The sequence below is a fragment of the Haliotis rufescens genome, unplaced genomic scaffold (genome assembly GCF_023055435.1).
Source record: "Haliotis rufescens isolate VD_foot unplaced genomic scaffold, xgHalRufe1.0.p SCAF_56, whole genome shotgun sequence".
In the NCBI taxonomy this organism is placed as follows: Eukaryota; Metazoa; Mollusca; class Gastropoda; order Lepetellida; family Haliotidae; genus Haliotis; species Haliotis rufescens.
The window spans coordinates 2,595,093-2,838,975 of NW_025964290.1; the positions used below are offsets into that span (position 1 = coordinate 2,595,093).

General features: G+C 42.7%; 14 protein-coding genes across 24 annotated transcripts; 6 read left to right on the forward strand and 8 right to left on the reverse strand.

Moving 5' to 3' along the window:
• Positions 1-2,483: 2,483 nt before the first annotated feature.
• Positions 2,484-12,860, reverse strand: LOC124141701 (proline-rich protein 36-like). Of its 2 annotated transcripts, XM_046509759.2 has the most exons (7): positions 11,074-12,860; positions 10,260-10,459; positions 7,991-8,054; positions 7,646-7,844; positions 7,229-7,385; positions 6,037-6,563; positions 2,484-5,064 (listed from the first exon to the last, which is right to left on the reverse strand). In XM_046509759.2, exons 6-7 carry the CDS (start codon positions 6,037-6,039, stop codon positions 2,938-2,940), a joined length of 2,130 nt encoding a protein of 709 aa, XP_046365715.2. In that variant the 5' UTR covers positions 6,040-6,563; positions 7,229-7,385; positions 7,646-7,844; positions 7,991-8,054; positions 10,260-10,459; positions 11,074-12,860; the 3' UTR covers positions 2,484-2,937. The 2 variants fall into 2 exon arrangements, with proteins under 2 accessions (XP_046365715.2, XP_048241231.1); XM_048385274.1 differs by lacking the exon at positions 6,037-6,563.
• A 56-nt stretch (positions 12,861-12,916) lies between these two features.
• On the forward strand, positions 12,917-32,741 carry LOC124141698 (cytochrome P450 3A8-like). Of its 2 annotated transcripts, none has more exons than XM_046509755.2 (14): positions 12,917-13,055; positions 19,991-20,084; positions 21,971-22,023; positions 22,481-22,577; positions 23,825-23,941; positions 24,986-25,074; positions 26,220-26,365; positions 27,078-27,208; positions 28,638-28,764; positions 29,337-29,494; positions 30,564-30,652; positions 31,241-31,378; positions 31,871-32,033; positions 32,174-32,741. In XM_046509755.2, exons 1-14 carry the CDS (start codon positions 12,988-12,990, stop codon positions 32,249-32,251), a joined length of 1,548 nt encoding a protein of 515 aa, XP_046365711.1. In that variant the 5' UTR covers positions 12,917-12,987; the 3' UTR covers positions 32,252-32,741. The 2 variants fall into 2 exon arrangements, with proteins under 2 accessions (XP_046365711.1, XP_046365712.1); XM_046509756.2 differs by having other exon boundaries at positions 28,641-28,764.
• Positions 32,742-34,821: 2,080 nt separating this feature from the next.
• On the reverse strand, positions 34,822-46,746 carry LOC124141696 (cytochrome P450 3A8-like). Its single transcript, XM_046509751.2, has 14 exons — positions 46,628-46,746; positions 44,804-44,897; positions 44,218-44,270; positions 43,903-43,999; positions 42,841-42,957; positions 42,324-42,412; positions 41,736-41,881; positions 40,140-40,264; positions 39,075-39,186; positions 37,739-37,896; positions 37,045-37,133; positions 36,152-36,289; positions 35,836-35,998; positions 34,822-35,297 (listed from the first exon to the last, which is right to left on the reverse strand). Exons 1-14 carry the CDS (start codon positions 46,705-46,707, stop codon positions 35,220-35,222), a joined length of 1,539 nt encoding a protein of 512 aa, XP_046365707.2. The 5' UTR covers positions 46,708-46,746; the 3' UTR covers positions 34,822-35,219.
• On the forward strand, positions 46,679-76,435 carry LOC124141702 (CST complex subunit STN1-like). Of its 4 annotated transcripts, none has more exons than XM_046509763.2 (10): positions 46,679-46,754; positions 51,638-51,776; positions 53,103-53,198; positions 55,865-55,924; positions 58,041-58,211; positions 58,785-58,939; positions 60,001-60,135; positions 74,207-74,311; positions 74,547-74,619; positions 76,037-76,435. In XM_046509763.2, exons 2-10 carry the CDS (start codon positions 51,650-51,652, stop codon positions 76,201-76,203), a joined length of 1,089 nt encoding a protein of 362 aa, XP_046365719.2. In that variant the 5' UTR covers positions 46,679-46,754; positions 51,638-51,649; the 3' UTR covers positions 76,204-76,435. The 4 variants fall into 4 exon arrangements, with proteins under 4 accessions (XP_046365719.2, XP_046365717.2, XP_046365720.2 ...); XM_046509761.2 differs by lacking the exon at positions 46,679-46,754 and adding an exon at positions 50,696-51,304; XM_046509764.2 differs by lacking the exon at positions 46,679-46,754 and adding an exon at positions 51,777-51,894 and having other exon boundaries at positions 51,698-51,717.
• Positions 62,866-71,911, reverse strand: LOC124141700 (3 beta-hydroxysteroid dehydrogenase type 7-like). The gene is made up of 6 exons (XM_046509758.2): positions 71,739-71,911; positions 70,347-70,459; positions 67,951-68,117; positions 66,172-66,336; positions 64,614-64,829; positions 62,866-63,567 (listed from the first exon to the last, which is right to left on the reverse strand). The coding sequence occupies exons 2-6, from the start codon at positions 70,448-70,450 to the stop codon at positions 63,014-63,016; spliced, it is 1,206 nt and encodes a 401-aa protein (XP_046365714.2). The 5' UTR covers positions 70,451-70,459; positions 71,739-71,911; the 3' UTR covers positions 62,866-63,013.
• A 7,199-nt stretch (positions 76,436-83,634) lies between the features above and the next one.
• Positions 83,635-93,080, reverse strand: LOC124141703 (voltage-gated hydrogen channel 1-like). 2 transcript variants are annotated; one of them, XM_046509766.2, is made up of 3 exons: positions 92,943-93,080; positions 88,110-88,614; positions 83,635-85,429 (listed from the first exon to the last, which is right to left on the reverse strand). In XM_046509766.2, exons 1-3 carry the CDS (start codon positions 92,946-92,948, stop codon positions 85,119-85,121), a joined length of 822 nt encoding a protein of 273 aa, XP_046365722.2. In that variant the 5' UTR covers positions 92,949-93,080; the 3' UTR covers positions 83,635-85,118. The 2 variants fall into 2 exon arrangements, with proteins under 2 accessions (XP_046365722.2, XP_046365721.2); XM_046509765.2 differs by lacking the exon at positions 92,943-93,080 and adding an exon at positions 92,725-92,833.
• A 3,028-nt stretch (positions 93,081-96,108) lies between these two features.
• On the forward strand, positions 96,109-104,472 carry LOC124141704 (PRKR-interacting protein 1 homolog). Its single transcript, XM_046509767.2, has 6 exons — positions 96,109-96,220; positions 97,686-97,764; positions 98,250-98,350; positions 100,606-100,691; positions 102,715-102,767; positions 103,908-104,472. Exons 1-6 carry the CDS (start codon positions 96,128-96,130, stop codon positions 104,018-104,020), a joined length of 525 nt encoding a protein of 174 aa, XP_046365723.2. The 5' UTR covers positions 96,109-96,127; the 3' UTR covers positions 104,021-104,472.
• Positions 104,473-112,892: 8,420 nt separating this feature from the next.
• On the forward strand, positions 112,893-132,718 carry LOC124141695 (small integral membrane protein 14-like). 2 transcript variants are annotated; one of them, XM_046509748.2, is made up of 5 exons: positions 112,893-113,038; positions 121,542-121,621; positions 125,051-125,099; positions 128,115-128,260; positions 129,256-132,718. In XM_046509748.2, the coding sequence occupies exons 2-5, from the start codon at positions 121,547-121,549 to the stop codon at positions 129,298-129,300; spliced, it is 315 nt and encodes a 104-aa protein (XP_046365704.1). In that variant the 5' UTR covers positions 112,893-113,038; positions 121,542-121,546; the 3' UTR covers positions 129,301-132,718. The 2 variants fall into 2 exon arrangements, with proteins under 2 accessions (XP_046365704.1, XP_046365703.1); XM_046509747.2 differs by lacking the exon at positions 112,893-113,038 and adding an exon at positions 118,616-118,773.
• Positions 132,719-134,149: 1,431 nt separating this feature from the next.
• On the reverse strand, positions 134,150-150,359 carry LOC124141694 (zinc finger CCHC domain-containing protein 8-like). Its single transcript, XM_046509746.2, has 15 exons — positions 150,009-150,359; positions 149,042-149,084; positions 148,670-148,732; positions 147,576-147,675; positions 146,910-146,990; positions 145,798-145,901; positions 145,109-145,183; positions 143,121-143,261; positions 142,542-142,601; positions 141,600-141,748; positions 141,210-141,281; positions 139,577-139,647; positions 138,605-138,688; positions 138,231-138,351; positions 134,150-136,985 (listed from the first exon to the last, which is right to left on the reverse strand). Exons 1-15 carry the CDS (start codon positions 150,343-150,345, stop codon positions 136,186-136,188), a joined length of 2,301 nt encoding a protein of 766 aa, XP_046365702.2. The 5' UTR covers positions 150,346-150,359; the 3' UTR covers positions 134,150-136,185.
• A 203-nt stretch (positions 150,360-150,562) lies between these two features.
• LOC124141693 lies at positions 150,563-158,808 on the forward strand. Its single transcript, XM_046509745.2, has 4 exons — positions 150,563-150,721; positions 153,983-154,109; positions 155,974-156,098; positions 157,100-158,808. Exons 1-4 carry the CDS (start codon positions 150,572-150,574, stop codon positions 157,907-157,909), a joined length of 1,212 nt encoding a protein of 403 aa, XP_046365701.1. The 5' UTR covers positions 150,563-150,571; the 3' UTR covers positions 157,910-158,808.
• Positions 158,809-159,942: 1,134 nt separating this feature from the next.
• On the reverse strand, positions 159,943-181,105 carry LOC124141691 (splicing factor, suppressor of white-apricot homolog). Of its 2 annotated transcripts, none has more exons than XM_046509741.2 (17): positions 180,912-181,105; positions 179,806-179,972; positions 178,292-178,393; positions 177,336-177,409; positions 176,777-176,996; positions 176,487-176,554; positions 175,448-175,551; positions 174,125-174,334; positions 173,481-173,682; positions 172,678-172,852; positions 171,614-171,763; positions 169,506-169,682; positions 168,788-169,085; positions 168,096-168,353; positions 166,107-166,511; positions 165,031-165,127; positions 159,943-164,053 (listed from the first exon to the last, which is right to left on the reverse strand). In XM_046509741.2, the coding sequence occupies exons 1-17, from the start codon at positions 181,094-181,096 to the stop codon at positions 163,967-163,969; spliced, it is 2,979 nt and encodes a 992-aa protein (XP_046365697.2). In that variant the 5' UTR covers positions 181,097-181,105; the 3' UTR covers positions 159,943-163,966. The 2 variants fall into 2 exon arrangements, with proteins under 2 accessions (XP_046365697.2, XP_046365698.2); XM_046509742.2 differs by having other exon boundaries at positions 180,513-181,022.
• Positions 181,098-185,955, forward strand: LOC124141692 (transmembrane protein 199-like). The gene is made up of 6 exons (XM_046509743.2): positions 181,098-181,544; positions 181,810-181,886; positions 182,702-182,794; positions 183,327-183,366; positions 184,651-184,769; positions 185,037-185,955. Exons 1-6 carry the CDS (start codon positions 181,322-181,324, stop codon positions 185,115-185,117), a joined length of 633 nt encoding a protein of 210 aa, XP_046365699.2. The 5' UTR covers positions 181,098-181,321; the 3' UTR covers positions 185,118-185,955.
• A 9,350-nt stretch (positions 185,956-195,305) lies between these two features.
• On the reverse strand, positions 195,306-207,361 carry LOC124141690. Of its 3 annotated transcripts, none has more exons than XM_046509738.2 (5): positions 207,063-207,361; positions 201,808-202,801; positions 200,686-200,745; positions 198,664-198,723; positions 195,306-196,790 (listed from the first exon to the last, which is right to left on the reverse strand). In XM_046509738.2, the coding sequence occupies exons 2-5, from the start codon at positions 202,796-202,798 to the stop codon at positions 196,111-196,113; spliced, it is 1,791 nt and encodes a 596-aa protein (XP_046365694.2). In that variant the 5' UTR covers positions 202,799-202,801; positions 207,063-207,361; the 3' UTR covers positions 195,306-196,110. The 3 variants fall into 3 exon arrangements, with proteins under 3 accessions (XP_046365694.2, XP_046365695.2, XP_046365696.2); XM_046509739.2 differs by lacking the exon at positions 207,063-207,361 and adding an exon at positions 206,887-207,034; XM_046509740.2 differs by lacking the exon at positions 207,063-207,361 and adding an exon at positions 206,948-207,029.
• Positions 207,362-213,512: 6,151 nt separating this feature from the next.
• Positions 213,513-227,633, reverse strand: LOC124141689 (hydroxyproline dehydrogenase-like). The gene is made up of 9 exons (XM_046509737.2): positions 227,219-227,633; positions 224,210-224,394; positions 223,463-223,595; positions 222,264-222,350; positions 222,066-222,143; positions 221,536-221,682; positions 219,844-220,121; positions 216,750-216,838; positions 213,513-216,190 (listed from the first exon to the last, which is right to left on the reverse strand). Exons 1-9 carry the CDS (start codon positions 227,600-227,602, stop codon positions 216,015-216,017), a joined length of 1,557 nt encoding a protein of 518 aa, XP_046365693.2. The 5' UTR covers positions 227,603-227,633; the 3' UTR covers positions 213,513-216,014.
• Positions 227,634-243,883: the final 16,250 nt, after the last annotated feature.

Below are 243,883 nucleotides of genomic sequence, written 5' to 3' on the forward strand. Positions count from 1 at the left end.
TGACAGTGATGTCCAGCCATGATACGAGCCGGATTATGTAGAGGGCGTCATGGAAAATGATAAATACAAAATTCTTTGGAATAGGCCCCTTTTCAGCCTCAGACGTATCCAGGCCAACAAACCTGATCTTGTCCTTTTTGATAAATCCAATGAAATCCTTTATATCATTGAATTTTCTGTCCCCTTTGACACTAATGTGATTGACAAGACTGAGGAAAAACATGCCAAATATGCGAACCTCGCTTTCGAAATGTCACGCTTGCGTACCAAGTTGTCCGACTCCTCATTGTTCTCGGTGACTTAGGTTTGGTACCTCCCAATCTGTTGACTGTCATTTGGAGAGTACCCGGGTTTGCTACCAGGAATACAGCCCTTCTGACAATCTGGGTAATATAGAAGGCTGCAGTGTTGGGGAGTCATCACATTCTCCGAAATGTTCTGGGTGGGTTTGACTCGGCAGCGCTTCCTGGGAGAAGTGCCATTCGCTGTCTGGGCTGCGTGTAGAGGGGGCAAAGGCCCTGAGCTGATGATGAGCCTAACCAGCCTGACTGTGCCAGGATCACCCAAACCCTCTTTGCTGCATTTTTTTTATTTTAATCTGTAAATAATAATAATATTTTCATAATTATCCTGCATTACTCCTTAATGCTTATCTTACGACAACTAGGGGGACAGCGCAACAGCGATGGTCCTGGGTGAAGAAATAAAGTTGTTCTTCTGAAGTCCCACTGTTACTGACCACAGACGCCATACTCACACAATACTTATACACAATTCATCTAAGTTTACACACATCAAGGGACCTCACATACGTGAACTACGGCTGTATATACACACATTCCTCACACAGGTAAAGTACATCTGTTTGTATCCATCCTCCGTACACAATTCATGTAAGTTCACACATATCAAGGGACCTCACATGTGTATAGTACTGAAGGAATAGATCTACATAATTACTTACCGTTGATTCTTGGTGTGTAAACAGTTGCAGATCTCGAACGGTCAATAACAAACGTATAACCTGAGGGCACCTGTATGTGTCGCCCGTGCAGCAGTAGATATAAATACAAGACATCCTCGTCAACTTCAATGTTTGGTATTCGTGCAGCATTTGACGGTCATCCACCTAAACCTGATGTAAGAAGCAAATATTATTCATCCGTCTTCTTGTGCAGTGAGTCAGACACGTGAGGCAATTGGGAGACGATGACATGTATCAACCATTTCAGTGACCACGCGATCCTGTTAGTCGCCTCCTACGACAAGCATAGTCGCCTCTTACGGCAAACATGGGTTACTGAAGACCTATTCTCTACCCGTATGTTCACGGATGGGTAGTAGATGTAATAGCTGTACAAGATATTACAAGTTGTAGTGACCCGTGAAGATCCGGGGTAGAATAGGCCTTCAGCAACCCATGCTTGCCGTAAGAGGCGACTAACGGGATCGGGTGGTCAGGCTCGCTGATTTGGTTGATGCATGCCGTGTCCAAAATGCTAGGATCGATGCTCGTGATATCAATCACTGGATTGTCTTGTCCAGACTCGATTATTTACAGAACGCCGTCATATAGCTTGAATATTGTTGAGTGCGGCGTTAATCAACAATCAATCAATCAATCAATCAATCAAACTAGTTGTAGGAGTAGTTGCACTAGCGGTAGTTGCAGTGGTACGTGGTGGTGGCGGTAACAGTGGTGACGTAGTAGCGGTGGTAGCGACGGTAGTGGTACATCATTCTATCAGCAGCTGGTTTGACTGTTCCGATTAGTGACAGTCCAAAATGAAAGTGGGAGACTCATGTGAACATTGACTGTACACAGAAACGTAGAAATGTTTTCACAAAGTGACCATGATAACGCCGTCTGCTATGTGCATCCGCTCAACAAGTCGTAGTATATAACACTAAACGACCCATTTACGCTAATCTCTACACACCACATTAATTTACATGTAAAACCAACGTCTGTAACAACTGATCGAACCCCGGACCTTCCGCTCTCCGGACAGACGCTCTACCACTAGACTGCGGAGACGGTCAACCAATGTGGGGAATCGAACCGGGTCTTCGGCTTGCCGAGAGAATGATTTATCCAATAGGCTACCCCATCGTCTCACTGCCTATTAAAGTACTTTCTTGTAAGATTCTTGTCAAATAAAATAAAGAAGTTTCTATGAACCTATAGTAGATGGCGGTGTATTTCTGAAATGATGTTTTTATATACACATAGAGAATCTCACCCGAGTGTCTTTTGATATCAAATATATCAACACGAGTTGATAAAAGTGGAAAAATTCCGAAGCTTGCCGAGGATTTTTGCCTCTTTTATCAACGAGTGTTGATATATTTGATGTCAAAAGACACGAGGGTGAGATTTTATTTATCATCCAACATCATTCTTCCAACTTTTTCACTGTCTTCAGTGTAAAAAGTACTGCTAACAGCTTCAGTAGCAGAGCCATTAGTGATGTCATTTGATTGTGACGTCATGGTAACCAGTGATGTCACAATGGTCTGCAAAGCATTGTGATGTAATTTCATTGCAGCGATATCTACAGTGTAGCAATATCTCCTGTGGGAGCCAGTTTTGGATGATAAATTATGATAAGTTGACTAATAGGACTTGCACGCCTGTTAGGGACAGCATGAGATGTTCAGTCAGTTAGTCTTACAACACTGAATCAATATTGCAGCAACATTGTGTGGATTATGGACGTGGAAACATGGGACTATAATTGATAAAACATTGTGAATGCAATGGTTTTAGACACGAAATTAATTTCCATTGTCTGGCTTGTGTCCCCTGAATAGTGCAAGGTTGTTGCTCGAGTAGAGCACGTTCGACATGTCCAACCAGAGCGTCGTTGCATAACATTGTTAGATGGGGTTGGAGGTTGGTGACGTCACACACACATTTGACCATATGTTTGAGCTTCACAAGACTATTCGCTGTTCACACTTTGAGCTGCTGAGATGGGTGGCATCTGAGGCGGGTGGCAACTGAGGCGGGTGGCAGGTGGCAACTGAGACGGGTGGCAACTGAGGTGGGTGGCAACTGAGGTGGGTGGCAACAGAGGCGGGTGGCAACTGAGGTGGGTGGCAACTGAGGTGGGTGGCAACTGAGGCGGGTGGCAACTGAGGCGGGTGGCAACTGAGGCGGGTGACAACTGAGGCGGGTGGCAACTGAGGCGGGTGACAACTGAGGCGGGTGGCAACTGAGGCGGGTGGCAACTGAAGCGGGTTGCAACTGAGGCGGGTGGCAACTGAGGCGGGTGGCAACTGAGGTTGGTGGCATCCGAGGCGGGTGACAACTGAGGCGGGTGGCAACTGAGATGGGTGGCAACTGAGGCGGGTGACAACTGAGGCGGGTGACAACTGAGATGGCTGGCATCTGAGGCGGATGGCATCTGAGATGGGTGGCAACTGGGGTTGGTGGCAACTGAGGCGGGTGGCAACTGAGGCGGGCGACAAATGAGATGGCTGGCAACTGAGGCGGGTGGCAACTGAGGCGGGTGGCATCTGAGGCGGGTGACAAATGAGGTAGGTGGCAACTGAGAAGGGTGGCAACTGAGGTAGGTGGCAACTGGGGTTGCCGGCAACTGAGGCGGGTGGCAACTGAGGCGGGTGACAAATGAGGCGGGTGACAACTGAGGCGGGTGGCAACTGAGGCGGGTGACAACTGAGGCGGGTGACAACTGAGGCGGGTGACAACTGAGGCGGGTGGCAACTGAGGCGGGTGACAACTGAGGCGGGTGACAACTGAGGCGGGTGGCAACTGAGGCGGGTGACAGCTGAGGCGGGTGGCAACTGAGGCGGGTGACAACTGAGGCGGGTTACAACTGAGGCGGGTGGCAACTGAGGCGGGTGACAACTGAGGCGGGTGACAACTGAGGCGGGTGACAACTGAGGCATGTGACAACAGAGGCGGGTGACAAATGAGATGGCTGGCAACTGAGGCGGGAAGCATCTGAGATGGGTGGCATCTGAGGCGGGTGGCGGCTGAGGTTGCTGGCAACTGGGGTTGCTGGCAACTGAGGCGGGTGGCATCTGAGGTGGGTGGCAGCTGAGGCGGGTGGCAACTGAGGCGGGTGACAACTGAGGTTGGTGGCATCCGAGGCGGGTGACAACTGAGGCGGGTGGCAACTGAGATGGGTGGCAACTGAGGCGGGTGACAACTGAGATGGCTGGCAACTGAGGCGGGTGGCATCTGAGGTGGGTGGCAACTGAGGCGGGTGGCAACTGAGGCGGGTGACAAATGAGATGGCTGGCAACTGAGGCGCAAATCTGAGATGGGTGGCATCTGAGGCGGGTGGCATCTGAGGCGGGTGGCAACTGATGCGGGTGGCATCTGAGGCGGTTGGCATCTGAGGTGGGTGGCATCTGAGGCGAGTGGCATCTGAGGTGGGTGGCAACTGAGGTGGGTGGCAACTGAGGCGGGTGGCATCTGAGATGGCTGGCAACTGAGGCGGGTGGCAACTGAGGCGGGTGGCAACTGAGGCGGGAAGCATCTGAGATGGGTGGCATCTGAGGCGGGTGGCATCTGAGGCGGGTGGCATCTGAGATGGGTGACAACTGAGGCGGGTGGCATCTGAGGCGGGTGGCATCTGAGATGGGGGGCATCTGAGGCGGGTGGCATCTGAGGCGGGTGGCATCTGAGGCGGGTGGCATCTGTGATGGGGGGCATCTGAGGCGGGTGGCATCTGAGGCGGGTGGCATCTGAGGTAGGTGGCATCTGAGGCGGATGGCGACTGAGGCGGGTGGCATCTGAGGTGGGTGGCATCTGAGGCGGGTGGCATCTGAGATTGGTGGCATCTGAGGCGGGTGGCATCTGAGATGGGGGTCATCGGAGGCGGATGGCATCTGAGGCGGGTGGCATCTGAGATGGGTGGCATCTGAGGTGGGTGGCATCTGAGATTGGTGGCATCTGAGGCGGGTGGCATCTGAGGCGGGTGGCATCTGAGGTGGGTGGCATCTGAGGCGGGTGGCAACTGAGGTGGGTGGCATCTGAGGCGGATGGCAACTGAGGTGGGTGGCGATTGAGGTGGGTGGCAACGGCCACACCTGAAAGAAATTTATCTTTGAAAATTTCATTCTTAATTCATAGAAATGTTAAGGTCACTCGTGTTATTTCAGCACATGTCAGATAAACAAGTTATTTAACGAATTCCCTGAACACACTCGATATTCATTGGTTTTCTATTTAATGCGCCTTTATTGTCTGCATAAAGGCAGTCCTCAGATGTATGTCAACATATGTTATTGTGATTGGAAAATGTATAAATTGAAAAAAAAATCCTCTTTACACACTATCAGATGCGTCAGAGCTCTTAGATCTAAGAGAGGCATTACCATTGTATGCAGAAAAATGTGGGGGTGAAATTTGTAGAACGTCGCAGTTAGCAATATAACAGCTAACATTTCACTGACAAGCGAATGATCAACGCTAGTACAATCACACAAGCAAAAGGTACTGGGTGACCTATTTTGCCCCGGGTCACCCCCGAGAGCACATAGAGTGAGTGAGTTGGGTTTAACGCCGCTTTAAACAGTATTCAAGTTATATTGTGACGTGTCAACTAAATGTGGGAGGAAAGCCCGAAGTGATGCAGGTCACAGACGTTTACCACTTCGGCAAAACCCACGAACACGTGTATGGTGCTGACAAACCTAGAAACATAATCGGGGCGAACCGGGATTCGAACCCACAATCATAGGTTTATGGCGTGCCCAAGGGACGCAACTCTGCACAGCGAATAGCGGCGCCTCAGACAACTGGGCCACCCGTGACCCCGAGGGCACATAGAAGAACTGTTAAATGCTCATTAAATGCAATACCTGTTCCTAATACAGGATATTTGTTATCCCAAAATACACTCGCATGATAACCTCTATTTACAATGTTGATATTATCATTTGTCAACTGGTGTCTGTGGCTTTAGGTGCAATAGAGGGGCGTCTCTATATGTTTCCTATCTTCCTTGTGTATATAAAGTATCCAGTTAAATAGCAGGGATCTAGTGTTCATACACACACCATAGACAATAGCAGGAGTGGGAGACGGGTGTTGTAGGCGGGCGTGGTAGACGGGTGCTGTTTAGGCGGGCGTGGTAGACGGGTGTTGTAGGCGGGCGTGGTAGACGGGTGTTGTAGGCGGGCGTGGTAGACGGGTGTTGTAGGCGGGTGTTGTAGGCGGGTGTTGTAGGCGGGCGTGGTAGACGAGTGTTGTAGGCGGGCGTGGTAGACGGGCGTGGAAGACGGGTGTTGTAGGCGGGTGTTGTAGGCAGGCGTGGTAGACGGGTGTGGTAGACGGGCGTGGAAGACGGGTGTTGTAGGCGGGCGTGGTAGACGGGTGTGGTAGACGGGCGTGGTAGACGGTTGTTGTAGGCGGGCGTGGTAGACGGGTGTTGTAGGCGGGCGTGGTAGACGGGCGTGGTAGACGGGTGTGGAAGATGGGCTTTTGTAGACGGGTGTGGAAGACGGGTGTGGTAGACGGTTGTTGTAGGTGGGCGTGGTAGACGGGCGTGGTAGACGGGCGTGGTGTACAGCTGCGGCAAGGGTGCCTGTACGAGTACAGATTGTGATCACAAGTCATTTCTCACACAGGAACAATTATTTAGAATTAAATTCATCAAAGGGGTGTTCTATAAGGAATACTCTCTATGAGACCTGTATGTCTTAAGAAAGTTGTTTGGAACAGTCTGTCTATAAGTGAGTGGCATACCTTTTAACCATCAATAGGTGAAGTGATCATCCATCCATCTTAGTTGTAGACTGATCCTGCCAACATCCTACCATAGGACCGCACATGATTAGGAATATCCTCTTTAACTCATTGTCTCAAGAATACAAACAAAAATATCTTGTTGAGGTGACGCTTTAACCAAATGTAGTTAACATACCTGTGAGATCTCACATGCTCATTTCAATGCGAGTACAAACTTCCTGTACTAATATCTGTCACATTCCCGTGACTAAAGACGTTCACCAAATGCAATTACCCGAGAAGATGCTTGTGAATACAACCGAGTCATCGTTCAACTAAAAGGTGTTAGCGGGTGTTTTAGGTTGGAATATGAGCCATGAAATATGAAACGCCCCTCAACACCTCAGAGCTGCCGAGTCATCAGGAGGTACACATGAACATCCGGGACTTGTAGGAGGACGATCGTGTCAAAAGCAGGACGTTGTACCAAGGTTTAGACATACAGATCCTGATAACACCAACCTGTTAAGTTGTCATCTTTGGATCTTGGTGGATTGAAATGATTTGTATGATTCAGTGATAAGATACATGGATATCGAATGTATCAGAGGGTGCCAATTCCTGCACATGAAGCAGTGTAATTGGCATAGGTGTTGGAGAAGGTAGCTTGTCATCACACCTGAAGAAGAAACAATATTTTGTTTATTTCAGAATTATTCAATCACTTTTGTAAACAAACATGACGATCAGTTCATGTCCGTTTTGAAGTTGTTGATAGTGGACGGGCGAGTATCGGGAATTCATGCAGTAAGATAACAGTTGTTAAGGTGAGATATAAAGCTGACGTCAATTTTGATTCAAAATTACGGGAAAATGTTTGTCCTAAAGAATTGATTCCAATAGTATAAATGATTAGTTTAAAACTTTAGTGTTACTTACCGCATCTGGGAGATAACACCAGATGAACGTGGTCGCCGACGGTGGAGGAGAACTTGCTCATTGACTGCTCGGCTGTTGACTGAGATCAATGACAGCTGGAGGCTGAGGCTGAGGCTGAGGCTGTGGTTGTGACAACCGAGGCTCGAAATCTATCTCCGCCTTTTCCGAATGACTTAAGCCTGATCCTTCGTGACAACGCCTGAAGTGGTTAGCAGATTTTCGTTAACATCTGTGGAAACAGACCATTTAAACACCAGGGTGGCAACACCTATACTTGGCCAACATACACCAATTTACTCCCGGAAAAATGTTCCCACACAGATGTAGACATCGCGGTGAACTTACTCGACATCCTTCCTCCCAGCGTCATCTGCACAAAACCCGCCGGCTTGCGGATCCTTCCCCTGCTCTGTAATGACAACAGACAATACGTAGACCCTCACTCAGCCAATAGGAACACAGTCCCACTGACCAGGAATATATATGATAACGATACAACTCATTGAACATCCTTTTCTAGAATTACATCTGGCTATTTCAAGCCTGCTGTTGAGACTGGCAGATATGAAAATATCATAAACATTGAAAGATAGTGTATGTCATGGAAGTTTAAAGGCCTGTTTGCTGACACATATTCTGTGTCTGATTCCTACTCCTATTAAAGTTGATTGTAAAATATTTTAGTAAATATCATACAATTCATAATATTTGTATCCTGCAAAGTAATTAGATTGCTTTTCTAAGAAATGTCTGATAATTCTATATCATGTTAATAAAAACTAGAAATAGCAATTTGATATAAAATGCTCATGCACGATCATGCTTTTTGTGCGTATTTTTGGACATAGGCCTTTTACCGAATAAAACTGTCTGACAATCAGTATTACGATGAAGTATCTGCTTAGTGTGGGACCAGCGTCTAGAGGTAGCTAGCTTCGCCAATCAGGTCGACTAACTGACAACATTGTATATATGTTCTTTAAGTGAGTGAGGTTTAACGCAGCTTGAACAGGATTACATTTATATCACGGCGTGTCAGCTTAGAGGGGATGAAGGAAACCCAATGTGATGCGTGTCTCATACGTTTACCACACTGGTGAAACCCACGAGCAGGGCGGTGAGAAACATCGAAACGGTCACAGGTTTCTGACATGCTTAAGGAACTCTGCACAGCTCACTGCGGCGCCTTAGATGACTGGGCCATCCATGCCCCCATATGTGATAAACTTTGTTTGTTTGTTGATAAACATGCATTATCAGTGCATGGTGTGTGAGAAAACGTTTGCAGTATCAGGTTCTCTGCAGACACACATAAGGATGCACAGTGGAATCAAGCCTTATCAGTGTGTTCAATGTGGGAAAACATTTAAAATAGCAAGTGCTCTGAAGACTCACATGAGTATTCACAGTGGAATCAAGCCTTATCAATGTGTTGAATGTGGGGAAAGATTTACAATATCAAGTGCTCTAAAGACACACATGATGATTCACAGTGGAATCAAGCCTTATGAATGTGTTGATTGTGGGAAAAGATTTACAATATCAAGTGCTCTAAAGACACACATGAAGATACACAGTGGAATCAAGCCGTATCAATGTGTTGAATGTGGGAAAAGATTCACACAATCACATTCCCTGAAGTCACACATGAGGCTGCACAGCGGAATCAGGCCTTACAAGTGTGTTGAATGTGAGAAAACATTTACAAAATCAGGTCATCTGAAGGCACACATGAGGCTTCACAGTGGAATCAAGCCATATCAGTGATCACTGTGTCTATTTTTGAATATGGATGCATGAAAATCTAGATTGGGGTGGGTGGGGAGTGAGGGATATGTGTAATTATGTACCAGTATTATGGAAATACCATCGTGGGTGTAAATGTTTTGGTTAATGCCTGGTAGGTTGGTTGGTTGGTTGGTTGTTTAACGCTGCACTCAGCAATATTCCAGCTATATGACGGCGTTCTGTAAATAATCGAGTCTGGACAAGACAATCCAGTGATTGACATCGTGAGCATCGATCGCAATTGAATACGATGACATGCATCACCCAGGTAGGCGAGTCTGACCAGTGAAGATGCCACCATATATCTGGAATATTGCTGTTCAACTCTCAATCTAACACATAGTGTCCTTAGGCTGTTTTACGTTAAAAAGAAGATATTCTACTAGTAGTAATATTTTCATTGGGGATGTACATCTAGTTTGTTGCCATTGGAGTTTGTGGGTAAAAATAATCGAGTTTGGACCAGACAATCCGGTGATTGACATCATGAGTAACGATCCACGTAATTAGGGTACGATGACATGCATCAACCAAGTCAGCGAGCCTGACCACCCGATCCCGTTAGTCGCCTCTTACTACAAGCATAGTCGCCTTTTACGGCAAGCATGGGTTGCTGAAGACCTATTTTACCCCGGATCGTCACGGGTGTGAAATGAAACACCCTAACGTACTATTGTCAGATATCGGATTCTTTCACGAACTGATGACAGTGCATAAGGAGTGACTGTGGTAGTTCTGTCAAGGAGGTAAGGACTTGACAAGCCAGTACTTCCACAGTCTCATAATGAAATCTCAATTAATAACAGATGATGAAATAAAATCTTACCGAAGTCCTCTGCGCTTCATCCAATACACACAGCAGCTCCTGGTTAGGCTGTTGCCGTTGCCGCTGTTGCTGTTGCCGCTCTCACGTTTTCCGCCATTCGCTCTTGCTGCCGCTGTTGGTGTTGTTGGTGTTGCCGTTGCCGTAACTGCTGTCCTTTGACGGTGTCTCTGCTCCCGCCTTCTGTTACTTGCCGCCTGATTCTGAGAGAAATAATACCCAATGAAGAAACAGAATGGTATAAAAGTATCTTATAATGAAGAAATAACTGTTCGTAAATGAATAAATTACGAATAAATTGTCTGTAATATATATTACAGGTATGTGACGGCGATCTGTAAATAATCGAGTCTTAAACAGACAATCCAGTGATTGACATCACGGGCATCGATTCACGCAATTGGGATACGATGACATGCATCAACCAGGTCAGAAAGCCTGACCATCCGATCCCGTTACTCGCTCCAGACTCGATTATTTACAGACCGCCGTTATATACCTGGAACATTGCTGAGTGCAAAGTTTAACAACAACAAAACAAAACTCACTACCAGCACTGGTAGCTGAGGACCATTTTTAACCCGGAATCACCACGAGGTGTTTTTACAGAACATTTTGTTGTTATGCACAGGAGTGTTGAAATACGAGGTTTAACTGAAATGCTGAGGCAATTAAGAAAAACCGATGGTGGATCTAAACTCTAAAATAAGCTCACTTTCACATGTCAAGGACTATTAATTCAGGCATCTTAGGGTAAACGGCAAGAGTGACTTGTCGTTCAAAATGGAATCTTAAACTGCCAATGACAATTAACTACCTAGCATAGTTGGCACCGTCGGTGTCGCCATTGTGACCGAAGTCGTTGCCACTGTTGTCGCTGTTAACGTTGTTGCCATTGATGTTGCTGCCTGTGGGAGACCCTGAAAGAGTGTATGTGTTGTCATCATGTACGCGTGTAGCCATGCACCTATAGACACAGACAGTGCACGTGTTCGTCATGGAGTGAGTGAGTGTGGTTTTACGCCGCTTTTAGCAATATTCCAGCAATATCACGACGGTGACACCAGAAATGGGCTTCACGCATACCTGTAACGACAGTAAAACACACATCGTTTCGTCAAGGAGATTTTACATATGTTATCCACAATATGTAATAACACATGTCTACAATAACCAGCGTTAACCCTGACATGTAAACAACGCTTAGTCATCAATGTAAGTTATGAACTAAATGTCAAAACCCCTTCATTCTGCCTAAGCTGATTTCCTGAGTCCATGTATATAGCTATGCCAACCCCTTTCTCTATGTCCACCCTTTAGCTACGTCCACCCCTTTCTCTATGTCCACCCTTTAGCTACGTCCACCCCTTTCTCTATGTCCACCCTTTAGCTACGTCCACCCCTTTCTCAGTGTCCACCCTTGAGCTACGTCCACCCCTTTCTCTATGTCCACCCTTTAGCTACGTCCACACCCTTCTCTATGTCCACCCTTTAGCTACGTCAACCCCTTTCTCAGTGTCCATCCTTTAGCTACGTCCACCCCTTTCTCTATGTCCACCCTTTAGCTACGTCCACCCCTTTCTCAGTGTCCACCCTTTAGCTACGTCCAACCCTTTCTCAGTGTCCACCCTTTAGCTACGTCCACCCCATTTCTCTATGTCCACCCTTTAGCTACGTCCACCCCTTTCTCTATGTCCACCCTTTAGCTACGTCCACCCCTTTCTCTATGTCAACCCTTTAGCTACGTCCACTCCTTTCTCTATGTCCACCCTTAAGCTACGTCCACCCTTTAGCTACGTCCACCCTTTAGCTACGTCCACCCCTTTCTCTATGTCCACCCTTTAGCTACGTCATCCCCTTTCTCTATTTCCACCCTTATCTCTATGTCCGACCCTTTCTCTACGTCCACCCTTTAGCTACGTCCACCCTTTAGCTACGTCCACCCCTTTCTCTACGTCCACCCCTTTCTCTATGTCCACCCTTTAGCTACGTCATCCCCTATCTCTATGTCCACCCCTTTCTCTATGTCCACCCTTATCTCTATGTCCGACCCTTTCCCAATGTGTTATATGTTCTATTGTCTAAGAATTCAACATTTAATATATTTGGTGACTGCGGACTTAGATACAGGTATTTGTTAGTCATTAATCTAACAACAGTGTCTGAAAATGGATTAAACAATAATAATAGTTAAGTTATGTTAAAAGTGTGCTGTATTTGTTAAAGCGACATTTGAAGACATTGTAACTGATCATATATGCGTGCTCTGTGTATAAGCATACCCGGGGCGGTGTGGCAGCCTCGTGGTTATAGCGTCCGCCCCACACACCAAATTCTCGGGTTCCAGTCCCACATGGTTACAATGTGAGAAGCCCATTTCTGCTGTCCCCCGCTGTGATATTGCTGGAATTTTGCTAAAAGCGACGTAAAAAACATACTCGCTCACTCCAGCATTCCCGCTATAACGCTTCCCTATAACAGCAGCCGATTACACAATACATCCCTTCAGCATATAAATGATTCCCATCATACTCTACATTCCCCGTTATAAAGCCATCCCCGATATACACAATGCTCGGTTACAACCAGTTGTGCAAGCGACATTGTGTAATGGCTACTACTGCCCTATATGCGCTGTGTATATATATATATAAGACCGAGCGTGTCTCTTATCTGAAGCTTGTTGAGCTGAGGCAACGACCGTCGCCTCCCGCAATACCAGCTTGACAAAATGGCCGTCCTGACAGTGTTACTGGCTGTGGTTGCAGTTCTAGTTTGTCTCCTCCTACTTGGATACATGTGAGTACGGGGGCACCTTATGTCCGAGCATGGCCACTTAATGCCATCCACATTTAGCGTCTATGGCGTTAATAGCGTCCATGGCACGTGGTTAACGAATACATCGAATATTAACGGAAATACCCGGGAAAACCCGAGTAGACACGTTCATCGATCCTTCAGGGTGAGCTCAGGTCGTGTTTGTCAAGATGTGACCTAGAATCGCCCACTTTAAGCGGCATTCCATGTGCGTTACAGTGCAAAGTCTAGATGGTATCCCTGTATACCTGTTGAAGTAATGTGATATTGACCAACGTTTGATTCTTATGCAAGGGAACATAGATTTGTTAGATTTGTAAAACTGGTTGCATTGAAGGGGTATATCCCTTTTTATGCGTATGTCCAGTGTATAATGCTTTAAGAGCAACATATCTAAATAACTGTTTCTACCACAACCCAAACGGTAACAAATGTTGTAAATTAATGACATGTGATTGTATGGACAGTATGAGAAAAGTGTCAGTGTTCATTTATCATGCTATGAAACTAGGAAAATGTATGAATTTGTAACACGCCCCAGACAATGTACTATGGGCCTTTGGCCTCTTCAGTACCATGAATAAAGATTGATTGATTGATTGATTGACCCACGTAAATATTTCGAGTTATCGGAGGTTCGACACAACCGAAAATGATAAATAGATAAGGAATACACAGGAACCAAGCCTTTACTTCGAGACAAGCACAAGTTCGACACACCAAAATCCGACACAACGGCGTTTGATTGTATATTGTAACCCCCCTTCCCTCACATTCAATTCAATTCTTGGTACATGTGACCCGTGAAGAAGTCGTCAGTAGTATAGAACGGGTCCGCAGGAACCTTTTTTGGTTGAGGGAGGTTGAGTGAAAATAGGGAAGGTGATTGGTTGATCCAAGTCACGTGATCGGATAGGATGACTCATGCATCAACAGCGCGTCACAGGTGAGGGGGGAATGAAAGGTGTGTGTTTATAAGACAGAAAAGAATTCATAAGAAAACAAAAGTAAAAGGTTATGAATAGGGCTAAATGTATAGCGTGCTGCCTTGAATAGACAGACCGTACCCGTCAGCCCAGTTTGAATTGAGCGCGCTTGACAACTCACGTGGCCTCGTCGTTTAACCCGCGCTCGCGAGAGCTTGCGATCTGGTTTGATGAATGCAGGGTGTGTCTTGAAAGTACGACCATACCCCAATAGAGACGGTTATGTCAACACGATATACACCGTGTAATGTAGGGAAAAAAATGTACGGATCAAATTCATCTTGTACGGTCTAGACGTTGTACACCACGAACGTTAGACAACCTGTATAGAAAAAATACATAGAGATAAAATAGATAAGACTACACAATCAGCAAGCTAGTAGTGTCGTTTAATTACATTTAGCGCGCAAGAACGAGGTAGTCACGTCACCCTGCATTCACTATAACGCTGAAGGCAGCCGGATTTCGAATCACCCCGCGCTGCGTACTATTGTGAACCATTTGTATAGAGGGCGTTCACTTATTCAGCCCTGTCCCGACTTGCGTAGTTGATGTTTCAACGCTAGCGTTTCCATTTAACGCGATGACAAATAAACCGTACGGTTTGAGTTTTAACCGTGTAACATGATGTGCACAGTTTTACTTCAGAACGTGCTATTTTGAAAATAGATAGTTAGAACCATGTCCATGTTCAATAAGAAACTGATGAGTACATGTGCCAGTGTGACGGTACGAAGCTAGGTTTGTTGGGAAAGTGATGGAAGCCATCTATAGGACATTTTCATGTTTACAATACTCACCCTTAATTCGAAGAGAGAACAGAGTTTATCATGGAAAATTGTTTGACGAGGAAAATGTTTTATTGGAAATATATGTCGAAGCAGGTTTATTCATAGCTAATGTATAGCAGAGAGACTAAGCGACCGACCGCCCATAACAATGTCAACATACCCCGGCCTTACAATTAATGTCAACATACCAGCCTCGCCTGAAGCTTCCCATTCATAAATGGTGTGACCAGTGTCCCGTATTTATGATATGTTAGGGAAGATGAGTTGTACATTTGTTATTTTAAAAGGGAGTTATTTCAGAGAGGATATATATGGGTATTCCCCCGTCATTAAACCTTTCTTTCGTTGGTGTCTATTAAACGTATCCGGTATGTAATACATTTGAATGATGTAGGAAAGTATGTGCGTGAAGATGTTGTACCTATATCCGAACACGAATGTATGACACAGGAAGGGTGTGTGGAATGCACTCGTCCTTGTAAGGGTAAAATACGCGTTTAAACGCACCATTTAAATGATGACGACATTACTTTTTAGATGTATTGGTATCAGTGAGTGAGTGAATTTAGTTTTACGCCACACTCGGCATTATTCCAGCTCTAGGACGGTGGTCTGTCAATAAACGAGCTTGGACCAGACAATCCAGTGATCAACAGCATGAGCAGCGATCTGTGCAACTAGGAACCGATGGCACGTGTCATCCGAGTCGGACCAACCGATCCCCGTCAGTCGCCGATAAGCATGGGTTACTGAAGGTCGATTTTTATAACCCGGGACCTTCACGGGTGTAGTATGACGAAGACTATATACTAATATGATAAAAACTGAGAAAAAACAACAACAATTCATTCGTATCATTTATTGATTCGAGTCAATCGGTTCCATACAAAGCCGTGATATACGAATGGACAATAGTATTCACTCTGGAACATTATTTAGTCACTCATATACACATGCTGCTGCTCGAAGGCCCTATTGTTTAAACAGCGAGTCCATGTTTTGAAACACATTTCGCACTGTTGAATGTTTCCTTTTCTACGCTGTTTTAAGGTTGAATGGTTGTCTATAGTCTATGCTTTATCCATTGCTTGTAACGATTTCCGTCCAGGAGGTCCCAGTTTCACCATTCCTCTCACGTAGAGGGAAATTCGGCGTTTCTTATCGTTCAAACGCCTCAGTTTACGAGGTGTTTTCAAAATATGAATCAAACTAGACGCGTGGCGTTGACTCGGCATTCTCTTCTGACTGTTAGACTGATATAGTAGTGATGGGTATTTATGCCTAATCGTTCTGCTCACGATCATCATCCTCCTCCTCGTCATCACCGTCGTTATCCTCTGCAACGCTATCAGATTCAGTCTCACTTTCTATTTCCGGCATATCCATCAAAGGCAGGATCTCTTTCATCTTGGGTTTTAGGAGGAGTTTGATTTTATTTTTGAGAACGGATTGTTCCGTGGAAGGATTCATGTCTCCCAGGTTGTATAGCATGTTTTGAAACAGAGGTGCCTCTTTAAAGTACGTGGTATATTCCATCGCATAGTTGAGAGTACTACGCACTAGATCCTCCCACCTCAGTTTCAATCTTCTCTCAATCCATTCTTGCGTTCGTCCCTGTCGCTCGTACTGTTTTTTCTGCAGTTTCATCTTGTCATGAAACGTATCGTACACCTGTTTCCAGATGCGTTGTAAGCCTACATTTTGCCACTCCTCGGCTTCCATATTAGTGAATGTTGACTTCCCACGTGGAGGTTTGACGGCAAGACCACTGCCTTTCTGGGAAGAGGCTAGGTCGTCAAAGTCACTGTCATCGTCATCACTCTCGAGTCTGGCACGCTTTCTCTTAGGTTGAAGGCTATTGGCCGGACACCAGTGTTTGATATGTCGCTGTAGATCGTGCATGTTATCTATCAGCACCCCGCAATCTGCGCAGGCCGTGGCCATAGTCAATGATGTCTCACTACTCGTGTCTGAATCGGTTTCAATTGGAGTGAGCTGATGTTGGGGCAATCTCTCTTCTTGTGTCAGAGGACTATCCAGAGATTCTGTTGTAGTCAACTTCTCCCTACGCAGATCAGGTTCAGACTGTGCTGTTGTTCTCCTGTTTTCCTCATTTATGAGGTTAACATGCAGTCGATCCTTATCTTTGGTGGTAGGTTTTAGATCAATGGTGAGTTGTCCATAGGGTGTTTCAGCAACCTTTTCATACATAGCCATAAAGTGATCCATATGTTCGGGGAAAATTCTACGAGCGAAGAGTTTGATTTGCTGTTTATCTATGGGGGAATGAAACAGGGTGACATAATGCGCGTTCAAAGCAATGTCTCTCGATTCCTTACCTCTCGGAAACAGATTTTGTATCAAGAGAAAGATCAATACATTCTTGTGATGTGAGGTTTGAGTAAACAGACGCGAAATACGCTTGTCGTGCTTTGCTTCGGCCAGGAAATCATCCAGGACCAACACGTTCTGTTGACGAGCATCAAAGTAATCCTCGTCCAAGATATCGTAGGGAATTCCTTTGACAAAGGTCAGCTGAGGCAGCTGCTCACCGAGGTCCTGATATAATGGCTGCCATTGAGTATAACACCAAACGATGCGGGTAGGTTGGGGTTGAATCAGGCCATGCCGGAGTACATGAGAGGTAAACACAGACTTTCCACAACCACTGGGTCCCACAACGAGCGCATTTGAGGGAATCAGGAACTTGAATTGTTCTCGAAGATCAGATATACATGGTAAATGAGGCAGCCACGAGTGGACTTGCGATGGCGGCGGCGGCGGCGGATGTGCTTGTAACGGCGGGTTGGCTCGACGCAGCGGCGGTAGCGGATGGGCTTGCGGCGGCGGCGTTAGCGGGTGGGCTTGTAATGACGAGTGGACTTGCGGCGGCGGCCGGGCTTGTAACGGCGGCGGCGGTATGCTATGTTTATTTCTCCTGTGTCGTAACATGACATCTCTCCTTGAAAACATTTTTTCACAGTCCGGACAGGTGGCAACCCCCATGGTGATCCAATACGGTGTGCGATTAGAGGGTATGAAGCTTTCTTTTATACCCTTGACTCTGTTGACGCTTCAAGGCAGCAAGTGCCCGTTCCACCACAGCCTTCACCTCCGACACATGTTGTATTGTCACGGGTTGGGGTGTTGTCTTCGATACCTGTTTGGTTGTCATCGTTTTCATTTTAGGTGTTACCTGTCTCTTCTTTGTCTTCAGCGTCGACTTCTTGGCTGCTTGTGGTTTCTTTCTCTGTTGTGATTTTCTCAACGTAGTCTTCCTAAATATATCTCTAGGGTCAAGTCTAATCTCTGATGCTTTCTTCATGTTGTTCACGTCCAATACGTTTGCTGGCGAGAGTAAAACTGTTTGTCGGGCTACACTACTGTAGAGTTTATACTGTCTTACACGTGCAGGGAATCTTGGAAGACACTCTTTTCTCCACAGCACACTTGTGAGTATGTTAAAAAAGCGATCAGTATATGTATTTTAATTTGGTTTTACAATACACACTGGTAAATAATCCTTGATGGTCTTCACCTTTGGCTTCCACAGGCAGCAGGCCCAGTAACCCATGCTTATCGGTGACTGACGGGGATCGGTTGGTCAGTCCCGCCTCTCTGAAATAACTCCCTTTTAAAATAACAAATGTACAACACATCTTCCCTAACATATCATAAATACGGGACACTGGTCACACAATTTATGAATGGGAAGCTTCAGGCGAGGCTGGTATGTTGCCATTAATTGTAAGGCCGGGGTATGTTGACATTGTTATGGGCGGTCGGTCGCTTAGTCTCTCTGCTATACATTAGCTATGAATAAACCTGCTTCGAGATATATTTCCAATAAAACATTTTCCTCGTCAAACAATTTTCCATGATAAACTCTGTTCTCTCTTCGAATTAAGGGTGAGTATTGTAAACATGAAAATGTCCTATAGATGGCTTCCATCACTTTCCCAACAAACCTAGCTTCGTACCGTCACACTGGCACATGTACTCATCAGTTTCTTATTGAACATGGACATGGTTCTAACTATCTATTTTCAAAATAGCACGTTCTGAAGTAAAACTGTGCACATCATGTTACACGGTTAAAACTCAAACCGTACGGTTTATTTGTCATCGCGTTAAATGGAAACGCTAGCGTTGAAACATCAACTACGCAAGTCGGGACAGGGCTGAATAAGTGAACGCCCTCTATACAAATGGTTCACAATAGTACGCAGCGCGGGGTGATTCGAAATCCGGCTGCCTTCAGCGTTATAGTGAATGCAGGGTGACGTGACTACCTCGTTCTTGCGCGCTAAATGTAATTAAACGACACTGCTAGCTTGCTGATTGTGTAGTCTTATCTATTTTATCTCTATGTATTTTTTCCATACAGGTTGTCTAACGTTCATGGTGTACAACGTGTAGACCGTACAAGATGAATTTGATCCGTACATTTTTTTCCCTACATTACACGGTGTATATCGTGTTGACATAACCCGTCTCTATTGGGGTATGGTCGTACTTTCAAGACACACCCTGCATTCATCAAACCAGATCGCAAGCTCTCGCGAGCGCGGGTTAAACGACGAGGCCACGTCAGTTGTCAAGCGCGCTCAATTCAAACTGGGCTGACGGGTACGGTCTGTCTATTCAAGGCAGCACGCTATACATTTAGCCCTATTCATAACCTTTTACTTTTGTTTTCTTATGAATTCTTTTCTGTCTTATAAACACACACCTTTCATTCCCCCCTCACCTGTGACGTGCTGTTGATGCATGAGTCATCCTATCCGATCACGTGACTTGGATCAACCAATCACCTTCGCATCCGCCTGGATCAACCGGATCAACCAAAATGGCCTTCTGCGGACCCGTTCTATACTACTGTCGTCTAAGGCGCCGCGATTCGCTGTGCAGAGTTGTGTCCCCTGGGCACGCCAGAAACCTATGATTGTGGGTTCGAATCCCGGTTCGCCCCGATTATGCTAGGTTTGTCAGCACCATACCCGTGCTAGTGGGTTTCACCGAAGTGGGTTTTCACTTCGGCCTTTCCTCCCACCTTAAGCTGACACGCCGTGATATAATTGGAATACTGTTAAAAGCGGCGTTAAACTCAACTCAACTCACTCACTCACTCATGTTTCAGCTATGCGACCTGGACTCACGGCATGTTCAGGCAGATGGGGATCCCGGCACCAGAGCCAGGCTTGCTGGGCATCGTGGGCCGCTATAAGAAAGAGGTATCTTACTCGCACATGCCAACATACGGAAGTTGTGTTGAGTTAATAAGTAACGTTATTATTCCCCGCCACGAAACGGAAGGGGGGTATAGGAATGGATGCTGTCCGTCCGTCATTCTGTCCATCCATCCGTCCGTCACGTTTCGTTTCCGGAGCAGAACTCAAAAACCATGAGAAATATTTTAACCAAACTTGGCACATAGATAGGCCTGTAGTGAACTTGTGCCTTTTGATAGTATGATAACATTTTTCGAGTTTCCATAGCAACGGCTTTGACTGTAAATGGCGGTAGTGCCCTGTCCGTAGCAGATCTTGAAAACCGTACAATAGTTCTTGTCTTGCACCCAACCGGACATGTCATAGTGGCGGGGGATGTGAGTATTCCATGCTTCTTTCAGTTGCAATACGACGTAAGCTCTAGGTGGGCGAGAACCCCGGAGTACCTTCTGTGAATTGCCGTATTGCGTCATTACCCCAAGACGCAGACCGCTGCTCTGGCTTTCAATCACCAGTTACCAACGCTATGTATATATTCAACAGCATTCACTCCTTACAAATCAGGAGAGCGGAAGGTCCGGGTTTCGATCCCCGACCGCGTCATACCAAAAGACCTTTAAAGATGGTACTTGTTGTTACCCTGTCTGGCGCTCGGCATTAAGGGGCTAAATCAAGGACTTGTTGGCTCGGAGTCAGTATACTGTGTCTGAGTGGGGTATTCATGTTAAACTAGGGCATGGTATCTCAGTGAGCTAGCACTATAAATCACCATCTGTCCGGACTAGTACAAGCAGCCACACACACACACACACACACACACACGCACACGCACACGCACACGCACACACACACATGCACGTCGCTATATAAATGCCATTATCTTGGACGCGACGTTAAACCCCATTTCACCTCACCTTACAAATCACAATCAAGTACTGCCTTTATTTTTTGAAAATTTGGAAGTAGGTCAATAAGAGAAGCGAAAGTAAAAGGTTGACTTGAATGTTAAGACAATGTATCATAATTTTTGTTTTGTATTAATTTTATATATTTCATTCTGAACAAGTCATTCAACAACTTATTTAATAATGTAATTAACAATGTATTAAAAATATAGTAATCAGTTTCCTTTCTAGTGAAACAATTGATATACAATGATCAAGGGGACCCTTAAATGTATTTAGTTATGTGTTTTTCTACTTAAATGTTTCAGATGTTAACATAGGGACTAAAAAGAAAACACCCCATTATCAGAACGTTTGCTACTAAAGTGAAAGATACTGTATCGCCGTTGCATAACGCAGTTTTATACAAAACTCATGAACTTTTAAAAATTAGTTATCCAAAGTGAGGGCAAGGCGTTTCTTGAGGGATTATCATTCGTGACCAACTCGTGTTATTCCGGGACAAGCCGAATAGCTTCTTGCAGGTTACGGAAAGGGGCGAGTGGTGACGAATGGATGGACTGTATGTTTCACATCCCACTGTAATGTAGCTGCCTTCAACATTGCCATTGTATCTGTGTGCCTGGGGTAGTCATAACCTGGTATGCATCATACAATTTCTTCAGCGTGACGAGCGAACGCTTTACCCACTGGGCTACCCCACCGCCCTTGATTTTGAGAAGCAGAAACCGCCAATATAATGCGTTGTTAAACGTAATGAATAGGAAATAACGAGACTGATCCTCCTAGTCCATGTTTCCTTGACTGTCTCACGGGGTGGTTGGGTAGTAGGGGCTCGCTAAAGTGGTGGCTCGTCACGCCGAAAGTCCGGGTTCGATTCCCACCTGGGTACAATGTATAAAGCCCATTCGCCTGGAATATGGCCAGACGCACCATGGAAATCCTCTACTCACTCATTATGACGCTACGTTGCTGTTTCCCCAGGGAATCGGCGGCTGTGATCAACGCCTCGTCAAGGAATATGGCCGGGTTGTGGGGTATGTACACTTCGTCATTAACCTGTATTACATGTTACATTAACGGCTCTTTCAGGCTTCGGGTTCGAATCCAAGTCAGCAGAGTGGTTAACGTCTAATGCCAGTATCACGCCCTGAGTTACTGGTACCATATTAAACCATGTCAATCACTCACTCGGAGTAAACAACTTTTAACCTTTATAATTTATTCTAAACCTTTCGCCCCGATAATGTTTCTTGCTTTGTCAGTCATACCCGTGCTCCTGGATTTTACCAAGGGGTAAACGCGTGAGACCACTCACTCACTCACTCACTCACTCACTCACTCACGCACGCACGCGATCACGCACGCACGCACGCACGCACGCACGCACGCACGCAATTACTCTTGTAAAGGTATACCAACTTGACACATACCATACATAACAACTCATTCCCCCATATTTCACATCGTGACGTTTCCAAATGTATGTTTCAGCGTGTTTCACGGCAGAATCCCATCCCTCATCATCTCGGACCCCGCCATGATAAAACAGATTTGTGTAAAGGACTTCTCCAACTTTGTAAACAGATCGGTGAGTTCTCCCAGATCAGGGTTAAGGGTGTCAGGGGTGGTGTGATTGCCCAGTGGAGAGTTCTCCCAGATCAGGGTGTCCGTCCTTTAGGGGTGGTGTGATTGCCCAGTGGAGAGTCCTCCCAGATCAGGGTGTCCGTCCTTTAGGGGTGGTGTGATTGCCCAGTGGAGAGTCCTCCCAGATCAGGGTGTCCGTCCTTTAGGGGTGGTGTGATTGTTCTCCCAGATCAGGGTGTCCGTCCTTTAGGGGTGGTGTGATTGCCTAGTGGAGAGTTCTCCCAGATCAAGGTGTCCGCCCTTTAGGGGTGGTGTGATTGCCTAGTGGAGAGTTCTCCCAGATCAGGGTGTCCGTCCTTTAGGGGTGGTGTGATTGCCCAGCGGAGAGTTCTCCCAGATCAGGGTGTCCGTCCTTTAGGGGTGGTGTGATTGCCCAGTGGAGAGTTCTCCCAGATCAGGGTGTCCGTCCTTTAGGGGTGGTGTGATTGCCCAGTGGAGAGTTCTCCCAGATCAGGGTGTCCGTCCTTTAGGGGTGGTGTGATTGCCCAGTGGAGACTTCTCCCAGATCAGGGTGTCCATCCTTTAGGGGTGGTCTGATTGCCCAGTGGAGAGTTCTCCCAGATCAGGGTGTCCGTCCTTTAGGGGTGGTGTGATTGCCCAGTGGAGAGTTCTCCCAGGTCAGGGTGTCCGTCCTTTAGGGGTGGTGTGATTGCCCAGTGGAGAGTTCTCCCAGATCAGGGTGTCCGTCCTTTAGGGGTGGTGTGATTGCCCAGTGGAGAGTTCTCCCAGATCAGGGTGTCCATCCTTTAGGGGTGGTCTGATTGCCCAGTGGAGAGTTCTCCCAGGTCAGGGTGTCCGTCCTTTAGGGGTGGTGTGATTGCCCAGTGGAGAGTTCTCCCAGGTCAGGGTGTCCGTCCTTTAGGGGTGGTGTGATTGCCCAGTGGAGAGTTCTCCCAGATCTGGGTGTCCGTCGCTTTTGTCCATTCTCCCAGGCCACGATGTCAGCCCCTTCGAGTGTTCGGGGCAGTGTTTGTAACAGTCGACCGCTTCAGGAAGCATCATGTTCTTGTTATGCCCGTGTTCCCCGGTACGGTGTGTAACTAGTTACTTGCATGATAATCGGACAGTATTTCTTTAAGTAAAATAAGTGCATTACAATAAACCGTATCATATAGGAATATATATTATGGTGCGTATTTGAGCGAACGCTCCAACATGCTGTAATAGTACTTGCTTGTTGCTGTTTCCCAGACGTTCGGCCCTGTGCCCAAGATTGTGATGGACTGTATCGCTGAGATCTACGACGAACACTGGAAGTTCATGCGCTGTGTCCTCAGTCCAACATTCCGTACATCTAAACTCAAACAGGTAAATATCTACAGGTGAACTCAACAGGTAAATATATACACGTGTCCTCAAACAGATCAATACACAGGTGAACGCAGGCATACACAGACTGACGTCTGTCGTAATGTCGGATCCTTTGGTTAGATGCACCACAACGAGTATGGTGCTGCAAAACCAATATTATCATTATCAGTGGAATCAGCGGATCCTGACAAGGATAAGGGATGCAACTTTACATGGTATATTACTGCGCACACAGCATAGTGCCATTGACTTGCCTTTGCATGTGTTTGTGACGGGTGCCACCGGTGGGGCAGGATACGCTCACCTTTTCGCGAACACCTGGTATCTTTCCTGTTTGATAGTGATTCATAAACACATGCTCATGATATACTCGGTATCAGGATCGTACAATCGACTCTGCTTTATGCAGAGATTTCTATTGATTATGGAAAGGGTTTTGTCGCTTTATTTATGTGAATCTGAATGTCGGAGGATATGGAGAACAGTAGTCTAATGACACTTGTACTTGAAGATCCTCTGTGTGAACTGATCCTGTGTGTTGTCTAACTCTATATTCTTCACGGTTCGCCCCGATTATGTTTCTAGGTTTGTCAGCACCATTCCCATGCTCGTGGGTTTCATCACTTCGGGCTTTCCTCCCACATTAAGCTGACACGCCGCGATTTAACTGGAATACAAATTATGTTTTAAATGATACCAGTTCATTTAGAATACCATATTCTAATTAGTTGAAAGCAAAATATTAGTGATATGCTCCAAAAGTAGTATCATATTCCATACTGTTAGCAGGGAAGCGATATTTTCATGTTTTGGTGGCCATCTTGTCGGCCATCTTGAATATTTCAAAATGCCCAAAGATGACAGTGTCATCAGTCAGTTTCATAATCTAGAGTATATCATTAAACAAATCCAGCAATAAAAAAAACTTGATCCCCTAATTCTGGGTTGGGGGAAAATATTCATTTCTCTGCCGGACTATACTGTTAAAAGCGGCGTTAAACACAACTCACTCACTCAACATTTTGCGACTGATGTGTTTAGATGATGGAGCTGGTTGAGAGATGTTCCGACCTGCTGGTCAAGAACGTGGATAAACAAGGAAAGGAGAAGAAAAGCGTCGATATGAAACAGTAAGGCTCGATTTGGGTAGACACTATCAATAGCACACAGTTGACTTGCTCATCGACCCGTGAAGATCCGGAGTAGAATCTTCAGGAACCCATGCTTGCCGTGAAAGGCGACTATGCTTGTCGTAAAAGGCGACTATGCTTGCCGTATAAGGCGACTATGTTTGTCGTAAAAGGCGACTATGCTTGTCGTAAGAGGCGAGTAAAGGGATCGGGTGTTCTGGCTCGCTGACTTGGTTGAAGCATGTCATCGATTCCAATTGCGTGGATCGATGCTCATGATAGCAACCACTGGATTGTCTGGTCCAGACTCGATTATTTACAGACCGACGTCTGATAGCTGGAATATTGCTGAGTGCGGCGTAAAACAACAAACCAACCAACTTGCTAATCACAATTTTGGGGGCAGTAGATGAACTCTTGACTCTAACCTCGTAGAGACCCGGGTGAGAAAATGTCTCCTACAAATCTGTCTTTTTCTTGGCGTATGAGGCGATAAATTCAGTTTCGGTGACATTGTGTGTCCACCATACCCCGGTGGCGTTAGAAGTTGCTCATACCGTCATCCATTGGTTTGCCTGGTTGAGACTCGATTATGGACAGACGCGGCGTTAAACAACGTTCACTCTCTCAATCTTGATACAGGAACACAAATTTATTAGTGTAACTGACTGTCAAATAACAAAGAGTGGAGTTGTGTTTGACGCCGTTTTGGACGGTTTGTTAATTACGGCACGACAGCTTAACGCGGGGGGAGTTCCCCAGAGACGTTTACCCCCTTGCTGAAAGTCACGAGCACAAGTAACGGTGCTGACAAACCGTAAAGGGATGCAAGGCTGCCAAAAAAATTAGCATCCTCCCTAACGGGAGTGAGTGGATCCCTAGCATATGTAGCAATATTCCAGCAATATCAGGGCAGGGGACACCAGAAATGGGCTACACACATTGCACCCATGTGGGGAATCGAACCCGGGCGTTTAGCGTGACATGCGTACGCTTTAACCACTAGGCTACCCTGCCGCCCCGGAAAGTCCTTGAATCTTCGCGGGAAGTATAATGATGACAGTACTTTCTGATGGTTACATTTTATTCACGAATACCTGCCACAGTTTGATCATTGGGACATGTTGACTCACTTACTGTTACAGTGTGATGGGATGTTACACCATGGACGTCATCGCCCACACCGGCTTCAGCATCGACCTCGACAGCCAGTCCGACCCAGACAACGTCTTCGTCACGTACTGCCGGAAGGCCTTTAAGCTCACCTTCCCAATCATATTTCTGGTGACACGTAAGTCTCGTTACAAGACGTGATCTCGCGATATCCAGAACACAAGTATAGAACATACCTTATATAGGGTTTTTAGCTGTTTGAAGCTGATCCAGAAAGGTTTTTGCAACGACTATAGATGAAACGTGGTTCATCACTTATTTCAAACAACGAACTGAAAAGTACTTTGACACTGCACGTTCCTCAAGTCTGTCCATTTTCCAAAGGTCACAGATTTAACTTGTCATAGCGAAACAAGTTGTTCAGTTTTGTGGACATACCTCAATGCCATCAGGTAATGTCAATAACAAAAAAAATCACTTTTACGCATTTCCTTTTATATGAAACTGTGAACTTATCAACCCTTATACCTCAGAATGGCACTCGATAGTATCGCACAATAAATACGATCACTTAATGACATGTTGAGACATGTCACTGTCGTGTTCCTTCATAATTGTCCCCTCTGGGTATTCTGGGAACGAATAAGTCACCAGTATTCTATGTTCTCCTATTCTATGTTCTCTCTAACAACCTACTAATGAGGATCGAGTGGTCAGGCCCGGTGACTAGGCTGAGTGCGTGTCATCGCACCTAAGTGGCATTGGTCGTTGACGGAGATTCTATTTCCACAGACGGCCGTGACAGTACTGGAATATTTCTCACAGCTGCCTTTTATAAATATTAAATCACTCAATCACCTTAATATTGTTCTTGAATCCGATTATTTCAGTCCTCTTTCCCTTCACCAAGTCAATTTTCGAGAAGATTGACTTCCAAGTTTTGGATTTCGACAAGGACAAGGCCAAGTTCCGCGCTGTGGTGAAACAGGTGATCGAAGACAGGAAGAACAACCCAGACTCGGTGAGTTTACTCGAAGTCCTATACGTGGAACTCCTCTAACTCCAGCTCGTATATCTCGAACTCCGATAACTCGTCAAATAGCATAAGACGACTGAACCATATTTCCGACAGAATCCTTATTAGTACAATAAATATGGATTGTCAATGCAGGAGAGTCTTGATCATCCGCCCAAACAGATTTCATCTGTCGTAAAGGGCGAAGGGGCGGTCGGGTAGCAAAGTGGTTAAAGCATTCGCTCGTCACGCCGAAGACCCGGGTTCGATTCCCGACATGGGTACAATGTGTGAAGCCCATTTCTGGTGTCCCCCGCCGTGATATTGCTGGAATATTGCCAAAAGCGGCGTAAAACCCCACTCACTCACTCGCTCACTCACGTAAAGGGCGAAAGAGCTGTTAAAATGATATGAATAGATCATTTAAAATCAGTGATGAAAATCAGTCCTGACCCACCCGTAGCACCTGCCATTCACACAATTTGCATTAAAACAATAAGTATTAATTACCTGAGGCCACACAGCAGTACTCCCACCAGCGACGGCGGCCTGTAACCAAGCTCATCAAACCGCACGTTTAAAACTGAGGCCAACGCGATGCTCCTAAAGACTTTGGTGTTACGAGGATGTACTGAAGTTAACATTTTTGAATTTTTCTGTTCGAAAAAAGTTTTCCTTTTTGCTTTTACGCACATTGCAGACCAAACTGACACACATTGAAGACCAAACTCACACACATAGCAGACCAAACTCACACATATTGCAGACCAAACTGACGCACATTGTAGACTAAACTAACTCACATTGCAGACCAAACTGACACACATTGCAGACCAAACTGACACACATTGTAGACCAAACTAACGCAAATTGCAGACCAAACTGACACACATTGCAGACCAAGCTAACGCACATTGGAGACCAAACTGACGCACATTGCAGACCAAACTGGCACACATTGTAGACCAAACTGACACACATTGCAGACCAAACTGACACACATAGCAGACCAAACTGACGCACATTGCAGACCAAACTGACACACATTGCAGACCAAACTGGCACACATAGCAGACCAAACTAACACACATTGTAGACCAAACTGACACAAACTGCAAACCAAACTGACACACATTGTAGACCAAACTAACACACATTGCAGACCAAACTGACACACATTGCAGACCAAACTGACACACATTGTAGACCAAACTGACACAAACTGCAAACCAAACTGACACACATTGTAGACCAAACTAACGCACATTGCAGACCAAACTGACGCATATTGCAGACCAAACTGACGCACATTGCAGACCAAACTGACGCATATTGCAGACCACACTGACGCACATTGCAAACCAAACTGACGCATATTGCAGACCAAACTCACACACATTGCAAAACTGACCCCATAAGGAACATCTTCTCTTAGCAGGGCTACGGCGATATTCTACAAACGATGCTGGACACCAACAAGGAGGGGTCTGCAAGAGACCCGGATGACGACTCCGATGACGACACTGAAACAACATTAGACTTCAAGTACTACAAGAAGCGAGGTATTCACCGCGCACTGCATTCGCAAACACTCGTGTCATTCCGGGACAAACCGGAAAGGCATAAGCGGTAAAGACATTGGGGACCAACTCGTGTTATTCCGGGACAAGCCGAATAGCATGTTACGGAAAGGGCGAGTGGTGATTACACTACGAACATTGTACAGCTGGTAGCCATGCGTCGTAATATACCAGGTCTACAGTATATTTTACAGTATACCGTTACATTTTGTACCGTGAAATAAACAGCTTTAAACTGCTATCCAGTCAGTCTTCTGCATCGACAGGCCAGAGCGGGTACGGTGTGTTATAACAGCAGAGATGTATGTTCTTCGTTTCTTTTCTTCGTGTGAAATATGGCAGAAGTGACCCCTCGCCTTCAAAGGCCAGTACTCAACCTCGCGGTCGGCTGTATTCTCGTTGGAGATTTGATTGGTCGGCTGTATTCTCGTTGGAGATTTGATTGGTCGGCTGTATTCTCTTTGGAGACTTGCTTGGTTGACTGTATTCTCGTTGAAGACTTGTTTTCCTGACTCTGGAAACTGATTGTATGGAGATTTTTTTTACTTTATAAGGTCTGACGAACTACGAGATATTCTGCAACTCCCATATCTTTCTACTCGCCGGTTTCGAGACGACGTCCAAAGCCCTGACCTTCACGGCCTACAATCTGGCTACGCACCCAGAGATCCAGGAGAGGCTGTACCAGTCGATAATCAAGCATATAGGAAATGTAAGTACACTCGGGATCAATTAGAGTTTGTACCAGTCGATAATTACACACACTGTAGGACTATCGATGATCCATCGCTATGTGTTTATTCAGGAGGTAAACCTCGTTTTTTAACATGACATACGGTCAAACAATAGTTGTTTTCAATTCGGATGTGTCGAATCCCCGGTTGTGTCGAACTCACTGTCCAGTCCCGGCAAACTCTTACTATATGCATCACTACTTTAACCCGTATGTGCCGAATTATCTCAAATTCGTCCCAAGAGTTAAAGCTAATTTATAACAGACCCTAGTAGGCCAAACTCAATTTGTTTCGAAAGCACAAGAATTTGTATAAAGTATAATGGTCAAGTATAAAAGTCAATACTCAAGCCCAACAACTGACCGGCACCAGATCAATATACAAATGGTATTCACATAATACGTACAATGCAATACGTTTGATTTCTGTTGTCTTATGGCTTTGTCAGACGATAATAAGGTCGAGCTAAAAGCATCAGATCCGGATAATTCGAACTCCATCTTTGGTCTCCGTGAGTTCGAGACAATGGGGTTCAAATACCCGTTAAATACTTTAAAATCCCCTTTCCATTATTGTCATACATCTAAATATGCAGCGAAGTCCTGTTTTTTAGATTATATATACCGTATTCGACATAATAAGCGCCCAGGGCGCTCTCAAAGTTAGAAAAGGGGGCTCTTATTAGAATATTATTTTGGTGAAAAACAACAGAGTTGAAAGATCGTAAATTTCGTGGTTTATGCTAACAGCCTGAAATGTTTATATACGACAGATATATTTTTTCCAGAATTTAATTTCCCATAATTATGAATGCATATAAAATGCGTATTATACACGAATAAATAAGTCCTGTGTGCACTGATCAATCGGAAGGGGTGCTAATTGGGATTGTACGCTAGCCAATATATTAGAAAATATCGCAGTGGGCGCTTATTAGAGCGGGGCGCTTATTACGTCGAATACGGTATGGTTATATTGTCGGTGCTTCTATCTATGAACTATTTCCCATCACGATGTACTGATACTGTGTGTGTGTGGTGTGTACAGAACAAGCCTACGTACGCCGAGGTGACTAAACTTCAGTACCTGGAGAACGTGTTTATGGAGACACTGAGGCTCTTCCCCCCGGCAACCAGGTGGGTTGAGTTCCAAACATTTCCAAAAATTTCGTATCTATACATTTAATACGTTTGTTGTTTAACGCCGCACTCAGCAATATTCCAGCTATAAGACAGCGGTCAAGTAATCGAGTATGGACCAGACAATCCAGCGATTGACATCATGACCATCGATCCACGCAACTGACATGCATCAACCAAGCCAGCGAACCTGGCCACCCAATCCCGTTAGTCGCCTCTTACGACAAGCATAGTCACCATTTACGGCAATAAGGGGTTGCTGAAGACCTATTCTACCCCGGATCTTCACAGGTCTTAATACACTAAAAATCATCGACGAATAAAAATAGCGGTGCTTTTCCTATTTTTTGTTCAGGATCGGCGGATCCGTAAACCTGTTTTAGGAAGTCTGGTTATTCAAAAACCCAACATTGTCTGTCAACTAGTTGTCATTTTTTGTAAACTAACGATTAATCAATTAGTTAACAGAATAAACTGCAAGCTTGTGTGATTGTTTGTTATTTTTACACCGCAGACAGCAATGTTCCAGCTATATCCCTAACAACTATAGACTGCTCTAACCAAGTGAGACCTGATCTCTTGCAGGAACACTCGAGTTGCAGCGAAGAGCACCACCATCAACGGGTACCACATCCCCGCCGGCATGCCCGTCATCATCCCCGTGTACGCAGTTCAACATGATCCGGAGTTCTGGGCCGACCCGGAAAAATTCGACCCTGACAGGTATGCCAATTGTTGATTCAGTATTGTAAATATTACCTAAGTTTCTCTCGGTCGGTTATCCATTATTATTATTATCCCCACCCCCCGTCTCAATAAGTCTCCCCCTCCCCCACCTAGACTGTCGCTTATTCACTAAAAATATATACCTTGATAGATTAACGCTTAGTTTCTGAACATACATAATTTTGATAGAAACAAGGAACTACATTTAAATTGAACAGCCTTAATGAGATGGGAGATTCACAACCTCAACCTGAGGGGAATCTAGACTTGCTTCATTTAGAGCTATGACATTAAAGTGAGGGATGGGTGTTCGAGAAAATATGGTTCTGGGACATTGAGACAGGCTATTCCCGTCTCTCCATCGCCCTCCCCCTTTCTCTCCAATACATACTTATTAATAAAAAAAATCCAATATCAAACTTCTGCTCGAACAGTTTAAATGCAATAAGTTATTATAAAAACGATGCTTGGATTGGTTGGCTGTTCCAGGTTCCTCCCCGAGAACAAGCACGAGCTGCACGAGTATATGTGGATGCCATTTGGCGTCGGACCCCGGAACTGTCTGGGAATGAGGCTGGCCTTGTTGGAGGCCAAGATGGCGATAGTGGCTTTGGTGCAGAACTTCCGGTTTGTGGTAACTCCGGAGACAATAGTGAGTTGTATTTCCATTGGTCAGTTTTATTACCATTAGCTTAATTATGTTCTATGTGACAGAAAGGATAATGAGGAAGTCTTTAACACTTACTTAATTGTCTCATGTCGTGTTTCTGATTAAACTGGGGTTTTTTTCAGGCTCCTGAAAAACTACAAAACGGAGTTTTTATTCGACCGGAGACTCAGGTGTTTGTCGGTGTTGAACGGCGCGAGTAGATTCAGCCAGAATCACAAGGCTGCTAACACTGAACGGCTAACCTGACAAGGGAATGCGTTTTGACAGTGGAAGTATTGTGAGACCCATGGCGCAGTGTTCGAATGCAAGAGGCTCCCCGCAGTGCGGTACAGCGAACGAGCTGCAGAAGATCTGAACAGCTGGCTGACCTTGTGTTGGTTCAGACCCGCTTGATAGGACGTCGATATACCATCAAGTCAGAGAGACTCTGTGAATAGCTGTCGAAAACGTTTCACGATCACTCACCACGTAATAGCCTACCTCCCCCCCCACCCCCCACACACACACCCTTTTGAAGGGTTCTAATCAGGTTAATCAGGTTAAAAGGTTAATGGGGAGTGGATTTTGCGAAGTTAGACCACAAATATTTATTTGACTAATGTTTGGCTTACAAACGCGAACTGTTTCCTTCCCGAATACAGTATTTGCATTATCGATCAATTTCTTTATTTAATTGTGCCCCACCTTTCGGAAAAAGATGTCCTCACTTGCCATATTTTATATAGATCGAAAATAATACTGCGATCTTGCATTACTTTATTTATACTTGCATCAGAAGACAGCTTTAACTGCCACATGTTATCCTCCAATGTTGTGGGCAGGCAGTTGTGTTCTCTCCTGAAGACAGTTTAGTCTCCAAATCAAAGCTTTTGTTTTGTTTACTGCATTGTGTTATGAACACACAATACCATTTAGAAAGTGGTCAAATGTAACAAATGTTATATTTGGAATAACACTTTCTGAGTAAAGTACAGATTCTCGTACTTTGGAGGGTTGAGCGCCGTCCGGGATTCGAACCCACACTGCCAAAGTGACGCACCCAATCCCGGACGGGACTCAACCCCAAACAGATCGAGAATCTGTACTAGTCAGATACATTTGTTGCATTGTGTTAATTCGACAGAGATTTGTTGGAGCGTGTGTGTAATAAACAGTTGTTCTCAGGAATCGTCAGTGTTCGAGTCTTATACTTTTACTGTCATAACGGGATCGGGTGGTCAGGCTCGATAACTTGGTTGATCATCGCATCCCAACTGCGTAGATCGAAGCTCATGATCTCAATCACCGGATTGTCTGGTCCAGATTCGACTATTTACAAACCGCCGTCATATAGCTATAATATTGCTGATTGTAGCGTTAAACAAACAAACACGTTTGCTGTCAAATTGTGAATGAATTAGCCCGCATGTAGTTGATGTCACAATCGTCAAGTTCAATGTCATGAGAATTGATGACATTTCGAATCAAATTTTACAACTATAATTTTGTCGATGCAGTCATTATGCTAAACAATGTGATATTGGAATGATTCAATTTGGTGGGTCGGCGGGGTGGTTAGAGCTCATCACGCTGACTTCCTGGGTTTCGACTCCCCGAATGGGTGGCATGTAAGGAGGTTATTTTGAGGGTCTTCGTTGTTGATACTTTGGTTCTGTAATTACTCCTTGCATCATCCTGTGGTGCCTGTTGTGTTTGCACAACTGTCCGTTGGCAGAGAGTAAGGCCAGTCAACACGACTTTACTTAACAAACTGATGTTACCGGAAAAAGCCAGTGCGCATGTCTCCTGGCTTATCATACTAGTTCTACAACTAGTAACAATGACTACAACTCAACAACAATCACTACAATGCCTTGCCATGTTTAGTGACGTAATGAAATTAAGCCGTGTATAACTCTCGGAAGTCAAATGAGCAAAACCCAGTGTGTGGATTGTGTGTGGGCCTGACGCTGAGCAATGTGTTGAGTAGATTTGGCACATGTTGCACGAGAAATGCCTTTTCCATGCTGACCAATATTTTGCAAATGTACGTCCCTATGTGGCGTGGAACCCGTGAAGATCCGTGTTAGAATAGGTCTTCAGGAACCATGCTTGCCGTAAAAAAGTGACTATTCTTGTCATAAGAGGCGATAAACGGGATCGGGTGGTCAGTCTCGCTGACTTGGTTGATGCAGGTCGTATCCCAATTGTGTGGATCGATGCTCATGATATGGATTGTCTTGTCCAGACTTGATTATTTACAGACCGCCCTCATATAGCTGGAATATTGCTGAGTGCGGAGTACAACAAACAAACTAGTGTGGAACTACATCACGTGTGAGCTGCTATGGTATTTGAGGTGAGGTGAAATGGGGTTTAAGATTATTGCACTTATATAGCGACGTGCATGTACGTGTGTGTGTTTGTGTGGCTGCTTGTACTAGTCCGGACTGGTGCCGATTTATAGTGCTAGCTCACTGAGATACCATGCCGCAGTTTAACATGAATACCCCACTCAGACACAGTATACTGACTCCGAGCCGACCAGTCCTTGTTTTAGCCCCTTAATGCCGAGCGCCAGACAGGGTAACAACAAGTACCATCTTTTAACGTCTTTTGGTATGACGCGGCCGGGGATCGAACCCTGGACCTTCCGCTCTCCAGGCGGACGCTCTACCACAAGACCACGGAGACGGTCTCATGGTATTTGAAGAGGGTGTAAGTTTCCACCTCACACCCACAAGGACAGAACACGAGCACTTGCCATACATTAAACACACAGAGACAAACGTAGTCTGAACAATTTATTGAAGTTGAGAGCACGGGCCGTGATAATGAACGGATCTGTGACTTGATGTGTGTTGTCTCTGTGATAATGATGGAGATACTGGTCTCATTCGGGAATTACACGGGAGAGAGTGTGTGAGTTGGGTGTGTCTCCGCCTTGAAGGGTATTTCGCTATCGCATGTACGTCAACCTCAATGTGGTTGGAAATGCAGATCTTAACCTTCATCACTTCGTAGAAACCAACGAGCACGGAAATAGCGCTCACAAACCAAACATCACAATGAAAGCGAAAATTGATTCAAACCCCCAATCATGGAAAGACATGCTTCTTTAACGCAACTGGTTTAAAATATTAGCATATGCTGAATTAAAACAACAGTAAAACAACATCATACACGTGGCTAGGTTCTTTTGTCCACTCGGAGGTAGATACCGTTCTGTGCTCTCACGAAACCTCCCTTCTCCAGTTTGGGCGGAATCTGAAAATGAAAATACGCTTTGACTCCATGGTTTTATTCCGACGGATGACCGTGTACCGGTTATTTGTGTATTGAAACGACTTCATCCCTTTAATGATTGGTCAGTGAGGAAAGGGAGATAATCCTTTGGTTTGTCCTTGATACATAGCCCCGGGGGAGTCAGGCCAGAAAGGGTCGCAACCAACATATGCTTGTACAGGGAGACTTACTAGATCCGGTTGTCAGGCTTGGTGACTTGGTTGATTGAGAATCATCGTACCCCGTCATCGTGTGGGTATTTGCTTATGATATCAATTACTTGCTTGTCTGGTCCAGATTTGATTTACAGACCACTGTCATGTCGAATATAGCGTTAAACAAACAGGGATATAAGCGTGATTTATAACTATAATACAAATGAACACGATATGGTAACAATAATTTCCCTAAGTGATCACGTTACTATGGATTTAACTTAACCCCGAATCGCCATCGGCAAGATTTCTTGAAGGCTATGTTTCCTGGTATTATATTTCAAGGCTATATGTATCTACTCTACCTCAGTGTCTGGCGCTGTACGGAACCGGAAGTGTTGCAGAACTGTCACAAGCGCCATCTTGAATTCTAAAAATGCCAGCCTCATTCCCACACAATTCCGGGGACCGATGCCGAATGGAGCAAAACAGTAATCGTGCATGGCTGTCTTGTTCACGGGGAGAAACCTATAACAAACAGGATCCGGTGAGTGAGTGAGTGAGTGAGTTGGAAGGGTTAAACGTTATTTTTCGTAATGTGAGGCTCCATCATCACATGTCAACTACCAAATGAACAACAAAATGGCACATCGTGGCAAGCCATGGATGGTCGCCACACACCTGTCAGGCTCGAACCTCTCTGGTTCCTTCCAGAACTCTGGGTCGTGGTGCATGGCGTAGATGGGGAAGTTGACGGACGTCCCGGCCTTGATGAGGTAACCCTTAATGGTTATGTCGTTCTTAGCCATGCGAGAGAATCTGGAAAAGATAGTAGCAGACAGTAGCACCACACAGGCACTGGCGTAGGAACTGCGTCTGAATCTGTGTTCAAAGACCTTGAATGGGATGAGTGAGTGAGTGCCTGAGTGCCGCTTGAAACAATATTTGCGGAACTAGATTCACTCATATTATTTGTGATAACCTAATTTCGTTCTATTAAACAAATCATTGCGTTACAATAAACATTTGCATAATCATAAAAAAATATCTACAAAAATTAGTGTTCATTTTCGATTCTGATTATATTATTAGCACGTGTTTATGAATAACTACCGAAGAGCGATGGCAACAGATGTTCGCGAAATGTTGAGCGTATCCTGCCCCATGGTGGCACCCGTCAGAAACACATGCAAAGCCACCGTCAGCAGTATTCTAGTTCTATCAAGACGTCATATAAAACCAAGCATTATAGTCAGGGCGTATCTGGGACGACTACGGATCCTGGCATGACAAGGGATGCAACTTTGGACAGCGAATTGCGGCGCCTTAGTACACTAGGCCAGCCGTTTTGTGCAGTAGTCGAGCTATTTGACGGCGGCCTGTAAATTCTTGAGTCTGGGCCAGACAATCCAGTGGTTAATGTTATAAGTAGCGATCCATGTCTTCGGGTTAACTACCTGTCTGACCACCCGATTCATTGGGTAGCCTCTTGGAACAGGGCCCCGTTCCACAAATCGATCTTAGTCGTCAGTGGTGAATGGGAGTTAAGATCATCTTCTCACTCACTCACTCACCTTGACGCTGGAGGGTAGACACGGAGTGTTTCCAGGAACACACGCTCCAAGTACGGCAACGTCATCACATTGTCATAGGTAGCCAGGTCCTGGAATTAAGCAAACTCTCGACTTTAATCAAGTGGAAATCTTTTATGAACGAAATTCGTTTGCATCCAGTAAATCCATACTATCACTGTTACTATGGTGCTTACTATGGTTACTAACTACATCAAAGCGATAACAGAATGAAGACCCGGCTTGGCGGGTGTTTATTGAAAGCAGAAGTTTATTCAAGACAGACATTTATTTAAGGCTGAAGTTTTTTTCAAGGCAGGCGTTTATTCAATGTAGGCGTTTGTTCAAGGCAGGCGTTTATTCAAGGCAGGCGTATCTTCAAGGCGGGCGTATATTCAAGGCAGGCGTATATTCAAGGCGGGCGTATATTCAAGGCGGGCGTATATTCAAGGCGGGCGTATATTCAAGGCAGGCGTATATTCAAAGCAGGCGTATATTCAAGGCAGGCTTTTTATTCAAAGCAGGCGTATATTTAAGGCAGGCGTATATTCAAGGCAGGCGTATATTCAAAGCAGGCGTATATTCAAGGCAGGCGTATATTCAAGGCAGGCGTATATTCAAAGCAGGCGTATATTCAAGGCAGGCGTATATTCAAAGCAGGCGTATATTCAAGGCGGGCCTTTATTCAAGGATTTACCTTGCCCAGATGCTGGTCGATCTCCCGGATGAGCTTGTCCTGACAGTCGGGATTGGTCGCCAGCAGGTAGGAGGCGAATGACAAGGCTCCTGATGTGGTGTCATACCCCGCCAACATGAACACCACTGAGTTGGACATTATCTCGTCGTTTGTGAGGGCTAGGGGAGAACAATATGTTCAGGGGTCAGCAACTGTCTCAATCTGCATCTACAGCATACCAGAACGCAGAACGCAGGTTTTACCCCAGACCTAAAGCAACAATTTTATCCCCTACAAAGTAACAGGGTTTTTTCATGTAACAGTTTTATCTCGACTATTTATAACAAACAGCCCCCGAACGAATATAATAACGCATCCCCGACCGAGGATAACGGTTTTCTGCCAGACCTAATGTAACAGTTTTATCCCTGATCGCCTCAGTGACCTAGAGGTAGAGCGTCCACCGCAGAGCGGAAGGTCCGGGCGCGTCATACTAAAACACGTTAAAAGATGGTATTTGTGGTTACCCTGTCTGGCGCTCGGCATTAAGGGGTTTAAAACAAGGACTGGTCGGCTCGGAGTCAGTATATTGTGTCTGAGTGGGGTATTCATGTTAAACTGTGGCCTGGTATCTCAGTGGGCGAGCACTATATATCGGCGTCAGTCCGGGCTAGTACCAGCAGCCACACAAACACGTGCATGAACATCGCTCTGTAAGTGCAATAATCTTGGATGCGACGTTAAACCCCATTTCACCTCACCTCACCTTACACAACAATATTATCCACTACCGCAAAAAAAAGTCTGTAGGAGTTATATAACAGGTTTTATCCCACCCTGCCGTTAATGATGAACCTGATCTACAGAGACAATGGATTGACGCCAGCCACAAAGTCCAAAGTCTGGACCGTGACAGGAATTGAACACAGGGCGTTTTGCATATTACCTTCTTAAATATTTCACAGCCTGGAAATTATGTATTTCGGGAATAGTTTATATATGCAACTGCGTTAGAGTTACGAGAAATGGTCTTATATATATTTTCTATTTATATACATACACATGACCCTAAAATCTGCGACAACCTAATTTCTCCGTGCAACTCTCTTGACGTTCAGGCGGAACATTGGTGCAGTTGTATTCGTGACCACTCGTGACATTCTGGGACAAGCCGAATGATTTTGCCGCAGTATTCGTCAACACGAGTGCATTTCCGCCAGTAGGAAGAAGAGACATTCGACTTGTTCCGGAACGACACGAGTTAGTCAGATAGAAAATGGCAGATAGAAAATGTTGTCACGAGATGTAATTTTGGCAGCAGTGACTCTAAGGACATCGGTAAGGATGAACAACTCACGTCGTTTCCTAATCTTGCTGAAATCCAGTTGAGCGTCCTGGATGTCGTCTGCCTCCATCGTGTTCTCCAGTGTGTGGGTGTTGAGCATCAACTGCAGCATGTCCGGCCGAGCCTGGAGACAGTGAGTGAGTGAGTGAGTGAGTTCACTGTAGCATGTCCGGCCGAGCCTGGAGACAGTGAGTGAGTGAGTGAGTTCACTGTAGCATGTCGGGGAGATCATGTAGGCAGAAAGTGAAATGAGTGAAAGAGTGAGTGAGTGTTAGATTGTGGGTTTCCGGGAGATCATGTAGGCATAAATAGGGGGAGAGAGTGAGTGAGTGAGTGGATGAGTGAGAGAGAGAGTGAGTGAGTGAGAGTGTGAGATTGTTGGCATGTCGGGAAGATCCTGCAGGCAGAAAGTGAGGGAGTGAGAGATGGAGTGGATGAGTGAGAGAGAGTGAGTGAGTGAGAGTGTGAGATTGTTGGCATGTCGGGAAGATCCTGTAGGTAGAAAGTGAGGGAGAGAGTGAGTGAGTGGATGAGTGAGAGAGAGTGAGTGAGTGAATGTGAGATTGTTGGCATGTCGGGAAGATCCTGTAGGTAGAAAGTGAGGGAGAGAGTGAGTGAGTGGATGAGTGAGAGAGTGAATGTGAGATTGTTGGCATGTCGGGAAGATCCTGTAGGTAGAAAGTGAGGGAGAGAGTGAGTGAGTGGATGAGTGAGAGAGTGAATGTGAGATTGTTGGCATGTCGGGAAGATCCTGTAGGTAGAAAGAGAGGGAGAGAGTGAGTGAGTGGATGAGTGAGAGAGTGAGTGAGAGAGTGAATGTGAGATTGTTGGCATGTCGGGAAGATCCTGTAGGTAGAAAGTGAGTGAGAGAGTGAGTGAATGTGAGATTGTTGGCATGTCGGGAAGATCCTGTAGGTAGAAAGTGAGGGAGAGAGTGAGTGAGTGGATGAGTGAGAGAGAGAGAGGGAGAGAGAGAGTGTGTGTGAGATTGTTGGCATGTCGGGAAGATCCTGTAGGTAGAAAGTGAGGGAGAGAAGAAAAGAGAGGGAGGGGAAGGAGAGAAGCAGGGAGACTAACCGATGGATGTTGGCGTCTGTCATCAATAGCTTTATCCATGACTTTGAAAAAGAAGTCTCTGCTGTTCCTCGGCATGACGCTCCACCCCACCGCCTCGAACACCGCCTTCGTGAACGGGAACAGCACTGGGGGATACAACACAGGTCTTCAGTCAAAGTGATACCAACTTGATTGTTCAACACACATAGGAGCTGCTTACTACAGAAATATGCTGCCTTAGTACTTCGTACCGAGGTGTTGACTTTATTGTTCCAACCAATGGGAGTTGGTTACAAAGGGAAGATGCCGACTTGATTAATTTCCAACCAATGGATGGGTCGGTTACAACAGAATGATGCCGACTTGATTAATTTCCAACCAATGGATGGGTCGGTTATAACAGAATGATGCCGACTTGATTAATTTCCAACCAATGGATGGGTCGGTTACAACAGAATGATGCCAACTTGATTAATTTTCCAACCAATGGATGGGTTGGTTATAACAGAATGATGCCGACTTGATTAATTTTCCAACCAATGGATCGATCGGTTACAACAGAATGATGCCGACTTGATTAATTTCCAGCCAATGGATGGGTTGGTTATAACAGAATGATGCCGACTTGATTAATTTTCCAACCAATGTATGGGTTGGTTATAACAGAATGATGCCGACTTGATTAATTTTCCAACCAATGGATGGGTTGGTTATAACAGAATGATGCCGACTTGATTAATTTTCCAACCAATGGATGGGTTGGTTATAACAGAATGATGCCGACTTGATTAATTTTCCAACCAATGGATGGGTCGGTTACAACAGAATGATGCCGACTTGATGGGTCGGTTACAACAGAATGATGCCGACTTGATTAATTTTCCAACCAATGGATGGGTTGGTTATAACAGAATGATGCCGACTTGATTAATTTCCAACCAATGGATGGGTTGGTTATAACAGAATGATGCCGACTTGATTAATTTTCCAACCAATGGATGGGTCGGTTACAACAGAATGATGCCGACTTGATGGGTCGGTTACAACAGAATGATGAGGCTTGATTAATTTTCCAACCAATGGATGGGTCAGTTACAACAAAATGATGCCGACTTGATTAATTTCCAACCAATGGATGGGTCAGTTACAACAAAATGATGCCGACTTGATTAATTTTCCAACCAATGGATGGGTCGGTTACAACAGAATGATGCCGACTTGATGGGTCGGTTACAACAGAATGATGAGGCTTGATTAATTTTCCAACCAATGGATGGGTCGGTTACAACAAAATGATGCCGACTTGATTAATTTTCCAACCAATGGATGGGTCGGTTACAACAGAATGATGCCGACTTGATGGGTCGGTTACAACAGAATGATGCCGACTTGATTAATTTCCAACCAATGGAGGTCTCTTACGACATAAAAGATGCCGACTTGAGTATCTGTTCCAACCAATGGATGGGTTGATTACAACAGCGACATGGGTGAGTGAAATCAAATTTAAAGTCACGTGAGCAATATTTCAGCCATATTGTGTGACATGGCAAGCAAATGTTCTACGATTAAACTGGTGGTAAAATGACAAACTACTGTGAATGACATTAGTCTTACGCGACGTGATGTAAGGGAAGGTGAACCCCCCAGACATGGCCTCCTTAGCGTTCTTCACAAACACGTTGTTGGGGTCCACCTGGCTGTCCACGTCCATCCCGAAGCCCGTGCTGGCGATGACGTCCAGGGTGTAACACCCCATTACGCTGAAACATTACATCCAAGTAGCTCTTTGAAAGGGGGCTGCAAGGGGGTTAGCGGGACTCCACCACGTGACGTCCCCATCTCATTGCTTCATATCTTTTATTTATTTGTTTGTTTGTTTGTCTGTTTGTCGTGTAACGCCACACTGAGCAATATTCCAGCTATATGATGGCGGTCTATAATCGATTCTGGATCACACAATCCAGTGATTGACACCATGAGCATCGATCCACGATGCATCAACAAAGTCAGCGAGCTTGACCACCCGATCCCGTTAGTCGCCTCTTACGATAAGCATAGGTTGCCGAAGACCTACAGTTGCCCAGATCTTCACAGGTAGAGTTTATTATTAAAAGCAGGTACCCTTTTTTGCAATTTTTTCGACTCGCGATACCGAGATTTGTTTACCGCGTCATATAACACTGTACACATTAAGGATCTCACTTCTTCATCTCGACGCTGTCGCCTCCCTTGGACTGGCGTTCTAGGTTCTGGACCAAACTCGCCGTGCAGTTTTGGATCAGTGGAACCATCTGCAGACAGTGGAATTGTTCCTTATACAAGCAGGTTCTGACTGTAAAATACTTAGTGAGTATGATTAAACGCCGCTTCCAGCAATATTTCAGCAACATCACGACTGGTGACACCAGAAATGATGCTTCATTCATTGAACAAAATATTGTTTTACGCCGATTTAAGCAATATTCCATTATATCATGCGGGGGACACCAGAAACGGACTTCACACATTGTACCCATGTAGGAATCGAACCAGGCCTTCGGCGTGATGAGCGAACTCTTTGACCACTAGGCTACCCCACGCCTTCGAGACAATGAACTTTAACTACCTGATCCACATCAGTGTTTACGACAATGTGGTACTGAGAACCTTATCTATTTCGGAGTATCCCGGGGGATGTCGCATTGGGTCGCGAGTATGAGTAGCCGTAGCGGTGTTGTACCTGTCTCATCTTGCCGGAGCTGAACGTGGGGCTCAGGACGCTGCGACTGAACTTCCAATGCTCGTCCTCCACCACCGACATCGCACTCCTGAACACCTTGTTGATTGGCTCGGGCCGCTGAAGAAGAATGGTGATTGGTTGTGGAACAAACTAATGATGAAGCCCTAATATGACCCCTTTGTTCTGTCATTCCCTGTAACGCTAACTCAAGCTGACGGCACTCAGAGGACGACAAGAACCACTTTATGGTGTGATTCACTGAATTATGCATGATTCATGATGTGATTCAATAAATTTCGTACACGTTCATGATGTGATTAAATGAATTCTGGTAGAGCGGAAGGTCGGGAATTAAGACGTTTAAAGACGGTACTTGTTGTTACCCTGTCTGGCGCTCGGCATTAAGGGGCTAAAACAAGGGCTGGTCGGCTCGGAGTCAGTATACTGTGTCTGAGTGGTGTATTCGTGTTAAACTGTGGCATGGTATTTCTGTGAGCTAGCACTATAAAATCGGCATTGGCTCGGACTAGTACAAGCAGTCACACGCACACACACTGCATATGATTATGTTGTGATTCAATTAACTCTCACAACATAAACATGCAGACTTAATTTAATGAATTCTGAATGTGATTATTCATGATGATGTGATTTCGCTTTTCTAACTTTCAAGATCAGCCATCATCTAAAGGCCTCCATGATATTAGCCGACTTATTTATATTTAAAGCGCCTCCAGCAGAATGACAGTTATGTCGCGGTGGTGGTGCAGATCATTGATTTTGACCACATTAGTGAAACCCACATGCACGGGTAACAAGGTTCGTAATTGGGCAAATATAGGTTTCGCACCCACGATCAGTGGATCCCAGTAGGGGTCAAGGGACGCAACTCTGCATAGACCATTGGGTCAAGTTTCACATTTCGCGTTTTCTATGCAGACAAAATTCCCTGCTTTTATCGGATTGTCGTCCTCCGTGAGAGGTGCGGTGTGAGACATGTGGTGGAGGTGTGTCATGGAGGTGTGTCATGGAGGTGTGTCATGGAGGTGTGTCATGACTTGCCTTCCTGTTGTTGAAGTTGGAGAACTGTTTCACGCAAATCTCTTTGATCATTTCCGGGTCAGACACGAGCATGATGGGAAGGCGGCAGTGATAAAACCTGAAATATTATATGAAGCAAGTCTATGTTGAACTATGTTGAATGTACGAAAAGCCATTACTTTCCTGCAGCCTGTGTATACGTTCTTGTGAATCTTTGATTGATAGCTGTTTAAATGGCGTAAGAAAACAATAGATTCAGTCGTTTAGACAAATATTGACTGTATGTTGAATAAATATACATACAATAATGTAAATAAGGGTTCATTAGAAACTCACCCCACAACTCTTCCGTATTTTTTCACCAGCTCCATATCGTTTCCGATGACGCCCTGCATGAACAAACATAAATGTGGAAAGTAACACCCCGTTTATCCGGACGGTACCGGTCCAAGTGTAATCGTTCGGATGTGCGGATTAACGAATCATATGACCATACTATTGTCCCGTTTATTGTAGGCATACACGTCCCGAGAAACTATTATCGTCCAGTTTTACTGTGTGTAATTCTAATAATATTTCCAGTATCTTGTCCCGTGTGTCTTATAAATACCCCTTTCTAAACAAAGTTCAAAGAGTATTAATTTTTTTCAAATAGAGTAACTGAGTAAATGTTGATATACGCCGCACTCGGTAATATTACAACTACTGGTGCTATGGTTTATCAATGTGTGAGGGGCGGTGGGGTAGCCTAGTGGTTAAAGCGTTCGCTTGTCACGCCGAAGACCCGGGTTCGATTCCCGACATGGTTACAATGTGTGACGCCCATTTCTGGTGTTCCCCCCGTGATATTACTGGAATGTTGCTAAAAGCGGTGTAAAACCTCACTCACTCACTCACTCATCAATGTGTGCAGGATTCTTACCTCCCTTTTGTAGTTGTCCATGTTTCCCATAAGTCCTGGCTTCGGGCCCGGGATGCCCAACTTCCGGAAGTAGTCATGAGTCCATGTCACATACCTGTGAATCATTGCATGATGGGATATACAGATGTAGACGGATATGACGTCTTGGTGTGATATACGAAAGATCGGCTATGGTGATCTTGGTTCTAGGCACACGCGTGCTGGCCAATGGTTCAGTTGGTCGCGGGAGACTGTGACGGCCCCGACAATCAACCGTTGATCCAGGGTTCGAAGCCCACATTCGGCTCTGTTAATACCACTGGTTTGTCAGCACCATAGTAGTACTCGCGGGTTCCACCATCGTGGTAAATGTTCACGACCTGCGTCACTATGGACCTTGATCCTCACAGGAAGCTGTCACGGTAGACTCATCACTTGTCTCCCGAGGCAAGGTCATATTCTGCACGTGCTTGATTAACACATCCTGTGAAGTGCGCATGCCCGACATGATCAGCTACTTCAGTGCAGGGGACATTCATATACTTGCCGACCCGTGAAGATCCGGAGTAGGAGAGGACTTCAGCAACCCATTGTTGCCGTAAAAGGCGACTATGCTCGCCGTCAGCGCCGCCGAACGGGATCGTGTGGTCAGGCTTGGTTGATGCATGTCATTGTATCTTAATTACGTTGATCGATGCTCATGATGTCAATTATTGGATTGTCGGGTCCAGACTCCATAATTTACAGACCGCCGTTATATAACAGGAATAGTGCAGCGTTAAACAACAAACAAACAAACAAAGTATATACTTGCGAAATTTGTCAGATTATGGACTAATCCAGTGTGTTATACCTCTCTTAGTTCTCGCTGTAGCTAGTTTTAGCGGGAGCGAGAACTAATAAGGTCTGATTTTAATAATATTGTTATATCTCTATTCTAATAAGATAAACACCCTGGACCCATTGTCTACCATAGTCTCGTTTGAACATATTCGAAAGACACGTCGAGACAAATAGTCGTCCAATCGGAATACACTCAGGAGCGAGAGAAATCTTGAGCTAAATGTGTGAGAATAAAGATGGTGATGGTGACATCACTTGCGAAACGATGCTTTGGTGGAGAATGTGTCACATGTACTTATCATAATAGACTGGACATACAATACACCTTTTACCTGGTTCTAGCAGTATGTCAGCTTTATCACTCCGACACACACCAACATAGGATAATTCACATATTTTTTTCTTCAGGGGAATTTAACCACGTGGAACCCTCAGCGCAAGATAGTTGTTCCTCCATACTATTCTCTCGTTTTATATAACAATCATAGAAAACACACGTTTCCTCCCAACACACACACACACACACACACACACACACACACACACACACACACACACACACACACACACACACACACACACACGTTCCCTCCCAACACACACACACACAAACACGCACGCACGCACGTTCCCTCCAAACACACACAAACACACACGTTCCCTCTCAAAATACAAACAACGACACACACACACACACACGTTCCCTCCCAACACACACAAACACACACGTTCCCTCTCAAAATACAAACATAACGAGACACACACACACACACACACAAACACACACACACTTACCAAAACACAGACACACACCAATACAAACACATACCATTACACACAGAGGCAGATCAATACATAAAGACACACACACCAATACACTCAGACACACCAATACACACGCAGAGGAATACATTTATGCACGCCCGTACGCTCGAACGCACACACGCAACCACTCTGGCACCACACGTTACACGTGCACGATGACGCTGACTGGACACTCACATGTACAGTATTGCCAGAAGCCCCACCAGACTGGCCAGCAACGGTGTGAGTGAAGTCAGCAACCACGTCAACAGCTCCATCGTTGAAGCTAACAAAACCTCTTCTCAGCTGTGATGTGCCTGCAGAGGTAAGTGTGACTGCGAGTGGAAAGCTTGCCTTCTTAAACAGATAGTAACCAGTGAGTGGTTAGGAACCTAACACGCTAACCAATCAGTGAGGAAACATTATCACCTTGACCAAATAAACGTTTGATTACTCATCACCATGACTCACGACCTCCCTCCTTGGAACATCAGCATTTTGACCCGTCTGTGATTAACAGGCCAGACGCTAAAGTCGCACGGGTCCACTCGGGTCCACTCGGCTTATTTTGCTGTTTATATGGACTGGAGACGAGTCGAGCAGTAGTATAGTTTCTTGCCGATAGGACACACGCCCATGGTACAAAGGCACAATGGTACATGGTACAATAATCTTTGGGAATGGTTGTATTATACAGTTTTGTATAACAGTTTTTAATAACATGATACATGTACATAGAAATATTTTGACAGTACATGTCTTGTGCGAGGAAAGCAGTACAGGGCGTATATGAGTTGGGTTTCATACCGTTTGCGTTTATAGTATTTTCTTGTTGGGCAGTCATATTTACTGCAGACTAACACAAAGTGAAACTCGTCGTCTATACATTTAAGTCACATTGTTCACAAACTTTCAAGGGGTTGGTTGGGTAGCCTAGTGGTTAAAGCAATCGCTCGTCACGCCGAAGACCCGGGCTCGATTCCCGACATGGGTACAACGTGTGAGGCCCATTTCCGGTGTCACCCGCCGTGATATTGCTGGAATATTGCTAAAAGCGGCATAAAACCATACTCACTCACACAGTCTCTTTTCTCTTGGTACGTTAAGGCGTTATCCACGTCCAATCATTAAACCGTGTGCAACTCTAAACGTTTTCATTTTTTATGTCTGCTATCTCTGACATATGGGATTAGATAAGCATATATATAGAGAGCATTTTCTTGCTGCAAGTAAACTTTAAGTCCTTTTTTGAGAATGTATTGTTGATCTTGTCAAACAGCCGACATCGTTTAATAGACATGATACAGCCGAACGTGACTCAAGTTTCCTTGTCATTCGTAGAATGTTGATCAGGACATACATATGAATGAAGACATTGACAACTTCGGTGTGCTTCTTAACAGTGACCTAAATACCGCGATAAACAAGTGCTGTTGTGTGATAGGTCGGTGACAAGGAATTATCCATTTGACGCATAGGTGATATCATTTTACTTAAATAGATCGGGCTCATTCTGCGTAATGTAGGTCAAGGCATGTCAGAGAAGTTCGTGTACGGGCACATCGTTACATGTCTTATCGACTAGTATTGTCTAGCATCTGTCACAACCGGTAAATACCTGTCTAAAATAATAATAATGATGATGATGATTATTGAGGGTTTATTAGCTAGCGAGACATAATAAAAATAATTATGTTTATGTTTAATTTATTTCTTTTTCGGGTGCTTTTCAGTAGGGGCGTCGGGCACGTGAAACGAATATAGAAAATGTTGGACCCTACTAACATGACGTGTGGCACTTTACCAAATTGCTTCGAAACATTTTAGTGAAGTTTAGAGTCGGACTATTACGGTTCATAAATAATGAAGGCAAGTGGCAAAAAAATCGATTTATGTGTGAGAAACTGTCCTTTATGTGATTGAGGTATAAAGGACGAATATCATGTATTATTTCCATATGCTGCTTTGGATGCTATTGGAATTAGATTTTTACCAAATACATGTATCACTGATGCAAATATACACATACATTTAAAAAAATAGATGTCTCAACCGACACTGAACAAGTCAAATCACTATGCTTGTTTATTTAGCGTATGAAAGAAGATTTTTTTGGTTAAACAATGTTTATAATTATTATATAGCCACATCTGTACAAGGTTGGTTGCTTGCTTGTTGTTTAACGCTGCACTCAGCAATATTCCAGCTATATGACGGCGGTCGGTAAATAATCGATTCTGGGCCAGACAATCCAGTGATTGACATCATGAGCATCGATCCACACAATTGGGATACGATGACATGCATCAACCAAGTCAGCGGGCCTGACCACCTGATCCTGTCAGTCGGCTCTTACGACAAGCATAGTCGCCTTTTACGGCAAGCATGGGTTGCTGAAGCTGAAGACCTATTCTACCCCGGATCTACAAGGCTTTCGTACTGAATAAAGTACTGATTGATTGAAATGCCACATTTCGAGTGACTACCCATGCTACCACATGACAATTCATGGACTGGGTGTTTCATTACATTTCACAACATCAGAGTTGTTTGGGACTTTTTTTCAGATGAAAGAATAATGAATATATGTTTTTGTTGTGTTTGTTTGTTGTTTAACGCCGCACTCCAGCTATTCCAGCTATATGACTGTAAATAATCGAGTCTGGACCAGACTTTTCAGTGATTGACATCATGAGCATCGATCTAGGCTATTGGGATACGAGGGGGCACGGGTGGTCCAGTCGTCTAAGGCGCCGCGATTCGCTGTGCAGTTGCTACCCTTAGGCACGCCAGAAACCTATGATTGTGGGTTCGAATCCCGGTTAGCCCCGAGTATGTTTCCAGGTTTGTCAGCACCATATCCGTGCTCGTCGGTTTCACCAAAGTGGTAAACGTCTGAGACCTGCATCACTTCGTGATATAACTGGAAATATGTTAAAAGCGGCGTTAAACCCAACTCACTTACACTTGGGATACGATGACATGCATCAACCAAGTCAGCGAGCCTGACCACCTGATCCCGTTAGTCGCCTCTTACGACAAGCAAAGTCACCTTTTACGGCAAGCATGGGTTGCTGAAGACCTATTTCAACCCCGGATCTTCACGGGTCTGAATATGTGTACTCCGTAGGATGACACAATGTCAGTCAGTTTTTAAGAGCTAGCTAGGGTTAGTGAGTGAATGAATGTGTGTTACTCCAGTGAGCATTATTACAATGTTTTCTACTTGTATTGTAACATATGAATGTTTCAGAGGCGCTTATGAATCACAATGCTTTTAAGAATGGCTGTATCACGTACCGTACACCAGCAGCAGATATTTTACGCCCGTATCCTAGTGGAAAGTGTGTTTGAAACATTGTTGATAAGTGTTGTTTCAAGTTTCCTTTTTCGGTTTATTAGCATTTAGTGATTAGAACTAAATGCCTTTATGTTAGGCTTGGCACAGTTGCTAATATTATTACTGCGAAATACCTTCATTCCGTGCGGCTACGTGCCGTTTTGCATGGTGCCATCGTCTCTGGCCTAGATCCGCTCTTGGCACGTCCGGTAAAGGAGCGTTTGTTTATATTTTCTATGACCTGTTGTAGCGTGACATCAGCTCACGCAGCACTTGCTCTCCAGCTTTCAGCCGTACAACACATAGTTATATTCGCGCATTCATCTATAGTTCGTTGCACCCACCCACCCACCCTGTTATCCTTAATTCCAAGTTATTCAAGCTTTGCAGTTGTCAATTGGTGGAATTTTACTGGAGCATAATGTTTGTATATAATGATGTTGTCATGAATAAAATGTTGCGGATGGGCGGGGTGCTGGTGGACTGCATTACAAGTTACATTTGGCGTCTTGGGATACATCCCAAATTATAAATTATTTAGGATAGGGTTACCCGCTTTACAGCAGGAACCAATTTATCCATTCTGCTTTACAGCAGATGGCTTAGTGTCCGCTTTACAGCGGATGGTCAGCTTGGCAACAATAGTTGCCCTCGCTCATGGTTTGGCAATGGTACTTGCCTGGCAGCGATAGCTGCATAGCAACATGGGTTGCTTGGCAACAGTAGTTGCAGGGCAGCGGGCGCTGCATTGGTAAGCAACATGGGTTGCTTGGCAACGGTAGTTGCAGGGCAGCAGGCGCTGCATTGGTAAGCAACATGGGTTGCTTGGCAACGGTAGTTGCGGGGCAGCGGATGCTGCATCGGTAAGCAACATGGGTTGCTTGGCAACGGTTGTTGCAGGGCAGCGGTTGCTGCAGTTAGGGTTGCTTAACAGGTGTTAAGCTCATTGCCGTAGTCCACCAGTACCTCCACATCCGCGACCATTTCATCCAATAATATCTCTTGTCTTAATTTGAAGCTCCGCTATCATGCATGATGGCGGAGCCTGTCATAATGGAGCCATGTCCTTATATAAAACTTAGATAAAACACTAAGCCTCGGGTTTTTATCTCTTTGATTCGGGTTTTAAATCTCATATAAACCCTCTGACCTGTTTTATCCTATACATAAAGGGAAGTAGAAAATGATGATTAAAGTTGTTTTCTTGTGACCGAATGACATTGCAAGTAATAATATTACAAAACGTCATTTATACTAATATGACAAATAGAAGGTATATATTGAATGTGTTGTATGGAATGGTAGTTTTATTGTTAGTAGTTTATTGCACGTCTTGTCCGGGACCATGACAAAACACTCACGTCGATAGTTTCTAGTGGTATGCAAGGGGAGGTCACTCCTAATATGCTATGCGAGGGAAATATGAATGTCGGAATGACAAGTGAAGAAGTGTGTCGGTCGACCATAGGCATAGCGAACGAGGAACGTATTTATGTCGGATTTGGACGCATGACATCTTGTATTAACAATTCTTGGTAAGAATTCTTTCCACACTCGTGGTCCAACTCAAGGTCTTTGACCTCGCGGTGTATGTTATAGGGGTTATTATGTTGTATATTTATGTGATTTGATCTGCAGTCTCCACAGCACAGTTGCTGACAGCCGCCCTGGGGTCAACATGACCCGAATTTTAGTTCGTTATAACCATAGTTTGTTATAACCATAGTTTGATATTAGCCTATATACATCAAGTGGCCAGGGACAAACAACAAGTTCGTTATATCCGTCAGTTCCTTATAAACGTATAGTTTACTGTAAAACAGAGCAAATTTAGATGTTATATATATACACTAACATATTTCTGACAGATTGTTTTCAAGATGGCGGAGGAGGGAGTGTGTCAGTATCACCAGCAGGAGCTGTGGGGGCTGGACTACTACCTGCGTGTGTACAACAAGATGTACATTCAAGATGTACTCGCACTCCGACTCTACCCACACTGTATAGGTACAACAAGATGTACATCCAAGATGTACTCGCACTCCGACTCTACCCACACTGTATAGGTACAACAAGATGTACATCCAAGATGTACTCGCACTCCGACTCTACCCACACTGTATAGGTACAACAACAGAATTCTGGTCGGAATAGGTCCACAGTTCCTCATGCTTGTCGTAAGACCTGACTAAACTGCGGTCATGTTCAGGCCATGAACATTCGGGTTGGAAAGGATCCTCAGCAACCCATGCTTGCCGTAATGCTTGCCGTAATGCTTGCCGTAATGCTTGCCCTAAAAGGCGACTATGCATGTCTTAAGAGGCGACAAACGGGATCGGGTAGTCAGGCCCGCTGACTTGGTTGATGCATGTCATCGTATCCCAACTGTGTGGATCGGTGCTCATGATGTCAGTCACAGGATTGTCTGGTCAAGACTTGGTTATTTACAAACCTCCATCATATAGTTGAAATATAAACAGCAACCAAACAGATCATGTTCAGGCAGTGAGTTGACTGGTTGCGCGCGTCATTGTGACTGGTATCAGTCACGGGTTTGTTTGGTCCAGATGTAATTGTCAGTGATATAGCTGGAATGTTGCTGACTGCTGTGTCAACCGACATTAGTCACTTATATACCGGTACCTGCAGTCTACAACTGTTGTCCAAATGCTAAGTGTATAAACTTTGGGCAGTTTTCTATTTTCTTCTTTGAGAAAAAGCCTACCCTGCCCTTTTTACAAAATGGAAAACAAATTTAAATGTTGTGTTTGATTACAATCATGCCAATATGCTTTTTAAAATTTATATTTGTTTTGGCCAACCATATCTTTTTAATGTGTTTCTCAACTCTAACCTCAACAAGCAAGAGAGTGGTGGGCGAAAAAAATAAATACAAATAAAAAAATACATTTTTTTTCTTTCACAAATTGAGTAACTTATTTGATGAAATTATAAAGTTTATAACACTTAATAATAGTCTTTAAATATATTTTTGACATAGATCTAGTCGCTTTGCTTCAGTAACGAATCTGATCTGATAAATATTGCTGAAGACAGCTCAAGCTGACCTGGCCTGTTTATGAGTGTGTAATTGTGGGAGCATTTTTTTTTATCACATCAGGAAATAAATTTACATAGCGGCATGGAAAATTGAGACAAGAAAACTTTTTATTAATTGATGTCTGAAAGAAAATTCAGAGCGGGCTGGAGATGGAAAACACAAGAAAAAGTATGCACAGCGTTATGAGATTTATGTGTTTTTGTAAAAACTTATTAATTTCTTTTTAAAATTTAAGCCTGACTACACTATTAACAATGTTTCACCTCTTTCAGAAGCGTTTGCCTACAAGAATCACCCGATACACAAGGTGGACGTCCTCGGTGTGGTGGTCCACGTGGACGAGAGGGACAGGTGCTTTATTTATGCAAGTAAGCATTTGCTGCACTGTTTCCGGATGGGATTTTAGAAGTTTTGTTTAATCACATTTAACAGGTTTATAGAGGTTATCACGCGAGTGTGTTTGGGGATGGTAAATATCCTGCATTAGGAATAAACATTGTATTAAGCGAGCCTTGTCGAGCTAAATACATAGTGTTTATTCCTAATACAGGATATTTACCATCCCCAAACACACAAGCATGATAACCTCTTTATCATATAATGTCATTCTTTAATTCTGTGCTTCAAAATCGCTTTCCCTCTCTCATAAACATTACCGAAACATTGCGAGTTTTCCAGGAATGCACGCATTAATATTTATTACGTCACAGGGTAAGTGATGTGTCAGTCGGAGAGTGACAGTAGCCAATATAGTTCCAACTGAAATCTGTTTCTTATACAGTGGCGAAGTAACATATACGCAAAACAACAATTGTTTTTAATTGCCTTTCACGACAATCCATCGGTCGGTCCGCTAGAGTAACTGCCCTTTGTCAAAGGGAAGCTACTCTAACCCTAGTCTATGAGACGTCATGGCCACGGTCAGACATTGTTGACAGTCCGTCTGTCCTGTCATAACGTTCAGAAGTGTAGTCAGATGTACACACAGCGACAAAACGAAACAAGGTAACAATTCAAACATATTTCAGCCAAATCCAACTATTTTAATTTGTGCAGAAGGTCTCAAGCTGCAGAGGTCTACAAGCACAGATATGGCTACTGATCCCGCTTGGCTAGGCCTCGTGCCCTCGCAAAATTGTTTAGAAATTTATATCTCCAAAGTTGCCAAAACTTATAAAATGCCTTAGCTACTTCACAGTTAAACACTGATTTTCAGTATATTAGACTGTTCTTTTGATAATGATAGCAATTATCCCTGTAGTTTATCCAGATTCCCGATGGTTAATTTTGACTTGATCGCTGAATGACGAGGGCGAAGCCATGTTTGTTTATAAACACTGAAAGTAGTCCCTACTTGACCTTTGATATTTGCATCTCTATCCGCATATGACCCCAACGGATATCGTTTTTATCCGTTGGCTTTATCCTGCCAAGAAACCTACCCATTATATGATAAATCAGGTTTATTGGTTGTTTTACATGTTGAGACCCATGACAGTTTGGTCAAAAAGCTAACTGTTTGAAAATATTCATCATTTATAATTTAGACATTATCATGGCCAAATTTAGATGATAATCATGGCCAAATGTGTTTATAGAACAGTGAAGGTTCGGGGTAGAATAGGTCTTGAGCAACCCATTCTTGCCGTAAAAGGCGACTATGCTTGTCGTAAAAGGCGACTAACGGGATCAAATGGTCAGGCTCGCTGACTTGGTTGATGCATGTCATTGTATCCCAATTGCGTGGATCGATCTCTTCATAACAATCACTGGATTGTCTGGTCCAGACTCCAATATTAAAAGACCAACGTCTTATAGCTGGAATATTGCTGAGTGTGGCGTTAAACAACAATGAACAAAAGTAGTAGAAGTCAGTGGAAGAAAACTTATTTCACTGACAGGCTGTCGAACAGATGACTTGCTTCAAAGAACCAACATTTGATGCTAACAGGGAGGTCACCTTGTTTCATTTGATGATGGTTACAGGAAAGTCTCCATCTTTCAGTTGTTGATGGTTACAGGGAGGTCTCCATGTTTCAGTTGATGGTAAGAGGGAGGTCTCCATGTTTCAGTTGATGGTTACAGGGAGGTCTCCTTGTTTCAGATGATGGTGGTTACATGAAGGTCTCCATGTTTCAGTTGATGGTGGCTACAGGGAGGTCTCCATGTTTCAGTTGATGGTGGCTACAGGGAGGTCTCCATGTTTCATTTGATGATGGCTACAGGAAGGTCTCCATCTTTCAGTTGTTGATGGTTACAGGGAGGTCTCCATGTTTCAGTTGATGGTAAGAGGGAGGTCTCCATGTTTCAGTTGATGGTGGTTACAGGAAGGTCTCCATGTTTCAGTTGATGGTGGTTACAGGGAGGTCTCCATGTTTCAGTTGATGGTTAGAGGAAGGTCTCCATGTTTCAGTTGATGGTGGCTACAGGGAGGTCTCCATGTTTCATTTGATGATGGCTACAGGAAGGTCTCCATCTTTCAGTTGTTGATGGTTACAGGGAGGTCTCCATGTTTCAGTTGATGATAAGAGGGAGGTCTCCATGTTTCAGTTGATGGTTACAGGAAGGTCTCCATCTTTCAGTTGTTGATGGTTACAGGGAGGTCTCCATGTTTCAGTTGATGGTAAGAGGGAGGTCTCCATGTTTCAGTTGTTGATGGTTACAGGGAGGTCTCCATGTTTCAGTTGATGGTGGCTACAGGAAGGTCTCCATGTTTCAGTTGTTGATGGTTACAGGAAGGTCTCCATGTTTCAGTTGTTGATGGTTACAGGAAGGTCTCCATGTTTCAGTTGTTGATGGTTACAGGAAGGTCTCCATGTTTCAGTTGATGATGGTTACAGGAAGGTCTCCATGTTTCAGTTGTTGATGGTTACAGGAAGGTCTCCATGTTTCAGCTGATGATGGTTACAGGGAGGTCTCCATGTTTCAGTTGATGATGGTAACAGGGAGGTCTCCTTGTTTCAGTTGATGGTGGTTACAGGGAGGCCTCCATGTTTCAGTTGATTGTGGTTACAGGGAGGTCTCCATGTTTCAGTTGATGATGGAACCGGAGTGATTTCCTGCTGTTGCTGGAAGCCTGACCGTGGACACAGTGGTAAGAAGGGGAGACTGGGGTGATTAGGGGGACACAGGAGGGACTAGGGGGAGACAGGGGGATTAGGGGGAGACAGGAGGGACTAGGTGGAGACAGGGATTAAGGGGACACAGGAGGGACTAGCCGGAGACAGGGATTAAGGGGACACAGGAGGGACTAGGTGGAGACAGGGGGATTAGGGGGACACAGGAGGGACTAGGTGGAGACAAGAGGGATTAAGGGGACACAGTAGAGACTAGGTGGAGACAAGAGGGATTAGGGGAAGACAGACCGCCAGGTGTCTGACCCTCAAGTAGCAGTGTAACAATACATTGTAGTGTTGCAATACTGTATGTAACATATCTGAAACAATACACATTCTACATGGTTACTTTGTTCTGGGGGCGGTTGGGTAGCCTAGTGGTTAAAGAGTTAGCTCGTCACGCCGAAGACCCGGATTCAATTCCTGATATGGGTACAATGTGTGGAGCCCATTTGTGGTGCCCCCCGCCATGATATTGCTGGAATATTGCTAAAGCGGCGTATAATCATACTCACTCACTCATGGACTGTCGTTACTCCAAGACCCCTGAATGATAAGTCCATGGATGTATAGTTATTCTAGGCTTATAATAGGAAAATCTTGGTCTTTTATAGGGATAACTTGTTCTTATTGTTTTTCTATCTAGGAATTGTGATTTAAACTAATAATCGTTTCCTTAGAGACTTGTGAAAGTCTAGTTAATGCATTTACGGTTCCATACTTTGATTATATGCGGTTATCAGTGTTTCCTTAAATCAGATCAATGGCCCACGCAAAACACTGGACTCAATTCAAGCCGCTCACTCAATATAATGTCTAACACCAAAGAATATTCTGGTTTATTTTGTCATGGAACTACTGAGATAATCATACTGTGTTTTCAATGTAGAGTCAGTTTACTTGACGATTTTGCAACCATTGATACAATCAGAGAGACACACAAAACACTGGAAGCAAATTTACAACAGAAATTATTTCTAGCATGGCCTGATGATGACATTAGAGTGATGGACGTGAGAGGTATGTTCTGTGTTGTTAAGGTGATGAGATGGTATGTTCTGTGTTGTCAAGGTGATGAGAGGTATGTTCTGTGTTGTCAAGGTGATGAGAGGTATGTTCTGTGTTGTCAAGGTAATGAGAGAGGTCCTGTGTTGTCAAGGTGATGAGATGGTATATTCTGTGTTGTCAAGGTGGTGAGATGGTATGTTCTGTGTTGTCAAGGTGATGAGATAGTATGCTCTGTGTTGTCAAGGTGATGTGAGAGGTATGTTCTGCATTGTCAAGGTGATGAGATGGTATGTTCGGTGTTGTCAAGGTGATGTGAGAGGTATGTTCTGTGTTGTCAAGGTGATGAGTTAAGTATTTTCTGTGTTGTCAAGGTGATGAGATGGTATGTTTTGTGTGTCAAAGTGATGAGACAAGTATGTTCTGTGTTGTCAAGGTGATGAGATAAGTATGTTCTGTGTTGTCAAGGTGATGTGAGAGGTATGTTCTGTGTTGTTAAGGTGATGAGATGGTATGTTCTGTGTTGTCAAGGTGATGAGAGGTATGTTCTGTGTTGTCAAGGTGATGAGAGGTATGTTCTGTGTTGTCAAGGTGATGTGAGAGGTATGTTCTGTGTTGTTAAGGTGATGAGATGGTATGTTCTGTGTTGTCAAGGTGATGAGAGGTATGTTCTGTGTTGTCAAGGTGATAAGAGGTATGTTCTGTGTTGTCAAGGTAATGAGAGAGGTATGTTCTGTGTTGTCAAGGCGATGAGTTAAGTATTTTCAGTGTTGTCAAGGTGATGAGATGGTATGTTTTGTGTTGTCAAAGTGATGAGACGAGTATGTTCTGTGTTGTCAAGGTGATGAGATAAGTATATTCTGTGTTGTCAAGGTGATGTGAGAGGTATGCTCTGTGTTGTCAAGGTGATGTGACAGGTCCTGTGTTGTCAAGGTGATGAGATGATATATTCTGTGTTGTCAAGGTGATGAGATGGTATGATCTGTGTTGTCAAGGTGATGTGATAGTATGTTCTGTGTTGTCAAGTTGATGAGATAGTGTGTTCTGTGTTGTCAAGGTGATGTGAGAGGTATGTTCTGTGTTGTCAAGGTGATGAGACTATGTACTCCACGTTGCCGGTGTCTCTGCAGAAGAAGGTTTGTGACATCCAGGATGAGGAAAAGCAGGCCACTTCAGGCTACTCTCATGGTGACCTTGTGCATATAAAGGGCAAGGTCAAGGTCTTCAGAGAGGTCAATGAAATCACAGCATTATATCATGGTAATGTTTGAACAGATATCCATTTCAATATCATGTACACAGTCTATATCGTTTATTAACCATATCAGTTTTTGTTTGCTTGTTTGTTGCTTAACATCGCACTCAGCAATATTCCAGCTATATGACGTCGAGTTTGGACCAGACAATCCAGTGATCATGCATCAATCTACGCAATTGGGATACAATGACATGCATCAATTAAGTCAGCGAGCCTGACCACCGGATCCTGTTAGTCGCCTCTTACGGCAAGCACAGGCGCCTGTTATGACAAGCATGGGTTGCTAAAGACCTATTCTAACCCAGATATTCACTGGGTAACAACATCAGTACGATCCAGCATTGTTCCATTGAAGGGACCATGGGTTGATTCAATACACTGTGTAGAGTAGGATTGTAGTTTCCAATCCTGGTTTCGGCCTGATTATGTTTCTAGGTTTGTCAACACCAAACGTGGGATTTATACGTGAAGCGATAAACGTCCATAACGTGTATCTCTTTGGTCTGTTCCCCCACATTAGCTGACACACTGTGATGTAATAATACACGCCAGTAAACTGTTTTTTTCGGTTCCAGCCAAGGTAGATAACCCTGCAGCAGAGATTGTGCGTATGGTGGAGCTGCCCAAGTTGTACAAGATGTGTTATGACAAACCCTTCGAGTTGCCGCACAGAGTGAGGGCAGACCTCGACATGGCACGGGAGGAGGACACGACCGGAGTGAAGAGCTGTGTAAGGCGATGAGGGGAGGGTGAATATGGTGTGTGTGTGTGTGTGTGTGTGTGTGTGTGTGTGTGTGTGTGTGTGTGAATATTGGGGGAGGGGTGAGTATAGGGTGAGGGGGTCAAAATAATGGGGGGGTCATTATTGGGGAGGGGTCAATATAAGGGGGGAGGGGTGAATATTTGGGGAAGGGTCAATATAGGGGGTGGGGTAAAATTTGGGGAGGGGTGAATATTTGGGGAAAGGTCAATAAAGGGGGAGGGGGTCACTATTGGGGAGGGGTGAATATAGGGGGAGGGGGTGAATATAAGGGGGGGTAAAATTGGGGAGTGGTGAATATTTGGAGAAGGGTCAATATAGGGGAGGGGGTGGATATAGGGGGAGGGGGGCAAAATAAGCGGGGAGGGTTGAATATAGGGGAGGGGGTAAATATGGGGAAAGGGGAGAAAAAGAGAACACAAAACCTAAACTGACACAAATGTCCAATGGAATTATCCTTTTGAGAACCATGTTGTTGTTTTTTCGTCTTCTGGGGTGACATAATAGATCACATGTAGTCTCTTTGACTTGGTTGAGGAACGGATTGCTCGCTGCCAACACTTATTCAGTGTACCCACTGGCTTCTGATACTGTCAATCCCAATGGACTGGCAATTTTAAACATTACCAGTCCCACCCAACTTTTGGCAGTCCCAACTTTGAACAAATATAAATTGTATAATTTACCTGGTTTCCTTCTTTCCCCATCAATTTCAATGCAGTGTTATTTCATGGCTGACAAATTCAGTGATGTCATTTCTGAAGTAGCTTATTTTGATCTACATGTCTTTCACTCAAACTTCGATCACAATTTTCTTTTTGAATATTTCACTTTAATTCATTTCTAAGTCACTGCAAATAAATGTTTAACCTCGAAACAAAGCGAAATTTATTTCCTTGCACTTAAAATAGACCAGTAAGTGGGAACACTGACTTACTACGTTTAGGTCTAAGCAACAAAAATTACCAATATTTTATAAACTTATTTTTGTCCAAAGCGGGATCAAACTCACTCCTACTTGATGGTTTCAGAAACGGATCCTCCAGGAAGTGGGTGTGGCAGTAAGTGAACACCTTCGGACAGCGCCCTCTGTGAGAGAATTTACTGCCAGCCAGATGTGTCGCCTAGCAACCGTCACAGCCATTCTTGCTCAGCAGCAGTCGCTAGTGAGTAGAATCCGATGACGTAACTGTTGGTATCAGATCAGGTTGTCTGGATCAGCCTTAGAAAGTTGTTGTTTGTTTATTTGTTTTAACACTAATCCAAAAGAGTAGAGTACACCGTATTTCACTAGTCCTCAGAGGTTGGAGTGAGTGAGTGAGTGAGTTTGTTTTTACGCCGCTTTTAGCAATATTCCAGCAATATCACGGCGGGGTCAGAGGTTGGAGCAAGTCCTGCTTGAACAAGACAAAATGTTAACTATCTTTCCAGTTTCTGTCAATTTTATTCAGCTCCAATTTGGGGCAAAACTGAAGCATTGAGAACTGGTTGAGAATTATGGCCCATATAAGTTATAGAGGTCTAATATCATTGGATTCTTACTTGTCCTCAGCACAATTTAGTAGACTTTGGCTAGCAGGCTAGCATGAATTTCTAGCGTTGTTAGATTAGCTCTGTACCAGGTAATGTTATAGTCCTCCCTTACAGTCAGGTTAGATTACTGATGCAGTCCCCTACTGCGTGGTCCCTGCCGGCCTCACGTCACAACGGGCGGTCGGGTAGCCTAGTGGTAAAAAGCGTTCCCTCGTCACGCCGAAGACCAGGGTTCGAATCCCGACATGGGTACAATGTGTGAAGCCCATTTCTGGTGTCCCCTGCCGTGATATTGCTGGAATATTGCTAAAAGCGGTGTAAAACAAAAAAAACCTCACTCACTCACTCACTCACTCACGTCACAACAGTAACTTTTGTTGTCCAAAAGTAGCTGTAGAAGAATATGTCTAGATGTTTTGCCATCTCTCTGTACATGACAGATTATATGATACACATATGCATGTGTTTTGAGAGAAATGTATCGGTCAATACACTTGTAGTTAGACTGTGAGGATTAGATGGTTACAATGTGTGCCCTACCCGAACATGACACCCCGGATTGTTGCTCATGCTGTCGACCACTCGTTTGCCTTGTCCACACAAGACTTCACAGGCATCTGTGGTATACCTTGGAATGTTGCACATTGCAGCCAAATGGGGATTAGTTGGTCAAAATGGTGGATGATTACTAAAGGGTTATCAACCAGAGCAAGGAGTCACTCTACCACTAGTCCAGTCCCTGTGAAGATCAGGGGTAGATTAGGTCTTCAGCAACCCAGGTTGTCATGAGAAGGGACTGACGGGATCGGGTTGTCAGGCTTCCTGACTTGGTTCATGCATTTCACCGTATCCCATTTATGTGGATCGATGCTCAAGGTGTCAATCAATGGATTGTTTGGTTCAGATTTTCAGACCACGTTCACATAGCTGGAATATTGCTGAGTGTGGCGTTAAACAACAAACAAACAACGAAATCTATCCAGTGGCTTGTTAATGATGTTATATATCTTGTTTACCCGTGGAAATGGTTTAAATTTGATCAAGGTGATCTTTTATATAAGGGGGCATGGGTGACCCAGTCGTCTAAGGTACCACGATCCTCTGTAAAGAGTTGCGTCCCTTGGACACACCAGGATTCTATGATCATGGGTTTTAAATCCTGGTTCGCCCAGATTATGTTTCAAGGTTTGTCAGCGCGATACTCGCTGCTTGTGGGTTTCACCAAATTGGTCAACGTGTGAGACCTGCATCACTTCGGTCTAACATGATTAAGCTGACACGCCGTGATATTACATGCCCCCAGCATATAACGGGGTCTTCTCGTCTGTCTGTCCGTCCTTCCATCTGCCTGTCCGTCATCTGCTCGTCCAACTGTCTGTCCATATTTCATTTCCAGAGCATAACTTAAAACCGTCAAAGATTTTTCATCCAAACTTTGTACATGTAGCAGCCAGGGGCTGAAGTGGTGCCTTTTGCTGTTGTAGGGGCCGGGGGAATTTGTGATCTACTGATGATATTTTGTAATGTAGGTATTTATGAATTTGTGAGATGTTTTAACACAGTTAACATTACCAATAAAACCCAACGTTAAGCCCCATTTCACCACAACTTACATATATCAGTGATATATCAGACATCATCATGTACTGGATATTTGCTGAAGACAAACATACTCACTCCAAGCGTGGCTGCAGCGTTTTATTTGTCTTTTCGCGGTAATTGTTATTTTGATGAAAATGTATCACTAGATGTCAGTCACAGTGTTGTTATATGTTTACTTTACCCCATCAGGTAAAAATTTTTTGAATGAAGAAATGTTTTGTATGCATATAAAACGCAGGCACGCACGTACGCACGCACACCTTGGTGCAACTGGGAGAATCACAGTTGAATTGATGTGATGTAAAGCAACATTATCATCGACAGTGTTTAATATCATATCTCTACAACTATCCATGGTTGGAATGTTTAGTCACATATGTTCAAAGATCATATAATATGTCTGTCTGGTATTTAAGGTAAATTACACACACCCTTTAATCAGTGCTGACATATAGTAACTTTCAAGGTGAATATTTGCAATGAAATGATGGTGCAGTGAACTTTGTTTCTTATCAGAAGTGCCATATGTGTTAAAATTAACCTTTGGAAAAGTGAAAATGTCTTCTTTTTTCCTAAATCTGATCAATATTGTGAGTGACCTGTGAAGATCCGGGTTAGAATAGGTCCTCAGCAACCCATGTTGCTGTAAGAGGCGACTAACGGGATCGGGTGGTCAGGCTCGCTGACTTGGTTGATGCATGTCATAGTATCTCAGTTGCATAGATCGATGCTCATGATGTCAATCACTGCAATGTCTGGTCCAGACTAAATTTATTTACAGACTGCCATCATATAGCTGGACTATTGCTAAGTGTGGCGTTAAACAACAAACAAACAATATTGTGAGTCCGGAAAAAACGTGAGCAATTTATGACTTCCCTGTTCCATGAAGCAACATGGTTACCATGCTTACAGTTCAAGGTTCTTGTAATATGGGATGGACCTGGCCTCAGCCTCCGCTGGTGAAAATATAGGATCATAGCCCAGCAGCTGCCGTGCTCTCTTGCTGCTGAAATACAGGTTCATGTTGATATACCGAACGCTGCAAGCTGGGGTTGACATGTTGATTCTCTTCAAGGGAGACAACCACCGCAGGATCATCTCCACAAAGCACATGCACCCATACACTAGGGAATAAGGGAGATAAATCTTGGACAGCGTGAACCCACGACATGCAAGGTAAGGGGAGAGGAAGTGGAAGGTGTTGAGGAGTGGGGTATTGTCTGGCACAAAGTATGGTTGACCTCCAACCATCGGGTCATACTTGAGTGCTATGTCAGCACACAGGAAGGCCCATGCTGTATTTCCAGCGTACGCTTGTTGAAAGAGAGCTCGTCCGTTGCCGACTCGCATCAGTGAACCACCAGACGATTTGGCGCTTCGTAGACCGGCTGTGATGTAGTAGGGGTCTCCTTCACCGTACATGACATTGGCCCTTAGTGCAAGCGTCCTCAACTTGTTTCCTTGTAAGAAAAGGTTGAAATATTATATGCCCTTTATGTTATTCAAAATTCCTATGATATGATTATCAAAAAATATACAGCTTTATTTTGTAACCAATTAATAATTAATTTAATCAACCATTTTATTTTCTTGGGGTTGGGGAGGGGCTGTTATTTAATAATAAATTGTTCCAGCATTACTGGAAATATCATTTTTCCTCAGAGTTTAAGAAAAATAACTTGAAAAATCTCATCCCTCACCCAACCCACCAGAAAATGAAGGGTGTTTTCCAGTACAGATTACAGACTTCGTGCTGTTCTACAATTAAAAGTTTGTTTTGTTTGTCGGCGAGTCTGACCACCCGATCCCGTTAGTCAACTCTTACGGCAAGCATGGGTTGCTGAAAACCTATTCTACCCCGGATCTTCACAGGTCTACAATGTGAAGACTTTGTAAGTCTATGCTATCATATGACTGCTGAGACTGCTGTCTGTACCGAGACTGCTGTCTATACCGAGACCCTATCACTCCTACCATTCTCCGAGTACTGGCCATGGGATGCCAACACAAGGGTCTCCGCCTTATACTTGGTCGACCCTATCATTCCTACCATTCTCCGAGTACTGGCCATTGGATGCCAACACAAGGGTCTCCGCCTTATACTTGGTCGACCCTATCATTCCTACCATTCTCCGAGTACTGGCCATTGGATGCCAACACAAGGGTCTCCGCCTTATACTTGGTCGACCCTATCATTCCTACCATTCTCCGAGTACTGGCCGTTGGATGCCAACACAAGGGTCTCCGCCTTATACTTGGTCGACCCTATCATTCCTACCGTTCTCCGAGTATTGGCCGTTGGATGCCAACACAAGGGTCTCCACCTTATACTTGGTCGACCCTATCATTCCTACCGTTCTCCGAGTACTGGCCGTTGAATGCCAACACAAGGGTCTCCACCTTATACTTGGACGACCCTATCATTCCTACCATTCTCCGAGTACTGGCTGTTGGATGCCAACACAAGGGTCTCCTCCTTATACTTGGTCGACCCTATCATTCCTACCATTCTCCGAGTACTGGCCGTTGGATGCCAACACCAGGGTCTCCGCCTTATACTTGGTCTCAGGGTACCCGGGAAACAGGAACCTCTCTGGCCGACGTGTTGAGTCTTCGTCCCCGTCTATGATGTCATCGTAACCGATGACAACATCTACAGTACTACAGAAATGAAGCCGCTCAACATTCTGCTGAAGACATGCCTTGATCACCGTAGCAGTCCCTGAAATGATGGAGGTCAGAGATCGAGAGGAAAGCACAAAGAGATGCAAGTTGTAGATACTGAGCACTTGACATCCTGGTTCCTGCTAAATGAAACCATTTTCATTTATTTATTTTAGAAACAACAGCAAACAACAAGGGCACTCTGGGGCAGGAAAGATCCCCTGTAGCTGATGTTTCTGCAGATCCTGGCACAACTAAGGGACACAACTCCACACAGCATACTGTGTCTAGATGTGTTATCCTACTCTGATCAACCACTGGTCTGTCTGACCCAGTCTGATTGTTCACATACTGTTGAGGTCGGGTGGGGTAGTTAAAGTGCTTGCTCGTCACACCGAAGGCACAGTTCAATTCCCCACATGGGTACAATGTGTGAAGCCCATTTCTGATGTCCCCTGTCGTGATATTGCTGGAATATTGCTGAATGCGTCATAAAACCCTATTCATTCACTCACCCACTACATGCCGTTGAGATGTAGCTGGAAGATTAAATTCTGTGGAATAAAACAACCATCTGAAAAAATAACTTTGCAGTAAACATATCCTCAGAGCAACATCCAATGTAGTGCATATTGGCTATGATTCTTGGGGATCAATAACATATTTATTCAATGGAATATTTTATAAACTAGCACTCAACCTTGACTCATTTGTTGAACACAGTTTATACTTAAATTGTTGTCAGGGAGTAAGTGAGTATTGTTTTACGCCGCTTTAAGCAATATTCTAACAACATCCCGGCGGGGAACACCAGAAATGGGCTTCACACATTGTCCCCATGTGGTCAAACGCTTTAACAACCGCCTCTGTGGTCATTTTGTAGAGCGTTCGCTCGGAGAGCTGAAGGTCTGGGGTTCGATCCCCGGCCGCGTCATACCAATAGACTTTAAAAGATGGTACTTGTTGTTACCCTGTCTGGCGCTCGGCATTAAGTGGCTAAAACAAGGACTGGTCGGCTCGGAGTCAGTATACTGTGTCTGATTCTCATGTTAAACTGCGGCATGGTATTTCACTGAGCTAGCACTATAAATCGGCATCAGTCCGGACTAGTACAAGCAGCCACACATACACACACACACACACACACACACACACACACATACACACACACATACACACACACACACACACACACACACACACACACACACACACACACACACACACACACACACACACACATACACACACATACACACACACACACATACACATGCATGCACGTCGCTATATAAGTGCAAAAATCTTGGACGCGACATTAAACTCAGTTTCACCTCACTTTGACCACTTAGCTAAGTATTGTTGGAAGGTTGATGAACGTTAGCAATGTCATCACTCACCATCCACATTGATTTCTTCCATTCCCTTTACATCGGGGAAAGTGCCAAAACTCACAAGTCCTGCGATGTGGATAACAGAGTTAACTCCCTTGCATGCATCCAGGACGGTGTTGAGATCCGTGATACTTCCCACTGTGGAGATGACTGGTTTTGTGGTCGGTGTTCCTGGAAACATTGAATGATCTCATGACCTTGCAGTGTCATGTTTGTTTGTTTATTTGTTGGTTTGTTGTTTAACGCCACACTCCAGCAATATTCCAGCTATATGAAAGCGGTTGGGAAATAATCAGATCTGGACCAGATTATCTAGTGATCGCCATCACGAGCATCGATCTTTGCACATTGGGATATGATGACATGCATCAACCAAGTCAGCAAGCCTGACCACCCGATCCCGTTATTCGCCTTTTACGACAAGCATAGTCGCCTTTTACGTCAAGCATGGGTTTCTGAAGACCTATTCTAACCCGGATCTTCACAGGTCTTCAGTGTCATGACAACGTTGCTGCCAGGTATAGACATGGCCTGTTATGTGAACAGTGTCACAAGAGGCTGTTGGAGGACATCCCAAACAAGATAAGTTTGTTCAATATATCAAGATCTAAAATCCAATATGGCCACACAGCTGCCATCTTTGATTTTGTAATATCAGAAGATTGACACTGTAGTTCCTTTTAATGGACTTTGTGCAGATGCCTAGTCTGTTGGTCCCCCAGAGATACATTCAGGTGACGTGTTTGAGCTCTCGGTGCCCTACACTGCCTATCCTGGCCCTTGTAGACGGTGAAGTCGATCTCTCTCATACTGACCCTTGTAGGGACACTGTTTGAGAATATGTCTCCAGTACACCATGTTTGTTGTAGCAGCCGTCTAACATGGGGAGTGGGTGGTCAGGCTGTGACTTGACAGAATGTGTGTCATCATACCCTGACATTTACCCTCAACCACACCCACAACCACCTCTACCCCAACCCCATCAACCACACCCACAACCACCCCTACCCCAACCCCGTCAACCACACCCACAACCACCCCTACCCCAACCCCGTCAACCACGCCCACAACCACCCCTACCCCAACCCCGTCAACCACACCCACAACCACCCCTACCCCAACCCCGTCAACCACACCCACAACCAGCCCTACCCCCTCAACCACACCAACCCCTACCCCTACCCCCTCAACCACACCCACAATCACCCCTACCCCAACCCCGTCAACCACACCCACCCCTACCCCCTCAACCGCACCCATACCCACCCCTACCCCCTCAACCACACCCACCCCTACCCTCCAACCACACCCACCCTGCCCCTTCTCCTCAACCACACCCATCCCTACCCCCTCAATCACACCCATCCCTACCCCCTCAATCACACCCATCCTTACCCCCTCAACCACACCCATCCCTACCCCCACAACCACATCCATCCCTACCCCCACAACCACACCCTGCCCTACCCCCTCAACCACACCCACAGTCATAGTCGGTAGGCGTATTTAAATTTATGTGACTGTGCGTTCGGATCCAAAGTCAACTTAGTGTGGTCAAATCTACAGGTAACGTAGCTCTACATTGAAAACACAGTATGTTTATCTCCTGAATAAACAAAACAAATCAAATTCCTGGATCCCGCTCTGGTGTTCAGTGCTCATGATGGTGTGTTCAAACCAGACTTGATTACTTACCGGGACCATTCTATATATTTCTGCTAAAAGAACCCAGGGTAGGAACTACAGTCAACCCCTATACTTTCCTCCCTCGCTGCTGTAACTTACCCAGTTTATCACAGTACGGCTTCACATCCAGCACTCTGATCTCACGTACATGTGGCGCCCTCTGTTGGAGCAGACTGACAACATGGTTGCCAAGGAAACCAGCACCCCCTGTCACCAGAACAATGTCGCCACACACAGAAGGCAGGACGGAAGAATTGGATGACATCCTGAAATTATAAAGCAGCATCAACATGAAACTTCAATATGGCTACACAGTGGCCATCTTTGATTTTGTTAAGTTTATGAGTAACAATTTTTTATTCCTGTAAACATGGTAAATAGGAATCCAACTGAATGAAATGAACCTGATATTTTTCTAGTTTATACTAAGGAGTTACTTGCTATGCTTGCACATCTCTCTGAATACTGGGGTGGTCAGGTAGCCATGTGGTTAAAGCGTTTGCTCGTCATACCAAAGTCCCAGGTTCGATTCCTGACATGGGTACGATGTGTGAAGCCCATTTCTGGTGTCCCCCACCATGATATTGCTGGAATATTGCTTAAAGCGGCGTAAAACCAAATTCACCCACTCTCTGAATACTTATGCATATTCATGAGGTCCACTGTGATGTGATAGGTTAAAATATGAATGACTGAAATCCCTAAACTGGATCCAACTCTTGCCAAAGCTGAAGGGTCTCCATTTTTATTGTGACTTCTTGATATGATTTTATGGTCATCTGTCTCTTACACCTATAGATATGTTGTTTGACCATTGCTGGAGAAACAGTCACCATATTCCGGGTCCTCATGGGGACTTTGTGTGTGTGTTGGCATAAGAACATCTTTCCGAGGCAAGCATGTCCACTAGCCAATGTCAAAGCCTAGTTTCTACCCCTGCCACATCAAGGCCACTTTTCTTGGCTCGACCCTGGCGCCACCTCGCGTTGATCACATTAAGTTGTGCCCCTTGAAATGAAAACGCGATATCCTATCAGATCGCTGTTATATCAGCTTTACAAAGATGGTAACTGCCATAGGCTATGACCTAGTCGATCAGATAACAAAAACATTCGCGATTTCATCCCTGACACAAAAAGAGAGCGAAATCGTAGTGGGTTTAAGAGATGAAAAAGACATATTCGTGTCAACAAGAACAGGCAGCGGTAAATCACTTTCATACGAAGGTGAACCAGTCGTTGATGTAGATTTTGTGAACATTCTCTGATTGGACTAATGATATGTGCGATAGTCCAATCATATTTAGCACAGGAAAGTGGGCTTGATGTGGCAAGGGTGGAAACAAGAATTTGATAAAAAGGCTGGTGGACGTTCTTGCCTCGGGAAGTTGGCATAAGAACAGATTGTCTTGGGGTCAAGGACCGGTCTGCCTGGGTCTAGGTATAAGAACAGATTGTCTTGGAGTCAAGGACCGGTCTGCCTGGGTCTAGGTATAAGAACAGATTGTCTTGGAGTCAAGGACCGGTCTGCCTGGGTCTAGGTATAAGAACAGATTGTCTTGGAGTCAAGGACCGGTCTGCCTGGGTCTAGGTATAAGAACAGATTGTCTTGGAGTCAAGGACCGGTCTGCCTGGGTCTAGGTCATTTAGTTACAAGCAGCTTCATCCTCTGTGGGGATGCTAGGCTAAAGTAAGTCCCCAGCAACTGTGCTGGTGGTACAAGGGTGAGACTGGACAGACTGGTTGATTGTGTATTCTGACCTTCCCCGGAGGATGGATACGGAGGTCCAGAGGGGAGCGGGATGGATTTTTTGGTGTTGACATGTTTTCAAATAATAAATAAATTAAGTCTTTGACAGGAATTTAGAAGAGATACACAGAAGGAAGAGAATTTGTTGATGTCATCTTCTTTATTATGAGGAACACAACGTCTCGGAGTATATGCTTACTCCTTCGTCAGGTGAATGAATGCTATGAGGCATGTTATGCTGTTTCTACTCCTTTACCAATCAGTGCTAATTACCCCCGGCCCTCCCGTTTGTCCATTGTCCATTGCCAATTACTAATAAGTGATATTTAGTCCTGACTTCCAGTTGTCCTTACTATCAGCGCTACTTACTGTAAAGTGTTGGCTTCCATTGTCTACTGCTAATCGCCCATCACTCCAATTATCTGTTTGTTAAGTTTCCACCTTTTAGAATCTTATTACTTTTGTTGTCCTTACGTGTACATATATATATGCTCTCTGCCTCATAGCATTCATTCACCTGATGAAGGAGTAAGAATATACCCCGAAACATTGTGTTCCTCATAATACAGAAGTTGACATCCATAAATTCTCTTCCTTAATTATAAGTTATATGACTTAATTTCAGGACAAAATGTTTCCTGAATGAAATATTTACGCTCAACTGGCATTTCTTTTATTTAAAGTACACCGCCTATTTTCAAAATCCTCGTTTGAGAATGTCTTGTATGGTCACCATGGCAACTTACTGCACACAGCTGATGTTCTGCGTCATGATGTTGTTCTGCGTCATGATGTTGTTCTGCGTGGAACTTCGCCAGATCAGGGAACTCAGGAGACGGGCAGAGAACATTGGACTAGTCTGAAATACACATTCAGTTGCCCTGGTAATGGATGCATGTCATTTTGTAAAATGTAAATGTTTTGACTCAAAGTATGGCAGTGCATGTCTTTAATGGGACATTATTTCTGTTCCACAACAATCAGACAATGAATGGTACTTACTAAGTGAATGTCCAACGATTCCAACATACGATTCCAGACCATTTCACACACAAAGGCAAAGTACAGTGATCATGTTTTTATTTATCAAATTGTAATTCTTGCCGTGATATTGTTGGAATATTGCTAAATACGGGGGAAAAGCACACTCACTCACTCACTATAATGGGAACACTGAGTGTACTGTTGTTTAGCTGGCTGAATATGTACCCCGTAGGCTCTCCACAGTTTGGGTTTTTTATTAAATATAATTCAAAACTTTTATTGAAATGCTGTCTAGCAAATTTTCTTTAAATATTTGAATATTTGGCTTCCTATTACACCCCGCTATGAAGGACGTGAAGCTCACCTGGTCTGGTTTGGTGATTGTTGTGTTATGTATAAAACTGTTGTGGTTCATCAAGCTACAGTGCCTTATAGTCCTCAGCAGGAAAATTAGTGTCCATTTTCAGTTTTAAATAAATTTTAGACTAACATCTAGTCTCTTAAATGAAAATATTTTAAGAAAAAAACAGTTGTTAAATTATGGTTGTAAAATATAATAAAAAGAGCCAAGGAACTCTGTTTATTTTCAAACTGTAATAATCTAGACTTGCTAAATGTTATAGACTTGCATGGGCTGGATATATTTGTGTCATGGTCTGCATGACAGACTAAATATATTTATAGGATCAGTATAATTTTGCCTTTATGGTATGGTGTAGACTGACATCTTCTTAAATATTTTGATATTATTAATTTGTTACATTGTCTTTTGATTTTACATTGCCTTCAGGTTCAGTATCAGGGTCGGATATCGAGGAAACCTAGACTTGCCAAAGTATTGTAGACTTGCTTGGGATTTTCGGATAATATTGATTTAGGGTGTGTATGAGAGACTTTGGGTAGTATAAATACATACGGTAGGTAAATTCAGTTAAAACTGTGTACAGTATTTTCAGATAATATGAAACTTTCATTCCGGAAGAAATGGAAGAACACATTATGAAACCCTGTACATTGAATTTGTAGTAAAATACGCTCAAACATTTAGAAAAAATAAAATGACACAAGATACCTTGATAATAACTTAATATAATGAGTAAATCCATATTATTTTCAAGATTCTGAGACTAAAACATAAAGAAGAACTAACTTACCAGTTGACAGATAATGTCATCGTTCTGTGGACGTGTTGAACTAACGATAGCCGATGGATGAATTACTGGAGACAGTCGGTAAGAGGTGCCATCCTTGTGTGAACCAATGTCAACAATAATCCTCCAGACAAATAGGCCTGTAACATCCTCACCAGCGCCCCCTGGTGGCTGGGCTCAGGTGTGTTTGCAGCGCCCCCTATGGAGAGTCTGGTCACACGTCTGCAAGTGTTGAGATGAGCCTGTGGATTATACCAACCCCTGATGGGGTGTGGCCATGTTGGATATTGATCATGTGAAAATTGGAGATATCTTCTTTCTTTGAATTAATGTGTGAATCAATTAAACATAACATCATGTAAAAATGTGTGATCTGTAGATTTCTTGCTTATTATCATCATTGTTTTCGATAAAAAAGATCTGTCAAGTGTTGAGGTGAAGAATTATCTCTGCTATGCTGCTTAACGTTATGATTTGTGTCACTTGTTCAAAATAGTTCAAGGGTCAAAAGAAGTATTTGTTCTTCTATTTTTGTTCCCAATAAGAGATCAAGACACGTTTTATGTTTGTCAATGTTAATTATGTTTATCTCTTTGCAAATATAAATATTTACGACAAAAATTAATTCCAATACTTTGATGTTAGACTTGAGATGTTTTGTTATTTGTTTTTGAAAACTCTTTCTTTACCATTCTCATGCAATTAAGAAGTTTAACATTGTAACTGGTTCCTGTTCATAAACAGTGACTTGATTGATTGAATGGCAACCCATAAAGATCCGGGTAGAATAGGTCTTCAGCAACCCATGAAGATCCGGGTAGTATAGGTCTTCAGCAACCCATGAAGATCCGGGTAGAATAGGTCTTCAGCAACCCATGAACATCCTTGTAGAATAGGTCTTAGGCAACCCATGAAAATCCGGGTAGAATAGGTCTTCAGCAACCCATGAAGATCTGGGGTAGAATAGGTCTTCAGCAACCCATGAAGATCCGGGATAGAATAGGTCTCAGGCAACCCATGAAAATCCGGGGTAGAATAGGTCTTCAGCAACCCATGAAGATCCGGGGTAGAATAGGTCTTCAGCAACCCATGAAGATCCAGGATAGAATAGGTCTTCAGCAACCCATGAAGATCCAGGGTAGAATAGGTCTTCAGCAACCCATGAAGATCCGGGGTAGAATAGGTCTTCAGCAGCCCATGAACATCCGGGTAGAATGGGTCTTCAGCAACCCATGAACATCCTTGTAGAATAGGTCTTAGGCAACCCATGAAAATCCAGGTAGAATAGGTCTTCAGCAACCCATGAAAATCCAGGTAGAATAGGTCTTCAGCAACCCATGAAGATCCGGGATAGAATAGGTCTTCAGCAACCCATGAAGATCTGGGATAGAATAGGTCTTCAGCAACCGATGAAGATCCGGGATAGAATAGGTCTTCAGCAACCCATGAAGATCCGGGATAGGATAGGTCTTCAGCAACCCATGAAGATCTGGGATAGAATAGGTCTTCAGCAACCCATAAAGATCCGGGGTAGAATAGGTCTTCAGCAACCCATGAAGATCCGGGATAGAATAGGTCTTCAGCAACCGATGAAGATCCGGGATAGAATAGGTCTTCAGCAACCCATGAAGATCCGGGATAGAATAGGTCTTCAGCAACCCATGAAGATCCAGGATAGAATAGGTCTTCAGCAATCCATGCTTGTCGTATGAGGCGACTCACGGAATTGGTGGCCAGGCTCGCTGAGTTGGGTGATGCATGTCATCGTATATCCAAATTGCGTGCTGCTCATGATGTCCATCACTGGATTGTCTGATCCAGACTTGATTATTTACAGATTGCTGTCATATAGCTGGAATATTGCTGAGTGCGGCGTTAAACAACAAACAAACAAAACAAAGTTAATTGTGGTTTTTCAACAAGGATTTTCTCTTTGCAAATGTAAATATTTAAGAAAACAATTAATTCCAATAATTTGATGTCAGACTTGAGTTCTTTTGTTTTTTGTTTTTGAGTGCTCTTTGTTTATCATTCTCACGCAATTTAGTTGATTAAGAACCTTAAAATAGTAACTGGTTCCTGTTCATAAAAACAGTCAGACTCACTGACTTGATTGATTGCATGCCATTATGCCCCAACAGCGTCAATCGTTGCTCATAATATCCATCACTGGATTGTTTCGTCGAGAGCGCCCATGCTTGCCGTAGCAGATGACTATGCTTGTTGTAAGAGGCAACAAACATTGATGCATGTCAATGTATCCCAATTGCATGGATCGATGCTCATGATGTCAATCACTGAAATGTCTGGTCAAGACATGATTATTTGCAGGCTGACGTTATATAACTGGAATATTGCTGAGTGCGGCGTTAAACAACTGCTTGAGACTGGATCCAGTCTAGATAATCTAGAAGCAGTACTTATCTGGACAATCCAGTATGTTTCTATTTAATTAAGTTTATGTTTTGTAGGACGAAAAGCAAAGTCCCATATCCATGGTAACACAAGCACTCAAAAAGCTGGAGGAAGAGGCTGGGACAGTGTGTCGCCGTATGGAGGCGTCGGCGCTGTATGAGGTAGGACAGTTCACTGGTGTCACATAGACTATCGTCATTTACACACTGAAATGTGGCACACAGTTGTCTGTATTTTCACAGTACAACCTTGAACCTTGCTCAACAGTTCTGTTTCTACACAAGAACTCTTTAATAAGTTAATAAAAATTAATAGGGACGACTTCCATAGCATTTATTTGTGTTCGTGGAGATTGGGGAAGTGAGTTGTCATGGTAACTGATATCCCTCATTACAGAATCTGAATCACAGCAGAGCTCTGAAGGAAGCCATCTTGAATGTCCTGGTCAAGGAGTCACAGAAGCCGAAGTGTAAGAGTCATGTCATGTCCTGTTTGTTTGTTTGTTTGTTTGTTTGTTTGTTTGTTTGTTTAACGTATCTTCCCAGGGCAAGGGAGTTAACTGACTATAAAAGTCAAGTTTCCACCCTTGCCGAACTAGGCTGGTCCAATCAAAATCCTGTACCAAAATCAACTGCCGTGCAGATTTCGGTTGATTGCAGGTTTTGCAAAATGTGTGTGCCAACAACTTAGCGTCAACAGATATTTTCCAAATCTTTTCATGTTTTTAATCAAGGTGCTCACATGATTTAATTCACTTCGCGAAGTAAGACCCGTCGTTTTACAATAAAGATCTTGATTATCGATCAGATCATCTTCTCTGGCTGACACCGTTTTGTTTGAAGCAACTGCAAGTTATACGAGAGGTGGCATCTGATTGGTCAATAGGAGGGACATTAAAGGGACATAACTCGTAATAGCCACTGATGGCGCTATGATCGAGCCCAGAAATTCTAGCCTAGTTTGCGAAGGGTGGAAACTGGACTTTTACACTCAGTTAACTCCCTTGCCACAGGAAGATGGTTTAATGGGGCACTCGGCAATATCCCATCTTTATGACCTGATATTATAAGTAAAATAGGTACCGTGACCAACCTGCTGACCAAATTGCTGAGGACCAGTTGTAAGCCAGAATCCCCACAGGGTTAGCTAAATTGTAATAGTATCAGAGTTGTACCTATTTTGTAATAGAAACAAAGTTGTACCTAAATTCTTATACAGTGTTCCCTCGCTATTGCACCCTTCAGTATTGTGCTGACTCAGTTATAGCTCGTTGTAATGCATGGCTCCCAAAATGTACGTACATTTTTTATTAACTCAAGACACCATGTTTTTTCCCCATCGTACAAACATAACCAGGTGATCACTGCGAGCACGCAAGACCAGATGTACCAATCAACAAATCTGACCTGAACTCTGCAATTTGATCCTATTATTACACTATCTGGTTATAAAAACGTGTGTGTTGTATATCTGGACTTATGTTTGTAACATATTTTATTCATTTTATTAAAAAAATCCAATCAATATTATTTCCATTAATTTTGGCGAAATCATGTGTGAAGTGATTGGTAGGTCGCACGACTCACCGCTTTTTACAGTACAGATAACTACGGTTATAACGAACACGCTTATAACGAACTAACGGATATAACGAACTGACTTTTTAGTCCCGACTATATGCTGTAGTTATGCTGTAGTTATAAGCATAACTACAGCATAACTACAGCATAACTACAGCATAACTACAGCATAACGAATTACGGTTATAAAGAACAAAAATCAGTAGTCCCTTTGAGTTCGTTATAACCGTAGTTTACTGTAGTATCAAGGTTGTAGCTATACTGCAGTAATGTCTCAATGTGTTTGGCTGCTGTGTTTTGTTGCAGACTCGGAACGAGGGTGCCACTACCTGCACATCCTGGACGAGCTGCACAGGACTGCCCAGTACTCCAAACTCCACCAGACGGCCCTGCTGCACTGTCTGCAGGCACTCGAGACACAAAGTGATGTCATACGCACTTACCATAAACAGTACCTTCCTTGTGTCACGTGACATTTGACCTTGACCTTGTCTACAGTGGAGACACAAAGTGATGTCATACGCACTTACAATAAACAGTACCTTCCTTGTGTCACGTGACATTTGACCTTGACCCTGTCTACAGTGGAGACACAGAGTCATGTCATACGCAGTCACCACAAACAGTACATGCCGTATTACATGAAACCTGTAAACATGATTTGAGTATTTGTCAAACACTTACAGTAAATAGTACTTTATTTGTGTCACCTGGTCGTAAAATTCATTTGCAGAATATTGCACCGCCCATGAACCTTACCTCCTGATTGTCATGTGACATCCAACCTTGACCTTGTTGTACATACATGATATTGCTGAGTGCGGCGTTAAACAACAAGCCAACCAACCAACCAGCCAACCTAAACGTATACCCTAACTTGTTCAGTGTGTGTCTCATAATACTTATCCTCAATCTTGATTAGATGATCCGGCTAGAGAATAGGTCTTCAGCAACCCATGCTTGCCGTAAAAAGCAACTATGCTTGTCGTAAGAGGCGACTAACGGGATCGGGTGGTCAGGCTCACTGACTTCATGTCATCCTATCCTAATTGAGTAGATTGATGCGCATGATGACAATCACAGGATTATCTGGTCCAGACTCGTTTAAATAGAGACTGACATCACATAGCTAGAAAAATTGCTGAGTGCAGCATTAAACAAGAAACAAAAGATGACATCAAACATTATGGATGATATCTGGTGCTGGTCACATGTACACATTCCTGGAGAGCTGTATTGTCATTATTATATTACTGGTGTATAAATCATGACTGGAGCCTTCTCTTCATGTGTCTGACCCGTGGAGATCCAGGGTAGAATAGGTCTTCAACAACCTATGCTTGCCGTAAAAGGCGACTATGCTTGTTGTAACAGGCGACTAACGGGATCTGGTGGTCAGACTCGCTGACTTAATTGATGCATGTCAAACGAAGATATCGCAATAAACATCTTGACATACGCTTTGACAAGAGTAGGATGAACATTATCATAAAAAGGTGAATAAGTCTATACAAAAAAAAAGAGCGAACACTTGCACATATTGGTATCCTATACCAAAGTCACTGATTTATTTATCAAACCATATGATACAATTGAAGTTCAAACTTGACAACATACAGGTCAAGAAAACTGTATAAAAACCTTAAACAACTCATGTACATCATTTGTTCGTTGAGATTAATATGGGTTCACTGATGTTTGGCATTCTATTGTTGTACAACATGACAAGTGCAGATTAACATCCAGATCTGAGGTATATTTCTCATAACTACCTGGGCAATATTGCAGTATTCTCATTGACTACCTCACTCAGTTTGAAGGAATGGGTCTATAGAAGGCAATCCCACACCTTGCCATATGCTTTAATGTGCACTGACAGCTTTTGAAGCGCAAAGTCAGCATCAGATTCTATTATATTACCGGTAGTGTAGGAGGGACTGGTAGCTATGTATTTGCAATCAATAGATGTACAGTAGAAGCAGAGCAGTACATACCAGCAGCAAGGACTTTGCAGTGATGAGATAGAACCAGTCTACTACTATGTAGGACGGAACCAAGTTGTATTATCATTAGCACCAATAACCTTAAAGATTAGATTGGCTAATTGTTATTTTCAAAGCCACTGGAGACAAGTCTGGTTTAACACCACTGAAGAGTATACATGATATTACGTCATGTCACCTTAATATGGGGCGAGTGGGTGAGTTGGGTTTACCGCCGCTTTGAACAGTATTCCTGTTATATCATGACAGGTCAGCTTGATAAGGCTTTTCTTCCACAAGTGATGCAGGCCTAAGACCTGCACCACTTTGATGAAGCCCACGATCATGAGTATGGTGCTGACAAACCTAGAAACATGATCATGGTGAACCGGAATTTGAACCCAAGATCGCAGGTTTCTGGCGTGCCCAAGGGACACAACTCTGCACAGCGAATTGCAGCGTCTTAGATGACTGGGAGGAAAGCACACAGTGACAGCAGACAAAGGCATTTTGTTAACACCCAATGGCAGAGGTATTCTCCCCAGGGTGAGTGAGTTGGGTTTTACGCTGCGTTTAACACTATTACAGTTATATCGCGGTGTGTCAGCTTAATGTGGGAGGAAAGCCCGAAGTGATGCAGGTCTCAGACGTTTACCACTTCGGTGAAACCAACGAGCACAGGTATGGTGCTGATAAACCTAGAAACATAATTGGGGCGAACCAGGATTCTAACCCACAATCATAGGTTTCTGGCGTGCCCAAAGGACGCAACTCTGCACAGCGAATCGCGCGCCTAAGACGACTGGGACTTAAAATGAATGACCCATGGACAAAGAAAGCAACTCAACAAAACGCAGCGCTCAGCCAACAGGCCAAACATGCGTCCAACCAGATCATGTCATCTCGTCTGAGTACGGAAAGTCTCCTGTTTGAGTGAGTATGGTTTTATGCAGCTTTTAGCAATATCACTGCAGGGGACACCTGAAATGGGCTTCACATATGGTACCAATGTGGGAATCGAACCCAGGTCTTTGGTGTGACAAGCTTTAACCACTAGTTCATCACCCCTCACCTATTTGGATGATGAAAAAAATATCCTGTGAAGGTGAACTTCAGAACCTGTTACATTGACTAAAACTCTCAATTCTAAACAATGTTGTAAATCTTGACTCTTAACATCAACTCAAGCTCACATTCACAACAAGTCCGAAGGCTAATTATAACATTTGAAAAATAAATACAAAAATAAAAATGAATGTGTTGCACCTGCTGCCATTTCTACATCAATGTCGTCAAAATAAGATTTTATACTCCTCTGGAGATTGGTTCTACACGTTTTCACTATAATGCTGTAGCACTTTTAAAATATGGTAGTGTTGCAGTACTTTCACAAAACAGTAGTGTTGTGGCACTTTCACAATACGGTAGTGTTGCAGTACTTTCACAATACGGTAGTGTTGTGGCACTTTCACAATACGGTAGTGTTGTGGCACTTTCACAATACGGTAGTGTTGTGGAACTTTCACAATAGTGTTTTGGCACTTTCACAATATGGTAGTGTTGTGGCACTTTCACAATACAGTAGTGTTGCAGCACTTTCACAATACAGTAGTGAGTGAGTGAGTTGGGTTTAACGCCGCTTTTAACATTATTCCAGTTACATCACGGCGTGTCAGCTTAATATGGGAGGAAAGCCCGAAGTGATGCAGCTCTCAGACGTTTACCACTTCGGTGAAACCCATGACCACGGGTATGGTGCTGACAAACCTGGAAACATAATCGGGGCGAACCGGGATTCGAACCCACAATCATAGGTTTCTGGCGTGCCCAAGGGACGCAACTCTGCACAGCGAATCGCGGCGCCTTAGACGACTGGGCCACCCATGCCCCCTTCACAATACAGTAGTGTTGCAGCACTTTCACAATACTTAAGTGTTACAGCTTCTCATACAGATCAGACTAACCCACCTGGATGTGTCTGTTTTACAAACAGGACCATGTGACGTTAAATAATAACTCACTCACTCACAAACAGGAGTCAAACTAACTTGTTCTTGTTTCACAGGTTTTCCAGGCCAAGATGCTTAAGTGAAAAAATAAATATAGAAACACAAAAAGCGAGTGTTTAATTATTTACGGTAATCTGAGAATTCAGAATGTTTTTCCTTTTCTAGAAAAATGCTCTTGAATTTTATTCAGCATATTTCAACTCTACGTTAATCTTCTAATCTATCTTTTTGAAACAAGGAAGTAAATATTGTGACCTCATCCACCATCCATATCTTGACATTCGTAGTACTCCTCTGATAATGACTGCTGTCACACAACAAACACGTTCAGTTGCACTCCTCAATCTCAAGGGCTCACATGTCTGTAAATGCCTCGATCCATTCCCGTGGTTCTCGCATTACCGGCCCTTGATTTTCATTAGCGAAGTTGATTTTCTACGGCACTCAGACTAACGGACCAATCACGACATAGAAAGCAGCCTCAATGTTGGATTGGCGATATCAACAACATGGCGGCCAGTCCTATTGATTATGAAAGAGTTTGCGAGAAATTTAACATTGAAAAACTGACTGACATGCAACGAAAGCCCTAAACAATCTTTGGATGGAAAGGGTGTCTTCACGTCCATTAAAACCAGAGCTCCAGATAAGCTTTTGGTGTTGTGGGTATTTTACCCATGCATTTTAAAATCATTGGGTATCAGTAATTCTATCTGGGTATTCAAATTTCTGTTACCCACTAGTTTTTACACATGTGGGTATTTAAGTTAAATATTTAAAAACACTATTCATCTAGTCCCTGCAAACTGGTGTCGTGTGGGTTCAAGAGCTTTATAGGACTCAAAAATATCACGATACTTCCACAAGAAAGTGTGATGGCAAATGATCATGATGTAACTGTCATCGTGGATTTGGCAAGGTTGACGGAATGCCTGTTTATAATTTCAAAATAAGTTGCTGATTTCCTAATCGAATACGCAGGGTTACTTCACAATATTTTGATGATACGCACAAGTTTTATTTTTGTAGCGTATTTGTCATGTTCGTTGCGTATTTGATACGCTTGGATTTTATTTGACTGCATATTTCTGCATTTCTGATGCGTATTTTACGCAGATACGCAGTTTATCTGGAGCTCTGAAAACTGGTGGTGGCTTTGGTTTCTAGGTAATACGAGTTATCTCCTCAACTATTTCTTTATCTCGACATTTGATTGGTCAGTAAAATGTAAATGAAGATCAAAGGCAGGTAAGATCCTTGGAGAACCATGGTACTGGATCCAGGGGTTAGTGCAGGTGTACCGAAATGCAAGCCCTAGAGATTAAGAGATTGTGCAACACTACACTCAACCATGCATTGGCTGTCATCATCATCAGCCTGTGTATCGCTACTTGTGGGGGATCAACCCTTTAGAAAACCTCTATAACACACTTTTTATAACACACTTACCAGCTAGAAATCAAAAATATTTTTCAATATTCAGTATACTTCTCTTTCCCCCCCAACTAATAACCTCAAGATGAGTATGCCTTATTTCATAGATTGTGTAGCTTAAATGATTCCAGATTGAAAAAACTATATCGTTTTTGAAAAACAAAATGGCTGCCCCCATGAAGATACTAATTTCTGTTTAAGATTTAAAATACTTATCCAAAGATGAATGAGGGGAAGTTATATTGTGGAAATGGCAATCAAAAGAGAACATGTAGGCATTTTACTCGTAGCTGGTGATCTAATCTATGTGAATCCCTTTCAGATGAAAGAGGTCTTGAGTAGCATAGAATAACACCTCTGCATGGCATGTCAAAAAGTGCTTGGCAAAAATCATCAGATGGTATCAAAACATCCAATGAGCCAATGCTTCATAGACATATGTATCAGATCATATTATCAGCTGTACTGGCGATAGAACAAAGTTGAGCTAAGTAAATACTCCCATTAATCAGTGAAACATGTGCTGTCACTGAACACAAGACATGCAATGTGTTCATCATGTTAGGCCTTTCTTGTTTTATTCCTGGGTTTTCAGATCCATGACCAATAAATCATATGTGGAATACAGCGGAAACTGAAGAAAAGTATTGACAACACGTCTGTTAAAATGTACAGTTTCATATCCTAATCTTGGGAGATATTCAAGTGTTATCTCCGGCCACTAGGTGGCGCAACCAGCTGATACTTTCATATTTTCCCTCAATTGCTCATTAAATTAAGATTTCATTTCAGACTGCATGTTAATGAAATCTCCAATTGTTCATGACATTCATAGGGGAAGGGAAGTAACTATGTTTTTCCGCACCTAACACTTTCAGCTGTGTATAACTCTGGTTTGTTTCATGTGTATTACCTATACTGAACAAAAATAATTAGGGAACATGAACGTATTTGGGGATATTTTTTCATGTTGAAAATATCCCCCAAAATATGACTGATCCCTAACTTTTTTTTATAAGTACATGTATATATCACCGTTTGTCGAATGTTCCAGAAGCACTAATCACTGGTCACTCTGCTGGTGATAAACCCGTAAAGTAAGTAATTAAAACAAGAGGCCTAACGAGGCTGAGCACATGTCTCTTGTACTGTCAGTGATGTATCGTACAACATCCTTTGGCAATACTGTTATCTCATGCCAGTGCACAGAAATACAGGAAATAAGTTGTAACAATGACACAAAACACAGCTAAAGCAACAACACACCAAAACAAAAAACTATTTCCTATATGTCGTCTATCAAACAGCATCTATTTAACAATCATGCAAATTCTGATTAACATGTTACAATGCCATTTGTCACAGATATATAAGAAATGTATCTCGTTATATTAATTATCATCAAAAATAATATGAAAATACACAACAGATACATATATGGTGTACATTATATTAAATTAACGGACAGTAAGGTATTTCGTGTTGTGAGGTATTAACTTGAGTATTTGTTCTGATACTGAAATTAGGTAGTAAATCCTTGAACAGTGTTCTCCCAAAATGATGTTAATGTCTGAGTTAGATATGGTCACTAGTCCACTAATCCAAGAACACTAATCCAAGACCACTAATCCAGGATGACATGTCCACTATTCCAGACCACTTGTCCACTATTCCAGACAACTTGTCCACTATTCCAGACCACTTGTCCACTATTCCAATACTAGTCTGCTAATCAGACTAGTGAAAATCAGGAAGGACAGGTGGTGTTCTCCACAAATCTAGTAAACTTACATTCTACAATGAATTTGGAAAATACTCAATTCTGCTTGGTGTATCAGAGGTTTCAAATCACAATAACCACCTCTGATTGCTTCAGCTTAACAAAAGCTTCACATTACAGTGGCCTTGGACCAGGATGGGCCAACTCATAGTTACATTACACCAAAGTCCAAAACGAGAGACAGTCCAATAATGGCAACCATTAAGAAATGATAAGCAATTGCTGAAGTCATCTTCCCGAGGCAAGGGAGTTAACTAACTTTAAAAGTCCAGTTTCCACCCTTGCCGAACTAGGCTGGAATTCCTGGGCGCAATCGTAGCGCCACCAGTGGCTATTACGAGCTATGTCCCTTCTATGCCTCTCCTGTGGACCAATCAGATTCCACCTCTCGCATCACTTGCATTTGTTTCAAACAAAACGGTGGCACCCTGTCAAGACGATCTGATCGATGATCAAGATCTATATTGTGATAAAACAAGTCTTACATCGCGTCAAATCACGTGAGCACCTTGATTAAAAACATGAAAAGATTTTGAAAATATCTGTTGACAACGAGCTAGCGGTGTACATGCTTTGCAAATCCTGCAGTCGACCGAAATCTACATGACACTTTACGAACCGGATTTTGATTTCGGTGCGCGATTTTGATTGGACTATGCATAGACTCGTTATACCAGCCTAGTTCGGCAAGGGTGGAAACTGGACTTTTATAGTCAGTTAACTCACTTGCCTCGGGAAGATGGCTGAAGTAGACAATGGCATGTTTCAAGGCTGATAAAGTTATATTGTAATGTATACAAACATCTGCGCGTCCGGCTGGCCTTCGGTTGAATCTCCTACTTGTTCCTAATATATCAGCATGTGTGATTCAGAACTACTGAAATATACCATGCTCTTTCGAAATATACTACTCAAAAGAAGTTAAAGAACACCCGGGTCTTTCATATTACTATAGCTAATCTGCCGTGACACATCAACTATGGTACTAGGGAAGAATCGGGTGTTCTTTAACTGCTTGTGAGGAGTACTTTTCAGAATTAACTGATATATTTGAAAAGAAGAAGGGTGGTAAGGTCAAGCTCCTCACAGCAATAGCCAATCTGTGGATCTCTCTATACTATCACTGCCACCAGTCAAAGCTCCCCACTGTGATATGTGGCCACCATGCTTGGAGTTGAACTCACAGCCAACTGACTGAAGTGACGACTGCCATGACGCCAAATACGCTTACCCCAGCTGAATTTTCTTCTTTGTTTGTCACTTTGAATTTCTGTTTTATTTCAACTATCATGTAATTGCTATAGTAAGAATGTAAGGGAGAAGTTGAGGGATTTTCCATTAGTCTGCAATCTTGAACCAATCTGATTAAACAAACAAAAAGGTAAATTCATATGGGAAATATGGTCAATCGTAAACCTTTTCAAAGTTCACTATGCTGGCATTACCAAAGACATAAACAAAAGTATAAACGTTACTACATTTGGGGTTAGAGGGCAAATTTCAAGATTCTTGTAATGCCCGTGCCCACACTGGTGAAAGTGATGGTACCGGGAGGCAACTCTTTTCCTCATTTGACTGCATGTTTTAGTAACTAATTCATATTTGATCCCGTTTATAGATTGGGTACTGATAATTCCAAAAGACAAACATATCTGAAGTACTAATGATCCACCTCCTCAAACTGCCTCAGATGGGAATGACACTCAAATCAAATGTCAGGGACATTCTAACATTTTTTTAAAACAATAATTTGTTCCAGAAAATACAGAAAATAATAATCAGGAAACTCGAAACAGTGAAGTCCATCTGAATGACGAAGAAATCACAACATAGGATCAATGACTGGCCGAACTACCTGGTCTGGGTCAGTTCATCATCTTTACCATAACACTGTTTGACATGGCACCAACTGTTGACTATATCAGCAAAACCTGTTTCCTCCAAGCAGACCACTATTCAAGGATTTACGATAAACTAGAACTTGACATGCAAAAAAAGACACCAACAGACAATTAGTTGTGTAAATGTGGAGATAATAGCAAAATAAAGACTGACTATATATATCAATACCATCATAAAAATTCATCCGTATCCATGGCAACCACAAAAGATGGTCACCTTGGTGCCAAACATGCTGACTGCTATGTACAGTATGTACAAAAGTCCAAAATGACTAAACATCATTATGTTCCAATATCATTGGTTTTGTCCCCGTCCTTATCATGCCTATCACCTTTGGCATCGTCGCTGGTTTTGTCGGACGACTGATTGACCTCCGCAACTACATCGATGGTGCTGACAGTGGGAGGTTTCTGCGATTTTTCAATATACTCTATCCCATGCTTCCTCAAAATGCCTTGCAGAAGTTCAATCTCACGTTCTTGAGACGAGCAATATTGCCGATATTTTGCCAGTTCTTGTTCACAGGCAGTGCGAAGACGTCGCTCTCTCTCAAGGCGTTTCTCCGATTGTCTCTTCACAGACATGACTATTCCTGGAAAATAAAATATTTTTGAAAAATACAATTCAGATTTAAACCAGCTTTCTTGTTTCAATAATCATGAGAATATGTGACAAAGGTTTTTTTCACGCCAAGTCTTTTTCTGACTCGCGATACTCACTGCCAGAAATTCAGGCTGTGTACTGATAGAGTCTGGTCATGCATATAGTGCCCAGTCGTGCATCAATTCAGTCAGGTCATGCATCGATACAAAGAGATACATAGTGATACATAGAGATTATTAGTAGTGGTGTAACGATACATCGAACTATCGATTGATTGCGATTGCTTGTCTCACGATAGTACACTATCGATTGCATTTGAAACAATCGATACTATTGGCGGTAGTTTGTCTAACTATCGATAGTTTCGATAGTTAATTTGTTTGGTACATTTACTTTCTTAAAAAACATAGAAACAACTCCTATGATCATCTAACCTCTGTCGTGCTTTCGTTTGGATTGCACTACTTTGTCTGCTTGATTTAGAGTTACCTCCCTTAGCTACTCGTCGCTAGGCAACATTGACAAGTTGGCGGACGCCACATGTCAGTTCGAAATTGTCGCCAATAAGGCAGGCAAATCGTGGGTATTGGACCATTTTGGCTTTGTCAAAACGCAAAACGAGACAGACAAGCAAAAAGTAAGTTGTAGAATCTGTCGGATAATTCTAAAGTATTCAGGAAATACTACTAATCTGACCGACCACTTGACAAGACGGCACCCAGATATTCGTCCACGTGAAAAAGGGGGATCAAATACTAGTCATTCTATCACATTCATTCACATTGGTGCTAAAACACTGCAGTAACCTAAGGCTTTACAAGTTACATGAAGTGAAATTTTGTATTAAAATGTTTTTGAGAGGTCAATTTGAACTTGTTTTCTTTTCATTTCTTGTTTTCTTTACACATAGTATCAGAAAGTTATAATTAGTTTGATGGTGTCAGTCAAAATGCTGAAATATATGCTGCTAAAGCCTGCTATAATTGCAAGTGAAAACTATCGCAATAGTATCGCAATAGTAGGGCCACTATCTCAATAGTATCGCAATAGTTGTTTTAACTATCGCAATAGTATCGCAATACTAGTAGTCAAAAATGCCTCAATAGTCACCCCTAATTATTAGCCGTGTTTCCATATCGTAAATGGGCAGAACATGGTGTTCCCTGCCATATTTCTGGAATATTGCTAAAAGTGGCATAAAACCAAACTCACTCACTCACTCTTTATGACAACCTTTATTGTACCCAGGATATCGTACATATCATACATTAGGAAAATTAAAATTGAATTATGTGAGTGAGGGAGTGAGTGAGTTTGGTTCAACTTTGCTTTTAACAGTATTCCAGTTATATCACAGTGTGCCAGCTTAATGTGGGAGGAAAGCCCCAAAAGATGCAGGTCTAAAATGTTTACCACTTCGGTGAAACCCACGAGCACAGGTATGGTGCTGACAAACCTAGAGACATAATTGGGGAAGAACCGTCATTTGAACCCACGATCAGAGGATTCTAGCGTGCCCAAGGGGAGAAACTCTGCACAGCAAATTGTGGCGCCTTAGACGACTGGGCCACCTGTGCTGCCTGTATTATGTTAGCATTTGGTGATGCTCAAGACTTAGTTTCACAGAATGAAGTAGCTGAGTATGTTTGAGTGAACTGCCCAATTTGTTACAAATGAATCACAGACACATGGTGGGTGAGTTGGGTTTAACGCCGCTTATAACAGTATTCCAGTTATATTGTGGCATGTCAGCTTAATGTGGGAGGAAAGCCCGAAGTGATGCAGGTCTCAGACGTTTACCACTTCGGTGAAACCCATGTGCACGGGTATGGTGCCTACAAGCCTAGAAACATAATCAGGGCGAACCGGGATTCGAACCCACAATCATAAGTTTCTGGTGTTCCCAGGGATGAAAATCTGCACATCGAATAGCGGCACCTAAGACGACTGGGCCACCCGTGCCCCCTCACAGACTCATGGAGAGGGCTACATTTTAGTATATTGACAATGTAAGTCAACAGTTAATTGAGAAAGAAGTCATTGATGTTGATGTACGGAACTTGAAGTAGCTTCTGATAGGCGACCTCATTTGTATATTGATCCCAAGTTTATTGGATAGGAACATCGATAACCCTAGCCATTAAACATTTATACAAGGACGGTTTTATTCATGACTTATACTTCCTTTCTATCTCTCCATCATTAGTTAAACGCCACTTGGACAGTATTCCAGTTATATCACAGCATGTCAGCTTAATGTGGGAGGAAAGTCCGCAGTGAAGCAGGTCTTAAAACATTTGCCACTTTGGTGAAGCCCATGAGCACAGGTATATATGGTGCTGACAAACCTGGAAACATACTCAGGGTGCATCTGGGATTCAAACCCAAGACCGCAGGGTTCCGGCACACTCAAGGGACACAACTCTGCACAGTGAATTGCAGCACCTCAGAAGACGGGGCCACTTGTGTCCCCAACAGTGGCTGGGACCACTTACCAATTCATCTATTCACGATATTAAACGACACTAAATTGTTAAACGATTTTCATAATTCTGTTCTGATATTTACCATTCAATGTTTCTAATGTACATGAAATTCCCCAAAAGTATCCGAGACATTGATCATATTTTTGGGTACATCTCCATGAAAGGTTGTGAGTGGCAACTTACCATTCAGTACACGTGTCACTCGCCACAGTCTCAGCACTATAAGAAGTCCGATGCCATTAGCTGCCCCTTCGGCATTGCGGTAGATGATGTCCAGGATAAATGACACAATGACCACCACAGCATCAAACAGCTCCAGCTTGTGTTTAAAGAAATCCAGCCGCATGGCATATAACCGCACTCCGATCTCCACCATGAAAACACTCAAGATGGCCAGACTCATGTAATGCAGGATCTTGGGCGCGACGTGATTTTCATGATCTGGAAGTTCGAAGACACGGAGATCCAACAAAAGTTCAATGATTACGAGGAAGCAGTCCAGAATGACGAGACAGATCACGCCGATCTGGAACTTGTTGGTGTGCAGCAAATGGTGGATTTTTTCTCGAGTTGTGCGAGGCTCAGACCGAGAAACCTCATCTGAATCTGTAACGGAGCTTCCGCTGTCGTCCTTCTCGATAACCTTCTCAAGGTCATCCTGTAGTTTATGGAAGCCATCCATTTGAACCTAAAACACAAACCGTTGACTTACCCCATGACATAAGACCTTGATGTATTATTGAAAACAATTAATTGTCCCTGATAATTCATGAAAAATATAATTAGTTTTCAGACTTGACAACAACAAAAATTTGCCTTCCACAAAAATTACATTGTTACAAGGTGTTTTTCTTTGAAAGGAAATTCAGGCTCATAGATTTTTATAAAACAAATCCGGTTTCGTAGCTGTAACGGAAAAGAATTTCTAACCTTGATTAAAAATCCCAGGCCTGACCCAGAAAACCAAATGGTCAGTCTGTAAGCTGACTCATTCAAAGACAAATACTGACATAACACAATTAAAGCAATTAGACTGAAAAAAATCAGTATAATTACAAAGCTTTTATTTTGAATTAAAAGATTATATGGACCCCCGCTTTAGCCTACCAAAAACATCAAATTCTTGTCCTTTTGAAAACTTTGAAATTTGGTATGATAATAATTTTTTGTTTCAATGGCTGAAAATTTGCCGTTTTCCTTTAATAACCTTCCAAGCTTTGGACAATGTTCAAAAGAAAGCCTTATCATGCTTATAACATGTATAAAGACTGTGACCCAAACTGAATTTATCCCGCGTCTGTAATGTATTCATCTATCTCAAGACGAAGAGAAGCAGCTTGGACTGAAGGGACAGTATGTCGACGGTTCAGTGTGTTTTTAAATTATGCATGAAATCATTTTGTTACTTTGACATCACATGACTGATTCAATTCTCAAACCAAAACAATAGAGCTCTGCACAGTGAAGCCAACGATGCAAGGGCTGTGCAGAGTAAGCGTGTGTGTTTTTCTTATGGATGAATTACAAAATACTGATCATGCTAACTGCCAGCTTCATTACATTAGAAGCCAGTGGTTATCAGAGCCTCAATTACAATAAAAATATGCCACAGACGTATGAAGTTAGTCACTCTCCTACCCAGAGTTCTTTGTGGCTAGCCAAGTTCCTCTTGTCACATTGTCAAATCTTACTCCATCTTCCCAAGGCAAGGGAGTTAACCGACTACAAAAGTCCAGTATCCATCCTTGCCGAAGTAGGCTGAAATTATGGAGTTATATTTGTTTTGCTGGACTAACAAGTCTGTGCACAGTCCAATCAAAATCGCATAACGTACTCGACATCTTGTTTGTAAAATGCCGTGCAGATTTCGGTAAATTGCCAAATTTGCAAAACATTTAACTCAGTTACTCCCTTGCCTTGGAGAAGATCCTACTCAGTCCATTTGGGTATTTTCCATCGGTTTCATTTTGGACGAGTCTACACATTTAAATAAACATAATTTTTGTTGAGAAATTATCCCAAAACATGAAAAAACATTTTCCTTTGCATTTTTATCCTGCACTTTAATGGAAAGAAACAGTAAATCATGCCGACGGTTACATTGTGTCCTTGTAACTTGTATCTCTCTGCTGGTTAGCTTGTGTCAGATAACATGGTTTATACACCAGCCCATGGAACATGATACAAGGTATATATCCTTCAACTGAACCTACTGACTGAGAACAATTTACTCACTGTACAATGTTGCAAAACAAAACCAAATGATAACTTGTATAATCAGCAATGTCAACAACATCACTGAGTGCAAATGAAACACATGGACACCAGTCTTCCTGTGGCAAGGGAGTTAACCGACATATATGTAAAACATATCTGTCAACGTCCAGTTGGCGGAACACATGTTTTGCAAATCCTTCAGTCAATCAAAATGTGACTCCGTAATTCCAGCCTTGTTCGGCAAGGGTGTAGTCCTGCATCATTACTGTGGAATTTATATTTGTAAGGTATTTTTTTTTATCTAAAATCTTAGGCAAGTCTAGATCAAACTAATCAAGATTAGTTTGCTTATATCAGAAGAGAAAAAGTCTTTTTAAAGAAAAAAATTATAATTATTTTAAAGACATGTTTTCATTGATTAAATGTTTGTCTTGCAAGGGTGTAGTCCTGTGCCATGACTGTGGAATTTATATTTTCTAGGTGTTTATTTTTATTAAACGCCTAGGCAAGTCTCGATCAAACTAATCAAGTCTAGTTTGCTTGATTCCACATATAATAACAGCAGAAGTGGAAAGGTTCTTTTGAAGAAAAAAATAAATAATTCTTCTAAAGACATCTTTTCATGTGGTAGTCTAGCAAGAGTGGAAACTGCACATTTACAGTCAGTTAACTCCCTTGCCTCGGGAAGATGATGGACACTAGGAGCTTGTTGAAAGAAACACTTGATTATCATAATATGTCTGCCCCCAAAATTGTTCTTGCCGCTACCCATGAAGATCCGGGTTAGAATTGGTCTTCAGCAACCCAGGCTGGTCTCAAGAAGCGACTAACGGGATAGGGTGATCAGGCTCGCTGACGTGGTTGATGCATGTCATCATATGCAAATTGAGTACATCGATGCTCATGATGTCAGTCACTTGATTGTCTGGTCCAAATTCGATTTTTTACAGACCGTCGGCCGATTTAAACTTTTGGAACATGCAATGCCTTTCATAGATTGCTATTTTTATTTTTTGCTTTTTTGTTGTTTAACTCCAAACTCAGCAATATTTCAGCAATAAAATACATAGGGTGTTGGATTCACAGGGAACAGCTATTGTCACTATAGCCTTGGCCCTGTTTCTTCATACTTCAAACGGGGCGGTCGGGTAGTCTAGTGGTTAAAGCGTTCGCTCGTCACGCCAAAGATCCGGGTTCGATTCCCGACATGGGTACAATGTGTGAAGCCCATTTCAGGTGTCCCCCGCCGTGATATTGCTGGAATATTGCTAAAAGCGGCGTAAAACCATACTTACTTACTCACTCATACTTCAAACTGAAGGGGTGTGGCCAAGAGAGATCACATGGTAGCATAAATGAAGTTTACGTTCATGGAAGCTACTGCAGAAATAACTTTACAAATTCCTAACTCCCTACCAGGACAGTTGAAAAAGTTCTGAGAAACAAGTATATTCTTGAACCGGCATTAATCCAATCAATACTATGTTGAGAAGTATAATTACTGATTCGGCTGATTCATAGCTGGAATATTGCTGAGTGCGGCGTTAAACAACAAACAAACAAACAGTCTGGCATGATATACTTGTGTTGCTATCAACAATGTGACTTAACCAATAATTCACCCCTAGGGAAAGTAACGATCAGCAATATTCCATGACAAGCTATAAATCATCGCATCGCGGACAGAAAAGTCAGCAGTTATACCATATATTCAACATCCTTTGTAGTCTATTGGTGTTGGGTACAGTGACACAATCAGGCAGGTCAGGGAGTGGTCATCCGATCCCCATGTCACTCAACTCTTATAGAAGTGTATGAGGTACTGTGGGAATCACTATTAATGTTTCATCTGAATCTGTATGTAATTAGTTATCAAGAAAATTCTGTAAAAGATATATTTACAAAACAAATCTAAACCTGCAAGACCAACATTAGAGTCAAGTATTATCAAAGTAAACAAATTTGAAAAGAAAATGTTTCAACAATATGTATTTTCTTAAACCTACATTGTGACTCATACATTTGTCAGGTTTAAGGAATGATTGATGACTAAGCTGTGTTTAACAGACTTTCTTTTCTTAAATTACATTGTTGACTGATTTCTCAAGCTATAGTTTTCTCATTGGCTATATAATAAAAGAAATATAAACAATTATTACATTCATTGTATAAACCTTTCACATAGAGGCAATGCATTATAATTAATTATATTTGTCATATTGATACAAGCAAAAAAAACTATAAATACATTTTAATCAATATAAGTGATCTAAATTTGTAGTAGATCTAACGCTTTCTTTTCTTAGTTTTAAAATTGACTGATCCGCAATGACAGTATTCAAATAGGTGATAACTGACACAAGTGATTTTGTATCAAAAGAAAAACATCTTATAACAGGTTCTACTTAATCATAAGACCAAGAGGTCACAAGCTTTGTTCCCAAACAACTCTTTCAAATGTTCACGCATGAGCGAGTGAGGCAAAATATCCTACCCAAACGCTACAATCACCAAATTCATTCTTTGTTTGCAAATTTCAGCCACCGGCGATCGATCGAAATCAGAAGAACGTGTCAAATACCTTGCCACTTTGTTCTTTTTCATCCATCGCAAAATTTTAAACCACAAGCTGGTCGAGAAATACGACCATCAGCAACCACCAAACCATGACGGGAGACACCCACTTTCGCTCAGTACGCATGGCAAAGATTGACAGCGAACTCGAGACGGCATGGCGTTTTCAGAAGGGATGTGTTGATTGATTAGGGTATAAACAGACATAAGTAAACAACTGCGTACCTTCATGTTGTTTGGTGGGACAGTAAGGTGTCAGTTGACCACAGCACGTGCTCAGCACGCGGGGAGACCTCACTGTGGGGGTAGTAAAGAAGTGTTTTGTGCGCGGAGCGTGCAGCACATGCGACACTCAGTGTTATTGTTTACCTTTTTTGTGTGCTTGACCTCGCACATTTTTGTGAGATTTTGCAAATATTTGTTATTTTTCGTAAATAAAACTCTTGCAGGCTGTTGCCAAGCGATTTTACACGTTTTCAGCCTGATATTGATGAAATAATGAATTTGTTGGGTTTCCCGATTAGAAAAGGGAGATAAGTTAAACAAAGTATGGCGCGAGATATGAATCGCAGAATAGCGTAGTTCAAGTTATCATCCAAAACTGGTATTCAGAGAAGATATCGCTTTTTGAGATCAAGGATTTTTATCTCCTTGAATATATCCCTGCATCACAATCCTTTGCAGACCTTTGTGACGTCATCTATACCATGACGTCGCAATCAAATGACATCACTAATGGCTCGGCTACTGAAGCTGATTAGTGGTACTTTTTACACGACACTGCTAATTACTGTTTACAAATTGAAACTGTTGAAAGAATGATGTTGGGTGGTATATAGAATCTCACCCGTGGGTCTTTTGATATCAAATATTTCAATACTCGTCGATAAAAGTTTAAACCTCCTCGGCAATACCCGGCACTTTAAACTTTTATTTGAGATTTCTCTATTGATCATCAAAAACTGGCTTCAATGGGAGATATCGCTCAGGCGAAATTAAGCTAAGCGATATCTCCTATGACGTATTGCTCAATGCTTTGAAGACCATTGTGTCGTCATCATTACCATGACGTCACAATCAAATGACATCACTAATCTTCGCCACGAAAGCTCCTGAAAAAGTACAAAAATACTAGCACATTAATTAATTCGGTAAACAATTTGTTGTCCATAAATTAGTCAATTAATTGGTATTTTTGTTGAAGACATACTGATCATTCTAACTGTCAGTTGAAGTGCACCCCACCCCTCTTCAAAACATCGCTCATTTCCACTTTCCTAAACGCTGTATCATCGCTTAACTAGTAGTACACGATTGCAAGTATCTACATTTCTGGGCAAAAGAAAATGTACATTTGAACATTGAATTTGGCCAAACAATTACAAACGTTATCAAGACGTTACTAGGCTGGAAACAGTCGCTGAAACACTGCAAACTTTGGTACAAAACACAACTTTGATACCCGCAGAGCTCCAGATAAGCTGCGTATCTGCGTGAAATACGCATCAGATGCAGAAATATGCAGTAAAATATAATCCAAGCGTATCAAATACGCAACGAACATTACAGATACGCTACAAAAATAAAACTTGTGCGTATCATCAAAATATTGTGAAGTAACCCTGCGTATTCGATTAGCAAATCAGCAACTTATTTTGAAATTATAAACGGGCATTCCATCAACACCAAAAGCTTATCTGGAGCTCTGATACCACTTTCAAATGCATCACCACCGAATAACCATTTCTTGATGGTTTATTTTTAGGCACCATCAAACATGGGTGTATATACTTTCTATTGCCCGGCGGGTTATATTGCCGGTTTATACTTACACTAGGCGAAATCCTCTCACATGGTCTATGAAGCCATATCGTAGTGTCGGAGGTAATGTACTTTAGACCATCTGTATGCTTGTGTAGATCATCTTTACGTTTGTGTCTGTTTCCCAACACCTGTCTGAACACCGATTCATATTTACCGCCATGATGTGACATGTTGTCATGCCCACCCATTCGTCCAGTAGCATATATTGTCCCGTCCTGGACTGACTGGTTTCAATAGGTGACCATGAACTAGGTTTTCCTCCGTGATTGGGCTCTTGGTTGCACATTGACCTTGACCTTGACGGATGTGACTGATGTGACGTTAGTTCACCTGACGGAGACCAGGGAAACGGGGACAACATACTCAAAGGTGCTTCAATTGGCTGGGCAGAGTTGCATCCCTTGGGCACGCAAGAAACGTATGAGTGTGGGTTCGAATCCTAGATCGCCTCGATTATGTTTCTAGGTTTTGCAGCAACATGACCGTGCTCTTCGCCAAAGTGGCAAACACTCACTCACTCACTCACTCACTCACTCACTCAATGTTGAGGATCGGGTTGTCGCAATGGTGTACAGAGCTCCAGATAAGCTTTAGGTGTTGTGGGTATTTTACCCATGCATTTTAAAATCACTGGGTATCAGTTATTCTATCTGGGTATTCAAATTTCTGTTAGCCACTAGTTTTAACACATGTGGGTATTAAAGTTAAATATTTAAAAACACTATTCATCTAGTCCCTGCAAACTGGTGTTGTGTGGGTTCGAGAGCTTTATAGGACTTAAAAATACCACGATACTTCCACAAGAAAGTGTGATGGCAAATGATCATGATGTAACTGTCATCGTGGAGTTTGGCAAGGTTGACCGAATGCCCGTTTATAATTTCAAAATAAGTTGCTGATTGCCAATCGAATACGCAGGGTTACTTCACAATATTTTGATGATACGCACAAGTTTTATTTTTGTAGCGTATCTGTAATGTTCGTTGCGTATTTGATACACTTGGATATTATTTTACTGCGTATTTCTGCATTTCTGATGCGTATTCTACGCAGATACGCAGCTTATCTGGATCTATGGGTGTACCCAGTAGAAACTGATCCTTACGTTAACATCAGTGGAACGGGGCTCTGAAGCAGACATTTACAAGTTGTTACTTCCCCAGTGTTTACACATGTTAACAATGGGACAATTGAAGTAAAACGCTTTAATTAACCGCATTACTATCTTAGGCTAAGGGTGCGTTAGTAAACGAAAAGCAAGAATGCGCCCGATAAACCGTACTGCTGCTGTTGATAGACATGCATCGTGAACAATCTGCATTTGTGTATTACCCGTTTTCTCAAATCGCACATTCTATATAATATTGTTCGAAATCCGCACTCGATAAAAGGCTTCCACAGAATGAATAAATTTATTTGTTTAAAAAGACAAATTCAAAGAAAGTAAAAGATTGCATGGACTTATTATTACTACAGAGTCTAGACTACAGAGAGCAATGCGAACCAATACTGATCCAAAATTCTTTAGTGGTCTCAATATGACAATGAGTTGTCCCCTCCTGGCCACAAGAGGGCTTAGTTGCAAGATGGCGTCCAAAAATGAGGATAAGGCTGTTGTCATCGCAAAAACGCCGTCCGAACTTCAAAGAATGAGACTAGATAAACTAATGAAAAATCCAGTGAGTAGACAATGAATATGTGTTGATTTTGAACAAAATATCTACTTTGAAAACACTTCTTGAATCAAGCACTAAAAAAAAACATGGCCGGACTTCTATGATTCAGATTTCGCGCAAACCATTGCGAAAACGTTGTCAAAGTGCTGTTTCGTAACCTTTAAAAACAAACAAAAATAACTCTATCAGTTAACACAAATTCACAAGTTCCTCATTGATATAAACTGAGGATTAGTTAGCTCTGAACACTTGTTTTAGCAAATCAATCATTCAAAATTCAAATTCTATCAACATGATTAACACAATATCACAAGTCTTTTAAAATCATGAGGTGTTTTCAGTGTGTTCATTAGCATGATAAGCCGTGTCAGTTATTGCCCTGAGCGATATTGATGGAATAATTGCTGACTGTGGCATTAGACAAGAGAGCACTGAGAATTGCTTGGGGTAACTCACTGTTGCCAGTAGACATGATATAGACAGTCCTACTCTTAACATTTTTCATTCCACTATTTAAAAGGACAGTACGTTGACAGTTCTGTGTGTTTTTAATCATATGCATGAAAAAATTTCCGAATTTGACGTCACACCTTCAGTTCATTCTGAAACCAAAAAAATAATAGAGCTCCACACAGTGAAGCCAACAAGGCAAGTGCTGCACAGAGTAAACTTGCTTCAATCGTGTGTTTTTTATAAGTGAAATTGAAGAGAAAGCTTGTGTGTTTTTCTTATGGATGAGTGACAAAGTACTACTTGCCAGCTTGATTAGATTACAAGCCTAGATTACTATCATTAGAATATACATATGCCTTGATTGTATGAAGCTAATCACTCTCCTACCAAGGGTTCCTTGCGGCCAGCCTGGTACCTGTCACACATCTTACACAGTCCATTCATGTGTTTTTCATATGTTTCACTTTGGATGAGTCTATACCTTCAGATAAATATATGTCATGATGTGTTTAACTTTCATTAAGAAAATATCCTAAAATGTCAAAAACTATTTCCATTTTCGTCTCTATCCTCCACTTGCTGTCATCAAAAACCCTACAGAGAGCATGGTCACGGTCACTTTCATGTGTAAAGCTATATCATCATGCACCTCACTGTCACAGTTGTAGTAGTGTATCGATATTATTCTGCAAAACAATATGTACAGTGCATCAAAAGACTTGCATTAGGCCAGTCTGTTCCTATATCTGAATAAGTGTGTTTGTTTACAAGCAAGAGAAAAGTCTGACCACATGATAATCCTACACCCATGCTGTAGTCACTGAAACAGAAACTTCTCACACAGAATAAGGCAAGCAGGGTCAAGTAACATCAGGGGTTATTGGCTGTTGTTTACAAACAATGCGACAGAAAGGATGACGAACTGGCCCTTTATAGGTATTGAGAACCCATTTTGTTTGTCTCTTAACCCTGTTATGTATATCAAAGCAGTTAATCATTACCCTTTAATTTTTAGACGAAAGAAGTCATCATTCCTGATAAATCTAAGGACTGGAATCCTCGCGGTCCACAAGAATTCATCAGAAATGTTTGGGGTAAGCATGGAATCAACACTTATATCATGTAGATTACCCCTTGGTGATTACTGTGTTAACAGAGCACGTAGACGTGAAAGAGTTCTGTATTGTATGAGAACTTTGTTTCAAACATGGCAAGTGTCTAGCATTGATAATCAAGAGTTCTTTCCCTCTACATCAACATGGAACCTGACTCATCCTGTCAACTGCTGTTGTCTGTATATTCCGGGATAGAATAGGTCTGCAATATCCTATGCTGGTTGTCAGCGTCGACCAAATAGATCGGGTGGTCAGGCTTGGTGACTGGTTGATTGGATATCTTGGTATCCCAGTGGTGTAATCACTGCTCATAATGTCAGTTACTGGATTGTCTGGTCCAGACTTAATGATTTACCTGACACTGTCATATATATGGAATATTGTTGAGCGCGGCTTTATATAACAACCACATATACAAGGTTACTTGTTGTCAGACTGGTACCGGACATGTTTGTTGTACCCAGGTTCCAGTGCAGGAGCAGGTAGCGGTGACTTCCATGTCTACCGTGGTGTGAGGAGAAGGGAGTACGCCAGACAGAAGTTTATCACAGAAAAGGCTAAGAAGGTATATATTCCTTGCATCCCATTGTCTACAGGTCAAGTCAAACATCTTAATGAACAGAACTCCTATTTCAAAAGAGAATTTGAAAGGCATAATAAATAAATTACACCCAGAAACACCAATCCATGAATAACATGATACATGTGCAAGGGGCGATGGGGTAGCCTAGTGGTTAAAGCGTTTCTTGTCATGCCAGAGACCCGGGTTCGATTCCCCACATGGGTACAATGTGTGAAACCCATTGCTGTTGTCTCCAGCTGTGATATGCGAAAAGTGGCGTAAAACAATACTCACTCACAGATATGTGTACTCATGCCTGAAACTACAGTATGTTTATTGGTCTGGAACATCGAGAGATAACTACAGTCAAGTCTCGTTAATCCGACAATCAGCTTTATCCGACACAAATAATGGGAACCGATAAAATTAGTGCGATTTAGACAGTCTTAATCTCACAGCCTCGTACTCCGACTCTGACACACCTAATTTGCAACGAATTACCGAAATCACTCATTAATCAGTCTCGATAATTCAACACAGTGATCAGTATACTCCATGGGCATCTGCCCTCGAGTACACCGCCCTGTGTTTTGATGCGAGACGACCCGGCTGGTAGCTACATATTACAACGGCTGCAGAAATAAACTTGCTTAACAATAAACAATTAATGCTTTATATAAAGAAAACAGGATTAATCACAAGCTTAGATTACCTCAAGCTCATTAAAATCTCGTTTTCTATCATGTAGTTGTCCGATTTTCAATCACGAACGTTGATACTACTTAATTTCGTTTATCCGACAAACTCGTTAATCCGACAGTATCATATGCAACCCTTCATGTCGGATTAACGGGACTTGACTGTATGTGTGTTCACTTGCAAATGTCTGAGAAAACAAGAACTATCAGGAATGGTCAACATGGTCAGTGGTTACCATAGTTACAACTGGTGTGGGTGTTTCAGGGTGATAACTTGCACAAATGTTGATGGAATCTGAGCAAATCGGTTCCAACAAAATATTTAGCAAAATGAGTAGGAGTTTGAATGTCATGATACCATCAGTATAAATGATGGAGATGTATTTTGGAACTATGGGTCGATGCAAACCTAATTCAAATAATGGTCAGATAATGTAGTGACACAGGTCAACATGATAAAGATGGACATGCACCAAGACAGGTTACTAAACTATGAAGCTTCTAGACGGTAACCTCTCGGTATGGAGTGAGATCTAAATAAATGTCCAGACAAGTTCAGTGATCAGTTGACCTTTCATGGGTCGAATGTTGAAACTACCAATTAACATATCCCCTTCCAGATTAGTCGTATCAGAGTCATTAAAAAAATGTTTATATCTACCACTTTTTTAAACATAGTGTATTTGCAGCGCTAGAAACTAACAGTTTTAGTCCACTAGTCCTTATAATGATAACATATAGCAAAACCCTTAATAAGGGCAAATTTCTACTTGTCCTTTTGATACCTTAACAACTGGGCAGTTTGGCAGGGACTACAGGACTAGTGCCAATTTCTAACGCTGGTATTTGTCGAGTGAGGCGTTAAGCATCAAACAAACAAACAAACAATTATATATTATTTTTAATGTATAACATTTTCTAGTCACAGTATGGCTAAAATATGCCAATGTGACGAAAATTTTTCACTCACTCACATTCCTGATAAGTAAGTTTTATTGACAGGTTGGGGCTAAATTCAGCTCATGAACTTGTCATTGGCAACATCAAGGTCAAAGATACATATCACTCTAACAGATCTAATACTGTTTTATAGGCTGAAAGGGCTTTGGACTTATTTGCAGCAATAGTTTAAGAACCTATTGATAGAACGAACCAATTTCTGATGATTGAACAAGACGGTTTCCAAATGTTATATTGGGGATAACACTTCCCCAGTAAAGTACAAATTCTAGTACTTTGGGGGTTTGAGTCCCATCCGGGATTCGAACCTACACTCTCAGAGTGCGACACCTAATCGCCAGCATACAAAGTCAGCGATCTAACCCGCTCAGTCAGCCAGGCTCCACTATGGCTGAGTGGGTTAGATTGCTGGGACTCAACCTAAAAACGTACAAGAATTTGTACTTTACTGAGAAATGTTATGCCAAATAAAATATGTTACATTTGACCCCTTTCTAAATGGCATTGTGTGTTCAAAGACTTACACTATCTGAGCACAGATCCCAAAAAGCATGTGTGGTTCGTGTTCCGTGGTGTTAATGTGTGGCATGGTGTGTTCAGGACAAGCAGGACGTGGAGTACGAGAAGAGGGTGGAGGAGAACAGGAAGGCTGCCGATGAGAGGACATCCAAGAAGAGGGCGAAAAGGTAAGGCTGGATACATATGTGCAGATCAGCCCTGGTGCTGCTGCAGCTGGAAGTGGCTGATTGACAGAGAACTGCCAGTAGAGTGGGCAGATACTTCAGGACATGCAGGAGACGCGAAATTCAAACAAATACTTCACTATAGTAACTAATAGAACTAAACCTAAAGCTTTACTAGCCTGGCTAAAGATAATATGCTCTTGTAATGTTAAAACAATGGGGTAATTGGTAGATTTGTACTAGCCCACAGGAACTTGTACTCGTCATGGGCTAGCGGTTTAGTCTAACCCTGTACCGTTGAAGTCAGTGTCAAACTCCCTAACCGACTTAGCAGGGTTGCTAAACCACTGCTGGGACTGTTTGGCGGGGAACATTGGTAGAGATGAGGTGAAGTGACATGGTGTTTAACGTCACTTTCAAGATTGTTGCACTTACATGTCGACATACATGTACGTGAGTGTGTGGCTGCTTGTACTAGTCTGGACTAGTTCATGGTGTTAGCCCCCTGAGATACCATGCTGCAGGTTAGCATGGATACCCACTCAGACATAGTCCTTGTCTTCTCCCTCAATGCCAAGCACCAGGCAGGGTAACAACTTCATTCAACATCTTTTGATATATCACGGCGTGGAATCAAACCAGTGACCTCAGCTCTCCACTACACAATGGGGAGGTTGAGTTCTGGTACTCCTTGGACTGTTGAGATTCTCAGTCAGTTCATGGAGAGCGGCTGTATTAATGCATTCAAATACAGCAGTATTACTGTGAAATTAGATGTAGGTCTCAGGATCATTCTGAGAGTTCAGTAACTGTTGTTATCAAAATAGCAAAGTTATGGGTGTTCTCTGTTTTTGTGTTTCCTCAGACAGGACTAATATCTGTATTTACTATCACGGGTAATGGAGTAGGCGTGACCCAGTGTCTGTGCAGAGTTGCATCCCTTTGTCATTCCAGGATTCACTGATAATGAATTTTCAGTTCCAGAATTGACCTGAGCTCCTCCCATATTGAGTTGACACAAGATGACAGCGTTATTATTTTGTTTCATCTGCATCCTCAGCTTTAGGTCAATAGTTGGTAGGAAAATAAAACTCCCAAAATGGCCTTGCTTTAAAATACAACTGAAAAGTTGTTTGTTTTTTAAGATAAGGGGAAGAATTGTCCTTACCTATTGTACAACCGGTGTATCTGTGTTGAGAGCTTTTGAGATGGTAAAACCTGCAGAATTATGGGCCCAAAAAAACAAAAGGCAGAGTTACTTCCCTTTTCAATATCCTTAATGTAGTTCAAAATTGCTTATGAAATAGGAATTTTGCACAAAATTTGAAAGGGTTGGATGCTATTTTTAGCAAGACATCAATGTAGAACTGTCAGGAGATGACACACACATTTTCAGCTTTATTTCCAGATAAGCGGACATGCACAATTCAATCACTTATTGTCTTATAATTTTGTAACACTATGTAATATTTCAGTATCCCTTTCAAATGTACAGTATATGTGGAATATTTAGTATATTTTGTCAATCTCATCTTGTGAAGTGACAAGGAGAATATTTGCATGAGTTGTGGCATATTAGCTGTTTAGACAACTGGATGAGATAACGCCAGGTAACAACCTCACTGTATTCATAGTACATGGACTGTTGTCTAAAACGGCCTTATCTAATCCAGCATCCAATAAGCTCCACTTATCAAGTTCTAGATCAGCCTGTAGGTAACCTCGACGAAGACAAAAAAATTACATGACAGTCCATATTTTCTGGTTGATATTGCAGTTGTTTTTACAGAATACGGCACCGTAGAAAAGGTGTATAATTGCGTATAAGCAACTATTATCAAAATCGTTTTAATTACACTGGCATTTGAACTATCACATATTCTCTGAAAACAAATTTAACTTGTGTATGGTTTTGATAAGCACCCTTTCTTTGTTAATTTTCAAAGTTCCCAGGTATTTATTGTGGTGAATATGGTTTTCTTAATGTCTTGACTCATACTGAGATATACTTATCTGCTTCTTACAGGATGAAAAAGAAAAAACAGAAGACCAAGAAACCAAGGAAGGAGGAGAAGAAAGGTAATTAAGTAAATGTAAATACATGCTTAGTTTCCTGGATCATGATGTTAGAACAAGTCAGATGTTTGAAGTGTTGCATTTTCATGTAAATGCAAGTAAAATTGAGCTCATAGATCTCTGTTTGAAGGGTGTCATTGACCTCTGTTTGAAGGTTTTCATTGACCTCTGTTTGAAGGTTTTCATTGACCTCTGTTTGAAGGGTGTCATGACCTGTTTGAAAGGTGTCATTGACCTCTGTTTGAAAGGTGTCATTGACCTCTGTATGAAAGGTGTCATTGACCTCTGTTTGAAGGGTGTCATTGACCTCTGTTTGAAAGGTGTCATTGACCTCTGTTTGAAGGGTGTCATTGATCTGTATTAGTTTCATGGATATTGTCTCCCCCCCCCCCCCCCCACACACACACACACACACACACCAAAACCATTGATGTAGACACACATATACATACTCTTCCAAAACACAAGGGATGGCGCCGTAGCCCAGTGGTTAAAGCCTTCGTTCATCACACCGAAGACCAGGCATTGGTTCCCCACATGGGTACAATGTGTGAAGCCCATTTCTAGTGTCCCCTGCCGTTATATTGCTGGAATATTGCTAAAGGCTGCGTAAACCAATACTCATTCCAATACACAATGTATAAGATGAGGGTTCGAATCCCGGTTCGCCCCGATTATGTTTCCAGGTTTGTCAGCATCATACCTGTGCTCTTTGGTTTCACCGAGACCTGCATCACTTCCGGCTTTCCTCCCACATCAAGCTGACACGTCGCGATATATCTGGAATACTGTTAAAAGCGGTGTTAAACCCAACTTGCTCACTCACACAATCACACACTCTATCAACCCTTTTACTCACTCTCTCATCCGACAACCCTTTCACTCACTCACTCATCCATCAACCCTTTCACTCACTCACTCACTCATCCATCAACCTTCACTCACTCATCCAACAACCCTTTCACTCACTCACTCATCCAACAACCATTTCACTCACTCATCCAACAACCCTTTCACTCTCACTCACTCATCCAACAACCCAATCACTCTCACTCACTCAACAACCCTTTCACTCACTCATCCATCAACCCTTTCACTTTCTGAGTCATCAAACAACCTTATCGACCAATGTTCTTGTTTCAGCCGAGTCTGAAGAATCTGAGGACGAGAGTGATGAAGAGCAGGATGAAGACAAGAACGGACAAGCCGAGGTCCGGGTGGAGAAAGGAGACAATGATGAAGATGTAAAGAGGTGACAGGGAACACCTTGTGTGGAGGCCAGCTACAGAAGAAAATGCAATAAAGACACAGGAGAATCTCATCCTTGAGGGTCATTTTCACCTCTGATCATATGTTTATATGTTCTGACAAATATACCATTTTGTTGAGGTGAAGTTGACCCTATCTATGTAAGGATGATAGAATTTATGGAAACAAATGTCTCTCCCTTCATATCTGTGAGACGGAGTGAGAACAACAGGCATCACAGAACATGAGCAAAGATCCCTGAGAAGTTTTGGAGCAGGATAATGCACTTGCACTGTGGAATCCTGTTACAGTTATCAGTTACCTTACTTTTACTCTGACCCATGAAGATTCGGGGTAGAACAGGTATTCAGCAACCAATGCTTGCCGCAAATGGCAACTATGCTTGTCGTAAGAGGCGACTAATGGGATCCGGTGGTCAGGTTTGCTGACTTGGTTGATGCATGTCATTGTATCTCAATTTTGTGGATCGATGCTCATGATGTCAATCACTGGATTATCTGGTTCAGACTATTATTTACAGACCGCTGTCATATAGCTGGAAAATTGCTGAGTGCGGTGTTAAACAACAAACAATCAATCAGTCAATACTTTTTACTCTGAGGTGAGGGGTCCAGCCTGGCTCAGTTCTGTCAGGCCTCAATTCACACTGCAGAGTTGCATCCCTTTGGTGTGCCATGATCCATGTTAACAGCTTCTATCCCAGATTCACCTTGGCAATGATCCTTGATTTCTCATCACCTTATCTCTGCACAGTGACTTCACCAAAGTGGCAAACTTCAAGGTCTGGCATCACTTTGGGAGTTGGTCACAGCACTTCTCATGAACTCATCATGTTTTTTTAAATAATCATTTACATTTTGTATTGTAGTGATTCACATTCATTTGTAGCCTTGCTGCATATATCACTTTGTTCAGGTAGTCATTGTAAATACCATAACTTATTCAATAAACTGCCAAGAGTCACAAGATGGGTGTTTGTTGTTGCTTTGTTATTGTACAATACAGGGGTGTATATAGCTTCGTATTTAACTACCGGCAGTCTTTGGTTAAACAGCTCATTTCGCCTAAGGCAAGCACAATGTCCATTTCAGATGTCCCCTTCATGTAGTAAAACCCTGCTAACTCACTTTTACCCCCCAGATAACTCATTAGCTGTCCACAGGTTGGATTATTACATGATTAAGTAACTTAAAAGTAAGTAGATAAATGCACAGCTGATAGCCAGTGCAGGGACGCTGTAGGGCGAGGCCTGCTACTGTCTACTGTGTACATGGTCTGGACCTGTCCATTACTGGCAGCCATGATCAGGTACACGTGGGCATTGTTTGTTTGTATGTTTTTTTGTTTAACGCCGCAGTCAACAATATTCCAGCTATATGACGGCGTTCTGTAAATAATCGATCCTGGACCAGACAATCCCTTGATTGATCTATGCAACTGGGATATGATGACCTGCATCAACCGAGTCAACGAGCCTGACTACCCATCCCGTTAGTCGCCTCTTTATACGACAAGCATAGTCACCTTTTACGCCAAGCATGGGTTGCTGAATACCTACTGTACCCCGGATCTTCACGGGTTCACTCAGTTACTATTCTCTTACCACCAGACCCAACACCCAACACAGATATTCTCAAACCACAATACTAATCGATGAATGAAGGATAAATAGCTGTATGAATGGGAAAATTGATGTTATAGTCCTTTGCAAGAATGGCAGTTCCGGACAAACACGAGACTCAATTTCGTCCTCTTGAAATCAATTCATGATTATGAAGGCTACAATGTTCAGACAGGATAATTCAGTGTTCTATATACAGGCGTTGAGTCGACATCAGTATGGATGCCCCAGCAGATAAACTACGCGTGGGAAACCTGGTTTGTGGCTAGTTAAAGTTGAGACTCGCATTACACATTTTGTTTCGTTTTAGCTGCAAATTATATTTTTTTAATTTAAAAAAAAACAAAAACGCAACACATTTTGACGAAGATAAGACGTTACCATTTGAAAAACTACAATGCCCGACACTTTTTATTGTAATGTGTTCTTGCGTGAGATGTACGATACATAGTTGCCGTGGTAATTTGGTTTCCTGGGAATTATCGACTTTTCGAATTCTGTCGTATATTAGTTATCGTTTCAAGTTGTTACTGGTGTACTGTTGCCAAGCGACTTCCAACGTTCAACGACCGGCTCAGTGGTGTAGCGGATAGAGCGACTGCCCAGTGACCGGAAGGTCGGTGGTTCGATCCCCTGACAGCGTAGGAATGGTCGGCTAAGAAATATAGTGGGATATCCACTATAAAACCAGCATTTATCCGGACGACTGCAAGCAGCCAAACCACACATGCACACACACGCGCGCGCACACACACACATAGCGTGCGTGTTTGAACGTCGCTATATATGCGCAATGAACTTCAACGTGACGTTAACCCGCTGGATGCCGAATTATTTTTCTGCCGCACATTTTTGTAAGTGATGAAAGCGAACGTTGTGCAGAATTGCTGGTTGCACTGGGTTTACCTGTAACTATAAAAGTACGCAGAGATGTAGATTATTAAATTTCCAATCTCTAGATGTAAAATTAACAGCAAATATAAGATTGAGAAAACAGACACTATACAAAACGTACAAAATTGTTTTATGCGTAAATTAACCCAGCGAATTTCGCCACTTCCAATGGTAAACCGTATACTCCTGTGGCAGCCAAGGGTTAAACCCCCACCTCACGTCGCCACACCTCCAACATCCATCGGTGCGGTAGGTAGCTGAAACGTTGGCTAATTACCCTGAAGGCCCAGGTTCAAATTCCCAATATGAGTACAATGTATAAACCCATTTCTGGTGTCCTTGGTATACAGTAAACTACGGTTATAACGAACACGCTTATAACGAACTGACGGATATAATGAACTTATTTTTTTGGTCCCGACTATTTACTGTAGTTATGCTGTATATATGTTTATAACGAACTACGGTTATAACGAACTAAAATTAGTAGTCCCTTTGAGTTCGTTATAACCGTAGTTTACTGTCACTGCATGAAACTGGGTTGAAAGTGGCGACAAATATGATTTGTTGTGCAGAGACTGAATATGCCTCCTATTGCTTCATGAGTAAACACTCATGTACAATGTGTGAAGCCCATTTCTGATGTCCCCCGCTGTGATATTGCTGGAATATTGCTAAAGGCGGCGTAAAACAATACTCACTCTAAGTTCTCACTATCACTAAACACAACGGCAGCGAGAACTTACATCTGACGGTGGCACTGGGCTGTGTTGTGTTGAGTCCATTTGGTTCGGATCCCAGATTTTCCCTGATTATGTATCATGGTTTGTCGGCACCATACCCTAGTGTTTCACTACAACGGTAAACGTCTAAAATGTGCGTTACTTCGGGCTTTCCTCCCACATCAAACCGACATGCCGTGGGGATCGCCGGTCAGAATATAAGTCCCCACCAACCTATGATTGTCCATGAAGCGACTAAACGGAAACACAAGTCACTAATTTAAAGAGGCATTTAAAATGTTTACAATAGTATTAATTCATCTCAAACAAATTATCAGCTTGAAAAACACAAGTTCAGGACCAGCCACGATGTTCACAAATATTGTATCAGCTCCGGAATTATTAAAGATAAAAACAGGTGAAAAGGGGTTTAACGTCGCGTCCAAGATTATTACACTTATATAGCGACGTGCATGCACGTGTATGTGTTTGTTGCTGCTTGTACTAGTCCGGACTGATGCCTATTTATAGTGCTAGCTCACTGAGATACCATGTCGCAGTTTAACATGAATACCCCACTCAGACACAGTATACTGACTCCGAGCCGACCACTCCTTGTTTTAGCCCCTAATGCCGAGCGCCAGACAGGGTAACAACAAGTACGATCTTTTAACGTCAAACCCCGGACCTTCCGCTCTCCGGGCGGACGCTCTACCACTAGACAACGGAGGCGGTAGATGGAAAACAAATTGCAATCGGGATAGGAATAAAATTGGAACATGAAGATTCAGATGCTGCATGCAATGTTCGGCTTCTCTTTCTATCAAGGGGGGCGGTCGGGTAGCGTAGTGATTAAAGCGTTCGCTCGTCACGCCGAAGACCCGGGCTCGATTCCCGACATGGGTACATTGTGTGAAGCCCATTTCTGGTGTTCCCCGCCGTGATATTGCTGGAATATTGCTAAAGGCGGCGTAAAACCATACTCACTTACTGACTTTCTATCACGATAGTGCTCATGCCACCTAGCAACACTGAGGCCAGGTACAGTGGTGGTTGATACAAGTACTTAATCTAAGGGACCAAAATATGTCTGGAGATTGGATACTACTTCAGTTACAGCTTGCAAAACCAGATACTTTTTCAATGAAAACTATGAGCCTGTATATTTTATAAAGAAAATGACATGCAACAATGTAATGTTTGTGGTAGACAAGTTGGGTTTTTTCAACATCTCGTGGGATCCGGCAGTCGCGTTATGCAGTCTAACACTTAATTGATCTGCCGTGTCAAATTATCATTTATTCAAACACGGGAACCATAAATACTAACTATGGCGTTAAGCATTATCTGAAGAGATCATTAAGCATGGCAGTTGGTAATGTGATAGCGTTTATGATTTATGTATGAGCTTTAAAATAATCGGTTCCATGTTTACTGTTTCATAAAACTTATTCCCATGTAAAAAAACGGCCTTGGTCTTACATTCGGTACATTGTAGAACATGCTTCGTGCACGAGCACTTTAGCGCTACATTGGCCTATATACACAATCACCTGCTTCTGTTCATGTAATTCCGGAAACAGGCGATTGCCTTATTTATGAGATTTCTTTCAAGAGAAAAAATAAGACCGGAAGTACAAGGTGTGCATACCGGAAGTGCCCAATCCCCATTGCGCGTGCAGATCTTCGTCGTCTCATCCACAATGGATCATTAATTTCTAATGGCTTTCTTCACACGGATTTCTCAGCAGTGTCTGTCGCCGAACCATACGGGAAATAGGGAAGGAATTGATTTCCTGGAGAAATCATTATAAACCACGCAGAGAAACAACCTAATGATTGGGTTAATGAATCTACGATCGCAGAGAGCACACCCAGGGACCCCTGATTGTGTCAATGTCCGGGAAGACATGCACGTAGTTTCCTATATGTCTTGTTGTAAGATGTTCTTTTTTTTTTTAGTAGTATACTATTAGAATAGGTCTTCAGAAACCCATGCTTGCCGTAAAAGGCGACCATGCTTGTCGTAAGGGGCGACGAATGGGATCGGGTGGTCAGGCTTACTAACTTGGTTGATACTTTTGATTTTTGTTTGTTGTTTATAGCCACACTCAGCAATATTCCAGCTATAGGACATCGGTCTGTGAATAATCGAGTCTGGACCAGATAATCCAGTGATTGATACCATGAGCATCGCATGTCATCGTATCCCAATTGCATGGATCGATGTTCTTGATGTCAATCACTGGCTTGTCTGACCCAGACTCGATTATTTACAGACCGCCGTCTTCTAGAGTTAACAACAAACAAACAAACAAACATATCTGATTGTCCCTATCAAAAGTTGAGTAGTACATGAATATACAAGAGTAGCGAAAACCGACCAAAGGAAGAGTGGTCACAATGGGGGATATTTACCGTATTACTCCCGCGCGGATCGCTCATGTTCAGCATTTATACACTAAATGTTGTATATAGATGCTCGGGTTTGTAGGCAAATGTAGATACTGCGAACATTATGTGCATTTATAACGCTTGCCTGTACTTATCACAGCTGCATTCACGTTTGCCGCTACCAATGCAATCAAGAAATGGCGGTCATGGCGGAGACTCTGTCAGGCTGCCGTGATATTGCTAACTGCATCGTAATGCATAAATCACTCACTGACTCATATCAGCAGTTTTCCAATTTGAAATGTAGATCGTTATTAATATGCACATTTTGACAGTCTATCTGCACATAGAAATACTGGATTTTGATTCGCCTTGTGGTAAGCGCGTTGGCCGGACACGTCGAAGAGCCAGGTTCCGTTCCCCACATTGTGCTATAAGAAGCGTCATAAAACTTCAGAAATAATTAGATTTTCGTTGTGTGCATTGAAATTCCTGCATTCTGATTAGCTGAACTGGTCACGTGTTAATAGAAGGTACTAATGACGATACTTAAGTCATCCCTTGCAATTGCAGTCTACCGACAATGTTAAACAGACTCTTGTCCCTTTAAAACAACACATGTTAAAATAATGTATTGTGAATTTAAAAAAACAAACATTTACATCTACCGCTAAAAAAGATCTGAGGACATCCCATTGAGATTGGATCACAGAGATTTGCACACTCCGTCGCAGTGGTGACTCAGCATAACACTATGCTAGCTGGCTGCCGGCCGCATGGAACTCTGGGTAGGAGAGTGAGAGATTTGTTAAAAAAATTCAATTGATCGGTCATTATGACGCTTCGTCCATTGTGACGTCAGTTTAGATCGAGACGTTCTTTGAACATGACGTCACCGCGGTATTGATGACGCAACGCTTACTGCGATGACGTCATGTCCGGTGACAAATCGCTTCTAATCAAACAGGATGTGCAAATATGTCTTCTCGGGATTCATTACCATCATCCTCAGTGTCATCCCATTCGATGTGGCAACAATAGATCTCAATGCTCGCCAGATCCAGTTTGTAGCTGACCATTTGACCCGTCATGAGTGTCACGAGCTCATCCCCGCCCTATACAAGAAGTCGTTCCAGGTTGATGCAGATTCTTTGAAAGACGACGCCACAGATGCCGATCTCCCTTGTTTGACGCGACTTCTAGCCTGGGACAAAAATGCAAGGAATAAGACTTTCCAAAAGCTGTGTCTCCGTCTGCGTGAGATTGGACGCCCCGACATCGCCAATAAACTTTCCAAGTCGGTTTACCGTGAAACAGCTAACGCTATAAAGAAGAACTTTCTGAAAGATCCCTACAAGAAAATGATTCCAAAGAAGTCCGTGTTTCTAGTTGAGCCGGTCGAAGAAAAAGACTACGGCGTTATTGCGGAGACACAGCCGTTGATGACGCCAGTATATATCGCAAGTATCGTGTGTGGCTCTGCTTCGCTGGCAGTTGTCGTCTGCCTGTGTATCAGTCGATGTTGTCCAGGCTTGTGCCGTCATCTGTACATGTCGTTTGCGCCAGTTCGACTTGTCGTCTGCTGCGAAGGTTGCTGTGACGAAATCTCCTACCGCTGCAATCGGTTTAATAAGCATTTCAAGAAATATGTTCTGGGGGAAACGTTTGAGAGAGATGAGCAGGAACTGATGTTGTGATGATAGTAAATGCCTGTTTTCTCCACGGCATATAGTATCTTTCATTCGAGGATGAAAACTCGGCATGTTAGCCTGTGTCAGCGAAGAGCCTTATCACGAGGGTATTAACGTCTTATGATGTACCAGCCCGTATCAAGTCACGTCTTAGCTGAAGGGGTAGGAATTATGAATGAACCAGTTCATTACATATTGAACAGTGACCGACACACGCACACGCACACGCACACGCACACGCACACGTATACTCGTGAGCATTAATTAAGCAACACACTTTTTCGGATATGTGCTACATTGAAAAACGACTGGTGTGTGTGTGTTTTGTTGTTGTTTTGTTTTGTATATAGCTATATATAGTCTTCAGTGTCTACTGTCTAACGGTAGGATGGTATTGACAGGTCTTCTGCTGCGAGTAGGCTGTAAACTGAGACAAATCTTCCAAATTATGCATCATGGAAATATTGTTCACAGTGAAACTCAAAAAAGTCAGCACACGTTGGGAGATCAGCATGATCAGCGTCACTGTACTTCAGTCTACATGACAATCTTCATGGGATACACTTCAATCTTCAAAGCAAATTATTTCTGATCTGTCAGCTGTGTACAGGAAGTCAGAGGTCAAAGTTTACAATCACCATTCACGTTATATGTTTCCAGATGGTGTGCCAAGACATGTGCATGCCTAGAGTTTTAGAGAAATAATTATATATGATTCGCATATTATACTAAGTTTGTCAAGTCAGATCAAATCAAGATCAGTTGAATCGAGTATCTAGTTCGATCTGTATGTATGTTTTGATCTTACAAAATTCCATGTGATTTTTGTTCCGTGATTACATAATTAATTAAAGATACAACCACCCCACTCCGACCCTGCCTCAGAAAATATAATACATCTGTGTCTGAACCTAGTCATGACACTGTTAGTGAGAATAATCTCAGTCGGTTATCAGCTAGATATCTAACATTTCTTTGGCATACGCAATATACACACATATAGCTAAAAGATTAATTGACGCCCACCACCTACGCCCCCCCCCCCCCCCCCCCCCCCCCCACCACCACCACACACACACACACTCACATTCTAAAATTATAAAGTCTCCCCACCCCGCCTTAACATCCTACATCCGCTCTTGAACTTGGTATACTCTTAATTCCATACTACCAATCACCGTTAAACTGACTTATATTTCAACATTATCAATAAAATATCAGTTGACAGTCACAAACGACTAGGAAGCGACAATATCACAGCGAAATAAGATCGCTTGGTGCGTTAAACGATGCGGTAGTAATTCGAGGTATCAACCCAAGTTTATTAAACTACTCGTGTTAAAAGTCGACAACATCCTCTAATCTGCAGCATGAAACACCTCTTTAATCTTTTTTATTAAACAACTTCGGAGCCACTTGGAGCTGTCTTTCTATACATGTATATTTCACTCACGCCACACGGTGACAGTGAATGTCGCATGTACGTGTGTCGTATTTCAAAATGGCCGCACGCCAATCGGTGACGACCACATCTCCTTCCGATCATGTGATATAACTACATAAAGAACACAAACAATACCGCTCGCTGAACATAATTCGTGTGACCAATAGACATAAGGAGCCTGTGATAAACCCAGGTGCTGAATATTCTGAAGGATCGATTTTGACCGTATACAGCTGAACGTATGTATCTATATCTGATTTGTCTACATTTGTATTGATTTATGTGGAGACACAGGCGTGATTCTGTTTCGTTTTAAACGTCAATCATAGCTGCTGTATCCCAAACCGACCTCATGATTGTCCCAGAAAATGCTTGAACAAAATAAGTATGCTTCAGACTGTTGGAAAAAAAGAAATCGTCAGTCACAAAAAGTGCATTGTTGCAAGGCGTTTACTAAAAAATATATTTAGGCTCATATTTTAATCAAATAAATATCTGGTTTTGCAGCTGTTGCTGAAAAATAGATTGTCACCATACAAAATCCCAGCAACAGGAAAATGGAATATTACTTATGAGATATGTTTTGTAGCTTTGTGCTCCAAACAGATTATTAATTGATTCGCAATAATTTTTGTTTTAAATTAATCTCATTATATTTTATCACGAAATATCAAGCCATATGCGTGGACAGTTTGTTGTAATAAATCTGGATTGGTGATTAACAGAAAAATCCGACGATTGTCAAGAGCGTCTTAAAACAATTACAAAGGGTTTTCGTAATCAGTTACAAACACCCGTGTTTCGTGATCTCGAAATGATAATAAAAACATGACCAGCGTGATCTGAATACATGCTGCAGACAATACGTAAACCCCTGGATGCCACAGAGACGCATGTGTCCCTCCTCATCAACCCTCATCCATGGGATCAACAATTACCGAGACTTGCAGATTATAAAGAAATAAACTCCATTGTTTTCTAGTTCTTGTTTCGTTTGTAATTTGAATGTGATTGGTCTGTTTATAGACTTAATTCTAATGCTAGAGACAGGTTTTTTCAACGCCAAGTGTCACATATCGTATTTCAATTGATATGCGTCCCCGACACATTTTTCAGACATTATTATGACCCGGGGTGGATTTGTTCACGGTCCCACGCACAGTTAAGGTTTATTCTTGAAATGTTTTATTTATTACATTTAGTTTGGATCGGTGAGATCCAGCCTCGGGTGGTGCCAAGCGTCTATTTTAGAGAATATGCGGTTTGTCGTGTCGGTGTCATATACACGAGATAAAAGTGTAATGGACTGTGTCGGACACTAGGAAGAATGCCTGTAAACACGGAGACGTCTGTCTAATACGATAGTTTTGGAAATTTAAAGGCACAATTCTTATTATTCTATCATAAACTTCATATTAACTCCCGTGTTCTGTTTACAACAATATTTTAGCTCACCGGGATTAAGGGTGCTCGTCAGTGTTCAATCATGACGTTTATATGATCGACGTCTAAAATAACACAGGTCCTGTGGCCATGATACTGAGCCTGGGTCATCCCAACAGCGATGTTACGGCAGACGTATTTATAATGTCATATTGCCTATTGCCAGGTCAACATACATCAATATGAACATTTATATTCATAAAATAAGAGGTATGCGCAATAAGGACTGCGTGTGCATTTCTCATATATTTTCTAAAAATACAGAGTATAAAAGAGTTATACAATAGCATTCAGGTTTATAACATGGCCGCAAAGGCAGCCATTTTGAAATTGTAATATTGTCCATCACTCATTCATATTAAGCTGTATCATTATGAAATGTGTCCTGCAGTATTCTGTATGGACAATATGTCGTTTGCCATGCCATGGAAATGTTTACCAATGCCTTTGATGAGAGAGGCCATGCTCCGGGGTGTGCTGCCTATTTCCTATCTACCCCTGGGCGCTGTAATTAATGCGTTGAGCAAAACTGAGATCCTGTCTCTGCGTAATTAGAGTTAATGGTCCATTCTTATCATTTTCACAGCATTTTACATTTTACGCCCATTGGAATCTGTTTCAGTGGATAATCGAGACCGTTATGCTCTGTAAATGACATTTTATACAATCATGTAGAATTTACAATGTAGAAAGAGGGAAATGCATCGTAACACTGAGTTGGTAGACAACGTGGTGTACTTGCAATGGGTACTTACTTAATTGACTTTAATGGAGATGAACAGGGTCCAGTCCCATGGACATATGAGTAATATTTGTATGACATCACATCCAAGCAGCCATTCACATACATTCAGATTCCATACTCAGAATATCCATTTCTAAAGTTGAACGGTATATTTTCTAAACACATGTGGCAATTAGGACTGTGAATTTTATCACATTGACACTTATTCACACTCACATTCATACCATTCTGTTCCGCTGTCATATACAGTAAACTACGGTTATAACGAACACGCTTATAACGAACTGACCGATATAACGAACTTATTTTGTAGTCCCGTCCATGTGTTGTATATATGCTTATAACGAACTACGGTTATGACGAACTAAAAATAAGTGGTCCCTTTGAGTTCGTAATAACCGTAGTTTACTGAAGCTGGAATATTGCTGACTGCGGCGTTAAACAACAAAGAAACATTTCTGCATGATAAACATGATAAAGTAATGATATAAATAATAACCCAATCAATTATAAATAAATATTCCGATCAAATGATTGACGCAAAATCAAAGTCAGATAAATACGACTGAACTCCAGGACTAGGTAAATCAACGCCAACTAATGCCTGGTTCAACACCCAGTAGGAACATAACGTATCATGTTGGCTCCTGCCATGATGAGGGGCGATGAGGTAGCCCACTGGTTAAAGCGTTCACGCCGAGGGCCCGGGTTCGATTCCCTATATGGGTACAATGTGTGGAGCCCATTTCTGGTGTCCCGCGCCGTGATATTTCTGGAATGTTGCCAAAAGACACGTAAAACCATACTCACTCGCCATAAATCTCATATCTTTCAGTAATATGTATAAGATAAGGCGGGAAGAGAACTTTTCAGAGCTATACATTTAAAAATATAGAACTAAGAATAGCCAGGAGCAATAATAAGTGGGACAGAGGTCAAAGATTTCAATGATTACAGTTTGAAAGATTTTAGGACTCTTTCTGCAACCATTATCTGTGATGATTGTGTTGACCTTGACCCTTTGCAAATGTCAACCAGTATTATTAGCGTCATAAACTGTTTACATGCGTAGAAACCCCGACATTTAAAGTCACTCAGTCATGTGCCATAAACACATGAATCATATTAAAACACTAATAGTGATAATAGCCATGTAGATGACCGGAGCGGACAGTTCGCTGATGCCACAATCACACAATCATGGCGGCCATTGGATGCCAAGAGAACAACGTACGTCTGGCCTCCTTGTGAAGGAGAGTTTATAGTTGTTCTCTAAACGTCCAAAATGTAATGGTTTCTTCATAGGCTGTATGTTTCAATACAAAATGCTGCTGAGATGGTCATTTTGATATTTGTTCCAAATTAACAGTGCATTTTGTTGTAGCATGTTATTTTTGTTTGTTGTTTAACGCCACACTCAGCAATATTCCAGCTATATGACGGCGGTGTGTAAATAATTGAGTCCGGACCAGGCAATCCAGTGATTGATATCATTAGCATCTATCTACGCAATTGGGATACAACGACATGCACCAACCAAGTCATCGAGCCTGACCACCCGATCCCGTTAGTCGCCTATAACGACAAGCATAGTCACCACTTACGGCAAACGTGGGTTGCTGAAGACCTATTCTACCCCGGATCTTCACGGGTTTTGTAGCCTGTTACCACGAATAAAACATTGATAGGTTCATCTGATAGTTTTTCTCAAAGTTCAGTGCGATGGGAGGACAAGTGGACAAACTCTTGGTATAAGCAGTCAAATGGAACTACAATGTAAAAACCAAATGGCGTTTGAGGATCATGGCGTATACGCTCATCTTTTCGCGAACACCTGGTATCATCACTATTTGATAGTGATTCATAAACACATGCTCATGTTATAGTCGGAATCGTACAGTCGGCTCTGCTTTGTGCAGAGATTTCTATTGGATATTGAAAGGGTTTCGTCGCTTTAAATCATCTAAAAAGTAGTTTAAAAAAGACGAGGATCCCAAACAGAGCGCTATACCCAAACCTGGAGAGTTAAGTCCCTTAGGCCTACCAGGAGCCGATGAATGCAATGATTTTGATTATGATTCAGCACTTTAACCGTGCACGTGGGTTTCACCAAGGGGGCAAATGTCAGAGAACTGCGTCACGTCAAGACCTCCTCCCACGTCACACCCTCACGCCAGCATGCAACTGATACTGTCCAAGTTAAATCTACCCCACTCACACACGATAGCCCAAACCACATGTTGCCGGCACGTTTGCCAGCTCGTGCCCACTGTATGGTGATGATTCTACTTGCACCCGATTCACTCGACTGTTTAGTTTAATGGCAATTACCATGTTCGTGACTACACCACATCGGCTCTTAGTGAATGCTGGAGTATGGAGCGACCGGATTGGATTACCGGCAACAACATCACCTGAATTATGAATGATTAGTGGAAGATTTTGCGACGCATCAGCGATTTTGCAGACATTTGTGACTCTTCATTATAAAGACGAGAGGACATTTTACGGACATTAAAACTCAGGAATACCACGAATATAAATAAATAAATAAATATATATCTGAACACAATGCCATTTAGAAAGTGCTCAAATGTAACAAATTTAAAATACAGATTCTAGTACCTTAAATTTGTTTGGGTTGAGTCCCATACGGGATTCGAACCCATAAAAAATATCTGGTTCTACATGACCTAAGAATGCCTCTGTTCTATGTGTCACAATATCTTATTCGTATTTCATAATACCATAAGCAACCTCACATTTATAAAGAAATATGTGTGACTTCAAACGACTTTTGATTAATGATTGCCATTTACACAATAATGCAAGACGGATGCGATGCGATCTGTTTGATTAGGTACACTCACAGTGAGGGATCTCGTGTTTATCTGGAAATAATCCAGCGGATTATGTAGCTGGTAGGATCATTTTAACTTGATAGAATTTCCCTATAGTTTGTGCCACTATAATATTTCATAATAATATAAGCATACGCTCATCTTAAATGAGATTATGTTCATAGCATCATGGAATGTTTTAGCGAAACATCAACAGTTCAATTGACGTTTCATTGACATTTTGGATCTTTTGGCATATTCAGTTGGTTCTAACTCCGGCAAATGAATGAAATAAAAAATTACGAATAGAAAACAATATGTAGATTATGATCTATACACGTGTACTGTGAAAATTAAAAAAAGGAAATCGAAATGTCTCATTATTTTTTATCATTTAAATAAGTATTTTACTATTCCACGCGATATACCACTTAAACTGCTTTGTGGGTACGGGCCCCTGGATTGTAGATTGATCGAATGATACTGGCCGTAAGTAAATTATACCAAATGTTTTCTCGATCGCAAGGTGCGTGTATTTCTAAAGCTTTTGACAATTTGCGAAACACTCATTTGTTTGCCGTTAAACTCACGCATGAATTTTTATAATTGTCATAAGCACGCCATTCTTTATCGATTATTGGCGCATATAAATTTGAACAACGTGAAATGTGGGAGGATGAATAGCTGATGAATGATGCAACTCTGAAATCTAACGTGTCAATCAAAAGAAACGGGGCAAACAGTCCCCAACACGGAAGCTTCACGTGGTACGTACTGTTAAGTTGATATAAACTCACATCCGGGCACTTGGCTTTGGACTGACGTGGCTTTGTTGATAGTGGGACGGGAATCGATTTGGTTGGCCAGCATCACAACATTTGACTCAGGACATCGGGCGGGGATTCTGCTACATTTCTATCAAACGGACAGTTTCGTCACACAGCAGGTAAACATTGCCAGTTTTGCTACTTCCCAAACTATGGGCCTTATTACCGTGTCGTCAATGTGTCGTTAGGAAGCGGGGTGCGAATGTGGGTCACATGCACGCTCGCGCCTGTTAATGCAGCTGTTTACAGCTGCGAGTTCGGATTGCAAAATAGGTTATCAAAAAGTAATAACGACTCTGTTTACATACAGCAGGCATGGCTTACATATGACTGCGAATATAAGTAGATTAAAGTTGCTATTATTTCGACGAGTATTAGATGGGCTGTTCGTGGAATGTCGTCTGCCTTGTTGAAGTCGGCTGGCTTCCGGGCTGTTATGACATACATACACTAGTTGAAGTCGTGGGGTGAACGGAACATAAGCGAATTAAGACGTCACGGCCCAGTAAGCTCACGACTTTGCGTGAGTCACAATGGTTTCTTTGATGCGGTGATAACATTGGGAATCAGATTTGTACAATATTCATGATTAAAGTCTGAATCAGCGTGGAACTAGATCTAGGTGTATCCTGGGTATTTTAATGAGGATGTTAAATTCACGGTCATAATGTCGCCATCTATATACAAGATCACAATGACTGCATTTCAGACACGCACAGGTGTCAATTTGGAATAGATCTATGTATATACCTTTCTTGCAACAAATCCAACAGTGTATTTGGGTTGTTTGGAGTTTAAAATCCTGGGTCCACATCTTGTGTTTTTGTGTGCCAAGAGAAATTTGTTATGTACTGAAAACAAATGTTAATATTCATCAAGAAATAGTTACTTAAGATCAGTATTTTGCAGATGTTGTTCCCTTTTTTTATTGAAATTAAGACAGATCTTAGCCCTTAAACATTATAGGATCTATGGGGGCAAAGGATAAACATGGTAAAGGGGCTACATTCTAAACCACAACTAGGTCTAAGATAGTAAAGGGACCCGTAGGATGATAAACGTAAGTAATATCAGTGAAGTGTGAGTAATATCAGTGACGTTTGAGTAACATTAATGAGATGGCCGGAGGCAGACTGCCCGATAAACTCAGTAAAATAGCTCGATAGCCAATATATGTTTGTCTGTTGATTAAAGCCACACTCCGCAATATTTCACAACAGTGGTCTTTAAAATAATCAAGTCTATACCTGACAATCCAGTGATTGACATCACTGTGCATTGATATACACAATTGGGATACAATGACATGTCGCAACCAAGTCAGCGAGTCTGACCGAACAATCCCGTTGGTCTCTTACCACGAGCAAGTGTATCTGAAGACCAATTCTAACCTGGGTCTTCACAGGGGATTGCCAATTTAATTTGTCCAGGGATTATTATGCTGTTTTATGTGAACATGGTGAAAGCCAGTTTGTTCCAGATTTGTAGAATACATGAAAATACATGGCCAAAATATATATCATCATAATCATGTCCATTTTGAACTGTGTGGACATTATTTCGGACATGGTGTTGTTGTGAGGAAGTACTTGTGCACCTGGAATTGTTATCTGTTGGCTGGCGAGACTTCTATGCATGGTCAGGTTTACTGGGGGCGGTCGGGTAGCCTAGGGGTTAAAGCGTTCCCTCGTCACGCCGAAGACCCGGGTTCGAATCCCGACATGGGTACAATGTGTGAAGCCCATTTTTGGTGTCCCCGCCGTGATAATGCTGGAATATTGCTAAAAGCGGCGTAAAACCAAACTCACTCACTCAGGTTTACTGTAGAGTTAAAACTTCTGTTAACATTAATCATGCAGACAGGTATACACAATAGAGGGAGCAAGATATCAATGTTCAGAGTGTTGTAAGTTGAGTGTGCACTTTATAAGTAATGTTAGAGAGTCACTTTGCACATGTGTTCCATGATGAATTAAACATACTTGTGGCTGTGTAGAATCACAATAAGATGTACTAATTATGCTTGTCATTTCTCCGTCCGATGTATGAGGTGACTTTTGGACCTGGTGATCAGTGATTTGGTTAATGGCATGTCATTTGTACCCCATCAGCTGCTCACTGGATTGTCTGGTCAAGACTTGATTATTTATTCGCTACTGTCATATAGCTTGAATATGCTGTTAAAAAGATACACACGCTGTAGCTGTTTAATAGGGCTCTAACAATTGACAAATACCTACGACATGTACGACATCATCGATACTTGAATCGTCAGTTTGTGAGATCGCGATATTCTATAAATAATAGAACTAATAGAGTTACCTCCCATATAGCAGAAGTAGCGCCACCTGTAATCATGGCAGAACACAAAGACGTGGTAGCTGAGGACGTGTCGACTGTTACATTTAATAACCATACCTTCATTTAAAACTGTTTTGTTCTTGTGGATTTCTTTGTTAAAGTTTTTGAGATAACAATAAATGTATGAAGAAAGAGGTTTTGGAGCTGTACTTCAGTGATTTCATCATTTCTTACTCTTTGATGTGGTGTATCGGGATACTACACAGACTAGTAGTATCATCAGTCCGTATCATGATACAAATCATATTGCAAGGTACCAGGTGATACTCAGCTCTACTGTTTAAGATACATAAATTGGGTGAAAATCTAATAACTGATATATTGTTGCCTTAACATGCTTAAGGACCCAGTCGTGAGTACCAATGAATTGTTTGTAGCCTGACCAGTCATGGTATAACTTCAAAACCTCATCATTGTATTGTACACTCAGCAGTGTATTGCAGGGGATACGATGCCGTAACTCCATACCGGGTAGCAATACAAGCTTCATCCTGTTAATTGAGAATAAAACTGTTGTATGTTCCAGACAAGATGGCCGATGGAGGTTTTGACCCGTGTGAGTGTATATGGAACCATGAGAACGCTATGCAAAGACTCATAAACTTGGTAAGTCAACCTGTCCAGAATTGCGCTTATGTTGTGGTGAGATTTCATCATGGTTGTTTTGGCGGCATTTCATTTTTTCTAATTTTCGACAACTGCTTTATGGATAGAGCTGAAACAGTTTGCAGTTGTTCCTCACCATAAGGAAGTAATAACAATGGTTGAGGGATGTTGATTGTCTCCTTCCAAAACAAATTTAAAGTAATTTGATGTATGCCATTGCAAATATCTTAAACATTCAATTTAGCTACAGAACTGCTTGCTACATTTAAAGTACCAAGACCTTAAAGCATGTAATTCTAAAACATGTAGGTTTCAGCCTTGTCAAATAATTTGAAAATGTTGGAAAGACTATTGACAAAATCCTGAAAGATGATGATGATGATGATGAGGCTGTATATACTGAACCAGAAAAAGTTAAGAATCCTGAATATTTTGGGGATACTTTTGTGAAATTGTTTGCTCAGTTTTCCCCCCAAACATTCATGATCCTCAACTGTTTGTCTTCAGTGTACATCCTGTGTCCAAATTAAGATGGAGAGCAGTGGAATTATTGTCATAAACCTCACGTTAAAAATCAAAGGATTTAGTGGTCCGCAGATCAAAGTACTACAGCAAGAAACCTGTTAAAACAGGACCTCTCTCACATTGATCAGCACAAATGATTGTTGAGAAGATAATATCTGCCAGCGTGTAAATGCATGTGTCACTGGTACAGCGTGTACCATTACGTGTCTGTGTGGTGGCATCAGCAGGGGAAGGTGAGATTCCGCCATCTGCCGCTCGTGTTGGTAGATCGCTGTTAACAGCTGACATATGGCTGTCATAAATCAATAAATATCACGATAATAACGCTCAGTTGTATGTGCTGATTATTGATTGTTGATGATAGATAGGATATCTTTTGATATTTGTATTGTGCTTTTAGTGTTTCTGAAAAACAAACGCGAATATCAATACAAGTATAAGTTACCGATAAGGTTGTATAATGGTTTGAACATGATAAGGTCAGATGGCCGATCAAATCCAGCTTGCTGATCATCTGATGCAAATAGATTTAGTCATTGGTGAACATGGTAAAGCAGGTAACCATGGTAACAATACACAGGGGTGAGAATTTTCCGCAGATACTCAAATTTACCTGAATTTTAGCGACCACAAATTGGTTAAAATCCAATGCCCCCCCAAACACCCAAACACCCAAATTATGGACCACGAGCCATTGCAAAGAAGTTTCAACTGAAAAGGAAAATATCCATTCTCATCCCCGAATACAGAATGAGTGAGTTAAACTGTTTCATCGGCAGTCTAATGTCTCAATACGTTAACCTTGGGCTGCTTAACAAATAAATGTTTGCCAAGCATGATTGTGAGTGTGAGTGAGTGAGTGAGTTTGGTTTTACGCCGCTTTTAGCAATATTCCAGCAATATCACGGCGGGGGACACCAGAAATGGGCTCCACACATTGTACCCATGTCGGGATTCGAACCCGGGTCTTCGGCGTGACAAGCGAGCGCTTTAATCACTAGGCTACCCGACCGCCCCCATGATAGTGAGAAGGGTGGTAGTATCTTTTATTTTGTCCCCACAGAGAATGTCAACAAACACAGCCAGGCACGCACTGAACTCATCTCTTTGTTAGTGTCAGTGTTGTATGTGTTCATTTTCGATTATGATGCGGAAATCTGAAAAATATTCTTTAATTGGCAAGAAAAATGTCTCACTTGATTTGAACTGACGAGCCTATGTGATCAGGAAATATGTCTTTTTTCCCCCCTTAATGTTAATTGTTAATAGTTGTGTAAGTATATACATGTCTACAATTGTTTGGGGCGGTTGGGTAGCCTAGTGGTTAAAGCGTTGGCTCGTCACGCCGAAGACCCGGGTTCGATTCCCGACATGGGAAAATTGTGTGAAACCCATTTCTGGTGTCCCCCGCCGTGATATGGCTGGAATATTGCTAAAAGCGGCGTAAAACCATACTAACTCAACTACAATTGTTTGTTCCATATTGCAGCCATTCTTTTTCAATATGAAAAGTTGAGCTAATAATTAGGAGATAAACATACTGTGTTTTCAATGTAGAGCTAGGTTACCTGTAGATTTAACCCTGCTAAATTGAATTTGGAACCGAACGCACAGCGTGAGGTTTCAAATGTTAAATTTAGCGCGGTTAAATCTACAGGTAACCTAGCTCTACATTGAAAACACAGTATGTTTATCTCCATTCTACCATGACTAAATAAAACGCGAACTCTTTGGTGTTAGCAAATATACTGAGTGAAGCGGCATGGGTTGAGTTCAGTGTTTTGAGTGGGTTATCGATCTGAATTACGGAATCACCGAACTAAATATGGTGCTGTATATACTCAGGCAGTTTGTTAACACCGTAAAACTTCACTCTAACATATGACAGGCATTGAAAGCATATAAGCATGGCAACTTGGTAAGCTAACATGAGGTGGGCATCCCTTAAGAAAACAAAGCAAGCTTTGCATGGCTTTCGCTCTACATCGCACGTCACCATTATGACGTCATATCTCTCATTGTGACGCAAAAGATATGACGTCACAGTCGTATATAGAAAAGCGCCAAAATTTCAAGCTCTCTGTTGTCTCAATAACGTAAATACATTCCCTTTGTTGATTTCTGTCGTGTTTTTCTGCACGAAATGTATTGCCACACATCCTTTGAATATTGTAGTAACCGCATCCGTGCATTTTGTAACCTGTAATTGTAGATATAGTTATTTAAATATGCCTACCGACAATGACTGAAAATAGTACTATTCTATGAATATTAGCTTCCGCGGTGATGCGGCCGTCAAACCAGCTGTTTCAATCAGAGGGGGTTTATTGTGATTTAATAGCCTCTGATTGACCAATCAGAATCGAGTAAATTCCAAATTCATGGTAGAATCATAATTTCATTTCACCAAATTAAGTTTGACTCCTCACCCCCCAAACCTGCCTCTCCCCGCTACAAACTAAGCATAACTGTCATGACTGGTTTCACCGCATTTGAGGAATAAAAAATTGCATGGATTGATGCTCATGATATCAATCACTGGATTGTATGGTCCGTACTTAGTTATTCACAGATCGCAGTCACGTTGCTGGAATATTGCCGAGTATGGCATTAAACAAAAAAAACCTTCCAATCAGGATTTTCACAAAAATAAAGGTTAATGATGAACATGATGAAATTGTAGCATGGTGTGAAGTCCTCCCACAAATGACGTCTTTGCCTTGTCAGCCGCTGACAGATCAACACCTTCAGTCATGTGGACAAGGTGTTGTGCTTCAATCAGAAAGTCTGTGGTTTGAATCCCTGCTGTGGACTCGAGATTCTTTTGTCCAGTACAAAGTATGAAATGTCTGGCCAATGGGATGATGGTGATGATGTTTAAACCTTTCTGTTCGACTGTTTCAGCTACGGAACTCCCAGTCTTACTGCGCCGACAACAACTGTGTCCAGGATTGTAAGTACTGTTCCCTTATGTCATCATTTTCCTCTCACAAAGTCAACCTGAATACAGTTTTCCTTGGCTATTATTGGCCGACCTAGTTTCAGTTTCCCCCCTGTCAAGGCCAACTTCATTTCACTAGTTTCTCCCAGTTTAAGCCCACCTTATTTCACCAATTCCCCTGTGTAGGCCCACCTTATTTCACCAATTCCACTGTGTAGGCCCACCTTATTTCACCAATTCCACTGTGTAGGCCCACCTTATTTCACCAATTCCCCTGTGTAGGCCCACCTTATTTCACCAATTCCCCTGTGTAGGCCCACCTTATTTCACCAATTCCCCTGTGTAGGCCCACCTTATTTCACCAATTCCACTGTGTAGGCCCACCTTATTTCACCAATTCCACTGTGTAGGCCCACCTTATTTCACCAATTCCCCTGTGTAGGCCCACCTTATTTCACCAATTCCCCTGTGTAGGCCCACCTTATTTCACCAATTCCTCTGTGTAGGCCAACCTCATTTCACCAATTCCTCTGTGTAGGCCAACCTTATTTCACCAATGCATCTGTGTAGGCCAACCTTATTTCACCAATTCCTCCTGTGAAGGCCATCGTTATTTCACCAATTCCCCCATGGAGACCATCCGTATTTCATCAATTCCCCCATGGAGACCATCCGTATTTCACCAATTCCCCCATGGAGACCATCCGTATTTCACCAATTTCCACCATGGAGACCTTCCGTATTTCACCAATTCCCCCCGTGAAGGCCATCCTTATTTCACCAATTTCCACCATGGAGACCATCTGTATTTCACCAATTCCCACCATGGAGACCATCTGTATTTCACCAATTTCCACCATGGAGACCATCCCTATTTCACCAATTTCCACCATGGAGACCATCCCTATTTCACCAATTTCCACCATGGAGACCATCTCTATTTCACCAATTTCCACCATGGAGGCCATCTCTATTTCACCAATTTCCACCATGGAGACCATCCCTATTTCACCAATTTCCACCATGGAGACCATCTGTATTTCACTAATTCCTCCCATGAACGCCATCTGTATTTCACCAATTCCTCCCGTGAACGCCATCCGTATTTCACCAATCCCCAACCCCCCCCAGAGGCCATCGTTATTTCAGCAGTTGCAGCCCAGATTGTTTGTGTGATTTTGTGCTACTCATACATGGAGAACAAAAAGGACCAAAATTAGTTTTTGACCCAAAGCATATTTTTTAACCTTCATGTAACCATGGTGACATGAAACACTGTGATAGTTCCCCTTCATCATGATCTGTGTCCAGTTGTGATTGTGGAGACCATGCTGATTTGAACAGACTGAATAAATTATTTTATTTTCATAAAGCTTGTTAAGTGTACATGGTGTAGGTGTAGAAGTCAGGAGTGTGTTTGTCTTGGAATGCAAGCTCAGCACTCTATCTCCATGACCATGGTGACAACCTCGTCACCATGACAACTCAGTTCTTGAGCATGTTGAGGCGTACTGCTTCTATGTAAAGTAGTGGTGTATCCAGGTATCCCGGCACATGCATAATGTACGACGTCCACAATTGTCTGCTTGTGTTCAAAAGACCAATACGGTACTTAAGTTAACAGTGCATGGAAGAATTATTAATGGCAAATCCATGAATGATATACATGTATATCCTAGTATCTGTTGTAGGAAGGTTTGTGTACATTTTCATGTGCATAATTTCATGGATTCATGAAGCCATTGCAGTGTGGGAAATTTTACAAGAATGTGAGACTGTGTCTGGCCCGTTGCTATGTCCACATACTCCAGGGGAGACTGAGTCTGGCCCGTTGCTATGTCCACATACTCCAGGGGAGATTGAGTTTGGCCCGTTGCTATGTCCACATACTCCAGGAGAGACTGAGTCTGGCCCGTTGCTATGTCCACATACTCCAAGGGAGATTGAGTCTGGCCCGTTGCTATGTCAACATACTCCAGGGGAGATTGAGTCTGGCCCGTTGCTATGTCCACATACTCCAGGGGAGACTGAGTCTGGCCCATTGCTATGTCCACATACTCCAGGGGAGACTGAGTCTGGCCCGTTGCTATGTCCACATACTCCAGGGGAGACTGAGTCTGGCCCGTTGCTATGTCCACATACTCCAGGGGAGACTGAGTCTGGCCCATTGCTACGTCCACATACTCCAGGGGAGACTGAGTCTGGCCCCTTGCTATGTCCACATACTCCAGGGGAGACTGAGTCTGGCCCGTTGCTATGTCCACATACTCCAGGGGAGACTGAGTCTGGCCCGTTGCTATGTCCACATACTCCACGGAAGCTAATCAGAGCCCCCAGTCCTCCTCTGGGTTGTCTTCAGGCTTGACAACACATGGTTCACTTAGCAGGCACACACTGCATTAAGTATCACGTCGTGCAAAGCACAACAACTAATATATTGAATTCCAATTAATCTATCATGTTGTAAGGAATCAGGTTCCACAATAGTATTTGGTTATCAATGTTTGATGAATATTGTGAATAATTTATGAATGGAGTCGAACAATGAAATTAAGTTTGAGTTCCCCAGGTGGTGCATATTGCATGTGTTATATAGACACACAGCAGCAAAAAGTGCAAGACGCTGCATTTATGCTATCTTTGTGAGGCAAGGGAGTTAACTGGCTAAAGGAGTCCAGTTTGGAGGCTGGAATTGCTTGAACAAGACAAAAATGTTTCTGTCAGCTTTACTTAGATCTAATTTTTAGCAAAATTGAAGTATTCAGAACGAGTTGAGAATTATAGCCCTCAAATGCAACTTGTCAATTAGGAGTACCATACCATAGGACTATGAATTTTACTTTTGTAAGCTAGGGTTAGAGGACTGGCTTGAATTTTGAAGGCTGTGACAATATCCCACCATCCATAGCCATATATCCCATCACAATTCTATCTTGCAATATTCAACCATGGTATTATTGTTGTTTGAATATGGCCAAAAGCCGGGTTAAACTCCCTCACTCACTCATGATGATACTGTTACTTCAGTGCCGGGCCCCAACTCTGCCCCCGATGGCGGCTATGGCACCATGATGATGATGATGGTTGGCTGGCTTGTGGTTGCCACGGCGCTCTACCTCCTCCGTCCACAGAGTCTCCGTAACCAAGGTGATGGGAAACCAGCCAGAAATAATGTAAGTTATGCACTGATTCCACATTTCCTATTTATTCCACACAAGTTGTGGACACATCTTTGAGGAACCATTAGGAAAGAAATAAGTAGCTGACAATATGATCGAGATTGATGCGGATTTCTGCTCTTAGGTTGAAAATTTTGGATTTTTATTTCAAGATTTCAGTGACAGATTGAAGTCGTAATATTTCTCTCAAAAAGATATTCTAAAAAATAAAGCAGATAAGGCAGTGGTAAGATTTGTATGATAGAGGACAGTAATGTGGGCTCTGTTTCACAAGAAGATCTTAGCAATACGATCGCAACTCCTATACTTTAACATAGACTTACGACAGTAAGAGAGCTGTGATCACTTCATCAAATTTTTGTTAAATGTCATGAAAACTTCTTGACGATAAATAGCAGGTTCAAAGGGTTCGGCTAACTGTAGACACATGTTCATAGTGGCTATTTTTAGTAGTGAACTTGAAACGCTACTTACAACACATTTTGCAGCAATTGACTGACAAAAACGCTTGGGAATCATTAAATGAGAAGTAAATAATATTTAAGCAAGTGTATCGTCTTCAAGTCTTTGAAAGACATTTAGAAGTGATACACATAAGGAAGAGAATTTATGGACGTCAACTTCTGTATTATGAGGAACACAATGTTTCGGGGTATATTCTTACTCCTTCATCAGGTGAATGAATGCTATGAGGCAGAGAGCATATATATGTACATGTTAGAACAACAAAAGTAATAAGATAACAAAAGGTGGAAACTTAACAAGGGAAGCCAACAGATAATTGATGCTGATAGGTGATTAGCAGTATCGTCATGTATCGAAACAGTAAAAAATGTCTTGTGTATTATATCGTCGCATGAAAAGTCACGATGCACCAATGTAACATTTCACCCCTATGCTACATCCACTGGCTTGCCGGGTCCATTGTCATAATATTGCTGGAATATTATGTTCACTCACTCTTCATACCCAACTGATCTTTGTTTCAGGATTACGGCGGCAGCCCCCCACCTCCCACCCCTCCAGTTCACTAGTCAACTCACCCGGACCACGCCCCCTGAATCCCCAACATCTGATGGACATGAATATGGATAACCAATTGCTGAAGACCATTCTTACTGGAGGTAGACATTTGGTGGTGGTGACCATTGCAATAACTTGTTGGACAACTGTGGACTGCTGGATGTCCCCATGGGGAAGGTTGTCCACATCCTTACCTACCCTCATCTGTGATGGACTCTTCTGTGTGATTCTGTCTTCAACACATTATTCCTCAAAAAGTTAGCAAAGTTCAAGCTGGCATCACTGTGTGAAGTCTACAAGCACTAAACTTGACAAACTGTTTTAAAATATGGAGTCCTCTTTCAAACAATGTTATGTTACCGTAATACAGGTAATAAAGTATATTCTCAGCTTCAAGTTTATGATGACCACAGGCTATTTTATTTCATACGTACACTGGATGCAGGGTCAGCCTATTTTGTCTTCACACTCTGTGCTTGGTGAATCTATTGTGAATCGTATTGGGGACGAGCTTGCGCTACTTGGAGAACAGCAGCACGTTATTATTTTGGTGATTGGTGGTGCATAATGTTAATTGTTAACGCATTCAAAGATTATGAGCTGAGGCCACAATAAGTTAATTATTTGTTTGGTTTATTTTATGTCCAATTTAGGAAATGGGCATAAAATAAATAATTTAGACACACTTTTGTCATGGCAACACTTATGGGTCACCTGCCCAACTGTCTTGTTGGGTTTTAAGATTATTTCAAACGATGGTTAACGTGAACCACTAGTCTGAAATAAGCTGCAGGGTTGTTGTATATGACCAAAGTTGTCTCCCCTGATGGATGTGGAGGGGCAGATAATCCACTTGTTGTGGCCTTGGTTGTTATTAGTGGTTGTTACTCTGCCATTGTATGTTGATCAAACCCAACTGTAGAAGACTTAGAAGTGACTGTAGGACTTATCACAGTAAATATCTTATAACTAATTCATCCAAAGGGTTAAATAATACAGTGTTTGTGCAATGCCCAGTGGTTGCTATGGTGACACTGATAACGTCTGTATAAATGAATGTCTGTCACAGACATTGGACACTCAGACTGCTTTCTTCATGAACTCTTAACAAAAAAGACCCTAAGGCCATAATAAATTCATGCCAGCTTAGAAAATTTGGACAAAAACATATCACGATCTGTAATTGTAAGATTCTTGTTGGATATGTTGATTGCATCCTTTGGCGTTTCTTTTGTGGTTCCTCAAAACTTAATAATTTTATCACTGATTTGGTTGTTACTTCACCAGTAGCTTTGGGGGGGGATTCAAGGACAGAATAGGTCCTGTATAACCTTTGTAGACAACAATGCTACTAAGGAAGTGGACCATTCCTCTTAGGGATAAGTAGTCAAGAAATAAGCATGGTTGAGCAAGCATTACAGTATTTGCCATAATAAGCAAGCTTACAAAATTGAAAAAGGGAGGAGGCGCTTGTTAAAACCATACTCAACAGTTAAATTTCTTTTCAGAGCTTGAACGTTAAAGAACTAACTTAATTCAAACCTAACTGTTTTCGTAAAGTCACTTAGCAATAATGTACTCCTTCCGTGCTGCTGTTTTCTGTAGCAAGAGTGTACATAAATATACACAAAAAGATACATAGATCATGTATATTTTCTATCTTATACGGGATCGCTTGTAGAGATCACTTGAAGATTGGTGTAGCAATTGGTCTGGGGGCACCTGCTGGAGCAGGCTGTGTAATACCTCAACTATGGAATCAAGGAAACAAGTTTTACATAGTGGATTTGTGTGTTAAGGCCCTATAACAGTCACCTCTCTGTTTTCAACTGTCGATAGTGAATTAAATCCTAGACATCTACTATACTTGTGTTTGTAAAAGTATGTGATACAATCAGTTATAATTCTGGTTTCTAGACAGTTGGTCGGCATTTTGGAAAATGGCTTTTGAATATGTTGTAATTGGATGGGCACAATTAACCATTCAATTGAGAGCGAGGCTTGAAATAATTTTTGATTTGTTATGTTTTCATAGGATACCGGTATTTTGAATATTGCTTAAAGATCTGATTGACCCTGGTTTTGTATATAACAAATGTATGTGATGGTAATTTGTGTTATCAACAAAGCACAGTTTCAATCATCTTCTTGCCTCAGATATGTCTGAAGTTAATTTGTAAAGACGAAGAAGCCCCAAATGGTGTTACAATATTTTCTTTCATACTATTGTGATAGTTTGTAAAACATTGAAAATTACATTACTAAAAATATTTTGACAAAAGATGTCAAGAGATAAAGCTATTTTTGCAGATATTATTGTTCCTTGTTATTTTATTTTATTTATAGTGTACGATTTGCATCTCATGTACATATGAAATATGTATATATAAACGTTTTCTCCTACATCTTCTGAAATCAAAGTGTTCATGACAAACATGACAATTTACAGAAAAATATTTGTGATATCCTTTGCTTGTTAGCATCCAGAGTATGGTCTTGTGCGCAATAGAGCAAGGGCCCTGAAACTTAATTTTCAATTCAGAGGCCATTGTGGTACACTGCCTGATCTACCGGTACAGTCTCACCAATTCCACCATTTTTATGATTGAAATCATGACTAAATGATGACATATGATTATGATGATGACGATGATGATTATACTTGAATGTTTTTTATGAGATATTTGTAATTTTTCAACATTTTTCATATTGGGAATTCCAGGGATCATCAAAAAGGTTTTGGTTACCATAGTCACTGGTGAAAATATTTTGGGTGTAACCTGGTTGTGAATCTGGTCAAAGAATTTAGAGTTCAGGATATTTTTTAGAGAAACAAATAATTGCATGTATACCTGTATTTCAAAACTACCAACTCTTCACTTGGACATTATGAAACGTATTGCAGCCCAAGACCAATGCTGCTTCTTATTCCCAGGTAAATAGACACATGAACACCCTAGATCTGGATGGATTATTACATTAAAGGATTAACAAATGAGGAGTAGGAAATCATCTCCTATTGGTGTTCGCCACAAGATTGTCCTTAAGACAGGTTTGAGACTCTGGTTTCACAATATATGCTTTGTTTGAATCTGAACATGAGATCAGTTTTGCATGAACCAGGTATAAATACGACTGTTCCTTATCAGGTAGAGATTGTAATCATTGAGGACTCTTAGAGTGCAAGAATGATTACCCGAGCTCTATGTCGACTAAATTCACACAAATTGTGAAGGCACATCTCGGTTCATTGTGTTACCTCTCGCACAGCGTCCTCCTGAGGACTGTAAATATTCCTACTGTTCGTCTTTCGTATTGTCACTGTGGTGGCACTCTCGTTGGCAGTTGACTGCATTACAGTTGATGAAATATTTCTTAAATACTGAATGACGTACTTATTCTCGTGAAAAATAAAATTGATAAAATTTCTTCTGTGTTTTTGTTATGTGTCTGAAATATATATATATATGTGGATTCTTGTAATGATTAATTTGAATTGTTAACTTTCCTCATTAGGTCAACTGAAATTAAACATTCCATTAAATCATAACATAACCAAAGAAGATCTGGGTTAGAATTGATCTTCAGCAACCCAAGTTTGTTTGCTGTTTAACGCCACATTCAGCAATATTTCAGCTGTGAAGCGTCTGGTCCCTGTTCCACAAAGCGATCTTCGTGCCACGTTGATCGTAAGCATATGATAAAGTATGTGAGGTACGACCAACTAAGATCACTAAGATTGCTTTGTGGAATGGGTTCCTGGACCAGCCAGTCAAGAGATTGACATCATGAGCATCGATCCACGCAATTGGGATCCGATGACATGCATCCCCCGAGTCACCGTGCCTATCCACCCGATCCCGTTAGTCGCCTTTATGACCATCATGGGTTGGTGAAGACCAATTCTAACCCAGCGCCTCACGGATGAATGAAGGTCACAACAAAACTGGCTGGAGGTGGTTTACTGGGCTGGGGTACTGGAGGCAAGTTTACCAGTTGAAATGTCAAAGCAATGATGCTTGAAAAACAAGCACTTAACTAGCGAAAGAATGCTGCAGATGCTGCAGGGCTAGAATAGAATACAACTCTATAGAGCAATACCATCACTAAGCTATGGTAAAGCTGGAACTATCATTCATATTGTTGTATCCATCAACATTAAAACCAAACCAAACAACAAAACAATATCGCAAACAGATATCTCAAATCACTGTTAACTTGTGAGTGAGTGAGTGAGTTGGGTTTCAGTGTTTCTGTTGTGTCATTGTGCTGGCTTCCTGTGCGAGGAGACCCCAGAGCAGGAAGTAGAGAAACGTCTTTGGTGAAACCTAGATCAGGGGCATGGTGCTGAGAAAAGTCAACCTGGGATTTCATCAAAATCATTGGATCCTGGCATGTCAAAGGGATGCAACTCTTCACAGTGAAACAAGCACCCTAATCAGCTGGGCTACCTGTGCCTTGGTGTACAAAGTGTGCCAACCTGTGGTTGTGTAACAATGACATCAAGTGTAATGGATGGCTGCAAGAATGTGTGAGCAAGATCCGACAAACAAGTGGTTGACAATATGAACCATGTTTTATGTCAACAGGATCCGAAGACAAAAAATCAGCCAAGTCACACATTATGATCACTTATTATTTTTGCCTGCTTGCACAACAAGCCAATACCTGTTTTTGACCGGCGCCTGTTCCACTTAGCAATCGTAACGTGAGGGTGATCGTAACTCCATTGCTTTAACGCAGACTTACGACTGTCATAGCGCTACGATCACTTTGAGGAACGGGGCCCAGATGCATGTTTTTTGTGGAAGGAGAGAAGACTGCTGTAATGGTGGAAATGAAACAAATTACAAGTACAAGTTTGATAATGTATTTTATACATGTAAGAGAAGGCCGTACCTCCTTACAGGTCATACTAAATGTAAAATGTTCTGTGAAACCGATGATCTGTAGCAACAATGATGCAATGAAGTTCCGATGATCAAGATCCATGAGGTCATGCAAGCATTTAGTAAGTGTCCTACTGATTTAAGTATACAGCCAATACTATCTTAATGTTTCTACGATTAATAAAATTTAATTCATTCCCATTCTGCTTTGATAATTAATGCTTCCTGTCTTGTAATGACACAAAATCAACAACAGCAGCTGCACTAGCTGCAAATGTTTCATTGATTAAACCACATTAAAATCAGATTAAAACCTCCAGGTAAAGTCTTAAATGGAAATACATGATCAATGTTTTACTTAATAATTCAGGGTTCAACTTGGTTGTGTGAACATGGTTCACGGACACTTCTCAGCTTCACCAGCCACAGGATTGATCAGCCACAGGATTGACCAACCACTGGATTGACCAACTGCTTGATTGACCAACCACAGGACTGACCAACAACAGGATTGACCAACCACTGGATTGACCAACTACTGGATTGACCAGCTGTTTGATTGACCAACCACTGGACTGACCAACCATAGGATTGACCAACTGCTGGATTGACCCGCCACTGGACTGAGGAACTACAGAATTGACCAACCACTGGAATGACCAGCCACTGGAATGACCATCCACAGGATTGACCAACCACAGGACTGACCAACCACTGGATTGACCAACCACTGGATTGACTAACTACTGGATTGACCAGCTGCTTGATTGAGCAACCACTGGACTGACCAACCATAGGATTGACCAACTGCTGGACTGACAAAACACTGGACTGACCAACCACTGGATTGACTAACCACAAGGTGGACCAACTGCTGGAATTACCAGCCACTGGACTGACCACCCAATTCTTGGGCTGATCCAATCACCTACCGGTCCAGCAATACAAACATATTCTACTGAGATAATAGCTTAAACTTTTAAAACGCCAGTATTTAAACAGGAGTTATTATTTTCATCATGATCAGTTTCCAAATTCCATCAGAACCATAAAATGAGTGAACACATAAAATGTTAATAAGTCGGACTCTTCCGTGGAGACACATTCCTGATTAAAAAGGTTCCATGTTTGCTGCCTCTGTTCCTGAAATTCATCATGAATGATATTGGACACTTCATTGGTGGCAGGAGGACTGAATGACCCACCAAGGAAGTCTCGTAGAGACAGCACAAGTGAGGCTCCTTGTGAGCATAAAATATAAAACAACTTGTTATGGATGAGCGTTGTCAAAATGACAGCTCTTGAACCACTTGACTTCAGTCCTCTTCCCAGTCAATCAATGATGTAATACAGTTTGTCACTTTGTGTCCAGATTGTTTTGTATCCATACCACACTTTTTTTATTTTATTGTTTACTGATTTGTTTGCCAACCATCCTTAATTCTGCAAAAAAACTACAATGATCAAAAACATGCGTAGCATTCTTTGGATAAAAATTGTTTAGGTCGATTGCTAAGTGGGGATTTTTTAATCTGATTCTGTTTAAGTGCACAGTGTTAATTATTTTTACAGTACATGTAGAGGTATTTATTTCTGTCAGAGAAAGCTTTGTTCTTTATAAATAGGTTTCCAGTGGTCAATGCATTTGATTAATTGCTACTTAATCACATGCCCTCGTTAGATATTTGTAGCAATCTGGTTTTTTTGTAACCAGTCAAAGATGAAGCAATCAGGCAAATAAATGGAATCTAAACAATATTTCTTTGATTTTCCATTTGTGCATTTATCAGTTATTTTTGTTACATTTGTTGAGTCGTATCTATTTATATTTCTACACACTCCAAGATGGAGCAGTGAGGCCAAAAAAATTACGATACGATTACCATTACGATAGTGAAATATGGAAGGTCAAAAGTTCAAATCAGTAAACTGAAAAATACGAAAGTGTGGCCTCGTATTATATAATGACATTGCAGCCCGAGATACAGATTGAACTCCCCGGTTGAATCACCTCTTCTTCTTCTTCCCTATCGTCACCTTGCTACGAATCAGTGCCATAAGCCCGCGCATCTTTTCAAAGGTGCCCGTTGAGTCGGGCAAGTTTTCAAAAGGTATATGATCTTCCACACCAACTCCAAACTTTGTAGCATCTGGAAGTGAATTGATACTGTTTGGACGCTGGACGATCGGCGTACTGTACTCCTTAGATATTGACTCTGTTGCTTTAAATGTCGTGTTCATTCTAAGAATCTCCGAATCCTGTGACTTCAAGGATCCCGGACTGTCAATACCTTCCAGTGAAACAGCTGAACTGGTCCGTGATAAAGTCGTATTAACGGTTATTTTCTCATCTTGTGAATCTTCAGCACAAACCTCGGACATCTCAGTCGCACTGGACTCGGGTTCATCCCCGGAACAGCTATCCACAACGATCATATTGGCTGCTGGTCCCTCGTCACCTCCGAGTTGCTTCACCAGGGCCTTGTACTGCTCCTCCAAAGTTTCCAGCGAGGGTGACCCTGACCTTGGCGTGCTACCCTGTGAGGAGTTCTCCCTCATCAGGCTGCTTGCCCGGCTGTTTCGTGGAGTTGAGGGCGGGGTTCCATCTGGCAGGGGTGGTGGTACCGGGGGGGTGTCGTCAGGGAGAGGGGGAGGGGTCATGCCTGCTGGAGTGGTTGGGTAGCGTGGACGGGAAGTCAGGGGGGTAACGGGTGGGGTGCAGTCTGGGGGTGGGGGGCGGCTGGGGGGCGTGTCAAGGGGTAGTGGTGGGACAAAGTCTCCATTAGAGCGACCTTTCTTTGTATCACCTGAAATGATTGGAAGGATATAAATATATAAATCCTCTTGATCAGAAAGTTTAAAAAGTCCAGGGTCCTGTTACACAAACCACAAACCTGTTGACAATGCAGGAATAAAAATCAGGGCAAATCTGGAGCGCATGGCTTAAAAATAGAACCACAAGGCTCAGAATCAGAACATGCCAAAAACATTAAATATTATTCCACATGCCACATGCTTGGAATCATATTTTATAATGATATACAGTCAAGACCCGTTGATCTGACATGGTTGGTTGCAGATAATTATGTTGGATTAACGAGTACGTCAGATAAATAAAATTTAAGCAGTATCATCCTTTGTGATCGAAAATTTAAAAAAAAAATACATGATATATAACCATACAAACACGTTGTTATAAAAAAATGAAATATGAAATATGAAACATTGTCACATTGTTAGTGGAATATGTTTTCTAATACAACTCTAATTCTTAACATAAAACTATGGTTACGGGCTGTATGACTGATTCAAAATACTTTAAAAAAACCATAGTCTGGAATGGAAGACGCCAGTTTAAAACTAGAGCCGCAAAGCTCAAGAAAGCTGCTTTCTGATTGGCTAATGTTGACTTCCTGTTAGTTATTTCATTGGTCGGTCAATGTTCGCAAAAGGTTGTTCTGAAGTGACCTGTAATGGGATGTCCTCAGCGGTAGCGAGAACTTGTATCTGATTTTAATGAGATTGAGGTAATCTAAGCATGTGATTAATATTGTTTTGTTTATTAAAATCTTAATTGTTTAGTGTTAAGCAAATTTATCTCTACAGCCATTGTAATATGCAGCTACCAGCCGGGTCGTCTCGCATCAAAACACGGGGCTGTCTACTCACAGGCAGATGGCCCTGATTACCCTGATCACTGGGTCGGATTAACGAGACGGATTAATGGGTGATTTCGGTAAACCGTAGCAAATTAGGTGTGTTGGAGTCGGAGTGCGAGACTGTCAGATTAACGGGTCTAAATAGCACTAATTTAATCGGTTCCTATAATTAGTGTCGGATAAAGCCAATTGTCGGATTAACGAGTGTCGGATTAACGAGACTTGACTGTATGCAGAAATGGCCGAGTAATGGCCAAAATGGATGTATTCAATATGGCCACCGTGGAAGCCATGTTTAAATCTGATGGAATTCTGTGGGCAATTTTAGAGACATCATAGCTGGCATCATGCATTCAAAGCTCCTGAGGCTTCGCCGTCCCACATGGATCTTACCAGTGGTTTCCTCATCGTCTTCCCCGTCCTCGTCGCTGAGTTCCATCTCCACCTCGGGGTTGCTCATCTTGAACTTCTTCACCTTCTCTACCTCATCCTCCTCCATCTTCCGCTTCTTCTCCTGTTTACAAAACATATTCCATAGATAAAACACTAATTATGTTTGCTTTAATCGGAGGTTAAAAAAGCCCACATACAATACTCCAAAGAGTAAAATAGCCCAAGATATGTTCACTACAACATGGGGTTACTGGTAAAACAATCAAAAGAGTGAAATATACAAAAGATTAATACACTTCAGATGTTAAAAACTCTGGGTGAAAAGATAATAATTTATTGTGGACCAGACAAGAGATATATCTATGGGATCTCACGGTGTTTGTTGTCTCCACCATCTGCTCCAGGGTGTTCTTCAGCTGATGGGGCTGCAGCGGCGGCATGTTCAGCTTCTCCCACTCCTGGCGAAACAATGGGGGATTGTTGGTGAACAGACAATGGGGGATTGTTGGTGAACAGACAATGGGGGATTGTTGGTGAACAGACAATGGGGGATTGTTGGTGAACAGACAATGGTGGATTGTTGGTGAACAGATAATGGTGGATTGTGGAAAGATAATGGTGGATTGTTGTGAACAGATAATGGTGGATTGTTGTGAACAGATAATGGTGGATTGTGAACAGACTGGTGGACTGTTGTGAACAGATAATGGTGGGTTATTGTGAACAGATAATGGTGGATTGTGAACAGACTGGTGGATTGTTGTGAACAGATAATGGTGGATTGTGGACAGACAATGGGGGATTGTTGTGAACAGATAATGGGGGATTGTGGTGAACAGACAATGGGGGATTGTGGTGAACAGATAATGGGGGAACTGTGGTGAACAGACAATGGGGAACTGTGGTGAACAGACAATGGGGGATTGTGGTGAACAGATAATGGGGGATTGTGGTGAACAGACAATGGGGGATTGTGGTGAACAGACAATGGGGAATTGTGGTGAACAGATAATGGGGGATTGTGGTGAACAGATAATGGGGGATTGTGGTGAACAGACAATGGGGGATTGTGGTGAACAGACAATGGGGGATTGTGGTGAACAGACAATGGGGAATTGTGGTGAACAGATAATGGGGGATTGTGGTGAACAGATAATGGGGAATTGTGGTGAATAGACAATGGGGGATTGTTGTGAACAGACAATGGGGGATTTGTGATGCAGTGTAAATTGTAAATTGATGGGGAACAGACAAAGGCGGGTTGTTTATTACACCAGATAGTTCTCCTGTATCACAATTATAGCTTGGGAACTATGAATAAAACATGAGAAGTATTTGGTTCTTACATCAACCATGTTTTCTGGCACTGGCACCGTGAATCCAGGATACTCTATAATTTTCTTTGTGTCGATCTTCACTGAAACCCAGAGCTCATGCATGAATTATCACTTGTACACTGGAGCAGTTCTGTGGCTAGATGATAAACCCTTCATTATGGCACAAAGTAATTTACACTAGCTAACACTGATCTAGACATTATTTATCATAAATCAGAGCATTCACATTTTTCTTGATACAAAAGTATTGCGTTTCTTTGTAAGACAGTATCACGCCACACTCAGCAGCTTATCTATTTAGTGTCCCTGTATGACCAGCATAGGTTGCTAGGGACTTTTTCTAACCCAGATTCTTCTGTGCATCCCCCTCCCCATCCTCACTGTCAAGAGTCCCCCGTCCAATCCAGTCTTCAAGGGGCTCCCTCCCACCCCAATCCAGTCTTCAAGGGGCTCCCTCCCACCCCAATCCAGTCTTCAAGGGGCTCCCTCCCACCCCCTCCTGTCAGTTGTCTTCCACCCACCCCAAACTTTCAGGGGCCTCCACCTCTCCTCACTGTCAAGGTCCCCACCCCCCTCCAATCCAGTCTTCAAGGGTCTCCTTCCCACCCCGTCTCCCTCCCTTCAAGGGTCTCCCTCCCTCCCCGTCTCCCTCCCACCGCCTCCTCATTGTCAGTTGTCTCCCCCCCATCCCAAACCTTAAGGGGCCTCCACCCCACCTCTCCTCACTGTCAAGGGTCCCCCCCCCCCCCCCCCCTTCAAATCCCATCTTCAAGGGTCTCCCTCCCACCCCCTCCTCACTGACTGGGGTCTTCCACCAACCCTTCAAGGGCTACCCTCCCACCCCCCTCCTCACTCTCAGGCACACACCGACACAGAGACCCACACACACCCCATTCACTGACACACAATTCCTCACACATATGCCCACCAGGTGTTTCCCCTTCTCCTCACTCTCAGGCACACACCGACACAGACACCCACCCACCCCCCATTTACAGACACACACACAATTCCTCACACACATGCCCACCAGGTGTTTCCCCTTCTCCTCTCTCTCAGGCACACACCGACACACACCCCCACCCACCCCCCATTTACAGACACACACACAATTCCTCACACACATGCCCACCAGGTGTTTCCCCTTCTCCTCACTCTCAGGCACACACCGACACACACACACACCCACCCCCCATTTACTGACACACAATTCCTCACACACATGCCCACCAGGTGTTTCCCCTTCTCCTCACTCTCAGGCACACACCGACACACACACCCACCCAACCCCCATTTACAGACACACAATTCCTCACACACATGCCCACCAGGTGTTTCCCCTCTCCTCACTCTCAGGCACACACCGACACACACACCCACCCACCCCCAATTTCCAGACACACAATTCCTCACACATATGCCCACCAGGTGTTTCCCCTCTCCTCACTCTCAGGCACACACCGACACACCCACCCACCCACCCCCCATTTACAGACACACTATTCCTCACACATATGCCCACCAGGTGTTTCCCCTCTCCTCACTCTCAGACACACACCGACACACACACCCACCCACCCCCCATTTACAGACACACTATTCCTGACACACATGCCCACCAGGTGTTTCCCCCTCTCCTCACCTTCAGGGGTCTCCTCCTCCTCCTCCTGGTTCACCTCCCCGTCCTCCAGGGCCTCCCCGTGCAGGTTCACCTCTACACAACAAATCCTACATCAGCACGGCTCCACACATGCGGACAAACTAGACAAATGCTGGTGCCATCCTGGCCACCACCTTCACATTCCTGTACCCATTCCATTGAACCCATGTGGAAAATCGAACCTTGGTCTTCGGCGTGACAAGCCAACGCTTTAACAACTAGGCCACCCCACCGTGCCTGGCCTCCATGAGGTACATTGGAAAATCATAGAGATATAGCATGGAGTATTGCAAGTAAATAATGTAGATACAATGATGGGGGACTGGGGCTAAATTCATAGAGATAGAAGGAATGTCCGGGCAAAGTAGTTACCTCGTCCATCTTTGTCGAACATGATGAGGCCAGATGAGTCGACCTCGGCCTCCTTCAGCCAGCCCGGGGGGTACCCCAGCATCCTCATGCGGTAGATGTGCATCGGCAGCTGACGGGGGCCAAGCCCCATAGCCTCGCGGAGCTCGGTGCTGGAACACAAACACCCACAGATAGTGATAATGGACACAGATGGTGACAATGGACACAGATGGTGATAATGGACACAGATGGTGACAATGGACACAGATGGTGACAATGGACACAGATGGTGATAATGGACACAGATGGTGATAATAGAGACAGATGGTGACAATGGACACAGATGGTGACAATAGACACAGATGGTGACAATGGACACAGATGGTGATAATAGAGACAGATGGTGACAGTGGATACAGATGGTGATAATAGACAAAGATGGTGACAATAGATACAGATAGTGACAATGTACACAGATGGTGACAATGGACACAGATGGTGACAGTGGATACAGATGGTGATAATAGACAAAGATGGTGACAATAGACACAGATGGTGACAATAGATACAGATAGTGACAACGGACACAGATGGTGACAATGGACACAGACGGTGACAATTGACTCAAGTAAGTGTTTGAGCATGGTCGCGTGTGTGAAGCCAAGTGTTCTGACCGACCTCTCCTGAGACATTAAGACAGAATGCTCACAATAGAGATTCCTGAATACATGAATGAATTCTCAAGGAAACAGTTAACTTGAGCCTCATCGATGAAAGAAATAACTTAAAATTGTTTCCATAGATACCTGTCCATTGTTAATTTATTGGCAACTGGTTTACTATTTCACAGGTTGCCCTGAGTGATACCCAGACAAGTATTATCCACAGTCAGCTTGTCAATCCTCTGAACAGTTGTCCCTCATAGTTTAAGCAGAATGACCGGCTGGGCGGCCTTGTTCCTACCTCATGACACCTGGCTTGAACTGGGAGAATCGATCTTTGACAACCTTGTTCGACGACAAACTGAAATTGGAAAGAACGATATGAGCAACAGAAATGGAGCAAGGAGGTTAAATATTCTGGTGTGGTTAAACATACATGAGAACCTTCACTACTAACTCTACATTGTGAACAGGATGTTCTCTAGTCCAAGCTGAAGGATGTAATAAAACATGCATCAGAAGAGTCTTTTGGTTGATCATCATTTTGTGTTGGTTTGTTGTTTACTGTTGCACTCAGCAATATTCCAGCTATATGACGGCGGTCTGTAAATAATCGCATCTGGACCAGACAATCCAGTGATTGACATCATGAGCATCAATCTACGCAATTGGAATACAATGACATGCATCAACCAAGTCAGCGAGCCTGACCACCCGATCCCATTAGTTGCCTCTTATGACAAACATGGTTGCCTTTTACGGCAAGCATGGGTTGCTGAAGACCTATTCTACCCTGGATCTTCACAAGTCTTCAACAAGAAAAGCATAAACATAGAATAATAAACCAACACACTCTGATAACACAGCTTCAAATGCCTACCTCATTTTCTTGGGGCCCATAGAGGGTGAGTTCTTGTCCATGAATTCTCTCCGTTTAGCTTTAATCCTGTTGTAGTCTTTGGGCTCCTGGCAGTCTGACATCATGTGTTCGCCGCCACAGTTGAAACAGCTCGGTTTGGGGCTGCCAGAACACACACACCACAATAGCGGTCATTCAAAGAATAGAACTATCAGTCCTAAAGATGGTATGATTTCTTAACATGAGTCTAAGAATTATTATTACTATATTATGGCCAGACAAAGTGTTTGGTTATGGGCAACCTCTGACGCCAGTAGAATACTCAATAGTGTGATGGGGACATATTCTGACCCAGGTAGTACAAGATAACGACAGATAATCCACCCTTAACATTGCCTGGGACACCCAGGGACATGAGTCAATGTCGGGTTACTACACTGCATCCCAGCAACCTGTACATTCGGAGTGGGTTGAGGGTGTGTCGAGAGGGTGGGGATAGAGTGGGGTGTGTGTTGTGGGTGTGTCGAGAGGGTGTTATAGAGTGGGGTGTGTGTTGAGGGGGCGGAGGGTGTGTCGAGAGGGTGGGGACAGAGTGGGGTGTGTGTTGTGGGTGTGTCGAGAGGGTGGGGATAGAGTGGGGTGTGTGTTGAGGGTGGGGATAGAGTGGGTTGTGTGTTGAGGGTGTGTCGAGAGGGTGGGGATAGAGTGGGGTGTGTGTTGAAGGGGCGGAGGGTGTGTCGAGAGGGTGGGGACAGAGTGGGGTGTGTGTTGTGGGTGTGTCGAGAGGGTGTTATAGAGTGGGGTGTCTGTTGAGGGGGCGGGGGGTGTGTCGAGAGGGTGGGGATAGAGTGGGGTGTGTGTTGAGGGTGGGGATAGAGTGGGTTGTGTGTTGAGGGTGTGTCGAGAGGTGGGGATAGAGTGGGGTGTGTGTTGAGGGGGTTGAGGGTGTGTCGAGAGGGTGGGGATAGAGTGGGGTGTGTGTTGAGGGGGCGGAGGGTGTGTCGAGAGGGTGGGGATAGAGTGGGGTGTGTGTTGAGGGGGTTGAGGGTGTGTCGAGAGGGTGGGGATAGAGTGGGATGTGTGTTGAGGGGGCAGAGGGTGTGGCGAGAGGTTGGGGATAGAGTGGAGTGTATGTTGAGGGGGCGGAGGGTGTGGCGAGAGGGTGAGGATAGAGTGGGGTGTGTGTTGAGGGGGCTGAGGGTGTGTCGAGAGGGTGGGGATAGAGTGGGGTGTGTGTTGAGGGTGGGGATAGAGTGGGTTGTGTGTTGAGGGTGTGTCGAGAGGTGGGGATAGAGTGGGGTGTGTGTTGAGGGGGTTGAGGGTGTGTCGAGAGGGTGGGGATAGAGTGGGGTGTGTGTTGAGGGGGCGGAGGGTGTGTCGAGAGGGTGGGGATAGAGTGGGGTGTGTGTTGAGGGGGTTGAGGGTGTGTCGAGAGGGTGGGGATAGAGTGGGATGTGTGTTGAGGGGGCAGAGGGTGTGGCGAGAGGTTGGGGATAGAGTGGAGTGTATGTTGAGGGGGCGGAGGGTGTGGCGAGAGGGTGAGGATAGAGTGGGGTGTGTGTTGAGGGGGCTGAGGGTGTGTCGAGAGGGTGGGGATAGAGTGGGGTGTGTGTTGAGGGTGTGTTGAGAGGGTGGGGATAGAGTGGGGGGTGTGTTGAGGGGGCTGAGGGTGTGTCGAGCGGGTGGGGATAGAGTGGGGTGTGTGTTGAATGGATGGATGTTGACGGGGTGTGAAGAGGGTGTAGGGTGTGTCAAGAGGGTGGGGAGAAGGTTGGGGGTGTATGTTGAGGAGGTGGATGATGCGGGGAGACGGTGGGGAGGGTCGATGGTATGTTGTAGTGGGTGGGGTTAGGGTAGGGAGAGGATGGAGGGTGTGGTGAGGAGGAAGGTGTCAAGCTGTGGAGTTGGGAGTTAGGTTGGATGTGTCGTCCCGGGGTAGGACAGTGGATTGAGGGGTGGGGAGTGGGTGGACTTGTTATGGGGATGTGGAGTGGGTGGATGAGTCTCACCGTCCTGCTTTCTTCCCCTGGGGCTTGTCTCCATCCTCCTCTACAGGGAGGGGCTCCTCAAAAAGCTGCTCATATCTCACAAAGGTCAAGGTCATATATTCACAAAGGACAGCATCACCAAAGATTTTTTTATATATATCATTGTAGGGAATATAGGATTCCAAACTAAGTGCTGTTGGCAAAAGGGAGAAAAAATGTTTGTTCAAAATTGGGACTTTCTCAAAAGTCCTCAGTTTCTTAAATTCAGGAGGTATTTCAATTTTTCATTTAATGCCAAAGTGTAAAATAAAAACATGGCAGCCTGTTGTAGTTATTGATGTCAGGGAAATGCAAGTCCCTCCACAGAGCCATCACATTAGTTGTTGCTATAAAAACAATTTTATTCTTTTGGCTGAATATGGGCCTGTGACAAGGTCTATACAAATCCCTGGGTTGGATTTTGTAAGAATACAAGTACCATGGGTCAAACTGACAAAAAACATATCATGGTGGTCAATAGATTGTATTACCTGACTACCCAAACAATGTGTATTTTAGGCATGTTTTCACAGTCAATATCACATGTGCTACATACATTGGACACACTTCCCAAATGAATTAATAAAAAGGTAGTTCTGAGTATAATACATGAGCACAATAAAGTGTTGACAAGTTTGGTTCAACGGCTGTGAGGGCAGGGTCAAGGATACCGAGGTATTTCCCATCCGTCCGTGAGGCTGGGGTTGAGGTCCACCAGCGGCCATCCCCGAGTGTCCACCAGGAAGAGGTGGTGAAACTGAGCATTGCCGATGATCTGCACATAACATAATGACATCATTAGCTCACCAGTGGGTGAGTGGGTGGGTGAGTGAGTGAGTGAGTGAGTGAGTGAGTGACTGGGTGAGATTGATTGAGTGAGTGAGTGAGTGAGTGAGTGAGTGAGTGAGTGAGTGAGTGAGTGAGTGAGTGAGTGAATAGGTGATTGAGTGAGTGAGTGAGTGAATATGTGATTGATTGAGCGAGTGAGTGGGTGAGTGGGTGAGTGGATGAGCAACTGAGTAAGCGTGTAAGTGAGTGATTGAGTGAGTGAGTGTGTTGGGTATTGAGTGAGTTGTGAGTTGGGTATATGCCGCTTTGATCAGTATTCCAGCTATAATTACAGTGTGTCAGCTTGATATGGGAGGATAGGCCAAAGTGATGTGAGTTTACACTTGGTGAAACCCATGAGCACGGGTATGGTGCTGAAAAACCTAGAAACATAATCTCGGTGAACTGGGATTTGAACCCACAATCCCCTTAATCTGGAAACTTCCCCTTCCAGGCAATCTCGTTAGTCCAGACCCTGTTAATCTGGAAACCCAACGCCCTAGACAATCTCATTAGTCCAGACCCTGTTAATCTGGAAACCCAACGCCCTAGACAATCTCGTTAGTCCAGACCCTGTTAATCTGGAAACCCAACGCCCTAGACAATCTCGTTAGTCCAGGCCTGTTAATCTGGAAACCCAACGCCCTAGACAATCTTGTTAGTCCAGACCCTGTTAATCTGGAAACCCAACGCCCTAGACAATCTCGTTAGTCCAGACCCCCTCAATCTGGAAACCCAACGCCCTAGACAATCTCGTTAGTCCAGACCCTGTTTATCTGGAACCCCCCATATTGTTAGCACAGGGTTAGGGATGTATTCATAAACAAAGGTACATTCTTTCCCATGATTCTTAAAACTAGAAATTTGTTAACCCAGAATTACCCCGTAACTGTACCATTCAGATTAAGGAGGTTCCACTGTATGTGACATGAACCTGTGTATACAGGACACTCACCGCGTGGGCCATCCACATGGAGTTGGTTCTGAGTTCTACTGGAAGTCTTGGGTTGAGATCAACACAGGTCGGAACACTTGACTGTTGAGGAAAGAGTATCGGAATAAAAATAAGGAATCTTATATCACACATGTTGTAGACAAGATTTATCCCCTTTACATGAAAGGTTCTATGTTTTACCAAGTTTATTGTGACATGGCCTTAGGCGATACTTTTTAAAATAGCTTACAGATTTTACAACCCAAAAGAAATAAAAAGGTGGAGAGAGAAAAACACAAACCCTGAAATATGTAATCATAATAATACATGGAGTGCAACATGTTGACACAAGAGAGTGGGTGACTGTGGTTTTACGCCATCTTTAGCAACATTCCAGCAATATCATGGCGGGGGACACCAGAAATGGGCTTCACACATTGTACCCATGTCAGGAATCGAACCGGGTCTTTGGCATGACGAGCAAACGCTTTAACCACGAGGCTACCCGACCGCCCCGTCACAAAAGAAACCTGCAGACCAACTTGATGATCAATGTGCACATGGCAAAATATTTGAAGAACAGAAACAAATTTAAATGTCTTCTTTACCCAACTACACCAACACCACCTACACCTACCCCTATGTATCGGGACACTACATCAAGTCTAAAGCATGTCAAAGTAATACCTGAAGTGGTAGTTCGGGCATCCTGTCACCATGGCGAGAGTTGTACATCTCCCTCTCCACCAGGTCAGCCAGGAACTGCTCTATCTGCGGACGGTACTTCCTGAATGACATTTAAAGTATGTGGGGTGAAATGGGGTTTAACGTCGCGTCCAAGATTATTGAACTTATATAGCGACGTGCATGTACGTGTGTGTTTGTGTGGCTGCTTGTACTAGTCCGGAATGATGCCGATTTATAGTGCTAGCTCACTGAGATACCATGTCGCAGTTTAACATGAATACCCCACTCAGACAAAGTATACTGACTCCGAGCCGACCACTCCTTGTTTTAGCCCCTTAATGCCGAGCGCCAGACAGGGTAACAACAAGTGCCATCTTTTAACATCTTTTGGTATGACGTGGTCGGGGATCGAACCCCGGACCTTCCGCTCTCCAGGCGGACGCTCTACCACAAGACCACGGAGGCGGTCATTTAAAGTATGTGGTTTTGTCAACACTACTGTAACCATGATAACAGGAAAAGCCAGTGTTCAAATGAACAAACACAGACACTGAAGCTCTAGATGTTCATCAATATTTACATTATGTTTTATTTCTGTCTGTTGTTTAACGCCGTACTCAGCAATATTCCAGCTATATGACGGTGATCTGTACATAATCAAGTCTAGACCAGACAATCCAGTGCTTGATATCATGAGCATTGATCCATGCAATTGGGATACGATGACATGCATCAACCAGTCAGCAGGATTGACCACCCTTTCCAATTAGTCGCCTCTTATGACAAGCATAGTCGCCTCTTACGACAAGCATGGGCTGCTGAGAACCTATGCTAAGCCGGATTTTCTGGAATCTGTAAACCTTCACAAGCTAAAACAAATGATCATGAAATTGATTATTCATTGGTTGTTTATGTGACAGTGACCGCAGAGAGGTCAATATCCCGTTCAAATTGCAATGATTACAAGCGATAAAAGTTGAAAGAGACTTCATTTAATCATGTTTTTAATTGTATTTGTGGAAATGGGTTCAAAATGCTGTAATAGTTTTGCTAAAATCGTAATGGTTGGCATCACTGCTGTGTAATATTCTCACCTGGAAAACGAGTTATTATGGAAGAGCACCTGTACTGCTGGGCTGTCCTCATCGGGAACGGACCTACAACACAAACATGGCACTTACTCCATGTACTCTTCCAAAATGTTTTCAAATCCATAATCAAAGAAGCCTAAAAGGAAAGTCAAGGGGCCTTTGACATTATCTAAATCTTCAGAAACAAACATCAATGTACATATAGAATCTATAGACTTATCACACGAACAGAAAACTTTGGCATTTGATTTTTCAAATATCTGATTTCTCAGAAATGTCCTATTACACGTTTCAATGTATTCAGTTATAAAATAATTATGAACATTCAGCATGTTCAGGAATATCAACTTTTAAACCAAAATAGTTTGTACTTACCTTGTGGAATCAATAATCTTTGCATATCTGTAATATTTGTCCCCTGTTATTGTTAAGGCTTCAAAAAAAGTATTTTAATTCATAAAAAAATACAAACATAGCTAAGTGCTTATTACAAGGATAACCATATCAAAAGTAACTGTGTATCCACAGTTCCAGTCATGTCTTGGTAATCATGGCAATTAGAGTCATTGTGATTCTGTTCATTAACATGATCATGTATGACATCTATATCATGTAATATGATTACATATAATATATGGTCTCTACAAGCCTTTGCTATGATAAAAATGAGCGAATGCGTTGCTAATTTGTCAAAAGCCTATGACTAATGAGTAAATTAGCCACAACTTTAACAATGGTCCGATCATACATAATACGAACTCATTTACCCAGTGATCAGCATCCGATTAATGCATATGTGCACATGATTTGTAATCACTTTTTCAGCAGGGTGCTTTATCGGAAGGGGACATGAGGGCTAGGGATAGGGCTGGGGGTGACTACCACAACCTTTACACATCTAACCCTAAGGCTAACAGAAGTAGCATGACATGTGAAGCTTCAGTCACACCTGGGCCCCGTTCCACAAAGCGATCATAGCACGAAAACTGTCATAAGTCAATGTTAAAGTATGGGAGTTATGATAAGCTTAATGCTTCATCCCTTGAAGGAACTGGCCTCTGGAACCAATGATAGCACCCTTGAGCTGCCCCAAGTCAAAATGTGAAACTGCAGTTCTGCTCAGTCTGCTTACTGTGCCTGTCAAAGGTACCACTGTTGTGTTTCTGGTGCACATTAATGTGGAATAAGAAACATCAACCTAACAAAGACCCAAAAATGATAAAAGTTTGCAATATTCGTCAGCATTACAGTGTGATATCACCGACTCAGTGTTATTGTTATTATCGCGGGCTCTAGTTTTGCCATGCGATGTTCATTAAGTCTTTTTTTTTATGTAGGATACGTTCATGTTTTATTTTAAAAGATGTTTCCGATGAATGTTCATTATGTGAAACACTTTCTTCTTCGTCTGCACACCGACTCAAGATATCTTTCGCTGAAAGAGATGCCCCCTCCGATACTTCGTCTCTTCTTTGAGTTTCACTTTTGCTTTCATCTCCCGAGAGTTTTTGAGTATCACCTTCCTCACTTTCATTGTCTGAGGAGGATGACCCTTCCTTTAACGCAAACACTATTCTTCCTTTGCCATTCTGCTCTCCAGGATGAATGAAAGAATTCTGTGTTTCCCTCTCTTTGTCAAATTCAGCAAATAGCTCGGAATCGCCGAACAAATCGGCCATTTTAGAATTTACCGGAAGCTGGACTAAACTGATTCCCCACTAAAATCAAAGACCATGTTCATTGGAGGAAATAATGATAACAGATTTAGCAAATTAATCTGAATAGGAATTTTGACTTTTAAATTTGGGGAATATCGATACTTTCTTTTAAACTACATCAAAATTTTATTTGCATTCATATTGGTGTTCGTGAATGACACGGGGTGAATCAGTGACCATACCAGAAATGATGGCGGATCATAGGGAAGAGTCTGCATCTAACAAACCATTCCCGTCTGTCAAGCTGCCTCACATGGTTTTAGGAGGACGGACAGTACGATACATGCTAGTGTCGAGATTAAACAGAGGATACTCAGTGAACGAAACGTTAAACTCGGTAATGCCTGAGTTCAAAACCGTAGGAAAATCAAAGGAAAGGGCTTATATTGTCAGTCATCGTAAAATATGACATTCTCCATAGTGTTCAATGTTACGTCAGTGTAGTTTTGAAGATAATATGTGTCAATTTTGGTGATTTCTTTCATTACAAAAAAGACAGTCGCCAACAGTGACCAAGAACAGTTGTCAGTGCAGAGTTGTAGCCCTTAGTTGTGCCAGGATCTGCTGATCATTGGTTCGAATCCGTGATTTGCTCTGATTATGATCCTTAGTTGTTGGACACCATAACCATGCTCATAAGTTTCATCAAAATGACAGATATCCACAGCCTGCTTCACTAAGACTTTCCTGCCACATAATTTAAAGGGGCACTGATCTAACGCAATTCCCCGGGACTGGTTGTTGCCTTTGTTATTGTTTTTTCCCAGTGAGTACCCGGATGTATAGCAGAAATCTAGACTAGTTCGCGACCTCTGCTGCGCCTTTCGTAGGCGCATTAGTCACTTTTATGTGTAGTAATAAGGGCGTATGGTCACATTGATCAACAAAATGAAATACAGTTTTCGAGATAATAAGGAAATGTAGGTATCTTTGTGGGTAGCATCGGTAATGGTGACGAAGTTTTGATAAGTCACTTGCTTGGTAATTTTGCGATTTTCGTTTACACTATTTTGACTTGCAACACAAAGTAAATATTTCACCTGAGCATTGCTTTTTTTATAGTGTGTATATTTGTTTACTGTCAAATGTGTAACAAATTTATTAAACGTCTAAATATTCAGTTATTTTACAAAGTGACTGAAAAACATTTCCATCTGTATTATTATGATAACGAATTCCAAACATTTTGATGTGTAATGTCATCACCAAGAGACTGAAAATGTTACGTTGAAAAGTACATTTCTATGTTGTTTGGCTTCTAATCCTACATAATAATCTGTTGTGATGTTTGTAGGCCCTTTTGATCGTCTTAATCAATCTGGGCAGATTTTTTAGTCAAAATGACTGAAATATTTACACATTTTATAAATTGCCTGAGAGAATCACATTTTACAAATTGACTGTAATATATACACGCTTACAAAGGAAAAGACCTGTGAAAACAACGTCTATCGCGCATTGAAGAATTTCCCAACCAAGATGTAGAGAAACAAGAACGAATCCGTTCAAATGAAGGAAAACAAAATGCAAATTTCATAATTACAACCTACAAAATTTATGTGTATAAATATTAGGTAGCTTCCTTGTTCGAGGAATGTATCCGTGAATATCCTCACAAAGCAACAATATCCCACTCGTCTGCAGCTGTACAAAGAAAATTATTCGATGTCACGTGTCTCAGTAACAATCAAATATCTTAAAAGGTATATATCGTTTCGGGATATTATAACCCGTGTTCGTTTCTCAACTGATCACTTGGATTGTTTCAGGTGTTTTACATAGGTGTCAAGTCTCAGTGGTCGGCTGAGAAAGCCCACGTGGCAACTATTTTCATAACGTCCACGGTTCCTAAAAAATCCATTGAGTGATAGATAACAATGATCCATTAATCAACGTATTATCAGTTAACCCTTTGAACAAAGTATGTTGTTTTTTACATCGGCACTTCACGCCATGATATGAGTGTATTCCCTTTGTTTTAGTAAACCTAGACATGTAAACACTCACTCTTGACATATCCACTGTGCAAGATAACAGTGATTAATCAATCAACGTATTTTCTGTTAATCCTTTGATGACTAGGAACGATCCGTTCATTTACAAAAAAAGTAAATCAACTGATCATTCATCTCTTGCTGGACTGCCACGTGCATATTACATAACACACATTTCACCTCACTTCAAACCTGGATTTAGATTGAATAATTACCCCAGACACAATAAATGCCAAATGCGAACCTTTGTCAGGTAATCTAAGTGGTGCTACCACTAATTGTACCTGTAATAAATTCATTAACTGAGCATCAAGTGAATGACGACAAATACACAAGTGTAGGGTTATACGAGAAACGTGGATGACAACAAGGGAGTAGTAATCGTATTATCTCCGAAATCCGGAAATGCTTTCACTGCATGGATACTTTTTTTAGTATTAAACTATAACCATCTGGGGTATTTCCAAATGACGACATACGATGAGCTCCGCCGTTCTATTTGTCTGTTTGTTTAGGCTGAAGAAATTAATTAACATGCGCCCTTTGTCAAAATCTTTATAGATCACAGTTAACCAATCAGTGTTTATGCAAAAATGCGTAAAACAAATATTGCCTCCAGCCTCCAAGTTTATTTAACTGTCCTTGCAGACGGTAGCCCAGTCTCTGGTCACGCTCAGTTGCGTTGCGTATCATCCGGGTACTCAAGGGTAAAAAACAATAACAAAGGCAACAACCAGTCTGGGGAATTGCGTTAGATCAGTGCCCCTTTAAGATGACTCAATATCTAAGGTATATTGCTAAAAATCCAACACACTCCCTCACTTTTATGTTCAGAAAGTTTTATACAAATCAATTCTAACACTTTTTGTTTTTGATAACACACAGTTTAAAATTTAAACAGTAGTATATTTGCGACACTGACTAGAACACTATGTAACATTACATTGTGGTGTATTTTCCTGTTGCCAATGACTACCATGGGGCACATAATTTGTTTCGCAATAGCCATACCAAACAGCACCATCAGTTACAGCCTAATTTTGTTTCTAGGTTTGTCAGTGCCATATATACCAGTGCTTGTGGTTTTCACCAAAGTGGCAAACATCTAAGGCCTGCATCACCTAAGGCTTTCCTTCCACATCAAGCTCACATGCCGTGATATAACTGAAATACTGTTCAAAACCACTTTAAACAACTTGCGCACTCCCTCGCAGTCATGTCTGTGGTGTTTTGTGATGTAATTAAGTCATAAAAAGAATAATATGGTGGTTTGGCTTTGTGATTTGTCTAATTGTGTGTCATACATTGTTGGATTGTTACTTATGCTATCAGTCTTCGGTTTGCCTGATCCAGACTCATTAATTTTAACTTAAAGGCTGCCGTGATATGGCTGGAATATTGCTGACTACGGTGATAAACAACATTCAGTCACTCCTTAACACGGGAACTAAACTGATTACAATTAAATTGTGATTGATGAGAGTGCTCCGATTAATGAGATGAAATTATCAATATGAGTGATTACCAGTGCTAATGTATCGTAATATTGTTAACAATGACAATATACTCACTGCTTGACAAGATTCAACTGTATTCTGTTTCAGACACTTGGTATCCCTTTGTTCATGGCTGCTGACGTCCTAGGCGGGATCAGTCAAGTTAACAAAAATAACTGTAGGATACACAATCGCTTTGGAAAGGAGGGTTTAGCAACAAAATTGCTATTCTCAGGTAGGAAATTTCTTGAGTTCTTACCTCCTTTCTATCCGGTATAATCACAGCAATTCACACAAATACAACAAGAGAAGGTTGTGCCAGTTTTGTTTGTTTGTTTGTTTGTTTGTTGTTTAACGCCGCACTCAGTAATATGCCAGCTGTATGGCAACGGTCTGTAAAAAATCAAGTCTGGTTGGTTGGTTTGTTGTTTTACACCGCACTCAGCAATATTCCAGCTATATGATGGCGGTCTGTAAATAATCGAGTCTAGACCAGACAATCCAGTGATAGACATCATGAGCATCGATCCACGCAATTGGGATCGGACCAGACTATCCAGTGATTGACATCATTGTGCTGGTTATCATCTTAAATTTCGCTATTGGAAATCGGTTCTCTTAATGTCTTTGAGCTCCACAACCACTCAAAGACAAGGTGTAAAAATGGCTTAGTATTGGAATATATATGAATGGAATTTGATGAAACTGAAAGTGTACATAATCGCTAAGGTGGGGTATCGATCAACCTTTAGGTGATTTTCATTTAAAGTCAAGGTCACTTGTCAAATTATTTTAAACATGGTCAAAATTTGAGGAAAGTTCTTATTAATTTATGAAAACTCAAAGGTTTTTGCAATCAGATAAGATTTACTCAAGACAGTCACCTATCATACATATGTCATGAATTTGTCACTTTGAACAGCGAAGGTTATTCACTCTTGAAGTGACCTGTAAATAGTTGCATTCAGATATGCAGTGTGATCTGTAAGCTTCATATTTGTAACACCATCTAGGTTTGCAACAAGTAATGGTCTCTGACCTGCGAAGATCCAGGGTAGAATAGGTCTTCAGTAACCCATGCTTGCCGTAAAAGGCGACTATGCTTGTCGTATTAAGAGGTTACTAATGGGATCGGATGGTCAGGCTCGCTGACTTGGTTGATGCATGTCATCGATCCCAATTGCGTGGATCGATGTTCATGATGTCAATCACTGGATTGTCTGGTCCAGACACGATTATTTATAGACCACCATCATATGATTGGAATATTGCTGAGTGCGGCGTTAAACAACAAACAAACAAACAAAGTAATGGTCTCTCATGTGATTGGATGCTGCTGAAGATCAAGGTCACTTTATAATCGGAATTTGATTGAACATAAACATGATCTCTCGGGAGGTTCATGGGACTGATTGAAGGTCAAGATCATTAAACAGTAATGCTTATAATTTTGTTATTAAGATAGCTACAGGCATAGGACTGTCTGTTTCAAAGTTGTGCTGTTTGAGATTACCATGGTTATCAAAGTTATCATGGTTATCATGGTTTACATAATGTTCTATATGCTTCTAATTAATTGGTTTGGTATTTTTCCTCGGGTAAACAATGCACCTGAGGTATTAGCCACGAGGAGAGATTCAGCGGACGCGACCAGGCGTATCATTTTGATAACATTTACCTTGAATAAAACTCATAATTCATTAGTTTTAATTTGTATGTTTAGTTACAGGTAACTTGTAATGAACAAGAATAACATGCTAATTGACATATTACTGAGGACAGCTGTTACATTGCTTTACAGCGATAGAAACTAACAGTTTTAGTCCACTATTCCTTATGATGATAACATATAGCAAAACCCTTATAAAGGGCAAATTTCTACTAATCCTTGTGATACCTTGAGTATTGGGCAGTTTGGCAAGGACTACAGGACTAGTGCCAATTTCTAATGCTGGCTTTACCATGTTGATGGGCTCAGCTTGCCAAGCATCGCTAGGATACTGACGACCAGTACAATCTCAAATTGAGATCAGATCCTAAGAGATTTTATTCAATTTAAACAATCTTCAACACCGACTTATCATACTTCCTGATTTCAGACTCGCGTCTCAACGGCGTGGCCAACAGTGGCAGCGTGTGGTTCTACAACATCCAGGGAGTGTTCCGAGCCGTGTTTGAGTACCACGAGCTGTTTGTGCAGAGAGACTGTTTGCTCAAATTAAGGGTAAGACCGCATTCTGAAACAACTATCATGTTGCTTGTTATGAAACGCTACAGTCTAGAATTATGCCACTAGATCAAGTTCAATAACGGTCTGTTGATCTAGTGAGCTTGGTTTGTAACTGACCATATTCTAATTGGATTATCCACTGACAATTATTTGGAGAGACGAGTTTGGCCTCAAAGACTGACCCTTGAAAGATGCCTGGGCTGAAAAAGTCCAGGGATAGTCGTTAACCACTAATATGATAATGTTTAAATAAAAGGAGTCCGTTTGAAAGAAAATTTAAGGACATGTCCCAAGTTGACATTCTTAACAAGAAGAAAAAAGAAAAGCTTTGAAATGTTTCACTGTATTCCATGTTTGCGAAATTACACAGATATGTAAACGAGACAATTAAAAAAAAGCACATGCAATCCTTTCGAAAAAATTTATGATCTTAAGATCTATGTCCATATCATATTTAGAATATTGGCTGGGGTTTGATTTGTTGCTGATTTCAAACTGATGTGTACTATTAATTCTGTTCTTATTGGTGAAAGGTTAGATGGAGGTCATATAAAGAACCATGGTGGGTCCCAGGAGGGCTCACCTCCCTTTGTTTAAAGGCACTTGGACATTTTGTAGGTACTGTATCCGACCCAATAAGCGCCCAGGGCACTTAAAATAAAGACAGAAGGGGTGGGCGCTTATTGGGCCCAATTCAGAGTCAAATTGGCGTAAATTCATCAGAAAGCCTATCGATATTCTTCTGTTGCTGGGGGGCTAGAGATAAACTGTCACTTACGTTTTACTGGTGAACATCTCCTCATTAACCGACTACAAAAGATTCTTGACCGTATGTAAAAAACAGGTGAGTAAATCTTACTTGGGCATCCGGGAAAAGTGTGGGGGGGGTGCTTATTAGGACATGGGCGCTTATTGGGTCGAATACGGTATGTTATATACAGAGATAGAAATGAACCTGTCCAGGCTGTAAGTTGTATGTGTTCCCTCTTTCCCAGGATGTTTGGCTACGGCACTACAGTGAACCGGACCTTCCAGAAACGATGTCCCTCTCGTGGACAGACAGCACGGACCAAACAGAGGACACTAGTTCTGTGAAACAGGAACTCATCGACCTGGCGAACGCCCCCTCCCCAGTGTTCCCCTCCCCAGTCTGTGATAGGTCTGTCGCAGGAGGAAGTGTCGCCAGTGCCACCGTGGACTCATTCATACAACACATCGTGGAACAGAGAAATGCTCATCCGTCAGACCCCGAACTCTCTGTCGTAGCCCAGGTCCTTGAGTTTCTTAAACTGGAACTTACTCATTATGAAATATCCCCATCAAACTGTTTTCCATTTGAGATGTTCAGCTACTACAGGACTTCCCTCGGGGATACCACCCTGCAACAGGAGCTGAGGAACTGTGCCTTTAATATTCCCATGCGAAAAAATATTGCATTGTGTGTAGTAGCTGAATGGTTGGGTCAGGAGTTTCATAACTTTGAAAGAAATATTGCAAAGCGTGCGGATGCTTTTAAGAAAGAGCATATCAACTGTATAGACAATCTACCTCCAGCGGAATCTATTGTGACTTCCTTGTTTCCAACTGCCATGAAGCGGTTGTTGAGTCGCTGGATCGGTTTGAACCAGCTGCACACAGCCGATTGTATGAACCAGGATCACAACTACAGTCCCCCGGACAAGCGGCAGCCGGAGCAGACGCGGAATCTGTTTCCGCTCATTCAGATTATTCTGGAGTTTGCCAACAATGCATTAATATCTGGGACTGCTCATGTGGTGTTTTCTAGACTTCGCTACGCTGTGTAGTCTGACAGAGTTGTCTGCTCTTCCCTATCAGTTCTGCATGTGACATTTAACGGACTTCAACCAGGTTGACTGCAGCTAGGCACAGTTTTGTTTGATTTGAATTTCTGTGACATTTTGTTTTCTTTAAAACATTATGAAAGAATTGAATTTATTCTTCTCTTGACAAACTTTCAGCTCCATAGGGGAAGACTTGAGAGATAAGTAATAGGAATGTGTGTGAGTGTGTGCGTGCGTGCGTGTGCGTGCGTGCGTGCCTGCGTGCGTGCGTGCATGCGTCTGCATCTGTGTGTCTGTCTGTCTGTCTGTCTGTCTGTCGAGAGTGGGAGGGAGGGTGTCACCATGGTCATATGTAGGATATAATAGGATGTCTGGTCTACATGGTTATGTTTGGTCACTATGGTAAGAAAAGGTAACTATGGTAAGATAAAGGGTCACCATGGTAATATGTACCGTCACCATGGTCACTATGGGAAGATAAGGTAACTAGGGTAAGATTTAAGGTCACCATGGTAATATGTACCGTCACTATGGTAAAATAAAGGGTAACCTTGGTAATATGTACAGTCACTATGGTAAGATGTCGTGTAACTATGGTAACTAGTACGGTCACTAAGGTAAGATATAGACAGTCACCATGGTAACATGTAGGTTCACTGTGGTGAGATTGAGGGAAGATGGTGGTGGCCAGGCAGTCCTCCTTCCCCAGGTGTCACACTCTCAGATGGTGTTGATGCCCTCAAGTGGTATTTGCTGTGTATTGCAGTTGGTTACTGTTGGTCAGTTTAAGATCTTGGTTTTTATTCAGCCCATCATGGCACACAGGATGTTCTTTTCATGTTTCGAATGATTATTGCAACCTTTAACAAACCAGTTGGGTGAGGCAATAAAACAGTTACTACCACATGTACAGGAGTATTGTTTATGATGTCAGTTACGTCTAAAACATGTCAGAGAAACTAGAAAAGTGTTCACCTGGTGGTGAAGGGGTACCCGGTAGGATGAGATGAGCTTCTAGTGCCTCACAGGCAGCTTGTGTTGAATACGCGATTCACCATGATCCATTGACGGGGTAATAACAATGTAGCGCCATGAGCATTCACTTGGTGAATGGGATTTAGTGCATCATTAATGGTCTTATTGTTATTTGAGGTAGCACCAGCAGCATCTTTACATGCACATGAAACCCGTGTTAAAAAGGTCATCAGTAATTAACCCATGCAGGCGACCATGCTTTCAGCAATATTCCAGCATTATCACGGTGGGGGACACCAGAAATGGGCTTCACACATCGTACCCATGTGGGGAATCGAACCTGGGTCATCGGCGGGACAAGCTAATGCCTTAACTACAAGACTACACCACCGCCCCCCAGGGCAAGAGACATCCCAAATATCACCATTCTTATCATGGTCTAATAAAGACTGGGGATCAATTCGTGACTTGGTGGATTGTGTGTGTTTGTCACCTGTCTGTTGATTGATGAGCGAGTTTGGTTTAACACCATTTTGAATAGTATTTCAGTTATGTCATCCTAAAATGTGTGAGGAAAGCCAAGACCCATGAAGATCTGGGGTAGAATAGGGCTTCAGCAACCCACTCTTGCTGTAAAAGGCGACTATGCTTGTTGTAAGAGGCGAAGGAACGGAATTGCAGGTGGTCAAGCTTGCTGACTTGGTTGACGCATGTCATTGTATCCCTATTGCGTGGATCGATGGTCCAGACTCGATTATGTACCGACCGCCGTCATATAGCTGGAATATTGCTGAGTGCGGCGTTAAACAACAAACAAACAAACAAACAAACAAACAAAAGGAAAGCTCCCTCACACACTATTGCTCCACAAAAACAAGACACCTTGTGGTTGAAGCGTTCACTCGTCACGCCGAGGAGCTGGCTTCGAATCCCCAAATGGGTATGATCAATTTGTAAAGTCCCCTCCCAATACCATGACATTGCAGGAATATTTAACAAAAATAGTGTAAAACCATACTCACTCACTCCAATTGCTACACAAAAATAAGACAAGAATGGTATTTTATGAAAATGATTTATTCATGGGTGACTGGGTCAATATGACCCAGCCTTTGTTCTATACAATACAATGCCCTGTGGAGGCATCTGACAACCCAGCAAACTCTATACAGTGAAACCTTGTCAACCTGGACACTCCAGCTTTAGGACAATTGTGTTCATATATACAACGGAGCATTACTCTGTAACATGATTCACAAATCCAGAAATTTGTTAACCCAGGTGATTTCACTGGGATGGTAGCATCGAGACAGACAATGTTTCACTGTACACAGATACAGGTATCACTTCATCAGTCAGCCTCATCAACTTTAGGAGTAAACAGGCTATGATACTTTGTTCACTAAAACTATTTTGGGTTTAACTTCAAATGTATTGAATATACTACTCAAAAAAACTTAAGGATCAGCTGATTCTTTCATATTACTCAAGTTAATCTGTCATGCCAAGCAGCTATGCCATGACCTATTAACACCAGCAATATGAAAGAATCGGGCTGTTAACATTTTTTTAGTCGTATGTAACCAGGGATAACAAAAGAGGTTTATTTTCTTTAAAAAATTATGACTATATACAGATGGACAAAAATAAGGTGACCTCTGTCAAGGGAAGTTTAGACTGAGCAGCAAACACTGCAGCTGACAAATTTCTCGGTGATTTACTTTCTTGACATGAAAACTTTATTAAACACACTGTATTCTGCAGTAAATGTATATGGCCTTAAGTGTAAATATGCACAACAGCATTTGTAGATTAAGTATGGAAGTCATGGCATTCTGGTCATAACCCTATTGTTTACATTTAAGATTTCGGGGAGATAAAATGTCTATCATTACCATTATCTTTGTGTCGGTAACAAAAACGTTTTTTTGAAACATTCATATTATCCCATTGCCCAGCACTATGTGAGATGATCACAAGGAGGTCTCACTGTCACAACAAGCACCTGTCCATTGTACAACTCTCGGTACCTGAGTCACAGCACCCCTACTGCTTGCACCCTGATCCAGCACTATGTGAGATGATCACAAGGAGGTCTCACTGTCACAACAAGCACCTGTCCATTGTACAACTCTGGGTACCTGAGTCACAGCACCCCTACTGCTTGCACCCTGATCCAGCACTATGTGAGATGATCACAAGGTCTCACTGTCACAACAAGCACCTGTCCATTGTACAACTCTGGGTACCTGAGTCACAGCACCCCTACTGCTTGCACCCTGATCCATACACTATGTACAATTACAGAAACATCTCCATTTGGCTTTCCTGAAAGTGTGGAGAAAATATATACATACAATTTACACTCCGGCACCCTGTGCCTATAATTAGGACAAGTAGCTCAGTAGTTTTCAGTACTGTTCGGTCACAATGTTGGAAGTCTTATGTCTTGACTCAGGCTTCTGACTAGCAAAACTGCAGACTTTATATGTGAGAATAAATATACCGGTAGCTGTTTGAGTCATTAAAACCAATGCAGCTGTAGCCACGGTAGCACACACATCCTATTTGATTCTCCTAGTCTGATATTCTATCCTCAATCACTGTTTCCAAATTACTTGCCCCTTGAACCCCACAGAATCATTACTGACAGTCCACAATACTTGCACATAGAAAGATGAAGGTACTTCCGTGAAGTACTAGTTATGCTATATTATGACCTTGCTACATATTTACAAGATCTTTGAATATAGAAAGATCAGCATCTTGCTGGCTAACAACGGTTCACCTGACAAGATATCACGTTATAACTTCTATCACACTTTGAAAAATCTACCAGACAGCTGGAAATATCTACCATAGAGCAGGGAATATCTACTATGGAGCTGGAAATATCTACCATAGACCTGGAAATATCTACCATAGAGATGGGAATATCTATCATAGAGATGGAAAATCAACTATGGAGCTGGGAATATTTACCATAGAGCTGGAAATATTTACAATAGAGCTGGAAATATCTACTTTGGACCTGGGAATATCTACCATAGAGCTGGCAATATCTACAATGGAGCTGGGAATATCTACCATAGAGCTGGGAATATCTACCATAGAGATGGGAATATCTACCATAGAGCTGGGACTATCTACCATAGAGCTGGGAATATCTACCAAAGAGCTGGGAATATCTACTATGGAGCTGGGAATATCTACTATGGAGGTAGGAATATCTACCATAGAGCTGGGAATATCTACTATGGAGCTGGGAATATCTACTATGGAGGTAGGAATATCTACTATGGAGGTAGGAATATCTACCATAGAGCTGAGAATATCTACTATGGAACTAGGAATAGCTACCATACATACAGCAAACTATATAAAAAGCACCGCTAGACATACATAGACGGCCTCATATTTGCCCCCTGAGTACTATCCTAGGCTAACAAAAACAAAACAATGTGGTTGTCAGGCAACTGCTGCAGTGGGGATGCTGACTGTTTTTCAGATATGTCTTTATTTATTTCTTTAACAGAAATTAAACAACTGTGCAAGGTAGCACAGGAGTTTTTCAAATATCTTTTCAAACAAATATACAAATCTTATTCAAGGTATCCTTGATGATTCAGAATGTTCAATATGTTTTCTTCAGATATTTAACTATCTTATCTTATTGATTGCTACTTCAGAATTTCAATTTCAGAAAAATATCCTTTATGCTGACACACTTGATAGGCAACACCTGAGAACAGTGAATTGTTTCATAGGAAGAACACAAAATAATTGCACCATGTCTAAGAGTTCTCTCATTATAGAGTTCTCTGGTGAAACCCTGACTTTGTCCAACCTGATATGACAAGATACCTAACTAGGTTAGGTTAACTGGCTCCCACAGGAGATACATTGTAGATATCGCTGCAATGAAATTGCATCACAATGCTTTGCAGACCAATGTGACGTCATTGTTACCATGACATCACAATCAAATGACATCACTAATGGCTCTGCTACTGAAGCTGTTAGCAGTACTTTTTATTATACTGAAGACACTGCTTATTACTGTCTACAAACTGCAAAAGTTGGAAGGATGATGGAGGATGATAAATAGAATCTCACACTTGTGTCTTTTGATATGAAATATATCAACACTCGGAGTTTTTTTTATCAACTCGTGTTGATATAATTGATATCAAAAGACACTCAGGTGAGATTTTCTATGTGTCCTTCAATTATGTGATGATGACTTAAACAAAACAAAACCTCATTCACGTGGCTATGTTTCAAACTGATTACCCCAACACCACACATTATCCCTAGTTCAATATCTGGCATCATCAAGTCACAATACTCTACAATTCACAAGGCAACTGACATGTTTTTGTTTGAATTACTAGGTTTCTGATTTCACCCATCCTAAAAATCGAGAAGGTGTAAAAAATAAGAATTCCACACAAAAGACATATTTTTACCACCAAGCCTGGTAATCGAAAAACCTAAATCCCAGTTTCTCTACCTGACCCAGACAATTGACACATGATCATAGACCTATAGATGATTGCTCAAAGATTGAGCTGGAACCATGACATGCACTAGACACACCTTCACCAACACTCAAACAGTGTGTGGCTTTGATCTCATGTAAAAGCTATACAATTTTATCATTCATGTCACATTTAACAAAAATACCAAATGAAAATAGAGAATTTGCGGTTTGCCTTCTTCCCGGGAATCAAATACAAATATATTCAATAAATAAAATAAAATTGAAGAGTCTAAATTTATCTGTATTTCAACTACTGATTCAAAGGTTTGAGAAAAAACCTGCATAAACTACAGGTCTGAATGGAAACAAGGACATCTCCAACCAAGATATCCAGATTCAGATAGGTCAGCGACCCTTAGCTGTTGGCCCTTGTTTCAGAACTATAGCTTCAAGGGGCCAATTCAAGCAGAGGGTCAGTGACCCTGTATCCTGGCAACCTGAAGGACTGAGGGATTTGAATTTACAAGTGAAACCCTGATTTGGACATTGCGATGAATTGCTTCTTTCGACACCGAACCTGCAGCATCGACATGAAGTCTTCATCAGGGGTCATCATTCGGACCATCACCATCTTTTAATATCTCGTCTCGGGATGCCTTCAGCAAGGCTCTGACGCGGGACAGAAGATGCTGGAAAGACATTCATGAAGCGTGTCAGGAAAGAGTTCTGGATAAATTCAAATTTGATCGAAAGCGTTTCCGAACTGTTAGAAAGAGAAACAATCGAAGACGCATGTCGACATTAAACACTGATGACTCGCTCACCCACGTTTACCCTTGGGGATCTCCTTGCCCTGGATTCCCAATGGAGATACAATCAAGGGGTACTGGGGACCTACTTGCCCTGGATTCCTTATGGGGAGACAATCAAGGGGTACTGGAGACCTACTTGCCCTGGATTCCTTATGGGGAGAATCAAGGGGTACTGGAGACCTACTTGCCCTGGATTCCTTATGGGGAGACAATCAAGGGGTACTGGAGACCTACTTGCCCTGGATTCCTTATGGGGAGACAATCAAGGGGTACTGGAGACCTAATTGCCCTGGATTCCTAATGGGGAGACAATCAAGGGGGTCTGGGGACCTACTTGCCCTGGATTCCTAATGGGGGGACAATCAAGGTGTACTGGGGACCTACTTGCCCTGGATTCCTTATGGGGAGACAATCAAGGGGGTACTGGGGACCTACTTGCCCTGGATTCCTAATGGGGAGACAATCAAGGGGTACTGGAGACCTACTTGCCCTGGATTCCTTATGGGGAGACAATCAAGGGGGTACTGGGGATCTACTTGCCCTGGATTCCTAATGGGGAGACAATCAAGGGGTACTGGAGACCTACTTGCCCTGGATTCCTAATGGGGAGACAATCAAGGTGTACTGGGGACCTACTTGCCCTGGATTCCCAATGGGGAGACAATCTAGGGGTACTGGAGACCTACTTGCCCTGGATTCCTAATGGGGAGACAATCAAGGGGGTCTGGGGACCTACTTGCCCTGGATTCCCAATGGGGAGACAATCAAGGGGGTACTGGGGACCTACTTGCCCTGGATTCCCAATGGGGCGACAATCAAGGGGGTACTGGGGATCTACTTGCCCTGGAACTTACCTTGGACACTTCTCTGGGAGGTTTACTTGGATCTACAGCAGGGGAGTCTCTACCACTTGCAGTCTCCGTTAAGTCACTTTCTGATGGCAAATGTGGACTGTGGAACAAAAGATACAAACTCATCAAGAGTTAGTATATGTCATAGAACAAAATTATGATTGTCTTTACTGCTACGGTACTTTGTGCAACAGGGCATAGATGAAGTGTTTGATAGGCATTTAGAAGTTTGGAGAACATGAATACATGACACTTTTTAATGAATTTTTTAATTTAGAGCTAATTTACTTTCCCAGTCAAGCCTACATATTTAGAACAGTTATATACATCTAAAATATTATTTCATTTTTCTGAAATCTTACAATGTTCATTAATTTTGGGAAAAACTCAATAGAGTGATGAATAGATGAGTGAAGAAATATTGCTTACCCAATGAAAAATGGAATAACCCAATTAAAATAGAAACCCGAGAGTAAAAACTCAATTGCTCAAAAAGTTATCTGGAGCTCTGATAATCACAAGAAAGTGCATCTTCCCGAGGCAAGGGTGTTAACTGACTATTAAAATCCAGTTTCCACCCTTGCCAAACTAGGCTGGTATTATGCGGTTACATTTTGGCTGGACTAACGAGTCTATGCATAGTCCAATCACAATCTCGCAATGAAATCGAAATCTGGTTCGTAAACTGTCATGCAGATTTCGGTCGATTTCAGGATTTGCAAAGCATGTGCACCGCCAACCTGTTATCAGCAGATTTTTTCCAAATCTTGTCATGTTTTTAATCAAGACGCTCACGTGAATTGATGCACTTCGCGATGTAAGACCTGTTTTATCACAATATAGATCGTAAAGATCGATCAGATCGTCTTGACCGGGCGCCGCCATTTTGTTTGAATGGAATCTGATTGGTACATAGGAGAGGCTAGAAGGGACATAACTAGCCACTGGTGGCGCTACGATGGAGCCCAGGAATTCCAGTCTAGTTCGGCAAGGGTGGAAACTGGACTCCCTTGCCTCGGGAAGATGAAGAAAGTGTGGCGTAACTATGTACAGGCAGGAAAGGACTATCTGAAACTTACGATTGTGTCATCTCATCGTCCAGTGCCAGGAGGGGGAGTGATGGAGGGGGCCCGGGAGGCTGAGGGATGTCATCCACTGGGTCATCATTGTCATCAATCTCTATTATCTCAATAGTTGCATCTATTTCCTGAGGTCTTGGCACTACTGGTGGTGCCTCATCTTCACTATCTGAGGAACTATCTCTGCCATCTGATTTCTCATGCTCATGTTCGGATTCAGAACCTTTGCTTTCTTCAACACTTTTAGCTTCAGTTTTACACAAACTCTCTGTTTCTGTCGAATGCTTCCCACTTTTGTCTTTACTTCTGTGCTTTTCTTTGTCTTTCACCTTATCCCGACTTTTGTCCTTACGTTTGTCTTTGCTCTTTTCCTTGTCCTTATCTTTCTTCTTCTTCTTGGGTGACCTGTACAACAATAGCAAACATTTTACATACAGTGGACCCCTGCTTATCCGGAACGACACCTGGAAACCCCACCTACTGGACAATATTTATGTAAAATTACAACATAAAAATCTCCTTTTATCCGGAATAACCTTTTATCCGATCTGGACCGAGAAAATCAATTACCAAAAGTGCAAAATACCCACAATTGTGTCCCACTCGTCGGACAGTAACAATGCTTGATGATGTTTGTGTTGCAATTCATCACCACGGCCAATACCAGAGGGGCGGAATCACGTGATCACTGTGTAATTTGTTACATGTCTCGATTGTTAGTTGGGCAGTCAGTGTCAATTGACACTGAGGTGAGGTTTGAGATGATCTCTTCAAGTAACATGCAATCAAAAAAGGCAGCCGTGTCTCTGCACATTACATTGTAACAGTCGGTAGAGGTGAGGTGAAATGGGGTTTAACGTTGCGTCCAGGATGATTGTACTTATACAGCGTGTGTGAGTGTCTGCTTGTACTAGTGCAGACTGAGGCCGATTTATAGTGCTGGCTTACTGAGATACCATGCCACAGTTTAACATGAATACCCCACTCAGACACAGTATACTGACTCAGAGCCGACCAGTCCTTGTTTTAGCCCCTTAATGCCGAGCGCCAGACAGGGTAACAACAAGTACCATCTTTTAACGTCTTTTGGTATGACGCAGCCTGGGGCAGTCTGTAGAATTTAGGTAGGGAGGTAGCTCAGGTGAAATATCCATAAACTCATTCATCTGAAAAATATTTGAGGAACCGCTAGTTTCCAGATAAGCGAGGTTCGACTTTACTACTCAAATGAAGTTTACAGACAACTGGATTCTTGCAAATTTAACAGTCATGTATGTTTCTGGTGGAGTGAGTGAGTGAGTGAGTGAGTGAGTGAGTGAGTGAGTGAGGTTTTACGCCTCTTTTAGCATTATTCCAGCAATATCATGGGTGAGGATTGGCATCACACATTGTACCCATGTCAGGAATTGAACCTGGGTCTTCAGCGTGACGAGTGAACTCTTTAACCACTAGGCTACCCGACCGCGCCTATGTGGGAGGAAAGCCCAAAGTGATTCAGATACTCACCACTGCAGTGAAACTCACATGCACAGATGTGGTGCTGACATTTCAAGAATCCCAATCAGGGCAAATCTGGGATTTGAACCCACTATCATAGGATGCTGACACACCAAAGGAAAGTAACTTCACAATAAATAGCAGTTCCTGAGTTGATGAGGTGATCGGAGTCCCCTTCCTCCTGACTGGTTTAGACACTATAGTTATCATGTAATTTTGTCAGATAAATAAGACAAAGCTTATTTGACATTGAGAAAAATAATCTTTAATGTCAGGAACATGTCTTTGGGATATTTTTTGGGATATAGTTTCCTCAGGATAACAGCCACATGACCATCATATCCTGGCAGGTACCAATTCACTAATGGGTGAATAGATGAACACACATCTGTTGTCTGGGGTCATTATTTGTCATATACTTCAACCGGTACCATTGACAATAACCACATTATGACCCAAAGGTGAGTATTTCACTGAACTCTTTTTCCTCACCTTGCATCAGACTTTTTCGGCTTTTTATGTTTGGAGCTGGGAGACTTTGACCTTGACCTCTTCTTGTTTCTGGAGGGTGACCTTGACTTCCTCTTCCTGTCTCGTGATCTAGATCTCTTTTTTGTCGGGGATTTACTTTTCTTCGGTGACCTTGAGCGTCTTCCTGTCCTAACTAGTGGAATAACTCTACGTGGTGACCTTGACCGTGACTTTCTCCTGCCACTGCTCAATCGGGGAGAGGGTCTTCGAGCTGGTGACCTTGAAACAGATGAAGCACATAAGTAGTCCTCACAGTATCTTTCAAATGTTCCCTCCAACTCATAATGCTGCCAGCGAGGTCAAAGCTATACATAACTGAAATTCGCAATCCTCTTTACTAACATCTTCCTTTGAGTATGTTGCTGTACCCGAGTTTTCGTTTAAACCAAAATGATTGCATTAACCAGACTGTTTGAGCAGGGCATGAAGACACTCTCCAGATTTACTTACTTTGAGTGAGCAAGTGTTGATTTACGCCGCTTTTAGCAATATTCCAGCAATATCACGGCTGGGGACACCAGAAATAGGCTTCACAAATTGTACCCCAGTGGGGAATCGAACCTGGGCATTCGGCGTGACGAGCGAACACTTTAACCACTAGGCTACCCCACAGCCCCTAGCACACATTGCACAATTTGACAACTGATATATACCTTCTAATTACACTGAAAGCACTTGGTGGAGTGGGCGATCGTCGCCGTCGCCACTGGTAAACAGGAGACCTTGACCTTGACCTGTGACGGCCCCGAGGTGACCTTGAGCGTGATCTATAAGCTGGATGAGGTGACCTTGACCTTGACCTTCTGGGCCAGCCCCTCCTGTAGCTGTCATACCTGTCATGTTCTACTGGGTGATCTCGGTCATCACATGGAACTGACCGTTCTCGACTAGACACAAACCCAGGGGTTGATGGACGACTGCTGCTTGGAGTCCCTCGGGGGGATGTAGAATCTACCACATTAAACATCACTCATTGTCATACATGCTATCTGCACCAACTAGGGTGGCTATCATCAATTATAGATAAATATTGGGGAAGTGACTTTGAGCAAATATGAAAAAAAAGAGTCCGAAAGAAATCAACATACTTCAGTCCACTGGATACTATCAATGATACAATTTTCATATCGATAATCGTTAATATTCCTTCCCATCTACGATAATTCTGATTATCGATCTTTTATGCCAGCCCTTGTACCAACATGGTTTTAAAATTTCTACTGGAACTTTTCCAGTAATTCTTTATCATTAAATGCACAAGAGTGTGTTCAGTACTTAAACCTGACCTGACTACTATAAACGACAACAGTTATACAATGCTGAACCAATCACAGAGTACATATCAAAGCAGCTGCAGTGTTTTGGACTTACAGGATTCCTGTGCACCATCCCTGGATGACTCATCCGCTGAGGTAGGTTTGATTTTGAGGAGGTTGATAAACATGGCTGCTTTCCTTTTGCGTTCCGCCTGAACCTGCTTCTCTTTACTGGCTTGTGCCAGCTTCTCTCGCGCTGCGTTCGCCAGTCGGTCCTTCAGGCGTTCCTCAGCTGAGGATGTAGCACACTTGGCACTTAGTTCACATATCTACACATTATTCTTGTAATCGGGTGGTCAGGCTCGCTGACTTGGTTGATACATGTCATTGTATCCCAATTGCGTGGATAGATGCTCATGATGTCAATCACTGGATTGTCTGTTCCAGACTAGATTATTTAGAGACCGCCATAATATAGCTGGAATATTGCTGAGTGTGGCAGTTAAACAACACCCAAACAAACAAATATTAAGTTGAGAGCCTTTAGAGTTGGACATAACAAGGAATATCATGAATAACAACATACACAGCATGTTTGGTCTACATCTTGCCCCCTAATCACCTGAAATGCTGTGTACGTATACTAAACAAGAGTCATCAGAAAGATGACATATTCCCCCGGCAGCTGTCTGTAAAGTAACCACTAGTAAATTTGCAATTCTGTATGTAATGAGTCAACAGTTGAATGTTCTTTAAGAAGCATACATTGTTTACCCACTGAATGGTTTTCGAATTCTGGCTGGGAAACGAACCCGTTCCCCAATGGAGTCTAGGTCCAACTTCTTTCCATAAAAATTGTAAAAAATAAAAATTCGTAAAAAAAATATTATCAAAAGGCACCACTTCAGTATGTGCCTGATAGATTTGCCAAGTTTCGATCAAATACACTGAATGGTTTTCGAATTCTGCCCCGGAAACGAACCCCATCCCCAATTGAGTCTATGTCCAACTTCATTCCATAAAAATTGAAAAAAAAAAAAAATTAGAAAAATCCCAAAATATCAAAAGGCACCACTTCAGTATGTGCCCGATAGTTTTAGCCAAGTTTCAATCAAATACACTAAATGGTTTTGGAATTCTGCCCCGGAAAAGGAAATGATTACGGACGGACAGACAGACTGGCTGATCGCTATATCCCCCGCATTATATGCCGGGGGGATAAGAAGTTATTATCCATTATATTCCTTGAATATGTTAATAAGTTTGTCTTAAAACTGTCTATGCATGGGTAAGATCAAGTTTATCTCCTGGGATATTTTGATTTCCTGATCATGTCAGCCCAAGTGAAATTATTTTAAAGTGTTCTATGCAAACCACATTTTGAATATATTACTCCAAAACTGTAATGAAATAAATAATGGAAAGCCTGAATTTAATTTGAATGCAAAGCCAGAAAGTTATCAACAAAGTTACATGATATCATAGCAACACTACGGCAAAGAAACATTGCCACATGGACAGGCTGCATGATCCTACCCCACCTAAGCAGCGTATGAAAGATTTTCTTCAACTTTCACATCATCTGTATTCAACCTTTGAACATGTTTGTGATCATAATATCCTTCACCTAATAGCAAAATTGGAATGTGCAGTCCTCAAAGTTGCGACTAAAATTTCAATTTGTCTACTAAAAAAAAATTCAGAGGTCGGCAAATGACTACTTTGAAAAATATCTTGTGGCGACTAAATTCCATTGCTTCACATTTGTCGACACAACATTAAATAACTTGATTGACATTTGCTATGCTGTTTTCTCGATAGCCAGTTTTTTTCTGATTGCAATGGAAGTCATATTTATAACCGTACTAATCGTCTGTGTCAATGAACATTTCGATAGCTCCATCAGCGTTACAAGGATTCGGTTACGCTCAATAATTCTGCAGTGCATCAAGTTTACGAACTTCTGGCATGTGTAGGCCATTCCGTTTCACTTGACAATAATATCATGGCAAAAGTATTTGCCATTTTGAATCGATCGTACCACCAAAGTTTTTGAGTAAAAACAAATATAACAGTAACATCGGAACTAGTAATAGTGATGTTTGACGTGATTCGAAGCGGATGGACGCAAATATTGACACAAGGATTGACTAGGCCGCGATTCTGCGATATTCTTGCACAACTCTGGATTCAGGGAGAGACAGATTGTGTACTGTTACTCACCCATTTTCTTCTCCAAGACTTCGAGTTGAATGTCTGACTTGACCTCTGGCTTGACCTCAACTATGACCTCTGACACCTGGCCTGAGTCGGAAACAGTCGGTGAACTGGAGGTGATGTCCGTGGTTCGCTCCTTCTGGCTGTCAGATTCTCCTGGAAATCGGAATGGGGTGACTTATAATTCCATGGATATAATGCCATCTGATGCATCATCTTCCCGAGGCAAGAGAGTAAACTGACTTTAAAAGTCCAGTTTCCACCCTTACCGAACTAGACTGGAATTCCTGGGCTCGACCGTAGCGCCACCAGTGGCTATTACGAGTTATGTCCCTTCTAAGCCTCTCCTATTGACCAATCAGATTCCACCTCTCATATCACATGCATTTGCTTCAAACAAGTGCAGTAAATCACGTGCGCACCTTGATTTAAGACATTGGCAAAAATCTCTTTACAACAAGTTGGTGTTGCACATGCTTTGCAAATCCTGCAATTGACCAAAATCTGCATTACAGTTTCAGCATTACAGGATTTCGATTTCGTTGCGCGATTTTGATTGGACTATGCGTAGACTGGTTAGTCCAGCCAAAATGTAACTCCATAATACCAGCCTAGTTTGGCAAGGGTGGAAGCTAGACTTTTATAGTTAGTGAACTCTCTTGCCTCGGGAAGATGCTGATGCATTGACTCATCTAGACAGAGTCAGCGAGTGGGATACTACACGATGCTGATCAGTATTTTACTTGTATTTGAGCATGCGAGCTGCACTAGGGAGAAAAGATAAGTAGGTGACATTTGAGGTGAGGTGAAATGGGTTTTATGTCGTGTTCAAGGTTAATGCACTTATATAGCGATGAGCATGCATGTGTGAGTGTGGCTACTTGTACCAGTCAAAATTATAAAGTAACTGGGAGACTAAGGTGTGTTGAAACATGCATCTGCGAAAAATGGGAAGAAATGTTAATTTGTCTGTGTATGTAGGCATACACCCAACATACACACCACTGTCACAGGTGACAGACCCCAGCGTCTTAATTAAAATCCAGTTTTTCTGAAGTCCTCTCACTAACCCAGTGTTTCCCCTTCATTCTCATCTTCACTGCTGCCATAGTCAAAGAGAGGTTTCTTCAGCTGCGTGACGTTCTCTGGCTCCTTGGTGCGCGTCTTGATTGAGAAGCTGACGGCCTTGTTTGCCGCCGCCGCAGCTGCAGCCTCTTCTTTCTCTTGCCGCTCCTGTTCTACCTCCTGCAAACATAACCAACTAAGTCAGGTATTGTGTAACTGGGGACCTATTCTACCTAGAACCCCCATAGGGAGACCAGCACAGGAGCTGTGGACCTATTCTACCTAGAACCCCCATAGGGAGACCAGCACAGGAGCTGTGGACCTATTCTACCTGGGACCCCCATAGGGAGACCAGCACAGGAGCTGTGGACCTATTCTACCTAGGACCCCCATAGGGAGACCAGCACAGGAGCTGTGGACCTATTCTACCTAGGACCCCCATAGGGAGACCAGCACAGGAGCTGTGGACCTATTCTACCTAGGACCCCCATAGGGAGACCAGCACAGGAGCTGTGGACCTATTCAACCAAGGACCCCATGGGGAGACCAGCGTAGGAGCTGTGGACCTATTCAACCAAGGACCCCATGGGGAGACCAGCACAGGAGCTGTGGACCTATTCTACCTAGGATCCCCATAGGGAGACCAGCACAGGAGCTGAGGACCTATTTTACCTAGGACCCCCATAGGGAGACCAGCACAGGAGCTGAGGACCTATTCTACCTAGGACCCCCATAGGGAGACCAGCACAGGAGCTGAGGACCTATTCTACCTAGGACCCCCCACGAGCAAAATAAGACATACACTGACCTTGAGGAAGAGAGTTTTCTTGAAGTCGTAGTATGGAAAGTGGACATGCCATGGATGGAGGAACTGAAAGCGGGTGTCATCCTTGCTCTTCACAACGATCTCAAACTCCACACCATTCTTCGCCACGTACATCGCCATCCTGTCTATGATTGGCTGAATGTCAGGAGGGGGCGGGACTATCTGACTTGGTGTCGAACTTCCTCTGAAAAGACAAGTATAGACATCAGTTAACTGAAGCAGGGAACTATAATGTCTCAGCCAGGCAAACCAGTGGTTGATAGCGACCTGTGAAGATCTTCTGCAACCAACACTTGCCATAAAAAGTGACTATGCTTGTCGTAATAGGCGACTTATGGGATCGGATGGTCAGGCTCGCTGACTTGGTTGATGCATGTCATCGTATTCCAACTGCGAGGATCAATGCTCATAATGTCAATCACTGGATTGTCTGGTTCAGACTCGATTATTTACAGACCGCCGTCATAGCTGGAATATTGCTGAGTGCGGTGTTAAACAACAAAACAAACCAAAAGTGGTGGATACAATAGTGGGGTCCTATCCTGAACCAGAGTCTAATGTTTTCAATATTTGGACGCAAATACAAGTTAGGTTTTTAAAACAACAAAAAACAATTCTTCGCTCACCCTCCTCCCTCGTCTTCCTGCTTCATGGCCCTCCTTGGCTGGAGTCCCTGGATGTGAGGTAGTTCCGAGGATGGCAGCACCACAGGCTCCGTGCCAGGGGGAGGGGGCAGACCAGCGTGGGCGGCAGAGGAGGGATACACTGTCTGGTTCGCAAATGGGGGCATTGGGGGTGGGGCAAGAGGGTTTGTGTCCCGGTCACCCACTGAAGAACTGGAAACAAGAGCATTACATGTGACATAAAAACTTGTCATGTCAGTGGAAACACTCAAGGGCTTCAATATAAATGGAAAGTGTTTGAAAACAAAGGGCATCTGGGGGGTTCAAGAGGTTATCTGCTATGGTATTTTAATTTCAACAATCTTTTATGTTTTACCATTTAGGTTAAGATGACAAAGATTCATAGGTTTAAACAAGTGTCATCAGAAGATGATAAATCTCACCGGCCCCCACAAATTCGAAAGAACAAATCATCTGACTATAAGTTTACGTCCATCTTGATGAGGGAATTTCTATCCAAACTGTCTGTCCATATAAAAGAGAAGTTATCGAGCTATCAAAACAATACTATGGAATTGGGATTCGGAACTTTGTATTCCGATGTCAGGTATGACAATATGAACAGTAAGTAAAACTTGTTGCCATGGAAACTGAAAAAACATAAATTCTCTAAATAGCAAAAGTGGCCAATTTACAACCTGGTCATTGTGTGTGCACAGTTTCATGAAGAAATACCGATTAGTTTTAGATACATGATTCAGACAAACACACCACTATGAACAGAGTCCAAATCAAACCTATGGCCATAAAAACGGAAAAAAAAATATATTCTAAAAATGCCTAAATAGCGAAAGTCACCAGTTAACAACCAGGTCTTTGTGTGTGCACAGTTTCATGAAGAAATACTGATTAGTTTCAGATACATGATTCAGACAAACACACCACTATGAACAGAGTCCATGATGCCATGGAAACAGAGACAAATATATTCTCTAAACATTTCCCAAGTAGCAGCTGACAACCTGGTCTTTGTGTGTATGAAGTTTCATGAGGAGACCACCTATTATCTTCACGGGTCTCGCCTCTTACAACTAGCATGGGTTGCTGGGGACCGGTTCCGGAATCATGACGGGGGCACTTTGGGCAAACCCACAACAAACCAAGGATCATAATCAGAGCTAACTCGCAACCAGCTGAGCCTGGTAGATGATGCCTCTCAGCACGGCCTGTTGCCACTTAGCCAGCACTAACACTCATGGGGCATCCTTGACCTGCAACATCTGCAAATCTGGAGACAGAGGCTCTCACTCAGATCGACACACATACCTATTTTCTGATACTTTCGCTGAATTCCTTTTGATAGACTTAATCAGCTGACCATAGGAAGTATCATTAATGGAGACAACTGGCATCTTTATTGGTTTGCTCGGCTGAAAAATAAATAGAAATTGTCTGATTTTTTAAATACATGGGACTGTTTGTTTATACACAAAAAGCATGATCATTGTTTACATGGGTTGTTGTCTTATCATGCTTACATTGACATACATACAGATATAAAGTGTTACCATGGTTACAGATTCTTGCATGTGGTGTTGTCTTATCATGCTTGTAGTTACATAGACATACAGATATATGGTGTTTCCATGGTTACAGATTCTTCCATGTGTTGATGTCCTATCATGCTTGTAGTTACATAGACATACAGATATATGGCGTAACCATGGTTACAGATTCTTACATGTGTTGATGTCTTATCATGCTTGTAGTTACATAGACATACAGAAATATGGTGTTACCATGGTTACAGATTCTTGCATGTGGTGTTGCTTTATCATGCTCATAGTTACATAGACTTACAGACATAGTGTTACCATGGTTACTGATTCTTACATGTGGTGTTGGATGTATTATATAGATACGTATATAGACTGGGGCTGGGACAATACACCAGCTGTGTGATCTGATACATATCACGTTACCATGTTCACGATACTTGCATGTGCTCTTGTCTGTGGTGTGTAAGCCATCTTTTTCAAAGAAAGGATGGCTAAGTACCTGGCACACTGACGATTAACAGCTGGATGAAAATAGTTATGTTTTCAATACTAATTAGTGTTCTGTGCAACAGTTATTAAAGCAAACATTTCTGGCAAGAATCGATATTTTTTTACCTAGTGTGCGACTGTGATTGATACTTGTATCGAGAAATAAAAACTCCTGATCCACCGATGCGTTGATGTATCGCCCCACTACTAATATACACAGATGGTGTTACCATGGTTAAAAATTCTTACATGAACTGTTGGCTGTATTACTTTGTTATATTTTCACAGATGGCGTTACCATGGTTACATGTTCTTACCTGTGTTGTTGACGTTGGGTTCAGCAGGGGATGAAGGTAGCCATGTCCATCATCATCGTCGTCAAGGCCTGAAAAACAAATCTGCCACATAAGCAATTACAAGAAGCTGCAAACAGAAATAAACCAGTAAAATTCCTAACATGTGTACAATGTTTGCAGCCAGTCCTCGTGATATTCCTTGGACATTGGTAAAACTATCACCCTTATCTTTCTAAAATTCAAATTTGATAAAATCCTTTTCCATAACTTAAACAAACATATTGCCCCAAAACATGGCAACTTTGTCCGACCTTCTTCATCTTGTTCTTGCGTCTGTGGCTTGTATTTCCCTGACTTGATCATTTTCACCATGTGTTTGTAGTACTGGGACAGCTCGTTCTCAAAGTGCATGAAATCAAATTGGGGATTGCCCGACTGTTTCGTCTTGATGATGATCTCCATCTGAGCGCCGTGTTCGGCCACAAACTTTGCCGTCTTTTCAATGATGACGTTGGCTTTTCTGTTGACTGGCTGCAATCACAACAACACTTTATCTGATCAATACCTCGAAGGAAAGTACTTAAGTCAAATCAAGATGCCAGGTGTGCCCCGACAGCATCCTTTAATATATGAACTGATGCATAACTACAAAGTCAAGGCTGGAAAACCAGTGGTTGATTGGATGAGCAACACTGTCAGAATAGAATGAATTGCAATTAACAAATAGGGCACCCGTTTCAACCCAGGTCTCCATGCATGTCAATCAGTAGGACTTACAAAACCAAGCTAAAAATACTGAACCATATATACACATGAGCTTTAGGACCTGATCTATGTTAAAGAAAATGAAGGATCACCAAGATTACGTACCAAGTTAACACCCTTAGGCACTTGTAGTTCTGGTGGGGGAACAAAGGGCTTGTCATCTTCTGATTCTCTTAAAGCTGGAAAATAGAAAAAAACAAGCATGAAAAACTCATATCCACTGCCAATATGCAGGGATAAGAATGGATATTTTACTTTTCAGCTGAAACATCTTTTCAATGGAGCGTGGTCATAATTTGGGGGGGGGTTTAACAAATCTGTAGTTACTAAAATTCGCAGAAATTTGTGGATCCGCAGAAGATTCTCCCCCGTGAATATAACATGTCTGGTTGTGTGCATGGCATTAGCCCTCCAGAAACAAACACTACCACAAGTCAAAGTCGTTGCTATGGAAACTTGAAAAATAATTTTTTAAATCTCAAACTATCAAAAAGCACCGGAAGTGAAACGAAATGGACGGACTGACAGCACCCATTCCTATATACCCCTTCCACTTGATGGCAGGGAATAATAAAGGCAAATCCCAAGCTAAGCAGTGCAACCTACTCACAGTTGTATCACTGTGTCAGTCAGCTGTGGGAGGAAGACACGGAGTGACGCAGGCTGTAGCCGACTCGCCTTGTTGAAACACATGGCCACAAATGACATGCTTAATAACTATCAGGGATTTATCTAGGATTCCAAACTATGTGCCCCTGGCAGGCAAATTGCAAAAAACCCAGAGATATTCTTCCAAATTGGATTTATTCTAATGTACTTACTTTCGTAAATTTTGAAGAATTGGGGGCAGTTTTAATTCAAATTGGGAATTTTACAGTCATTTGCTGCTGACTTGGGACTGAAGATCAGCCTCTAAACAGGTCTAGATAAAAACCTGCTGATGGTAACCAGTGTTAGAAATTGGCACTATCCTGTAGTCCTTTTAAGGGTATTGTTTTATGTTATCATTGTAAGGACTAGTGGACTAAAAAAAGCTAAGTTTCTAGCCCTGGTTACCCTACCTTGATGATCCTCCAGTATGTCTTCTTCGGGTTGGTCGTAGCTGAACCCAACTGCCTTGTAACCATCATGGAGGGACTCGTAGTACCGCTTCCATTCCTCCTCTACAAAAGGAAGGAGATACCATACATAAGGTCACTGACCATAAAAATAGCACGAGCATTTGACTTACCGTATTCGACGTAATAAGTGCCCAGGGCGCTCTCAAAATTAGAAATAGGGGGCTCTTATTAGAATATAATTTTGGTGGAAAAAACATAGTTGAAAGATACATTTCGTGGTTTATGCTGACAGCCTGAAATGTTTATATACGACAGATATATTTTTCAAGAATTTAATTGCCCATAATTAAGGGTTCATATTGCAGACGAATGTGTGTTATATGCGAATGAATAAGTCTTGTGTACATTGATCAATCGGAAGGGGTGCTAATTGGGATTGTTCACTAGCCAATATATTAGCAAATATCGACGTGGGCGCTTATTAGAGCGGGGCGCTTATTACGTCAAATACGGTATGCTGGAAACGGTGGGACTTGTATTAACATTTTCATTCTTCCTCTATAAAAAGTAAGGTACTGTAAAAGCATTTGACTGTCATTGTGTTCTCACAAAATGTTCCATCACATGTGAATTTGTTGCGTTCAAATTAATCTAATTCATAGTAAATTTTTATTCATAAGCCTGGAAAATTTGAAGATAGTTTTAATATCAATCAGGATTTCCAAAGAATGTTCTTGTACTGCCATATTGAGATGACTTTTACATGTTCTTGAGTTTTGATTGATTTAGAAGTTAAGATTTCATAAGCATGATAGAGACACAACATATTTCCATTTCAACTTCTGCACTCACTATAACATATGCAACATTGTTAAGACTACTTGTGTTTTCGACCGCCTTCATATTCTACTTCCAGTGGATAGAGTGTAAGGTCAGTGGTTCAATTCCCTGCCACGTCATATCAGAAAATGTTTTTAGAGGATACTTTTTGTTACCCTGCCTGGCACAATCAAGGGATGAAACAAGGACTGCTTGCCTCAGAGTCAGTTTACAGTGGGGTATTTATGTTAAAAATGCGGCATGGTGTCTCAGTGGGCTATCACTATAAAACCGGCACAAGTTTGGACTAGTACAAGCAGCCACAGACAAAAGCATGCACACCACTATATAAGCGTATAACTTTGAACGCAGTGTTAAACCATATGTCAACACCATCTCTTGCTCCTTCATCAAGAGAATCGTTGTGAATCATCATTCACCTGACAAGGGGCAAACAAAAAGCTTCAAGCATTGTCAAATCTTGAGTATAAGAATATAGAAGATGAAAACAATATATGCTGTGCCTCTGTGTTCAAAGTTGATTTACAACAATGACCAATCAGGGTTGGGTCACTTGCCACATACCCAAGCAATAATGATTGTATACAACTTCTACATCATGTAAAGAGACATGTGATTAGAATTGTTAATCATTAAATGTATAATGTAACTAAAATACTGCTCATTATATCTACCTTGATATAATTCTGCTTCTGCAATATCTGTTCGTAGTTCCAGATATCGTTCTTCATCACAGGCAGCTTCAACAGCTTTTTCAGTCTCAGACAACTCAATGTTTTCTTTTTTGACATTCTCAGCATCATACGCAGACAGGTCATACAGATGTCCTCGGCCGTCATACCTGCCAAGTCAAGGTCATAACTCAGCACATATTCTTCAACAATATATCAAAAGTCGTTGACTTTTGAAGTAGTATAACAAAGGTATGTACCTGATAAAAATATGGCACCACAGCAGTATGAAGTAACTGCTCAGTTAATGAATAATTTTCATAAGGTTACCTGATATTTAGTCCTAATTACTTTTTCATATTCTTATGATAAGTACTGGCAATTTGGTGTACCTTGTCAAAGACAATTTTGAACAAATATATCTGCAACAGATACATTTCAAAGTCTTTATTATTGTTTTCAAAAAGTTATTTTTTTTCATCAGTGCTTCACATATTTATGTGTTTTCTGCAATGTTTAGAGCCCAATATTCACGATCAAGGAATCTTTTATCATATTAACACCAAAATGGCTCCCTTCATCGACACTAACTCTTACCTCCCAATTTCTATCTTTGACATGACAGGTACCTCTTGACATTATCAAGTTTGCCAAAGCATATTATATTAAGTGACAGAAAAGATGAACATTTCATCAAACCATTTTCATACCCAATATGAGGCCACACCAACATAGACGGAGTCTGTCAACACTTCAATCTGGAACGAAAACATTTAGATGGTGGTTTTTGTCCACCCATGGCTACAAACAAAAACATATCTGCACAATTCTCTAAATAATGTCCCATGTCATTGATGACATAGATTGTGCAGAATAATTCCGTTTGCCATCTGCCATTTGACAGCTGCGGTGTTGGTGGCGAGTTGCTGTTGAAGCCAGTTGTCTCCCTTCCCTTGTCATGTCACCTCCGGTAGCAAACAACACAAACCATTACCACTTTGCTACAAGACCGTTGTTCCTGCAAATTAATCTTGAATTAGGACCCGCGCGATTTGTAAACACGAGAAATTCGAAACTTCTTAGAATATTCCACTGGAAGAGCCACAGACCTGTCAATCATCAGACGATCGTCGCCCATCCATGGGATAAGCTGTTTCCCTTGATCGAGATAAGATGCCTTTTCATCATCCCGAAACACTTTACAGGCATAACCAAATACAAACAAATCTTCAAGTTCACTGTTCGTCTTGGCCGTCTCAGGAGCATTGTCCTGTGCCCACCACATGGACGCCATTTTCGTTCAATTACTTGTGGGTCAATGAATTACCATTAGGAGGGGTGAACATGTTGTCGTGTTAAATCGTAAAACGTGAACAACATAGTTTGGAACTGCGTTATAGGGTATTTTAATTTCTTTGATAGTTTAGGAAACTGTAATCGCATTGCATTAGGTTTGAGCTTATTGACGCATTTTGAGAAATCTAAACTTTGTATGTTATAAAAAACACCCCCCCTTTATATGGACCCGTCCCATATGACGTCATTTCCCAAAATGGAGGGGATAGAGTCAGCGGAACTAGAAGTACAGCATACAAACTATTTACGCAAACGTATTGGTGACGTCCTGAGTCTTGACAAATCCAGTAAACACTTAAAGTCAGAGCTAGAAAGCTTTTGCGATGAGAAAAGAGAACGAATACCCTTTCGTTTGGTCAAGATTGTGTATGAACACTTGAATGAAGGTGCGCGATGGGGGTGTTTTAATCATGGGAGATAACTCTCACATTTGTTACCAGTCATGGGGATATATTGCACAGAGGAACTTCTGAATTAATTTCTTCGTAATAGAAACGTTATGATTGTTTTAGTGTTTACCAATGTACACGATGCACGATGGAAAGGTTTCAATTTGGTAATGTTTCAATTGGAAAAAAAGAAAAACATGTTTTTTATTGGAAAATCTTGTTTTATGTCGCCAATCCAATGTAAACTGATTATCTTGTTTAGGAGGAGAAAAAATTTACCTTCACGAGCTTTTGCAAGGTAGTGAAGTGATCCTTCCAACAGTCAAGTTGCCACCAAGGGTAAGTAAACACTGACAAATCCATTTGTCAAATATTGCCATGTTAATAATAATTCAGATACTATTGTTGGCAATCCAAATCGACCATCCTCTGAAAAGTAATTATACTGTTAGACAATATAGTACTTAATGTTCATGTTTAGGCTCTAAAATAAAGGTATATGGCTAAAATATGCAAGTACACAGAAGACAAGAATTTTGGTTCGCACTTTTGTACTGGCTTGACTATAGGACACCATTGCGACTCTCAACTATTTTGTACCTATTCAGTGGCAAGTTGAACTAGATTATTACAGGTGTTGCATAAATAACTGCAGAAAATAATCAAATATGTCTGTCCTGCTCCTGGAGGAGATGACCGTCCCTCAGTCTCGTGACATTTGGACGCTTGTAATTAGTACTCTGTGTAAAATGGAGATGTGTGTAATAGGGTTTGTTTGTGGTCTAGTGGTAGAGCGTCCGCCCGGAGAGCGGAAGGTCCGGAGTTCGATCCCCGGCCGCGTCATACCAAAAGACGTTAAAAGATGGTACTTGTTGTTACCCTGTCTGGCGCTCGGCATTAAGGGGCTAAAACAAGGACTGGTCGGCTCGGAGTCAGTATACTGTGTCTGAGTAGGGTATTCATGTTAAACTGCGGCAGGGTATCTCAGTGAGCTAGCACTCTAAATCGGCATCAGTCCGGACTAGTACAAGCAGCCACACACACACGTGCATGCACGTCGCTATATAAGTGCAATAATCTTGGACGCGACGTCAAACCCCATTTCAGCTCACCTCACCTTCCTCACTTAATGCCCATTTTTCTCTTTCTTCAAGAATCCAGAACTTGAGGCACGGGTACTGAAGCTGAAAGCTGAACAGGCGAACCGAGACTACAGACAAATGACCCGGAATATTGACAGACAGCAGGTAGATGTTATTTATTATAAAACTAATAGAGGCATCATCGATCATCAAGTGTTTTAAATTTACATTCTAACAAAATAATAATAACAACCACAACAACAACAATAATTGATTTATTGCGCCTAATATCCAATCATTGCTGCCCAGTTTGCTGCTACATATTAACATGATATGTATTTATATACGCTGAAACAAATTGATTTGAATTTGAATGACATGATGCTAAAAATAGACATTCAATACAATGACACTGTTCTTACTGTGGTGAAACAAGCGGTGATACCACCAATTACTCAAATCTCAAGCACAGCATGAGGATTTCCTTCTCCTGTCTTGGTACTCTGGAAAACATCCTTTCCTGCTGAAAATTAATTTCTAACAGTCTCCTGATTTGCTTAATATATTGAGGGCTTGCTCGGATGAGGCTGTGATATTTCAGGTAGATTGTATGTGTAATACACATGATTTAACATAACATGGTTTTCTGGAACCTAGTGTAATGTATTTTATTTTATTTCAATATTCATACGTTTAGTTTCAGGGTGGTCAGCTGGATCTGAATGTTGGACAGGAAGGCAAGTATTTATAACACATAACAGACAGCTGTTGTGATTTGTCTTTAACATTGTAATATCCATCCTAGTAAGATATACACCCCCATGGAGATTCCATGTAACCATGGTAACCCATATTTGTTATCATCAGGTCCCCACAGTGTGAATTGTGGCTCAAACTAGTTACTACAACCACTGGTTTGCCGGGCCAAGTCTTGATTATTTAGACTGCTGTTACCATGGTTACTCTCTTGTTCAAACAAAATATCTTGCGTAAATGTAAGCTGCTTATAGTACGATTCTCAAATCAATTGAGTGACTCACACTCTTGAGAATTTGAGATACATTGACAATCAGAATCTAGTTCTGGCTCACATCAATCTCATTAAAATCAGATCCTAGTTCTCGCTGCCCCTAAACAAAGATCTGAGGACATCTCATTACGGGTCAATATGACAACAATTTATGGATAACAACTTCTTCATCATAGTGTAATAGCAACACTTTGGTATAGATCCTTACACTCAAGCAAGCCTGAATGATGAACATGTTACAGAATATATATAGTAGGTGGAGGATTAACAGTAATAACAATTGCATACATGAGAGATTAACATGAGTGAGTGAGTGAGTGAGGTTTAACGCCACTTTTAACAGTATTCCAGTTATATCGCGGCGTGTCAGCTTAATGTGGGAGGAAAGCCCGAAGTGATGCAGGTCTCAGACGTTTACCACTTCGGTGAAACCCACGAGCACGGGTACGGTGCTGACAAACCGAGAAACATAATCGGGGCAAACCGGGATTCGAACCCACAATCATAGGTTTCTGGCGTGCCCAAGGGACGCAACTCTGCACAGCGAATCGCGGCGCCTTAGACGACTGGGCCACCCGTGCCCCCGAGATTAACATGAGCAGGAACATCATAGGGATGATATTGTAACAACATGATGGACTGGGAACACACGATCATGTAGCCAATTGAACAGGAAGACAATTAAACCCAATTAAATATACACAGGCAGGGAGATTGGAAAGACTGTTGCTTAATGGGCTCATCGTTGGCAGATGGGCTTAAGTAGCTGTGATCTCTGTTGATTGATGGCTTGTGATGGTGAATCTGGAATCCTGCTAGTTTTCTCTTCGTGAATTTGTAGATTAATACCGAAGCGTTGCCTGACAAGGATCTATGCTGAAATGTTCCTATTACAGTATAACAAGGCTGTTGTTGTCAACAAATAGTGTCTACTTTGTCATCCATCAACTTCCAAGAAATGCCTATCCAACAATCTATTGTCTGCTTGCAGTGAAAGCGTTAAATCGCCACCTGGTGGCTGTCTTCAACTTCCTGGTGACTGTGGGAGGAGCGTTTGCCTTCGGCTACAAGGCCTCGGAGTATGCCTTCGGACCCAACTTCTTTCCCATGGTAGGCAAACAATGACACAGAAGAGTACAAGTGTAAAAACTTCCTCATATTCACTCACACACTTTCTAAAGCTGATTTTTCATGTATCATGTAATCATGTCATGCAGTTCAATTCTCTGTCAACCCCAACTCACTCACCGCACTGACCGCACAGTGCTGCAAAAACAAGACACAAATTATCAAACACTAATTAAACAGGAACAGCCTTGATCTTGATTGTGGTTGTTGCCATGGTTACTTTTATTCAGATGTTTTCCTCTGTTTCAGCAAATGATGATTGGGCTGATATTCGGGACAGTAGTGTTTTTCGCAGACCTGTACTTCCTGGTGAAGTATTCTGCAGAGTGAGGGACAGGTTGTGATGGCGCTTCTTGTATAGATATATATATATATGTCCCTGCTCAGTGAGTGTTTACTTCAGACAATATGAACAAATGTTATTAGTTATGATTTTGCTGCGAAAAATACCGAAATGTATGTATGGTCTGGATTCAGATTCGGATTAATATTCTATTTATATTCTATTTATGAATTTCCTCTTATGCTTTAATGACTGAAGCACAGTCAGTTACAACAACAACAGCCACAGGGATTTGTCTAGACCTGCTCAGATGCAAGTCTGATGCAAATGTCAGTACAGATTCCCGAATTGAAATTTAAAAATACAAGTTCATGTTGATATATACTTGTCAACTTTATGTAGAGATATTCTGAGTGTGTTGGTGGAGAGTGAATGTGTCTGCTATTTTGGAGATGTTGTCAACTAGTTTTTGATATTGCCATGCTTCTCAGGCACTTTGTGGTTTCACTTCAAGTTAAAATAAACAGTGCGAACTAGTGCCCCTTTCAATAGTTGTACAGTATAATCATAACTAAGGTGATGGCTTAGTCAGGGTGACATGTATTTCACATTTAACAAGACCAATAGCGAGGTAGATGCCTTTCCACTTACATAGACATCATTGCAATGTTAAAATACTATGTTAAAACTCCTCTGAAATTAAGGAAATCCAAATTTTGAACAAAATAACATTTTTTCCCACTTTGTCCACAAAACTGGGGGTGCAGGGGACAAGGTCTGGGGTTCGATCCCCGGTCGCGTCATACCAAAAGACGTTAAAAGATGCCTGGCGCTCTGTATTAAGGGGCTAAAACAGGGACTGGTCGGCTCTGACTCAATATACTGTGTCTGAATGGGGTATTCATGTTAAACTGTGGCATGGTATCTCAGTGCGCTAGCACTATAAATCGGCATCAGTCCGGACTAGTAAAAGCAGCCAGCTACCCGTGCACGCACACACGTGCATGTCGCTATGTAAGTGCAATAATCTTGAAGGCAACGTTAAACCCCTTTTCAACTCAACTCACCTCACCTCATGATCAGTGATCATGATATTGATCACTGGTTTGTCTGGTCCAGACTCGATTATTTACCGACCTCCGTCATATAGCTGGAATATTGCTGAGTGCAAAAAAAAACCAAAACAGGGCCTAGTGCACTGTCGCTTTCATCAAGAGAGGCCGAAAGATGACGTAGATAGCTAGATACAGCAGCTGTCATCCGTACAGATGGCAAAACAAGTAACCATGACAACAATGAAGATAAAAAGTAGACTCGGTGGAAGACCCTCTTCAATTATTTTCTAGTTCCTCGCTGGTGGACATTGGTTCAGGTTTTTGTCTTTGATTATTATGATATCCGTGTACATATGGAAGTAAGGAACCAACACTGTCACCGGAACAACCTGACCAAATTTGGAAAGATGGTAAATGTAGGTCTCCCTAATGTACTGTTTTCAGACCACTTGACAGTTGAGTGTTTGTAGCATGAAATATAGAGTAATTGTTGTAAATTCTATTTATTTCGGGATGAGTGCTGGGTTGAATGCATATTTACTCATGGTTAAGAAAGATCAAATATTCAGTCATTATTTCATGTGTATTTGAGCGATGATATGGCACATATCTCAATATTTAGTTTGTGGTGTTTTTGTGAATTTGCCATGTGCCAATGTCTATGAATCAAGATTAGAGGTAAGGTAAAGATCCTGTTGTTATGTAATATATAAAGTTAACTTTACTGATTGGGTATGAATCGATATGTGCATGTGTGGTGTACATTTGCAAGACATTTGTGAATCATAATGCCCCTTACCTGTGTGTGTGCGTGCATGTGTGCGTGTTGGTAATTTAGGCTGTCCAGCTCAATATTCACAAACAATATATTGATAAAAGGTCTGCTTTTGTACATTCATTGCCTCTTTTGTATTTCGCACAGTGAAGCTGGATGAACGTGGTGATGTGTGTGTTGTGCTATTTGAGAGATCTGAGAGAGCTGAATGAGTCTTGGTGACATGTCCTAAGGCAACAAAGTTTTGTACCTTATTCAGGGTTTTACAAATAGAACCACCTCAATGTTGTATATTTAATGGCATTTATCAGCTGCTTTGTTGAAACCTGGTATTTTACTTCCATTAGTGAGATGGACTCTGACCATTTTTATTTCATATTTTTAGTATAATTCAATCTCATTAAAATCAGATCTTAGTTCTTGCTGCCGCTAAACAAAGATCTGAGGACATCCCATTAGGGGTCATGTCAGAACGACGTTTCATCCGACCAATCAGAGCGTCGCTTACCAGATCATGAAAGTGACAGTCGGAATGTGATTTCTTATCATGCAGCCTCGAAAACGTTAAAACAGGATATTCCGAATGATAGTTTCAGGCTTAACAACTGAATACGGGCTTAACGCTTGCATCTATACAATCTGGAGCATATATTAGCCATTCGAGAATGTTCTTTTGTTCATATTTCCAATTTTTAAGCAAGAATCTGTCAAAATATGTTTCGAAGTGTAGTCGCCCATTTGCATTTAGTGCCGTAAAGCACGAGAAAGCTGCCTTCTGATTGGCTAATGTCGACTTCTTGTCAGTAATTCCATTGGTCGGTCAGAGTTTGCAAAAGGTCGGCCTGACGTGACCCATAATGGGATGTCCTCAGATCTTTGTTAGCGGCAGCGAGAACTAAGATCTGATTTCAGTGAGATTGGGGTATAATCATTCAGGATATTATTTTGAATAACTCTGAGGGTATTTGTTTGGTTGGTTTAAGGCCAAACAAGCTGATGAGGAAGAAGCCAATGAATTGATGTTTTTTTTGGGTTTTTTCAAGGTGACACATTCCATGTGATAATATCGCAAAACATCTCAACCTTATAGTATGCCTCCTAGGTTTAGTAAAAAACTGCAGCACTTCAAAGAGCGCTGTTCCAGACCCACTCACTCATTCAGAACAGCCAGTAAGGCTTCATAGACTCACTCACTCATTCAGAACAGCCAGTAAGGCTTCATAGACTCACTCACTCATTCAGAACAGCCAGTAAGGCTTCATAGCCTCACTAGTATTGTCAGATAAAGAGAGAGCGAATTAAATTGAAGAATCAAATCTGCAATATTTCTGCAATGGATGAGATAATAATAGTCATACTCTTTACTTTAATGAGAAATGTTATATCCCACATATAGAAATATTTCATGAAAGCGATGAATACTTGTAGAATGATTGTCTTTGATATGACACTGTGCCACAACTGTGCAATAAAAGAGTTGTTATATTGAATCATTATGAAACGAATAAATGTAGATTTTTACGAATTAAAAAGGAAAGATGACACTGTTTGTTGTTTTGAGAACATGGAATGTTCCACAAAGGAAGAGCCGGGACAACGGTAGCTCCTATACATTATCATTTGTGTGATGCTGATTTGTAGGTCACAGCAAGGTCAGAGTGGACGGAAAAATACTATTCACTCACTCACTCACTCACTCAAAAAGTATTGAACAATGTGTAGGTATGGTTGATTCCATGTGATTACTCTCGTTTCTTAACTGTTTATCTACTGTCATATATATATTTTTAATTAATATTTTTATTTGTTTCCTTTTGCATATTACAAATGAACTAATCATGATTCTATAAATAGACACAAAAGAATAAATAGACTGTCATATATGACACAGACGTTATAGCAGAACTGTGTGCGGAGAAACATCTTTAATTGAATAAAATATTTTGTCAAACGTTTCGAAGTATTTGAAGGTCACCCACCAAAAATATGAACAGACAAACATGGAAGAGCACTTAAAATATTTGACATAATGAAATTTTAAAAGCAAATATGCAATGGTTTTTTTAAAACATTTCAGGAAAAAGGATTGTTTGAAAATTTGTATGATGCCTTTTTGTTATTGGTTTGAGAAAGTTACACAGGAAAGAGTAATAATTGGAAAGTTGTAACCAAACTTTTGAAAGAAACTTTATCTTTGTCTCACATATGAATTATGATATGCATACATACGAAATACATATATAATTAGGAAAATGTTTTTTAAAACATTCCTAACTGTAAATTATTACACTTCACATGTTTATGTTATTCGGCAACAATGATAAGAGGGAGACAGGCCCTGTTCTAGACTGGTTTATCTGCTCTAGAGCGCTTGCGGTCCTCACCTGCAGCCTTGAGGCGAAGGACAGGGTACCAGTCTAGCTCTGTCCGACTTATTTGCCTATTTCAGCATTTTGGTGCGGTAAACGTTGACCCATTTCCGTGAAGCGGGTCTGTCTGTCGAGAGGGACGGGACAGGCTTACAGCTTATCTCCATGATCTTGTTTCCATGTAACGAGAAAATAGCAATTTTGGACAGCATGATTAATTGACGTGTCAGGCTACAAGAGTACACATATTACCATTCGGGAAGTAACTCTTGTAGAGAAGTATGGGTCATGGTTAAAAATAACAATCACATTCACAACATTGTGGGTTTAAATTTCAACAATATCTGCATGTCTCCACATATCTACTTCATTATGACAAACTATTACTACAAGTTAGCTATTACTTTGACAAGATTTATTATGAAAAAAGTATTAATAACAATACCACTGTAGATATATCAACGTCAACAGTATCATGCATACCACTATCATTGTATCAACTGAATACCCCTTGTTCCTTGAAAATAATATCAAGTGTTTCAGGAAGTCATTGCTGTGAAAACTATACTAGTTTTGCTTTCATAATATGTTTGTTTTCTATTTTTCTATTACATAAATATTTATAGTGAAATGTGCCCTATTCTCATTCCTGATTCTGAAGGCACCACATGCAATTTACAATTATACCAAGGTTCCGTCCGTCCGTCCGTCCGAAAACTTTGTCCGTGCAATTTCTCTAACTATTTAGTGGATTCATCTCAAACTTAGTACATATTATCTGTGTCATATGGAGGGGTGCAGTCAAAAGGCAAAACATGTTTTTATTAATTTTCCATTTTCTTATGAATTTTTCAAACCCTAACCCTATATTGTAGTACTCCTTTTACAATAACAGGGTAAATGTATAAATGTTTAACAATCAGGGGTATTTGTAGGCTCGATCTGGTTACATTTTTACTAATTTATATTAGTACTGTGAAAATAGCTTGCATGACTAAAGCAGAGTTGACACTGAAAAGGTTGAAGTTGGGGGTATTAGTAAGCTCTGCTTACTTTTTCACTTTTTCAGTTATTTCACTGAAACTTGGTATTTCCAGGTGAGCTACAGGGCCACGCATGGCACTATTTTTAAGTTATTTAATTTGAAACTACTGACACACTAGGCGGGTCGGGGGTATTAGTGAGCCACGCTCACTTTTGCCCTTGTTTGTTTTGTCTTCTGGGTTACACGTGCGCTTTTTGACAGTATAGGTACTTGCATCAACCAGAAGGTTTGCGACAAAGCTTTGCACCGTGTTGATCCTCTGGATCAAAGTTATCTTGTTTCTGTTATATACATAAAGGTTTTTTAACCGATGCTGCAAGTATCAAAGATTATAGTAAGATATCGAGTGTCGTAAACGAGAATGTATGTCGTTAAATGTCTTCTTTCTCATTTTTGACAGAAGGCAGTTAATGAAAACATGGCCACCCTAATATCAGCTATGAAATACAAAGTTTGCTTTTAGCAGCTCATTCAAGATTTCAAGGTTTCTATTTCCGAAAACATTTACGGAAGTGGGAAATCAGACCCAGATTAGAGCTTCCGGTCTCTTCATCTTTGCAAATCGGTGTACGATTGTGTTAATCTTGATAAACAAATATTGTTATATTTCTTAGAGATGGTCGAGTGGCCGCAAGAGAGAAATGTTTCTTTAAAGGTAAATGTATCAATGTTGTGAATGAATACAAATACCTTGGCATATTGTTTACCCATACACTGAATCTGAATAAGTCTGTAATTAATCTCACAAACAGCGCAAAGAAAGCTCTCTTACAAGTCCACTCTGTTATCTCTAAGCTTGGAGTTATTTCTCAAATACAACCTATTTTACTATATGGGTCTGAGATATGGGGTTCTATACAATTGGAAAGGTTCATCTCCTCGCTTGTAAAAAGGTTTTGAATGTCGGTATGTCAACAACAAGTAATATGGTTTATGGAGAATGCGGGAGATTCCCATTGTACATTATATCTTACACTCGTTGCTTGAAGTATTGGTGTAAAATAATGATTATGCCTGAACACCTTTTCCCTAAGAAAACCTACAACATGCTTGTACACCTCGATAGTCTCGGAAAGAACACATGGGCTTCTTGTATACGTTCATTGCTTTTACATGGCTTTGGTTTCATTTGGCTGTCCCAGACAACTGGTAACGCAAATGTTTTCATTAAGTACTTTCGCATGCGTGCCATTGATATGTTTCATCAGAAATGGCATTCAGATATCTACGAAAGTTCGAGATATGATACTTATCGCCAGTTCAAGTCATTGCTTGCACCAGAATCTTATTTATCAAACTTACGGTACAGTAATGTTCGTAACATCATTATTCGTTTTAGACTTGGCCTGAATGGTCTTAAAATTAACACAGGGAGATTTTCATCTATTGAGAAATCCCTAAGGTTATGCCCATTCTGTGACGTTGTCGAAGATGACTACCATTTTATGTTTATTGCCCTATATACGAAAATCAAGTACTATAAGAAACAAGTACTATAAGCTTGTCTTCATTACTGTCCTGCAAGGATCTTCTAACATCAACTGGCTAGGTACATACATCATGTGTTTTTGTTACGAAGGGAATTGTTACCTTGACTTTGTATCTTATAAAATATGTTATGTAACTCCGTTGTATATGGGCCTGTGGCCTTTCATACAATAAAGAACTGAATTGAATTGAGTAGAGCTTTCGGTCTCTTCATCTTTGCAAATCGGTGTCCGGAAGCAGCGACCATATATAATATATGGTCTCGGACAGAAGTAAGAACTCGGAGCTTTTGAGTTTCCATCTACAAATAACAATTTCGGTAGTGAGAAGTAGAAAGCGTTGTAAAACTTTCAAGGTTTTTATCTTTCGAACATAAAGTTTGAATGATGAATTGTCAAGGGCGACCCGGACCGTACTGCTGTCAACAATGACTCTGCTATGTAACGTGTGTGGCACATCTTCCCGAGGCAAGAGAGTTAACTGACTTTAAAAGCCTAGTTTCCATCCTTGCCGAACTAGGCTGGAATTCCTGGGCTCTATCGTAGCGCCACCAGTGGCTATTACGAGTTATGTCCCTTCAAAGTCTCTCCTTTAGACCAATCAGATCCCACCTCTCGTATCACCTGCATTTGCTTCAAACAAAATGGCAGCATCCGGTCAAGACGATCTGATCGATAATCAAGGTCTATGTTGTGATAAAACAGGTCTTACATCGCGCAATGCGTGAGCAACTTGATTAAAAACATGAAAAGATTTGGAAAATATCTGTTGACAACGAGTTGGCGGTGCACATGCTTTGATAAATCCTGCAATCGACCGAAATCTACACGACAGTTTACGAACCGGATTTCGATTTCGTTGCACGATTTTGATTGGACTATGCATAGACTCGTTAGTCCAGCCAAAATGTAACTCCATAATACCAGCCTAGTTTGGCAAGGGTGGAAACTGGACTTTTATAGTCAGGTTACTCCCTTGCCTTGGGAAGATGTGTGTGGCAAGGACTAGATGACAAGGAGGCGCTTCACTACGCTGTGCATGCAGAGTTACGTCCCTTGAACATGTCAGACTCGGACGCTCGTTGGTTCGTATCCTAGATTCGCCCTGATGACGAATCTCTGCACAATACCCACGCTCGTGGCCTTCATCACCGTGGTAAAGAGTTGGGACATACGTCACTAAACTAGCTTTCCTACTCAGTTATGCCGGAACGCCTAGATATGACTGAATTACCTGTCGGGGTGCATTAAACAAACTCAGGGAGGTGGGGAGGGGAGGGGTGTTTGAAATGGGCTTTAACATCGCGTCTAAGATTATTGCACTTATATAGCGACGTGCATAAACGTGTGTGTGTGTGTGCGTGCGTGCGTGCGTGTGCGTGTGTGCGTGTGTGTGGCTGCTTGTATTAGGCCTGACTAATGCCGATTTTATAGTGCTAGCCAATTTAGACACCATGCCGCAGTTTAACATGAATACCCCACTATGACGCCAAGGGCGGATCCAACATTTGTGAAAGTAAGGGGTCCAATAACTAAATCCTCTCTCTCGACCCGCCCTATGGGTACAGTATACTGACTCCGAGTCAACCAGTCCTTGTTTTAGCCCCGTAATGCCGAGCACCAGGCATACGTCTTTTGGTATGACGCGACCGGGGATCGAACCTGGACCTTCCGCTCCCGGGGCGGACGTTCTACCACTAGGCCACGGAGGCGGTCCTCAGTGAGATGGGACATGTCATGTCATAGAAAAGTACATGTGTACATGTAAACATATACTAGACAAATATGGTTGGGGATCATGAATATTTTGGGGGATATTTTTATGAAATTTCTTCTTCACAACAAAAAACATCCCAGAAATATTCATTATCAGTAAATTATGTAGCGGTTTCTAACAAAACTGTCCTTACAAAGGGGATTCCGGACTTGTTTATCGGTTGTTGATCCTGCTTCCGAAGAGGCGCAATTGTATTGCAATTTATCAATTCCTGCATCCGGTTGTCACGCACACGACTAAACGTCCTTGTCAAGCGGCTGTATTAAAACAACAACACTGTTTAGTGCATCCTACGACCAACTTGTTGTTGGACAGTTTGCCACGTCCCCGTCGGAGATATGTATACACTAGACGAGGGTGAATCGCGTGAATCTTAAATAACTGAGATTCCACATCTCAGTTAGTTCAAAATTCTCGTGATAAAAATTTCATACATTGCTTTGCGGATACGGATAGACATTTCAGACAGGCATCATATACTCTGCAAAAAAGGAAACGCAAAAGTAGTAACATCGTAAATATCTGAGTGTTGCCGACAACTACACAAAATGAATACCAAAGACGAATTGGACATCTCTGCATGGATTGGGATTGATTTGTGTAGAACGAATGAGGTACTGCAGACATTTGGTAGAAAGATAGAAAAATCGCAAACATACAACCACGTGAGAGCCCGGCGCCGAAACACAGAGACATGACATGCACGTGCAACTCTTTTTTTGTTATAATAACGTTGGGTTTTTCATTTGCATGCCATCACAATCTTACAGCAAGCGAGTTGCGAAAACAAGCCACTACTGACGGAAGCCCATCTTCCCGGCGCAAAGGAGTTAACTGACTATAAAAGTCCAGGCTCCACCCTTGCCGAACTAGGCTGGTATTATGGAGTTACATTTTGGCTGGACTAACGAGTCTCAGCATAGTCCAATCAAAATCGATCGAGCCCAGGAATTCCAGCCAAGTTCGGCAAGGGTGGAAACTGGACTTTTAAAGTCAGTTAACTCTCTTGCATCGGGAAGATGACGGAAGCCTGGCGCAACAACGCCCTCGATCGACTGCAAACAGGGGAGTCATCTTCAGCTGTAGCCATGTTTTTCCACGTAGCACCAATCACCATTGCAGGGCTAGAACAGTATCACTACTAGACGTCGTGTTTACAGGCGTCGCGGGTTGGTAGTGTGATGTGGGCAGCCATCTCCCACACTGGTAGAACAGACTTGGTGCAAGTTCTTGGAAATGTAACGTCACAGCGTTGCACGGATGAGATAACGGTTGCCATAAAAGATATGGAGAACAGATGACCTTCACCTTGAAAATGTACTGTTCCATGTGTGCCATATGGAACCTGGGTCAATGACAATGATGTGTGCCAGTTTTGAACAATCAATTACCATCTGTTGATTCTTTATGAGATATAAAAAATATACATCTGAAATCACTTTTGCGTTTTTCTTTTTTTGCAGAGTATATTATCGCAATTTGTAGTGTGCGTCTGGGCCGTGGGGCAGACGACTTCCGCCATCCCTCGTCCACAGCCTCCCCCCTCCCACAGCCTCACTCGAGTCATCTGCGGTTACCCAGTATATTATTATTTCTATATCCATTCTACCCTGGACTCATTCGCAATCAAACCTCAACTTGATCCGCCAGGCAGGGTGAAGATCCTAATGTCCTCCGTAGAACACCGTATGTTTCAGTGAAACGATGTTTTTCTTCAAACACGCACGGCAATCTATAAAATGTTTTATTATTTTAGACGAATGCTATATACAATTGTGAAAATCTTTTCCTGAAACACTCAAAAAACCCGTTCAGATCTCTTGTAACGACGACAGGTCTACACGAGACATACCTTATGTAAACTATGCCTACTGCCCTCGAAAGCGATCGCAGCTACGACTGTCGTAGCTCAGACGTAAAATCGACTTACGATCGCTTTGTGGAACAGGATCATGTTCACCGAGCCATCTTGAAGTTTTTATCCGTCTCTGGTATATTTATCATGGCCACGTCGACCCTGTAGTATCATTAAGTTGCGTCCTTAGCTTCTGCTCTATAATCTAGACTGGTCCCCTGCCTCTGTTTGCAGCCGCTAGCTGAGATGAAGAGCAGGATACCAGTCTAACCAATACTCAAGGTAGAGTTGTGTCCCTTAGCTTCTACCCAATCAAGCTCCTTCCCAGCGCGTGACACATTCGTTACACTCTCGGTAATATAGAGAGCTCCGCGAACGGGCTATCGCTGTGAGGAGCTTGCTACCCAATATTCACGCATCTCCATTCGGCTTGTTCCGGAATGGGACGAGTTGGTCACGACTGAATTCACGGGGTAGAGTTGTGTCCCTTAACGTCTGCCGGATGCAGATGTGATAGATTCGTCTGTTTGATTGTCATAAACCTGTCAATCACGGTGATCTGAGCCTATGCGATAATATCTTTTAGACCTCTTTTTAACATATCTGCGAGATATCCTGAAAAAGCTGCAGTGTGTTAAATGACGATGCAAGCGTGATTAGTCGTTGAGATACCTGCATTAAACAGCCGACATCATGCTCGCTTGGGGAAACAAGGCAGTAGTCAGAGTGTCGCTTAACGCTTGTGAAACTTGAACTTTGTTCCCAGAAATAATTTCCGAATTGATACTTGTCCATTCCGGCCGGCCGAGATATAATATAGGCCACAGTGCTCGCTCAAAGACCACGTTAGACACACTGGCTAACAGCCCACAACTCTCACCCAGAATGTCTATCTGCCTCGTGGCCCTGTCAAACAAGAACCCTAGGTGAAGGTCACACGACACGCCAGCTTGATTATGACCAATAGCACAACAGAACACATCTTTCCCATCATACATCACAAAGAGACACACGCGATTCCTATGATTCTTGTGCTGGTTGCACGTGCGGAGTTCAAGGTTCAGTTCCGCTGTTTGGCTCCACGCGACGTCCATAGGGTTGCTCACGAAGCTGATCTGGAATATATTCTTTCTGTCGGGTATGGGTTGTTTTAGTTTGAATGTAACCTTCATCTGAAACATTATTCGATGAACTGCTTGTAGATCGAGACTAGGGGTCAGAAGAACATGTCTCTGTGCTCGGATTCGACAGCCAGTGTTTGAGATTGGGTTTGAGGGTATGGCGTTCGACACAGTAGAGCCGGATGTCGCAATGATGTCGTCACTTGCCGTGCTGAAGTCATATTCCATATATGGACCTGCAAGTATAAAGACCATATTCCATGTATGAACCGGCAAGTTTGTTTGTTGTTTTACGCCGCACTCAGCAATGTTCTAGCTTTATGAGGGCGGGATGTAAATAATCGAGTCTGGACCAGACAATCCAGTGATTCATATCATGAGTATCGATCCACGCAGTTGGGATTCGATGACATGCATTAACCAAGTCAGTGAGCCTGACCACCCGATCCCGTTAGTCGCCTTTTACGACAAGCATAGTCACCTTTTACGGCAAGCATGGGTTGCTGAAGACCTATTCTAAAGGTCATATTCCATATATGCACTGGCAAATTTTAAGGTCATACTCCATATATGGACCTGCAAGTATAAAGGCCATATTCCATATATGGACCTGCAAGTATAAAGGTCATATTCCATATATGGACCTGCAAGTATAAAGGTCATATTCCATATACGGCTCAGCAAGTATTTTGGTCAAGCATACATGAGATGACTGGAACCCGTGAAGATCCAGGTTACAGTTGGTCTTCAGCATGCCATGCTTGTCGGAAGAGGCCACTAACGGGATCGGGTGGTCAGGCTCGTTGACCTGGTTGATGCTTGTCGGAAGAGGCCACTAACGGGATCGGGTGGTCAGGCTCGTTGACCTGGTTGATGCTTGTCGGAAGAGGCCACTAACGGGATCGGGTGGTCAGGCTCGTTCACCTGGTTGATGCATGCCATATCCTAAATGCGTAGATCGATGCTCATGATGTCAATCACTGGGGTACAGACTTGATTATTTGCATTATTGTGGAATATTGGCGAGTGCCGTAGTAACCATCATTCACTCACTAAGCCAGGTCACGACTGAGTGGGGGGTCCTTATATAGAAAATTCCACCGGAGTGTCTTTTGATATCAAATATATCACCGAGTCGATAAAAGTTTAAAACTTCGGGGCTTGCCGAGGACCTTTCAATATTTTTGACGAGTGTTAAGAGATGTTATATCAAAAGTCTATTAATCAGCCAAAATATTTCTTCCCAACTTTTTCAGTTTGTAAACGGTGTCTTGAGTGTAAAATAGGTAATCAGCCTCAGTGATAGAAACATGTGTGATATCACTGGATTGTGACGTCATGGTAACCGATGACCTCACAATGGTCTACAAAACGTCATTGAAGCGCTATCTCTTGTGGAAGCCAGGGGTGCGTTGCAAAGCGCCAATCGCTTGTAAGCGATGTACAGCGATTCGCCTTACAACAGTGCGCTAACTTTCAGCCGCTTGCAAGCGAAACAATCGCTGACTGAGGTCGCTTCGTTCTCAAACCAAAATGGCGGCTTACTTTGACAGCGGAACAAGGAATTCTTGACTGGATCAACGAGAAAATGAGCAAAGGTAGCTAACACCCCATCATCCTCAGTCTGCTACACATCTTCAAAGTAGTCATAAATTTCATCAGCTCGTCATCGAGCCTCTTCTATTACGTTCTTCATTACGCAGATGGTCAGGCTCGCTGACATGGTTGATGCATGTCATCGTATCCCAGTTACGTGGATAGATGCTCATGATGTCAACCACTGGATTGTCTGGTCCATACTCGATTATTTACAAACCGCCGTCATATAGCTGGAAGATTGTTGAGTGCGGCGTTAAACAACAAACAAACAAACGTCAAGGCAACCAAGCGGTAGTTGTGCCGCCATTTTGGAAGAGTGCGCAAGCGCTTCGAACTGTTGCAGACCCCGGGTTGAGCGATGAATTTGCTTTCTCTAAGCGATTCGTGGCTTGCAACGCGCCCCAGATGTGGATGACATAAGCAGTTTCCGATTTCGTATACGTTTCATACAAAAGTATCCCCACCTAAAATGTCAGGTTAGCTTTTATTTCACTAATACCATATACTTACATATTATATGCTTCACGTCTTTGTCCTTCTGTAGAACTACTACTTGATCCCACTGAGAACCTGAACAAAAAGTAGTCCAGGTAACATACAAGGTCATGACATCAACATAAATGGCGTATATGAGGAAATTAAAAATGTCTCGCGAAATATCAGGGAGATTGAAACAGTAGGAGTTACAGGCTGATGCGCCCTAAAACTACATAACAGCCATGTATTTCAGGTTGAGATGCATGGTTGGCCCGTGGTTGCTGTTGGCACTACTGACGACAAGAACACCCTGACGGAAGATATCACCACGGCACATAAGTCAAAGAAAATGCAGAAATAGTTTTGAAAAACGCCTGAAAACACTGTCTTAATGAAGTACGCCCACATGCTGTGTGACCCATGAAGATCCGGGGTCTTCAGCAACCCATGCTTGTCGTAAAAGGCGACTATGCTTGTCGTAAGAGGCGACTAACGGGATCGGGTGGTCAGGCTCGCTGACTTGGTTGATGCATGTCATCAAGTCCCAATTGTGTGGATCGATGCTCATGTTATCAATCACTGGATTGTCTGGTCCAGACTCGATTATTTACAGACCGCCGTCATATAGCTGGAATATTGTTGAGTGCGGCGTTAAGCAACAAACAAACAAACAAACAACATGCTGTGTGCGCGACGCCTAAGTTAAGTTTTGCAAGGTGAGGTGAAATGGGGTTTAACGCTGCGTCCAAGATTAGTGCACTTATATAGCGAAGTGTGTGTGTGTGTGTGTGTGTGTGTGTGTGTGTGTGTGTGTGTGTGTTTGTGTGTGCGTGCGTGCGTGCTTGTACTAGTCCGGACTGATGCCGATTTATAATGCTAGCCCACTGAGATACCATGCCGCTGTTTAACATACATACCCCACTCAGACACAGTATACCGAGCCGACCAGTCCTTGTTTTACCTCCTTAATGCCGAGCGCCAGACAGGGTAACAACAAGTACCATCTTTTACCGTCTTTTCGTGTGACGCGGCCGGGGATCAAACCCCGACCATCCGTACTCCAGGCGGACGCTCTACCACTAGACCACGGAAGCGGCCGTTTAGCTTTGTGACTCTGCAAGTCGGGCATTGTGTCATATCTCCGGGTCCTGATATGTTCGAATGAAGTGCAGCCTAATAAACTATACATTCCGTATCTGCCTCTCATTATTCAAACCGTGATTCAAAGCGTAAGTGTAAATTAAATGTAACAACACGTCACGTTTACCCAAAAGATGAAAAGACACTTTGAACGATATGACAACGCATGCATTTCCCTTTCACTTGACAATACAGTGATACACCCTCATCGCCACTGTAACGCGATCCCGTCTTCCCACCTACACTGTCAGTCGTTCCTTTGTCGTCGTGCTTTGTGAAGTCGTGACGGCGTTAACAATCAGACCTATGTCAAAAAACTATTTGCGTCGCGGCACTAGCTATAGATAGAACATTTCTCTTCTTAATCGATTGGGGGCGGACTGATAGCCCAGTGGTAAAAGCGTTCGCTCGTCACGCCGAAGACCCGGGGTCGATTCCCGGCATGGGTAATATTCGTGAAGCCCATTTCTGCTGTCCCCCGCCGTGATATTGCTGGAATATTGCTGAAACACACTCACTCACACTTAATCGATGGACACACTTACTTCAGCTGGTTTCATCAGATGGTTTTCATGTACGTGATTCTACTACTCTCAACTCCGTGACGACCCCGTGACGACCTGGGTCCCCAGAGACGACTAATAAGTTATTGTTTTATTTTATTTTTTTATACGCCGCACTCAACAATATTCCAGCTATATGACGGCAGTCTGTAAATAATCAAGTCTGGACCAGACAATCCAGTGATTGACATCATGAGCATCGATCCACGCAATTGAGATTCGATGACATGCATGAACCGAGTCAGTGTGCCTGACCACCCGATCCCGTGTTACGACAAGCATGGGCAGCTGAGGGTCTCTCCCCGTAAACATCATAGAGACACACGTGACACGACACAAGTGTGTGAATTACCTGTGTGACATTCCTCCTGCGAACCACGTGCTGACACCACGTGGACCTTGACCTCAGCGGCTGAAATAAAATACGTCATCATCACGAGAAGAGATTCCACAAAGGGGGCAAGACTCGAGTCAATCGCAAGTCAAAGAAAAAGTGAATCTTCTTAAAGTTAGGGGAAAAACAGGAAAATATCATTTGACCTGAGCTTAGACCGAAGAAAAAACCAAATTGTTCACGTGACATGCTGCAGGATAAAATGCAAGCGCACACCAGCACTCAGCCACATTCTCCCCATCCCTATCAAAAGTTGAGTAGTGTATGATTGGAACACATACCCATGCTAACATGATAATACTTTGCTAGGACATTCGGCGTCTCCACCTAGGTAGGTTCAATTTGATACCCCTAATTTTGTTTGAAACCTCCAACTCTTGACATTACCTTGTTGGCTCTCTGAAGGCTCCAGGTAGGTTCAATTTGATACCTCTAATTCTGTTTGAAACCTCCAACTCTTGACATTATAGTCTTTACTTTGTTGGGTCTCTGAAGGCCCCAGGTAGGTTCAATTTGATACCTCTAATTCTGTTTGAAACCTCCAACGTTTGACATTACCTTGTTGGCTCTCTGAAGGCTCCAGGTAGGTTCAATTTGATACCTCTAATTCTGTTTGAAACCTCCAACGTTTGACATTACCTTGTTGGGTCTCTGAAGGCCCCAGGTAGGTTCAATTTGATACCTTTAATTCTGTTTGAAACCTCCAACTCTTGACATTATAGTCTATACCTTTTTGGGTCTCTGAAGGCCCCAGGTAGGTTCAATTTGATACCTCTAATTCTGTTTGAAACCTCCAACTCTTGACATTACCTTGTTGGGTCTCTGAAGGCCCCAGGTAGGTTCAATTTGATACCTCTAATTCTGTTTGAAACCTCCAACTCTTGACATTATAGTCTTTACCTTTTTGGGTCTCTGAAGGCCCCAGGTAGGTTCAATTTGATACCTCTAATTCTGTTTGAAACCTCCAACTCTTGACATTATAGTCTATACCTTTTTGGGTCTCTGAAGGCCCCATGTAGGTTCAATTTGATACCTCTAATTCTGTTTGAAACCTCCAACTCTTGACATTATAGACTATACCTTGTTGGGTCTCTGAAGGCTCCAGGTTGATGGAGTTGCAGTGACTCTCCTCGTCCAGCCCCCTCGGTCTTTCCATGGGAGTAAAGGTGACTGTCCTGACCAGTCCAGCGCCGGTCATAATGGTAGAGGCTAAATTTTGAATATTGGCTGGCACAAAACTGACGCCCCGTCTGACGAACTTTACATCCTGTGGCTTCTCCTCAAGAATTGACCTCAATGATTTCTGTGGACTCTTAGAAGCTTCGATTAATTTAAACTGTGTGACCTTGTGTGATTCGATTGCCCTTGAGATGACCTTGACCTCCCTCTCGACCTTTGACTCCACTTGTGACAGAAGCTTCCCCCTCCGTTGTTGCAGTTTTTCTACAAGGTCATCAAACACATGGTTAATGTCGTCCACGACCGCCGTCTTGGAGTGGACAATCTTGTCCCTAATACTGGATAATTCCTCCATCCTTTTCCCCAGTTCAGAAATCTTCCTGGAAACAATATGTCCGCCATTTTGGCTTTGTTCCGAGCGACCTTGACGAATGGTGCTTCTTCTGACTATCTGGTCCGATCTCGCCTGCTCAAACGTGACAGTGACGTGTCGTTTGGTCCCCCGATTCGCTAAATGAGCAAACAGACACCCAGTACACAGAAAGGCGACGCACGTGTCACATTTGGCGGAGGCAGGGGTGGGTTCCTCGCAACGCGAGCAGAAAGGGACAGGGCTGCTCAGTGATGTCTTCAGATGCTCCAAGAACCGCAGGATAAGCTGCTCTTTCGGGAGGGACGTGACCCCCCCGGGAAGGTCACAGTCCTGGCGACACATGGGGCATGTTATTTTCGGAATGTCCCTGCTGTACGTCTTCAGGCACGGCTGACACAACGTCTGTAAGCAGCACGGCAGACGACGTGGAATACGGACACTATCGTCGTAATGGTCGAGACATATCGGGCACTCCAAGAGTGCTTCCTTGAGACTCGCTAGGATGTTCGCTGCAGACATTATCTGGAAGGAGAAGTAAGTGAGTGAGTATGGGTTTACGCCGCTTTTAGCAATATTCCAGCAATATCACGATGGGGGACACCAGAAATGGGCATCACACATTGTACCCATGTAGGGAATCTAACCCGGGTCTACGGAGTGCCGAGCAAACGCTTTAACCACTGGGGGGGGGGGGGGGGGTGTTGTTTTCGCTCTGGGCCCCGTTTACAAAGCGATCTTAGCGCTACGACTGCGTCAGGCAGTATGGGAGTTACGATCGTCTTAGCTCTAAGAACGGGGCCTTGGACGAACATTTTGGTATCTGAAGGTAAGTGATTCAAGAAGTGATCAGCATATATTATACATATAAATGTTTCATGATTTTATGAATCGGAGAGGGAGAAGTGCGGTGTAAATCCTTCAGCGCACATTGGCAGACTTTTCTAGCGGTCGATCCATAGCCCCTAGTAGTAGCATATAACAAAAACTACAGTAAACTACGGTTATAACGAACACAAAGAGACCACTAATTTTAGTTCGTAATAACCGTAGTTCGTTATAAGCATCTATACAGCATATATACAACAAATGGCCGGGACTAAAATTAAGTTCGTTATATCGGTAAGTTCGTAATAAGCGTGTTCGTTATAAACGTAGTTTACTGCATTACACGACGAACTGGTGATGGGATCCTATGCCAATCTGCTGTCTACATATAGATAGGGGGCACGGGTTGGCCAGAGTGCTGAGTTGCGTCCCTTAGTTGTGTGCAAGGATCCGATGGTCGTGGAGATCGCAAATATGGTACACATCTAAAAACCGACGTCACTTCCTCCCTCAGTACTCTTACATACTGTGCTATCACCAATGTGCTGCTCAAAGCTACGATTAATCCAACGCAGTTACTCAACATCCGGGCTTTCCCACAGTTCGGAATGTCGTGGACCAGAAATAACTTCACCTGAATCAGATAGCTACTTAGCGTCAGTAGAGCTTGGGTGGACAAGCGCTGAAAGAAAGCTCCCTCTCCTCAGTGCGTCATCACATTTCGACAGCACGGGTCGTTGCACGCATTGTCAAGTCACGTCTCTTCAGTCATCATTGAAGGCATATTTCCTTTACAAAATCACTGTGATTCAGTGATATTTGCGGGCTAATTTATATTTTTGTGAAACTAGTAATACGCCAGAATCGGACCCTGTATGTTATTCTTACCGTAAGAGCGACTTATTCGTCGTTACATTTTTGTTGTTGTTTAACGCCGCACTATGCCAGTACTATGCCAGCTTTATGAAGGCGGTCTGTAAGTAGATCGAATCGCGACCAGACCAGTGACTGATATTCTGAGCCACAATCCAAGCCGTCGGGGTACGATGACACGCAATAAACCAAGTCATCGAACCTGACCACCCGATCCATTAAGTGGCCTCTTACAACCAGCATGGGTCCCGTGAAGATCCGGGGTAGAATTGGTCTTCAGCAACCCATGTTTGCCGTAAAAAGCGACTATGCTTGTCGTAAGAGGCGACTAACAGGATCGGGTGGTCAGGCCCGCTGACTTGGTTAATGCATGTCATCGATCCCAACTGCGTGGATCGATGCTCATGTTGTCAATCACTGGATTGTCTGGTCCAGACTCGATTATTTACAGACCGCCGTCATATAGCAGGAATATTGCTGAGTGCAGCGTTAAACAACAAACCAACAAGCAATACAACCAGCATGGGTTCCTGGTGACAAATTCAAACCCGGACTCCTCACTGGGCCGATGTATTATGATTATATTTCGTAAAACAACAGAGATACTATACACCAGTAAGTGGGGGCCGTCTCAAAATCTTACCAATGAAGTGTTAACCTTTTTGAGTGTAATGTCAACACGCTTACGCTTATTGGTGGTGTCGAGAAATACAACTGGAGTCATTGGTGTCGGACTCCACCTGCGGTTTCTTCAAGGACGGTAGGGTGGCGCAGTGGTTGACACGCGTGTTCCAACACCAGGTTCGATACCACAGTCTTCAGTAGTCTAGTGGTTAAAGCAGTCGCTCGTCACGCATACGACCCTAGTTCGATTCTACACACAGGTACACGTTTGAAGCCTGCTGTGACAAACACACGCTCGCTCACTCACTCACCCACCCACCCACTCACTCACTCACTCACTCTACCACCTACCCACCCACCCACTCACTCACTCACTCACTCACTCACTCACTCACTCACCCACCCACCCACTCACTCACTCACTCATTCTCCTTCCTCGTTTGCTGGTCCCATTGTCGTGGGGTTTACTGCGGGGTCAGCTATGAAATATCTGCGTCACCCCGCCCCCTCCTTCCACATAAGGCTGTCACGTCGTTATGTAAGTGAAAAACTAATTCATGGACGAAAACAAGTGTTAAATGTCTTTTACGTGGCATGGGCAATATCTAAGCCATTTGACGACAGGAAACAGGGTTCATGGTCTCCACAAGACCACTAGGCCGTCTATTGTTACATAAGTCGTGGAGGCGTTCGCGTACAGACGCATGTCGCACTGGCGAGTATTGATTGATATGTATATATAGGTCACATGAACGCATTGTAGCAACGGGAGTATACACGGTAACCATCACACTAAAAGAAACACTTTAATCCTACACTAGTTGCCAGATTAGAGTTAGGTGAGTTGATACGGGGTTTAACGTCGCGTCCAAGATTATTGCACTTATATAGCGACGTGCACGTGTGTATGTGTGTGTGTGTGTGTGTGTGTGTGTATGACTGTACATGCCGATTTTATAGTGAGATATCATGCAGCAGTTTAACATGAACACCCCACTCAGACACAGTATACTGACTCCGAGCCGAGCCAGCGCCAGTCAGGGTAACAACAAGTACCATCTTTTAACGTCTTTTGGTATGACGCGGTCGGGGATCGAACCCCGGACCTTCCGCTCTCCAGGCGGCCGCTCTACCACTAGACCACGGAAACGGCCGCCAGTACAGAGGTGTAGCAGAGTAAATGATGTGACAGGATTCAGTCAGCGTCGCGAGACTATCAGCGGAAGTGATTGTCTTAATTGCCATATATTCATCGAGTGAACGTATTTATGGCCATATCTGCTGCGTCACCGAAGGCTTGGGTGTGTAGTGTGGGAACGGCTTAGGTGAGTGTACCGAGAGTGGGGGGAGAGCGCGGGGTTAGGGTGGGGTGTTGTGGGTTGGGGTGGGGTGATTGTGGTGGTGGTGGTGGTGGTGGTGTTAGGTGATTCCCAAATCAGGTAGAATGATGTGCATCGTGAGTGAGTGAGTTGGGTTTCACGCCGTTGCGAACAGTATAATGGTTACATCACGGCGTGTCAGCTTGAGGCTGGAGTGACGCCCGAAGTGCTAAAGGTTTCAACAACTGAGCGTCGGTGTGGTGCAGACAAACCAAGGGCCATCGTCAGTGCAAATCTTCCATTCGAACCCATTACCAAGGGGAGCAACTCTGCATTGAAAATTGTGCCACCTTTGATGTATGGGGCATATTTATCACAGAACAGTAAACAAAGCCTCGTTGGAGACTTACGGGTAAACATTAACTGAATGATATATAAATAAACGTAATGATATCCACAAAAACCGAATAACATCCAAATAACCCGAGTGATATCCTCATAACCCGAGTGATATCCACATAAACTGAACGATATCCACATAACCCGAGCGATATCCACATAACCCGAGTGATATCCACATAACCCGAGTGATATCCACATAACCCGAGCGATATACACATAACCCGAGTGATATCCACATAACCCGAGCGATATCCACATAAACGAAATGATATCCACATAACCCGAGTGATATCCACATAACCCGAGCGATATCCACATAAACGAAATGATATCCACATAACTCGAGTGATATCCACATAACCCGAGCGATATCCTCATAACCCGAGCGATATCCACATAACCCGAGCGATATCCACATAAACGAAATGATATCCACATAACTCGAGTGATATCCACATAAACTGAATGATATCCACAATAACTGTATGATATGGACATAAACTGAATGATATACACGCACGCACGTGGAGAACACACACAATACAAATCTGAATAAATACTCACGAGAAATTAACCAAGTCGCGTGAAGGTGATGGTTGACTACATGTGAAAAATGCCGTCTTACCAGGTTGTAATTGTCGAATATTACACAGTCTGTTTTCTACTCTACATAATGCGATGTTAACAGAGCTCCCCGCTATAACATATCAGCCATTGTAGACTCAGATTACAAGACTTACCGCGTATCATGCTGTGGGCATGTTAGGTCGACGAATCCCGGATAATACTGCAGATGATCAAGTTGTATTTTGGGACTCCTTCCTTAACACGATAGTCTCGCTGACAACGAGACCTACACACGAGGAAGAAACGAGATACGTCGAGCGTGACTTTATGTTTACTTAGTGGCAGTAGTAGTTTGTCATGACATGACCTGTGACCTTTGACCTCTGACACAGCTTGTCATTGTCAAGCCGGGTGTAGATCTATTTTTGTGATGTATTACCTCCTTGATGATTAAGTTAGGTTTTAGCTGATAACATTCATTGAGGTTACCCCGACCTTCCGGCTGATAACCTTGTTCGGGATGATGTATGTGTGTAGGCGGAAAAGATACCGTGTGCAACTCCTTTCGGTTTCAGGCCGTGAAACCTGTACGTGTCGGCACTTCGGGCATTTCCGGTTTCTTCCGTGAGTGTTCGGAAGATGAACGGGTATACCTGTGGTTTCTGTTAGATCATGTACGTTAACTGGTGTGAGTGAGTGAGTGAGTGAATGGATGCTGTTTTACGCCGCTTGGCGGGTTACATCTATTCGCAGGGACGGTAGTATCGTTCATAAGGGAGTTACTGAGTTAGAGAGTGATTGCTGTTGTAGCAGTATAAATAGGCTGTTTCATTATCATAATAACAATAATAATAACAATCATAATCATACTACTACTACTACTACTACTACTACTACTACTACTACTACTACTACTACTACTACTAATAATAATACTGATGTCAGATGAAATCGGCTGGCCTTAAAAGTGAAACAGAAGGCTTTCAGTTTCCTGCTTTGGACCAGTCACTTCCCCCTCGAAACCGTAAAATGTGTGATTTTGCAATAAAATGTAAATATGAAATGTAGATTATGCTATGATTTAATGATACGCATTGTCAGTGGATGCCCAGCTTTGGCACAAACACAGTATCTTAAGCGACATGATTGAGTGACTCTTCCCAATGCTTGTGGTTTTGACACAGAGGTCCATCCATGGTTGGACCCAGAAAATGTCGAGGGCGTCATGGAAAATGATCAATGCAAATTTCTTTGGAATAGGCCCGTATACAGTCTCAGACCGATCCAGGCCAACAAACCTGATCTTGTCGTTTTTGATAAATCCAATAAAATCATTATATCTTTGAATTTCCCGTCCCTTTTGACACTAATGTGATTGACAAGATTCAGGATAAAAAAGGCAAATATGCGGACCTTATCCCAAGTATCAAGTTGTCCGACTCCCCATTGTTCTTGGTGCCTTAGGTTTGGTACCTCCCAATCTGTTGACTGACTTTGGGAGAGTACCCGGGAGTGTTGCCAGGAATACAGCCCTTCTGACAATCTGGGTAATGCTGAAGGCTGCAGGATCGGGGAATCTTCACATTCTCCGAAAAACTGGGTGGGTTTGACAAGGCATTGCTTCCTGGGAGAAGTCCCATTCGCTGTGTGGGCTGCGTGTAGAGGGGGCAAGGGCCCTGAGCTGATGAGCCTTACCAGCCTGACTGTGCCAGGATCACGGGGATCAGTCCTCCCGTGAAGATGCGGGGTAGAATAGGTCTTCAGCAACCCATGCTTGTCGTAAGACGCGACTATGCTTGTAAAATGCGACTAACGGGATCGGGTGGTCAGGCTCGCCTTTTGTTTGACGCATGTCATCGTATCCCGATTGCGTGACTCGATGCTCCTGAAATCAATCACTGGATTGTCTGATCCAGGCTCGATTATTTTATAGACCACCTTCATATAGCTTGAATATTATTGCGGCGTAAAACAACAAAACAAACAAAACAAAACTCGGACCAGTCAGCCACACTTGCCCTTCAACCGACTTTGTGGTGGGTAATCTAATAAAAAATCAGGTCTTCGATATCCCTGCCGCTAAACAAAGATCTGAGGACATCCCATTAGGGTCACGTCAGAACGACGTTTTATCCAACCAATAAGAGCGCCGCTTACCAGATCAGGAAAGTGACAGTCGGAATATGTTTATCAAACAACCTCGGGAAAGGTTTACACTGTGTATTCCGAACAACAGTTACGGGCTGTGCCAGGGTATGAAACTCCCAAAAATTTCAGCCAGACCACAGGACTGGCTAGCTGAAATACTTGCCAGCCCTGACCAAAACCTGCCTGCCCACTATAATCATATGTTTCTCAGGATAAGCTAACGGGGTTTCTTTTTGGTTACATTTTATCATTCATCTTTACATGTGAATTAATGCTTATCATCGGGAAATATTTTGAATATTTTCACATATGAAATATAACCCGACCGCCGGGCATGGGGATTTGAAAATCTGGCAGCCCGAGTTGAAATCAACCCGTCTCGGACGGTCGGGCAGGCAGGTATTTCGAACACTGGCTGTGCGATTGAATCCGCCAATATCATCATCTTATCAACAGGATAAACATTTGGAAATGAAGAGACTTTGCATTGCCCGTGGGAAGTACTACCATACAATAAGGCCCTCTTTAAGACATTCCACAATATTCTTTAGTTCAGTGTTAAAATTGTCAAAATATCTTTGAAAGCGTAGTCTGGAAAACTACTGCCGTATAGCTCGAGAAAGCTGCTTTCTGATTGGTTAATGTCGACTTGTTACTCATTTCATTGGTCGGTCAAAGATCGCGAAAGGTCGTTCTGGCGTGACCTTTAATGGTGTGTTTAGCGGTAACGAGAATTGTGATCTGATTGTAATGAGATTGTGTTGTGGGAGATGCAGTACCGCCTCCCGTGTTTGTACGGATGAGCCTGAAAGGGCTTCAGCTAGATTAGAGATACTCGCGGTATAAGTGTCATATTACTGAGTGAGAGAACGAATATAGCTTAACGCCGCAGCAGCAGGTTTAACCTATTGAGGTGAGGTGAAATTCCAAGATTATTGCACTTAAATAGCGACGTGTATGCACGCGCGCGCGCGTGTGTGTGTGTGTGTGGCTACTTGTACTGGTCCTGCCTGATGCTGATTTATAGTACTAGCACACTGAGATACCATGCCTCAGTTTAACATGGATATCCCACTCAGACACAGTATACTGACTCCGAGCCGACCAGTCCTTGTTTTAGCCTTTTAATGCCGAGCGCCAGACAGGGCAACAACAAGTACTATCTATTAACGTCTTTTGGTATGACGCGGCCGGGGATCGAACCCCGGACCTTCCACTCTCCGGGTGGACGCTCTACCACTAGACCACGGAGGCGGTCGTTTAACCTATTGACGATGACCGATATGAGTGAGTGAGTGAGTGACTGTTGCTTCAGACCAGCCACGTCAACAAGAAAACTTGGCCCTGGGCCAACAACAGTCTTAATGATGCGTAGTTTTATGCGTCACTTCATGCGTTGCGTCAAAGGCGAGAAAAGGCATTGCCAAATGGATTTCCATTCATTACATCATTATTATTAAGCTTTTTTCCTGGGTGTGTACAAGGGGGTGTGTGTAGCTTCGTATTTTGTTGGTATCAGTTGTGGATTTTATTGCAATGAAGAGCAGAAGGATTACTGCCTAGAGATTTTTTTTATAAAACCTAAGTATGTAGTAAATGCAATTCCCAAACCAATTGAAGACTGGTTTAATTTTTTGTTCATTGAATATATTATATGGGTCTCACATACACCTCGAAGGGAAGCGGCCGTAAAATGAGAATTATGGACCTGTCGTTCGAGCTGCCGGCCGACTTCCCCATAAGTGTCTGTCTGTCTGTCTGTCTGTTTGTTTGTTCAACGCCGCACTCCGCAGTACTCCAGCCGTGTGACGGTGCCTGTAAACAAGTCTAGACCAGACAATCCAGTGATTGATATCATGGCGATAACAGCAATCAACAAAGTCCCGGAGCTTAACCCCCTGAATGCCACAGGAACATATATGTCCCTCCTCTACAACCCTCACTTTTCCGATCTTAGGAAAATGTGCGTCAGAAAAAAACCCTCGGCATCCAGAGGATTAACAACCTAATCCATTTAGTCACCTCCTACGGCCAGCAGGGGTTGTAGGGGATCTGGTCTTACCCAGAATCCCCACGGAGATATTTATGAATGATATACACAGACAATAGAATAACGTTTGTTTGGTAAGCGATGCAATATTCCTGTTAGTTGTCGGCGGCCTGTACATAATCGAGTCTGGACCAATGAGTGAAGCCACGAGCAACGTCCCCGCCCCGGGGGCACGACGGCACGATGGCACGCTATCAACCAATTCTAACCCCACTCATGAGATTATGATAGATGAGTGCTATTTAAATGGTTCACAACAAGTGACGATATTTAATCTTAGTGGCACTGGTAACCTAGGGCATATCAGCTGACGGACAAACCTTCTGTACCCCGTGAAGATCCGGGGTAGAATAGGTCTTCAGGAACCCATGCTTGTGACCCGTGAAGATCCGGGGTAAAATAGGTCTTCAGCAACCCATGCTTGTCGTAACAGGCGACTGTGCTTGTCACGCCACGACCCTGGTTCGATTCTACACACAGGTACATGGGTTGTGTGAATGAGTGAGTGTGTCGGGTTTAACGCCGCTTTAAACAGTATTCCAGTTATAACACGACGTGTCAGCTTAATGTGGGAGGAAAGCCCGGAGTGATGCAGGTCTCGGACGTTTACCACTTCGGTGAAACCCACGAGCACGGATATGGTGCTGACAAACCTAGAAACATAATCGGGGCGAACCGGAATTCGAACCCACAATCATAGGTTTCTGGCGTGCCAAAAGGACGCAACTCTGCACAGGGAATCGCGGCCCCTTAGACGACTGGGCCACCCGTAGCGACGTACATTGTACATGGTTTAAAGCCTGTAGTGATAACAGTAGGAGGGTGCTATAGTGTAACGCCCATCTCACTGGTTCCCTCACTCTACCCGTGAAAATCCGGGGTAGAATTAGTCTTCAGCAACCCATCCTTGCCGTAAGAGGCAACTATGCTTGGCGACTAACGAGATCGGGTGGTCAGTCTCGCTGACTTGGTTGATGCATGTCATCGTATCCCAATTGCGTGGATTGATGCTGATGATGTCAATCACTGGATAGTCTGGTCCAGAAACGATTATTTACAGACCGCCGTCATGTAGCTGGCATATTGCTGCGGCGTTAAACAGCGAATAAACCAAAAAAAGAAAGAAAAAACAATAAACAGTTGTGCCCCCAAGTCTTGCTGAAAACCTATGATCGCGGGTTCGATGCTTTAGATGACACTTGTGTTTTATATACAGGTATACCGAAGATTTACGAGATTCTTGTCGGAAAATGCCGACTTCACGATACCAGATGTCATCTATTCTAAAGTAAGTCTCGGGGAGGTCGGGTAGCCTAGTGGTTAAAGCGTTCGCTCGTCACGCCAAAGACCCGGGTTCGATTCCCGACATGGGTACAATGTGTGAAGCCCATTTCTGGTGTCCCCCGCCGTGATATTGCTGGAATATTGCTAAAAGCGGCGTAAAACCATACTCACTCACCCACTGATCACAAAGTCTGCTGCAGCACGAATTTATTCTTGATTGATAGAAAAAATCCGCTTCGACATCTATTCATGATTCCTCTATAAACTTTCGTTTCAAACCTGTACACTAACAGTTTTCTAGATATTCAGATTTATATTGTTCAGTTTCAAAGGAGAAGGGGCGACGGGGCAGCCAAGTGGTTAGAACGTTCGCTCCTCAAGCCGAAGACCCGGGTTCGATTCCTCATATTGGTACAATGCATGAAGCCCATTTCTGGGCCCATATTGCTAAAGGTGGCGTAAAAAACATACTCGCTCACTCACTCTAAGGAGAAAAAGAAACATCTTTAAGAAATGATCTGCTGCAATAACGGATCGGGTGGTCAGATTCGCTGACTTGGTTGATGCATGTCATCGTTCCTAATTGGGTGGACCCGTGAAGATCCGGGTTAGAATAGGTCTTCAGCAACCATGCTTGCTGTAATAAGCAACTATGTTTGGCGTAAGAGGCGACTAACGGGATCAGATGGTCAGGCTCGCTGACTTGGTTGATGCATGTCATCGTATCCCAATTGCGTGGATCGATGCCCATGAAATCAATCACTGGATAGTTTGGTCAAGATTATTATTTACAGACTGCGGTCATATAGCTTGAATATTGCTGAGTGCGGCGTTAAGCAACAAACAAGCAAACAAAGCTATAACGTCAGATCATGTTAGATAGCACAGTGCAGGAAAATGCCGCTATTCCCTTTGTATAGAGTTGTGTTCCCTAGCCGTACCAGGAACCGCTGGCCTTTGGTTTGACTCCCAAGTATTATCTGTAGATTGTCATCACCAAATCGTTGGTTTCAATGAACAGGTAAGCATCGCCTTGGGTCTTTTTTCAGCATGAAGCAGACACGCCGTGTTTGAATATATTTTCACTGCCTTTCAGAGCTGTGTCTTCGGTTGGAACCACATTCAGTATCGACTACTTCCAAGTAATATTTATTTTATATACATGCATACATACATATTGAGTTAGTTCTGATTGGAACACGGAACAATGCCCTGTTTTAACCATACATAACTTGTCGCCAACAACTGATCAACATAAGGAAGTAATGGCCATGACACATTGATAATCTTTCACCAACCACCACCCCACCCTATACGAACATGGCAATGAGGCACACATTCACTCAGTCAATGACAGGTGCGCGTCGGTTCCGATTTTGAACTACAGAGCGTTCATTTCATAAATCGGAAATCCATTATGTGGTAAGTAAGATACCTAATTATATTTTTGAATATTAATGACCAAGCTATGACCTTTCAGGTGAACATATACACATGCTGAATCGTTGTTTAGTCTGAAACGGCATGATGGGTGAAGCTGAGGTATCTTGGCAGGAGCCAAGGTATGAGGGCCGAGGTCAAGCTATCAAGGCATAGGTCAAGGTATGAGGGCATAGGTCAAGATATGAAGGCGTAGGTCAAGGTATGAGGGCGTAGGTCAAGGTATGAGGGCGTAGGTCAAGGTATGAGGGCGTAGGTCAAGGTATCAAGACATAGGTCAAGGTATGAGGGCGTAGGTCAAGGTATCAAGACATAGGTCAAGGTATGAGGGCGTAGGTCAAGGTATCAAGACATAGGTCAAGGTATGAGGGCGTAGGTCAAGGTATCAAGACATAGGTCAAGGTATGAGGGCGTAGGTCAAGGTATCAAGACATAGGTCAAGGTATGAGGGCATAGGGTAAGGTATGAGGGCATAGGTCAAGGTATGAGGGCATAGGTCAAGGTATGAGGGCATAGGTCAAGGTATGAGGGCATAGGTCAAGGTATCAAGGCATAGGGTAAGGTATGAGGGCATAGGTCAAGGTATGAGGGCATAGGTCAAGGTATGAGGGCATAGGTCAAGGTATGAGGGCATAGGTCAAGGTATCAAGGCATAGGGTAAGGTATGAGGGCATAGGTCAAGGTATGAGGGCATAGGTCAAGGTATCAAGGCAAAGGTCAAGGTATGAGGGCTTAGGTCAAGGTATGAGGGCATAGGTCAAGGTATGAGGGCATAGGTCAAGGTATCAAGGCATAGGGTAAGGTATGAGGACATAGGTCAAGGTATGAGGGCATAGGTCAAGGTATGAGGGCATAGGTCAAGGTATGAGGGCATAGGTCAAGGTATGAGGGCATAGGTCAAGGTATCAAGGCATAGGGTAAGGTATGAGGGCATAGGTCAAGGTATGAGGGCATAGGTCAAGGTATCAAGGCAAAGGTCAAGGTATGAGGGCTTAGGTCAAGGTATGAGGGCATAGGTCAAGGTATGAGGGCATAGGTCAAGGTATCAAGGCATAGGGTAAGGTATGAGGACATAGGTCAAGGTATGAGGGCATAGGTCAAGGTATCAAGGCATAGGTCAAGGTATGAGGGCTTAGGTCAGGGTATCAAGGCATAGGTCAAGGTATCAAGGCATAGGTCAAGGTATGAGGGCATAGGTCAAGGTATCAAGGGATAGGTCAAGGTATCAAGGCATAGGTCAAGGTATCAAGGCATATGTCAAGGTATCAAGCAATAGGTCAAGGTATCAAGGCATAGGTCAAGGTATCAAGGCATAGGTCAAGGTATCAGGTGTAGGTCAAGGTATCAGGGCATAGGCCATGGTATGAGGGCATAGGTCAAGGTATCAAGGCATAGGTCAAGGTATGAGGACATAGGTCAAGGTATCAAGGCATTGGGTAAGGTATGAGGGCATAGGTCAAGGTATCAAGGCATAGGTCAAGGTATCAAGGCATAGGTCAAGGTATCAAGGCAAAGGTCAAGGTATCAAGGCATAGGTCAAGGTATCAAGGCATAGGTCAAGGTATCAAGGCATAGGTCAAGGTATGAGGGCATAGGCCAAGGTATCAAGGGATAGGTCAAGGTATCAAGGCATAGGTCAAGGTATCAAGGCATAGGGTGAGGTATGAGGGCATAGGTCAAGGTATCAAGGCATAGGTCAAGGTATCAAGGCATAGGTCAAGGTATCAAGGCATCGGTCAAGGTATCAAGGCAAAGGTCAAGGTATCAAGGCATAGGTCAAGGTATCAAGGCATAGGTCAAGGTATCAAGGCATAGGTCAAGGTATCAAGGCATAGGTCAAGGCATGAGGGCATAGGCCAAGGTATCAAGGCATATGTCAAGGTATCAAGGCATCGGTCAAGGTATCAAGGCATAGGTCAAGGTATCAAGCAATTGGTCAAGGTATCAAGGCATAGGTCAAGGTATCAAGGCATAGGTCAAGGTATCAGGGTGTAGGTCAAGGTATCAGGGCATAGGTCAAGGTATCAGGAAATAGGCCAAGGTATGAGGACATAGGTCAAGGTATCAAGGCATAGGCCAAGGTATGAGGGCAGAGGTCAAGCTATCAAGGCATAGGTCAAGCTCTCAAGGCATAGGTCAAGGTAATAAGAAAGTTATTATCACAATTGCCGCATTTGTTGGGTTCGTTGTGACAGTTTCTGCCCTACACCCGGCTATTGCCCCACAACCTCCCTTTAAACGCCGCCTTGAGGAGGTCCTTCTCCTGCCTGAACCCCTGTAGGATAGCCCTGTTTTCCTGGGCCCGGCGGGACAGGTAGGGGAGGGTGTCGGTCACGGTGCCGTACGGGATGGACTTGTAGACTGGGTACCCGTCATAACCTGCAATCGATGTTGGAGTCAGTCAGGGAGAATGTATGCATTGTAGAAATATTCACGGCGAAACTCTTATCGAGGCGGACTCGTGAAGATCCGGGGTAGATGCACATAACAATGTCTACCGATTACCCTCTAGAATATTGTGTACGTTCGACATCAAAACAATAGCTTATCAAGCGTGATCAAATCTATTTCAGAACACACATAATTTAGTAAAACACATACTAAACACCGTGTCAGAACCACACAATCTTCGGTCATCTAATGAGGCGTCTCTCAGACTCTCTTGTACAAATCCGTGAACATCCGGGTTAGAATAAGTCTTCAGCAACCATGCTTGCCGTAAAAGGTGACTATGCTTGTCGTAAGAGGCGACTAACGGGATCGAGTGGTCAGGCTCGCTGACTTGGTCGATGCATGTCATTGTATCTCAATTGCGTGGATCGATGCTCACGATATCAATCACTGGATTGTCTGGTGCAGACTTGATTATTGAAAGACCGCCGTCATATAGCTGGAATATTGCTGAGTGCGGCGTTAAACAACAAACAAACAAACTTACCGAGGCGACATGAGATGTGATCCCCCATGCCGAAAATCTGTCCGAAGAAGACACTTTTAGTTCCGAGATCAATATTGTAGTGCTTCAACCTGAAACATTGTACACATCACGAGTCTAAAACAACAGTTGAATTCAAAATATGATCAAAATCATATTGGTAGACATATTTTGTATTTGACAAAAATTGAAAAACGAACCCGGTGCTGGCTTGTTTTATTAAATAACTAAACAGCTTTTGGACGATGGTACACCTGTCAGACGAACAGTATTTAATGTGTTTCAGAGTATTTGGGTTTCATTCCAAAGTATTATCTGTAGTTTGTCATCGCGGGTTTCACTGAACAGGTAAGCATCGCCTCGGGTCTTCCTTCAGCATGAAGCAGACACGCCGTTTTCAATGTATTTTCACTGCCTTTCAGAGCTGTGTCTTCGTCTGGAACCACATTCAGTATCGGCTACTTCCAAGTAATATATATTTTATATACATACGTATTGAATTAGTTCTGACTGGAACACGGAACAGGTATTTAGCTACATTACCCAATTTGATTGATTTACAGCCTTTGAATAACGAATACGTCTCGCACTTGGCTGCCTTATTTAGGGCCGACCGTTTTCTATTGTGGGCCCTGGGATTTCATAAAAATCTAAAAATTGTCCAAGAAAATTCTTGAAACAATAATTAAGTCCCGGACTGTTGATAAAAAAAAGAAGTCATTGTTGCAAGACAATTTCTTTTTTTGACTCATTAAATATACTTCTGAATTTGCAGGTGTAGCTGAAAATTCATGATCCAAAAAAGGACCTCTGAGGTTCGCGTATGTCATCCCCGTGATGAATCACACCTCGGCACCGTCGTCTCATACTCCCAATAAGTGTCTGGATGGTTGCCAAGGGAAGATTGTACCACTCATCAGTAAGAACATTGCTGAGTTCTTGTAGAGTTGCCGGAAGGACGGGGCGTCGCGAGAAGGCGACCTGCAGCTTGTTTCACATGTGTTCTGGTCTGGTGCTGGTTGGACCCTCCATGCGGACAATGGTCTAAGTAGGCAGCAACAACCCTGGCCGGTCGTGCGTTATCATCCATGAGGATGAAGTCCGGACCGATGGCACCAGCATACGGTGTCACGAACACATCCATATTCAGAATGTCATCCCTGTAGCACACACCTGTCATCGTGCCCGCTGTAGGACATAAAGATCGGTCCTTCCAGCTCTACTGATCCCTACCCAAATCATGATTGAGCCCCTTCCAGAGCGGCCATCTTTCTCCTTATCTCCGCCGCACTCGATTCAACAGCGGAAACGTACTAGGGCCCAGTCCTAGTCTTTCCAATTGACGTGATCTTCAGCCCAATCCAAACGTGCCTGCCTGGGATGGTGGGATGCCCTACGTGTGTCCATCATACGACCACGACAAGGACCAGCTGCTTGAGGTGACGTCATCAACATCACAACACGCGAGGTCAAACCACGCGCACCTGTCCAGACGTCAAAGTAACAGCGGCGGGAAATAACAGACCGTCTATCAGCCTATAGAACTAAACCTTGCAATGCTTGCCTCATTTTCTTAGGGTGCCATCTTTATGTTAGCTTACGAAGGGTTAATACACATTGAATGACTGACCTATGCGAGTAAAGTATTATGATGTGCGACAACAAGGTTTGAGCATATACATGCACAGCGCTAACCTATCAGTGTTTCATTAATACTTCAGATCGAAAACCACTCGAACACTGAACTCAATGCTGCTTCACACAACAACGTCGCTGACGCCGAAGCGTTACAATGCTGCACGTCCGGTTCCAATTTAGCGCGGTTAAAATCGTGGCACCAAATGCGAAATAAATTTTTAAAAAAAATCTACACGTAACCTTGCTCTACGTTTAAAACACATCGTGTTTATCTCCTTAATCAGCAACTATCTATTCTGTCCCGTGTGTATGAATGGCCGGCCTGTTTAGATTTCACCACGTCATATTTAGGAGATAGGAGATTTAGGAGTTTTGAAAATCGAGGTAGTCTAAATGTAGATTTGATACCTCTTATTTTCATTTGGAACCGAGCATTAGAGGTATCTAATGTACAGTTTGACTACATCAAAGCTGAAAACACATTACCTGTATCGCCATCCTACCGTGACGACACGAGCCAAACAGGGGTGGCAGGAAGTATCAAACATTCCAAAATATTATTCAGGTTCAAGATGACTAATTTATATTCTTGATAAGTTAAAAGTAATGGTTACAAAATTAAAACATTTTTTTCAAAAAGAATAAATGGAATAACCCGCCATTTATATATACAAAGTTTCATCTCAACATGTTGCATATTTGCACTGGAAAGCAACAACATTCGCTGAATTACTATTCAAATAACGTATTAAATCACAATGTTTTAGTTATTTTGAAGTTCTACTTCTGTACCATTAACGGTAAGCATGGGTTGCTGAAGACTTATTCTAACCCGGATGTTCACGGGTTTGTACAAGAGAGTCTGAGAGACACCTCATTAGATGGCCGGAGATTGTGTGGTTCTGACACGGTGTTTAGTATGTGTTTTACTAAATTATGTGTGTTCTGAAATAGATTTGATCATACTTGATAAGCTATTGTTTTGATGTCGAACGTATACAATATTCCAGAGGGTAGTCGGTAGACATTGTTATGTGCATCGACGCGAAGCCTATCGACAGGTCGATGTTTTAATACGCATGTTTTTTGTGCAAAAAGGCATGTTAGTTTTGAGGTATAGAATGGAATCAGATACTGATTTAAATCGTATTTTGACCAATCGGAATCAAGCATACTTCAGGGGAATGTTTGATATGACATTTTTCACGTCACAATTCACCCCGTTCGAACTTGGATTTACGACACAGTCAGATGGTAACACACACGCACGCACGCACGCATGCACGCACGCACGCACGCACGCAATGCGTAATGATAAACTTGCAACATGAGTCACTCGTAGGGTGTACGGAGTTTTTCGGACTGAACGTTCGTGTTTACACCTCGACCTTCGTAAAATTCCGTAAAATTCAATACGGACGCTAGTAACATATGTAACTAATTCTATCTAAATTTGTACCTTTCCTTGGCCAGTTTTACAGTCTGTATGTTATGTGTAGCGATGATGATGCGAGTCTTCTTGGAATCTTTGCTGATCCTCGACAACAACAGCTCCATTGAGTCGTGGTACATGTTGCTGGTGTCGTCAAAGGTGTCGTTGATTGGGTCAGGGTAGCCCTGAGTTCTTGCCAACATCCGCTCCTTCTCCATGTACGCTCCCCGCACGATCTTGGCGCCAAAACACACCCCGTATTTGTCGACGAGGTCGAGGTCCCGCCGTAGACGTTGTGATGTAGACTAGGACGACGCAAAAGGAAGAGTTGATAGAACAGATAGACCACTATAAAAAACACTCTGGGCCCACTTGGCTTCCTTGCTGAAGTGACGTCACTGCCTTCATCGCCCCAATCTCTAACTTAGCACAGAATCTTTCTACCGAATAATCTCCAAATACATATATTTTAATTCATCGAAAATGAAATTGGATAAGGATCCTTATTGAAAGTTTACAATAGATGAAACATAGTGTACGTGACTAAGGAAGGGATTCGTTCATATATTTTACAAATATATTTTTTATTTTTTATTAGTAGCCAATCGGAGATGCAGAATTGCATTGAGTGAGTGAGTTAAAATTTAACGTCACATCGGCAATATTTCAGCCATATAGTGACGAGCAGAATTGCATCGAAGTGAGTAAGTTGGGTTTACGCGCTTTTAACAGTATACCAGTTATATTACGGAGGAAAGCCCTTAGTGATGCAGGTCTCAGACCTTACCACTTTGGTGAAACCCACGAGCACGGGTACGGTGCTGACAAACCTAGAAACATAATCGGGGCCGACCGTTATTCGAACCCACAATTGTAGGGTTCTCGCGTGCCCAAGGGACACAACTCTGCAGGGCAAATTGCGGCACCGAAGACGACTTGGCCATCCGTGCCCACCAGAATGGCTCTGTAAAATACTACACCTTAGCAGGCTTTCCTAACGGGACGATCCTTAGCCCCCAGTGCATTCGTCTCCACTCGCCCCTTTCCGTAACATGCAAGAAGACTCGTGCCCCTATCGATGAATGTTATGTGCGAAAATACGACAAACCAATCAGAATGCGCGTATGATTTCGAGTTCTTTGTCAAATAATCCCTCAGAAATAATTTTTGATTTTACATATGTCTTGCATCTAAAAATATACCCAAGACACAGTTAAATGTGTTCAATCATACTGTATAATTCCGCACGTCTCGATGTGCTTTAAATTGCATCTGAAATATATATAATATATGGGGAAATGTATCTGAACCATTACGCAACGAGTTGACAATTGTTTTAGGTATGCCCGTTTTCGCTAAGACGGAACCCGGTCGCAAAAATCGACACGAGAGGGACACGAGTCGCTATTCGGCTTGTCCCGGAATAACACGAGTTGGTCGCGAATGCCCCCAGTACTGACAACAGAGAAACGGATGAGGGGATGCTGTGACTTCAGCTTCCATACTGTTAGGAATGCGTCAAAACAATAATCAAAGTAAAGATGGAAACATACAATCTTATCCCGCGTGAGTGAGTATTGTTTTACGCCGCGTTTACCAATACTCCAGCAATACCACGGCGGCGAACACCAGAAACGGGCTTCACACAATTAACCCTTGTGGTGAATCAGCGTGACGGGCTAACCCTTTCACCACCATGCTACCCCTCGCCCCGCCCACCTTGAGGTAGTTCTGGTAGGTGTAGAAGATGAGGGTTGTGTTGACGTTGTAGTTGAGCATCATGGCGAGGGTGGCGAGGTTGAGGGCGTGGTTGACATACGTATACTCAGCGTCCACCATCACAATCACATCCTTCTTCACGGCCAGCTGTAGGCAAGTTGCTATGGTTACTAGATAGTTATAGTGCATGATATAAAATTTATAGTTTTTATTTTATTGTTCGCAGCCACGTTCAATATTACATATATATGGCGGTCTGTAAATAATCGAGTCTGGACCAGCTAAACCAGTGATTGATATTCTGAGCAACATTGCTACTACTACTACTACTACTACTACTACTACCACCACCACCACCACCACTACCACCACCACCACCACCACCACTACTACTACTACTACTACTATACTACTACTACTACTACTACTACTACTACTACTACTACTATTTTTAAAACAACTGCTAGTGTGTAATCTTATGTTAAATAAAACTGTTCTCTGACACTTTTGTTCAGCAATGCGCGTTTTACCTGTCCAATGGCTTTAAGTCTCGCGAGACTTTTCGAGAACTGACTCAGTTCTGCCTCAGACAGATGCAGAGTGGCCAGCTGTAAACACATAGAGAAACAGAAATAGTTATTGTTAAAGTTTATTTTTTGTCTCCTTTATAACTGTTAACAAAAGATATTAAACAGAATTTGTGGTTTACTGGTTTCAAAATCGCTTACCGTTTCACCCGTTTCCATAGCAACGGCAACTGCCTTCACAAGTTCTGGGTTTGTGGACGGTTCTGGAAACACTTTGCTGAGACTTACCTGTAACCAATACACATATAAAGTTACTTTTTTGTAATTGTATTTTTCCTAATTTATAATTTGAAGCAAGCTACTGTTTTAGCAGCCAAACGGACATCCTTCGTTTGAAGACGACAGCCCATAATGTATATGCCCCCGTTCCCTCTTTCAAAGCAAATGATAAGAAATTACAGGACAATTACTGATAAACATTTTAGTCGCATGCAACGTGTGCCACACAGAGAAATCCTCTAGATATTTAAACTTTCAAATGGATTTCCGACATAGGTACAATGTGTGAAGCCCACTTCTGGTGTCCCCCGCCGTGATATTGCTGGAATATTGCTAAAAGCAGCGTAAAACCATACTCACTCACTCACACTCACTCAAGGTTCAAATGAATAAAAATGAAATCTTTCCGATACTAAAGATAACAAGTATTCCGTAAATTGAGTATTAACAACACAAATATCTGATTCAAACTAGTTCGTTTGGGTCCATTTGAGTGAGTGAGTGAGTGAGTTGGGTTTAACGCCGCTTTTAACAGTATTACAGTTATATCGCGACGTGTCAGCTTAATGTGGGAGAAAAGCCCGAAGTGATGCAGGTTTCAGACGTTTACCACTTCAGTGAAACCCACGAGCACGGGTATGGTGCTGACAAACCTAGAAACATAATCGGGGCGAACTGGGATTCGAACCCACAATCATAGGTTTCTGGCATGCCCAAGGGACGCAACTCTGCACAGCGAATCGCGGGGCCTTAGACGACTGGTCCACCCGTGCCCCCCCCATTTTGAACCTTTGGACGAAGGATATAAACAATTAATAATGTGAACTCAAAGAGGAGGTCGCTGTTCAAATGTATTGATGACTTTGGGGATTGGCCAGTCTCCCAACTGTACTCAACAAACCACTGGTGAAGACAGAAAAACGACGCCACGTTATATTATCTTCCCTTTGAAACGCTCCCCTCTAATGGGTAACAACACCAGACATTTCATCATAACGTTACTCAGAAAGCCTTCAGCCTACATCTTCAGGCCTATTGAACACAGAACGCTTAAATCTTCCAAAAAATAGGGAGGGTCTACTTTGACCTTTGAGCCTTTGAGGAACCGGTGAAACACATACGCAGAGATTTGCCGGAAGGACGCTTGTCATGCGTATATGCATCATGGGGATTTTCGCTTTCACTTCCGCCGCCATGTTGATGCAGTTGAGAATGACTTGCAGATTGTCGTCATAACATTGTTGATCGATCTTGCTGAAACAGTCAATATATATGCATTTGCAATTATTGATAAAGAAATGTATGTGCTTGTCATATTAGTGTGTGTTTTTTGTGAGTTGGGACTGTTTAGTTTTGATGGAAGACGCAGGAGACTTGCTACATGTGTCCGATCATCCCGTCTGGTACAGGGTACTCCATGTGTTGACATTCTGAACACAAACTTAAGCACATTCTTTGACCAATGATATAACGCGTTTGTGTGTAGGATATAAACGTGTTTATTACCAAACAAGATTCAGAACCAAACCTGGGAATATACCATGAACTGCGTTTAAAACGAACACGCTTATAACGAACTAAAGTATGTAACTAACTATTTTTGGGCCCCGTCTGTTTGCTGTATATATGCTTATAACGAACTACGGTTATAACGAACTAAAATTAGTCCTTTTGATTTCGTTATAATCTTAGTTTACTGTACTTCATTGTGGCATTTCATGGTTACCTCCCTTTACAGAGTCAACGGGTAGTATGTCACTGTGGTTAGTTTCTCGTGGCCATGTTAAAGGTAGAAACACGTTTACATTATGAGCATGTCACCATGGTTACTACCATTCTTGTCACTAGGCGACCCATGTATAAGTTACCAGTCGTTCACGTCCTCTTCAATAGGCACAGACAAAAGGGGTCCAATTCCAGCTTTCTGTTGCCTGGATACACATTCCAGGATTTCCGATCTGCTCGTTCCCGCCACAAACTGGCCGTAGAAGACTGGTCTCATGAGTGCGGAGAACAACCTCGTCCCCAGGAGGCGCTGTCCCAGGCTCATCAGCTGACGTGGAAATAAAGTGCATTTACCCGGTCTGTCTTTAACCCTCAACCGACAGACATGCTTCGTCACAACTTGTCTCTTTCGTCACCGTTCGCCCGCACAATTCATCGCGCAATTGAACAAGTCATCACTCGTCTATACGACACGCATTTACTCACGTTACCGCTCGCCTGCACACGTCACATCGCCACTTGAGACGTCATAACTCGTCTGCACGTGTTACCGCACTACTGTACACGTCACATCTCACCCGGAGACGTCATAACTCGTCTGCACACGTTACCGCACTACTGCACACGTCACATCGCGCCTGGAGACGTCATAACTCGTCTGCACAAGTTACCGCACTACTGCACACGACAAATCAGAACTAGAGACGCCTTAGGTCGTCTGCACACGTTACCGCACGCCTGCGCAAGTCACATCGAACCTAGATACGCCATAACTCGTCTGCACACGTAACCGCACGCCTGCACAAGTCACATCGCGCCTGATGACGTCATAGCTCGTGTGCGTATATTACCGCTCTACTGCACACGTCACATCGCGCCTAGAGACGTCATAACTCGTCTGCACACGTTACCGCACTACTGCACACGTCACATCTCACCCGGAGACGTCATAACACATCTGCACACGTTACCGCTCTACTAGGGCGCGTTGCAAGCCACGAATCGCTTAAAGAAATCAAATTAATCGCTCATCCCGGGGTCTGCAGTAGTTCGAAGCGCTTGCGCACTCTTCCAAAATGGCGGCGCAACTACCGCTTGGTTGACTTGACGTAATGAAGAACGTAACAGAAGAGGCTCTATGACGAGCTGATGAAATTTATGACTACTTTGAAGATGTGGAGCAGACTGAGGATGATGGGGTGTTAGCTACCTTTGCTCATTTTCTCGTTGACCCAGTCAAGAATTTCTTGTTCCGCTTCCAAAGTCAGCCGCCATTTTGGTTTGAGAACGAAGCGAACTCAGCCAGCGTTTATTCCGCTTGCAAGCGGCTGAAAGTTAGCGCACTGTTGTAAGGCGAATCGCTGTACATCGCTTGCAAACGATTCGCGCTTTGCAACGCACCCTGCACACGTCACATCGCGCCTAGAGACGTCATAACTCGTCTGTAACGTTACCGCTCTACTGCCTGCACTACTCGCTATGTCCCTGTTCCAACAAAAGTTCTAAGCGTTACGGCTATCGTAAGTCTATGTTAGAGTATGGGAGCTACAACCGTCTTAGTCCTAAGATCGATTTGTGGAACGAGACCACAGATATTTATCATAACAGAATGGAGATATGTTACACTGGAGACCAGGATGCGAACGTTCGTGTACTATTTGAAGCCCATATTGCTGGAATAATGCCACAGACGTCGTAACGCCTCTTTCATATATCATGTTAAAAGGCATTCAATAGCAGAATCCCCTAGTGCCAGCCCTCACAAGGACTTATGAGAACTATTATCCACAAGTTGTTTAAAGAAAATACGTCGTGACGAGGACCGACTCATAAACAGTGAGTTAATGCCTATTCACGTAAGGTAATGATTGTACTGACGGAATGAAACATTACGTGCGTGTCCACTCATTAACTCTGTTCTGCGTGCTCTGAATCCAGTTCACAGTGGCTGAAACTGGATTAAACTGGATGCGTGGCATGGCAGTCCAAGATCTCTGAAGCCGACAAAACTGGAAACAGAGTGCACTTGTCCTTAAGCACGTGACTGGTGGCCCAGTCGTCCATAACTGTACAGAGTTACGTCCCTTAGCCGTGAACGCTATCAATGACCTTGGGTGTTCGAATGTCCGATTCTCTCAGGATGAATCTCGGTGTGTCGACATGCGCGTGGAATTGTAAACGCCTGAAACCATCATTGCCCCTCACTTCAAGCATACGTAATTGAGAAATATGACAATCTACTGATTCCGGAAGTAGAATAGGCAAGGCCCGGATGACGGAGTTGATTCTACATCGAGGATCAACAGATTCGAGTGATTCATCGACCATGTTATGGTGGATATACAATTACTCTATAATTTTGCATAATGACATATAGTTGCGTGAGTTTTACATGTTAAAATGTACGTTCTGAATGGCCAGTGAATTACTGGCTCATAGTCAACTGCAACAACAGGGTGACTGCATCAAACTGGTTTAAACGATTTGATATGACTGGGGCACTGCTCAGAGCGGCGCTAGATCGATCTCCCTCACTCACTCACTCACTCACTCACTCAGTCACTCACCTAGATCAACTGGATGATTGTCTTTCCATCTGATTACTCCGAGTGAGAGTAATGTATAGCGTGTCCGTTTATTTTACTTAGAACAAAACTCATATTGAAGTGAGTGAGTATGGTTTTACTCCGCCCTTAGCAACACTCCAGCAATATCACGGCGGGGTACACCAGAAATGGGCTTCACTCAATGTACTCATGTTGGGTTTCGGTGTGACGAGTGAATGCTTTAACCACTAGCCTACCCCACCGCCCTTTGTCGTAAAAGAGAATATTTGTTTCAAACAGAACAGAAAATGTTTTCAGTGAACGTTTCAAAACATGTTTTTTTCTCTGAAAGGAGGAACCAGACATGCATATTTAACCACAGAAAACATGTCTAATTATTATTATGCCACCACAGTAAAGTATTGATGTAAATACAAAACGTTAACGCCAGAGAGTAAACAGCCACCATTATCTGCTGAAGCAGTTTCATCTGGCCAAAAGGGCAAAAGAGCGATAATAACTATATGAATGGATCACTGAATATCAGTGATGACACCAGGTCTTCGTGTTAAACAATTATAAAGATGCAACCCTACGCCAACCTACCGTCACCGAGTTATCCACAAGACGGTTCCAGGAGCACATTTTCAGAACAACCAGGGCACGAAACAACTCCCATGTTGTTTTGTGTTTGAACAACACACACGGGTCCCCAAACATCATCGACAAATTGTCCTTATCGACATGCTGCGCAGCTGCTGCAGGCGACGTGATCCGCCCAACGTCCTCGTTGCCAGATTGCCGATAGATGTGTGACGCTATCCCCGATTTCGTAGATGCACAACGAGATGGATTGGTAACATGACGCAGAGGAAGCATACCTAATCCATGAGGCAGAGGAAGCATGCATATTCTATGGCGAAGAGGAAGCAAACCTGTCAGGTGAGAAAATGTAAAACATATTACGGACTTCCGCAGAGAACCAGCCATGGCGACTGCGTATTTACAAACAGACGACACACAAACTCTTCAGAGTATTTATGCTACCACATTTATTGTGACCAGTCCAAGCCTGTCAGCGTCGGTAAGACGTGACATTAACGGAGATGTGGACATTATCTTCCCAGTAACGATGACCTGCATGATAAACTGTGTTCAAAATGAGTTTAGATCCTGAACACGTCCCTTTTTCCTGGAGCCTAAATATTGTGATTGAGATGTGAATATATAAACATTATTGTATCTTTATTGTTAAATGTGTAAGTTAAGACAGCTTCTGAAAAAAAGAAACATTTCCTAAATATTTCCCTGTTGTATTTTTGATGGTTATATGACAGTGCACAAATTATATCATAATTATCCCGTAAACTGTAAGAAGTTTTGCAGGTATATACCAGTATATTTTTGCCAACCTCGTTTTCACGTAATTCAATGTTTTGATATCAACAACGTGCCTGTCAAAACGATCTTGCTTATTTTTTCAAGAGTTTTCCATCACCGTAACTTTTGATGAATTCATCATTCTAAACATACAGTTACGCAAATTAACCATCAGATACAGATTAATCATATCTCCGTTCTTCAACAAACAGATCACAATCCCCTTGGCAGCTCGATGTTTATCCATATTTGTGTGAATTTGTGATCAGGGCTGAGCTACGCCCGCCATTTTAACTTTGTGACAGCAAGCTCAGGTCACAATGAAGTTACTGAATTTGGCTAAAGCTTAGCATTTTGCTTTATAAAGTTTATTTAACCTAATTACGTACAGAGGAACCCAGAATTGTATTTGATGGTATGTAAAGACGTGTATTAAATTTGCTGTTAATTCATACATCGGGAACTATGTAATCTTCGCTGATGTATTCATGCGCAGCATTTAGCATCATTATTCACGAACATGTTTCTCATAAATGTGACATCCAGGGCTACGGTCAAACCATACTGGTGGCCAATTAGGATTATTAAACGTCTCATGTATCAGATGAATTCCAATGGCCTCCTGACATTTGTAATCTTCATCTTTGAATTGTCCAAAGTAATTCCCAGTCGATGTTGCTTGTTGTTATTATGTCCTCTTGGCAGGCAGCAAGGACGTAGCTTCGACGTAGCAGGACGTAATTGTTTATCTTGTGATTTTGGAAGGCAATAAGTGAATCAATTCGACGTAATTGATTGATTGGTATAAATGCTCATTTTTATACCAAATTACCTCCTGAGATGGTTTGCCTTCCTCTTTATTTCAGTGATTTTACGTTGTGTAAGTAGATCCATCAAAGGAATAAGGACGTAAAGAGACGTAATTTCTCGTAATTTGATTGGTCAAAAACAGACATGAGTTCCATACTGGGTCATTCTGACTTTAGCAGTCTACAGTTGAGTTTCAATCCGTGGGCGGATAATTCAGCCCAAAAGTTCCCCTTGACCTTGCATAATTCGTTTCTATAAATAGATTGCATTTTTGAAAACAGACACAAATTGCTTTCTTAGTAACTGTAAAGTTATTAAGATAAAGAAGCCTATTTATCTATCTATCTATCTATCTATCTATCTATCTATCTATCTATCTATCTCACGAACTAACGTATATTTCAGAACACATGGATGCACTCTAAAAGTGTTACATCCATGTGTTCTGTCTACCGTATCATCCCATGGGCAATGACATGTGTGAGAGGTTCAATCGCACTTTATGCGACATGTTAAGAACCAAAAAAGTGATTGGAAATCAAATATTGGGCCTCTTGTGCATGCCTATAATTGCACAAGGCACGAGTCAACTGGACAGTCACCATTCTTTTTAATGTTTGGTAGAGAGCCACGTCTTCCTTTAGATCTTCCTTTCGGGCTAGAGCTTGGTTTAACACAGACGTCACTTGCTGAGTACACCAGATTATTCAGAGAAACATTGAAGAAATAAATATATGGTTTCCCTCTATCTCTCTAAAGTGTAAAGTACTTGTATTCATTTCCTTGTACAGACTCCATGTCGTGTACCATGGTTATGGCAATGCAAGTGTAATGTAACATGCATCATGGGAGCAGTGTTGACAAAACAAACGCAGCGTCATTTTGTCATTTTAGAAGATGCACATGTAGAATTTTCTCCAAATGATATCTTTTGTGTGGATTAGATGTTTTATGAAGACTACATTATTATCATTATAACGTGCGCATATTTTTATATTCCGTTTCAGACTGCCATCGTTGGACTCAATAAATGTGAACTTACTGTTTTCGTTCGAATTTGTCTCCTGTAAACTTGTCGATAGCATTCCTTGTGACTGAAATACTTCCAACCACAGGTAGGTCGATCGGTAGTTACTCGATATTACAATAACAACAGTCTGTGAAAAATGTTATTATTTTTTAACGGGCAAAAAGCATTTTTCTAGCATTTCCGACAGTACTTTTTATTACCTTGCCAAATAGCTTACAAAATAATGTGTGGAATCACAAGCAATGGTGATTTTACGTGCGCATCGGAGGTAGGGCAGAAAATATTCTATTTACGAATGATTCTGGTTTTGACCCAGGAAACTAGTTTACTTTTGATAAAAGTTCTAGACATGGTAGATACTAACAGAGACCGTCTATCTGTGTAGAGATCAGGATACCGCCACATCTCTGACCCGAATAACTGAGATGTTTTCAATCGGAACTCACCGTTCGTCACCACTCGCATCTTTCCTTAATCTTACACTCTCAATGGCCGCCAAAAGTCGAAACGGCGCAGGTCAATCAGAAGGCCCGGCATGGTTGGTGAACTTTGATCCGGATTATACGACGGCCCATAAGGGATTTTGATATTTCACTTACTTTTATCGTACCCTTTTGCAAATTAACAAAATTTGTCATACAAATATATGATAAATCATGTATAAAAACGACCGAAAACATGGAAAATGTATTTTCAAGTAGCTATTGAATCGCTGAAATGTGAAGCGAAAATGTCAAAAACTAAAATGGAAATGTCCAAAACAAAAACGAAAAGGTCAAAAACTAAAATGAAAATGTCAAAAACAAAAGCGAAAATGTTTAAAAACAAAAGGGAAAACGTCAAAAACTAAAATGAAAATACAGAAAACTATTTCCACCGCGGTGATAATATTCCCACTGCGGGAACCCGACACCTCGCTGTTAGAAATTTTATATTTGAAAATACATATATTCCTTGCAGGTTGAACACGTAATATGCACACTGCAAACATAAATATCCCGTGAACAATTGCAAATTACTTTTAAATTACTGGCCCATTGACACACCAGGTTTCGAACGACGTCGTTACACCACTGAAGATAGAGGGGGCACGGGTGGCCCAGTCGTCTAAGGCGCGCGATTTGCTGTTCAGAGTTGCGTCCCTTGGGCACGCCAGAAACCTATGATTGTGGATCGGGCATCACTTCGGGCTTTCCTCCCACATTAAGCTGAGACGCCGTGATATAACTGGAATACTGCTAAAAGCAGCGTTAAACCCAACTACTACTACTACTACTACTACTACTACTACTACTACTACTACTACTACTACTACTCATTTGCATCTGAACATATCAGTCCCAAGTATGTACCTTCAGTCATAACGCTGCTATATCTGAATGTAACACCGGTTAAAAATGTCCAAGACGGTCTTCTCGTCTCCTGTGGTCCTGGAATCAAATTAACTGGGTGTATTCTTAGATTTGTATGAAATATTCATGTCCGCGTGGGTTTCACCGAAGTGGTAAACGTCTGAGACCTGCATCACTTCGGACTTTCCTCCCACATTAAGCTGACACGCCGCGATATAACTGGAATACTGTTAAACGTAACACTACAATTGCAGTATGTGACAGGCGGCAAGCGAGCCCCAAAGTAGAGGAGAAACCGCAACAGATCTAGAGAGGCCCGGTTCCAACTCCTGGAATACAACTTCAGATGGGCCTACTAACTCTTGTAAAGTTTGCTGATGAAATTGCTTGAGGACTATCCATTTATGATAAACTTTTAATACGACTTCAAGTATTGCCATTCGCCCAAAGCGCCGCTATTTTACTTTAAAGACGCCCCCCGTATCTCTGAATTGTTCCCTCATAAGAAAACATCGGTCAAAACGACATCACCCCCGTTGACATAGACACCCGTTAAGTGGTTCTGATTGTTTTACATCCTTGACACCTGGAATATGTGTCGCGGTATAGTGGGGCACGTAGAGAAGACACGTGTCATACCGTGAATACACAATCGGGTCAACTCGGCTAATTCCGCTAGCTGTTTAATACCTCTGTCAAGACTGGAGTAGTGACGTTGCCAGACATTGCCGCAACATTTGTATTTCATAATGGCTATTTTTTATGTTGGTTTATATGTTAGAATATACTATAAAAAACCCGGTGAAGATCCGGGTTAGAATAGATCTTCAGCAACCCATGCTTACCGATAAAGGCGACTGACTATGCTTGTCGTAAGAGGCTAATTTAAGAGACTAACGGGATCGGATGGTCAGACACACTGACTAGGTTGATGCATGTCATCATATTCCATTTGCGATCCATGCTCATGATGCCAATCACTGGACTGTCTGGTCCAGACTCGTTTATTTACAGACCGCCGTCATACAGCTGGGATATTGCTGAGTATTACGTTCAACAACAAACAAACAAACAAACAAAACAAAACAACAACAAAACCAAAACAACAGAAATGAGTGTTACAATTTGATATACATAAGAAAATCATTTCGAAACATCAGAAACAGCATACGACTGCCGCCCTCACAGGTTAACCACGTGAATGTTACTTGTACCAATATGGACTCCCACAAGTTCCGACCGAGATGACATGTGGGGTTGAGACGAACCGATTGCATGAGTATAATCCAACATCTACAGTGTTATGGTAAGTTAACGTGCTATCGAAAATAGTCAATACGACATTCATGCAAACTATTGTCAGTTGACAGTGTGGAAGTACCACAGTGATCATATGGACTATATGCGACTGTTGTAATCTTGTTATATACATCGACCCTTGAAGATCCGGAGTAGAATAGATCTTCAGCAAACCATGTTTGGGGACTATGCTTGTCGTGAGAGGCGACTAACGGGATCGGGTGGTCATTATCGCCGACTTGGTTGATGCTTGTCATCGTATCCCAGTTTCGTGGATCGATGCTCATTATGTCATTCACTGGCTTGTCTGGTCCAGACTCGATTATTTACAGACCGCCGTCATATAGCTGGACTATTGCTGAGTGCGGCGTTAAACAACAAGCAAGCAAGCATACACACAAAATGTTACAAATCAAGTGATGTGAAATGGGGTTTAACGTCGCGTTCAAGATTATCGCACTTATATAGCGACTTGCATGTGTGTGTGTGTGTGTGTGTGTGTGTGTGTTGGTCTGGACCAGTCCTTGTTTTAGCACCTCAATACCAAGTGCCAAGCAAGATAACATATAGTTTGTTACAGAAGTGACGTCACCACTCCAACACTCATATCCCCTTAAAAGTACCACCTCTTCACGTTTGTTTGGTATGACGCGGCTGGGAATCGAACTATCGACCTTCCGCTCTCCGGGCAGACACTCTATCCACCAGCCCACGGAGGCGGTTTACATCAACACCGACACGACCAACAACCGACACCTCCGTGCAACCCATTCGGATTAATCATTGAACAGATCCGCATCCAATCTTGCAAATCTCGCAGTCAGAGTTGCATCTGAACCGAAGGGCGCAAGACAAACCTGTCCTCATAATGCAGTTACCTGTCCCAGCCTATTGCGATTTACCACACTACGCAAAGTTTAGTGTTAATATCACGTTGTTTAATTGTGGTACGCGATGAAAGTCCATCATTACTGTCGCGGACATGAATATTTCATACAAATCTAAGAATACACCCAGCTAATTTGATTCCAGGACCACAGAAGACGAGAAGACCGTCTTGGACACTTTTAAACTGGTGTTACATTCACGGAGATATAGCAGCGATACGACTGAAGGTAGATACTTGGGACTGATATGTTCAGATGCAAATGAGTAGTAGTAGTAGTAGTAGTAGTAGTAGTAGTAGTAGTAGTAGTAGTGAGTTGGGTTTAACGCCGCTTTTAACAGTATTCCAGTTACATCACGGCGTCTCAGCTTAATGTGGAAGGAAAGCCCGAAGTGATGCAGGTCTCAGACTTTACCACTTCTGTGAAACCCACGAGCACGGGTATGGTGCTGACAAACCTAGAAACATAATCGGGGCGAACCGTGATTCGAACCCACAATCATAGGTTTGTGGCGTGCCCAAGGGACGCAACTCTGCACAGCGAATCGCGGAGCCTTCGAAGACTGGGTCACCCGTGCCCCAGTAGTAGTAGTAGTAGTAGTAGTAGTAGTAGTAGTGGAAGTAGTAGTATACTAGTAGTTGTTGTAGTAGTATTTTTAGTAGTAGTAGAATTAGTAGTAGTGGTAGTAGTAGTTTGTTTGTTGTTCAACGCCGCACTCAGCAATATTCCAGTTATATGACGGCAGTCTGTAAATGATCGAGTCTGGACCATACAATCCAGTTATTAATATCATGTGCGTCGATGCTCGCAATTTGGATCGATGACATGCATCAAACCAAGTCAGCGAGTCTGACCACAGAAGGAGTAGTAATAGCAGTAGTTATTTAAGTAGTAGTTGTAGTACTAGTTGTTGTAGTAGTTATAGTAGTAATAGTAGTTGCAGCAGCAGCGGCAGCAGCATTAGTAGTAGTAGCAGTAGTATTAGTAGTAGTAGCAGTAGTAGTAGTAGTACTTTTAAAGTAACGTTAGATAAATATGTCTAAATAACATTAACATAACATAAGACATTTAATAGCCATTACATTTCATGTCAGTTTTAATTACTAGATGGATTTATGTTTAAAAAAAGCATAATCTTACACAATATCAACCAATCACAGCTGCCAGATTTCTCAATCTGTACTCAGTCTCCACCAAAGCGACTGATTCTGATTTGGTGTCGTGGACCCTGCCAAGGTTGGAATGAATGTGATGGCTGCGAGAAGTCTTACCTGTGGTGAAAGACTGTGAATGTGACCTCTGAAGTACCTGTACACAATGACACAGGAATAACAAATACCGTAGTTCAACAAAAACAAAATAAACACAAGACGCACAAGAAATTGTAGCGCTTCGAGTACCGTGACGTCTGTAGCTGAGCACGTGTGTAGTTGAGCACGTGTGTAGTTGAGCACGTGTGTAGTTGAGCATGTCTATAGTTGAGCACGTGTGTAGTTGAGCACGTCTATAGTTGAACACGTGTGTAGTTGAGCATGTCTATAGTTGAGCACGTGTGTAGTTGAGCACGTGTGTAGTTGAGCTCGTCTATAGTTGAGCACGTGTGTAGTTGAGCACGTGTGTAGTTGAACACGTGTGTAGTTGAGCACGTCTATAGTTGAGCACGTGTGTAGTTGAGCACGTCTATAGTTGAACACGTGTGTAGTTGAGCACGTGTGTAGTTGAGCACGTGTGTGGTTGAGCACGTGTGTAGTTGAGCACGTGTGTAGTTGAGCACGTCTATAGTTGAGCACGTGTGTAGTTGAGCACGTCTATAGTTGAACACGTGTGTAGTTGAGCACGTGTGTAGTTGAGCACGTCTTTAGTGGAGCACGTGTGTAGTTGAGCACGTCTATAGTTGAGCACGTGTGTAGTTGAGCACGTCTTTAGTTGAGCACGTGTGTAGTTGAGCACGCCTATAGTTGAACATGTGTGTAGTTGAGCACGTGTGTAGTTGAGCACGTGTGTAGTTGAGCACGTCTATAGTTGAACACGTGTGTAGTTGAGCACGTGTGTAGTTGAGCACGTCTATAGTTGAACAAGTGTGGAATTGAGCACGTGTGTAGTTGAGCACGTGTGCAGTTGAGCACGTCTATAGTTGAGCACGTGTGTAGTTGAGCACGTCTATAGTTGAGCACGTGTGTAGTTGAGCACGTCTATAGTTGAACACGTGTGTAGTTGAGCACGTCTATAGTTGAGCACGTGTGTAGTTGAGCACGTCTATAGTTGAACACGTGTGTAGTTGAGCACGTGTGTAGTTGAGCACGTGTGTAGTTGAGCACGTCTATAGTTGAGCACGTGTGTAGTTGAACACGTGTGTAGTTGAGCACGTCTATAGTTGAGCACGTGTGTAGTTGAGCACGTCTATAGTTGAACACGTATGTAGTTGAGCACGTGTGTTGTTGAGCACGTGTGTAGTTGAGTACGTGTGTAGTTGAGCACGTCTATAGTTGAGCACGTGTGTAGTTGAGCACGTCTATAGTTGAGCACGTGTGTAGTTGAGCACGTCTATAGTTGATCACGTGTGTAGTTGAGCACGTCTATAGTTGAGCACGTGCGTAGTTGAGCACGTCTATAGTTGAACACGTGTGTAGTTGAGCACGTCTATAGTTGAACACGTGTGTAGTTGAGCACGTGTGTAGTTGAGCACGTGTGTAGTTGAGCACGTCTATAGTTGAGCACGTGTGTAGTTGAGCACGTCTATAGTTGAACACGTGTGTAGTTGAACACGTGTGGAGTTGAGCACGTGTGTAGTTGAGCACGTGTGCAGTTGAGCACGTCTATAGTTGAGCACGTGTGTAGTTGAGCACGTCTATAGTTGAGCACGTGTGTAGTTGAGCACGTCTATAGTTGAACACGTGTGTAGTTGAGCACGTCTATAGTTGAGCACGTGTGTAGTTGAGCACGTCTATAGTTGAACACGTGTGTAGTTGAGCACGTGTGTAGTTGAGCACGTGTGTAGTTGAGCACGTCTATAGTTGAGCACGTGTGTAGTTGAGCACGTCTATAGTTGAGCACGTGTGTAGTTGAGCACGTGTGTAGTTGAGCACGTCTATAGTTGATCACGTGTGTAGTTGAGCACGTGTGTTGTTGAGCACGTGTGTAGTTGAGTACGTGTGTAGTTGAGCACGTCTATAGTTGAGCACGTGTGTAGTTGAGCACGTCTATAGTTGAGCACGTGTGTAGTTGAGCACGTGTGTAGTTGAGCACGTCTATAGTTGATCACGTGTGTAGTTGAGCACGTCTATAGTTGAGCACGTGTGTAGTTGAGCACGTCTATAGTTGAACACGTGTGTAGTTGAGCACGTCTATAGTTGAACACGTGTGTAGTTGAGCACGTGTGTAGTTGAGCACGTGTGTAGTTGAATACGTGTGTAGTTGAGCACGTCTATAGTTGATCACGTGTGTAGTTGAGCACGTCTATGGTTGAGCACGTGCGTAGTTGAGCACGTCTATAGTTGAACACGTGTGTAGTTGAGCACGTCTATAGTTGAACACGTGTGTAGTTGAGCACGTGTGTAGTTGAGCACGTGTGTAGTTGAGCACGTCTATAGTTGAGCACGTGTGTAGTTGAGCACGTCTATAGTTGAACACGTGTGTAGTTGAACACGTGTGGAGTTGAGCACATGTGTAGTTGAGCACGTGTGCAGTTGAGCACGTCTATAGTTGAGCACGTGTGTAGTTGAGCACGTCTATAGTTGAGCACGTGTGTAGTTGAGCACGTCTATAGTTGAACACGTGTGTAGTTGAGCACGTGTGTAGTTGAGCACGTCTATAGTTGAACACGTGTGTAGTTGAGCACGTGTGTAGTTGAGCACGTGTGTAGTTGAGCACGTCTATAGTTGAGCACGTGTGTAGTTGAACACGTGTGTAGTTGAGCACGTCTATAGTTGAGCACGTGTGTAGTTGAGCACGTGTGTTGTTGAGCACGTGTGTAGTTGAGTACGTGTGTAGTTGAGCACGTCTATAGTTGAGCACGTGTGTAGTTGAGCACGTCTATAGTTGAGCACGTGTGTAGTTGAGCACGTGTGTAGTTGAGCACGTCTATAGTTGATCACGTGTGTAGTTGAGCACGTCTATAGTTGAGCACGTGTGTAGTTGAGCACGTCTATAGTTGAACACGTGTGTAGTTGAGCACGTCTATAGTTGAACACGTGTGTAGTTGAGCACGTGTGTAGTTGAGCACGTGTGTAGTTGAATACGTGTGTAGTTGAGCACGTCTATAGTTGAGCACGTGTGTAGTTGAGCACGTCTATAGTTGAACACGTGTGTAGTTGAGCACGTGTGTAGTTGAGCACGTGTGTAGTTGAGCACGTCTATAGTTGAGCACGTGTGTAGTTGAGCACGTCTATAGCTGAGCACGTGTGTAGTTGAGCATGACACCCGGTGGTATCACTATAGCTAGGATGATTCGTTGACACATGCTCATGATATAGACGGAATTGTGCTATCGACTCTGTTTTTGACGGAGATTTCTCATCATATTGAATGGGTTTTGTCGCCTTTATTTACGACTGATCAGTCAGATGTAAATGAGATCGCAAGACTACAGCTACCGCCGCACCTGCCACAAAGCAATCGTAGCGCAAAGACAGTCGTAGGTCTATGTAAAAGTATGGGAGTTGCGATCACCTCCGCGTTACGATAGCTTTGTGGACTGAGAATTGGTTTACGCCGATTTTAGCAATATTCCAGCAATCTCACCGCATCACCAATCACACCGGAATGAGCTTCACACATTGTACCCATGTGGGGAATCGAACCCGGGTGTTTGGCGTGACGAGCGAACACTTTAACCACTTCACTACCCCACCGCACCATAGCTTTATGAGACGGATCCCAGTTACCAGAGCCCGAAATACGAAGATCTCGCAGTGCTACGACTATCTGTTGCGTAACATTGGTTCACGATACGAAAACACATAAAACATTTGTTTGTTTGTTGTTTAACGCTGCACTCAGCAATATTCAAGCTGTATGACGGCGGTCTGTAAATAATCGAGTCTGGACCAGACAATCCAAGTCAACGAGCCTGACCACCCGATCCCGTTTGTCGCCTTTTACGACAAGCATATTCGCCTTTTACGCCAAGCATGTATGTTTCATACTTATTATATAACTCATATTCGTTTTTAACTTTTGTAAAGGAAGATTTTCCACGTCGATTTCCATCCTACTGCATAACGACATGAAGAATGGACCATCTTCCCGAGGCGAGACAGTTAACTGACTTTTAAACTGGACTCTTCGTCAGTTAACTCACTTGCCTCGGGAAGATGAGAATGGACACAATGTTCCCATGTAGGGGATCGAACCTAGGCTTCCGGCGTGACGATCCAACACTTTAACCACCAGGATACCGACCCGCCTCCTCAATAAAGACGAAGGTGACAACTTGTCGCCCGGTGTAGCTCATGGAAGTTGTAAAGTGGTAATCAATATCGGAATGGTGTATTTCAGCACATGGGCACGTTTGTATTAGCACTGTACGGTTCCACCACGGAGGCCCCGTGATGTTCCGCTGTCAGCAGCAACTATCTGCGCATGCGGACGTGTCAGGCGAGTCACACTGAGGGGCAGGAGAAGGTATACCGTGTTAAATTTGAGTATGTCACTTATTCCTGCAACCGTTTGTGAAAAGTAATCTGTGGCTATTTTGGGTAAAAATAAACTAGTTCAATGAAGACTAGGGTAAAAAACGAAACCACATGAAGTTGTGTCAAAAAAGCAAATTCATAGATTTTCAAAGATAAGATGTCTTAGATACCCATCCGCAGATGTGCAATATGCGATCTGTTTTAATTTTTCAAAAAGTTGTAAATCAAATTATATTTAAAAAATATAAAAACGAAGAAGCATTCTTTGCGTGCTGACTTAGCGCCACTAAAATTAACTATATACAAGCAAGAATCATTATCAAACCAAGACTCTGAACAATCTTCAGCGCCTACAAGCCGATGCGTTGACCACTATACCAGCGTATATCGTAGGATTAATATTCATTTGCATTGAAGGTGTTATGTGAATGATGGTGTTGTCCTAGACTTTCATTGTTTATTTCCTAATATTAAAATATGTCGGGGGCAGGGGGTTGTTCATTTCTTATTCAAGTTAACTTTCACAAGGAAACATGTTTTCTATAAAAAAAAATCCAGGGGGGAAACTGGATATATGTTATTGGAAAATGTTGGTGGCCTGGTATTCGACAAACGGAGCGTCAAAACGCAGCCATTGGCGATTTGCAATGTCTTAAACAGCATTGTTTTCACACTTGTAAAGCAAAATGTACGTGCAAGTTATGGCATGCGAAACTCGTGGTAGTGGCTATAAAAAGGCAAGCATAAGCCAATAATTTGTCATTCAATTGTCAACATTTTTCAAGTTCGAAAATGCCGAGACTCAGCAATACCGATCGGAACATCGCCATAGGACGTATCCAAAGAGGGGAATCGCAGTCGTCTCTTGCACGCCACTTCAACGTCCACCACAACACCATTTGCCGCATTTGTGACCGATACACACAGTTCAATTCAACTGCAGACGGTCCGAGAACCGGCCGACCGAGACTTACCACCCCTGCAACCCATGCGAGTGTTCCACCTACGTCATCGCAATGCCACAACTACTGAGACTGCAGGATGCATCCCTGGTTTGAGGAGGATATCGGACCAGACTGTCAGGAACCATCTTCGCGAAGCTGGAATCCGACCCAGAAGACCAGTTTTCGTCCATATTTTGCAACAGATCCATCGACAGCGACGATTGCGTTGGTGCCATACCTTACAGCCTTGGAATTTGAGAAACTGGAGACTAGTGTGGTTTCGAGATGAATCACGATTTCTTCTTCACCGGCGAGATGGAAGGGGGGCATATCCTACACCAGAAGATCTGACCTGGTTGTGGTTCTTGGAAATTTGACAGCAAATCGCTACATGAATCAAATTCTTCAACCTCACCTTCTTCCAATCATTGACCGCCAGAAGGAGCAGTTTAAACAGGACAACGCTCCACCACACACAACTCGTATCACGGTAGACTACCTTCATAATGTCAATATGACCGTCTTGCCCTGGCCATCGAGATTTCCAGATCTCAACCCAATCGAACACCTCTAGGATGAACTCGATCGACGTGTACGTCAACGTCAGGACACGCCGCAGACACTCCCACAACTGACCAACGCGTTACAAGAAAAAAAGTGCAGAATTCCGCAGGACAGAATTCGTACACTTATCCAGTACTTACCTTTTCTATTGCAATCCGAGGAAAACAGTGTCAAAATAAAATAATTTCAGCCTGACGCATTGTAAGACACCATCATTACTAAAGTCAGACATTTAATGAGGTCACAAGGTCATTTTTAAGCGAGGCAACATGGAGTGGTCTGATGGAGTCTTTAAACGTGTATTTGATAAGAAATGTCAAAGCCCGTCGTTGGATCATCTCCAGTGCACTATACGCTAGTGCCAATTCTATTATGATAGATTCTCTGGGCCATCGCTACCATTCGTCACGACTCGCCCCTTTCCTGCAAGCTGACTCGTCCTCCTATCGATGAATGTTATGTGCGAAAATACGACAAACCAATCAGAATACGCGTATGTCTTCAAGTACTTCGGTCCAAGAATCACTCAGGAATAATTTTGATTTTACATGTCTTGCATTTAGAAATATTCCCAAGATATAGTTAAATATGTTCCATCATACTGTTATAGTACTGTAAGCCCCAGTGTGTTTCGGGAACATCTGGAATATATTTATATATCGGGCAAATATACGTGAATATCATTACGCAACGAGTTGACAGTTCTCCTGGCTATGCCCGTTTGCGCTTAGACGGAACCCAGTCGCAAAAATGGCCACGAGAGTTTGTAAAACAGGATTATGCGTATTTTGGGATATATTTCTATATAGTGCGCTCAGTCTTCATAACAAGAATATATCCAAAAAAATATTTAAAGATCCTTATATTCGTTCAGAATACATAATAATAAAATAGAAGATGGCTGTGGCGACTAAATGACACGGCTTGGATGTATTGTCATGCGCAGCTCATTCAATACTGACATGAGGCGCATTTTCCACGTCATAGCAAGTTAAAATAACATAAGGACGCCGTGCAAAATGTTGCATCCCAGATTCATGAAGACCGCCTCCGTGATCAAGTGGTAGAATGTCTGCCCGGAGTGCGGAAGGTCGTGGGTTCGATCCCTGGCTGAGTCATACCAAAAGACGGTACAAGATGGTACTTGATGTTACCCTGCCAGCTGGCGCTCGGCATAAAGGGGCTAAACAAGGACTGGTCGGCTCCGAGTCACTATTCTGTGTCTGCGTGGGGTATGCATGTTAAACTGCGTGTTAAACCTCTACGACGTGTTGTTCATAATATCGATCACGGCAGTGTGTGATTTAGACTCGATTATCTACAGACCGCCGCCATATCGCGACAGAATGAAAAGAAAAAAGTTTCCTGCAAAACACAAATTGCCGCCCTTTTGATAGGACCGGAAATATCTCAGCACAAACATGTTTCGCGCCCCGTTTCTGACGGAGGCAGCAAATTAGATTAATTCGTCGGATTCCGAGACATTAAGAGAGTGTCTGCGATTAGTTTCCTTGTGTCCGCGAAGCAGAATTGCGTGGCCAGCGCCGCTCACACAGAAAGACGATTTATTGCACTGCCGAAAGTTCAGTGGCCAGTCAACCTCGCACACAATAATCAATGGCGGTAAAATGCCTTCACAATGAGTTGCCTCAACGATTTGGTGATTAGACATATTGGAAGTATCACCTCAAAATGTCTGCCTTTGCTTCCCAACCGGAGTATGAGTGAGTGAGTGAGTTAGTTGGGCTTAACATAGCTTATGGCAGTATTTCAGTTAGATCACGGCTCCTGGTTCGCCTAAGGGACGCAACTCTGCGCAACGAATTGCAGAACCTTAGACGACTTGGCCACTCGTGGTCCCCACTGGTACATAAGGATGTTATGGTGTGATTGATGAAAGATGATATAAACATGGGTGTCAATGTTACTTATTAAGAAATATTTTGTCGTTTCTTTACTCGAATTGTTTCTTTACCAACATCGTAATATATACAGATTTTTCGTTCAACGCGTTTCTCACACGTGTATGAAGCTAGTTCGACACCAGCGTGGGTACAGTGTATGCAACCAGTTCGACACCAGCGCGGGTACAGTGTATGCAACCAGTTTGACACCCACGTGGGTGCAGTGTATGCAAACAGTTCGACACCAACGTGGGTACAGTGTATGAAGCTAATTCGACAACCACGTGGCTACAGTGTATGAAGTTAATTCGACACCCACGCGGGTACAGTGTATGCAACCAGTTCGACACCCACGTGGGTACAGTGTATGCAACCAGTTCGACACCCACGTGGGTACAGTGTATGCAACCAGTTCGACACCCACGTGGCTACAGTGTATGCAACCAGTTAGACACCCTCGTGGGTACAGTGTATGCAACCAGTTCGACACCCACGTGGCTACAGTGTATGCAACCAGTTCGACACCCACGTGGCTACAGTGTATGCAACCAGTTCGACACCAACGTGGCTACAGTGTATGCAACCAGTTGCGATTGTCGCAAGCCCATGTTAAAGTATGGGAGTTACGATCGTCTTAGCGCTAAGATCGCTTTGTGGAGGGGAACTTGGTGTTGATTTACTGAAACACATTTCACAGTTGAATGGATGGGTATGTCGTTTCTCCCTACTTGGTCCTTAAGTACACTTTGGCTGTGAGTTTATCCTAAGTAGGTGGATGGGCGTGTTTTTACTTAAATAGGTATTTAAAGAGTATATCAGTAACGCCGGTCACCTTAATATGGGAGGAAAGCCCGTTGCAAGTCTAAGACGTTCAACACTTTGGTGTTGTTTGTTTGTTGTTTAACGCCACACTCAGCAATATTCCAGCTATATGACGGTGGTCTGTAAATAATCGAGTCTGGACCAGACAGTCCAGTGATTGACATGAGCATCGATCCACGAAATTTGGATACGGTGACATGCATCAACCAAGTCAGCGAGGACGACCACCCGATCCCGTTAGTCGCCTCTTTCGACAATCATAGTCGCCTTTCACGGCAAGCATGGGTTGCTGAAAACCTATTATAACCCGTATCTGCACGGGTCACCAGGGTAAAATCCATAAGCATGGGTGTAGTGCTGACAAACCCAGAATAACAATTAGGGTAAACCTGGAATTGGAATCATAAAGTGCTGGCACAACTAAGGGACGTAACTCTATGCATCATCTTTGACCACTGTTCCATCGGTGTCACCCATAGTGATATATCTTTATTTGTTGTTTGTTTATGTGTCTGGTTTACGCTGCCCTCTGCAATATGCCAGCTATATGACGGCGGTCTTTAAATAATCGAGTCTGGACCAGACAATCCAATGATTGGCATCATGAGAATAGATCCACGCAATTGGGATACAATGCATCAACCAA

What these genes read in the sequence shown, in the direction of transcription:
- LOC124141703 (XM_046509765.2), bottom strand. Translation starts at nt 92,751, where the DNA reads ATGGATGAAAAAGAACAAAGTGGCAAG. An exon ending in AAAAAGAACAAAGTGGCAAG is followed by an intron (nt 88,615 to 92,724) that starts GTATTTGACACG and finishes TTTGTGTTTTAG; the next exon opens with GTTCAAATGGATGGCTTCCA. An exon ending in AGTGACACGTGTACTGAATG is followed by an intron (nt 85,430 to 88,109) that starts GTAAGTTGCCAC and finishes TTTATTTTCCAG; the next exon opens with GAATAGTCATGTCTGTGAAG.
- LOC124141691 (XM_046509741.2), bottom strand. Translation starts at nt 181,096, where the DNA reads ATGGCGTCCATGTGGTGGGCACAGGACAATGCTCCTGAGACGGCCAAG. An exon ending in GCGAAAGTATCAGAAAATAG is followed by an intron (nt 174,335 to 175,447) that starts GTATGTGTGTCG and finishes TCTTGTTTCCAG; the next exon opens with TTCTTCAGTGGGTGACCGGG. An exon ending in CAGGAAGACGAGGGAGGAGG is followed by an intron (nt 173,683 to 174,124) that starts GTGAGCGAAGAA and finishes TTGTCTTTTCAG; the next exon opens with AGGAAGTTCGACACCAAGTC.
- LOC124141690 (XM_046509738.2), bottom strand. Translation starts at nt 202,798, where the DNA reads ATGTCTGCAGCGAACATCCTAGCGAGTCTCAAGGAAGCACTCTTGGAG. An exon ending in GCCTTCAGAGACCCAACAAG is followed by an intron (nt 200,746 to 201,807) that starts GTATAGTCTATA and finishes ATTTTATTTCAG; the next exon opens with CCGCTGAGGTCAAGGTCCAC. An exon ending in GCAGGAGGAATGTCACACAG is followed by an intron (nt 198,724 to 200,685) that starts GTAATTCACACA and finishes CTTTTTGTTCAG; the next exon opens with GTTCTCAGTGGGATCAAGTA.
- LOC124141700 (XM_046509758.2), bottom strand. Translation starts at nt 70,450, where the DNA reads ATGTTCTCTGCCCGTCTCCTGAGTTCCCTGATCTGGCGAAGTTCCACG. An exon ending in GCCGTACTGTGATAAACTGG is followed by an intron (nt 66,337 to 67,950) that starts GTAAGTTACAGC and finishes CAATGTTTCCAG; the next exon opens with GAACACCGACCACAAAACCA. An exon ending in GGAAGAAATCAATGTGGATG is followed by an intron (nt 64,830 to 66,171) that starts GTGAGTGATGAC and finishes CCATCATTTCAG; the next exon opens with GGACTGCTACGGTGATCAAG.
- LOC124141694 (XM_046509746.2), bottom strand. Translation starts at nt 150,345, where the DNA reads ATGGCCGATTTGTTCGGCGATTCCGAGCTATTTGCTGAATTTGACAAA. An exon ending in GACGGATGGGAAATACCTCG is followed by an intron (nt 145,184 to 145,797) that starts GTATCCTTGACC and finishes GACCTTTGTGAG; the next exon opens with ATATGAGCAGCTTTTTGAGG. An exon ending in ATGGGCCCCAAGAAAATGAG is followed by an intron (nt 142,602 to 143,120) that starts GTAGGCATTTGA and finishes TTCCAATTTCAG; the next exon opens with TTTGTCGTCGAACAAGGTTG.
- LOC124141693 (XM_046509745.2), top strand. Translation starts at nt 150,572, where the DNA reads ATGATGGCGGATCATAGGGAAGAGTCTGCATCTAACAAACCATTCCCG. An exon ending in TGAACGAAACGTTAAACTCG is followed by an intron (nt 150,722 to 153,982) that starts GTAATGCCTGAG and finishes ATTCTGTTTCAG; the next exon opens with ACACTTGGTATCCCTTTGTT. An exon ending in ACTGTTTGCTCAAATTAAGG is followed by an intron (nt 156,099 to 157,099) that starts GTAAGACCGCAT and finishes CCTCTTTCCCAG; the next exon opens with GATGTTTGGCTACGGCACTA.
- LOC124141695 (XM_046509748.2), top strand. Translation starts at nt 121,547, where the DNA reads ATGGCCGATGGAGGTTTTGACCCGTGTGAGTGTATATGGAACCATGAG. An exon ending in CAACAACTGTGTCCAGGATT is followed by an intron (nt 125,100 to 128,114) that starts GTAAGTACTGTT and finishes CTGTTACTTCAG; the next exon opens with TGCCGGGCCCCAACTCTGCC. An exon ending in GGAAACCAGCCAGAAATAAT is followed by an intron (nt 128,261 to 129,255) that starts GTAAGTTATGCA and finishes TCTTTGTTTCAG; the next exon opens with GATTACGGCGGCAGCCCCCC.
- LOC124141692 (XM_046509743.2), top strand. Translation starts at nt 181,322, where the DNA reads ATGGACCCGTCCCATATGACGTCATTTCCCAAAATGGAGGGGATAGAG. An exon ending in CAGTCAAGTTGCCACCAAGG is followed by an intron (nt 181,887 to 182,701) that starts GTAAGTAAACAC and finishes TCTTTCTTCAAG; the next exon opens with AATCCAGAACTTGAGGCACG. An exon ending in GGAATATTGACAGACAGCAG is followed by an intron (nt 182,795 to 183,326) that starts GTAGATGTTATT and finishes TCATACGTTTAG; the next exon opens with TTTCAGGGTGGTCAGCTGGA.
- LOC124141689 (XM_046509737.2), bottom strand. Translation starts at nt 227,602, where the DNA reads ATGGCTGGTTCTCTGCGGAAGTCCGTAATATGTTTTACATTTTCTCAC. An exon ending in GAAGAGGACGTGAACGACTG is followed by an intron (nt 223,596 to 224,209) that starts GTAACTTATACA and finishes TGACTGTTTCAG; the next exon opens with CAAGATCGATCAACAATGTT. An exon ending in GACTTAAAGCCATTGGACAG is followed by an intron (nt 221,683 to 222,065) that starts GTAAAACGCGCA and finishes ACTTGCCTACAG; the next exon opens with CTGGCCGTGAAGAAGGATGT.
- LOC124141704 (XM_046509767.2), top strand. Translation starts at nt 96,128, where the DNA reads ATGGCGTCCAAAAATGAGGATAAGGCTGTTGTCATCGCAAAAACGCCG. An exon ending in ATAAACTAATGAAAAATCCA is followed by an intron (nt 96,221 to 97,685) that starts GTGAGTAGACAA and finishes TTTAATTTTTAG; the next exon opens with ACGAAAGAAGTCATCATTCC. An exon ending in AAGGAAGGAGGAGAAGAAAG is followed by an intron (nt 102,768 to 103,907) that starts GTAATTAAGTAA and finishes TTCTTGTTTCAG; the next exon opens with CCGAGTCTGAAGAATCTGAG.
- LOC124141702 (XM_046509760.2), top strand. Translation starts at nt 56,648, where the DNA reads ATGCATTTACGGTTCCATACTTTGATTATATGCGGTTATCAGTGTTTC. An exon ending in TAGAGTGATGGACGTGAGAG is followed by an intron (nt 56,967 to 58,040) that starts GTATGTTCTGTG and finishes TGTGTTGTCAAG; the next exon opens with GTGATGAGACTATGTACTCC. An exon ending in AGGCGTCGGCGCTGTATGAG is followed by an intron (nt 74,312 to 74,546) that starts GTAGGACAGTTC and finishes CCCTCATTACAG; the next exon opens with AATCTGAATCACAGCAGAGC.
- LOC124141698 (XM_046509755.2), top strand. Translation starts at nt 12,988, where the DNA reads ATGGCCGTCCTGACAGTGTTACTGGCTGTGGTTGCAGTTCTAGTTTGT. An exon ending in TGGGCCGCTATAAGAAAGAG is followed by an intron (nt 20,085 to 21,970) that starts GTATCTTACTCG and finishes CTGTTTCCCCAG; the next exon opens with GGAATCGGCGGCTGTGATCA. An exon ending in CTCTTCCCCCCGGCAACCAG is followed by an intron (nt 30,653 to 31,240) that starts GTGGGTTGAGTT and finishes GATCTCTTGCAG; the next exon opens with GAACACTCGAGTTGCAGCGA.
- LOC124141696 (XM_046509751.2), bottom strand. Translation starts at nt 46,707, where the DNA reads ATGGAGCTGTTGACGTGGTTGCTGACTTCACTCACACCGTTGCTGGCC. An exon ending in CAGCAAGATTAGGAAACGAC is followed by an intron (nt 37,897 to 39,074) that starts GTGAGTTGTTCA and finishes GTTCTCCCCTAG; the next exon opens with CCCTCACAAACGACGAGATA. An exon ending in TCGACCAGCATCTGGGCAAG is followed by an intron (nt 37,134 to 37,738) that starts GTAAATCCTTGA and finishes GCTTAATTCCAG; the next exon opens with GACCTGGCTACCTATGACAA.